Here is a 288,358-nt window from a genome sequence, read left to right as displayed (position 1 = left end):
TACTCTTCCTGAACTCCACAGTAGTTGGTACCTAGTTGTGAATCAGGTCTGCAAAGGGGTAATCTATGTTACAGAGTTCATTCAATTTATCCAGAAAAAATCCTTGAAAGTCATTGGTAAGAACTATCTCTTGAAATATTCATGCATCCAATTATTCCCTAAGTGATTGCTCTTCATAAAGGTAAAGGGTGGAGTGTATTGTGCTGTGAAAGGTTATATTAACCATCGGCCTTTTCTCACAGATACTTACTGAAATTTTACTGGCACTTAGGCCAGAGTATCAAAGCACCTTCACCAATCAATCCTGTCATTGCAGGTCAGACTCAGCAGTAGCAATTTGAATTACATATGAATACACAGTATGGTGGCAAAATTATGTGTGATTGCTTTGACAGGGTATTATTCAACATTGAGAAAGAGATCTATGATGTGCTATTAAACAATCAATATAATGAGGTCATTATGGGGCAGAAACATGTAGTTTAAGTATTTGCATTCATAGACTGTTTGTATATACATAAAGTGATGCTAGGTGATGTGTATGAAGATGTGGGAAGTAACTGTTTTTGAATCTAGTGATTCAACTGAGGATGGTGTGTAGCCTCTTCCTTGATGGAAGTGGATCAAATAGTCCATAGGATGGGTGGGATCCTTCATGAGTTTGCTGGCCTTTCTCCAGCCCCTTTCTATATATATTACCTTGATGGCAAATAGACTGGGGGAAGTATTGCATTTTGCAATTTTAACTGCTCATTGTGTATAGAAGGCTGTGTATATTAGACCATAAGATCATAAGACATAGGAGCAGAATTTGGCCATTCAGCCATTCGAGTCTGTTCTTCCATTCCATCATGGCTGATTTATTATCCCTCTCAACCCAATTCTTCTCCCTGGAACCTTTGATGCCCTGATTAATCAAGAACCTAGCAACCTCTACCTTAAATATACCCAATGGCTTGGACTCCACAGCAATCTGTGGCAATGAATCCCACAGATTCACCATCCTCTGGCTAAAGAAATTCCTCCATATCTCTGTTCTAATGGGACATGTTCTCTAGTCCTACATTATCTCAGTATTGGAAACATCCTCCCCACATCCAGTCTGTCTATGCCTTTCAAAATTCAATATAACCGTATAACAACTACAGCACAGAAATAGGTCATCTCAGCACTTCTAGTCCATGCTGAACGCTTACTCTCCCCTAGTCCCACCACCCTTCATTCAGCCCATAACTCTCCATTCCTTTCCTATCTATATACCTATCCATTTTTTTTAAATGACAATACCGAACCTGCCTCTACCACTTCTACTGGAAGCTCGTTCCACACAGCTACCACTCTCTGAGTAAAGAAGTTCCCCCTCGTGTTACCCCTAAGCTTCTGCCCATTAACTCTCAACTCAATATGTTTCAATGAGATCCACTCTCATTCTTCTAAACTCCAGCAAGTACAGGCCCATTTGCACAGATCCTCAAAAGTTAACTCTTTCATTTCTGGGATCATTCTCATGAACCTCCTCTGGACCCCCTCCAATGCCACCTCATCCTTTCTTAGATAATCAGCCCAAAACTGCTCACAATACTCCAGAATTAGTTAGAGTAATCATCCAAATCAAAAAATGATTCCCCACTAATGCCCAGAAGAAAGCAGCCAATACAGGGTTCCAAGTGAGAGACTGCAGCAGTAGGTGAGAACACTCAGCCCCATTCATCTCAACTGGTCACTCCCTTTAGTTAATTGCTTTCAAGTCTGGGCAATAAATCTCCAGATGGAAAAATGGGTGGGATTAGGTATTGCACCTATCAATCTGCCATTAATGGTCAACATATTAAATTATATCAGTTCTAGTTGCGTTCTTCCAGCATTTAGAGGTGTGGGGTCATTCTAATGAAGATTTTATGTAAATCAATAAAATTGATAGAGAAGATATTTCCAGCAGAAAGCAAAAGAAGCATTACAACACTTGAGATATGGGGAAGTGATATCATAAAGTAGAGGGTTGGGTTGATTTTGTATTTCGCTCCCAAAGCCTCCACTTACTGGGGCACAACTGAATCTTCAGGATTGACAGTGATGGATCTCCCTTGGGCAGAGAAATTAACATTGTTTCAGTTGCTATCTTATTCCTCCTAAACCGAAGTTAGCATTTATGACCTAGAAAGCAAATCTGCAGATTTCTCCCACTCTGAAGCATAGACTTAGGATGTGAGTTGGTTTTCCTGGAAACCATTGATGATGCTGTCTGCACAGAGTATCTATTAAATCTTTCAGGAAGCAATAAAGACTAAGCCATTGCATAGTATCACTGCAAATCCCATAAATACATATTCACAATATGACAATGAGTTATAACCAGTGTGTTGTAAGATATAACATCATAGGACCATGAGATATAGGAGCAGAATTAGGCCATTTGGCCCTTCGAGTCAGCTCCTCCATTTCATCATGGTCAGTGCAATTTTCCCTCTCTGCCCCAATCTCCTGCCTTCTTCCTGTAGCCCTGCAAACCCTGACCAATCAAGAATCTATCAACCTCTGCCTTAAACTTACATAAGACTTGGCCTCCTGAGCTGCCTATGGCAAAGAATTCCACAGATTCACCACTCTCTGGCTAAAGAAATTCCTCTTTATCTCCATTCTGAAAGGATGCCCCTCTAATCTGAGTCTGTGTACTTTGATCTTAGATTCTCCCACTATTCGAAACATCCTCTACCCATACACTCTATCAAGGCCTTTCACCATTCAATAGGGTTCAATGAGATCACCCTTCATTCTTTTGAATTCCAGTGAATACAGGCCCAGAGCCTTCAAAAGACTTCATATGACAAGTCATTCAATTATGGAATCATTTTCATGAACCTCCTTTGAACCTTCTCCAGTTTCAGCACATGCTTTTGATGATAAGGGGCCCAAAACTGCACAGAATACTCCAAGAATATTGCTCAGAATACACCAGTGCTTTATAAAGTCTCTACATTATATCCTTGCTTTTTATGTTCTAGTCCTCTTGAAATGAATGCTTTCCTCACCACAGACTCAACCTGCAAATCAACCTTTAGGGAATCCTGCACAAGGAATCCCAAGCCCCCTTGCCCCTCCAGTTTTTGTATTTTCTCTCCGTTTAGAAAATAGTCAACCCTTTCAATTTCTTCTACCAAAGAGCATGACCATACACTTCCCAACATTGTATTCCATCTGCCAATTCTTTGACCAGTCTCCTAATCTGACTAAGTCCTTCTCTAGCCTCTCTACTTCCTCAAAACTACCTGCCCCTCTATCTTCATATCATCCGCAAACTTTGCAAAAATGCCATCAATTCTATCATCCAAATCAGTGACATATAATATAAAAATAAATGGTCCCAACACAGGCCCCTGTGGAACACCACTAGCCACCGACAGCCGATCAGAAAATACTCATATTATTCCCACACTTTTTCTCCTGCCAATCAGCCTCCACTTTATCCACTCTAGAATCTTTCCTGTAGAATAATGGGCTTGTAGCTTGTTAAGCAGTGTCAAAGGCCTTCTGAAAATCTAAGTACACAACATCAACTGATTCTCCTTTATCAATCTTGCTTATTAGTTCTTCAAAGAATTCTAAAAGATTTGTCCATAAGATTTTCCCTGGAGGAAACCTTGCTGAGAACAGCCTCCAAAAACCCCGAGACCTCATCCTTAATAATTGACTCCAGCATCTTCTCAACCACTGAGGTCAGACTAACTGGCCTAAAGTTTCCTTTCTTCTCCTGCTCACCCTTCTTTGAAGAGTGGAGTGACATTTGCAAATTTCTAGTCTTCCAGAATCATTCCAGAATCTAGTGATTCTTGAAAGATCATTACTAATGCCTCCAGAATCTCTTCAACCACCTGATCCATGTGACTTATTTACCTTCAGACCTTTCCGTTTTCTGAGAACCTTTTCTCTAGTTATGGTAACCTCATACACTTCATGTCCCCTGACTCTGGGGTCTTCCACTATACTGCTAGTGTCTTCCACATTGAAGACTGATACAAAATACTTATTCAGTTTGTCTGCTATTTCATTGCTCCCCATTACTACCTTTCCAGCATCATTTTCCAGTGGTCCAATATCCACTCTTGCCTCACTTTTACGATTCATGTATCTGAAGAAACTTCTGTTATCCTCTTTAATATAATCGGCTAGCATACTTTTGTATTCCATCTTTACCTTCTTAATGACTTTTTTTAGTTGCCTTCTGATGATTTTTAAAAGAGTCCCAATCCTCTAATTTCCCACTAATTTTTGCTCTATTATATGTCCTCTCTTTGGCTTTTATGTTGGCTTTGACTTATCTTATTAGCGACTGTTGTGTCACCTTTCCTTTAGAATATTCCTTCCTCTTTGGGGTGTATATATCCTGTGCCTTCTGAATTGTTTCAAGAAATGCCAGCTATTGAAGCTCTGCCATCATCCCTACCAGTGTTCTTTTCCAGTCAATTCTGGCTAACTCTTCTCTCATGTCTCTGTAATATCCTTTAGTTCACTGGAATACTGATACATCTGACTTTTGCTTCTTCTCAAATTTCAGGGTGAATTGAATTATATTATGATCACTTACCCCTCTGGGTTCTTTGCTTTCAGCTCTCTAATGCATTCTGGTTCATTGCACAACACCCAATCCAGTATAGTTGATCCTCTAGTGGGCTCAACCATGGGCTGCTCTGAAAAGCCAAGTCTAGGTACTCTAGAAATTCCGCCTTCTGTGATCCAGCACCAATCTGATTTTCCCAACCTACCTGCATATTGTATCAGTGCGCTTTCGGCATGCATTTTCTATCTTCTGTTGTAATTTGTAGGCCACATCCTTGTTTGGCAGTCTGTATGAAACTCTCATCAGGGTCTTTTTACCCTTGCCGTTTTTAGCTCTATCCACAATGATTCAACCCTTTTGGCCATCTGTCACCTCTTTCTACTGATTTGATTTCATGTTTTACCAACAGAGCAATGCTGCCCCCTCTGCCCTCCTGCCTATCCTTCCGATACAATGTGCATCCTTGGACATCATGCTCCCAGCTATAATCTTTCAGCCATGACTCAGTGGTGCCTACAACATCTTACCAGCTAATCTGTAACTGCACTGCAAGTTCATCTACCGTATTCCAAATGCTGTGCACATTCAGATACAACACCTTCGGTCCTGTATTCACCCTTTTCGATTTTGTCCGTGTTTTACATTGCAACACGTCCTATTGACTACAATTTTGCCCTATGAACAGCCTCTCCTCACTATACATTGCCTCTGTTTGTAAACTAGCTACTTCATCTTTAGCACCATTATCCACCTTTCCTATATCTAGTAACAATATCCTTCTTTGGGCATTGTGAATGAAGTGTTTGCTTGGGTATAGAAATCCCCAACAGTTCTACCCAATATTTATTTTACTTAATACCGGTGACCTGCTCAAAACCTCATTCCTGTTGTAGGACCTCGTGTGCAAGTTGACAGCTGATTCAACTCATCACAAATTTCCAAGTACATTCCAAGCACATTATGAGTACCTGGCTTTATGGAATCCTGCAGCATAGAAATGGGCCTTTTGCACCCACCTTATTCAAGCCCATGTCTATGCAGGTTTACGCCTATTCATGCTCATCCCTTTGGCCTCTCTTGATCTTTGACCCTTCCTCCATGCCTTTCCTCTCTATCGACCTGCCCAAATGCCCTTTAAACATTGTAACTGTATCTGCCTCCACCACCTCCTCTGACAGTTCGTTTCATATATTCACCACCTTCCATGTGAAGAACTTTTCCATCTGAATGTAACACACTAATGATCTGGACCCTGTGTCTTAAGGTCTATGCTGTTTCTTGCTAATTTACTATTTAAGCAGAAAACTATTATAGATCATTTTGTCTGAATTTCCCCATTTGCCCATGTGCATTTTCATATGCAACAAATTTGTCTGGTGGTTTAATCTATTAATATAACTTTGAATGTTTATGCTTCCATTTGCATTGCTTACAATGCTGCCTGCCATTACATTACATTACATTACATACCTAGAAACACAACTATAAAAATATAATTAATATTTGAGGCCCTAACAAAGATCACTGAATGAGATCACCTGTCAATTCTGCCCCATTCTCTTTCTTCTATTTTCTATCATTCAGGTCATTTTCCCAACCAGACCATTAAACTTTCTTCAAAACTGCTGACAGTTTCTCATGAGAATCTGCTCAAGTGATACCTACAGTCATTCCCATGTCTCCCACTTCAGTCACTTTTTCAAATCAAAAATCAGTTATATTAGGCATGATATTCTTTTCACAAATTCACACTGGTTATCTCTGACTAGGTGAACAATTTCATGATGACGAGACACCCATCTTTAATTATAAACCAGTAGTTTTCTAACATTTGATATGAGGCTAACTGGGCTACAAGACACTACTTCCATGTTCCATCTTAAGTAGCATGTGATACACACAATTGTTAATGTACTGCATGTCTATTTTTAATCAATAGTTATGTCATTAGCAATATTGTAAAACATCTTTTATTATTCCTAGGATGCAAACCATTTTAACATCATTTCCTTCTGTTGATTTTCACTTTGCACCTGTTTTTCTCCAGTTGTAAAATTACTTTATTTTCATATTCCTTGTTTACTTTCACAATTCATTTCTGTTGCTCTTACTGCACTATCTGCTGTGTTGCCTATTGTTCTTTATATTGCTACCAGTTGTGTATTATGTCACTTCTGAACTCATCAGATGTCTATGTTTGTTAGTTTTGAATAACCAATGATCTTGCTTGTTTAATAGTATAGGGCAGTTCTATATCAAATTCCTTTATGGAAACAATTCACTGATCTGTTGAATGTTTCCCTATGAATTGATTTGACTGATTCTCCACAATAACTCTACATTATTATTCTGGTTCATAATAGATGCAATAATATTCCAGAAAGTTTGAAGCTGATGTGTGCATATCTGAGGCAAAAAAAATTATTTAAGAAAGTTCATAATTAAGGGATATTTGACCTTTTCTAAAGTGTTCAAAAGAAGCATTTTTTAAAATGTTTTTGAAATATTAAATTCTTGTATTTTTTGTTCTTGTAGTTTTCAAGAAATAATTGAGCAAGGAAAATAACATTGTCGATAACAAACATGCTAGACAGCATATAAAAGGGTAAAGGTATATAGAGTGGGATTTCTTTTGCTGTTTAAATGAATGTTAGAAATAAACTTGAAATTCATTTATGCTAAAATGCTGCTGCACAGGAGATGGGCCGCAGGTTGAGTGAGTGTTGTGAGTGAGGTCAATGCATGTACACATTGTCAGAATATATAGCTAAGTAGAATCTATCTAATGTTTATGTGCGGCTCTGGAGATGGGCTGATTCAAGGCTGCTGCACCTGACTGAGGCATTGCAGGAAAACACGGTACATCAGGAACAGCGGGTTGGCTGCTGGCTGCTTATCCAGAGACCCAAGCCTTTCTGGGGCCAATTCTCTGGCACAGAGTTTGCAAAAGGCAACGCAACAGACTCTTAACATCACAAATCAGCAAGTTGTTTGTTATGTCTCCCATCTTGCAGTGAAATGAGCACTTCTTTTTCCCTTATTAGGGAGAGAGAGAGAGAGCCTGTGGTATGTCGAATTACCAGGTGAACGAGTAGTTTTTGGGGTACTGCAAGTCTGTGTGTTTATTGATGCTTTGCTGCATGCTTCAGTGCTCAGTGGAGGGTGTCAATGCTTTTTTGCTGGTGGGGGGGCTCATTGCCTTGCTGCTGCCTGTTCATGGGAGGGGGGCTTTGGGGTTCTAACAGTTAACTGTCATTCGTTCTTTTGGCACTCCTCTGTTCTTGTGGATGCTTGTGAAGAAAAAGAATTTCAGGATGTATATTGTATACATTTCTCTGAAGTAAATGCACCTATTGAACCTACTGAACATGTGAACCAACATTTTGTATGATGTTATTCATGTGCCAATTCTTAAGCAGAACCAGTGAAGGAAACAGTGGATCAGCCTGTGAACTGCATATTTGGAAGATGTATGCAAATTATGACAGATTAGAAAACATGGTAGGAGAGATGGAGATTTAGATTCCAGAACAATCACTCAAATCCCCAAACAAAATAAAATAGAAGGCTTTGTCTGAGTAGTAATGAGAAACCTGATCCTTTATAGTTTCTGAGCAGTCTATTGAAAATTTCAAAGTTTTGTCGTGAAGTTTTCATTTTAAGTCACACACTAAGAAGGTTTGCTTCGTTTTGTTTCCATCCATTTTCAACAAAGCAGATAGCTACGTTGCACAGATGCTGCATGATGATTGTTTGTTTCATGCTGTACCTCCTAGAGTGTACCATATGTGCTGAGAAGCCATGGAATCAATGTGACAGTGCAGTCCAATCACACAGTGCATCATAAAACATTCCTCATCCAGATCTTAAATTCCCAATTATGATTCAGGATGTTAGAAGTGTCATAATATGAATAGCCAACAGTTATAGGAAAGATGTTATTAAACTGGAAGATGTGCATGAATAACATAGGGAAGATGTTATTGAACTAGAAAGAGTGTGCCATCTAATTGGTCTAGGAGTATGATTCTTACCTCGGGACTCCATGACTTACCAGGATGTTGGCTGGACTTGGAGGCCTGAATTTCAAGGAAAGGTTGCATAATCTAGGACTTTATGCCTGGAACATTGGAGGTTAGGGGTTGACCAGATAGAGGTACATACAACCTCCAGGAATATAGACAGAGTGAAATTGCATAATCTTCTTCCCAGGGAGGAGATGTTTAAAAAAAAGAGAGCATAGGTTCAGAGGGAAAAGATTTTAAAACAACATCAAGGGTAGCCTCTTCATGCAAAGGGTGGTTCGCACATTTGGAATGAGCCAGCAGAAGTGTGGTTGAGGCGAGAACATTGACGAGCCATTTAAATAAGTACATGGAGAAGATATGTTTAAGAGCTATGGGCCAAAGAGGCAGATTGGACCAGCTCAGAGGGCAACACAGTTGGCATGGATGAGTAGGGACAAAGGGGACATTTCCATGCTGTAGGACTCAATGACTCCATGACCCTGGCCAACTTTGAAGCTTTTGTATTGATAAATAATGCATTTCAGCATTAGAATATCGTCAGATACTTATAGGTGGGCCTTAATAATGACATGGTTTATCAAAAGGCAAAGGATAATGAGTCTTTTCTTCAACAAGTAAATATCTTACATAGGCATTATGAAAATTATCACCACAGCCAGTCCAAACCAATGTATTATCTTGTTTCAGCCATGGTCTGGAATGGACTCCTTCACTACTGCACATGTTAGAATTAAAAATATACCATAAGCATAAACGATACTGGCCGAAATGACTAATGTGCTGGTTCGGTGTATATAATTGCATTTTTTCACTGTATATCTAAAATAGTCTGGTGATTACAGACTAATAATAGTACATACCAGACAGTCTTTCCTAATTCTGGCCTGCATGAGCTCAAGCGAAGAAAGTAGTCAATAGTGAAGAAAATTTGGTTAATCTATGTGTCTGTCTTATGTCCAAATACATTTTAAACACAAATTTCTGATAAGAAAATGGTGGTTTGTTTCAACTTTTCTGTTCACTTATCAAGGATATGCACTTTTGAGAAATTCAGTGCAAGATGCCAAGTTTAAAATGCTATTATATTTACACTATTTCTGGATAGATAACAGAATTGAAATGTAAAATATATCACATATTTTAAGAAATTAAATTGTATATGACATACAGAATGTACTACATATTTAGTCAAAAACAGACATCAACTGAACTGCAACAAGGAACCACTGGCAGCAAAGTTGGATTGCACCGGCGAAAGGGTGCAGTGACCACAATGCAAAGAATGACCCTCATTACTTTCTGATGCAGGCTGAAACCATAGTAACAGTTTAATCAAACAACCAGCACATTATGCCAATGTAACCTAAGGGGAAATATCTTGTGAAGTGGTAACTGCCATTGGCCGATCAGTGATACTTACTGTCACATCTGGACCAGTCAAAGTGGAAGTGCTTTTTGGCTGAATCCAGCTTGGATATTTGGTACTTGCAAGCTTTGTGGATCTTGAAGACTGCAATGAAGACGTGACTGATCGGGGAGAGAGTGGACACATTGAATTTCTGATTTAACCTTGGAAATAAGGTGGACAGAAGGATAAATGTCTTTTGCCCTCTGGAGACCAAGAAATCTTTCAGGCTTATAGTACAACAGCAGGTAGGTGAGATGTAACATAAGCAACATGAGTAGCATGAACAGCAAAGTCCAAAGACATGGTATAATACTGTGAGATGATTAACAACCAAGCAAGAATGATCAAGATCAGTCACAAACATCATCAAGTCCCAATGGCTGTAAAGGTACTGCCATATGGCTTCCTTCAATGGACATTACACAACTAGCACATTCACTATCACTCAGTATTCTGCAAGATTTGTCACTACTTTCAGCTTCACACCACATGTAACCTTAGACCTTTCATAATCCAAACACTGCAGTGAAATAGGTATCAATGAAGATGATGATATGCTCAGACCTAATCCTCTTTCTCACATCACTTCTCCCCGATTTCTGAAAAGGTAACTGGGAGACTTATATGTAGCGTAACTTTATTTCTTAAAAGGCCTTTAATAGCATAGCCCACAGAAGGCTAGTGAGTAAGAACAGAGAATGGGAAGGCAGGGAAGAAATAGAAGTGGTTGTTAGATCATTTATGCGGCGTGTAAATGAATAAAGAATATCTTTTCATGTTGGAAGAGATTGGATAATGGTGTTCCACAGTATAGGTGCTGATATCCTTCACAGATCACATTAATGGTTCAGTCGCTGGACTCAAAAGCACAATTTTTAAATTGCAGCTGATATGAAACTGGTGGGGGGGGGTGCTAAGTTTAACTATGGCAACTTTTGGGCGAACACCAATAAACTTACAGGACAGGCAATCAAATAAAGATCTACACAGATACACCTTCAGACTGCAAGCTACACTTCCTCTAGCTCCAGCTCCAGCCTGGACCTTGATCCAGTACCTCCAGTTCGAGACTTTACTCACTGCCGCCGGGCCCCCAGGCTCCCGTTCCCCCACTCTGTGTCACTCAGGCTCCACCATCGCCTCTTGGGTTCTTGGAGCCTCCATCTTCCTCCCACCCACCTTCTCTGAGCACCCCACCCCTCTCCTCTCCTCTAGCACCACCAACTCTCTTCCACTCTCTGATCCCAGTTCTTATCCTTGCCATGTTTTCACCATTGCCTCCAAACTTCCCCTCTCTGGGGCAGAATGTTCTACCCTCAGCATTCACCTTTGTCCCCCTTCACCTGAACATCAGCCACACCTGCCACAACTTTGAGCTCTTCTTCTATGTCTCCGACCCACCTCTTTAGCAAGGATTCCATACCCCGCATGGGTGAGCCACACCATCAGAAAGCTATCTCAGGCACCATCACTGACTTTATCAACTCTGGAGAACTCCCATCCACTGAGACCAAACTCATAGTCCCTTACCCACACGGCTCTCTTCTTCCTCTTACCCAAGGACCGTAAACCCAACTCTCTGGGTAGAACTAATGTATTTGCCTGCCCCTACCCCAATGAACTTGTGTCCTCATACCTTGATTCCATTTGGTCCTCCATGGTGCAGTCCCTTTCCACCTCCATCCATGACACAGCTCATGCTCTCAATCTGCTCAGAAAGTTTCATTTCCCGGGCGCTGGCTGCCTTATTTTCACCATGGATATCCGGTCCCTATACACTTCTATCCTGCATCAAGAAGGTCTCAATACTTTGCTTTTTAATGAAAGAACCAATGAATTCCCCTATACCACCACCTTTCACCATCCGGCAAAACTGCTCCTCACCCTCAACAAATTTTCCTTCGGCCCCCCCCCCCCACTTTCTCCAGACAGGAGAGGTAGCCGTGGGCACTTGTATGGGTCCCAGCTATGCCTGCCTTTAATTGGCTATGAAGACCAGTCCGTGTTCGAAGCCTTTCCTGGTAATTCTTCCCAATCCTTCCTCTGCGACATTGATACTGCCTTGGGTCTGCTTCATAGATTCATGCTGAGCTCATCAATGTATTCAACTTCACTGCTAACTTCCATCCTGCCCTTAAATTCATCTGGTCCATTTCTGACACCTGCCTCCCCTTTCTTGATCTTTCCATCTCCATCTCTGGAGTCAGACTGTCAACGGGCATCTGTCATAAACCTACCGATTTCCATGGTTAGCTTGATTATATCCCTTCCCACTTTCTCTCCTGTAAAAAATGCTGTTCCTTTTTCTCAGTTCCTTCTCACCCCATCTTCCCACTTCCTTAGCAGTGATAGACTTCCTCTTGTCCTTACCTACCACCCCCATTAGCCACTGCATCCAACACATCATCTTCTGCAACTTCCTCTATCTTCAAAGGGATTGTAACATTAAACCTCCACGCCCCACCCCCGACTTTCCACAGGAATCGCTCCCTCCGCAATTCCCTTATCCATTTGTCCCTCCCACTAATCTCCTTCTTGGCACTCATCCCTCCAACGAACAGAAATGCTACACTTGCTCATTCACCTCCCCAGTCACGTCCATTCAGGGCCCCAAGCAGTCCTTCCAGGTGAGGCAACACTTCATCTGTGAATCTGTTAGGGTTGTCTATTGTGTCTGGTGCTCCCGAGGCGGCCTCCTCTACATTTGTGAGGCCCAGCATAAACTGGGGAACTGCTTCATCATGCAACTCTGCTCTATCTGCCAAAAGCGGTATTTGCTAGTAGCCAAACATTTTAATTCCAATTCCCATTCTTATTCTAACATGTTGGTCCATGCCCTCCTCTTGTGCCACAATGAGTCCACCCTCAGGGTGGAGAAGCAACACTTTATATTCCATTTGGGTAACTTCCAACTTGATAGCGTGATTATTGATTTTCCTTCCCAAATTTTTTTCCCTCCCCCTCCCCTCTTTCCTATTCCCCTCTCTGACATTTTACCTCTTCTCACCTGCCTGTCACTTTCCCCTGAGTCCCCTCCTCCTTCAGTTGCTCCCATAGCCCATTCTCCTCTCCTGTCAGATTCATTCCTCTCCAGCCCTTGACCTTTCACATCCACCTGGCTTTACCTATCGCCTTCTAGGGGGCCTCTTTCCCCTTCCCCCATGTTTTTATTCTGGCATCTTTCCCCTGCCATTTCAGTCCTGAAGAAGAGTCTGGGCTTAAAACATTGACTGTTTACTCGTTTCCATAGATGCTGCCTGACCTGCTGAGTTCCTCCAGCATTTCATGTATGCTGCTCTGGATTTCCAACATCCCCAGACTTTCTTGTGTTTACACAGATTCATGCCAGATAGGACATTTGTAAAGAGGATTAGAAAGATCATTTATCATTTGAATGGTTTGAGTCCAAGTGGAGTTGTGGAATTATGGAATCTTGGAGTACAAATGTACCAGTCACCAAAAAATGGCAATTCCATAAAAACCTATTAATTTCTAAAGGGTTAGAGCTGAAAACTGAGGATGTCATCTTCATTCTACATCAAAATACAGAACCACATTCTGTTTTGGTCACCATTCACATTCATAGGTACTAAAGAAAGCGTGAAGATGATTTACAAAGATGATGCCTGAAATGGATGGTATATACATCAGGAAGGAAAAACAAATGAAATCTCATTTCTCATAAGAAAGAAAACTCAGTGATCACTTGATAGGGATCTTTGAAGTTATAGAAAACATAGAAACATAGAAAATCTACAGCTCAATACAGGCCCTTCAGCCCACAAAGTTGTGCTGAACTTGTCCCTACCTTAGAAATTACTAGGGTTATAGCCCTCTATTTTTCTAAGCTCCATGTACCTATCTAAAAGTCTCCTAAAAGACCCTATCATATTTACCTCCACCACCACTGCTGGCAGCCCATTCCACGCATTCACCACCCTCTGCGTAAAAAACTTACCCCTGACATCTCCTCTGTACCAACTCCCAAGCATCTTAAACCTATGTCTTCTTGTGGCAGCCATTTCAGCCCTGGGAAAAGGCCTCTAGCTATCCACACGTTCAATGCCTCTCATCATCTTATACACCTCTATCAGGTCACGTCTCATCCTCTCATCATTACTTCAAGGAGAAAAGGCTGAGTTCACTCAAACTGTTTTCATAAGGCATGTTCCCCAATCCAGGCAACATCTTTGTAAATCTCCTCTGCCCCCTTTCTATGGTTTCCACATCTTTCCTGTAGTGAGGCGACCAGAACTGAGCACAGTACTCCAAATGGGGTCTGACCAGGGTCCTATATAGGTGCAACATTACCTCTCGGCTCCTAAATTCAATTCCATGATTGATGACGGCCAATACACCATATGCCTTCTTAACCACAGAGTCAACCTGCGCAGTTGCTTTGAGCGTCCTATGGACTTGGACCCCAAGATCCCTCTGATCTTCAAAACTGCCAAGAGTCTTTCTTTTAATATTATATTCTGCCATCATATTTGACCTACCAAAATGAACCATTTCACATTTATCTGGGTTGAACTCCATCTGCCACTTCTCAGCTCAGTTTTGCTGTCCCGCTGTAACCTCTGACAGTCCTCCACACTATCCACAACACCCTCAACCTTTGTGTCATCAACAAACTTACTAACCCATCCCTCCACTTCCTCGTCCAGGTCATTTATAAAAATCACGAAGAGTAAGGGTCCCAGAACAGATCCCTGAGGCACTCCACTGGTGACCAACCTCCATGCAGAATATGACCCTTCTACAACCACTCTTTGCTTTCTATGGGCAAGCCACTTCTGGATCCTCAAAGCAATGTACCCTTGGATCCCATGCATCCTTACTTTCTCAATAAGCCTTGCATGGGGTACCTTATCAAATACCTTGCTGAAATCCATATACACTACATCTACTACTCTTCCTTCATCAATGTGTTTAGTCACATCCTCAAAAAATTCCATCTGGCTCTTAAAGCACAACCTGTCCTTGACAAAAGGCTTGTTGACTATTCCTAATCATATTATACCTCTCCAAATGTTCATAAATCTTCTCCATCAACTTACCAACCACTGAAGTAAGACTCACTGGTCTATAATTTCCTGGGCTATCTCTAATCCCTTTCTTCAATAAGGGAACAACATCCACAACCCTCCAATCCTCCAGAACCTCTCCCATCCTCGTTGATGATGCAAAGATCATTGCCAGAGGCTCAGCCATCTCCTTTCTTGCCTCCCATGGTAGCCTGGGGTACATCTCATCCAGTCCCGGCAACTTATCCAAATTGATGCTTTCCAAAAGCACCAGCACACCCTCTTTATTAATATCTACATGCTCAAGCTTTTCGGTCTGCTGCAAGTCATCACTACAATCACCAAGATCCTTTTCCATAGTGTTACGCCTGTGCTCCAACTCTGAGGGGCCGAAGGGTACAAAGTAGCCCCCTCCTTTTTAAGAATCGCAAGATCGCTATTAATTCAGGTCAGGAGACCCAGGAAATGAGAGAAAGACACACAGAATCCACAAAGGGGTTTGGAATGTCCTGGCCCCTCAGCGATACAAAGCCACGGGAAACGGCCGTTGTCTCTTGGAGACAGAATTGTGTATTGAGTACTGTACTTCATGGAAGCCCTCAGGGAATGATCAAAGGGGGGTTGCATCATCCCAACCTGATTGACATCTGAGACCCTGTGAGTCAGGATAAAAGAGGGTCTGGGGAACAGCCCCTTTAGATGCACCCGGAGAAACACTAGAAATCCCATGACAGTGTTTAATAGCGACAGCCAGTGGGGCTCGCTTGCGTCCTTTTTCTTGGCCTAGGAATTGGCCGGCTTCCACGGAATGGCTTAGCTAAAAGGACAGACTACAAAAACGGAACTCTCGAAGGATCGACATCATAAAGAGGAAAAGCTGGCAAGTTTAAAACATCTGTCTCTCCTGACTCCAACCAAAGGCTGCAGCCTGAATAAGCTAATGACTTTTATATTTCCCTCGGACAATACATTATCCCCTAGACAATGATAGAGCTTAATTCTTATTGATTATTATCATACCCGCACTGTTAGAGTTAGTATTGACGATGTATATTATCTGTATGTTTGCACTGATATTATTTTTGTGTATTTGTACCAATAAATACTGTTAAAAATAGTACCATCAGACTTCAACGGACCTCTCTATCTTTGCTGGTAAGTGACCCAGTTATGGGGTACGTAACAACTTGGGGTTCTCATCTCGGGATTTGACAACAAATTGGGGGGCCAGTGAATCGGGCTTGTGAGTCCAAACTTGGATTTGGTATGCGGGTAGCCAGACGGGAAACCAGCAAAGAGGGACATGGATGAATTTATAGAAAACCCGACTCTGGAGGCGCTAGAGGCGGCCTCCAAATTGGACTTGATAAAAATGGCGAAGGGACTAAACCTCGCAGAGGTGAGGTTGTCAATGAAAAAGCGGGAGGTGCGAAGGGCCATAACTCAGTATTATACTGGGAAGAATGTGTTTGCAGCTGAGGTATTGGAAAATATCCCTGAAAAGGTACCAGCTAGTGGGACAGCTCAATTAGAATTGGAGAAATTAAGGTTGGAACATGAAATTAAGTTAAAACAGCTGGAAGCAGCTGAAAAGCAAAGGGAGCATGAGCTCCAGCTAAAGGAGTTAGAGCAGGACAGAGCTGAGAAGCAAAGGGAGCATGGTGCAATTAAAACAGCTGGAAGCAGCTGAAAAAGAGAGGGAGCGAGCTGAGAAAGAAAAGGAGAGAGCCGAGAAGGAGAGAGAGTATGAGGAGGCAGAGAAACAGAGGCAACATGACTTGGACATGGAGAAGTTAAGGCAAGAGCGAAGAACTCAAGGGTCAGACCGAGAGGAGCGGTTTAATGTTAGTCGGGAGTTGAGGTTAGTACCTCCGTTCGAGGAGACGGATGTTGATAGTTATTTCCTGCTTTTTGAAAAGGTGGCAGTGAATCAGAAGTGGCCCAAAGAGCAGTGGGTGGCATTGTTACAAAGTGTGTTAAAAGGGAAGGCACAATGAGCATATGCAGCGTTGTCCATGGAGGAGGAAGAGGCGGCGAATTATGACAAAGTAAAGGAAGCCATTCTCCGGACCTATGAATTGGTACCTGAAGCATATAGACAAAAGTTCAGAAATTTAAAGAAAGGGTGGAATCAGACGTATACAGAGTTTGCCTATGAGAAGGGTGTGCTCTTGGATCATTGGTGTACAGCAGAAATAGTGGAAGAGTATTTTTGGCGTCTCAGGGAGTTAATTCTGATTGAGGAATTTAAAGGTTGTGTTTCGGAGGACATCCGGATGTATTTGAATGAGAAGCCGAATAAGTCCATCTCCGAATTTGCGAGGTTCGCAGATGAATATGCCCTAACCCACAAGACAAAGTTTTCCTCGAATAAAAGTTACCAGAGAGACCATGGGAACGGTAGAGAAAGCCCGCCGGCTGAGGCAGATGTCCCGCCAGGAGCTGGTGGTAAGATTGAGGGGGAGAGGCAAGACGGCCAGAGATTTCCGGGCTTGACCTGTTTTAATTGTGCAAAGGGGGGACATATTGCATCTAGGTGCTTTGCTCCGAGGAAGGAGACAGGAAAAGGGAAAGCAGCAGTCCCTATAGGATGTGCCGTGGTAATCAGTAAATCGACAAGAGAGCCCTGGGTAGACAGAGTACGAGAAGGGTCTGAGACTTGTATGTCAAACGGAACCGTGTCTGTGAGAGAGGGAGACACACCAGTTCCCGTGCGGATCTGGAGAGACACAGGCACTGAACTGTCATTGATTAGCAGTAAGGTACTGGATTTTGGTCACAAGACGGGAATGGTAGCTGTGAAAGGAATAGGAAAAGGGACGGAAACGGTGCCCTTGCATGGGATCATTATGAATTGTGAGCTGGTATCTGGACCAGTTGAAATGGGGGTGCGATCAGAATTCCCGAGAACTGACGTGGATGTCCTTCTGGGTAATGATTTAGCCGGTGGTAAGGTTTGGTCAGCAATGACAATGACGAGACAGCCGGTGGAGGTCCCACCCCTAGATTCCAAGATCTACCCCACATGCACGAGGCTCGCGTGCGTCCTTTTTCTTGGCCTAGGAATTGGCGGGCATCCATGGAATGGCTTAGCTAAAAGGACAGACTACAAAAACGGAACTCTCGAAGGATCGACATCATAAAAAGGAAAAGCCGGCAAGTTTAAAACATCTGTCTCTCTTGACTCCAACCAAAGGCTGCAGCCTAAATGAGCTAATGACTTTTATATTTCCATTGGACAATACATTAACCCCTAAACAACAATAGAGCTTATTTCTTATTGATGATTATCATACCTGCACTGTTAGAGTTAGTATTGACGACGTATATTATCTGTATGGTTGCATTGATATTATTTTTGTGTATTTTTACCAATAAATACTGTTAAAAATAGTACCATCAGACTTCAACGGACCTCTCTATCTTTGCTGGTAAGTGACCCAGTTACGGGGTATGTAACAACTGTGTATACTGAAGTAAAGTATTCATTAAGTGCCTCTGCTATTTCCTTCAGTTCCATACACACTTTACCACCGTCACACTTGATGGGTCCTATTCTATCATGTCTTATCCTCTTGCTCTTCACATACTTGTAGAATGCCTTGGGGTTTTCCTTAATCCTGCCCGCCAAGGCCTTCTCATGGCCCCTTCTGCTTCTCCTAATTTCCTTCTTAAGATCCTTCCTTTTAGCCTTATAATCTTTTAGATCTCTAACATTACCTAGCTCTTTGAACCTTTCTTAAGTGATGAAGTGGTCTGAGAGGCTGAATGTATTAGGCCATATCATTCAAAGATAGTCACCAAGAAATCCAAAAGGATATTCAGAGGAGACTCCCATACCCAAAGGTATGTGAGAATGTTAATCTAGCTACCACAGTGAGTGAGTAAATAGCCTGTATTTACACATTTAAGGGGAAGCTGGACAAGAATATGAGGAAAAAGGTAATGGAGGGTTATGTTGGCAGATGTGGAAATTTCAGGAAGATGTTTGAGTGGGCACAACCGCTCAGATGGTTTGGCTGGGCTCGACAGCCCGTTTCAAAACCAAATATCCCAGACTGCAATCTCTTTCAATCTGCGAACACCGGATAGGATAAATACACACTGCATACTTGCCTCCACATTTTTGGTAAATTTGGTAGTGTTACAGGTGTTCAATAATTTTTCCCCCCCAACAAAGAACTGCACAGAATTTATTGTGAGTACGATTTTTTATTGATTAACATTATTTTGTGCAAGAAACGACATCTGGTTACATTTGCAGTACGTCTCATCAAAACTTATGATTGCTTGTCTCCTCTTGAAATTTGGAATTTAGCCCAAAGTCTGCAGAACCCAGGTTCCCAATTCCACAATTGTTGCCTCCATTGAAAACCAGTGCTACCATTGTTTCAGTCTCAGGCAGACAATTGTTTAGAGCTGATATCTGTACTTTGCCTTCAGAAAGCTGATCACTGGAATATTCAACTGCTATTCTCAGTAGCTCTCTGGGGGAAGGTGGGGGGGGGGGTCACTGAAATTGTGAGGTAAAGTATCAGCATTCACAAAGGGCAAGGAGTTGCAGACACTTGCTGTGGAATTTGTGGGCCTCAAATGGGCTCACACCTTGTCAGCACCTCAGGCGTGAACGTACTGACAGAGGGAAGGGAAGAGTGGGTCAGCGCAGGCAGGGAAAGGCAGCAATTCCCCTTCCCACTTTTTGCTCTTACGCACTCATCCAGGCCTTGGCTTTTAAAAGTTGCCTCTGTTGGGACAAATAAGGCAGTGTGCTTTCCTTATTTGAAAGAAGGGGCATGCACTCCCAAATCAATAGAACAGTATCACTGGGAGCAGAAGTGACAGTTCTCTCTCACTTATCTACTCTGCAGAAAATTCCATGTTAACCTTTGTAAATGGAAGTTGTGGTTCAGCATACACATGCTCTCTGTGACACTGCAAATATTCCATTCACATACAGGCTAATATACCGTAGGGAATACTCAAATTTTCATTTTTTTTATCTTAAGTGACCATGTAATAACAATGAAAAATCAAAAGAGCACCCAAAGAGCTGCTGAATTCCAGGATCACTCAATCCTTACTGCCCCTGGGAGATGAAACAAAACATTCCATGTGCTTTCTTCACCACCCTATTTAGCTGTGTTGTCACTTTCAGGATACCATGTACTTGCACCCCAGGATGTTCACTTTCAGGATACTATCTACCTAAATGAGAGCAGTACATCTACAGTGAGTGAAGGTCCCCAGGGTTCTCCACTCACTGTGAATGCCCTGCCCTGGTTTAACTTCCCTAAATGCATTGCTTTGCAATTGTCTGAGATAAATACCATCCATTTTTGCCATTTTTTTTGCTTTTGTAAGCTAAGACACAAGAGGTACTGCAGATGCTGGAAATCTAGAGCGATATATACACAATGTGTTGGAGGAGCTTAGCTGATCAGGCAGAGTTTATGGATGGGAATAAACTGCCAACGTTTTGGGCCAAGACCCTTCATCAGGAAGCATAGACAACCTTCCTCATGATCTGCTGTACCTCCAACGATGCTTCATCTGTAAGGACTTCCAATGTTAGTGTCATCTGTAAGGACTTTAACAAGTTCCGCATGGCAGGCTGATCTGGAAGGTTGGGCCACATTGAATTCAGGGAGAGCTAGCAAGGTAGATTCAGAACTCAACGGTAGGAAGCAGAAGGTAACGGTAGAAGTTGCAACAATCGCTATAACACACCACCTGCCACAGGTCTAAATCTAAAGAACAACCCTCCACTAACATCCTTCCACCCGGTCAATTTCATCTTCAGTTGGGTACCTCATCCTGAATCCCATGTGATCTAACCTTCCGGATTCACATACCATGAAGGATCTTGTCAAAGGCCTTGCTCAATCCATTTAGACAAGATTAACACCCTGTGTTTATCAATCCCCTTGATCATCTCTTCAAAAAACTCAAATTCCTGAGATTCCTACTCATAATGCCATGCTGACCACCCTAGATCAGTCCTTGTGTTTCCAAATTCACATATATCCTATCCCTCAGGATCCCCTTAGGTGACTTACCCACCATTGATATTGGGCTCACTGGCTTATGCAGCACTTATAAATAAATGCAGAATATTAACAAGCCTCTGGTCTTCCGATAATCATGGCTACCGATGACACAATTATCTTTGCCAGGACCATACCAATTTCTTCCCCATATTCCCATAACACCTGAGCATGCACATGGTCTGGCCCTAGGGTTTTACCACTTTTATATGTTTCAAAACCGGCAACACCTTTTCTTTCATAATGTCGATATATTTTGTTCCCTGAATTCACAAGTATACTTGACTTTCTCACAGTAACTGCAGATGAGAAGTATTCATTAAGAACTGATCCTTATTCTGTCCTTAGTAACCCTTTGTTTCTTAATATATTTACAGGATCTTTTAGGATTCTCCTTCTCCTTCTGTCAATGATATCTCATTTCTCCTTTTTGCATTTCTTCTTAAGTGTAAGTTCCTTGAACCCAGCTGCCTATATCTGACATTTCTTCCTTCTTTCTTCCTGACCAGAACTTCAATATCCCTACTCCAGCCAGCCTAGCCCTTCACTCTAATACATTGGCCCTGAACTCTCTGTATCTTAATTTTCAAAACCTCCTACTTACCAGATGCCCCTTCAACCACAAGCAACCTATCCCATTCAATCTTTACAAGTTCCTGTCTTGTGTCAGCACAGTTAGCCTTACAACAATTTAGCACTTCAAAACTAGATTTAACACATCGATTTCAATACAGCTAAGTGAACGGTGATGCATTTTCGAAAGTTGAATATTATTAACATATTATTAATGGTATCTTCAAGAAGGGAGAGAGACAGAGGAAAGGAAATTATAGGCCAGTTAGTCTGACCTCAGTGGTTGAGAAAATGTTGGAGTTGATTGTTAAAGATGTGGTTTCAGGGCAATTGGAGGCACATGATAAAATAGGCCATAGTCAGCATGGATTCCTCAAGGGAAAATCTTGCCTGACAAATCTGTTGGAATTCTTCAAGGAAATAACAAGCAGGATAGACAAAGGAGAATCAGTCGATGTTTCCTACTTGGATTTTCAGAAGGCCTTTGATAAGGTGCCACAAATGAGGCTGCTTAACAAGCCATGAGCCCTTGATATTACAGGAAAGATTCTAGCATGGATAAAACAGTAGATGATTGGCAGGAGGCAAAGAGTGGGAATAAAGGGAGCCTTTTCTGTTTGGCTGCTGGTGACTAGTGGTGTTCCACAAGGTGTCTATATTGGGACTGATTCTTTTTACATTAAATGTCAGTGATTTAGATGATGGAATTGTTGGCTGTTTTGCAAAGTTTGCAGATGAAACAAAGATAGGTGGAGTGGCAGTTAGTTTTGAGGAATTAGGGAGGCTCCAGAAAGACAGATTAGAAGAATGGGCAAAGAAGTGGCAGATGGAATACAGTGTCGGGAAGTGGACGCTCATGCATTTTGGTAGGAGAAATAAAAGGGTTAACTATTTTCTAAATGGAGAGAAAATACAAAAATATGAGGCACAAAGGGATTTGGGAGTCCTTGTGCAGGATTCCCTACAGATTAATTTGCAGGTTGCATCAGTGGTGAGGAAGGCAAATGTGATGTCAGCATTCATTTCAAGTTAAAGGCCTCACTTGGAGTACTGAGATCAGTTCAGGGTCCCTTACCATAGAAAGCATGTGCTGAAACTGAAGAGGGTTCAAAAAAGGTTCACAAAAATGATTCCAGGATTAAATGGCTTGTCATATGAAGAATGTTTGATGGCTCTGGGCCTGCATTCACTGGTATTTAGAAGAATGAGGGGTGACCTAATCGAAACCTATCAAATGGTGAAAAGCCTTGATAGAGTGCATGTGAAGACAATGTTTGCTAAGGTGGCAGACAGACAGACATACTTTATTGATCCCGAGGGAAATTGGGTTTCATTACAGTTGCACCAACCATGAATAGTGTAGAAATATAGCAATATAAAACCATAAATAATTAAATGATAATAAGTAAATTATGCCAAGTGGAAATAAGTCCAGGACCAGCCTATTGGCTCAGGGTGTCTGACTCTTCGAGGGAGGAGTTGTAAAGTTTGATGGCCACAGGCAGGAATGACTTCCTATGATGCTCAGTGTTGCATCTCGGTGGAATGATCTCTGGCTGAATGTACTCCTGTGCCTAACCAGTACATTATGGAGTGGATGGGAGACATTGTCCAAGATGGCATGCAACTTGGACAGCATCCTCTTTTCAGACACCACTGTCAGAGAGTCCAGTTCCACCTCCACAACATCACTGGCCTTACGAATGAGTTTGTTGATTCTGTTGGTGTCTGCTACCCTCCGCCTGCTGTCCCAGCACACAACAGCAAACATGATAGCACTGACCACCACAGACTCGTAGAACATCCTCAAAATCGTCCGGCAGATGTTAAAGGACCTCAGTCTCCTCAGGAAGTAGAGATGGCTCTGACCCTTCTTGTAGACAGCCTCAGTGTTCTTTGACCAGTCCAGTTTATTGTCAATTCGTATCCCCAGGTATTTGTAATCCTCCACCATGTCCACACTGACCCCTTGGATGGAAACAGGGGTCACCGGTGCCTTAGCCCTCCTCAGGCCCACCACCAGCTCCTTAGCCTTTTTCACATTAAGCTGCAGATGATTCCACTCACACCATGTGACAAAGGTGGGAGGGTCTAAGACCAAAAGACACAGCTTCAAAATAGAAGGCATCCTTTTAGAAAGGAGATGAAGAGGACTTTCTTTAGAGAGTTGTGAATCTGTGGAATTCTTTACCATAGGCAACTGTTGAGGCCACGTTTTCATGTACATTTAAAGCAGAGAATGATAGATTCTTGATTGGTCAGGGCATGAAGGGATATGGGGGGATGGGGTGGAGAAGGCAGGAGATTGAATCTGAGAAGACAAATGGATCAGCCATGATGAAATGGTGTTGCAGGCTCAATGGGCCAAATGGCCTAATTTTTCTCCTATATCTGAGGGTCATAGGGTAGGACACAAGGTAGTACAGTGGAACAGAGGAACACAGAAATACAAGTGTACAGTTCATTGAAAGATCATAGATAGGCAGTGTGGTGAAACAAATGTTAAACACATTGGCCTTCCCCAGGCAGGGCAATGGTAACATTGAAACATTACATAGCAGTTTTATCAGTTGCTTGTGAGTTGTATTTGGAATGTTGTGTCATAAAAGGTCCAGTTAAACTGGAAAGAGTATAGAAAAGATTTAGAAGGATGTTGCCAGGACTAGAGAGCCTGAGTTATTGGGAGAAGTTGGACAGGCTACCTCTTTATTCCTTGGAATGTAGGAGAATGATGAAGAACCATACAGAAATGTTTTTAAGATGATGAGAGGCAGTGATAAGGTGAATGGTAATTCCTTTCCCTAGGATAGGGGATTCCAAACCTAGGGGCCATAGAGTCAGAAGGGAAAAATTTATAAGGGACCTGAGAGGCAACCTTTTCACGTGGAGGATCGTAAGTGTATCGAATGAGTTGCCAGAGAATGTATTTGAGCCAGGTATTATTTAAGAAGCACTTGGATCGGTAGAGGTTTAAAGAGATATGAGGTGACATCAGGAATTGGAACCAGCTGAGTGAGCACTGTGGTTAGCATGTACTCATTGGACCAAATGGCCTGTATCTGTGCTCTATTGCCCTATGACTCTACCACTTCAATAGGTTTCAATGGGTACACTTAATGTCTGAGAAATGTATACAATATACATCTTGAAATTATTCTTCTTCACAAACATCCATGAAAGCAGAGGAGTGCCCCAAAGAATGAATGACAGTTAAACATTAGAACCCCAAAGTCCCTCCCCCAGCTTTGACCAACTTTTTTCTGCCCAACTATTTTAATCAATGAGAATTATGGTCACTGGTCCAAAAGTGCTCCCCCCTCCACGTCCCCTATGACAGTGCAGTTTCTTGCACAGCCTCATTCTCTGAGAGGAGTTAATGTAGCTCACTATCTAGTAGGCCATTTACATATTGCTTTAGAAAATCTTCCTGTACATACTAAAGAAAACCTGCCTTTTTTAGCCCCTTAGCAGTACGTCATCTCCAGTCATCATTTGAGGAGGTTTGGTATGTCACCAAAAAGCTACGGCAAATTTCTACCGAGGTACCATGGAGAGCATTTTGAATAGTTGCATCACCACCTTCTGTGGAGGCTCCAATACGCAAGATTGAAAGAAACTGCGGAGTTTTGTAGACTCAGCCAGCTCCATCACAGGCAAGAGCCTCCCAAACACCTTCAAAAGGTAGGCCCTCAAGAATATGGCAACCATTATTAAAGACTTTCAGCATCCCGGACATGCCCTCTTCATGTTACTACCATCAAGGAGGAGATAAAGAGCCTGAAGGTGCTCACTCCACTGTTTGGAGCTTTTTCTTCTCTGCCATCAGATTTCCGAATGTTTCATGAACTCATGAACATTACCTCACTATTCCTCTTTTTGACTACTTACTTTTTTATTATAACATAATATTTTTACATCTTGCCCTGGGTTGCACTACAAAACAACAAACTTCACAACATATGTCAATGATAATCCTCAAGAAGAAAACAACCTTGCCATAGGGTTTGGGGCTTTTGTGCCTCAATGTCCCGGAGAATTATGTTGGCTGGAGTCAGGGCTCTTGGTAGGGTCACCCATGCCAAACAGGTCAAAGGGTAGAGGCCAGACTAAGAGTGGTCCATGAGTCATCCAGGTTTGGGGGCTCAGCTCAGGGCTATCAAGCTTGACTGATCATAAAAGAAAATTGTTACAGAAATTGCAATGAGGAATCTTTCTATAATCGTGTGCGAACAAGGACAGAGATGGAGGACCTTCATTGCTGCCCTAAACTCCAGCAGCGTAACAGGTAAGTAAGCAAGTCGACGATAATAAACCTGATTCTGATTCTGCCAGTGAAGTTAAAATCACCAACTATTACAACCCTACAATACCTACACCAATCTGTGATGCAAATTATATTTGCACATAATTCCCACTGACTATTGGAGGACCAATCGTATAATCCCATCAAAGTGATCCTGGCTTCCTGTTTCTACATTCTACCCATAGAGCTTCACTGGAAATTCCTCTATGAATATTCTCCTTACACTCTGCTGTGATGTTCTTCCTGATCAATTCCCCTTTCCTACACCAGTCCTACAGATGGAGCATCTACACCCTAGAACATTGAGCTCTAAGTCCTGCCTATCAATCAAGCCTGTTTCTGAAATAATGTGTCAAACACTCCAGTGCATTATAAATTTTCCTGAGGTGTTACCCACTTGAAACAACAACTCTGCCATTGCCTGTCACCCAGTCATTTTTGGCAAGATGGTGCAGTCGGGGGTTGAGCTTCTTGGACACACTGATAAACATTTTCATGGGTAAGGCCATCTGCAGCCTCCATCATTCCTTATTATCACAAGTACATCAAAACATACAGTGAAATGTGTCATCTGTAACTGTAACCAAGAAAACCTGAGGGTGTGCTGGAGCAGTTTGCAAGTAACACCACACATTCCAGCACCAACATAGCATATCCACTACATTCAGCAGAACAGCAGCAATGAAACAAAACCCCTTTCATCCATCCCAAACACCCACCCACCCACCTACCCATTCAAAGATACCTCCTGTGCCAGGGCAGGCCAGGCTCCCAGCCTCCGGTGGACTCATGGACTCGCAGACATCAGCCTCCGACTTCCCCAGGGCTTGGGCCTCAGGTCAGCTGCTCCAATCCGCCAGAATGGCACTAGACTGAAGAACTGTGGAGGGCCAAGCACACACAAAATAGTGACTAAAGCTACACGTAAATGTAATTAGTTGTTAATTCTACATTTTTCTTGTCATGATTGGATGCATTGATATTATATTGATTTAATTTGATCTTATGTTTATCCATTGTGATCAAAGAAATACTGGGGTGATCAGCAAGAATTAGTAGGTGGGGTGGAAACTGTTGTGAAACTGGATTTGTTATTTCTTAATTTTAATACTTTGTCATTGTTAGGACAGGGATTTCACGATGATCCTAAATGCCATTGGTGAACACCTGCCTTCCTGTGCCATTGCAATCCTCGTGACTGCAGTTCTTGTACGGTGCTCCTGAGTTCCTGAAGGTTCATCTGCAACAGTGAAGCAATGCCAAAACCTGTGTATACCAAGCCAGGATGAGGAGTGGTGCTTCCCCAACAGCTGTCCAGTTCATTTACATGCCCACACCCCACTGTCTGGGCCTGTTCTCCTGCAGCACCCCTCACCTTCACCTGGCTGAGCTTGGAGAGAGAGTCAGGAGAAGCTTCACACAGAAGAAAATCTATGAAATGAAATGATGCTGAGGGAAGTAGCAAGTTTTTACATAGGTGAATTTGTCCTGTGATATTTTGGGTATCAGCACATCTTGATGAGAGTGAGTTCCAGACGGCGGAGTTACAAAGCAAGGAGGTTGCAATCTATGTACTTGCAGACAAGAGAACTCCATGAGATGGAGAGAGAGCTGCAGAGTGCGGTTACAAATTGAAGCATTTGTGTCAAGTTAAGAGTTGATATTGCAATATAAAAGCAATATTGATATTGTTATTTGCTTTTTCTGCATTTTCTAGTCTTATCAGCTCTGTGTTGTACTGGGAATCTCATCAAGAATACAGTTTTAGCAAGTCCAGTGACAAATGAATGTGGATGCCCAATTTTTTCTTGTAAAATATACATAGCACTTAATAATTGCCCTGTACAGAATCAAAATTTGTAACCTTTATCCCCATGTCTCAGAAACTTGAATGTGTTGAGTGTGTCAGCACCTCCACAAGATCCCTTTAAATTTTCTACTCTTACTGCATTTATACATCTTCAAGGGCAATCCTTGTTTGCATGAATTGTTCTAAGGTGATTATCAAATCATTCAAAATTAGTGCTGCGGAATCATGAACTATTAGCTGTCTGCTTCAAAAAGCTAGTTTAACAATATAATCCTTGAAATGGTAATATTTGTTAGACCAATTCTACTGTCCTAAATTGGTCAGTAAATTCCTACTGTGTACGCTTCTCATGAAAATACTTTACATTTGAAGGAGCAATCTTGCATCAAAATTTCAAAATTTTTCATAACCATCAAGCAGTATGTCCAGGTGAATTGTACAAAGGAAAGTGTTAATACTTAAATATATTTGATTAAATAAAATGATTGGACTAAAGGATGCTTCATTACTGACAAGTGTAAGATAATGTATATTGTAACAAGGAACAGCCGATGGATGGGAGGAGTGGACATTACAAAGGAACATCGGGAATCAGGGGGTAGGTGCAGAGTCTGACCAACAGTTAAAAATTGTTATAATGCCATCACTGTGTGGTTTGGAGCCACCACCAAGCAGGATAGAACCAGACTACAGCGCACAGTGAGGACTGCCGAGCGCATCATTGGAGCCTCCCTGCCCTCTATTGTGGACCTGTACTCTTCCAGGTTGAAGAAGAGGGCAGGGAACATCATAAAGGACTCCTCCCATCCTGCGCATGGACTGTTTGAACTGCTTCCGTCTGGTAGGCGCTTCAGATCCCTCCAGACTAAGACTAATAGGCACTGGAGAAGTTTTTTCCCTACTGCGGTCACTTTGCTGAACAGTTAACTGCCGGTTAACTGTCGGCTAACTTTTACTTGGATTGCACTACTTGTATATATAATCTATATTTTCATTTATATTTATCATCTGTTATGAGCAGGGAGACAACATCTGCCGGAAGTAAATTCCTTGTATGTGTACAGGTACTTGGCGATTAAAGTCTGATTCTGATTCTGATTCTGATTATTTGTAACAATCTCAAATGTATTAATTTTAACCACTTGTGATTTTCTTTGCCTGACATGTAACTGTTACGGAGTGATGTGTTTCTGCAGTACTAAGTTAACTGCCAAAAATCACATATCTTGTACTTACTAATGAAAATTATTTGCTCAATGGCTATTGAATCAGAGAGCCATACAGCATGCAAACAAGCCCTTTAGACCAAGTTATCTGTGAAAATCAAGTTGCCTAACTGAGCTAGTCCTATTTGCCTGCACTTACCTCATATCCCTCTAGACTATCCATGTCTTTCATCTGTCCAGATGAAGATTCTTGATCCAAAACATTGACTATCCATTTCCCTGCACAGATGCTGCCAGGCCCACTGAGTTCCCTATAATTCCACTGTTTTTTTTACTTGATACTTTCAGTTACATTTGACTTCTACAAGCAGCTTGTAATATTCATCCAAAAATGTAATATTTAGGAGTTGGTAAACTAGCTGTACTCAAATTTACACATAGATATACCAGCATATATAATAGTCATATATATGTATTGCATCAATAATAGCAACATGTACAGTAAACATTTCATGGCATGTTTCTACAAATATGTAACATATAGTACATAGATTTTAGTACAAATTAGAGTAATTGGAATTATAACTGTAAATGCAAAATAATATTATGGTTTTATGAATTTGTAATTATATATTTCAATGAAGAAATACTCCTTTCCACATAATGGAGAAAATATTCTATGGTGCAGTGGTGCGGTTACTTTCAATTTGATCCATAATTGTTTGACATTTGCCTTAATACATAAAAATATGACTGACAAGTTAAAACAGAAAGAATTAGAAAACACACGGCAAATTATGAAGTAACAGAGAAGTGATATCCCTTACTAGTCTTTATGATCTAAAAGAGATCTAATATTCTTGCCTGAGAATTTCCCAGAATATAAATATTTAATTTAATTGAATTTGATTGAAATATGATTATGAAAAGGAGCATTACATTATTTGTTTTTCTCTGTGAACTGTGTTCTAAAGTTACACTCTAGACTCTGCAAAGATTCAAAATGAGTAGTTGTTAAAAACAAACTAGCCACATGATGGCAATATATCCATCAGAACTGAGGAATTTAAGCAACATTTTCTTTGCTTGCCTTTAGTTTTAATCCACATTTATATTTATGACATTATGCAAATGTTGCTCATACTTTCTTTTAGAAAAAAGTACCCCATGTGCAATAATGAAGTCAATATGATTAAATACAGTCAAATAAATCAGCAGCTAGCCTTACATTATTGATTACCCACTAAAATTCTTTGGCATGCATGTGGATATATTGCCGAGAAAAGCAAACTTCTTTTCAAGAAAAGCCACTGAACCTACTGAGGAAAGGTCCTTTGGTTAAATGGGATGTTTATTCTTTATTTCTCTGCATTAATGTGAATGTAAAGATATTATGTTGCCAAGGGCTGAAATATTCTACTATTGGTTTAAATTGATCAGATTTAGTTCCAAATTAAAATTAAATTACAATATTTCAAAACTACCAATTAAATCCTGCTTGTGTAATGCAAACTTTGTTGCCTTCAAAACTTTTAAGTTTAATCATTTTTAGATTCAATGACAATTTATACACCGTATCTGTTTATGGAGTTCATGAAACTAAATTATTAGGATTTTGTGAAGTCACACACCAATAATATTCCCATTTGTTGGCCTCTGTGCAACAGTGTCTGCACCAAACAATTGGAAAAGTCTTATATTACTAGCACAGTGATTGATCAAGTGAGTACAATGATAGCACTTTCAAAGTACTTGATGTCACTGATCTGCTGAAATGATATATTGTAAACTGTACAGGTCCAAATTACAACATGAGGTGATTTATTTTTTAATACTGTACATCCATCAGACACCAAATAGTCTACAGAACATGATAAATTCTACATACTGTATATATTATTCATCAACATTCATGACTTTAAAATAGCATGTGGTTTTCAAGTATAGAAATTGCTTTTATAAATAGAAAAGTGTGTTGATGTACCTCTATTTAATATGACTTCTACAGCATTTGTCTTCCAACTGATGCAAATTATTTGTTGCTATCTCGGCCTATGCACCCACAATAAAATACAATTTAGAAATTTAAGTCATTTCCTCAATATTCATTTAAGTCTTTGGAGCTCATCGAGCTTTCATCCAATCTAAACTTCATTTCAATTCCAACACATTCAAAATAAAAGAAGAAGGGCAGGTTATAAATCATGTTCCTTTTCTCTTAGATTTCCTCCAGCACCACTGATGTTGTATTTCAATTGACCACTGTTCATGTGCGTAAGTGGACATGAAACTGATCCTGTTCTCTGATTTAGCAAGTTAATGGTAAAAATTAGGATAATGATCATGAAGGGAAGCCCCTAGACAATTTTTCTAACATAATTTAAGTATTTTCTCTCAAAATGCAGTGCTTATACTCACCTGATAGAGGACTAATAAATAAAAGCTCCCAAGAGCAGAATGGGAACAGATCTCTTTTTTTTTTCATGTTAAAAGGAGAAGCCTGACTATATCAAATGATAAAACGGAAATGACATAAGTTCTGCATTTATAAGCATAATTTAATTAGCATTTTTAAGTTTAAATGACTAAGTTTATATGTCTGGATGAGGCTTTTGTATCTCAGTTTTTAATATGAACTAATTCTCTCTCCGGTTGAATGGGCAAGTACTTAATACTAGGCTCCAGAATAGATAAGGTTAACTTGTACAGAGTAATGGAGGTTAGTATAAATTATGTATACGTAATATACATAATAAAAATTCATCAAATTGTCCATTGTCAATATGAAAATATTTGTTTTTGGACTTAATTCTGTGGAGACAACTGGCAATTCTGGTTTTATTTTTCTACAACTGTAGATTAGAATATAACACTCAGTATTTATATCAAAACATAGAACATAGGAAAGATTGTGTAGCACAGGAATAGTCTCTTTGGCCCATGGTATCTGAGCCAAAATATATAACAATAAACATGAAGTTTTAAAACAATAATTCTAGTTGAGTGATTCATGCATAAATGAAACTTAGTTCGCAACTAGTTTGGCATTATTTCAAGCAGAATACTGAAGAATGAGATTTTCTTGTAAGAAGTAAGACACCAATAAAATCGTGTAATGCAATGAATGCAGAGTGTGGGTCAAGTTTTATTGAACATTCTTATGGGCATCCTGTCCATAAAGCGAAATCTATCGTTGTACCTTTACTAGATGTTATCTGTGTAGTTGGTGCTACATTTTGAAGATTATCAAAGATACCCCTGCACATTAGAGTCATGCATAATGATTTTCTAAAGATATTGTATGAGCTTATATATTTTCCTCATATTTTCATCTAATATATTCATTTAAACATTTCTAATGTTTTGAACCTTCATCTCATCTTGGAATTCTTGAAAATGCATATACTAAGTTAACTTTCTATCTAGTTCCAAATTACCTTAATTATCAAGGCAACTTTCTCATAGTTAAGAGATGTTTTACTTAATCTTCTTAAGATTTACTTGCTTGTTTTTGATTTTTTTTCAATTAATATATATCCACTCTCTCAGTTTCAATTACCCTATCTATTGCCAAGTTTTAACAGCAGACCTAGCCATGGCCTTGGTCTGGCTGCAGTTCATGGAATCATACAGCCGTTGAATTGTTACACTGGGGAAGAAGGTCATTTGTCATATCAAATCTAAACCAGCTGTCCCACAAATAAGGGTATGTGTTCTTTGGAATTTCATCCCTTTTCTTCTGAATTAAGAAAAGATTTTTTTGTAGCAGTTAATGTGAACCCCCTCAAGCTTGTGCACATATCATGTTGAATTAGCTGCAAGGCATCCATCCATATTAATGATAGTTTATAACTGAAGTGATTTCTATATTTCCTTCATTTACTTTGAGCTGGAACTTTCCCTCTTCCATTTTTATATCTTTGATTTCCAAGAATTAGAAGTTCCTGTAGCAGACCTCAACACTTCAGCTTTACAGCATACATCTTACCATCACAGAATAAAATATCCGTATGTCAGCAAAGAACTTAGAAGATTTCAATCAAGTTAACTTTGTTCATCCTTGGAACCCGTGTTAATGGCATCTTCCGAACCCCTGAGGACTGACTCCCTTGGATGTATTACTGCCTTGTGCATTGTCTTATGAGTCTTTTAGATAAACGGTCTGGAATCCAGCACATTTTCTTATGCAAGTTATTGATTTCACTTGACAAACTAAACAGAATCATTGAGGAGTGCAGCACATTCAGCCCTTCCTATTTGTGCTAGATGCTTTGTAAGAGCTCTTCAATTAGATTCATGGTCTTACTCTTCTACATAACTGACAAAACATTTCCTATTAAATTATATACTAGATCTTCTGAAAGTCATATATTGATTTGCACCCATTTTCATGGAATTTATTCCAGATTAAAACAAGTCATTAAAAAGCTAAATCTCCTCAATGACCTTCTGGTAGTTTTGTCACAGTCTAGCAATGTCAACTGCGATTATGCCTAGTGACGTAGATAATATTTCCCCACCTATCCAACACAACCCATCATTACTTTGAACATCCCTACTACATTTCCCTTTGATGTCCTCTATATAAGATTGTATAAGAGATACAACCTCAGTTTCATTATCTCTTTGCATAATGGAAGTTCTCCTTTCCCCAGTTCTTCACTTCTACGAGGTGTGATTGATAAGTTTGTGGCCTAAGGCAGAAGGAGATTAACTTCAAACTTTCTGCATAATCACTCAAAGAGTTGAACTGCACGTACATGTGATGAAAAGTGTATAACTCATCTCCTTCTACCTTAGGCCACGCACTTATCAATCACTCCTGCTGTCGACCACTTCTGGAGGTCCAAGATGCCAACTTCTACAAAGAAGGATCCGTATGCTCCATGACCGCTGGACTAAGTGTGTAAATGTAGGAAGGGACTATGTTGAAAAACAAATGTGCTAGATTTTTTAAAATTGACTCCCGTAGACCACGAACTTATCAATCACCCTTCATAAACTAAAATCTGCTCCAAAGATCATGCAATGATTTTGTTAAGAAATAAACATTCCCATTATATTTTCAGTGAATATGGCAATACACAAATTGAGTATTTTTCTAAGTTCAAATTTCAAAGTAAGTTTTATTATCAAAGTACATACCTGCACATGTCACTGTATAAAACCCTGAGATTCATTTTCCTGTGGGCATACTTAAAAAACCTAGAGAATAATAACTATAACAGAATCAATGAAATACCATCCAACTAAGGCATTCAACCAGAGTGCAGAAGGCAAAAACTGCGCAAATGCTAAAGAAGATACAATAATAATAATAATAATAAATAAATAGGCAATAAATATCCCGATGTTACAGTGTTGAATGATCAGCCAATGAGATGGCACCTGCTGTGGACCTGTTGCTCCAGTACGAAATTGGAGCAGATCTCATTCATTTCTCAGGCTAGAATTGACACGAGTGAAAAAGGATCAAGTGCTTTTCCAGTGGGCATGACAAATAAACCCTTCTCAGGCTTCAGCTGGGTATAGGTATCAAATTGGTATGCCTGGAAATGGCTGGAAGCCTGTGAAGAGTGTACAGTATTCATAAAGTTGATATATTTCATTACCAACCTCTCAAAACACTGTAAGTGCTACTGGAGGATAGTCATTGAGGCAGCTGACAATGCTCTTCTTGGGCACCAGTATAATTGAAACCTGCTTGAAGCAGGTGGGTACCTCAGACTGCCGATGTGAGAGGTTAAAGATCTCAGTGAACTCATCGACCAGATGATCAGCACAGGTCTTTTGTGCATGGCCAGGTACCCCATCTGGGCTGGAGAGTTTTTGTGGGTTCACCCTCCTGAAGGCAGCTTCGGAGACTGTAAACATAGGATCATCAGGGGACGTGGGAGTAGGTGCATGTTTTGACAGTCAAAGTGAGCATAGAAGGCATTGAGCCTATCTGGAAATGAAGCCCTGCTATCTCCTAATTTGCTTGATTTAAAAGTTAGGATAAGAGGTGATACTCTCTACTATCTTTGAAAGAACAACAGAATGGATCGTTCAGAAGGCCAAAGCTTGGCGTTGCAACCTTTGAATATAAATACCATCACAGATATTATGATAAATTGAGAACACAAGACAGTATCCTTAATATAATGGATATTTAGTGTCTGTTCTCTGAACTCAAAGGAAGACAGTAAAATATATGGAAAAGGTATCAGCCCCATCAGCCCTTTTCATTACTAGGTTGTTTGCAGTGAATGCTTTTTAAACAGCATCTGTTTCCTGAATAAACAGTTTGTCTTCTGTGAAGATGCCCCTAAAGGTTGCTGTGACTCCTGTCATATCCTAAAACCCACTGTCAACTCACTGAGTGAAACTGCGTTTCTATGTGGGTGACTGTGCAACTCTGCTTCTTTTACCTTGCCGCTCATAAGACCAGTGCAATAGGAGACAGAGCAGGTCATTCAACCTCACAATGTATTGATGCTGATCATTTACCTCAGTACCACTTTCTGAAATTAACTCCATATTTCCCTGATATCTAGACATTAAGGGGGGCAATAACAGAGTTTCCACCCCAACACCCATCTCAATAGTTCATTATAACAGGTTGGAATACTGGTTACTTCATTCTTTGCTATTTCTCAGCAGTTCCACCAGACATGGTGGACCAATTCTACTCTTGGCATTTATGTAATCAGTCTAACCTCCAGCCGCGTTAGAGCACTGTAGCAGTGCTTTGTCGCCTTTTGGTGCTATCTAGTGAAACTGGTGACTGATAAGCCTTTTGTGACAAGTTATGAACAGAGAGATCCAATAGGGTTCAGTAGCACCTCTCCCCACTCCCCCCCCACCCCACAATGCCTTGTTTTCTTGTAATATTTGAATGAATTAGATCTAAATATAGGAACAGGAAAAATAAATTTGCAGCAAGAGGCTGTGGGATTAACAGCAACGAGAAAAGCCTTTGATTGTGGAAGAGATAGATGGTCATCTTAAGAAATGGGTCAATAGAATTAATCCAGAGAAGGAATGCAACTGGGAAGGTGCACAAGGCAAGAAAACATAGGAGAAGTTTTGAGTGGTATAGAGGAACAAAGGGACCTTAGAGTGCATGCCTAAGGACTAATTAATATCATGGTTCAAGGCCATACTGGATGTTTTCTTATGACATGGTGCTTGTGTTGGAACTATTTGGCCACAGTCTGAGTGCAGTCTACATTGATGGTCACCACATTAAAGTGATCCACAGGTACAGTGGCGATGTACAAAGATGCTACAAGGAATGAAAAACTGTAGGCGTAAGGAGAGCTCAGAAAAACTAAGGAAATTTGTGTTGGAACAGAAGGGGTTGAGTTAAGATTTAAAATGCTACACTAAGAGGGGTCTAGTTAAAGTAATTGGAATGTCATAGTCCGGTCTGTGAATTCCGTGTTCAGGCTCACAGACCGGTCCGTGGACTCCAGACTCCGGGTCTTCCGGCATTCCCTTGTCTCACTGGGACTTAATCGTAAGTACCTGATTCTCATCTTGGAGCCCAGAATATAAGTGGCCCTGGGTTCAAGGGTGGTTCTGGGTTTGTCTTGTCAGTATCATGTCCTTGTCTCTGTAGGGTAAGTCAGGCTGTCATTGCTGTTACTCTGAGGCTAGACTGTTCCCTTCCTTCCCTCTGGAGCCCTACCCTGTTTGGAACTGCCTGTCTGTGTCCATGCCTTTGCTAAGTAGGTCAGGCTGTTTTGCTGATACCTACCATTGGAAACAGTCTTGTTGTGTTCAGAGTTCCGTGCAATGAGTCCCGGCCCTACGTCCTGTACCCAAGGAGGGGTCCCGGCTCAGTGTTCCATGTTCCTGTCTCTCCCTTGACCCGGGCTATGTGTTCTGCGTTCCCGCTCTCCCTCTACCCGGGCTCTGTGTTCTCATCTTGTCGATGTGCCTTGCCCAGCCCGGTGCTGGGATTCCCTTGTCCTGTCCAGGGGCCTACGTCCAGTCCTGTGCCTCTCCTCGTCCTGTAGCCACGTCTTGTCCTCGCCTGGTTCTGGACTTTGAGCCTGAGTCAAGACCCAGGTTCTGGGTCCTTGTCCAGTCTCTGACTCGGAGTCCAAGCCCAGGCTCTTAGTCCCGTTCCATGTCCTGGTTCCACTATCCTTGTCAAGTCTTAGCCCAGGCCTGGACTCCTTATCTCGTCTGTGGCCTTTGTCATGACCAGCATCCTCTCTTCCTCATTTCCCCTGTTTCCTTCTCACACTTAGTCCTGTTCCTGGTAGTTCAGTGTCTGTGTCTTGCATTTGGGTCCGCTCTCAATGCCCCCCCCCACTCATTATGACAGAACCAACCAGCCATACATGGACCTAGCAACGCAGACATTGTTGTCTAACTCTCGTCATCCTGGGTTCCCTCCTGATTGAATACCCGCCCAGGTCATCCTTAATCCTGGAGAGCCCGTTAGGTCACCCAGAGGCTCCAATAGAAGGGGAGGTGGGTACTGTCATGGTCCACATTCTGGCTCATGGTCAGGTCCGTGGACTCAAGACTCCAAGTCTTCTGGTGTTCCCTTGTCTCATTTGGGGCTTAATCGTTGGCACCTGATTCACATCTTGGGGCCGGGAATATAAGTGGCCCTGGGTTCGAGGGTGTTTGCGGGTTCGTCTTGTCAGTATCCTGTCCTTGTCTCTATGGGGTTCGTCTCATCAGTATCATGTCCTTGCCTCTGTGCGGGTTTGTCCCTTCGATATCATGTCCTTGCCACTGTGTGGGTTTGTCCCATTGGTATCCTGTCCTCACCTCTGTGGGGTAAGTGAGGCCATGATTGCCGTTACCCTGAGGCTGGACTGTTCCCTTCCTTCCCTCCAAAGCCCTACCGTGCAACTTATGCCTGGAGCCCTGCCCTGCCTCACCTTGCCTCTGCCTGGAGCCCCGCCCTGTTTGGAATTGTCTGTCCATGTCCACGCCTTCCCTAGGTAGGTCCAGCCGTTTTGCTGCTACCTAGCATTGGGAACTGTCTTGTCATGTTCAGCATTCTGCGTAATGAGTCCCGGCCCTACGTCCTGTAGCCAAGGAGGGGTCCCGGCTCAGTGTTCCATGTTCCCCTCTCTCCCTCGACCAGGGCTCTGTGTTCTTGTCTTGTCGATGTGCCTCGCCCAGCCCAGGAGTACCTTGCCCAGCCCGGTACTGTGATTCCCTCGTCCTGTGCTGGGGTTCCCTTGTCCTGTCCAGGAGTCTCACATCCAGTCCTGTGCCTCTCCTCGTCCTGTAGCCACGTCTTGTCCTCACCTGGTTCTAGAGTCCGAGCTCAAGTCAAGACCCAGGTTCTGGGTCTTTGTCCAGTCTCTGGCTCGGAGTCCAAGCCCAGGCTCCTAGTTCCCAGTTCCATGTCCTGGTTCCGCTGTCCTGGTCAAGTCGTAGCCCAGTCCTGGAATCCTTGTCTCGTCCGGGGCCTTTGGCATGACCAGCGTCCTTTCTTCCTCATTTTCCTTGCTTGATACTCCTAGACCTCTCCCTAATACTTCAGTGTCTGTGTCTTGCTTTTGTCTCCACTCTCTTTGCCCACCTTATGACATGGAAAGGACCTACTTTTTTTGGTGGAGAGGTCATAGGATGAAAATAAAGTTCAAAGTTCAAAGTAAATTTTATTATTAAAGTTGAACATATGTTCACCATGTTCACCATATGTTCACCATATGTCTCCATGTTCAACCCTAAGACTCATTTTCTTGTGGGTTTGCTCAACAGATCTATAGAATGGGAACTATAACAGAATCAATGAAAGACCATCCAACTAGAGTGTTCAACCAGAGTGCAGAAGACAAATCTGTGCAAATGCAAAAAGAAGTAATTATAAATAAATACATGAGATGGAGATTTCTTGAAAGTCAGTCCATTGGTTGTGGCACCATTTCAATGATTGGGCAAGTGAAGTTTAATGAAGTTATCCCCTTTGTTCAAGGCACTGATGGTTGAAGGGTGGTATCTATTCCTGAGCCTGGTTGTGTGGGTCCTGATGGCAGCAGCAAGAAGAGAACATGTCCTGCATGGTGGATGTCCCTGCTTTCCTGCAACAAAGATTCATGTAGATGTGCTCAAAGGTTCAGAGAGTTTTACCAATTGGAACAAGGATGAGACTGGAAAGGAAGAATTTTTTTTCACCCAGGGATGCTGGGGCTCTTACTTATAAAGAGTACTGTAGGATTGCAGACCAAACACTGGTAAGTAGGGTCAAGAATCCAGTTGTGTAGCTCGTTTCCAGCTGGCATGAACACAATAGGCTGAGTGGCCTTTTTTGTCATAGCCCTTATATGTCTATATGAATAGACAGAGATTTGCTTGTTCCATGGGGAATTTCAGACATTTTGATCTAGATGCACTCTTGAGTTTTTATCTGATTATTTTTCAGTAGTATTAGCTAGCAGTACTAATTGTTTTCGTTGTTAGTCATGTGTGCCTGCCATTCTGGAGATTATGAGCCAGGAAATCTTTTCAAGTTTTGTTTGAGACTTCTTAATATGCATTCACTAAAGTTCAATGATTAGGCTTTAAATAACTTTATTATACTTACTTCAATTGTGGGTTTAAGTCTTCTGAAGATCTGGTAAGTTGGTCTCTTTTCAAATAGCTATCCTGCAATGAAAGTCAGATGAGACAATAACCACACCCACGTAGTCATTGTCCACTTAAAAAATGTTAGCATTTACTTAAAGCGTAGTTCACCACGCTGTAACATTAGCCGAAAATGTTGCATATAATGTAAAACAAGAACCCTTTGTTCTCTTTACATCTGCTGGTTCGGGGCAGCCTGGATGTGGGTATTCTTTACAAAAATTCTCCCTTTTGTAAGCAATATGAAACTTCGCTACACTCTGAGTGCAGTCACTGTCCTTATTTGCTCATCTTCATGATATTTCAGCCGAATAAAGTAGACTGTGAAAGGTCATCAACCCAAATCGTTAACTCTATTTCTTTATAATGTTACAGATGTTGACCGGCCTGCTAAGTGTATTTAATATTATTCGTATTGTCTTCGGATTCCCAGCATCTGCAATTACTTTAATTATTTTCGATTTGATATAAAATGCATGTTTCCCGGTTTGGCATTACACAGGATAAGTGAAAGTGAATTGACAGGCTCCCGCAATGAGTATCCACTCAAAAGTTTATTTTATGGAATTTAGAAATCATGTAGTCCTCTGTATTCATGTTGTCTTTCAGCCAAGAACCATTCAGCGGTTTCAAAATGCTACGGAGCACTAGATTAGATAATAAGCTTTAAGCACTGGAAAAGCGTTTATCAAAGTAAACTCTATTTTAAAAATGACTTTTGAATGATGTGTTAAGATTACATTTAAAAATATTGATGTGCAGCTTTCTCGAGAGCATGCCAATACATGATACTGACTCTAGATGGCGCGCGAAAGCCAACAAAGTCAACCCAAGGGCCTCTCAGAAGGGGGATCAGGAGGGGCTAGGATCTTTTAACTGGCATGTGCTTGCCCGCACTTCAATCGCTTCCCGGAAAATAAATTGTTAATGTGACTGCTGGGGGTTATGCCTTATTGTGTTCAAAATAAGTTAGATGTAGGAGAGCGCATGATTTGGAAGCAGCGGGTGGTGCAGCTTGGAACTTGGAAATCGACCGTGTATTTATCAAGCTCTTGTTGACCTTGCACCTCTCCCCGGGTTGGAAGAGCCTTGTCAATGTCACGCTGAGGTATTCGGGCTGCGCGAGTTAGGAGCAAAAAGCATTGGCTGCATTCGGACAATTTTAGAGGCGCCGGTCAAAGGAAACTCCGAATTGCGGTTGAAACTCAACCCACTGAAATAACTTCACTGATAATCCCGCAGGCTAGCTACAGTTCGCATTTAACATGTCGAGCAGTGCGCTTAAACGCAATGACCCTGCTTGCACAGGGAAAAAAATATCTTTTTCAGTTCTTGTACTTTATTTCCAGTGTTTCGGCTGCTGCTCAGTACGGGTCGTTTCTGTTTGTCTTCGCAGAGTAAAACGCGGTTTGCTCAGACGTTTCACGTTTTGCAATAATACTGGGTTGGTTATAGTGGTGTGGGACATTCACTACCATCCGCCTATCCTATTACAAGTACCAGCCCCTCACAGAGGAAGAAACTCCTCGCATTGTACCTACCCACCTACAGCCAGTGGGCTGTTTGATTCGCAACAATGGGAGATTCTGACCGTGGCGGAGACACACAATCCATTCACTCAGGGAGGACTTCTGTCACGGCTATTGACTTTTGCATGTCGGAAACCGGAGCACGCAGCACTTAAGCAGCCTGTGAGTTTCCGTCTATCATTTCATCTTCGGACTTGCTTTTTATGCCTAATCAGTCTGGTTGTTTGTAAATTTAACAGGGTGACGAGAGGCCACCCGACAAAGATTGCTCGCCACTCTTTTTTTTCCACTCAGTCGTAATTTACATGTGATGTAAATGTTTCGTTTAAACTGAGTCTTTCTCGTTCATCCATTCGTTTTAAGCCTCTGTATATTCTGGCCATATTCCTAATGTTGGAAAATTGTTTTATACTCGGGGAAGAATGTATCAAATGTTTCTGGATAAGCAGTGTAGGCGCGCGCATGTCTTGGGTAAGAGACAGATTGCTTTGAAATGGTTAAAGGATATCGGGATGGGTTTAGGATAACACTATGGCGGAGCTGGGGGCACCCCGCCATTTGACACTGTATTGCCTATAAATTAGCGGCATGATTGCTGTGCAAACAAACGAACACGGTATAATTTATATTGTTTCTCAGGCCGCCCACTCCCAATTGGTTAACAGCTATGAGCCGCACCACAGGAAGGCATTTGGTAAGCTGCTGAAATGAACACGGACCACCCAGTTCGACTTCCAAAACGCAGGAAGCAAAAGCTGTGCTCAAAACGGGTTATCTTTAAGTTTTTACTGTGTACGCTGTTCTGTTTTTAGCCCCTCTTCTGAAATAACATAAATTATTGGTAACTCCCAATGCTGAAGTCCTTCTGTGGATAGTTCGATATGTTTATATAGACATAGAAACGAAGATATATGTACACTTATACACGTTGCTCAGTAAACAGCAACATCATTTATTAGGTGCTTTTAGAACTAAATCTTAAAGCGCCAAAGACTTTGCATCAGCGTATCCTCCAACAAATCCTACCATATTTGTGATTAACCACCTGTTAGTCTGTGTATGCACTGTACAGTATGTGCTTGTCTATATATTGCCCAATTATATGTCTTAGCATACCTGATTACCAGCAGATCCGAGTCGTTTACCTAATGAGTGTATCTAATATATATGTCTAATATGTTAATCAATTTAGTACGTGTGTTTTTCTCTGTGTGTGTGTGTGTGTGGTGGGGGGGGGGGGGGTGGTGTTGCGCATAAAACATATACCCTATATATTATTGTAGCAGAAGAAAATATCAAACAATAATTTTTCATCATTGTCAAATGTGAAATAGGTGCTTGTTACTAGGTGCCAAATCTTGCAAGTTCTCCGTTTGTATGTTGTGATATTGGAAGTACTTTTCTTGAAACTGACGATAATTCAATACATGGATAAGGAAGTAACGGAGATCTCCCTATTACAGATACTAACGCAATCGCTATTTTTTTTTAGATGCGGTCTCCCAGAGTTTTGTCTAAACCCTAAACGGCGACCCAAGGTGCAGCGGTTCCTTCAAACCTTTCTGTAAACCACGGTGCGCCGCTCTTGGGGATAAAAACAAGCAACCAATGAAGAAACGCCGAAACTATGAGCCTCTTTGTGGTGGTCCAATAGGGTTTCAGATGTTGGTGGCACGGCTGTCAATCATCGGGGAAGCAATGACATGAAAGACGAGAGAAAGAGCGGAGTGAGAGCGCGAGTGTTAACCTTCTACGGCACTCACAGGCAACCCTAAGGAGGAGCGATGCCTATCGGGCTCACCTCGCCAGGAAAGGACGGATATCGCCGATAAATAAAAACAAAACTTTTTACAAGTTAAGTATTTATTGAAAATGGCTCTTCGTGGTAACACCTTGAACCCATTCTCCATCCAGGCTATTTTAACGAGAAAGGAAGAGAATCGACACACGAAGAATTTGGGCGTGTCCTGCTTTTCGTCTGCTACCTGTTGGAAGATGTTGGACAATTTGAATTCCTGTCCAAAGATGAATCCCTCCTCCGGGAGAATCGAGACAAACGGCGATCTGCCGAGTGAACAGCTCTGTTGTGACTCGGATTCGGGCGTCAGCGATGAAAATGACAGTAAAAACCTGTCTATTTGCAACTCGGAAAGGGAATTAGATATTCCTGCAGCCAGTTCGTTACAGGCGAAGCCAACGAAGGAAGTGCGATCTAGTCTCAGTGAAGAGACCGAGAAACGCGACAGTAAGGACCATCTGTGTAACCGGGGGAGAGCAGAAAGTTTATCAGGTAGCATTCAGTTTATATTTTCCATTGAATGATCTCTCCATTAGCTCGGAGTATACGATACTTGTTTTTCCACCACATGTTTATATTTAAATCTTTCCTAGATCGCAAAGTGCTTCCAGAAAATGTCACAATAGGATATAATTTAATTCGGCATATTTAAAACTTCATATTTTTCATTTATCCCCAAGCGTATTAAGAAACTTTCCAGAGACAGGTGCGGAAAAAAATTAAAATCGTTGGGGGTTATAGCCAGCTAGCCAGCAGCCTGCGAAAAAGATAGATAGATAGAGGGACAGACAGATAAATAGATAGGCAGCTAGATAAATAGATAAGATTTATCTCTGTATAGAGAGAGAGAGAGAGAGAGAGAGAGAGAGAGAGAGAGAGAGAGAGAGAGAGAGAGAGAGAGAGAGAGAGAGAGAGAGAGAGAGAGAGAGAGAGCTCGCCAAGTTAGACAGTCGCTATTTATTTAAGATATTATTCTTCACTCCGTAGCTCCAAGTCCAGTTGACGAAGAGTTGAAATCGGGCCAAACCCCGGACCAACCCAAACAGAGGAAGAAACGCTCCCGAGCCGCCTTCTCCCACGCTCAGGTATTCGAGCTCGAACGCCGCTTCAATCACCAAAGATACCTCTCGGGTCCCGAGCGCGCGGATCTGGCTGCCTCTCTTAAACTCACGGAAACTCAGGTCAAAATCTGGTTTCAGAACCGCAGGTACAAAACCAAACGCCGCCAGCTCGCTGCTGACCTGATGGCCTCGGCCCCAGCAGCAAAGAAAGTGGCGGTGAAAGTGTTAATCCGAGACGATCAAAGACAGTATAGCCCGGGAGAATTGCTCAGACCTTCACTGCTTTCTCTTCAGCCATCTTACCAGTACTATCCATTCACCTATTGCCTGCCTGCGTGGACAGTGGCTGCTTGTTCAGGAACTCAATAGCTGTTCATCTTTCACGAACTAAGTTTCAGATCCACGCTCTTAGAACTACAGTATTTATTTGCGTTGTTTTTTTTTTAGTATAAGCTGCAGACTGGACTCGGCAGAGAGTGTTTCCATGGTATCCATGTCCTTGATATTTAATTCAAATCTAGCTTCAAATATCTAAAGACTGTCCGCGAGGAGCAAACAGGGAGAAGCTGCTTCTCTGGTTTTCACTGAAAGGATTCTCGATGTTTTGCATTGGCTGGACATTATTTCTTCATTTCCTTCATTCGAAGTAATGTGTGCTGAATGCAAGAAACGTAGAGAAACCGCGAGTTTGTCTCATAAGTGCAAATATCCATACAGATATATATTTTATTATACTTCCTGGTTAAGAACAGCAGAGGGAAGAGCAAAACATTTTAACATTTTCTCGCAGCTTGCTTTGTGTTGATGTTGTGAAGATATTTGCCCCAACTCCAAAACATTTCGATCCGTGATTATATTCGAGCAGTATAGGGGTAAGAACCTAGCACTTTCCATGTAAAAATACTTAGTAGTGCTTAGTGTGGGCGATCATATTGCAGGCTTTTCTTAAATAGTAGCGTGTGAAACTTTACCTGGTTGATGGTTTCTCCTGAATAGATCCAGGATTGAAAGAATATGAATGAATGTTTAAATAATTGCAGCACAGCGACAAAGGATAGCTCGTTTCAGGGTAGTGCATTTGGAGTTGTGTATCTCTTATAAAATCGTGCACTCTGCATAACTTCCGGTCTTAAAATAAAATTATTATGATTGAAAATACGTGCTTTTTGTTCTGTGTAAATACCTAAATTCGATTATTGAATAGCAATTACGACATCTCATTAAAGACAAGGCTTCGATTCTATACTAAACACGTCATTGACCCTACTATATAAATAGTCGTAGGTTTTGGGCTTGATAGCCATGGAATATCGAGTCAGCTGGATTTTATTATGCTTTACTTGGTTCCGTGGGTCTACATTACAATTAAAAAGCATAAAAACTAGATTTTTTAAGATTATTCGAAGAGTTGAGCTATTTTTAAAGTTGAGTGTACTAGTTCTTAATATTCGATCGGCTCACGTGGGAGTAGGTGCCTAATACCTTCAGCATTATATCTGCTTTGATTTTTTTAATGTTTCCGGTTTACGGTTACGCGTGCAGTGAAAATGAAGTACACTTCATTGGTACCATTAATTAATGAGGTTTCCCCGTTAAAATAATTAAAATATGTACCGCATAAAGTATTCACTATAACCAATGGAATGAGGTGATCAATGTTTGCTTAATATCTGGTAGCATCAATGGCGAATTGCCAACATTTTGTAAACTATTTTGATTGCAGTAAATACATCTCCACAAAACGAAGGTCCCTAAAATTCACTGAATATTGTTTCCTCAACGATAAGCTAATGAAAATGAGGTATTATGTTAGGGAACTGATTTAAAATTACAGAACACTTTTTTTTTCAATTACTGGGTGGGGCGTATGATGTTAGAATATATCTTCAGGGACTTCCCCATAACGGAGAGCATTGCGAATCACAATGATCTTACAGGACTATTTACAGAACTAGCCCCCTATGCTGCAGATGCGCAGATACAATTAGAACTATTACTCTGAAGCAGGTTTTCTCTTTTTGAAGTTTAACTTTAACATGCCGCCCTTACAAATCAATCGTTGCAGAATAAAATAGGCTAGAAATGTCATGATCGATATTCTTACTCTTTAACGCAATAGTTATTGATGTCGGTGACACTATACGACCCAAAGTCCAAGAACTGATTTTTTAAAAACCTAATACATTGTTTTAAATAAAAATCACAAACTCTTATCAGAAGTTTTTCAAAATAATGAACATGAAATTGTGATTTCATATTTCACAAATCGAGCAGTCATTCTAATATGTATCATTCAAGTATTGTCGTGCTTCATTTCCGCAAGATTCCTTTATTCGGGATCTCCTTTAAGTTCGCCACAGTAGATGTAATTCAATATTCTGTTAATTCCATCTTTTCTCAGAAACAGCCCTGTTTCGCGTGCAGCAGTTGTTGTTTTTCTTGGATTTTGGTGTTCACGAAGATTTAAGGATTCTGTGAATTTTGCCGTATACCACCAGCGCGTTAATCCGGCCCGTTTACCGTTCGAGGTTCTTTAGGTATCATGTGCGGTCGGACTTAACGGAAGGTGGAGGGTCGCTGAATGCACAGGAAGCTTGGGAAAGAAAGCGCCATGAGCGAGCACGTATTCTCCCTGACTCTAGCGATGAATTTGCAAAACAAAAATAAAATCATGCGAATTATTTATTGCCACAAGAGAACTGAGTTCCATTTTGATATATATTTTGATATACCTTTTGTCGGCACGTTTATACAAAATTTCAATTTTCAATTATTAAGAAATTTGGCTCTTCACAAGAAACCATTTACATCTTTCCCCAAGAAACAAGTAACTAATTTGATACAGTACTGGCGAACTGCAGGAAGTGCGAACATATGATGACAGACATTGATGTTCCTTCGGACAATCGGACGCGGGCCTCTATTCCAGGGCTTGTACCTTCCCCCATCCCCCAGTTATATTTCCGAAATGAATGACGACTTGTTTCCAATGGGCTGTTTTCAGAGATAACATAGCTGTGATCCCTATTTGATTAATGTCCAGAGAATGGGAAACACACATTTCTTGTGAATAAATAAAATGTCATTGGTGCACCAGGAAGAAAATGGTTAGAGTATATTTCCAGAAGCAAATAAATTGTTGTAAACAGCCGAAGAATAACTATTAATGGCAGGCAATAGTTTGTATGATAGGTTGTTCGTTATAATAAGAGGACTGCGATGCTTGCAAAGTCCTTTATGCCTAATATTATAGTTTATGTAACTATATGCAAGATTGTGTCTTTGAGAAAACACGCATAATAACGTTTTTATAAAAATATATTATTTTACTAAACCAAGAACTTGTACTGCTATCGGTATAGCAGGATGATATCCAGTACCAAATGAATCTGAGGAAACTGGTAGTCGGGAATCAAAATAAAACGCTTGCCCGATTCGACAGCATCTGTGGAGAGGAGGTTTGCGGCAGCCTCTCTTTTCTCCGCAGTTAATGCCAGTTCTGTTGAAACATTTCACTTAAGTTTTCTTATAATTCATTTAATCTGATGTGACCTCTGAGCATAGCGCGATATCGCAAGCTTGCTTTTTTAAAAATGTTTTTGATTCACGATTGTATATTTGTATTCTCTAGTCTATATCCATTGAGTTTTACCTTCCTGATCTTCTATAAATAGCGATGTTTATATTTTAAACGGTGGCTATTTTTTAATCAGATATATTGCAAGAGCACCGGCGACATCCCCGTTCTGTTAATGTCGGGGAGGGGGAGGCGGCGTTCCTGGAAAGAGGGGTATATCGCGATTTTTCCCATAATACGAAGCTCGGTGCTCTGCGCATGCATGACACGAGTTAAACACGAGTTAAAACGTGTTTGATTTTTTCACGTAAATTCTGTGAGAGAAAATTATATTCTGTATTTCACTTACTTTTGGAGGGGTATAACTATTTGTGAGTCCTATAAGGGTAATATTTCCTTAATCCGCACGGCCGTAATGCGTATGAGCTGTGCCAACAATAGAATCAGAATCAGGTTGTTATTAGCGGCATGTGGCGTGACATTTGTTAACTCAGTAGCAGCAGTAATTCAATAGTGATTATATTTTGAAGGTTTTCATATACAGTGTATCATGTAAGAGTACAGTATTTCTTTTTATACAGGAACATTTCAAAGATTAATTCTTAATTCGTATACTGTGTAGTATTTAGCAACTCCAATATCATTTTATAATCCCATTTAAAACGTTTAATACGAGACAGTTTTTAATCTGATGAATACAACACCAACTCAGTTTCTGTAATTGCAGATACTTTAAACCGTTTCTACAATAATCGGTGCTTCTTTAAGAAACTTTGCATGTTATAAACGGAGTAGCTTCAAAACTGTGGAACATAGAAGTTCGATAACAGCGTACTGAATTCACTAATACCGATCACAGAGAAGCATCGTTTGAGATATTCGGTTGTAATATTATAATTAGGATGTTCCTCTGATTGATCGGCACCCTGACATTTCAAAACATCCGGCTAATTTCTAACCCGGTTACAGCAGTCTTGTGAACAACATTGGGAAGATGTAGTTACTGCGCTTCACCAGCGACAGCGTTATTAGTGAGCAATGATTTCACATATTGCGTGTAAAACCGGTGGCTCTGCCTCGACAGCACTTAACTTGGTGCTGAGAGATGCTGATTATCAGTATGCCGAGAGGGGTATCCTTTGCATGAACAAATAGTAAGAGCTGAACACCTGCGGTTTTCACCCCTTCAGCTTGGTCCACTGGTAACTTGCAACATCCCAACATTACTCGCGCATACAAGCAATTTTACTGCTCTAGCCCCATCCCTGAAGAACGTAGGGCCAAGAACAATGTTATTGTTCACGATAATTGACTTATTCAGTTTGAAATTTGCAAACTGATTTCATAAAAAGTGAAAACACCAAATGCACCCTATTTGCACTTCAGTGGAGTTATTAACTACATTGAGAACGGTCAAGTTGATAATTGTGCCATAGTAATCATTTAATGTGCAATGTTATTAAAAACATAGGTGCATACCCCGGGGTAAATGCACGAAATATAATTACTGAAACAATCTTTTTCGCAAGTTATTTTGCTTCTACATTAACTAACAAAATCAACGACGACTTCAAGGTTTGTTTATTTAGCAATTAATCCAATGCGGATTGAGGCTATCATCAGCAAGTTGCTATAAATACATTTGTTTGGGCAGACACTTCTGTTTCTTAAAGAAAACTTCAGCAATACCACACCTCCCATTGCAAAATATCTCGAGAGCTTTCATGAATAATAATCTACAGCAAATTTTAATCACACTTGCAATCGACTCTGGCATTCCAGTGCAGAGATAAGGGAGGTTGCTCTGTTGGGGATACTCTGTTCTGGACGAGATATAAAATTGAGCCCCCAACTGTTCTCTCAGATCGAAATGAAAGATCTTAAAACGGCACTTTGAAAAACCGTTGGATTAAGGATATTTATCCCTGCAGATAGAAAACGAGCGATTTTGTTGTTGTTTGGCATCTTGGTACGCGAAGAATTTTTCATAACAACAATTATTTGTTTACGGAAAGAAGCAATTGCTGTAAAGTGATTTGGAATCTGGCAAAGTCGTAAAAGATATAATATAAATGGCAGGGAGTTAGTAGGTTGCTGGATTTTATATTGAGCAAAAAAAAATACTATTTAGATAATGATATCTCAAAATGTGGATGTGGGCTTTTGTCTGCCAGCCTTGGTTCTATTTCTGATATAATCGGACTTGCTTATTTCGTTTTTTTTAAAATGATGCATTGATCTAAATTATTTATCCACTCACGTTGCGTTGATTTTTTTTTGCATCTTTTATTGAGGCCTTCTCGCTTCAGAGTACGGAATTTTATTGTCATTATCATTGCCAGTTTAGCGCTAATGTGTTTAGGACTCTCCACTAAAACACAAATCATGACGCACTTTGTAATGTACATAGTAGGAAGTGCTGCCGATAACCAAAGAAGCAACAGTTCTTATTCTTTCTTTTCCGGAAACTTGCCTCTCTTCCACTTTCTGTATCCTTTTTTAAAAGTTGCGGTCAACCAGAACGCACTGATAGTTTCTGAGCTTGTTTTGAGAATCTACACGGACAAGGAGTCGATTGTGAGAAGACTGAGGGTTTATAGTCTGACTGAATCAGCGGATATCTCGAGTTATTCGTTGCTGACTTGTTGTTTTGCTTTGCGGAGTAATACATCAATATTTGATTCCGATCTCCGATCAGGAGCTGGCGAGGAATCTGTTTTCTACCTCACTAACTGTAATTTCTGAAGATAATTATACACTTGGGCGAAACATGTACGTGACCATCTGAAACGTTCCAAACAACGCAAATGCACAAAACGTAGCAGATATCAACAAAATAATTATTTCACTTCCATAATTCTAACATCATATCAATTTCAGACTTTGAGCCGATATACACGCATGCACAGGATACTGAACAGACGCAGCGTTTGTATTTATCACAAGCTTAGCAATGTAACGCCACGATCCATGTAAAATGGATGAAACTGTTACTAAAGCCGATCAGGTTGCAGATATTTGGATGTAGGTATAAAATATTAAGTAACACAAGGGTTTTGCAATAAACATCGTTCCTATTTCAGGGTCAAAGCATAGGTACCCAGTAATACAAAGGTTCGATTTGAAACACAAGCAAAATTCTGAAAGACATTCAAATGTTCAGTTATTTAGTTTTTATTATTTTGCTCATTGGCAACATTTAACTGGACAAAACAATATTTATTTATTTAAAGTTTGCACAAATCGCAATCTCAATATAATTCCTGCTATCACCAAAAACGCATGCACATTTATTAAACTTTATTATACGAATGCATCTCAGTTGAACCAAAACAGGCCGACATAGGACTAGATTTTAAAATGTTTTACTTCAAAAGACTTATATGGAAGCAATCAGTTAAGTCTTATATCGAAATGCACTGACGCTCTGGTAGAGTATATATAAGTTCGTCGATATAACCCCCTCTCTTTCTCATGTTTATGCAGCTTCTCCCTAAACGCATCTATGCTAGTCCCTGCTATAGTGCATTCCACAAACTTTTATCCTCAATTGGCAAATGGATTTATGAGTAACTTCCAAATATTAATTATCCCGATTTCTGGATTCATCCACAAATGGAAATATTTCTCTGACCAACTCCACTGTGTTGTAATAAGGACCATCTCAATCGCCTTTTTAAGATAAAAGTAGGCATCCTTGTCGATACAGACCTACCCAGAAGGTTCCTGTATCGCATTCATCTTATGCACCTTCTCCGCTGCCTCGATTTCCTTTGCGTAAAGTCAGAACAGATTTTTTTTTAATGCGTACGGCTCAACTAAGATGAGATGCGTTTAACCTAACACACACCCAAGAAATAAACCTTAGTGCTCAAAATTTAACTTCTTTATGAAATTCTCATGGAACTTTCGCTAACTAAAACATGAAATACTGGCAGGTCAAGAGGCATCTATGAAGAGAGAAAAAAAGCAATGAGTTAATATCGATGACCTTCCGTCATTTCTGAATATTCCCTCCATTTTCTCTTTTATGTAATATTTTCAACATCCGACATTTTCTTTGCTTTTATTTAATATTATTTTCAGTATTGTGTCGAATCTTGTGTACTGGCCTTCTTACTCACCAACTATTAGATCATATTTTCTGAACTCTGCTCTTATTTTTCTTAGGAAAATCGATTCATCTTGCATTCATTGCTATTTGAAAGTAATTTTTATTTCACTGCCTATTTATAATATTATGCATACAATATAATGAATTGGTCAAGTGAATAGAAATGTTGTTCAGTGATATTCCACGTCATGTGGGTGTAGAGACGGCCAAGTGGATGGGAACTATAAGTACTGCTTGCGAATACAAGGACCATTACTGTTTTGAGTGGCGTTGGGGACGGACAGCGCCCCCTGGAGAAAGCGGCCTCAAATCTTCAGCTAAATTGCCGAGGCTTCTAGATTGTTTCTATTTGCTTGCCATCATGCAAACCTAAAACGGAATTTGTGAATCCATCAATATTCAGAAAAAAAATACTTGCAACTTTTTAAAGAAATTCCTTATGCTTGTTTATTGTAATAAAACATTAGTGTGAAAGATCAGATTTCGACCATCTAAAGACTTGGAGCACGATTGTACATTAATATGTTGCAGGAATATCCGTGTGGGTGAGTTTACCTGCGCATTTTCTGATTCAGTTTACACCAACCACTTGCAATGCAAATGCAAAAATACAACAAACTGTAAATGCTTAGCCATTTTCTTAGATAGATGAAGATAAATACAACTAATATTTCAGCGAATCATTGGACCTCATTGAAGAAATCTCCAGAGTTAATAAAGCATTCTAAATATTTCAACCACAAAGAAAGTGTAAGTTTTGGGCTCTGTTAATCAATTGGCAAACCTATATAATGCTGGAAGGCAGAGTTTCATTGAGTTTATATTGAATTTCATAATATATTGACTTATACTGAGTTTCATTTGGTGAGACCATTACAATATCTGTGCTTTGCCAGTAGCAGATGTAAACAGGTGCGCATAATAGAACAGAAATAAACGTACTTATGTCTAAAAGGCAACTAAAAAGGGACGTGATTCATCAAAGACCAAATAAACCAAATATTACATTCCAAATAATATCACGAGGGTTCATGCAGCTTTCTTTTTACGCGTTATTGTTTTTTACATTAAAAACAGACATGAAAAAGGCTTTCTTAGAACCTCTTTTAAGTTTGAAAGAAATTGAGAAGTATCAATTGCTAATTTAACTAATTTTATCTCCGAAGCCCTTAAGTGCAAACTGGAAAGAAAGTAACATCCACTCTTGAGTTTTATAAATTGTTCTATGTATACAGTAGCCCGGATAATTATGATAGCTATCCTCTTTTTCTATCGGTGCAGTCCCAAAAGAGCCACTCAAAACCTACTTCTTTATACGATCCTGGACAGGATCCAATTGAACAAATACTGCAAACGCATGACAGAAAATATACTGAAGAAGAGCACGACCGTCGACATGGACTAGAAATCTGTATTTAACACGCCAATACAACTAAATGTTATTTACTGTTCCACTTGACTTTATTTTTCAGGACTTTAAAGTTTTGTCATTCCGGTCAATGGAAATCTAACGCTTCCTTTCAGGAATAATTGTTTTAATCTCAGAAAATAAAATGGCCGGAGGCGTGGGGCGAACGTTATCTATAACAATGACATAACTGAATCCTTAAAACCAAAACCATAGTATTTGACATAATATCAACATATGACCATTCTCAACTATAGTGTATATAAGCTAAAATACTGCAATGTTTATGGTGAACCTAGTGAGACCACTGCTCACCAGTGAATGAACAGCCCTGTCTCAACCAGAAACTATCCTCCTGTGTGTGCTACGGGAGGCTACGTCTTGGGGTTGACTTATTTTTAAAAACGAGCGTACAATATAAGCACCTTCTATTTCATATGTAAGAGCGATAGTAAACAGCGCTGCCACATTCTCCATTTAAAAGCTGCACTGTAGGATCAATAACGATGTTTGTTTTCCGCGTTCTGCATTCACCCCAAAGATTACACTCTCATTATGTGTTGCTGCAGTTTCAAGCTGCGTTTAAAAGCTCCTCCGGTTAAATAAAAATAATTATATTACTAGAATGAAATTAAAAGCAACCCTTCCCCCCGTGCTTAAGATTAATATCCAAGGTTTGAAATTAGTGCAACGTAGTAACTTCATGATTTGAATTATTAGGTTGTAATTCTACGATAGTATGTTTGTACAACCGTGTTCTACAATTTGTTTCTATTTACAATGGCATAAGTTACTTGATGTGTTATTTAAATTTTTCGAACACGATGTTTGACATAACACAGTCCAGCACTGGGCATACAGCGCTAACAAACAGTTGCATTGTAGCAGCATTCAGCTTTATCTGCTCACTACATTTAACAAAACACTAAATTCTTTATTCAGTTACCTTTCAAACCCAATTTTCTATTGTTTGAACAATCTTTTAGAGGTAAGCGTTTATCACCATTTGGTTATTGTTTTGAACAGTGACTTTACAAACTAGGCATTATTACAGTAACTTCGCTGTAAATTTGTGGACATCCGTCAATATTGACAGAAAATATCTCTTAGGGGGCACACGGTAACGTAGTGGTTAGCATTACACTGTTACAGCGCCAGCGACCCGGGTTCAATTCCCGCTGCGGTCTGGCAGGAGGAGCCTATACGTTTTCCCCTTGTCTGGTTGTGTGCTCCGGTTTCCGTCCGGGTTAGCAGGCTAATTGATCACATGGGTGTAATTGGGCGGCACGGACTCGTTGGGCTGTTACTGCGCTGTATCTATAAATAAGATAAAATCTAAATAACTAAAACAAACTTATTTCCCTTTCAGCACACGAAATGAAACCAAGTTTAAATAATTATCAGTAATTTCAACTAGGATCACCGAAATAATATTGATTCCAATTAATTCACAAATTACAGTGCAATTTCGTATGCATATTCCCATATCTACGCATTTCTATATTTTTCAGGAAATGCCACATGGCAGTTATGAAGTGGCTAATAATTATTTGTTTAATAAAATGTGCTTAGTTTCCCAATCTACGCGAACACGGTTTCAATTGATAGGCACTTCACAATGTGTGAGAAGCAATACGAAAAATTAGTTGTTTATCACAACATATAGTGGTGGATGCAGTCGCTGTTAAAATGGTCGATATCAAAGGTGCATTCAGAACAGCTCATTTTTCACGTTCTATAATCGCGTTGGATAACACTTCTCAACATCACGAGCACAAAGAGGTCTCAGAAATGACAATCTAGAGAAACGTTTGCAATATTATCAGTCTCTGCAGATTTTTTTCTCTATATATTCAGACGCTGACCGAGCAGTCGCTTACTCTAGCGTATCATCCTTCCACTTCAGATGCTCATTCCATCCGATCCAAATATTTTGCTTAAATCAAGTTTATATTTACATATACCGCGGCTTTCAAAAGCAGCTCTAGTTTCCGCACAACCGTTAATCCAAATGGAATAGATTTCGAAAACTCTTATTTCCCGAGCTCAGGCTTGATTCCGGTATCGATGTGTTAACGTACATGATTAATTAAATTTTGCATGAAGACTAGGAGACAGCCATGAGAAACAAAGACTTTGAGAATGAACGCACACTCAGCTTAGACGGAATACTCGTTTCCGTTAGAGTGCGTCGCCAAAGGTAATTAATGTTTGTGATTTTTTCCCCCTCGCTCTATTTAGATTAATCTACTAAAGGCGGGATACTTGGCCTAGTTTGAAACTAATGCTGCGTGGAACTAGTCCTGGTTGATGTCTGTTGAAATGAAAGAGTATTGATTGCGGTCAGTGCCCTGTTGGTGTCATTAATCATGGGAAACAATCAAGCAGGCTGCCAGTCTGAAAGTCGCAGACAGTCCATGGACGGAACCGAAGCCAACAGGTGGTACTAAAACCTTCTTTAATGCGAACAATAGCAGGATGTGGATATAATCCATCGCATCTTCGCGAAAAATGCATTGTTCCTTAAACTCCGTAGGAAACGTCTGTGCTTAATTTTATTTGGCGTCACGTTTAAACGCTCACCATCAGCAGTAAACCAAATGACCAGAAAGTTAAGTATCTTGTCCCTGTTGCTTATTAATTTCCACCTTTCGATAAATGATTCTTATCTGATGGGAGTCTACGAATGACCAACCTTTCTATTTGGTATAAATGGAGTATATTCATAAAACCAAAGTTACAGTATTTCTTTATTTCAGGTCTTTTCAAGGCCTATAAAATATATTTACTGGAAGAAATAAAAGCACTATATACATTATATACATTTTAAATTTCCTAACTATTTTGTCTCGGTAACTCTTCTGATTTCAAAGTTAATTAAATCATATGACAACAATCCGGATGTTGTTAACCATGCTCGTCAGCGAGTTTCATTGTCCATAATTATTTAAAACACTTGAGATCGACAAGGAAATTGTTGGTTATCCAGATCTTGGGTTCAGCCAGAAACATGCATGTAATTTTCTATAGCTTTATTTCTGTACTTGTGTGTACTTTTAATCTTTTGCACATTCCGCAATGATTTTTAATAATTTTATAGTGTAAGTTTTTGTAAGACTTGGAAAAGTTTCTTATATGTTTTAAATAGAATACTATACAACTAAACCGAATGTACTTGACAGCCATAATAGCACTTAATCATTAAAATTATTCTCAATTGCGCAGACATGTTCCATTTGCTGTTCCATATCCAGTTTCACACTTAATGAACTCAAATTACCAACATACCAACGCTATCATTTTGACATCTATCGCATATCAATGTTACTTATTTAATCAATCATTATATTTTGACTTAACAGTTTATTGTTTTGTAAACGTGACTCAAAAAGAAACGTATTAGATGGCCTTTCAATTCTTTTGAAATATTAGCATGAATAGAGCTCAAGAGAAAAAAAAACTATTCAAACTTTAAATAACTTGCAGGCTATTTATGCATGGGTATTTCCTCTATTATGCATGGCTATTTATGCATGGGTATTTAGTGACATCACATCCTAAACAATTCTTTTACATTTATTTTGCCATTCGTGGAGAGCATTTTGAGACCCCCCCCCCCACCCCACCACCCGCCCGCCCCCCAAATAAAATAATCAACCTGCACTTAAACGGACGCATTTCTCTGTATTTGCAGAAAACACTTTGCTGCGGTTGCTTTCAGCAGAACCATCAAGTACTGTTATCCCGGTTTTGGGCCAATTTCGGATTTAAAATGCCATGCTTGCTCCACAAAATGGTTAGTGTTTTTTTTTAAAAAAGGGGACAAGACGCCCATTTGAATGATCCCAGTATAATTTGATATTGATTGAACTGCACGTAACTAAATAAATGCGGTATGCACTGTATTCGGCGAAAAAATCTGAAATTTGCCCATTTGTCCAGAAGAATATGAGTTGCATATTATCTACAGCCCAGTGGCATCAATGTTTATATCTGTCAACAAGTTGAGAAGGAGAGGTCTGATTCATCATGATCAAATGTGTGTGATCATATTCTGCAATTGTGCAGAAATAAATTAGGGCATTTCGGTTCTTTTCCGTTAGCAATTGGAAGTGTCGGTTTTCTTGGATTAAAAAGAATCAGTACAATTTATTTATTAACTAAATAAACCACGTTTTTACAGAAACATCTGGTATTTTGAACTGACCCCTTTTACAATTCCTTCATCAGTCGACCTTTGCCGGTGCATTGCACGTTCGTTCCAAGTAGCGTTTAAATATTGGAGTGCTTCGGTGATATTTGACTTTAGAGACATGTATTGGACAAATTTTAAGACATCAAGTCATTGAATAGATTGGACAGAGAGACTTGTTGAACAGGAACCTAGGTAGCAACAGTGTCACGTTGAGGTGTCATTCAAACTAAGTACATTGTGCGTTCGCACACCATCTTAAATTGGTTTAAATTCCGATCAGTTTAGTACTGCGTAAACGCAAGTCTGGTTTCAACATTTTCCTCTGACTTTCTCCAATCAGAGATTTGAAAGAGTTCTTTTGTAATTAGTATTGAACTTTAGACGACGCAGTAATATTTGACGTGTACTTGATGCTGACTGTTTCTTTGAAAGGTATCGCCAACTAACGATGAAGGATTGCTTCTCAACGTTCGCGACCTCGCTAACATTTCAGAAATTTTAATCTTTTGGCCCGCATGAGATTATTTACGATTAGAAACCAGCAATGTTAGTCATTTTATCTAGTTCCAGTCACGCCAACAGATGGCAATGTATCAGCTTTTCATAAAACCCATCATGTTAGTCATTTTTCTAAAGTTCTCCAATTCAATAAATTAGATAACAGAAGTACAAGGTTTCTCAAACGTTAGGGAAACTATAGACAAGCATTTAATTTCTTAATTAACCATGATTGTTAATTAGCAAATTACAACCACTTTGCCTACATAAATGATCTCAATGGGTGAAATTTGGTTAATCCATTACTCGTGATAAAAATTAAATTAATTTCGGCAAACATTCAAATTATCCCAAAACACCAAATAGGGAGGAAAATTTTTTTTTAACAATGATAGGAAAAGCAGCAGTTCAAGTCATTAAGGTAGAACACACAGCTTTCATGGCACATATCCACCAGATTGTTCAATAAATATAAGATATTTATGTGTATACATCCCAAAATAATCCAGATTGTTAAGTGACAAGTGTAAAAGCACAGGTGTGCATTCTACCACAATTTCAAACATTGTAATGAGACATTTATCACAGAAGGGGACACTGAATCAAAATAAATGTCTCTACTCCTTTTCACAATTACTTAAAATAATTTATTGATTAAAGCTTCAATTTTAGTCTAAATTATATTAGAGCAGGATTATCCTGTAGCTAGGGGTATATATTTGTACTTCTCTTTGTTTCTCTGGTGTTCTTTAATACTTTTGCATCAATGTTAAGGTTGCATCAATTATATTAAATGTTAAAACATAACTTAACACTATATCAATAACATTATCTGTCAAATTTGGTTAAAGAACAAAATGCATAGTCATTAAACAGGGTGCCAGGCAAGAAAATATAGATTTACTAAGGCATCTGTGATCACTCATCTATTAATGTGACTACAGAATAATCATCATGAATTCTTTTATTGGACAGCTACAAAGATTATGCCTTAATTGCAAACATTAGTCCATTACTAACATTTAAATAGATTCTTAGATATGTAAGACACATTCTGAAGGAAGAGGAGTTCATTCAGGTCCTCAATAAAATGGAACTGATCATGCTTGATCAACTAAATTCATAAATATAGCTTTTGACTGTTAACATTTTAATATATGTAAACATAAATGCAATAAAGAAAGTACAGCTTATGTAAAATGAGTCATTTTTCATTTATGATTACATCCTTAATATGTACAAAACTATTGTCACTTACTATAGGCAAGCTTGCATAATAAGTATATATTATGTACACACCCTTACAGTTAACTATTTTGTTTTATCAAATAATTCAACAGTTGCATTTTGAAATAATTATCCAACCAAGGTGTCCAGTAAACAGGGACAGTGTATTTTTTCCTTTTAAGTTGCAGACCTCAGTAAAATGGTCCCAACAAAGGTATGCGGTTTAGAATCGGAATCAGAATCAGAAACAGAATCAGGTTTAACGTAACTGACATATGTTGTGAAATTTCTTGTTTTGTGGCAGCAATACAGTGAAATACACAAAAACAATAAATTACAAATTATGACTTACAGATTACAATAAGAAATGTATAATATAAAGTATAATATTATATATATAGTATATTTATATTATACACAGACTAAAATATACATGTACACAGTGGCTACTTTATTAGGTACACCTGTACAGCTGCTCATGAATACAACTATCTAATCAACCAATCATGTGACAGCATCTCAATGCATAAAAACATGCAGACATGGTCAAGAGGTTCATTTGCTCTTCAGACCAAACATCAAAATTGAGAAGAAGTGTGATCTAAGTGACATTTACAGTGGAATGATCGCTGATGTCAGAGGAGAAGATTGCAGGATCTCCGAACAGCTGATCTCCTGGGATTTTCATGCACAACAGTCTCTAGAGTTTACAGACAATCATGCAAAAAGCAAATTATTTACTCTGTGAGTTTTAACCAGGCAAGGGATTTCTTTGCAACTTGGTGTATATGACAGTAAACTGATCTAACCTAAACGAATCTAATCTAATGTTTTGTATAATGACTTCAAAAAGGAAGTCCCAAAGACATGGTCAATCTTATTATTTCAGGAACTCATTTGTGTGAGACATTTGTTATAATCTATGAATGGGAACATGTGGAACTGAACTTACTTACTTGAAGATATTGCAATATTTGCATTCTCACAATAAAAAGGCACACCAAAGATTCAGGTGAATACAAACAACCACAGTGTGTCACCTAAATGATGCATTACAACGTTACATCTCAGGGACTTAAAATATGGCAAAGGAATTGTATGTTAACAGGGTTATTGGTAAAATATCTTGTATATTTTCCAAAGTTTTCATTAAGCTAGCATTTAGGGTTAAGATTCTAAAGGTCACATATAAGTACTGTCAAAAATAACTTTGAAAAAATTCAGTTTTTGTTCATACATGTTTATATATGGCATACAAAAACATTAAAGACTCTCTGATCAGCAGAGTTTTATCTACACCGCTGTGGAGTGACATTCTTATCATTTGTACCTGTTCGATTCACTCTCTATGGAGTAGCAAGACAAGGTTACCAATAAACATCATAATGCATTAACAGTTACACTATTGAAACTAAATTGTTACCAGATATGGGAATTTCTTGGTATCATTTGTCTATAGATACTTGTTAAGTCAAATGAACATAGTTCATTGTTTTAGTTGTGGAAAATATTTAATATGGGATATTAATTTTTGTCATAATGATGTACAGAATGTTATCCTTTCTAATGATTCCTTGTCAAATAGACTGTAAAATATTTTAAAAGGCTTCTATTCTTTTTTTATCGCTATAATTTTGAGTAGAGATGGGTGACTATGCTTTCCTGTGATGCGATTTTAGTAGTTTTGTAAACTTAGTATCGTGTATGTTCAGTTTTCTGTTAGAAGCTGCAATATTTTTTAAGAGACTAACTTTGATAAAAGGAAAACAAGGTACAACTGGAAAATACAAAAAAGAATGCAAACACATATAAATAAATATTTTCAGGCTATGCATTCTATATTAATAATTTGTTGCAAATAGTCATACAGAATGGAAACAGGCCCTCTGGCCAAACTCATTCATGGTGCCCTGGGTGTCTTCCTGACCTAGTCCCACTTGCCTGAATTTGGCTGACTTTCCTATGAACTGTTCAATTTCATATAGCTGTCTCAAGGTCTTTATAAAACTGTAATTGTACCTGTCTCTACCACTTATTCTGGCAGTTTCTCATTTGGGAAACCCAGCATCCTCTATGTGAAAAACTTGCTTCCAGTCCCCTTTACATATTTCCCCTCTCTCCCTTAACTGATTCCCTTTGGCTTTGGAGTCTCTTACCCTGGGAAAAAGACTGTGACAATCCATCTTATCCATGCCCCTCGTGATTCTATGAACTGCTACAAGGTCACCCCTCAGCTTCATTCACTCCAGTAAAAACAGCCCTAGCCTATTCACTCTCTCTATAACTCAAGCCCTTCAATCCTGACAATGTATTTGTGAATCGTCGCTGCACTCTCTGTTTTAACACATATTTCTTAACAAGTGACAAATGTGTAAGGATTAGTGGCTAGTGCACGGAATATCAACATTGAAGATATACCGAAAGAAAGTAATTGCAAGGAATAGAATCTCAATTTTCTGCCACTGAGCCATTGATCGTGAGACAAAGATAAATCACAATATCAGAACAAAGCTGAAAATGAAGGAATTAGCTGAAGATTTCCATTTCAGATCCGTGAAGACACAATAACATCCATTAGTTTTAAAAGTGATTATATATCAACTAGGAATGAACATCAATAACATAAGAAGAAAAAAAGTAATTATAGTGAGAGAAAACAAAAATATGAGGGAGTGAGAAGAAAAAGCATGAGGATAAGTGTAGTAAAGTTTAAAAAAGGGAAACAGGATTTAAAATAAAAGAAAAGCAACAGTTGTGGGAAGTGAGTTAGGTCTTACAGTGAATATGGATATATAGCTATACATTTCTTCATGTGATTTATTTTAACGATTGCCTTATTAGAGCATCACTGTAGAGGAAGGAAATCACGTTTGAGCTGGCTGAGCCCAAAGAGTGTCTAAGCCCAAAAAAGTTGGTGCCTGTCTAGCTTCTGCAGAGAATCCAAGTTAAAATAAGGGACATCAGAGGGAAGTGCAGGTCTCTAGCTATTGCTTTTGTGTTTATATCATTATGAATTATTTACTTTGCTAGATTTGACTCAAGTACCGGTATCAAACAGTTTTACTGCAGTAGAAAAAGCAATAAAGTATAATGAGCTAGTCTGTTAGCAGAGGATAAAATTTTCTGCTGAGATCCTACATCAAATCAGGAAGTCAGCCTTGTTTTTAGGACTGGTCAAAGCCAAGAAGAGAGAGAAAAACACTTCTATTAGCTTATGATTTATGGAGAATATTCTTAAGAGGTTATCATGCATTACAAAATCAGCAGTTGAGGTCAAAACAAGTATACCTCCCACCCTGATATAAATTGAACTGAAGCTTAATAGTTAAAAATGTCTTATTAAGGTGTATTAACAAAAAATTATGTTAAAGGAAGAGGTTAAAATGAGACCAGTGTCAAACTGCTTCATTTGAGAACTTTATGCAAAAGAGTATAAAGAGCAAAAAAATTAATATGTCACAGGGAATCTTCAGCCCACCATATCTGCGCCAACCATTATTCAATAAGAAAGTAAAAACGCATGACGTTGGAGCAGAATTAGACCATTCAGCCCATCAAGTCTGCTCCACCATTTCATCATGGCTCTCTCAGCCTCACTCTCCTGCTTTCTCCCATAAGTTTTGACGACTTTACTAATCAAAAGCTTATCAACCTCTGTTTTGAATATACCCAGTGATTTGGCCTCTACAACCATCTGTGGCAATGCATTCTGCAGATTCACCACCCCCTGGCTAAAGAAATTCCTCCTCATCTCTGTTCAAAAAGGACGTCCCTCTGTTCTGAGGCTATATCCTCTGCTCCTAGACTCCTCCATCATAGGATGTATTGTCTTCACATCCACTCTCTCTAGACATTTCAATATTCGATTAGTTTCAATGAGTTCATCAACATTCAATGAAACCAGTAAGATGTCACCATTAGTGGCAGCTCCTTGTGTGCAGCTCTGATGGGAATCATCAAGTATTCCTGTTTAGGATTACTCCAGCTGCAATACACAGTCTCAGCCATAGGTACTTCAGTGAGCAAAATCAATTTTAAGACATTTTTTAAAAATCTATCAATACTCAAAATGGACAATTCTCAGATGGCAGACTTAGTCACCCTTTAAGAAAACGGAATTGGGGATGCCAAGCCAGTCTACAGGTACAATTGAAATGCAGAGGCTTCAGACCTCCACTCTGACAATCCAGCAGGTAAAGGTTAAGTTTCTGGAAAACAAACTTCAAGAATCAGAGCAAGATTTCTGTACCAGACAGACATGAGGGACTGCTGTGTAACCTGCTTTACAGAAACAAGGCTCACTGGTGTCATTTTGGATGCAGCGCTGCAGCTCGATGGCTTCACCATTCTCTGCAAAGTCACGGCAGCTCAGTCCTTTAAAAGTAAAGGAAGTGTAGTACACTTTATGATTAACTCATCATGGTGCACAAAAGTGCCAGTTCTGTCTCAGTTCCACTCACTTGACCTGGAATATCTCACATTCAAATGTTGCTCGTTTTATCTGCCGAGGGAGTTTTCCACCATCATCCTGGTACTGTTGTTCATTCCACCTCAGGCCAACATCAGGCAGGCACTGGAGGAGCTGAGCTCCATAATCAGCAGCAAAATACTGCACACTCAGGTGTCTTCCCTATCATTATGGAGGTTTCAACCAGGCCAGCTTGAAGAAGTCTCTGAACAGCTACCACCAATATTGCACTTGTAGAACCAGAGAAGCCAATGCACTTGGTCACTGTTATAGCACCATCAGGAACGCTTACTGTGTCATCCCGTGCTCATACTTTAGTTAGTCCAATCAGATGATTGTACTTCTACACCCAGCGTATGGTTGGTTAGCATCTGTCTGTCTCAAAGGACAATATGTGATATTCACAACAGGTCCAGGTACAACCTACTGAAGGCTATTTTATGGGTGAAGAAAGAATTCTGATTAAGGTTAGAGTCAGAATCAGATGCACGTCAGCTTTGGCAGGGTTTGCAGGCCATTACCTCTGACAAAGTGAAACTTAACATAATGAATGGCTATGATGCTTCACTCCAAGATGAGCTCAAAGTCTTTTATGCAGGCTATAAAATGGAGAATACACTTGATGACCCTGTGATCTCTCTCTCAGAGGCCGATGTCAGACAACCTTTTAGGAAGGTGAACCCTCGCAAGGTATCAAGCTGTGATGGTGTTCATGGTAGGGCTCTGAAAGCTGGCCATCCGACTGGCGAGAGTGTTCAAGGACATTGTCAATCTCTCACTGCTCCAGTCAGAGGTTCCCACCTGCTTCAAGAGGGCGAGAATCATACCAGTGCCCAAGAAGACCAGGGTGTGCTGCCTCAATGATTATTGCCCAGTGGTGTTCACATCTACTGTGATGAAGTGCTTTGAGAGGTTGGTCAGGTCTAGAAACAACTCCTGCCTAAGAGAGGACCTGGACCCACTACAATTTTCCTATCACAGCAATAGATCTACAGTGGACACAAACTCATTGATTCTCATCTTGGCTTGGACAGTAACACCTGGACAGTAGCAATACCTACATCAGGCTGCTGTTTATTGACTATAGCTCAGTGCTCAACACAATCATATCCTCAGTTCTACTCAACAAGCTCCAAAACCTGGGTCTCTGAACCTTCCTCTGCAACTGGATCCTCAACTTCCTCGTAGGGAGACCACAGTCTGCACAGATTGGAAGTAACATAGAAAATAGGTGCAGGAGTAGGCCATTTGGCCCTTGGAGCCTGCACCGCCATTCAGTATGATCATGGCTGATCATCCAACTCAGAACCCTGTACCTGCTTTCTCTCCATACCCCCCGATCCCTTTAGCCACAAGGGATCTCCTCCTCACTGACAGTCAGCACAGGCACACCTCACAGATGCTCATGTATTATACAGCTAATGTTGGCAGAATTTCAGATGATGATGAGGAGGCATACAGAAGCGAGATAGAGTAGCTGGTTGAGTGGTGCTGCAGCAACAACCTTGTACCTGTCAGTAAGACCATTAATTGTGGACTTCAGGAAGGGGAAGTCAAGGGAGCACACTCCAGTCCTCATTGAGAGAGCAGAAGTGAAAAGGCTGAATAGTTCCAAGTTCCTGAGTGCCAACAACTCTGAAGATCTATTGTGGGCCTGACATACTGATGCAATTACAGAAAAGGTAAAACAACAGCTACACTTCATTAGAAGTTTGAGAAGAATTGGTATGTCACCAATGACACTCACAAATTTCTACAGATGTACCATGCAGAGCATTCTAACTGGTTGCATCACCGCCTGGCATGGAGGGGCCTCTTCACAGGATTGAGGAAAGCTCAGAAAGTTGTGAACTCAGACAGCTACATCATGAACAGTAGTCTCCCCAACATCAAGGACACCATCAAAAGGCAATGTCTCAAAAAGGCAGCATTCATCACCCCATCATTCAGGACATGCCCTCTTCCCATTGCTGCCATCAAGGAGATATGGGAGCCTGAAGACACATGCTCAATATTGCAGGAACAGCTTCACCACCTCTGCCATCAGATTTCTGAATGGACAATGGACCCATAAGCACTACTTCAATTATTTTATCCTCTCTTTTTTCACTACTTCTTTAATTTAATGTTTATACGTATATACTTGTTATTGTAATTTATAGTTTTTATTATGCATTGCAATATACAGCTGCAGTAAAACAACAAATTTCACCATGTATGCCAGTGATATTAAACTTGATTTTGATTTTGATTCTGATTCACTTCTGAATTCCAGTGCATACAGGTCCAGAGTCATCAAATGCTCCCCATATGTTAACCTTTTCATTCCCAGAATAATTCTAGAGTAGCTCCCCTAGACCATCTCTAATGCAGCACATATTTTCTTAGATGAGGCATCCAAAACTGCTCACAATACTCCAAGAGCAGTCTGACCAATGCCTTATAAAATCTTAGCATTACATCCTTGCTTTTGTATTCTGGTTGTCCCAATATCAATGTGAACATTGCATTTGACTTCCTTACTACTGACTCAAACTGCAAGTTAACCTATAGGAAATCCTGCACAAAGATTCCCAAGTCCCTTTGCACCTCTGATTTCTGCATTCTCTCCACTTTAGATAACAGACTATGCCTTTATGTCATACCTGCTTCCATCCACCTTCCCTGGAAGTGCAACTATTACGATATGATTTTTTGATCTGACCAACAGGAAGCCCTGGACAACCAGAAGACATTGGAGTATTCAACTTGTGGCTTAAGTTGTGTGCAACTGGGCAAAATGCCTAAGCTGCTGTTAATCTGTTTTTAGCATTCATTCCAAAATTCAAAGGTAAATGCTTTCTCACACAGTGGAAGAAACTAATTTTAATGTTGGAACATTATTCCTCACTCCTAGGAGCTCTGAATGCTTGCCTGGTTTCTTTTGGAATCATCATGCGATTACTGAATTTTTCAAGCTTTTTTAAAAAAGCTTTTAGGAAATGCATGGCATCTATGTGGTAGACCTATTACTTCTCCAAAGAGTAAAGAAGCTTTCTTGAGTATATATGTGCTTTACAAAAAGTTTTTGGTTGCAGTGGGAAGGTTGGAGGCATAAACTTGAAATTTACATTAAATAAATTCCAATGATAATATTTGTGAACTAATTATATAAAGAAAAATCATTCTTTTCTACTTTAATTTTGTTCCAACTATGTGGCAGTTATATTAGCTTTAATTTATTAACTTCTGATTTAGTGGATTTAATGTCTTCCATTTGCAGGGCATCAAGCTATACAATGAAAAGAATATTTCTGAGTAGCACTTTTATCATGTTTAACTAAATTAAATATGCAATTTATGAAGCTGGGCAAAATCTTTGCACCAAGTGGGTTGAAAAATCTAAGAATTACCCAGGAAATTAAGCAAGCGAATAGAATGACACAAACAGAATGCTGGAGGAACTCAGTAGGTCAGGCAACATCTATGGAGAGGATAAGGAGTCAGTATTTACTGCGGAGACTCTGCATCAGGACTGGTTTAGAATGGTTTGCTGGATTGATAGATAATCCCTCTCTTTGAGGTTATGAATTAATCCAACACACCAGTGTTTAATACAGAACTGTCTGAATAAGATGTGGCTGAACAGTAAGGGACAGTGTTCTTGACACATTTTAACATTCACACTTAATGCTGTGCTTAGCACATGCATGCTCTTGCTCTCTCTTTAGCAGTACCTAATCTTTCTCAAAGCTGTCCCAATACACAATCTTTCTTCATTATTTACTGCACTGAGTGATTCAACCCTTAACATCCCCTTCAGGTATTAAAAATTCAAATCGTCAATGATTTCTGAATTTAAATATTTTGGAGATCGATCTTCCTTTTCTTATCCTTTCCTTTCTCCTTCCAACCTCATCCTTGTTATGTCTTCATTATCCCTTCTGACTCTCCCCATTTTTGAATTTGAAGGACTAGTTGACAGCAGAGTCTTCATTTTTTTCTATCTTATCCTTTGTAAATTAATTCTGAACCAGACGTGGTATTGACCTCTTCTTCCAGCTTCTTGCATATCATTGACCACTGATCTCTGACCTCATTTTCTCTGTATATCTTCCCACCAGAGTCTTCATCCTTGTCATCTGCTGCCATCATAATAATTCCAGTGGTTAATTTTCCTGTCTATCTCATATCAGGAGAGCTTGATGGTTCTTTGTATAAAGGCACAGTCGGCCTCCTTCCACTACCATCCTCCTTCACATGACTGAACCTGTTCTCATTTAATAACTTCTCTTTTAGCATCTCTCATTTATTCTGAATAACAGATGCTGTCAGGAAACATGTTCAAGTTGAAGTAACACCTCTTTTTGTGGGATATACAGAATATTCCATTTTAAAGTTATACCTGGGGCTTCCAACCTTACTGCTTTTTTGTCTGGCAGGTGACTCTGTTAGTGTAACTTTCTGCTCATACACTCAATTCAAAGGTTTCATCATCTTTGTGTTCATATAGTTCATCCACTCACTCTCTCTCTCTCTCTCACTTGAAGGGATAAGTTAGCATCCAATACTCATTGAAATATCACGGATTCCCACACTTATTTCCATCCTATTTTCCATACGATCTTTATTTTCTTGTTCCAATGTCTTCAGTTTCCACACCAAAGCTTCTATAAAGTCCCCCATTTCCTTTAGTCATAGTTTCCCCAGCAGCATTGTTGATAGGGTTCCCAACTGTACTTATTACTGCACTCACTCTCCCTCTCTCCTGAACAAAGATAATGGTTCCTTCATCCTAACCTTCCACCCCTTCAGTTTTCTCATTCATACGGTAGATTATCCTCCATAATCTCTGCCACCTTCAGTGTAATTTTACCACCAGATATATTTTCCTTTTCACTTTATAAAGGGACCATTGCTCCTGGGTTATCCTGATTTAACCTTCCATCTTCACAATACTACTCCGTTTCTCACATAATTCAGGAATTCCTGCTCTCTTATATCTTTGCCATTGTCCAGAGATCCAAACACCCTTTCATGTTAATTTATTTGCATTTGTTCTAATTAACAGATGGTATTTAGTGCCCACAATGTGAGCTGGGGAAAGAGATATGCAGATTGGTGATCACTTTGCAGGATACCTCCTTTCATTCAGTAAGGGTGACTGCTAGCTCCTGGTTTCAAGCTCAGTCAAATTCACTCAAATTTCTCTATCTTTGGCCTCTCACACACTATTATAACCAAGTTTAACATTAGCTGGAAGAATAACATATTACTTCTTAAATCTACTCATATAATGACTTTGATAAGCTTAACTCTGGAACAGATTATTGCTTTTTCTAGCCTTGTTTCTAATATTTGCCACATTCTTTTCTTCCCTGGTCATTTGGCATTTTAAGATGTCACTTGTCACCCTCCTAGACATATCTATTATTATTCATTGGGATTTACCTTTCCCTTTCAATGGATATCATTCCTATTCACGTCGTTCAATCTATCCTGGTTTCTATCCCATTACTTGTGTTACTTTTTGCTCTTCACTTTCCCTGTAACCTTCTTAAACACTTCCTTTTCAGTTCTGATGAAAGACATGAAATGTTAACTCTTTCTCTCTCAATAGACGCTGTTTGATTTGCTATGAATTTTCCACATTTTTCCATTTTTATTTAATACAAAATTTTATTGCTTGCAATAACTACAAGAAGTCAGTGATTCTGAAAATGATTCAGACATGTCCAACAATTTTGCTTCAGCATTGAGTTTTGAAGAGGGTCAGAAGAGCACTTTGTTTCTCTGTGAGATCCAATTTGTCTGCAGGAGGCAACTAGCAACACTGAAATTGGTATCTTCAAGAACTCTTTTAAACTGGTGTTTGTTCAGTTCATATTTCAGGAAACTGGTGTCTGTGACTCAATTCTCTAAGTGAGTCAGCTCACCATGTTTACCCTGCTAAATCTGACTCTTTCCAGCTGCAGAATCTCCAAGTTGCAAAAACATGGGCCTGTAATACTGTTGCTAGGATAAGCTGTTGGATTTAAAGGAATAACTAGGGTACCCCAAGGTATTAGACCTTCTGTAATGCGGAAAAGGGAAGGGATGGAAAGATACTTCTAGTGGTGACTTCATATTGGGTCTGTCAGAAATTATACATTTTTACAGTCTTTCAAAAGGTTTGGAATTTCCAAAATGTTTTACTGTCAAAGAATTAAATGACTTCTGCCATGAACAGAAACACCTGTCGATTTTCCACACTGCAACTTTATATAAACTGTGAAAAATGTGAGGCTAATGAACTGTTTTTGCTGTTGTTGGTTGGGAAACGAGTAATGGTGAGGACACTGCAACTCTTCAAAGATAACCTTAGATGCACTTGAAGGGTCAGGGTGGGTCTCAGTGTAATATTTAATCCAAAATACACTAAGTAACCCAACACTCCCCATGCACCCCAATGAATTGTTTGGCGAGTTTCAGTGCTCAAATCCTACAATGAAGATTTAATAAAGAATATTTTTAGCAATGCAAACCTAACTATTCACCTCAATCATGTCAGTTTTCCAGAATACATAATACCGATTAGCATCCATTTAAACTGATGGTCAGCATTTTAAATCATCTATCAGACAGCATGTATTGCACAAAACAATCTTTCTTTTTAAAAGGAGTTTGATTGTTGCCAACAGTCAGAGGCGGCCAGAAGTCAGACCTGAGCAAAAACTACCAGTTCTTGATATTACTTTCTCTTATTGGTTGTATGAAAATTCCAGCAAGAAAACGCTAACGTGACCTAATGGATTTCATGTCTACTTACTAGATAAAAGATTTAGATATCATATACAACAACCTGCTAAATCATACTTTTTAAGAACATCTTCGTGGGTGTGCATTTCCTTTTCTTTTCTCAGCATTCACATTCTCTGTGTTTTAACATTTCTCCTGCAAATACATCTGCTCTTATTCTTTTTGCCACACTAGCTGTTTACTAAATTTTGAAAATAAATGGGCATTGGATTTAAGTCATGATGAATTTTGCACACATTTCATATTTATGAGTACACACACAACGTGCTGGAGGAACTCAGCAGGCCAGGCAGCACCTAAGGAAAAAAGTACAGTCGATGTTGATAAAGAAGAGTGGATTTAAAAGGTGGGGGGAGGGGAGAGAGAAACAAAAGGTGATAGCTGAGACCGGAAGGGGGAGGGATGAAGTAAAGAGCTGGGAAGTTGGTGAAAGAGATACAGGCCTGGAGAAGACTTTTTGCAGAGATCGCTACCTAAGCGACTCGCTTGTCCATTCGTCCCTCCCCGCTGATCTCCCTCCTGACACCTTCCCCCTCACTACCACTCAAGGCCCTAAACAAATCTTTCCAGGTGAGATGACACTTCCCCTGTGAGTCAGTTGGAGTCATATACTGTATCAGGTGCTCCTGGTGTGGTCGCCTGTATACCGGTGAGACCCGACGTAGATTGGGAGACCACTTTGCCAAGCATCTATGCTTCATCCACCAGAGGAAGCAGCATCTCCCAGTGGCCATCCACTTTAATTCCACTTCCCATTCCCATTCCGATATGTCAATCCATGGCCTTCTCCACTGTTGCAATGAGGCCACACTCAGTTTGGAGGAACACCACCTTATATTCCGTCTGGGTAGCCTCCAACTTGATGGCATGAACATCGATTTTTTGAATTTCCAGTAATTTCCCCCCAAGCACCTTCACCATTCCCCTTCCCCTTTTCCCTCTCTCACCTTTTCTCCTTGCCTGTCCATTACTCCTCCTCCCTTTTCTTTCTTCCATGGCCCTCTGTCCTCTCCTATTAGATTTTTTCCTTCTCCAGTCCTGGATCTCTTTCACCAAAAATTTCCCACCTTTTTACTTCATTCCTCCCCCTCCTGGTTTTACCCATCACCTTGTGTTTCTCTCTCCCCTCCCCCCACCTTTAAAATCTACTCCTCATCTTTTTTTCTCTAGTCCTGCCAAAAGGTCTCGGCCTGAAACATCGACTGCACTTTTTTTCATAGATGCTGCCTGGTCTGCTGAGTTCCTTTAGCACTTTGTGTGTGTTGCTTCGATTTCCAACATCTGCAGATTTTGTCTAGTTTCATATTTATGATTTATATTGGTATGTTATATGATTATCAGTCAGCTTTTGTGGAAGCTATTAGGTTGGATTTTTCAGTTTAAGGGCCCACCGGGTTAGTGTTGCCAGTTAATGTGAAGAATATAAATAGATAACGGACCCAGTAAAGTCTGCATAGTGATTGCAAAAGTGAGACAGTCATGTGAAACAGGTGCAGTTGAGCATACACCATTTATTTCTTCATAAGTATACGAATAACTTTCAGTCCCATTCAATCTACTTAACCATAAGAGAAATAAGGTTTAGCAATTATATAGTGTCTTTGTTTCTCCTAGGTCTTCCTCATATAATTAAGTTTCCAAGTATGATTGAAATGTGTTCAATATGACATTTTGGAATTCATTTTCATAACTATTACTTGTACTTGAGCTGCAGTTTCATGCCTATGTTCTGTACCTCTTTTTAACTTTACTTTTCTCTCCAGTCTCTTTCCTCCCTTAGGCAGTTCTTCAGGATCAAGGATGACTTACTTCCACTTCAGTACTGTAGGATCTGAGGTGGCTGATGAGGTCAACGAGGGGACCACAAACTCTACCTCCGATCAAGTGCATGAGAACTTTTGGAAATGGTACACCCCTGCCATCTACATGAAGCTTCAGTGCAATCAATGCAGGAACTCTGCATTCTCAACACCATCCTTAATGCTCATTCTATATTCTAACTGTGACAAACACTACTAATGTATTGGTGGGAATATAACATTCTTTCAAGGAGCTCTTGAGAACATCAAGCCTTATACCAATTCCTTTAATCATTTGTTAGTTTCTGCCCATGACAGAGTATGCAGTGGTATCTGCTTCAAGAGCCTGGTGTTGGTCGTGCAAACAACTAAACTTGGGCATTGGACTCACCTAGGGAATCATTGCTGGAGATATTGGCAGTGTCAAGAATGACAGGAATGTTTAGTTTATCCATCTTGTGAATTTGAAGAATCTTATGGGAATAGCATTGGGAATGGTTTGAGGTACCATCTGTTGGTATTTCATGCTGCAGAAACATATAGGAAGATAATGATCACTGCTAAGAAAGCCTACTATCGGGTGCTTTGACAGCTCCAGTAATTCTAGAATTCACAGCTCTGTAGTGGAGAGTGTTCCAGATCTACCAAAGTACTTAATGATGTCTCCTGAATGGTCCAATTTTAATTTTAAAATTATATTGCCATATTTATTTTTTTTCTCATGTAGGGGGATAAAAGCTTACCTATTGCTACCCTATGAAAACATTGAAAATGTTTAACAGTACATTCAAATACAATTTAATCTTCTCAAGGGAGTACCCATTTTTGTTTGCAGAGCAGTTTAATTTATTAATAAATGTAATATGTAATAATCAATAAACTTTTTTATTATGTCCAAACTTATGACAAAGCTAAAGCCTAATACCCTGTTAAGGGACTCTGTGCAATGCTACATCGGACTGTCTAATTTTAATGAATTATTGCCCGAGCTAAAATACAGAAGGTTATTTGAATAGTTAAGGGTTTGAAAGGAAAAAGAAAAAGTACCAAGACATTGTGGAGGAATGCTGCAGGGGTGGTGGACACACTGTATGCCCACAGAGGTGGGCTGCAGAGGATTTGCTGGTCAATCCCTCTGCCGAGCCTATGGCTGAATGGGCATCTCAGGAGCCCAGGAGAAGAAAGCCATCAGGAATACAACAGAGGCAATGGAGTGAGCCTCAAGATGGTTGTGGATCAGGAGGAGTGATCCGTGGCAGAATGCTACTCAGTCACAAGTTGGGGCTTGAGCTACAATGGCAGGGTTGCCCGGGGGAGAGTGCCTGATGCTGAAAGACCTGAGTTACATCACTGATGATGTGTCTGAGTGCATCGCAAGATGTATCATTCTATATCTTTATTAGTACAAAATCAGTAGCTGTGTTTAAAGAAAAGAAGAACATGCTTATGTGTAGTATCTTTCAGATCACCTCAAAGAAAATTACTGTCAAGTAAATGGTTCTTAAAATGTAGTTAACATTGAAGACTTTAAAATGCACATTGGTTGACTGCCACATAAAATGGACACATTCATTTTTAAATTCTGGACCATCATCATAACTGCTAGAAAATTTATTTAAAATAGTTATTTTAATTAGTTAAATACAATGCAAAAAAATCTATGGCCATTTCTGCTGTGTCATGAAGCATAAACACAATGGGATTAATAGCATAATGAGATAACTTTGTTTTATAAATGATGGATTAGATTATTGTGGATGTAAAATGGTTCAATTTATTGAGCAATATGATTGTCTGGATTCAAATCACAAAGTAAAAGGAACTGAATCCCGTGAAGTTATACAGAAAGTTCTATAACTAGTTTTATTTTCATATTTAAAATATCCTTCAGAATTATTCTTGGCTTGAGTTACAGTGGGCTTCAAAATGCTCAAAATTAACCAAATATAGTGTCAAAAAATCAATATTTTCAGTGCTGGGGATGACCCAAACCTTGTGAGAAAATAAACCTTGTGCTTTCACATCTCACAACCACTTTCAATCATTTCTAAATTCACTGGCGCTTCAAAGTAGCAACTATAGACTTCTGGTTAATTCCCCCCCAACAGTAAAAATGACTGAGGTTTAAACACTCCTGCAACTTAAGTTATGACAAGTCTATACTTGACTGCACTTACAATCTAATTCCTTGTCTTCAGCTGTGAGTAGGAACATATTAGGCGGCTGTTTTTAAGCTGTCTGTTTCTTTGGTGCCTTGCCAATTTTTGCAAAGGATTTCAAAGCAAGGGTCTTATTTTCTCTCATTCTGATTCTGGGTTAAGTGAGAATACTTTTTACTTCATTTATTTTAGTGTGCGGTATAGGGTGGTACAATTACACTGGAACTATTACACATTTGCTAACTGGAACAAACATAGAGAAATGATGAATAATTTCCAAACTTGTAAATAAACTTGTAGTCACCATAAATAAAAGTGCATTAATATACATATGAGATGCACAATCTGGAAGGATAAAGAGGGAATAAAGCCAATTTGAAGATGAACCTACCTAATTAATTGGTGAATAGCATGAGATTAATGGAATATATCTGTAATCCAAAAACTGCTACCTTGGCAAAATAAAGGCCTACAAACATAAGAGACAAATTCATAGGAGTTGATTTTAATTTATTCTGCCTGAATTACATTTGTCTAATTGGAATTATTTTATATGGTTCCTTTGCTGTGAGTGTCATGATAATCAATCTTGTCTACTTCATTAAACTGAAGTTCCTATGCAGTCCTATGCCCACAGAGTGAGGAAACAATGCCTTTCCTGGCAGTAGAGTAAAAATTACATAACAAAGTTATTTGTCTATAACCTGTTTATAAGGCCATGATTGAAACATTGTTTGAAGAAAAATCTGGAACAAGGAAAACAGAACCGTTTAGATGCACTGGATATTTGCTTTGCTTTCACTGTTAACAAGATTATTAAATGATTCAGAATGTGGATACACAAAATAATACGCTAAAATGAGTACACAATAATACACTTGATGTAAAGGTGTTTACAAAGTCAGAGTTAGCTTAACTGGAACTGAAACTTTTTTTATTAAACAGGCTAGACGTCTACACTAGAACTCAAGAGAATTTTTGAAGGCTGAAAATATGTAGCAATGTAGCTATGGAAAATCGAACTCTTTGTAAGTAAGGTTGTCAAATTTAATGAAGGGAGTGATGGTAAATTTAATACAGTAGTTAAGTGTTTTTTTTCATTAAACTATGCACTTCTTATTACTTTACTTCAGAATATACTGAAGCATGCTTTAAACAGACTTGGCTTCCAATGTTAAATTGAGATCAAATGACACCACCAAAAATATCTTTCATGAAGTAGGAACTCTGAAAGCAATAAGACCTAAACACAGGAACACAACATAAGGTTTGGATGGATAGCTATGGAATTTTTACTGGAAAAGTGAGCAACACTTACAAAATTCCCTAGTCAAAAGAGTGTGGATAGAGGTGGTTTTGGAAATCATTCAAATCCATTCCTAATGTAATGGAAAAATAGAATGCAAATATTTAAACATTATTTAAATTTGTAAATAAAGAGTCTTTATTTATGTTGTAAGCTTCAACTACCACAGGGTTTTCCACATTACTGTCTGTGGAATTAATAAAAATAAATACAGTTACTTTAGTGACAGAATTTTATATGCCTATTTTCTGCTGAAGTGAAATATTTAACAATACTGAAAGCTTGATAAAACTTTTTTTTTGTTTTATAAAGAGTATTTGAAGTTTGGAGAGTCCAACGAAAAAAAATCTGATCAAAGTAGGTCAAATGGTATAATTTGTCATATTTCATTAATCACATTTGTTAAACTAATTGAATAAGTTGTTCTTCACAGTTTAAGAACTCAGAAAAGTAAACAAGGTTTCTTACAACATACCATAAGGACAAAAGATATAGGAGCAGAATTAGTCAATTTGGCCCATGGAATCTGCTCCTCCATTTCATTATGGCTGATCCAATATTTCTCTCAGCCCCAGTCTCCTGCTTTCTCCCCGTATTCCTTCATGCCTTGACCAGTCAAGAATCTATCAACTTTTGCCTTAAATATACATAGAGACTTGGCCTCCACAGCTCCCTGCACCAAAGAATTCCACAGATCCACCACTCTCTGGCTAAAGAAATGCTTCCTCATGTTCATTCTAAAAGATGACTCTCTATACTGAAGCTACCACAGGGTAGCTCTGGTCTTACACTGTCCCACCATAGGAAACATCCACTCCATCAAGGCCCTTCACCATTTGATAGGTTTCAATAAAGTAACCCCTCATTCTTCTAAATTCCAGTGAATACAGGCACAGAGCCATCCAATGCTCTTCATATCACAAGCCATTCAATCCTGGAATGATTTTCGTGAACCTCCTTTGAACCCTCTCCAGTTTCAGCACATCTCTTCTAAGGGGCCCAAACCTGCTCACAATATTCCAAGTGAGGTCTCACCAGTCCTTTATAAACGTTTCAACTTTACATCCTTGCTTTTATATTCTAGTCCTCTTGAAATGAATGCTAATGTTGCATTTGCCTTTCTCACCACAGACTCAACCTGCAAATTAACCTTCAGGGAATCCTGCACAAGGACTCCCAAGTCCCCTTGTATCTCAGTTTTTTTTTTTGTATTTTCTCTCCATTTAGAAGAGTTAACCTTTTCATTTCTTCTATCAAAGTGCATGACCATATATTTTCCAACACTGTATTCCATCTGCCATTTCTTTGCCCATTCTCCTAATCTGTCTAAGTCCTTCTATAGCCTCTCTACTTCCTCAAAACTACCTGCTCCTCCACCAATCTTCATATCATCTGAAAATGTTGCAACAAAGACAGCAATTCCATCATCCAACTCATTGACTTATAACATAAAAAGAATTGGTCCCAACACAGACCCCCTGTGGATCACCACTAGTCACCAGCAGCCAGCCAGAAAAGGCTTCCTTTATTCCCATTCAGCCTCTGCTTTATCCATGCTAGAATTTTTCCTGTAATACCATGGGTTCATAGCATGTTAAGAAGCCTCATGTGTGGTGCCTTGTCAAAGGCCTTGGATCCTAAAAAGCCAAAAGGTAAACCTGCTCATAATTGGCACTATACACTTAATGACCACTTTATTAGATACATTAATGACCTGTCTTTAAAAAGACAATTTCACCCACTGATCTGCCACTCACTGGATGTTTTTTTGATTTTTGAACTTTTCTAAAGACTGTTGTGAGTGAAAATCCCGGAAGACTGACAGTTTCAGAGATACCAAAACCACCTTCTCTGCCATAAATAATCATTCGATGGTCAAAGTAACTTATATCATATTTGGTTTGAACAACTGAATTGATTGAACATGCCTGCATGCTTTTATCCTTTGAGATAACAGGACAGATATCCTAGCAGAAAAGACAATGGAACAGCAATGGCAGGTATTCTTGGGAATAACGCACAAGGTGCAAAATCAGTTCATCCTCCGGAAAAGGAAGGATTCAAAGGGGGGAAAGGGGCCACAGTGGTTGACAAAGGAAGTCAGAGATTGCATAGCATTAAAAAAAAAGTATGACAGAGCTAAGTTGAGTGGGAAGACAGATGATTGGGAAATTTTTAAGGAACAACAGAACTTAACTAAAAAGGCAATACGGGGAGAAAAAATGAGGTACGAACACAAGCTAGCCAGGAAGATAAAGGAGGATAGCAAAAGCTTTTTTAGATATGTGAAGAGAAAGAAGTTAGTTAAGAACAATGTTGGGTCCTTGAAGAATTAATTGGGTGAAATTGTTATGGGAAACAGAGAAATGGCAGAAGAAATTAATTAGATCTGTCTTCACTAGGGAAGACGCAAACAATCTCCCAGATGTATGGATGGGCCAAGGACAAAGGGTAACAGAGGAAATGAAACAGATTGACATTAGGAAGGAAACAGTGATGAGTAGACTGATGGGACTGAAGGCTGACAAATCCCCAGGTCCAGATGGTCTGCATCCTAGGGTACTAAAGGAGGTGGCCCTGGAAATTGCGGATGCATTGGTAATCATTTTCCAATGTTCTTTAGATTCAGATCAGTTCCTGAGGATTGGAGAATGGCTAATGTTATCCCACTTTTTAAAAAAGGAGGGAGGGAGAAAACAGAAGTATTGTCCTGTCAGCCTAACATCAGTAGTGGGGAAGATGCTAGAGTCCATTATTAAAGATGAAATAGTGGCATATCTAGATAGCAGTGATAGGATTGGGCTGAGCCAACATGGATTTACCAAGGGCAAATCATGCTAGACTAATCTATTGGGAGTTTTTCGAGGAGATCGATGGGGGAGGTCCAATGGATGTAGTGTACCTCGATTTTCAGAAGGCATTTGATAAGGTCCCACATAGGAGATTGGTGGGTAAAATCAGAGCTCATGGCATTGGGGGAAGATATTGAAATCGATAGAAAACTGGTTGGCAGATAGAAAGCAAAGGGTAGCGGTGAATGGGTGTTTCTCGGAATGGCAGGTGGTGACTGGTGGGGTGCCACAGGGCTCGGTATTGGGACCACAACTGTTTACGATTTACATCAACGATTTAGATGAAGGCAGTGAGAATAACATTAGCAAGTTTGCTGATGATACTAAGCTGGGTGGCAGTGTGACATGTGATGAGGATGTTAGGAGAATTCAGGGTGACTTGGATAGGCTGGGTGAGTGGGCAGATACTTGGCAGATGACGTTTATTGTGAATAAGTGTGAGGTTATCCACTTTGTGAGTAAGAACAGGAAGGCAGATTATTATCTGAACGGTGTAGAGTTATGTAAGGGAGAAATACAAAGAGATCTAGGAGTCCTTGTTCATCAGTCACTGAAGGTGAATGAGCAAGTGCAGCAGGCAGTGAAGAAGGCTAATGGAATGTTGGCCTTTATTACAAAGGGAATTGAGTACAAGAGCAAGGAAATCCTTTTGCATTTGTACAGGGCCCTGGTGAGACACCCTGGCTATAGAGGAAGTGCAGCGGAGATTCACGAGGTTAATTCCTGGGATGTACGGACTGTCTTATGCAGAGAGGTTAGAGAGACTGGGCTTGTACATGCTGGAATTAAGGAGATTGAGAGGGGATCTAATTGCAACATATAAGATTATTAAGGGATTGGACAAGATAGAGGCAGGAAATATGTTCCAGATGCTGTGAGAGTCCAGTACCAGAGGGCATGGTTTGAGAATAAGGGGTAGGTCATTTAGGAAGGGTTAAGGAAAAACTTCTTCTCCCAGAGAGTTGTGGGGGTGTGGAATGCACTTCCTCAGAAGGCAGTGGAGGCCAATTCTCTGGATGCTTTCAAGAAGGAGCTGGATAGGTATCTTATGGATAGGGGAATCAAGGGATATGGGGACAAGGCAGGAACCGGGTATTGATAGTAGATGATCAGCCATGATCTCAGAATGGCGGTGCAGGCTCGAAGGGCTGAATGGTCTACTTCTACACCTATTGTCTATTGAGATGGTGCCACACGATTGGCTGATTAGACATTTGTGTTAACCAGCATGTGCATGTTTGCTTCCAAATCTGAACATATATAACAACATGATCCATTTTTGGGAAGAATTCATATGAAACTCTTAGGGCTTGATGCCTAGAAATTATTTATTGCATATGTGATAAAAGGTTCAGATGAGAAAATAACTGTTACATAAATGATTGGTATATGGATATGCTGTGAATGATATTGTTCATTTGTCGACTTGGTAAAGGTTCCAGTAAAGAATTCTAGGGACTGCAAGTAAAGCAGAGGCCAGAGTTCTGTACAGGTGCTTAGTCCTTGTTTGAGGATTATTTAGTCCTTGATGGAGGAAATTGAGATATTTAGTGCATAACCAGCATCAAGCTAAATGAACTGAAGATTATTTTGTGAACATGTAATTGTTGAAACATGAACTGCTTGACAGTCCTACTCTATTGGTTCTATTAGTGGTTGCCAACAATCAATTGTTTATTCTTAAACCGTCAGGCAAACTTGAAGTGAGCAACTTCAAGCGAGATATTTTCAGTCTGATGGTAATCTTTAAGTTTATTGCTGACTTCCATTCAGCATTTTTTATCAAATAATCTTTCCTTAACCATCAACTTAATCTTGATCTCCACCTCCTCTCCCAGGACCTGCGTTTGGACTACTGTGTGGAAGCAGACAGACATTAACTTCATCCTTAAGATACAACGATACTGAGTTACAACAGGATGTCCATCCTGAGCAAAGTGCCAATGAGACAAAAGTTGCAAATATGAGGCAAACCTTCCATTTCAGTCTGCAGTGTGCTTCTGAAATCAGAGTTTACCACACTTTCTAAGATTTTAAAATGATAATATTTTCCATACTTTTCTGCAGTTTATAAATTGTTCAAAAGTAGCTATGATTGTTCCACACAAACTCTGCTGGACTGAAACTATTCAGCAAATTTAGAATTGGTATAAAGCATTTTTAGCAATGTATTGATAATTAACTGGCAGTCTGAATGTGAGTTCAGAGCTGGAGCGAAGTGTAAGAGTATCAAGAAGATGTAGCCTTATCCCATTTCAGTTTGATACCGATTTGACATTGAATTAAAAAGATTGAAAAGGTTCATTTATTATCAAAGCATGGATACAGTATACAATTCTGAGGTTTGTCTTTTCCAGATATCCAGGAAACAAAGAAAACCATGGAAGAGAAACAGTAACCCTCCCATAAAGAACAGCAACATGATCGTCAACCCCCAAGCCACCACCCTCCATACAAAACACAAGAAGAAAACTTAACCCCAAACCCTCCCCACACAAAAAACTAACAAAATGCAACAAGAACATCAACATAGAAGAAGTGAAATAGCAGTTTCGTGGACTATCTGGAAGATGTTGACCAAGTTGTTAACTCTCCAAGATGTGTATGAAACCTTGAGCATGTCCAACAGCCTCTTTAGACATTGTGTAAGTCTATTCCTCTTCAATACAATTAGTTAGGAAGCAGAGATTCTTCCCTTGTACTCTCGTATCAATAAATTTCCTATCTTTTGGGTGATTGCTCTGTGCTTGCTTTAAGAACGTGTAAATAGCTATTGTCTGAACCATGGTTACAAACCTTAGCATCACTTTGAATACATGCTAAATATGTCAAATTTGAAATTTGAACGTAATTTATAACAATTATAAGTGACAATTTAGCAATTAAAGTTGAGCTATATTAATTATTATTCAGAAATGAAGATCAAGCCCCTAGGATTCTGATTAGTAAATACAAAGAAAATGCCACAAGATGGTTTTGCTGAGTTCACATTAAGTTAGAAAGAAATTCCAGCATGGTGAATCCAATTGGCAGAAGTGACAGTCACAGTTGTGAAGAAGATAGGGGTGCGGAACCTGGAGGTTGGAATCAAGAAACTAAAGAGGCTGAATTGGATTACTGTAAAAAATACACAGTGTTCAAAATTTTAGATGACTCCTAATAATCTGTTGCCAAGAGGTGGAGAAGAGCAAACAAACCTAGAAATGCAAGTTCTCAGAAGCTCATAGGGGCGAGTATAAGCTGTTTATGATGGCGTATAAGACAATTCACTTTCCTTTGAACTAAATAGAACAGTGCTTAGAATACAGCAAAAGTATCATGTGGAATTCTAGTCACCACATTACAGCAAAACTGTGATAATACTGGAAACTGTTCAGAGTAGATTCACAAGAATATAGTTAGGTATAGGGGAGTTTAGTAGAGGAAGTATTAGCCAAGCTGATTTTATTTCTTTAGAACAAATGAGGCCAAGGATGGAGCTAAACATGATTCATAAAATTACACTGGACAACAAATTTTTTCAAAAGTGTTGCTTCCTCAGAATTTTTATTTTGTTTATGATAAGACTGCTTGAAGATGAACACAAATATAATTTCAGACTACTTGTATCACGTAGGAATTTGGAGAAACACCAAATTAACTTTTACTGAATATAATGTGTTTAATTGCATAATGGTGCTGATGCTTTGCAATAGTTCAACTAAGTTAAAAAATTAATGATTAATGTTAATGATTTTCATTTGTACTCAGTGTCTGAGGCTTCTGGCTTAAGTGTCCAACAATAATTCACCAGCATTGATGGATTCCAGTTGCCCTGGTATCTTTTCTCCATGACCATAATGTCCTGGTGAAACCTTTCACCATGCTCGTCACTAACAGCACCAAGATTTGCAGGGAAGAAGTCTAAATGGGAATGCAGAAAATGAATATTTAGTGACATGTTGCATTTCATGGTTTTATATGCTTGAAGCATGCTTTCAAACCAGCTGCATATAGTTTGGCTCTCTGTAGATATCGAGAAAAATTTCAACAATTTCCTTGAATGCCTTCCATGTGATTTTCTCCGGTCCCACTAGAAATTCTTCAAATTGCCTGTCATTGATGACCTGTTTGATTTGTGGACCAACAAAAATGCTTTCCTTAATCTTGGCATCCATTATTCTGGGAAGCATCTGTCTCAAGTATCAAAATCCTTCATAGAAATTTTTGTGCCTGGTGATAGCAAATTCCATCTTTACAGTCCTGAACCCAATAATTATTACTAATACCTGTCCTGCCATGCAGCAACAATGCTGCCTAAGGATGCTGAAGCATGCCTGGACAAGATAGGAAACTTTCCAGCTTGTATTGTAGGCAACATTTTAATTGACTTGAATTATGAATTGAAATAATGAACATAAGTTTATTTTAAAATGGTGTGCGATAGGGAAATTTCATGGTGATTTTCTTGATTAGTAGCCCAAAATTCATAAGATACACCTAAAGGTATTCAGGAAGCAAAACCTTTGTTGTCCAGTGAGAGACCAAAGTAGGGTGAAAATAAATATTGTCTACTCCGGAATGGTCAGTATCTTGGGGACATGCATTTAAAATAAAAGGTAGATGAATTAGATAGATAGTGAGGAAACAATTTTCATTCAAAGAGTCATGGGGCTTGTCATTCATAGCCTAACAGGGCAGGAAAGCAAAAGTCCTCATCACTTACATATAAAAAATTTGCTTGGCTTAATGTGGGGGATCCTGCAGATTTACAGGCTGAGAATTGAAGCTTGTGAGTAGTCTGAGTAGCTCTTTCTTATACGACATGATGAAAAGTGAAAAATACATCTGTGAATACGGTAAATAGCTATGATTCTATAACCCATGGAGTCACATCACAGAAATTAGCCTCCCCATGGATTCCTACATTGCCTGATTCCCTCCCACTACAAGCATTTTCTCTTCAGCAGATATAAATATAGATGCCTGAAAGCACATCCCACTGTGCTCAGTACCTATTGAATAGACCATTAATATGATAAGGTGGAGTCTTGACCTTACAATCAACTTTGTTATGGCCTTGCACCTTATTGTCTGCCTTCATTGCACTTTCTCTATAACTGTAACACTTAAGTCTGTGTTCTGTTATTGTTTTTCCCTTGTACTGCCTCAATGCCACTGTTGTAATGAAGTGATACTTATGACTGTGAGGCTAAGTACAGCTCCAATGCCATAGTTAAGTTACATCACTGTTGTTGGCTGGATCAAAGGTGGTGATGAATTGGCAATTCGGAGGAGATTGAAAAGTGCCTCAACAACAACCTCTTGCTCAATGTCAGCAAAACCAAAGAGCTGATAACTGACAGGGGGTAAAAATGGAGATCCATGAACTGGCCCTCATCCGGGAGTTGGAGGCAGAGAGGATCAATAACCTTATATTCCTACATGTTATCTTTTCAGAAGATCTGTCCTGGGTCCAGCCATTACAAAGAAGGCACGGAGCGCATCTACTTTCTTTGAGGTTTGTGTAAATTTGGCAAGTCATCTAAACCCTTGACAAACTTCTATAGATGCATGGCAACAAACTGAACTTGCAGGGCAAAAATTTGAACCTCTACTGCAATATTCAGATGCTGGTTACTTTGGCATTCCAGCAGAGTCTTTGATAGCAGAAATCAGGTGAGTTCAAAGTGTTGAAATGAGTTGATTGTTACATTGTTTTCTGCGCTGAGGTCAAAACACAAAAATACAACTGCAGATGCTGTGGATCAAAGAATATGTACACAACGCTGGAAGAACTCAGCAGGTCAGGCCGCATCCGTGAGAAAAGAGTAGGGTGAAGCTGGAACTAATGTCCATCATCTTTAGCCAAAGTGATCAACATCTGAACACTGCAGCAGAGGTTCAGTTTGCTACGATACAGGGTTGAACTGTTGCCATCTTGACTATGAATAGCTGCAGGCAATGAGTTTTCAAGGTTTGTAACAGTGTAACATTTCAAGCTGCCTTTTCTGCCACCAATCTAGACTGCTGTCAATCATGACAAAAAAGTCTAAGTCTTAAGCTAGACTTCTGGGCTAGAGATGCTTAAAGCTGTTTGGCAAAAATGGCAAAAATATACACACAGCAATTAATCACTCAAAACTTTCCCTTGGGATGTATCTCACTGTGCGATACAGAACACGAGCCCTGGCTGCAGCTTGACTTTCAGAATATACCACATTAAGGTGGAAGGGGCTGCTGATAGGCTTGAAAAAGGACCTGTAGGAAAATGACATTTGGCAATTAAAATTTTTTGAACAATCATGATGTTAATTATTCCAATATTACAATCTATTATTTCTGATCAGATCTTAAAATTCTCTCTGTAATATTTGCCACCTTCAAATTTCTCTAGTTCCTTAAAACCTACCTATGTCTTTGATCAGATAAATATCTCTAGTGCAATTGGTGTCAAATGTTATTGCTAGTTTGGTGGCATGCCTTGGGACATGACTCTCTGCTAAAACTCTGGAGGAAAAGGGATACCTTAATAGTTTAGTATTGAAGAAAGATTTTTGCAACACCATTGCCTAATCCTCCCACCACCTTTACCTTGAAAGTCACAATTAATGCAAAGATCAGTTGGATCAGGCACAACAATTCATTATGTAAGTACAAAATATCCTTAAGATGACTTCTTGATATATAAAAATCTTTTCAACTCTTGCAATCCATAAATGAGAGTATTATGAAATACTCTCTATTTGGTTGGGTAAGTGCAGCTTCAAATTCACTGAAGAAGCCCAAGACCATTTAAAACAAAGCATCTTGCTTGATTGACACTTCATTTACTGCACTAAATCTTCATTCTTTTCGACACCAGCACACAGTGTCAATAAAGTATAGCACTGATAAATTGTAAACCTCTTCATTAGAGGTTGTTGGGGAAGTCCAGAACCAGGGGTCACAGTTTAAGGATAAAGGGGAAGCCTTTTAGGACCGAAATGAGGAAAAACTTCTTCACACAGAGAGTGGTGAATCTGTGGAATTCTCTGCCACAGGAAACAGTTGAGGCCGGTTCATTGGCTATATTTAAGAGGAAGTTAGATATGGCCCTTGTGGCTAAAGGGATCAGGGAGTACGGAGAGAAAGCAGGTACAGGGTTCTGAGTTGGATGATCAGCCATGATCATACTGAACGGTGGTGCAGGCTCAAAAGGCCGAAAGGCCTACTCCTGCACCTATTTTCTATGTTTCTATTAGCTAGGCTACTTTGACAGCATTTTCCAAAGTTGCAAACCTTGCCACCTAGGTAAAAGGTTTAAAGGATGACTAACAGTGGCAAGGTCCTCTCCTCTGTAATTCAAATACCATCCTGACTTGGAACAATTTGCTATTTCCTTCACTGTCACTTGGTCCAAATCTTGGAAGTTCTACCCAACACCATTGACGAGTATCTTCATGAAAAGATCTTCAGCAGTTCAAAGGAGCAGTAAAGAATGGGCAGCAAATGATGGCCTTGTCACCCTGAACAATAAATTAAAATATGAATAAAATTTAAAGTAACATTGGTGTGTATTTATTGCTAAACTATGGAGTCAGATCTTGTGTTTTGCATTTACTCCAGGCATAGAGCTACTTTTCTCTCCATACATTCCAGGAGACAACTTTAATGATTAGCTCTTCTGTTAAGCTACTGTATTTTCAGGTTTTGTTGCTCCTTTGTGATTTGAGTGAGAGCAAACTTAAGGAAAGATTGAGAAATTGAGAAATCAGAACTTCCCCAAAGATGCTGAGACCTCGGACAATGCAAAATGGACCTGGACCTGGGAGGAATTAGGATTTATAATGAGCCTGTCGGTACTTACAACAATCTAGGAGATATTTAAATCCCTGCCAACTTTCTTATTCAAAATCGACACTGGCATTCTTTCTGTAACATTTTTTGAATCCATAAAACTCATAATTAATTTGGCAAATGCACATATCTGAAAATTCCAATTTGATCCCACAGTGTTAGTTGATCTCTACCAAGGTTGGGGGAGCAGGCAGCATTTACAGGCTTGATACAACTTGCTGCAAAATCACTGGATTCAAGAATTACCCACACTTTATTCCTGACACTCATCTCTTTTCAGCAATCATTGCATGATGTGTGGAATTTATGGATGAGGTAAGGACTTAGTTGCAGTGTCTCTTAAGTCAAATAACCTGCTTATTATCTTTGCCAACACAGCAACCAAATATGATGGCCAATTGTGTGAGGTTTCGAAGTTAACTGGTGCTTATGGAACTGTATCCTAGGAAAAGCTCAAGTGACTGCAGTAGAGGAAAGGAGGTGAGAAATTTGGCAACATTATGTCTCCTAAATAAACAAAATTTGTTCATGAAGTTCTGGAGAGGAAATTAGACTTATGGGTGACAGCCAAGAGCATGAAGGATACAATAACACTGTGAAAGTAGTGTGTGAGAAAGTAATCCCTTTGGGGGAGGTTCGGTCTGCAAGCTTTCTTCTGGCTGACAAGAGAAGCATTGAGATATAGTAACAGAAGAGTCCTCTGGCTCAAGCTACTCCAAATTAAATTGAGCAAAGCATTTCTAGTTGACTATTAAGAGTCATAGAATTATAGAACACTACAGAACAGAAGCAAGCCCATCTAGCCCATGCTGAACAATTAATCTGCTTCATCCTCTCAAACTGAATACCCCTCCCACAGCTCTCCATACCCCTCCCATCCAAATTTCTCTTAACTGTTGAAATTGAACATGCATCCACTTTGTCCACTGGCAGCTTGTTCCCCACTCTCCCCACTCTCTGAGAGAAGGAGCCCCCTCATATTCCCCTTAAACATTTCACCTTTCATCCTTAACCCATGACCTCTAGTTCAAGTCTCACCCAAACTCAGTGGAAAAAAGCTTGCCTATCTACATATATCCCTCATAATTTTCTAATTTTATGGTGGGTTGTCGGAGCTCCACTAACATGTTGCCATCTTGCCCGGCACCCACGTGACCCCTCATTCTATTATGCTCTAGGGAATAAAGTCCTAACCTATTCAACCTTTCCATATAACTCAGGTCCTCAAGTCCTGGTAATACTCTTATAAATTTGCTCTGCACCCTTCCAATCTTATTGACATCCTTCCTGTAGGTAGGTGACCAAAACTGAGCAAAATACTCCAAATTAGGCCTCACCCACATCTTCTAGAATTTCATTACAACATCCCAATTCCAGTACTCAGTACTTTGATTGATGAATGCCAAAGTGCCAAAAGCTTTCTTTATGACCTTATCTACCTGTGGTGGCACTTTCAAGGAACTATGGATCTGTATTCCCACAACCCTCTGTTTTATCATACTCCTCAGTGCTTTACCACTCACTATTTAAGTCCTATCCTGATTTGTTATACCTCACACTTGTCTGCTTCAAATTCCTCTACCATTTTTCAGCCCATTTTTCCAGCTGGTCCAGAACTCACTGCAAACTTTGAAAGTCTTCCTCACCATGTACTATGCTTCCTTGATATCATCCACAAATTTGCTGATCCAGTTCACTATATTATCACATAGATCATTGATATAGATGACAGACAACAACAAATCCAGCACCAATCCCTGCAGTACACTAGTCACAGGCCTCCATTCAGAGAGGCAACCATCTACTGCCACTCTCTGGCTTTTCCCATAAAGCTAGTGTCTAATCCAATTTAGTATTTCTTCTTGAATGCCAAGAAACTGAACCCTGAACCTCTTGACAATCCTCCCATGTGGGACCTTGTCAAAGGCCTTGCTCAAGTCCATGTAGACAATATCCATTGCCATGGTTTCATGAACTTTCCTGGTAACTTCTTGGAAAAACTCTATAATATTGTTCAGACATACCCACCAATCCTCCAATCCTCTGGCACCTCATCTGTGGCTAGGGACATTTTAAATATCTCTGCTCAGGCACCTGCAATTTCTGCACTAGTCTCCCACAAGGTCTGAAGTAATATCTTGTCAGTCACTAGGGATTTATTCAGCCTAATTTGCCTCAAGACAGCAAACACCTTCTCTTCGGTAAACTGTACAGGCTCCATGAACTCACTGATGGTTTGCCTCACTTCTACAGACTCCATGTCCATCTCCCATGTTCCATTCAAAAATGATCTCATTTTTACTCAATATTTCCCCTCTTTTCTCTATCTCTAAATCAGTGCAATCCGAATCTCTTTTTAGGTCTTTTTGAAGATCTTATACTCTTTGATGGAACTTTTCTGAAAGACTTGATAATGGGGCCAGAGGGAGCTATGGTAGAGTGGGGAGGTGGATACTCCCAAAAATGTTACTGTTATAAAGAAGGTAATGTGATATCAATTTCAGAAGGACAGGAGAGTGCAGTTAGGGACAGAAATCCTGAAGATGTTGTCAACAATGCCCCACTCTCCCAGATTTTTCTGTTTCTATCAATGAAAATAGCACTGGGAATGAAATTACTGCTTGCAGTGAATGCAAGGGGACTTCCCCACTAGAGGGTTCTGAAAAAGCTCAATGGGTTTCAGGAATAAATTACATTTTAATGGAATGAAAAATTATAGTCATTGCCAAACCACCTCTTTGGTCCTGAAAATGTAATAAGCATACAACCTTATTTCTTCGTCAATCAAATCGTGTTGAGGATTATTTATGAGTAATCTTACTTTTTCTGTCTATTGCTTTTTCTTTCCCAGTCTCAAGTATCTGATTCATTATTTCTGTTTCTAAAGTTTCTTAAAAATAATATATATTTCCTTGTTTGTGGATTAAAACTTGATGATTCTTAGAAGCATAGAAGCATATAACACTACAGCACAGTACAGGCCCTTCAGCCCTCCATGTTGTGCCAACCCATATAATCCTTAAAAAAAGGGTACTAAACCCGCACTACCCCTTAACTCTCCATTTTTCTTTCATCCATGTGCCAGTCCAAGAAGCTCTTAAATACCTCTAATGTTTTAGCCTACACCTCCATCCTTGGCAAGTCATTCCAGGCACTCAAAACCCTCTGTGTAAAAAACTTACCCCTGATGTCTCCTCTAAACTTCCCTCCCTTAATTTTGTACATATGCCCTCTGCTGTTTGCTATTGGTTCCCTGGGAAACAGGTACTGACTATCCATCCTATCTATGCCTCTCATAATCTTGTAGACCTCTATCAAGCCCTCTCTCATTCTTCTACACGCTAAAGAGAAAAGTCCCAGCTCTGCTAACCTTGCTTCATATGACTTGTTGTCCAAACCTGGCAACATCCTGGTAAATCTCCTCTGCACCCTCTCCATAGTTTCTACATCCTTCCTATAATGAAGTGACCAGAACTGAACACAATACTCTAAGTGTGGTCTCACCAGAGATTTGTAGAGTTGCAACATGACCTCTCTACTCTTGAACTTAATCCCCCTGTTAATGAAGCCTAGCATCCTATAGGGCTTCTTATCTACCCTATCAACCTGTGCAGCGACCTTGAGGGATGTATGGATTTGAACCCCAAGGTCCCTTTGTTCATCCACACTCTTAAGTAACTGACCATTAGTCCTGTACTCAGTCTTCTGGTTTGTCCTTCCAAAATGCATCACCTCACACTTGTCTGGATTGAACTCCATCTGCCATTTTTCTGCCCAACTCTGCAGCCTGTCTATATCCTCTTGTAACCTTTGACAACCTACAGCTCCATCCACAACTCCTCCAATCTTCGTGTCATCCGCAAACTTACTCACCCATCCTTCCGCCTCTACATCCAGGTCATTTATAAAAATCACAAATAGCAGGGGTCTCAGGACAGATCCCTGCGGCACTCCACTAGTCACCGACCTCCAGGCAGAATACTCTCCTTCCACAACTACCCTCTGCTTTCTTCCTTTAAGCCAATTTTTTATCCGAACAGCCAAGGTTCCACTTATCCCACTCCTCATGACTTTCTGGATGAGTCTCTCATGAGGGACCTTGTCAACTGCTTTGCTAAAGTCCATGTAGACCACATCCACTGCCCTACCCTCATCAATTTCTTTTGTTACCTCTTCAAAAAACTCTATCAGGCTCGTGAGGCATGATCTTCCCTTCACAAAGCCATGTTCACTATCCATAAGTAGACTGTACTCCAAATGCTTGTAGATCCTATTCTTAAGAATCCTTTCCAGTAGTTTGCATACCACCGATGTAAGACTCACCGGTCTATAGTCCCCAGGTTTCTTCCTATTACCTTTTTTAAACAAGGGAACTATATTTGCCATTCTCCAGTCCTCTGGCACTTCCCTTGCAACCAAAGAGGATTCAAAGATCATAGCTAATGCTCCTGTGATCTCTTCTCTCAGTTCCCACAACAACCTGGGTGTATCATATCCGGCCCTGGGGATTTATCAATCTTAATGTTTTTAAGAAGATCCAGCTTCTTCCTTAACTTCCACATTGTCCAGCACACAGGCACGCTCGACTTCAACCTCATCCTAATCAAGATCATTTTCCCTTGTGAATACTGAAGCAAATTATTCATTTAGGACCTCCCCAACCTCCTCCGCTTCCAGGCACATGTTGCCCTCTTTATCCTTTAGTGGTCACACCTTCGTTCTCGTCATCCTCCTGTTCTTCACATACGCATAGAATGCCTTGGGGTTCTTCTTAATCCTTCATGCCAAGGCCTTCTCATGCCCCTTTCGAGCTCTCCTAAGTCTTTTCTTTAGCTCTTTCCTGGCTACCCTATATTTCTCACAAGTCCCTCCTACTTCCTGCTTCTTATATCTAACATATGCTTCCTTTTTCCTCTTGACAAATTGCCTCACGTTTCGTCAGCCACGGTTCCCTTTTCCCACCATTTTTTCCTTGCCTCAGTGGGACAAACCTATCCTGAACCCAGCTCAAGTGGTCCCTAAACTTCTCCCACATTACTTCTGTGCTTTCCTCTTTGAACATCTGTTTCCACTTTACTCTTACTAGTTCCTGCCTCATCCCTTCAAAGTTAGCCCTTCCCCAGTTAAGCACTTTACCATTTCATCTGATTTTATCCCTTTCCATAGCTATGCTGAAGCTAAGGGAGTTGTGGTCACTCTCACCAAAATGCTCCCCCACTAAGAGGTCTGTCACCTGACACAGAACTAGATCCAGTATGGCCTCTCCTCTCGTCGGCCGGTCCACATACTGTGTCAGGAATCCTTCTTGAACACACCTGACAAATTCAGCCCCATCTATCCCCCTTGCACTCAGGAGATGCCAGTCAATATGAGGGAAGTTGAAATCACCCATGACTACTACCCTGTATTTCCTGCACCATTCTAAAATCTGCCTGCTTATCTGCTCCTCGGTGTCCCGAGGGCTATTTGGGGGCCTATAGACTACTCCCAGCACGGTGATTGATCCCTTTCTATTTCTGACTTCCACCCAGACTGACTCCGTGGACACTCCTTCTGCAGCGTCCTCACTTTCTATAGCCGTGATACTATCCCTGACCAGCAATGCCACTCCCCCAACTCTTCTACCTCCCATCCTATTCCTTTTAAAACACCTGAACCCTGTGACCTGCATCATCCAATCCTGCCCTTCCTCCAACCAAGTTTTAGTAACGGCCACAACATCGTAGTTCCATGTACTAATCCATGCTCTAAGTTCATCCTCCTTGTTCCTAATACTCCTAGCATTGAAACCCCTTTAACTGGCTACAATTATCTTTTGTCCCCTGCCTGTCCTTCCTCATCAACTCAGAACTCAGCATCATGCCCTTGTCCTTCTACCTTAATCCCTCCACTCACATTCTGATTCCTACCCCCCTGCCAAACTAGTTTAAACCCTCCCCAACAGCTCTATCAAATCTGCCCCCTAGGATATTGGTCCCCCTTGGATTCAAGTGCAACCCGTCCTTTTTGTACAGGTCACACCCGCCCCAAAAGAGGTCCCAATGATCTAGAAATCTGAATCCCTGCCCCCTGCTCCATTCCCTCAGCCTGATTGGTTGAAAAGCCTCATAGTACCTTTCCAACAAGCAGTGCTGCTTCAAATTTCTGATCAGTTATGCTGAGAAACTCACAAAATCTGTTGATATTTAGGAGTCTTCAACCTAAATATTAACTCTGATCTCTTCCTTCAGATGCAGCCTTCTTGGTAAGTATATCCAGCATTTACTGTTTTTAATTTTCCAGCATCTGAACTTTTTATTTTGAGCTTCATCCTTAAAGAGAAGGTGCTTCATGATACGAACTGGTGGTGTTGTTTGGAGGAAGTCAAATTGAGCAAGTGAAAAGGCAGGAATCCTACTTTTCTGATGCCCGATTGGAAGGAATTGTAAATAAGGAGGCAAAAGACTACAACTCCTCAACTAACAGGATAAAAAAAACTACTAAAGTAGTAACGGGGGAAGACAGCTGTCAGGTCAGTGCCAAGAATGCTGCCCTAAGGGGTTGGATGCAAAATATGTTAACAGTAAGAATTGAAGCAGAATTTCAAATCTAGTGCCTTGCTAGCCTTACATACTGCTCAATGTATCACATCCTGTCACTCGTGTTCTTACAAGTGCAGTCAATTAGAACTGAGACCCAGCAGTCTCATGCACCGCAATACTGCAACTACAAGCCTACACACCAAGGTACTATTCAACCATGACAGGCACATCAACTAAAGAAATAGTGAAAGACACTACTCCATACATTAATTGCTTCCCTTACACAAAATGTGATACACAATAATTATTTTTATTAAAATGGTTTAAGCTTGTATCTGTCTTTCTCCTCTTATTCAACCTTAGCCTCAAGACTTTCTTCCAAGAATACCAATAATTAAGAGGCATTTTGGCAGCAGAAATAATCATTCAATATAATATTTCAAATTCAAAATACAAGTTCAAATACCAGTATATACATTAGAAGTCAGTTTAAGGTGAAACTAGAAGAAAAGTAGGCTAAGTGCCAGTTCCTTGATGGGAAAGGTTTATAAGTTTTCCTGCATTCTACTAATAGTTCCAAATTCTATATAAATTTATCAAAGTAAATTTAATCAAAATACATATATGCCTCCATATACAACCCTGAGATTCATTTTCTTGTGGGCATTCACAGTAAATACAAAGAAGTACAATAGATACAATGAAAAATTGCACACAGAAAATGGGCAAACAACCAATGAGCAAAAAGTACCAAATGATGTAAATACAAAAAACCAAATGTAACCCTCAGGCTCGGCCAGCATGTGGTTGTCTTGGGGAAAACAACTTCTGGTCCCACCAAAATGAGAAATCTCGTTTGCGTGGATGCAGCTTGATGTGTTGCCCGGTTACAAATCTGCACCGCAAAATATCAGACAGTACACCATATGTAATTAAATGATTAAGCTTTATAAATCTTAATCTGGATAGATGGTTAGTAAAGAAAATAAAAAGTAAAAGGGCCCATTTTAAGGAAAAAGTCTATTGCATATTGTTGGAGTTCACTGTTCATTTATTCCCGTCGACCTCCAAGCGTAGCCGGCCCTTGGACCCTTGCTCCTCGGTCCACTTCATCCGGTGGTCTTCTGACTCTCTCCGTGTCTGTCTGTATATTTAAGGTGGAAGTTGATCATTTCCTGATCGGTCTGGGCATCAAAGGATATAGTGAGAAGATAGGTGTATGGAGTTGAGTGGAATGTGTAATCAGCCATGATGGAATGGTGGAGCAGACTTAATGGGCTGAATGGCCTAATTCTGCTCCTATGTCTTATGGTCTAAAAAAATTGATAGAATTTTACAATAAAACGTTTTGTTCAATTACCATGGTGGAAGACAATATGCAAGTTAATTCTAAGATGGGGTACTTAGATTCAGACTTGCCATGCTCTTCAATTTGAAGGTTAAGTTCCAGTTTAATATTTGTAGTACCATCAAGAACTTTTGGATAGGGAGGCTCTTTCAATATAAAATAAAGAGTATGCAGTTTAAGATGATTACTATCTAACCGTTTCCTCTCATATGAACTCAGGCCATGGCCACTAAGCTCAAAAAGCTACCACCATTGCTACATTCAAATTTTCTAATGCATTCCTGATAAGCTACCCTGATTCTAACTTCTACAAATGAGAGGTGAGTTGAAAGCAACATTGTATAAACTTGTAGTTCTAATCATCCATCCATTTATGATGCATATTGGCTTTCAATTATGCAACAGCTTAGTGTTAAAATTTTTAACCCTATTTTCAGATCACTCCATTCTTTACAACTGTAATTTCATCATTTCCTAGTTTTTTCAGATCACCTCCTCCAATTTTAGCATTGAGACCATGTATTGTTCTGCAAACTATGGCCCTAACCTCACACTCTCTCTTCCTTTCAAATAATCTTTAAACCCACCTGGATGATCAAGAGTTCAGTAAACACTCTTATTATTTCCCATGTTTCATAGCAGAGTATGCTTTAAAGTACTCATGGGAAGCATCTTGGAAATTTATGTAAAATGTTTCATAAATACAATTGCTGTTCTCTTGAAAAATTGTTTCAGTTACAGATGTGTTGATGGTCTTGGGCAACATTACAGAAATGGAAAAGTTTTATTGGTGACATAGATAATTATTCAAATTCAACAGCAAGATTATGAAGAGCCTGATGTTTTGATAGAGGTAGCAAATTTATCGGTGGGGAATGATATGTTTCATGGTTTCTGATGATATCCTTGTGCGTTGACTGTGATGTCTGTCACTGTGTTGTAAAGTTGTGTAACCCTCTTACCATAGGTTTGTAATGAGCTAGCTATTACTGAGAATACAAGCTAACAGCAACAAAACTTGACTACTCTGCCATCATCCCTGCCAGTGTTCTTTTCCAATCAATTCTGGAGAATTCCTCTCTCACGCCTCTGTAATTCCCTTTACTCTTTCTCAAATTTCAGGGTGAATTCGATCATATTATGATCACTTACCCCTAAAGGTCCTTTTGTCTTAAGCTCTCTAATCAATTCTGGTTCATTACACAAAACCCAATCCAGAATAGCTGATCCACTAGTATTAGAGCAACCCCGAGCTGCTCTAAAAAGCCAACTTGTAGGCATTCTAGAAATTCCCCTCTTGGAATCACCAACCCAATTTTCCCCAATCTACTTGCATGTTGAATTCCCCCGTGATTATTGCAACATTGCCCTTTTGGCATGCATTTTCTGCCTCCCGTTGTAATTTGTAAAGTACATCCTTACTCCTGTTTGGGTGTCTGTATATAAATCCCAACAGGGTGCAGCTCCTTAGCTCTGCCCACAATAATTCAGCAACTTCTTACCCTATGGTACCTCTTTCTAATAATTTAGTTTAATTTTTCTCACTAACAGAGCAACACAGTCCCCTCTAACTTCCTGCCTGTCATTTCAATACAATTTGTATCCTATGACATTAAGGTCCCAGCTATAACCTTCTTTCGACCATGATTCAGTGATGCCTACAATTAGGGCATCACTGCTTGTCTGCATGAGCACTTCCTGACAGCAGTATCTGTCCTAAATGGGTTCTGTGAGTTGTTGTTCTGCTATGTTTGTTGTCTGTATCCGTTTTCCTTCTTTCTCCATCTTTGATTCCTGCTCTCTCTAGGATATGGTAGCCCATTCTTTTTCCCACACTCTCTAAAATGTTCGCAAGACAAATCCTATTGGTTAATTCAACAATGCTAACTTAAACAATTGAATTTTTGTTTTAAACAGCAAAAATGAAATAGTCAATTCAACAATGTAATTAAAGGAACACCTAGTGCATTTTGAGAAAATCTGCAAATAAAAATAAAATACCCAACAGCATAACTGTACTAATAAAATAGTGCATAGTCTCAACCCAGGGTATTACATTCATAACAAAATTTAAAGCACAATTTTGTCCAAATCTTTCTACATACAAATAGAATACAGTTTACTTCTACTGAAATTATCAATATGATTGTTCACTGTGCAATCATTATTAAACGTTTCTCACTTTTGGCCCTACAATGGAAGGAAACTCTGAAGCATGAAAATAATTCACCTAGGATACTGCCTCAAGGAACACATGCAGCAATACTTTGAGACTGAGATGATTGACTTCCCTAACCATCTTCCTTTCTGTGAGGTATGTCTCCAGCCAGTGGATTCCTACCCAACCCCTATCCCAATTTCTGAATGACTTCAGTTTTGCAGAGGTTTCTTAACATCGCATTCAGTTATGCTTTCACTTGATGGCAAGAGCTGGCATACTCTCATAGCTTCTCTGCTGTATGATTTAGTAACCTGTAGATTGCAAATGCATAAATCATGTCAGATGCTTGAAGTCAGCTCTGAAACTTTGCCTAATTCATTTCAATGGAGTTGTTTACCTGGGCTGGAAAAAGCTTTTATTTTTCCATTAACATGAGGAAGTCTGCACATGCTGGAAATCCAAAGCAACTCACACAAAATGCTGGAAGAACTCAGCAGGTCAGATAGCATCTAGGGAAATGAATGAACAGTTGACATTTTGGGCCGAGACCCTTCTTTAGAACTAGAAAGGAAGGGGGGAAGATGCCTGAATGAAAAGGTGGGGAGGGGAAGGAAGGTAGCTGGAAGGCGTTAAGTGAAGCCAGGTGGGTGGAAAGAGTCAAGGGCTGGAGATAAAGGAATCTGATAGGAGAGGAGAGTGGACCATAGGAGAAAGAGAACGAGAAAGGGATCCAGGGGGAAGTGATAGGTAGGTGAGAAGAGGTGAAAGGCTGGAGTAGGGAATAGAAGATGAAGAGAAAGGGACTAAGATTATTTTTACCTGAAGGAGAAATCAATATTCATGCCATCAGGTCAGAGGCTACTAAGATGCAATATAAAGTGTTGCTCTTCCACACTGAAATTGGCCTCATCTTGGCACAAGAGAAGGTCATGGACTGATATGTTGGAATGAGAATGGGAGTTGGAATTAAAATGCTTGGCCACTGGGAAGTTTGGCTTTTGGCGGATGGAGTGGAGGTACTTGATGAAGCCATTCCCCAATTTACGATGGGTCTCACTGATATCGTGAAGACTGCGTCAGGAGGAAGTTTTGCAGGTGAAGTGTTGCCTTACCTGAAAGGACTGTTTGGAGCCCTGAATGGAGGTGAGGGAGGAGCTGAATGGGTAGGTGTAGCATTTAGGCCACTTGCAGGTATAAGATGCTGGAAGGAGATTAGTTGAGAAGGACAAATAGACAAGGGAATCACGGAGTGAGCGATTCCTGTGGAATACTGGGAAGGGGAGGGGAAGGTGAAGATATGTTTATTATTTAGCTTCTTTCTCTTTAATTTTATTCAAAATTAATTTTCCTCAATTACTTATGTACATAAGTTCAGTTACACCTACTTAAAGTCATGAAATTGAAAATCATTTCAATCTGCTTTAACTGATTCTAAACTGCTAACAGAGACATTAAAAGAAATATTTTAATTATCACAGGACTAACTACTTGAGCCAAAATCAATCACACTGCTTGTGAATTCTCCATAGTAAGCCCTAAAGCAGGGGTGGCTGATTGATGATACTTGTGTCCAAAATGGAATGTGCAAAAACTTTGGCACATGGCATGCAGTGCCATCCCTTGATTCTTTAAATCCCTATCTATAATAAAAATGTAATAATCAACTTTATTGCTAAATGAAAAGCAAATGATTTTTTTACAATCTGAGAGCAGTGAGATGTGTTCATAGGAAACATCTCACGCCTGCTTGGAGGCCAGCTAGATGGTCATGTGAACAAGTGATGTTGGATGATATATTTTGAAATCCTCGCAAAACTGGTGGACAAATCAGTGTCTGGATAGTAAGCGGACATGTTGGCATTGGCTTTGTTTTGTGTACATTTTTTCTTTTGTCATTTGCGAGTATGCATTTATATTAGTACAGCTACATTACTTAAGTTTATTGGTGAGATATTTTTAAATTCTGTTTACATTTTTCAGCTTGGTCAGAATGCCAGATACACCAGCTTAGAAACAAAGCAATTCAAATGATGGGAGAAGCAGCAGAGATTTTTGAGAGCTGGAGTGAAAGGTTTAATATGATTAAAATAGTTAGAAACATAGAAAACCTACAGCACAACACAGGCCCTTCGGCCCACAAATCTGTGTCGAACATGTCACTACCTTAGAACTACCTAGGCTTTACCCATAGCCTTCTATTTTTCTAAGCTCCACGTAGCCATCCAGGAGTCTCTTAAAAGACCCTATAATTTCTGCCTCCACCACCGCCGCTGACAGCCCATTCCATGCAATCACCACTCTCTGCGTAAGAAACTTATCCCTGACATCTCCTCTGTACCTGCTTCCAAGCACCTTAAAACTATGCCCTCTTGTGCTAGCCATTTCAGCCCTGGGGAAAAGCATCTGACTATCCACATGATCAATGCCTCTCATTATCTTGTCACCTCTCATCCTCCGTTGCTCCAAGAGGAAAAGGCAGAGTTCACTCAACCTATTCTCATAAGGCATGCTCCCAATCCAGGCAACATCCTTGTAAATCTCCTCTGCACCTTTTCTATGGTTTCCACGTCCTTCCTATCATGAGGCGACAAGAAATGAGAACAGTACTCCAAGTGGGGTCTGACCAGGGTCCTATATAGCTGCAACATTACCTCTCGGCTCTTAAACTCAATCCCACAATTCATGAAGACCAATGCACCATATACCTTCTTAACCACAGAGTCAACCTGAATAGCAGCTTTGAGTGTCCTATGGACTCAGACCCCAAGATCCCTCTGATCCTCCACACTGCCAAGAGTCTTACCGTTAATGCTACATTCTGCCAACATATTTGACCTACCAAAATGAATCAGCTCACACTTATTTGGGTTGAACTCCATCAGCCACTTCTCAGCCCAGTTTTGCATCCTATCAATGTCCTGTTGTAACCTCGGACAGCCCTCCATACTATTCACAACACCCCCAACCTTTCAGTCATCAGCAAATTTATTAACCCATCCCTCCACTTCCTCATCCAGGTCATTTATAAAAATTAAAAAGAGTAGGGGCCCCAGAGCAGATCCCTGAGGCACACCACTGGTCACCAGTCTCCATGCAGAATATGACCCGTCTACAACCACTCTTTGCCTTCTGTGGGCAAGCCAGTTCTGGATCCACAAAGCAATGTCCCCTTGGATCCCATGCCTCCTTACTTTCTTAATAAGTCTTGCATGGGTACCTTATCAAATGCATTGATGAAATCCATATACATCTACAGCCCTACCTTCATCAATGTGCTTAGTCACATCCTCAAAAAACTTCAATCAGGCTCGTAAGGCACAACCTGCCTTTGACAAAGCTGTGCTGACTATTCCTTAATTATATTATGCCTCTCCAAATGTTCATAAACCGTGCCTCTCAGGATCTTCTCCATCAACTTACCAACCACTGAAATAAGACTCACTGGTCTATAATTTCTTGGGCTATCTCTACTCCCTTTCTTGAATAAGGGAACAACATCCACAACCCTCCAATCCTCCAGAACCTCTCCCGTCCTCATTGATGATGCAAAGATCATTGCCAGAGGCTCAGAAATCACTTTGCTCGCTTCCTGCAGTAGCCTGGAGTACATCCCGTGCAGTCCTGGTGACTTATCCAACTTGATGCTTTCCAAAAGCTCCTGCACATCCTCTTTCTTAATATCTGTATTCTCAAGCTTTTCAGTCCACTGCAAGTCATCCCTACAATTGCCAAGATCCTTTTCCGTAGTGAATACTGAAGCAAAGTATTCATTAAGTACTTTTGCTATTTTGTCCAGTTCCATACACACTTCTCCATCGTCAAACTTGATAGGTCCCATTCTCTCACCTTATCTTCTTGCTCTTCACATGCTTGTCGAATGCCTTGGGGCTTTCCCTAATCCTGCCCCCCAAGGCCTTCTCGTGGCCCCTTCTGACTCTCCTAATTTCCTTCTTAAGCTCCTTCCTGCTAGCCTTATAATCTTCTAGATTCATATCATTACCTGTTTTTTTTAACCTTCCGTAAGCTGTTCTTTTCTTCTTGACTAGACTTACAACAGCCTTTGTACACCACGGATCTTGTATCCTACCATCCTTTCCATGTCTCATTGGAACGTACCTACTCAGAATCCCACGCTAATATCCCCTGAACGTTTGACACATTTCTTCCCTACGTTTCCCTGAAATCATCTGTTTCCAATTTACGCTTCCAAGTTCCTGCCTGATAGCCTCTTATTTCCCCTTACTCCAATTAAACATTTCCCTAACTTGTCTGTTCCTATCCCTTTCCAATGCTATGGTAAAGAAGATAGAATTGTGATCATTATTTCCAAAACACTCTCCCACTGAGAGACCTGACACCTGAGCAGGTTCATTTCCCAATACCAGATCAAGTACAGCCTCTCCTTTTGTAGGCTTATCTACATATTGTGTCAAGAAAACTTCCTGAACACACCTAACAAACTCTACCCCATCTAAACCCCTCACTGTAGAGAGATGCTAATCAATATTTGGGAAATTAAAATCTCCCACCAAGACAACCCTGTTATTATTACTCCTTTCTAGAATCTGCCTCTATCTGCTCCTCGATGTCCCTGTTACTATTGGGTGGTCTATAAAAAAACACCCAGTAGAGTTATTGACCCCTTCCTATTCCTAACCTCCACCCATAGAGACTCCGTAGATAACTCCCTATGACTTCCTGCTTTTCTGCAGCCGTGACACTATCTTTGATCAACAGTGCCATGCCCCCACCTCTTTATCCTTTCTGAAACATCTAAAACCCGGCATTTGAAGTAGCCATTCCTGCCCCTGAACCATCCAAGTCTCTGTAATGGCCACAACATCATAGCTCCAAGTGCTGATTCACGCTCTCTCATATACTTTATTCATGATACTCCTCGCATTAAAACTGACACATCTCAAACAATTGGACTGAGTGCATCCCTTCTCTATCACCTGTATATCCTCCCTTTCACACTGTCTCCAAACTTTCTCTATTTGTGAGCCAACCTTCCTTTCCTCCGTCACTTCAGTTCGGTTCCCACTCCCCAGCAATTCTAGTTTAAACTCTCCACAATAGCCTTAGCAAACCTCCCTGCCAGTATATTGGTCCCCCTCAGGATGATAAAGCATTATGCTTCTTAAGTTCTGAAATAGTGGTGTGTAGGACTTCCTCAATAAAGAAGCATTATGAAACTTTTCATAAATGGGTTTGTGATAAAAGTGAGCAAGAATAAAAAAAAATAATTTCTAAAAAAATGCAGTCAAATATTTTTATGACATTTATTTCAGGTAGTTCCAACTTGATTGCTGCTTATTTTGAAGTTTCAAGGATTATTGCTCAACATGGTCAACTACTATGTGATAGGAAATACATTGAAGAATCATGGCTGCAGTGTGCACCTTTCCATTCTGAGTTTTCCAGAAAAAGGAAAAAAATACCCAGCACTTGTAATGATTTGCCATTGAGCAGAAACACAGTAACAGAGAGAATATTGCGAACAAACATAGCAGAACAACTAATAAAAGATATCAGTTCATGTAAATTTCTTTCCATTAGTCTTGATGAGGGCACTGATATTACATCATCAGCTGGGGAAGCTATTATTGCTTGATTTTGTAGGGGTGATGAAATATACAAAGAACTGGTTAAGTTGATAACATCACTTGAAAAAGTTACAGGTGTTGAAATATGTAAGGGATGTAGCAGAAGTTAACATTTCAAAAATAGTTTCTGTGACATCTGATAGTGCACCCAGCATGATTAACAAAGATAAACACAAGACATTCCGCACATGTTGGAAATCCAGATTAATACATACAAAATGCTGAAGGAACTCAGCAAGTTTTAGGGCAGCATGGTAGCATGGTGGCTAGCACAACAATTTACGGTATAAGCGACCCACATTCAATTCCTGCCACTCCCTGTAAGAAGATTGTATGTTCTCCTCACAACTGCCTGAGTTTCCTCTGAGTGCTCCAGTTTTCTCTAATTGATAATTGTAAATTGTCCTGATTGGATGAGGATTTAAGTCAGGGGGATTGTTAGGTGGCACAGCTCGAAGGACTGCACAATATCTCAATAAATAAATGTAATAAAGGGCCGCACAGTATCTCAATAAATAAATAAAAAGTCAGGCAGTCTCTAATGTTTCAGGCCCAAAACAGGACTCATAATGAACAGTCTTGGCCTGAAATGTTGACAGTTTATTCTGCTCCATAGATGTTGCCTGACAAGCCGAGTTTCTCCACTAGCACTGGTAGCTCATTCCACACTCTCATGACCCTCTGTGTGAAGAATTCCCCTCATGTTCCCTTAAACTTTTCACCTTTCACCCTTAACCCATAATCTCCAGCTGCAGTCACACCTAACCTCAGTGGAAAAAGCCTGCTCACATTTACCCTGTCAATACCCCTCATCATTTTGTGTACATACCTCTATCAAATCTCCTCTCAATCTTCTACATTCCAAAGAATAACCTAACCTATTGAACCAGGTCTTCCAGTTCTGGCAACATCCTTGTAAGTTTTCTCTGTACCCTTTCAGCCTTAGAGTTTTCCTGTAGGCAGGTGACTAAAGGTGCACACAATACTCCAAATTATTCCTCACCAACATCTTATACAACTTCAACATCCCATCTCTTGCCAATATGCTAGAACCTTTCATTACGGCCCTGTCCACCAATGACACCACTGGCATTGAATTATGAACCTGTATTCCCTGATCCCTTTGTTCCACTGCACTCCCCAGTGCCCTACCATTCACTGTGTAAGACCTACCCTCACTGGTCCCACTGAAATGCAACACCTCGCCCTTGTCTGCATTAAATTCCATCACCATACAATGTTTTTTGGCTGAGTAGAGGTCTCGTCTTTAAATGATTTGTTGATTGTTTGGATCATCTGCTTATGACGAATGATCTTGTCAAGGATTATATGATGCCATGTGAATTTGTAGATTGATGTTTTTTTTGCACCTCAATTTGGGAACAAAAATTTGTCGACTTAAAAGAGCTGAATTAGAAAATACTGAAAGATCTGTTAGTGACGGAATCAAAGCACAAAAAACCAGACAATGAGATTGTGAAATTCTGAAATTCCAGTCCTGAAACTTTTAACTGTTTGAAGAATCTTGTAATGGCAGCTAGTAACAGTATTCTCATCGACGTATTCATGTAAGTAATTCTTTTAAGCAATGAACTTGCTCGCCTAATTATAAAAATAACCTGAATGATGTAACTAGTGGTATATGCAAAACTCTCAAAACAACCAAATATAAGCCAGATATAAAATATTTGTCATAATTGATAAAAGAACTAAAGACTCACTTTTGTGGAGGCATTAGTAAAGGATTCTTTATCTCATGTTCTCTATTTATTTAATATTATTCTTTTTTTTGTTTGTGGTTTGTTGTGTTTTTTGCAAGTGTTGTCCATCCTGTTGGGTGCGATCTTTCATTGATTCTATTGTGTTTGTTGTATATATTGTGATTGCCCGTAAGAAAATGAATCTCAGGGTTGTATATGGTGACATACCTGTACTTTGGTAACAAATTTACTTTGAACTTTGAAAGTGTGCTCTAACCAGAGTTTTGAAGAGTACCATTACCGAGTGTTATAAGGATTTACCCCATAATAATAATGATCAGAGAGAATATGTATTTACCGACAAGTAACCTTTATTGTATCAACTAAAGGACTGAAGATGTTATATTTGAATGCACGCAGTATATGGAATAAGGTAGCACAAAGATTTGCAGGTATGATGCTATGGGCATCACTGAGTCGTGGCTGAACAATCATAGTTGAGAGCCTAACATCCAAAGATACACCTTGTATCAAAAGGATAGCTAGGTAGGCAGAGGAGATAGGGGTTCTTTTGGTTAAAAATGCAAAGAAATCCTCAGAATGAGGAATAAAGAAAGGCTGGGTGTTGTGTAATGCACCAGATTTGACTATGGAAGTTAAAATAAGGAACCCTAGGAGGCAGTGATCATAATTAACCCTGTAGTTTGAAGGGCAGAGGCTAATGTCAGATGCATTAGTATTACAGTAAAGAAGAACGGGGAAATATTGCAGTGTCCAAATGTGCAAAGCCCAGAGACCTATACACTTACACTCAAGGCTGTAATTGCTGCCAAAGGTGCATCTATTAAATATGGACTTGAAGGGGGTGAATACTTATGCAATCAATTATCTTGTGTTTTATATTTGTAATTAATTTACATCACTTTGTAGAGATCCATTTTCACTTTGACACAAAAGTCTCTTTTCTGTTGATTGGTGTTTAAAAAAAGCCAGACTGTGACTTAATGTTGTAAAACAATAGAATACCAGGTAGAAGTGAGTGCAGTTGCTATAACTAAGAAGGTGCTTAGAATACTGAAAGTTCTGAAGGTAAGTAAGTCCTATGGACCAGACAGACTACACCCCAGGGTTCTGAAAAAGGTAGCTGAAGGGATTGTCGAGGCATTAGTAATTATCTTTCAAGAATCACTAGCTTCTGGAATGGTTCTGAAGGCCTGGAAAATTGCAAATATCACTCCACTCTTTGTTAAGGGAGGATGGCAGAAGAAAGGAAATTATTGCCAATTAGTCAGACTTCAGCATTTGGGCAGATGCTGGAGTCTGTTATTAACAATGTGGTTTCAGGGTACTTAGAGGCCCACGATGAAGTACAGTCGACCAAAGTCAGAATGGTTTCCTTGAAGCAAACTCTTGCCTGACAAATCTGTTGGAATTCTTCGAGGAAATAGCAGGCAGGATAGTCAAAGAAGTCGGTGGATGTTGATTACTTGGAGGTGGCCTTTGACAAGGTGCTACACACGAGACTGCTTTACAAGAGTCCATGGTATTACAGGAAAGATACTGGCATACATAGAAGATTGGCTGACAGGCAGGGGGCAAAGAATCAGAATAAAGGAGGCCTATTCTGATTAGCTGCCAGTGACTAGTGATGTTCCACAGGGGTCAGTACTGGGACCAATATATTTCATATGTCACCGATTTTGATGATGGAATTGATTGCTTTGTCACCATGTTTAAGAATGATATGAAGACAAGTAGAGGGGCAGGTAGTGCTGATGAAGCAAGGAGTCTGCAAAGGACTTAAATTGGAAGAATGGCAAAGCAGTTGCAGATTGAATATAATGCAGGGAACTGTATGGTCATGCACTTTGGTAGAAGGAAAAAAGACTTTTCTAATTGGGGAGAAAACTTTAAAAATCAGAAGTGCAAAGAGGCTTGGGAGTTCTTGTGCAGGATTCCCTGAAGATTTACTTGCAATAAGGAATTTAAAGGCAATGTTACTTTTCATTTCAAAAGGACCAGAATATAAGAGCAAGGATGTGATGCCGAGGCTTTATAAGGCATTGGTCACACCACACTGAAGAGTACTTTGAGCAGTTTTGAACCCCTATCTATGAAACGATGTGCTGGCATTGGAAAGGGTCCAGACGAAGTTCACGAGAATAATTCCTGTAATGAAAGCGTTAATGCGTGAGGAACGTTTGATGGCTCTGGGCTCTACCAGTTCGCTTGTAAGAATGGGAATCTCATTTAAATCTATCTGACGGACCTAAATAAAAAGTATGTTTCCTGTCGTGGATGAGTCTTGGACCAGAGGACACAGCCTCAAAATAGAGGGGAGTCTATTTATAAGAGATGAGGAGGCATTCATTTAGCTAGAAGTAGTGAATCTGTAGATGCTACATTGCTACAGATGGCTGTGGAGCCCAAGTCATTAAGTATATTTAACAGACAGGTTGATATGTTCTTAATTAGTAAGGGTGGGAAAGGTTACAGTGAGAAGGCAGGAGAATGCGTTTGAGAGAAATAATAAACCAGCCCATTCTATGATGGGATGGCGGAGCAGAATCCATGAGCCGTATAACCTGCTCCTATGTCTTACGGTTTAACTAGCATTTCAGTAAAGCAACATCATGAAGATGCCACCAGATTTCTCGTATTCTAACCATAGAAAAGTAACTGACTATCTTTACACGAAAGGGGGTATAGCCATAATTACTGTTTTGCCGCACACTTCCAATCTTCATCCACGTGAGATCCGTGTAATTTCAACCCATAAACGGCTGTGATTCCCATCCCCTCGTTTCAATGGAAATAAACGGAAGGTCATCGACCTTCAGCCTATGTTCTCGCCCCACAGGCGCTGGCGGGGCAGCAGCACATCACGGGCCATTTCGGACATTACCAACGGAAACGACCACCTTCCGCTCACACGTAAGCAGCGACTGCGTGAACTTTCACCCCTTCATCCCTTAGCGACCAATTGCGTCAGACTGGAAGAGCCCATCCTTCAGAGAGGGAAGAGTGTAGTATTGCACATCATTGCAGAGTGAAGGCGCTGAAACAATACATGCGACTATATGGTTACCATGGAACAGTTCTGAAATGCTTCCAATCACTGTTACGCTAGCTGTATTCCCTCCATCGCGCCCGCGACCGAACGATGTGAATTCGGAGTGAGACTCCCCACGTCTTGAAACGTTTCTGAAAATGGACCCTGGCAACGGCGAGCTCCAGCTGTGAACGCGACGGGATCCGGAGCAGAACCCGGAGCAACAGACCAAGAGGATCCGGAGCAGCGGACCACCAGGATCCGGAGCAGAACCCGGAGCAGCGGACCACCAGGATCCGGAGCAGAACCCGGACCAGCGGACCACCAGGATCCGGAGCAGAACCCGGACCAGCGGACCACCAGGATCCGGAGCAGAACCCGGACCAGCGGACCACCAGGATCCGGAGCAGAACCCGGACCAGCGGACCACCAGGATCCGGAGCAGAACCCGGACCAGCGGACCACCAGGATCCGGAGCAGAACCCGGACCAGCGGACCACCAGGATCCGGAGCAGAACCCGGACCAGCGGACCACCAGGATCCGGAGCAGAACCCGGACCAGCGGACCACCAGGATCCGGAGCAGAACCCGGACCAGCGGACCACCAGGATCCGGAGCAGAACCCGGACCAGCGGACCACCAGGATCCGGAGCAGAACCCGGACCAGCGGACCACCAGGATCCGGAGCAGAACCCGGACCAGCGGTCCAACAGGATCCGGACCAGAACCCCCAGCAGCATTCCAAAAGCATCCAGATCTGAAGCAAAACCGGGCCATCACCTCAACGGGATCCGGAACAGCACACCAATAGGATCCGGAGCAGATTCCGGACCAGCTCACCAACGGGATCTGGAGTGGAACTCGGACTGGACACCACGTGGCTTGCTGACAGTGGCACCCAGGTGCCGACGTCATGTCCGACTCTGAGGACGAAATTCAGGACCGTCAGCTGAAGATAGTCATCCTCGGGGATGGCGCATCAGGAAAGGTGAATGGTGATTGGCAGCCTGGCAAATATGGGGCCCGTCTCCCGATCTGATCGCCTTCACTCTGCCTGTCTTATTCTCTGTCGGCCGCTGGTCTGTAACCCCTACCCCCTTCAGTCACCATAATTATGCCATTGGGCCCCCAAGCACCTTGACCTCTGCTTCACGTCTCTACTCCTCCCTGTCCTCTTGCTTCTGCCCTCCCACCCTCCCTCCCCACCTTATTTGTCCTCCCTAACCTTCTTACTTGCCCCCTCACACCTTATTTTCCCCTCTCCATTTCCCACTCTTCCAACCTCTATTTCCATCTTTCTCTTTCCACTACCTATTTTCTCACCTTCCCCCTTCCTCTGACTATAATCCCCTCCCCGCTATACCATAATTTCGCCTCCCACTTCACATAATCATCACCATTCCCCCCATGCTCTCCCCTTCCCACCATTCCCCCCACGCACTCCCCCTCACACCATTCCCCCCACGCACTCCCCCTCACACCCTCACACCATTCCCCCTACGCACTCCCCCCACCATTCCCCTGTCCCTCTCCCACTATTCCCCTATCTTCCCACGCTGTCCCCTCCCACCATTCCCCCTATGCACTCCCCCCACCATTCCCCTGTCCCTCTCCCACTACTCCCCCATCTTCTTCCCACACTGTCCCCCTCCCACCATTCTTCCCACTCTGTCCCCCTCCCTCGACTAACCCCACCCACCATTGCCCCCCTGTCCCCTTCCCATAATTCCCCCCACATTGTCCCCCTCCCATCATTCCCTCCGGACTAACCCCACCCACCATTCTCCCCTTGTCCCCCTCCCACAATTCCCCCCATGCTATCACCCTCCCCCCATTTCCCCCACGCTGTCCCCCTCACACCATTCACCCTCAGACTAACCCCACCCATGCTATTCCCCTCCCAGACTATCCACCTCCTACCAGAATTCCACCCATGCTATCTATCCCTCCACCATCCCACTCACTATCACACTCCACTTTTTCACACTCTTTTTGCACTGTTCCGACATGAGATATTACAGCCCCATTACTTCCCCAAAGTATTGCTGCTTTGCACTATTTCCCACCTCCCAATATTCTCCCCACCCCGGATTTTCCAGCCACTTGGTTATGATTACTGCCCCTACAATTTCCACCCTCATTCAGTATTCTCAACTATTATGTTCTCCCACTATTTTTCCTCTTTCTCACCCACAGTTCCATCCCACTGTGTTAATCCTCACTCGGCTACTCCCCCCGCTCATCACTGTAATCCGTCTTATACTATTCCCCATGCATTATTGGTATTAGAATTTGCTTATTATTGTCACGTGGACCAAGCTAGAGTGAAAAGCTTGTCTTGCACACTGTTCATGCAGATCAAACCATACCCAATGCATTGAGGTAGAATAAGGTAAAAATATAGGATAAAGTGTAAAGTTACTGGAAAAATGCAGTGCAGGTAAATAATAAAGTGCAAGATCACAATGTGGTCAATTGTCTGGTTGTCCCATCTTATACAAGATGTCCATTCAAAAGTCTGAGAATATTGGAATAGAAATTGTTGAGTCTGGTGGTATGTGCTTTCAGGCATTTGTACCTTCTGCTTGATTGGAGAATGGAGAAGAGAGAATGTCCTTGGTGGATGGGGTCTTTGATTCTGCTGGCTGCATTACTGAGACAACCAGCAGTGTAGACAGAGCCCCAGAGAGGAGGCTGGATCCCATGATGTGCTGAGGTGTGTCCATTACTCTGCACTTTCCTGCAGTCAGGTGCAGAACAATTGCCATACCAAGCCATTATGTATCGGAAAGAATGCTGTCTGTGCTGCATCAACAGAAGTTGATAAGGGTCGTCGGGGATGTGCCGAATATCTTTAGCACTCGAGGAAGCAGAGGCATTTCTTGGTGATGACAATGGTGTGGTTAGACCAGACAGGTTATTGGTGATGTTCACATTGAGCAACTTGAAACTCTCAACCTCAACACTTGATATTTACAGGAGCATGTGCACCGCCACTTTTCTGAAATCATTGATCAGCTTGTGTAGACATTGATGTTAAGGTAATTATGGTGTCATGTTACGAAGGTCTATACCTCCTTCCTGTACTCAGACTCATTGCTATTTGAGATGTGGACCATTACAGTGGTAATACAAATTGTAGATGGAGTTAGGGCAGAATCTGTCCACAGTTATGAGTGTACTGGAAGTAGCATCTGAGGGTGTAACCTTGTAGAGAGCTTCAGTGTTTCGAATCGTCATGGAGGAGCTGCTGTGTTGCCTTACTGGTTGCAGTCTATTGGACAGGAAGTCAAGGGTTCCCCTCCCCCACAATTCCTTCTGCATTAATACCCCTCTCCACTATTCCCTCAGCACTAATCCACTTTCTCTTACTATTTCCCCATCACTATTCCCTCTACACTAATCTATTTCCTCACTGTTGGCCCCCTCCAACACTTCCGGCTCACAATGATACCCCACTGTTCCGTCTTCCTACTATTTCCTGCACCAATCTCCCTCTGTTCCCCCATCCCCTCTGCTTCTCATCCCACTCTTCCCTTCATTCTGTCTCCCTTTACCCTCTCACACTATTTTCTCCAGCTCCATGTTATTCCCATCCCCTATCACACTCCTTCCCACGATGTCCCCCACTTATCCACTATTAACCCACTCGCACTATTCCCACTTGCAAATAATATCCCACTGTTTCCCTCACTATTTTTTCATTACTATTCCCACTCTCACTTTCACCCTGCAAATCTCTACCTCTATTCCCAAATTCTCAGTATTCCTCATTTACACTGTTCCCTGCATTCTCTCAACATTTCCCCACCCACTAACCCTCCTACCGCTAACCCTACACCTTCTCATTCCTTCTCCCTTCCCCTCCCCTCATTTCTTTCACTTCCATTCACCACATTTCAGTTCCCCACTCCCCCTTTCCGCTTCTTATTCCACCTGGTTAGGACCACGTTCTTTGAAGCTCAACTTTCTCCTCTCATTTCTCCTGTTTGCCCTGCCCCTTCCCTGACCCCTGTCTTCACCACCTTCTCCCACTTCATTTCCTGTCCTGTCCCACTCTATCCGATTTACCCTCCCCTTAGGCCAACACTCTCCTTCCACTTCCAGTCTCAACTTCTCTTTCCCTCCCATTTGCTTCGGTGCTGCTGCTCCTTCCTGTTCCTTCATGTTGCTTTCTTTTTCAGCTCTACTTTCAATTTTCTGCTCTTGATATCTTTGCGCTGAGATCCCGTCGCCTGCCCTCCTCTCATGTTTTATTACTTTGTAACCGTCCTTAGTAATTTTATTAGGAATCATTTTAAGATGAATGCTTTACTGTTACAGACCTCTTTGGCAATGCGTTTTGCGCAGGAAGCTTTTGGAAAACAATATAAACAAACAATTGGGCTGGATTTTTTCCTGAAACGAATATCTCTACCAGGTATGAATATTCAAAAATGTTGCCTGTCATTTTCAGTGTAATCAGTATTCATTGGAATGTTATTTAGAAGTCTTGGAGACCAGACTGGTGCCTGGGAGAGATTGGTGAAGAATTTGCCAAGATCTCATGTGACCTAAATTGGCAATGTGGTCAGACAGGCCCTCCAGTAAACCTTTGACAGAAGTCAAAACCCACTCTCCCTACTGTTCAGAAACACTGAAAATAAAAATAAAATAATGCCAGTAAATTAAGACAGTAAATTTAGAACTTTAACAACTTTGAACAGCCCTTTAACTTCTTTAAAATATTCCTTTAGAACAGAAATAATTAAAAATCAATGTAACATACTACTTTACATTTTTCTTCGCAGCCGCACAAATGAGTTTATGGATCCTGGCACAGGATTACAATTTTAAATTCCCATTTTAAGTGTTGGGAATTTCTCAAATATGCGGTCTGCCTCTGAACTCCGTGTAATGTAGTTTCTGATTTCTATTAAGTGCCTCTTTTGTGCATTCTCATTCTATGAAAACCTGATTTTATGTCTACCAATCTGCAATATGTAATAAAAATGTACATGATATTTGTCTATATTCTTTTAAACTATCCTATGACAAATAGAAAATATATTGTTATTTTACCTATAAATGTTTTTCCTCCCTTTATTGGGGCTGAGACAAGTTTGCTTTTATTGGGCAGAGTTTGCTCTGTCTGGAAATGAAAAAGGTTACCCTCTTGGTTTTGTACTTTGTAGTCATGCCCAGTGGAAGCATGCATTGAACTTAAGATACAAATCCATGTAGTTTTCCCATATGAATCAATGAGAATGACCTTCTTCATGTCTAATGCTCAGAAACACATTTGCTCATTCGTTCTCTAAAATTTTCTCTGTAAGTCCATTGGAATATTTCTTCTCAGCTTGGTCTTAATACAATCACTTAGCTTCCCGGACATCAATGACACAGTAAACACTCCATTTGAAGACTGTTCATTCCTGTTAGTTTTAGAGTAGGATATGGATAATGAGGAAAATATTCTCCAGCACATTGAATTTTGAATATTATTTGTGAAATTTAAATATGAAATACAGAAATAAGAAATGTAAAAATAACTGACAAAAAAGAGAAAAATTATGTACTGAATGTACTTGTCATTTCCAATGTTTCATTTTCAAAGTATGGTCTCAAAAGTTGTTATTTAACTAATTTTTTTGGTGATTATTATGTGAATTTACTTAATTTATACTTGGTTTGTCTCATCATCTATTTAAACAGTGGGAAGGTTTGAATTAGGAAATTGGAATTTTCAATTTCCTTAGTGAAATTTTCAAATGCTGTTGAAGACAATTGAGGCAGAAGCATAGTGCATTTTACATCATTCTCATGCTTCATTTCTCCGAAAGCAGGATTTATTTGTAATCACTTATTAGTTGCCATGGCATCGCAGGAATCTTGCGAGGATATTTTAACTCTAGTTTTCTGGTTATTAATTGTAAATGGGTGGGAATTTAGCCTTGATCTGACTAGAATTTGGTATACAAATTGACAGGTTTGTTTCAGGCAACTTTAAATACCTAATTTTAGTTATTCATTGTTTCATTCCTCAATTAATTTTAACTGAATATTCTGTTTGAATAAAAAAAACAGTAGAGATGAGCAAACTTTTATGTATTTCCATTTTGGCTTAATTAGTTTGTTTATCTCCAATATGGAAGATACTGTTTCCAAAATAATTATTAAGAAAATTAATGACACAGAGTAGAGAGGTTATTAAGACCAGTTTCTATGGAGTTCAAGTTCCTGTTTGTGCCATGCAGCTAATAGTGGAGATATTAAACATAACTTGCTAAAACAAAAGGATGTTTTTCTAATAATGGGTTTGACAAATATTTTGCATTTATTCAACAGTTTGGTGGGAGGGCAGCAACAGGATGAAAATATATGGTGCATTGTAGCTAACCGCCACAGGTTTTAGAAGCCTAGTGATTTCAAAGGTTTATTAAATGTTTCTTTTCTTTTTCCTTTGATTTTGCTCACTTCTGCTAGATAAAAAAAATCATTGTCAATAGAGTCTCTACGGTCCTATGTTATGTCTTTTTTTCATGGGATATGGTATTCAAGATGGCACTGGTGATATATGGTGATGTCTTGCAGTCGGCTCACAAAGCTACTAGTTGTACATCTTTTTGTTTGTAATTTATTTTTTTATTGAAGGTCATCATCAAACAAACATTTCCATGAGATGTATTTTATATAATCATATATATCACAAATCTCCACAAAGTATTTATCTGAGGTACACACTTATAGAAAAGAGTGGAAAGAAAAAAACAAGCAAAAGGAAAGAACTATGTACAAGTAGGGAGTGATCTTTTTTTCACAACAGGTTCATTGAATTGTGAGAATAAAATCATGCCTATGAGGCATTATGTAGTTAAACCATTTTTCCCCAGTGTAAATCAAATTGTTCCAAATTGGATAAAATTCTCTTACGTTTGATTGGATTTAATAGCCCATTGATATTAAAAGAAATGAACTTTACCTTGTCCTTAGCCATCTGTATTTATCTGTCAATGTATCATTGAAATTAGAATAAAACTTAATCGGTCTACTCCCTGAACAAATAAGAAACAAGAAACACAAATAATAACAAAAATGGCAACGAACATGTGATTCCAAGGCTGAGGTCTCTAGTAGATGACCCTGCATTGAGCTAGAGGAAATGTCTAGCTGTGGGGGATCACCCCTCCTACTTGTGAGTTGAGGGCCCCCATTGCAGTATTCATAAAAGCCAGTGAACAAATCCATTACACAGAAAAGATTTCCCTGTGTACTCCTATATATACATGCACACACACAAATATATAATACACACACACACACACACACACACACACACACATATATTCTCTTTTTGGTGGGGAAAAAGGAGTAAGTGAGCGAATAAAGAATAACAACTAAGTAATATAAAATCCACATTATAATAAGTATTTCTTGAGTTAGGTATATCACCGTGTACTTTTGCTTCTGTTCAGCTTCTCAACATTTTTAAAGTTAGCCAAACCTTATGGCTCTTCTGAAGAGGGTGAGGACTGTCTTTAGGAAACTCCCTGTCTCTTCCTGATATATTTCTCTCAGCCTCCTCCCATCTCCTGCTTTCTCGATTCTTGCACTATTTCCCAAGCGGAGTGCGATAACTCCTCAGTCAGGATTTCCTTCGTTTTGGTCACGCTGACGGGCAACCCTCTGGCCTTCATGTCTGTAGTCGCCTCTTCCACTGTCTTGTACAACCGAGTCCCGTTGTCATAAAACGCTTGAAGTTTAGCAGGGTACGGAGTTTGAAATTTAATCTTTTTTTGCTTTAGTACTCACTTTACCTCGGAGTATTCTTTGTGTTTCTGCAGGACCGTGGTGGGGGGGGGGGGGGGTAATCTTGGTCGAAATATATTAATTCATCGTCGAAAAACACTCTCATCTTACCCCAGGCCCTTCGTAGAATCTCCGCCTTGATGCTGTACTGAAGGAATTTAATTATTATTGAGTGTGGCTTTCTATCCTAGGTAGGTTTTGGGACTAACACGCGGTGGGCTCTTTCGACTTCCAGCTCCATAGCTGAGGGAATATCCAGCGCATCCTGCAGTAACTTCCCAACAAACTCCGTCATAGATGAGCCCTCCGCTCCTTCGGGAACGTTGTAGACCCTGATATTTTTCCGCCGTGATCTTCCCTCCAGGTCAAGCAGTTTACCTTCTTGGTGATGTAATATTTTTATTGTATTACTCAGTGTCAGTTCCACGTTTTGACCACGATCTTCCACCTTCACAATTTGAGTCTCTGCCACTGCTATTTTTTGATTGACGCTGGCGAGCTCTGACTTAATATCACGGAGCTGCTGCTTTATTTCTTTCTGGACCTCCATTATTTCTTTCAGGATTTCGAAGGTATTCGCCGCTTCGCCTGAGCGAGGCCCAGCAGCCGCCTCGCTAGCAGGCGGTTGGGTAGGAGAGCCGCTCGCTGCACTCTGGGACGCAGGCTCCGCAGTGTTGCTCTTTTTATTTTCATTCCTTTTCCCCATTCTTGCCCCTCTTTTCAGTTCAAATATTTTTCGAAATATATTATGTTTGATGGGATAACGGGGCTTAATATGCGTTTTTCCGGAGGATCTGGTGACCTAAGCTGCCATTCTTGACGATGATGTCACCGGAACCCCAGTTGTACATCTTTTGAACTGTTATCACTGGTAGCTGCAGTCTGTAATTTTCCTTTAAGAAATACACTTTTGAAATGTCTAAATGCAATTGCGATCTTACGATCTGCTGAGGAACCTGAAGAATTTGGCAAACTTGACTCTCAGGAATGCAGGTATGACACCTAAAGTTGACTGGTTATCCACCATAGACTGTGAGGGTGGATTTCAGACCAGGCTGAAGTAACGAGGAACAGGTCTACCTCTCCCTAGCATATACAGTCACTGGAGAGCACGACAGAGGACCTAAGGGAAAGACTATTTTATAGGAGGGAAATGAAGCTGTTTCACTGAGACATATCCCCTGCTGCTCCCCCCTCCCCACCTCCGGCACTGTGCTTCGATCTGATGGTTTCCCAGTTCACTGGATAACCAGTCAGCAGCATCAGGGAAGGGCAGAGGATCTGCTTCATGATAAACTTATTGTGGTGTTGGGACATAGTGGTCTAGTCTCACCTCTCTTCTTCTGACCTGAAACATTTAATGATTAACTGACAACCATTCTACTTACTGAGAGAGCTCTCTGCTGTGATTCTGTGTGCAGTTTACATATCACCAAAGGCAGATGTCAAGCTACTGTGTGATATGTTGAGTGTCATGTTTAACAAACAAGAAATGGCCTACCCTGACGCCTTTCACTTCCTTGCTGGGAACTTCAATCAGGCTGGCTTGAAGAAATCTCTGCCCAGCTACCATAAGCATATCAGATGCAGCACCAGAGGGCCCAACACTCTGGATCACTGCTGTACTACCATGAAAAATTCCTACCAATCCATCCCTCCACTGCATTTTGGCAAATCTGATGAATGTTGTTCCCCTTCTATCTGCATATAGGTGGAGATTAAAGAGCAAGACACCAAAAGCAAGGATAACAAAGAGGTGGCCATCAGAGGTCAAGGAGCAGATAGGGGACAGCTTTCAGTCAGTGGACTGGCTGTGTTCAAGGACTCATCAGAGGACCTGAGTGAATGGTTGTCATGGACTTTATAAAGACACTTGTGGAGATATGTATCCCTTTGAAATTATTCAGCTTCTTCTCCAACCCGAAGTCCTGGATGAACCAAAAGATGAGGGTCAGGTTGGTGGCATTCAGGACTGGTAACCTGGAAAGTACAAGAGGGCCAGTTCTGACCTCCAGAAGGTCATCTTGTATGCAAAGTGACAATTCTAGACCAAACTTGAATCACAAAAGGATGTGCAACAACTGTGGCAGGGTTTTAATGTCATTATCTTCTACAAAATAAAACCAAGGAACATAAACAATAACAAGGTTTCACTCCCAGATGAGATCAGTGCCTTTTATGCTCACTTTGAACAACTGAACATGGAGGCACCTTCATGACCCCCACAGCCCTTGACCACGACATGATTTCACTCTCTGAGGCAGATATGAAAGCGTCCTTCAGGAGGGTGAATTCACAGAAAACATCTGGCCTAGATGACCTACTGAAGTCCTGGGCTAATTAACTGGCAGATATGTTTACGGACATCTTCAACCTCTCGCTTCACAGTCCAAGTTATCCAACCATTTCAAACAGGCTTCAGTCATACTGGTGCTCAAGAAGAATGTGGTAACCTGCCTCAGTGACTCTTGTCCAGTAGCATTTACATCCACCGTGATGAAGTGCTTGTCATCAAGAACAGCAGCTTATGCCCGAGGAGTAACTTGGATCCACTCCAATTTGCCTACTGTCACAAGAGGTCAATAGCATATGCTATTTCATTGGCTCTTCACTCAGCTCTGGAACACCCTGAACACATACATCCGGGTGCTCCCCATTGACATCTGCTCGGCTTTCAACACTATTATGCCCTCGAAACTAATCAATAAGCTCCAAGATCTTGGCAGTGATACCTCCCTATGTAATTGGATCTTCAATCTTATCATTTGGTCAGTACAGACAGGCACAACATTTTCTCCACAATCACCATCAGTACAGGTGCACCACAAGGCTGTGTGGTTAGCATCCTTGTACCTATGATTGTGTGGCTAAGTACAGCTCCATTACCATATTTAAGTTTGATACCACTGTTGTTATTGGCCAAATCAAAAGTGGTGACAAATAGGTGTATGGGGGTTGATTGAAAATCTGGTTGAATCGTGCCATAACAGCAACCTCTCACTCAATGTCACCAAAACTAAAAAATTGATTATTGAAGCGGAAGGTCCACGAGCCAGTCCTCAACAGGCGATCGGAGGTGGAGAGGGTCAGTAAGTTGAAGTTCTTTGGTGATATCCAGGAACAGCACATAAGAGCCATCATAATGAAGGCATGACAGTAACTCTACTTTCTTAGGTTTGATGAACTTTGCTTAGACTTGCATAGATTTGACGAACTTCTATAGATGCGCAGTGCAGAGAATCCTGACTGGTTGCATTATGATCTGGTATGGAAACAACAATGCCCAGGAACTGAAAAGCCTACAGAAATTGGTGGATACAGCCAGTCCATCACAGGCAAAACCAGCCCCACTGTTGAGCACATTGACAAAGAGTGCTAACAAAATCTATCATCAAGGATCCCCACCATCTACGCCATGCTCTCTTCTTACTATTACTGCTGAGCAGGAGGTACGGGAGTGTTAGGTCCTACACCACCAGGTTCGGGAAAGCTTATTACCGCTGAGCAGGAGGTACGGGAGTGTTAGGTCCTACACCACCAGGTTCGGGAAAGCTTATTACCGCTGAGCAGGAGGTACGGAAGTGTTAGGTCCTACACCACCAGGTTCGGGAAAGCTTATTACCGCTAAGCAGGAGGTACGGGAGTGTTAGGTCCTACACCACCAGGTTCGGGAAAGCTTATTACCCTGAACTGGTGTGGATAACTTCACTCACCTTAACTCTAAACTGATTCCACAACCTGCAGACTCACTTTCAAGGATGCTGTAACTCTTGCTCTCAGTATTAGAGTTAGTTTGTTTGTTTATTTATTTATTTATTTTTCATAACTTGTCTTTTGCACATTGGTTCTTTGTCAGTCTTTACTCATGTATAGTTTTTCATAAATTTTATTGTTTCTTTGTTTTCCCGTAAATGCCTGTAAGAAAATGAATCTCAATGTAGTATATGTACTTTGAAAAAACAATTGCTTTGACTTTGAATGTTCTTTTCTGCTTAGATCTCTCTCACCTCCTTGTTGGTATATTGATGTTTTATTGATGTCTCATTGTGCACTGGGGAAAAATCATAATTTTTTATTGTTAATGCTGTTCTTCATTATCACTATTTTTGTCTCCAACTTTTCACTTCTTCATACCTCTATATATGTTTTTGAATATTTACTAATATACAGCATATATCCTTAGACACTAACTGACATCCAGTTTAAGTCTCTCCTTTCTTGGTTATTTGGTGCCTTCTGGTATCAATTTTGAACCCTTTAACATTAGACAACTTGCTTTCTCCGTCTGTAGCAGAATGGGCCAGGTCATCTTAACTTTTCTCTCTCCATGAACATAGCCTGATCTGCCAGGTTATAAAAGTTACATGCTTGTGTTCTCACTTTCCAACTACTCTCTTCTCATAGCTGTTGTGAATAAAAGAACATGTTCTGTCTCCTTAAGCCATCAACCCGACTATCTCACTTAACATTGGCCTGAAGGTGAACTTTATCAGAGATATTCCCTTTATTTTAATCATTCCATTCCCACCCTCCTGTGGCTTGATATTAACTGACTTGTTTTCTTCCCAGTTCTGACCAAGTTCTTTGCACCTGGAACATTAACTCTGTTTGTCTTTCAGAAGATGCTACCTAATATACTGCATATTTCCAGTATTTTGCATTTTTATTTCAAATTTCCAAAACGTGCATTAAAAAGAAAATTCTTTCATGCTCAGCTGTTGTGCTGTCAAGAGTGCAGAGGAACTTGACCTGGATTGGAGGATTTAGCTAGTTATGGAGAGAAATTGGACAAGTTGTATCTGTTTTAGGAGGTAGAGGATTAAAGAGTATATACATAGATAGGGTAGATGGTCAGAGTTTTTACCAGTGGTTAGGTTTATCAAAAACAAGAAGGCATAGGTGTAAAATTAGCGAAAAGAGTTTTGAAGGAGATTTCAGGAGTAAGATTTACTTACACAAAACATTGGATGATACCTGGAAAGTGATGGCAAAGGAGGTGGTGGAATCAGATACAGTCATTGCTTTTTAAGAGGCATTTAGATAGACCATTATAAAGGCAAGGGATTAAAAGATATGAACAATGCAGGCAAATGGGGTTAGTGTAGATGGCCAAAAAGTCATCATGGGCATGTTGGGTGGAAGGGCCTGATTCTGTATTGTACAAATCTTTGACTCCATCGCTCTCTGATCACTCTACATTATTTCCAACAACTTTATTAATCTCACATTGCAATTTTGTTTTCTTGATAGTATGAAATGAATTTAGCACAATATTTGTCTGAAATTAGTACAACAATTGTATCCGTTTTATTTATCCCGAAGTAGTCATTGCATGATTTGTAATGGGGCCATAGTGGATTAACACATTAGTTTCTATGTTTGCTAACATTAACACCCCTGAACTTAATTTTCATTGATATCTTGCAATGATAATTAGCTGATTGCATGTGAAACACATATTGTGATGAGGTATCGAAGCATGTTATACGCTGTGCTGCTTTCTCTCTGTCCACAGTGAGGCCATTGAAATGTGGTTCAAGAATGATGATCAATTTCGGCCTTGATACATGATCAGTTAATGTCAATAACAGGGCTACATAGTTAGTTTGGCTTCTGTGCTGTAACTCTGCTATGAGCTCACCAATAATTCAGTTAATTCATTCTGAGATTGATTTCATGTCCCTTTCTCTGAATGGACATAGCAGACTGTACAGGGTCTTGACATGAAATGTTGACTTATCTCTTTTCCTTCCACAGATGCTGCCAGACCCACTGAGATCCTCTAGCAATTTTTTTTCACTGCAGACATGATTGTTGCTCCCAACCATATGATTTGTGAGAGTGTTAGTGCTGTTATAGACAATCAAAACTATTAGTCTATTTCAGTTTGATAATTCCCAATACCACGGGGTGAGGGTTTTGATGGCTAGATCCCAAATATGGGGGAGAGGCCCTCTAGCCAAAACAGAGTCTTTGTGAAGTGCTCAGCCTTTCCATCACAAAAGCAGCATGAATTCTTGGAAGCTGTAAAGACATGAGACAAACTTCTTGAAAAATAAATCAGTACAGAGCCAGTGAGTAACTATATATAAGAATTTGCAAGGATTGCAGTGGAAGTAATTGTTGACTTCATAAATGGAACTAGGTTAGGCAACTCGCTATGCAATTCTTAGTTAATCAAAGCTTGCACTTTATTGTCTCTGCACAAACAACAACATTAACTATGTGGACCCCAGGCCCACAGCTTAAAACACGAGTTCTACTGTTTCCTAGTACCAGTACTCACTCAGACCTGTTCTCCAATTTATAACACTGGCTGAGAGATCTCATTGGCCAGATGATGGATCCTTTTTCTCTCAGCCCCGCCATGGGGACTTTTCCTTATGATAGTTAGTTCTGGAGTTCTTTGCTGCTCTGCATTTGAAGCTCCTTACTTTTAAACACTTATCAGTTCAAATGTTGCATTTCAATCTTGTTGGCATGATGTCATCTGACTGACCTATGTTGGTTTTCCATTGGATGTAGTCCAAGAGCTATACAACGTTGTGCTTTAGGTGACTTCTTTGTTCTGTTTTACTGTGGTTCAAACCAGGTCACGCAGACAATGGGAGATAATGAGAATATTTCTGCAAGCCTGCTATAGTACATAATTCACAGCTTATTAGAGAATGGTCTCAGGTTTATCAAATCAATAGCAGAACTCCTCGTGTCCACATTCAAATGCTCTGATCAGGTCATCCCAGAACAAAAATCAGTTCATCAGACATTTCCGAGATGGAGAACAGCTTCGCAAAATGGCAGCCTCCATTCCTTGAAGCACGTGGCAAGAACAAAGACAATTGGTTTTTCTGCTTCCACTGTGCTTGACTTATTCGAGTGTGATGTTTTCTTCCATATTTTAATTCCTTAATGGCCAACATAATTACTGAACAGTAGATCGTTGTTTATTTATTTTAGCAATATACTTATATGTGCTAAATATTGGTATTATTGCTAAAGAAAGAACATTCAATAATTGTTCATACTTTAATGTGCCTTTAATATGTTGAATCCTGTAATGAGCTATCCTGCATTTTTCCCCAGTATTCCCAATTACACAGCTATGACTTACTCATATAATTCACATTATTAGCTCTGTGCACAGTAACAATTTACATTATTTAATTAAACTTGTTAGTCAATTAATCCAAATTGGTTGAAACAGTAAACATCATCAGTGTACAAAAAAAGAAAATAGCAGTTGATATGATAATTAACTTTCGGGATTAGCAGCAAATTTTCACACATTTCTACATGCTTTTTGAGAATGAATCAAGCCTCTGCTTTTTATGTTTTGTGGAAAATGCTGAAAAAACATATAAACTAACCGTGGGCTGCTTATTTTTTTTCCTAATTACTTCATTAGATATCCTTAAGAAACACTTTGAAATTTTGTCTGCCATGTATACCTTGAAATGAAATTTTCTAACATTAAATTTGCACTCTTCTGCAAAATTTTCAAAAACAGTATCAGCCTTTTGACAGCAACAGACCTGTCCAATTCCATTAGCATTTTACCTATGTATGGTTGTTTCAAGACCTGCCTCTGAATGAATTTCACTGCCTCTTGGTATTTACTTTGCAGTGGTGAGGATGTAGATTAGATTGGTTTCAAAGATCCTAGGTTTTTAATTGAGGAATTTCAACCGCATTGTAGTTGATCACAAAGAATGTCTGTTTTTTTTAAATACTTAATTCTTATCGTTCTTAATTACACAGATATGTTGAGATATCTGCAAGTATTATTTACTCATGCATCCACTGGAGTCCTGCTTCAAATCTCACATGGCATAAGTCAATTACTTAGCTTTGCAATCCATGTTTACACACTCTGCTTTGGTGTATCATTCCTATTGTGAGCAAATATCATACCTACAATATCAAGTAGAATGAAATGACTGGTAAGATTTCCCATTGTCACCAGTAGTAAGTATGTGAAATAACTTGCCTTTCGATATACGCTGTTATGCAAACTATTGCCATTGACTCAGCAGTCTAGCAAACATTATTCTTTACTCAAAACATAAGCATGAAGGAAGTTTTGATAACTGATCTCAGTGCTAGAAAGAAAATATGTAACCTGGGGAGAGATTGTGAATACAAATGATTTTAAGTTACTATTTACTTAGAATAAAGTCCTTAAAAATACGATGTTTGTGATGCATATCAAAATTCAAGTTGCCTTTCCCGTCCTTCTGACTTTTGAAGAAATAACGATTCCTTGCTGGAGTTGGCATTATCCTTTACATTCTTACCCCACTGGCCATTTTAAAACAAAATGCAACAACAGTAATTGTTGATGAGCTATAGAATCACAGGATATCAAAGCTGGGCTGAATGTTTCTTTTCCCAAATGCATGCTTTGAATTGATGTCAGCGATGCAACCTAGGCAGAGAAATTTTGACTGCCATCTTTGCACACACGTAGAATAGCAAATAATTTTATTTTGTGAAATTTGAGGCCACTTTCAGTGCAGTAACTGCATAAAATAGGATTAAGTATGAATTTCTTGCGATGCTTTTCTTGATGAGCAGCCTCTATAGAGCCAAACAAAGGTGGTATTGCTTTTTTTAATTGTCTACACAATTACAAGACACTGCTGGATATTAAGAACTTTAACTACTGCAGATCTACCCCTTCAGCAAATTTCAGAGGAGCTGGACTCGATGTGGACCATGCTGCTGCCTAATACCGAGAGGTGACAGCGTCGGTGTGTGAAGGCAGTGCACAGTCTAACAGCAAGTGATTGTCTTAGTCAATTTTTAAAAATTTTTTAAAATTTTTATTTTTTTGTGAACAAAAGAAGTAAAGAAAAAACCCCAAAAAAAGAGGGAAAAAAAAACTAACCAACATGGGCATTATGTCAAATATATACAGTAATGCCAATAATCCGAACCTCCATCCAAATAATTAAGGATAATAAAAGTGAGGTTTAGGAAAAGACAGTTTAACTCATTTGAAAATGTTGAATAAATGGTCTCTAAGTTTCTTCAAATTTAGCTGAAGGATCAAAGACAACACTTCTAATTTTTCTAAGCTCAAACAAGAGATAGTTTGAGAAAACCATAGTTGGAGGATTAATTTCTTTCCAATTCAATAAAATAGATCTTCTAGCCATTAATGTAACAAATGCAATCATCCGTCGAGATGAGCGGGATAAACGACTATTATCCGCCATTGGTAAACCAAAAATTGCAGTAATAGGATGTGGTTGGATATTGATATTCAGAACTGTTGAAATAATACTGAAAATATCTTTCCAGTAATTTTGCAAACAAGGGCAAGACCAAAACATATGGGTCAATGAAGCAACCTCAGAATGACATCTGTCACAGGTTGGATTAACATAAGAATAAAATCGAGCAAGTTTATCCTTAGACATATGTGCTCTATGTACAACCTTAAATTGTATTAGGGCATGTTTAGCACAAATAGAAGAAGAATTGACTAATTGTAAAATTTTCTCCCACTGCTCAGTGGGTATAAGACAATGAAGTTTTTTTACCCATTCCTTAATTTTTTCTGATAGTTCTGGCTGTATTTTCATGATCATGTTATAAATGACAGCTACTAAACCCTTCTGACAAGGATTCAGAGCTAAAAATTTTTCCGTAATGTCCGATGGACATAGTTTCGGAAAAGACTGGAACTCATTATTCAAAAAATTTCTAATTTGCAAATATCTAATAAAATTAGTTTTAGGTAAATTATATTTATTAGATAGCTGTTCAAAGGACATAAAGCTATCATCTAAAAATAGATCATGAAAACATGTTATACCTTTTGTTTTCCATAAAACAAAGGCTTGATCCATAAAAGAGGACCGAAAAAGAAAGTTAGATATTATAGGGCTTGATAAGATGAACTTATCCAAGCCAAAAAATTTACGAAATTGAAACCAAATTCGCAATGTATGTTTAACTATAGGATTAGTTATTTGTTTATTCAATTTAGATAAAGAAAAAGGAAGTGAAAATCCTAAAATTGAAAACAATGAAAAGTCTTGTACAGATTTACATTCCAAATTTACACATTGTGGGCAAGCTGCTGTAGTCGATTCTTGTGTCCAGAATATTAAATATCGTATATTAACTGCCCAATAGTAAAATCTCAAGTTTGGCAAAGCCAAACCACGCTCCTTCTTAGGCTTCTGTAAATATTTTTTGCTTAGTCTAGGATTCTTATTCTGCCACAGATACGAAGATATTTTGGAGTCAATAATATCAAAAAAAGATTTAGGAATAAAAATTGGTAATGCTTGAAAGAAATATAAGAATTTGGGTAATACCATCATCTCAATAGCATTAATTTGACCAACCAATGACAAAGATAATGGAGACCACCTGGTAACAAGTTGCTTAATTTGGTCAATTAAAGGTAAGAAATTAACTTTAAATAAATCTTTGTTTTTTGGTAATTTTAATATCCAAATAAGTAAATTAATCTGTGACAACTTTAAATGGTAAATGTTTATAAATTGGAACTTGCATATTTAATGGAAATAATTCACTCTTATTAAAATTCAATTTGTAACCAGAAAAGTTACTAAACTGAGCAAGCAAGGACGAAATAGCAGGAATAGATCTCTCAGGGTCACATATTTATAGTAACAAATCATCAGCATATAATGATAACTTATACATCCCTTCCCCACGAGTAATACCCAAAATATTAGGTGATTCACAAATGGCTATAGCTAAAGGTTCCAAAACAATGTCAAATAGTAAAGGACATAAAGGACAATCTTGCCTTGTACCATGGAATAACTGAAAAAAAGATATTTGATTATTGGTAAAGACCAAAGCCAAGGGTTTATAGTATATTAATTTAATCCATGATATAAATTTTGAACTAAAATTAAAATGCTGCAATGTATTAAATAAATATGGCCATTCAACTCTATCAAATGCTTTTTCAACATCTAAGGAAATGACACATTCTGGTATTTTGGGCGAAGGACTATAAATAATAATAATTAATTTTCTAATGTTAAAAGATGAGTAGCGGTTTTTAATAAATCCAGTCTGATCTTCAGAATTAATTTGAGGTAATATATTTTCTAATCTAGTGGCCAAAATTTTACTAAAAATCTTAAAATCCATATTCAGCAAGGATATAGGCCGATAGTGTGCACATTCAGTGGGGTCTTTATCTTTTTTAAGAATTAAAGAAATAGAGGCTTCATAAAAAGATTGTGGGAATTTACCTATAGTTAATGCATCTTTAAAAATTTTACAAAGCCAAGGAGAAAGTATAGAGGAAAAGGATTTAAAAAATTCTACAGTATAACCATCCAGACCAGGAGCTTTACTGGAATTCATTGAAAAAGTAGCCTTTTTTATTTCAGTTTTGTAATAGGTGCATCTAGGAATACACTATCCTCTGTTGTTAATTTTGGGATATTCAATTTTCTTAAAAATTCATCTATTAAAGAAGAATCCTCAACAAATTCTGATTGATATAAAGAATTATAAAACTCTTGAAAGGCTTTATTTATCTCTTTATGGTCGATCGTCAGAGTGCCATCTTGTTTATGAATCCTAGTAATTTGTCGTTTAACTGAAGCAGTTTTCAATTGATTAGCCAATAATTTACCAGACTTATCTCCATGTACATAAAACTTGGGTTCTGGATTTAATTAACTGATTTTCAATCGAATAGGATAATAAACTATGCTCCATTTGAAGTTCCACTCTTTCTTTAAAAAGTTCTTTGCTGGGGTTCACTGAATAAATCTTATCAATTGCTTTGATTTTATCAACCAATGTTAATATTTTAGAATTAGTTCGTTTCCTAACTCCAGCAGAGTATGAAATAATCTGTCCACGAATAAATGCTTTAAAAGTGTCCCATAAAATTCCACTAGAGATCTCTTCTGTAGAATTTGTTGAGAAAAACAAATCAATTTGTTGTTTAGTAAAATTAATAAAGTCTAAGTCCTGCAATAAAATAGAGTTGAACCTCCAAGATTTAGCATTAGTAGGTGAGTCCATTGTCTTAATAGATAGCTTCAAAGGTGCATAGTCAGAAATGGTAATGGAGTCATATTTACAATCGATAACATCTGTAAGTAAATGGTGATCAATAAGAAAGTAATCAATTCTTGAATAATTATGATAAACATGAGAAAAGTATGAAAACTCTTTGTCATTGGGGTGTAAAAAAAATACCAAATTTCAGAAATTCCAGAATCAATCATAAAGGAATTAATAAGAGAGGCTGATTTATTCGGAAGAGCTTGGGTGGGCTTAGATCTATCCATTGAAGGGTTTAAACAACAGTTAAAATCCCCACCCATTATCAGCATGTACTGATTCAAATTAGGAAAGGATGTAAATAGACACTTAACAAATTCAGGACAATCAGTGTTTGGAGCATAAACATTAACTAAAACAACTTTTTGATTAAAAAGTAGACCAGTAATAAGCAAAAATCTACCTTGTGGTTCTGAAATTGTTTCATTGTGTATAAAGGAAGTTGAAGAATGTATAAAAATGGAAATGCCTCTTACTTTGGCTTGGGAATTCAAGTGATACTGTTGGCCTTCTCAAAACCTAAAAAAGCATTGACTATCCACTTTCCTCACATGAGTCTCTTGTACAAAGATAATATTAGCATTCATTCTATGGAATACTTTGAATATTTTTTTCCGTTTGATCGGATGATTTAAACCATTAGTATTCCAAGAAACAAAATTAATAATCTTATCCATATTGCTAATATTTATTACAATTAACACATAAGGTTTAAAAAAAAGATGAACTCATGAATCCGGAAGAGGGAAGTAAGTTCAAGGAGGAACCAGAAGTCATGACACTGCAACCATTTTTGTAGTTTCGAATCAGCCCATGAAGTAAAACTAAGCGTGAAGCAAGCAAAAAGAAAAGAAAATAGAAAAATCCCCCTCCCTTCACCCTCAAAACCCCGGGAAAAAAGCCAAAAAGAGGCAAGCAAGCGATCTAATACTAAATTTATCCCCGTGTCTCAAGACGGCAACTGAAACAAAAAAAAGTTAAATAAAAGATACAAACCACCCATATTATAAGAAAGGGTTAGTATAACAAAAATTAAAATATAAAATTAGTATTGTACATATAAAACACAAGGATTAAAAAATTAAATTGATAAAACCCATAAATAGATAATATTGTATTAGTGTTTTAAAAGAAAATCCTTAAACTTATTCAGACACATCAAAACGGATGTGACGTTCCAAGCACTAAGGTCTTTCAGGAAGAAGAAATGACATTTTATTTTTTTTAAAAAATCTTAATATTTAAACGTTAAAAATATAAAAACGTGTATGTGAACTTAAAAGAATACCCTAATGAATTACTTTCAAAACTAACAGATTAATAATATAAAAAGAACAAATTCAGAATAAACCAAAAATGGACTTTTACCGTGTATAAGAAATACGTGTAAGCCGTCACATTAAAAAAATCATCATTTTATAAAAGATCCAAATCTATAAACTAATTATTACATTAGTCAACCCGTAGAAACAATAAAGTGTTATTCTTCAAGGAATCTTTGAGCATCCGCTGGAGATTTGAACAGCCAATAAGTTCCATCATTGAGAGTAACTCTCAAATGTGCTGGAAATAACAGAGCTTGCTTGTAGCCTTCCTGATGAATTTCCGACATAACCGATTTAAAAGCCATTCTTGCCCTTAAAACTTCGGGACTATAGTCTTCCAGAATATGGAATTTCAAATCTTGAAAGCTGATCATAACCTTTTTCCGGACAGCCCGAATCAAACACACTTTGGTATGGGGATAATGGATCCGGAGCATTACTTGTCGTGGTTTCAAACCAGAATCTGATTGAAAACGAGAAATGCGATGTGCACGGTTGATTATTGGAGGGGTATCCAGTACTTCTGAGCCGAAGGCATCCATTAAAAATTTGGAGAAAAATACAGTGAGATCGCCATTCTCAAATTTTTCCGGAATCCCAATTATCCGGAGATTTTGTCTTCGAGAGTGGTTTTCAAGATCAGTGATTTTAGATTTATAACGATCCAGCTGTTGAGAAGTTGAAGCTTGCTGTTGTTGCAGAGTTTCAATTATGTGATCTCTCTGGCGAGCGGCATCTTCAAGAACTAAAATACTTGTTGTTTTTGTGAATCCAGTGTAAGTGATTGAAGTTTTGTGTCAAGTGTCTTTAAAATTTCATCAAACGTAGAAAGCTTTGAGGATAATTTATTCTCCAGTTTTTCAAGTCTGTTGTCCATAAGCTTCGCAATTGCTTCTAAAGTTAACGATTCTTTTGTCTGCTAAGATTCCTTTGATTTAGACATTTCAACGAGTTGAAAATGGTTCAAACAATTGAAAAAAATTTCATACGTCTGAACCCCTTTAGAATAGGTATAAAAAGATCAATTAGGGGTTGTTTGTAGGTTTAAAAAAAAAGTAAAGATTAGAGCGAAGCCTAAAACCGCTTCACTCCATAAGTGCCATCTTGAGACTCTTGTCTTAGTCAATTTTCTTGTGATTGCAAGACACTGTTGGATATTGGTAATGTGTAGTGCTGCAATGTGTGGTTTATTGACACTATTGACGGTAGTAGAGCTGCATGGCCTCAGTTGGAGCACAGACTAGGCCTCAGACCATGGTGTCATCTGTTGCAGCCACCCAGGAGAGCTGACAACAGAGGCTGTGTGGCATGGTGTCCATACTGGTGTTGATACTGCTCTCCAGTGTTTGCTCAGTGGAAGGCAAACTTGATTGTGCTCGTTTGCAGACTGCTGTGGCCTTGTTCTTGCCGACAACGTCCATGGACTCGGAGTCTTGGGCTATATTATATATTATTTGTGTGACTGTCTGCTTACTACCATCTCCTCTGCTATATGTGCTTTGTGCTGCGTGTGACTATTGGTACTGTGTTCGTACCTGTTAAGTTTAACTATTTCTGTGGGTATTTGTGAATGGGTGAATGACAATTAAACTTGAACGTGAACTCGAGTTCAAGATGATGGCACCAGTGAAGAATGTGACTAAGGGAGACATCCTCAAGAAGGTTCATAAAACTACTTCTTTTACTTCTTTTTCTTTCCAATGTGGTTCTGCCACTGTTGGACCAACATATAATCTGCAGTTTGGTAATGTCTTTTTGGGCTGATTGGGCGATCTGACTCTTTGCCGTCTCAGAGAGGATTCCCTGAGGTTTCAAGGAAAACGTGCAACCTTGAGGCCAGGAAGCCTGGAGATGAGCTCATGACCTATTCCATTTCAAATTCAGATTCAGTTTATTGTCATTTAGAAACCACAAATGCAATGCAGTTAAAAATGAGACAACGTTCCTCCAGAATGATATCACAAAAGCATATGACAAAACAGACTACACTAGAAAATCCACATAACGTTTGGCAATCCCCAATCCAGAGTCTGCTGCATATTAATATCGCGCTACCATCTGATCTCGCCAATTAAAGCATCGAGGAAGACTGAACTCATCAAGGAGTGAGCAGAAGCAGAGCAGGTGTTCATTGCTATCTACCAGCCACTCAGTCACTGCAGCCAGAGGAAGGTGTCTGCGTGCGACAGTCTCTCCATCTTGTCCGCTGCTCCCAGAGGATGGACCTTGTGTTAAATGGTCCCTCTTGCTCGATGCCGCCAAAGGTTTGTGCTGGAGTCCTGGGTCTTGGGTAAGGTTTAATCGATACGGTTTGTAGATCGGACTCTATAGCTCACGTTATGATGCGTTTCTGGTTCCTGGTCGCTCCTTTTTTTGTTGCTATTTTGGGCGATTTTGATTGGAACAGCTTTCGCTAGATTGAACTGAGCTGAACTGAATATGCCTGGACTCTTATGATGTTGTGTTCTATATTCTGTGTTTTTTGCTCATTTTTTGCTGCATGCGTGATTTTTTCTTTTGCACATGGGTTGGGGGGGGTGGAAATTGGGGTAATGTTTTTCTTCTTTAAACTGGATCCAAGGTTTTCTTTGTTTCATGGTTATCTGTGGGAAGGTGAACCTCAGGATTGTACACTACATATATACTTGGATAATAAATGTACTTTGAATCTTTGTACGTGGGCCAGTTACTTTGCAGATGGCAAAGCATGTTTAGCAGAGCCTACAAGATGACACCTTCATATTAACGTAACTTTGAAATTCCTTCAATGAATGATCTTGATCACCAAGAAGTTCAAAATTTTGTAGTTTCTTACTGAACACCATCATACCATTATCCACTTTTGTAGTGGTTTAGAACAAATCTGTGCTAGTAAGACTGGAAATGCAGGAAGCATTGTAGATGGAGCAGCATCAGATGGAAAAACAGAATTGACAAACCGGGTCAAAGGTCTACTGCAATGTCTTAGAACTGAAATATTAACTCTGCTGTCTTGCTGAATGCTTTGAGCTTTTTCCATGTGAAACCCCCTTTTTACCAGTTGTCCCTAGAGATGCGGCTCCTTAGCCCCCCCCCCCCCCCCCCCCCGATAACAGCCATTGGACTCAGTAGTGAGAAAACCACCTGTCTCAAGCTCTGTACGTCTAGGGTCAGTATAACTTGGGTCCCACCAAAATCAGGAAATTGGGATGTCTCGACCACCCAAATCCCGATTTGTGTGAATATTGTGTAAATACTGTCCCCTGCAATTATCCATTAGCAAGAAATAACTGATCATCCACTGCATAGAGAAAGTATATTTAAAAATGTCAGCTTCATCGAACAGTTAGTAGGAAAAAGAAAAGGAAAAAAAAAGGGCCCATTACAGTTAATCCAGTCCAAATGTGCATGCAAGTTGGAGCTCATCTTGAAGTTGTCTGTAACTCACACGCTAGACGTGTGGTCTGCGTGGAAGCACACACCACATTCCAATCTTCCCTCGAAATCCATCTCAAACGTGCGAGCTCCCCCACGGGAACATTGGTCCTTCCTCCTTGAAGCCATTCACCTGCACAAAGCATCTTGTGCAACAGGGATGGCATCCTTGGCCATCTTCCCTCCTGTCCTCTCCCAGCTCCCACTAAAAAGACCTTGACCCACACTAGTATCTGTCACCAAAACCTCTCCGCCCAGCATTTTCTAGGACCTTCTCCCAATTCCACCATCCTGATTGGCTGACATAACATTCCTAAGCTGGACAGCATAGCCCCTTAACTTTAGCTCAAATCCAAACATCCTAAAAGCAGAACAGCTAAAATGAAATACCAACAATGTAGCAGTAAGAATCTTAAATAGGGTGTTATATGTGCTGTTTCTGTGTTCTAGCATCTGCAGTAATTTTGATGTCATCTGTGTAATATTGTCTGAATCTGCCCTATCCTTGCCTAAGCTCCCTTGATTGCCATTTCCATAAGCTTGTAACCTTTAGACTTTGCAATTCTGATGGCCCCCTCTCTATCTCTCTTTACTTTCCATAAATGTGAGCTTTTCTGAAGCCAGCTGCCCATGTCCTATTTTGTAACACACCCTTCCTCGTACCATTCGCATTCACTCATCACCCCAAGTAATGTTGGGTCCCAGAGAAATGACACATTAATTTAAAATTCTCCTCACTTTCACTTGTCTTGCTCTTACTCATCTCTATACCAAAACTTCCCGATAACTTTGTAACCTTACATGATACTTGTGCTCCTTCAATTTTTACCTCTTGAGCATTTCTAAGTTTAGTTGTCAATATCTAAGATCAGAAATTCCTATCTTATACCTCTTTTCTCTGTCACAGTTACTCCAATTGACTTCTTAAGACAAGGTGTCAAACTCATTTTAGGTCACGGGCCGGATTGAGAAAAATGCGACTTCATGCGGGCCGGATCAGTTGTGCACGCGCGCATGCTTCCACAGCTTTCGTTGTTTTCATTTTTTCAACCTGCTCTCATGTGTCTCAGTCTCTGCTATACCTAAAATTGTTTCAGTTTACGAATTTCGTTTTTTATGAAGCAGATTGCCTAGCAAGCATTCTTTTTATGATTGGTATTAACTTACAGACGTAGATTACAAGAAAGTAGGCAACGGGAAAGAAACGATGCTATTTCGGCTAAGATTGTTTTGGGAGCCATACCTTTTCCATTAATAAACCGTCTGAATTCAAGCATTAGCAAACACAAATGTAGACCTAACGCAGGGGTGTCAAACTCAAATATACAGTGGGCCAAAATTAAAAAATCAGTACAAGTCGAGGGCCGGACTGGTTCAGCGTTTATTGCAAAACTTATTGAAATGAATTTATTACACATATTAACCTGGAACTAACAAAGCTTAGGTTATTGCCTACAAAAACAACATTGACCATTAAATAAATAAAAAATCAGTTGCATTTATTTCTTATTGCTTTATTTGCAGCTTTTCCGGAGTAATTTCTAATGAAAACATTTTTCCACAGGCTAACACTCTGTGATTCACACTAGTCTAAGCCAGATACTTGGCATCTCATCTTGGATGCAAGTTCATCAATGTTTGGAGTCAGGCTCTGAGCTGAGGAAATCCTCAGAATTGAGTGAAGGTGTTCATCAGAAAGACGACTCCTGAGTGATGTTTTGTTTATCTTCATCAAAGAGAACAGTTGTTCACACAGATATGTGCTGCCAAACATAGAGAGCATTTGAGCAGCTTGGGTACGCAGCTGGGGCATTGTGTCGGGAATGAAACGTAGAAACTGTGCAGCGCCCACCAAGTCATACTTTGCCTTGAGTGTGTCACCACATTAGAGTTCAATCAGCTCCATTTGTATGTTGGTTGGTGCGCTTTCCACGTCAGCTGCAAATAGATTACTGAGCAGTTCAAAACTGCTTTTTTGGGCTTCAAAGTCGGCAAATCGCCGTGTGAAGTCTGCACCAAGTATGCTAAGTTTTTCAGCAAACTTTGCACGTGGGAACACTGCGGTAGAAACCTGCTCTTTCATAGTTTGGCAACACGGAAAATGGCTCAAGTTTTCTTGCTGCATCTGCGTCTCCCACAGGCGCAGCTTGGTTTTAAAAGCCCTCACTGCAGCGTACATGTCTGTGATCACACGACCCCGCCCCTGAAGCTGCAGGTTGAGCGCATTGAGATGGCTCGTGATGTCACACAGAAACGCCATTTCACAAAGCAACTTTTTATCCCGGAGCTCTGTTGTGTCTTTCCTCACGCAACTCGAAACATCTTTTCAGCGCTTTTCCTTGGCTTAACCATCGCACCTCTGTGTGATAGGGCAAATCATTATATTCTGAACCCAACTCCTCCAGAAACGACTTGAACTCGCGGTGATTTAAACCTTTGGCTCTTATGAAGTTAACTGCTCGTGTTATGGTGCTCATTATATGTTCCATTTTCAAGGCTTTGCCACACAACGATTCCTGGTGTATGATGCAGTGATAAGCTGTCAGCTCACCTGCGCCGTTTTCCTCCCGCATCTTCTCCCGGATCCTGCCCACCAATCCACTCTTTTGACCGCACATCGCGGGCTTCTGTTTCTTGTCCAGATGCTTGTATTTGTCGTGGTGTTTCGTTTCATAGTGTCGTCTTATGTTATATTCTTTAATTACAGCCACACCATCTCCGCACACAAGACAAACAGGTTTGCCCTTTATATCTGCGAACATATACTCTGCCTCCCACCTGCCTTGAAAACCCCTGTTTTCAAAGTCCACCTTTCGTTCAGCCATTTTTGGGGTGAGGGATAGCTGAAAGTTGACCACACGTGACTAGCGCCATAAGGATGCTGATGAGAGAGTAAGGCAAGTGCGAGCAATGCACTGGCAGTGCATTGTGGGATTTGTAGTATTAGTGGTGCATGCAATATACCGGTGGGCCAGCTCTAATAGAAAAAAATTTATTCATTAATGATATTCAGGAAATAAACCAGGGAAACCGAATAAACACTAAAAACCCTGAAAACCTGGTACCTGAATAAACTCAACATTAGCCATAACATACACCATAGGCGCTTCGATTACTGGGGCCAGCTTTAATAGTAATTAGATATTATCTCGCGGGCCAAAGATAATTCCACCGCGGGCCGGATTTGGCCCGCGGGCCTTGAGTTTGACATATATGTCTTAAGATGTCACCGAAAACCTGTATCTTTGTACAGGATTTTCATCATCTGTCCGAAGCTTTTCATCATCTCTCCATGGCTTTCTGTTGCTTCATGTAATGTTTTTTGATCATCCTTGTGTGAAGTACTTTGGGATACTTTACTGCATTAGAAGTGCTGTATAAATGGAAATATTTGGTGTTTTTAAGAAGGCCCTTATTCAAAATGGAAATTAGAAGTGGATTTACTAGATTTTTGAAAATTTTGTTTAAAGCTTAAAGCCACATTGGTGTTACTGTGTACTATCACAGGCAAGTTAATTTTATTTCAATCATGTAACATTGAAAAATCAGATTTTGTACATTTTTTCTGAAGACAAGACCAATATTCCTTTGGTTCCAATATCACTGTGAGATGTGCTTTCACTCTGTGTGATTGATATTTTATGGAAATATAAAATTCAAGCTAAGATTTTGTATGACATTGTGTAGTTCTATAAGGAATTTGTGGCTATCAGATGCCGGTATCCTAGAAAGTCGTGGTCTATGTTTTACTGTGCATGTACAGTTCAAAGTGTCTTGGTTAGATGCTGGAGCATACAACTATCCATTACGGCACCAGTGTTCAGCAATGGAACAATGACTTCTGGAAGAGCAGGTCCAGCCATCAACTTTATGCCACTGGTGTAAAGATTGTGACTCCTTTTCCATGTTTTTTTCTGTGAGGGGCTGAATGAACCAGTGGTACCAGTTTTAGAGAAAGAGATCAGCCATTCAGACAGAGATGAGAAAAAAAAGAAAAACAGTGGATATTGATTTCTCTATCCAAGAGGACTGGAAGGCTCTTTAAAATTATTTGGTAGTGTTTTCAAATGGTTTCAATTAGTTTATTTATTAACAGTAAAAAAAATTTTATTAATTATTTAAGTCTATTTGATTACATTTAATATGTTCCTAACTGTCTGATACATTTTAAAAGTTGCTAAAAGCCATCAAAGACTTGATGTTTCAGAGCCAGGACTTTCATGTACAATGCTCTGGGGCCCACTTGCAATATGTAGTAATGAGTTTGTTCACCTTTTGCTTCTTGAAGAAGTATGTGCAAGAGAGCATGGAACACAGGCAGAGAGCTTGGTAGCAAGCTGCTCAATAACAAAGTATTCCAACCTTTTTAATTTTGAGGATGCGGAATATTTTTATAGTTAACACCTTAAAAAAAACTAACACATTGAAGATTGACTTGCTGCTGTTTATCAAGACATACATTAAACTACTTAAATGGTTCATGGTATTGAAGAGTATATTTTTATCGAAACACCAAAATGGTGGTTGAAGAGTGCTCAGTACAAGAGGTAAGCTTGAAAGAAGTGTGTGGTTGTCCATCATTGCATGAGCTCACATTTGATTCATATACAGTAAACCTTTTCTTAAAGGATCTACTGTAAAATATGTTTTAACAGTTATTTGGGTAGCATCCAGTAAATAGGACTGTCCCACTGAATGGATTATTTCAGCGTTTTAATGAAAAATAGCCAAAGTAATGTTTTTAATTCAATTCTTGGCTTTTGATACTTAAAGTAAGGTTAAAAGCTACGCCAAAAATGTTTTACAATGTTAATACTGAATCCCAATGTGGGTTTTAAATTCAGCCCAGTATGGACTGGTCAGTGTGAAGCCTGTATTTTTTTAAAAAATGTAATGCAAATTTGTTTGGTTCATTTATATCTTCCATTGCTATAAATGCAGTTTTTTCCCCATAGCTTTGGTGATGGAGAGGAGAAGAGGAGCAATTCTTGAAGCTCTTAGAGGAAGACCTCTTTTGTGTGATAGATACAGTAAATGCTTGCTTTCTAATCTGTTCATCATATCTGCCAAATGTAAACTGCTGCAAAATATATGGCAATAAACTTCTAAATATTGATTTTGGTTAACTTCAATATAAAAAAAACTTAACTGCTATGAAAAAATATTACCTCTTTGCTCATTATACACTTAATGTTTTTCTAATGATAAACACAAGTGTTTGCTTCGGCCCAGGTTTAACTTGTGACCCATAATTAGGCACTTAGGGACTATTTGCAAAGTCTGAAGATGAAACTCTTCTATGTATTAAGGCAAAGTGAACCTAAATCCAAAGATTACCCACATGTTATTTTGCGTCTTAACTTGTTAGGCCATATTTTGTATGAAGATATAAACTGTACAATAATTAAGCAATCAAGAAAACCACTGATTGATGTCTTTGCCTACAACGATCATGCCTTTTTCACTACTATTTAGGCCCTTTACATCATAAGGAAACCAAAGTAAATAATTCGCATGGATTTTCTGGAATTTTTATTTCTGCCATTTCATGTCTAATTGGACTTGTGTCTCTGCTATGCAGGTAATTTAAATGTTACACTACAAGTCTGGGATATTGGAGGACAAACCATAGGAGGAAAGATGTTGGACAAATACATATATGGAGCTCAGGTGAGAACTTTTCGATTTTTAATCTCCCTGTGAGCTAAAATTTATATTTATCTAAATAGATATTTAGATTGTAAAGCATTAGAGATGTTTTTAATGATTTGACTATGATTATGGATTAGAAGGTTTTAGAGGGATATCGGACAAAGGTGGGAAAATGGGACTAGTTTGGGACAAGCAAAATATTGTAAAGACATGGCTAATGGTAAGATTGACAATATTTGTGGAAGAATTTTTAAATTGATCAGTTTCAATGGTATATCCTACAGAAAGTAGGATGTGATGTAATACTGAGATCCACACAAAGCCACTGCCTTTTATTCACAAAAGTTGCAATAGGTACCATATTACATCTGAAATTTTGTATGCTTGCAGTCCTGGTTGCAACTGCATTTTAGCTATTTATGGTTCTGGTATTTTCTTTAAAATTCTCATTAGACCAGGATTGACCTGTCTAATGAATTTTATAGTTGAGTTTAGAATAGTTTGTGTTTTGATAGCATCACTCATGCCCACTTTTGAGCTGGAAGATCCATCCCATTTAGATAGATAGATAGATTATTCATCCCCAAGGGGAAATTCAACATTTTTCCAGTGTCCCATACACTTATTGTAGCAAAACTAATTACATACAGTATTTAACTCAGTATAAATATGATATGCATCTAAAATCACCCTCCCAAAAAGCATTAATAAATAAATAATTTAGAGCAATGTTAATACAAGATGGAGTGTCTCAGCAGAATAAAAATGTGACTTCGTCTCTTAAATAGATCCCCATCAAAGGTTCACTTATTATTGAAACATACAACTCTGAAATTCTTCTTCTGTGGGCAGCTATGAAACTGAGAAAGAAAAGAAAGACAGTACGATCACCAACCTTCAAATTCCCCCCTCCCTGCACAAAAAAACAAACAAAAACAGAGCAGGTGCATCAACCCCCAAATCCCTCCCCCCCCACAAAAAAAATCAAACAAAAATGGAATGGGCACATTGACCCCGAAATTTCCTTCCTTTCACAAAAAATGAGAAAGTTTGGGTGAAAATCGCAGGACATTAAAAAAACTATAAAAGTATAGCACTGACAAAAAGTCTATAATCCAAGCTCAAATGTAGAAAACCTGGGCAGCACTCTCTGGGCTCATTGGCGGACTCTCCCCTCTGGTACAGAGTGATCAAAAGACAGGCAGCTAGCACTCACCCTGTGCACTCGCCTTGATGCTTCAATCTCCTTCATTGCTTTAATTGGTGAAAAGGAGTCAAACATCAGCTTGCGTCCGATTCTGCAGCCTAGTGGCTACAAGGTTTGCCCATGCTGCCTCTGCCTCCCGGAATCCTCTCAAGAGAATGCAGTGCACTGAAACACCCAAATGATCTCGGGCTCTAACAGTTCCAGAATCGCATTCAAGATGAAAAACAAATGTAAAAGACGTAACAGAAGTGAAATGTATAGTTTCATGATCTATCCAGAAGATGTAGACCGAAGGAGTGTTGTACGCAGGCGTTATATTGACGAGAAAACAACATCCTGTTGGTACTTTTATTGCAGGTGCATCTGCAACAGGTGGGTTGATGGGGAATAGGTTAAAGTAGTCGCTCATGCTGAAAGAGTACATGCATACAGTCTTGGAATTTGCAGTGGAAATACTAGCTAAAGTAACAAATTGAGTCATTTCAACTGTCAGTAACTTGCTATCTCAGAAATCTTCAATCGATTGGCTCTTCAGTGAGCTTGATGGTATCAGGTTTTGGATCCAGTAGCACAGGTCACATTCAAAACATCAACATTGTTGACTGTAAAACTGCATAGACTTTTTGAAGTTCAAGTTTAATTTTCATTCAACTTTACATGAATACCCATGAATGAATACAGTCAAATGAAAGTGTTACTCAGGTCAAGGTGCAAAACACAGTACCAACAATCACACACAACACAAAGTGCATATAAGATAGCATAGTCATATTAGATTTTGGTAAAATACAGTCACAGATAGTCCAAGACCCTGAGTCTATGAATGTTGCAGCATTCTGAAGTCGAAGACAATACAGATTGTTTTCTGCTGAGTGAACGCTGAGAGGCACTGGCATGTATTGTTCTCTTACTGTTGTAAGGAAAATTCAGATAACTCTTTCAAAGAAATAAAAGCTATACCTACTTATACTGATGGATATCACTAAAACCACCAAGTGGCTGTATTGTATGTCTTATGCCATTTTCAGTTACAAAATCAGGTCAGTCACAGATTGTGAATTCAAAAAGTTTCCTCTCACAGCTACTTAGTGTTTTCATCATTACAATCTGATCCTTCAGGTTTGCTTGAATCTCACAGGTCTAAAAAAAATGGAAATTTACTGTTGCAAATAGTGGGTAAAATTGTTTCCAAAGCCTCCTGGGAGGAAACAATTCTATGATTGAAATATCAACCTAATGAAAGGTGTATTTCCATTAATACTCTGTTTTTGTTCTCAGTCCACTGTACAGTATCAGTAAATAATATTAGATGATTTCTTAGATTAGGTTAAGAAGAAATAATCTCCGATAACAATTAATTAGTATAATTTTCTAAATCTGATAAAATAATTTTGGCATCTAGACCCTTGCTCTAAGGGAATTACAGTTAATATTGCAAAGTTGAAGTTACTCACTGTCGGCTTCCCAAACCTGAAGTCCAAGGATCCTTTGCCTAATAGTATTCATCTGTGGCATAAAAATGGTTGGGAACCTTTGCACTACAATAACCCTTTTGATTCTACATCTTTCCATGTTTTGCCAGCTTGACAGTTATAATATGATGTTTTTATCTGCAATTTGAGAAGGATAAGGGTAGATCGGAGGTTTCAGTGTTGCAGTTGAACAAAGGAGACTATGGAGCCATGAGGGAGGAGCTGGCCAAAGTTCAATGGACGGATATCCTAGCAGAAAAGACAGTGGAACAGCGATGGCAGGTATTCTTGGGAATAACGCACAAGGTGCAAAATCAGTTCATCCCCCGGAGAAGGAAGGATTCAAAGGGGGGAAAGGGGCCACAGTGGTTGACAAAGGAAGTCAGAGATTGCATAGCATTAAAAAAAAGTAAGTATGACAGAGCTAAGGTGAGTGGGAAGACAGGTGATTGGGAAATTTTTAAGGAACAATGGAACTTAACTAAAAAGCTAATACGGGGAGAAAAAATGAGGTACGAACGCAAGCTAGCCAGGAATATAAAGGAGGATAGCAAAAGGTTTTTTAGGTATGTGAAGAGAAAGAAGATAGTTAAGAACAATGTTGGGCCCTTGAAGAATGAATTGGGTGAAATTGTTATGGGAAACAGAGGAATGGCAGAACAATATATTAAGTACTTTAGATCTGTCTTCACTAGGGAAAACACAAGCAATCTCCCAGATGTATGGATGGGCCAAGGACATAGGGTAACAGAGGAAATGAAACAGATTGACATTAGGAAGGAAACGGTGATGAATAGACTGATGGGACTGAAGGCTGACAAATCCCCAGGTCCAGATGGTCTGCATCATAGGGTACTAAAGGAGGTGGTTATGGAAATTGCAGATGCATTAGTAATCATTTTCCAATGTTCCTTAGATTCAGGTTCAGTTCCTGCGGATTGGAGAATGGCTAATGTTATCCCACTTTTTAAGAAAGGAGGGAGAGAGAAAACAGAGAACTATTGTTCTGTCAGCCTAACATCAGTAGTGGGGAAGATGCTAGAGTCCATTATTAAAGATGAAATAGTGGCATATCTAGATAGCAGTGATAGGATTGGGCCGAGCCAACATGGATTTACCAAGGGCAAATCATGCTTGACCAATCTATTGGAGTTTTTCGAGGATATAACCAGGAAGTTAGACAGGGGAGATCCAGTGGATGTATTGTACCTCGATTTTCAGAAGGCATTTGATAAGGTCCCACATAGGAGATTGGTGGGTAAAATCAGAGCTCATGGCATTGGGGGGAAGATATTGACATGGATAGAAAACTGGTTGGCAGATAGAAAGCAAAGGGTAGCGGTGAATGGGTGTTTCTCGGAATGGCAGGTGGTGACTAGTGGGGTGCCACAGGGCTTGGTATTGGGACCACAGCTGTTTATGATTTACATCAGCGATTTAGATGAAGGCATTGAGAACAACATCAGCAAGTTTGCTGATGATACTAAGCTGGGTGGCAGTGTGACATGTGATGAGGATGTTAGGAGAATTCAGGGTTACTTGGATAGGCTGGGTGAGTGGGCAGATACTTGGCAGATGACGTTTAATGTGAATAAGTGTGAGGTTATCCACTTTGGGAGTAAGAACAGGAAGGCAGATTATTATCTGAACGGTGTAGAGTTAGGTAAGGGAGAAATACAAAGAGATCTAGGAGTCCTTGTTCATCAGTCACTGAAGGTGAATGAGCAAGTGCAGCAGGCAGTGAAGAAGGCTAATAGAATGTTGGCCTTTATTACAAAGGGAATTGAGTACAAGAGCAAGGAAATCCTTTTGCATTTGTACAGGGCCCTGGTGAGACCACACCTGGAGTATTGTGTACAGTTTTGGTCTCCAGGGTTAAGGAAGGACATCCTGGCTGTAGAGGAAGTGCAGCGTAGATTCACAAGGTTAATTCCTGGGATGTCCGGACTGTCTTACGCAGAGAAGTTAGAGAGACTGGGCTTGTATACGCTGGAATTAAGGAGATTGAGAGGGGATCTGATTGCAACATATAAGATTATTAAGGGATTGGACAAGATAGAAGCAGGAAATATGTTCCAGATGCTGGGAGAGTCCAGTACCAGAGGGCATGGTTTAAGAATAAGGGGTAGGTCATTTAGGACAGAGTTAAGGAAAAACTTCTCCCAGAGAGTTGTGGGGGTGTGGAATGCACTGTCTCATAAGTCAGTGGAGGCCAATTCTCTGGATGCTTTCAAGAAGGAGCTAGATAGGTATCTTATGGATAGGGGAATCAAGGGATATGGGGACAAGGCAGGAACCCGGGTATTGATAGTAGATGATCAGCCAGGATCTCAGAATGGCGGTCCAGGCTCGAAGGGCCGAATGGTCTACTTCTGCACCTATTGTCTATTGTTCCCCTAGCTCCCATTAGCTATTGGGAGGCCTGTAGTATAGCTCAATCATTAGTGATTGCACCTTTCTTATCTTATGTTCCACCTATACGGCTTTGCTAGCTGAACCCTCCAAGTTAACCTCTCTTGACAATTTCCTGACTTTCTCCATAATTAGGAATACAACTCTCCCACCTTTTTACATTTTACAATTTACACCATTTTATATATTTTTTCATTCTTTATTGTAAAGTCTGAAGCATCTACACTCTGTTTGAGCTGCCAGTCCTGCTTCTCTCTCAAGCAATTCTGTGCAATGAACACAGTATTATTGTTCTGCATACTAATCTGGACATTAAGCTCATCAGCCTTACTTGCAGTACTCCTTGTATTAAAATAAATACACATCAGTTCATAGCCAGGGATGTCAGTCTGTTAGTCTGTTTGTGGTAACTTATTTTTTATTCTTTCTACTTCTCTCTGTATACTTGTAATGCTACAGTGACACTGTATCAATAAAGTATCTATCTATCTATCTATCTATCTATCTATCTATCATCATCATTTTTAATGCATTTATCCTGGCCCTCCTTGCTTTTCTCATAAGACCTTTAACTTATTCTGCTGACTTACAGCTCTGGTTCCCAACTTCCTAACACACTTGTTTAACCCCTCCCAAGTAGCATTAACAAACCTCCCTGCAAGAATATTGGTGACCTTCTTTATGGTCCCACCTTTCTTGAAAGAGATATCAGCGATTCAGCTTTCCTATATAACTCATTAGCCTTATGTTCAAACATACAGTTTTCCTATTTCTGAACTCGCTAATATTTGGCATAGGGAGTAATCAAGAGATTACAATGTAGCGGTTCTACTTTTGATTTATGAATTTATGAGCTAACTCCCAAAATTCTCTATGTAAGATTGCTCATCTCTCTTACTATGTCATTGGTAACAAAATGGACTGCTCACCCATCAGGAAGGCAACACACTATCCTGAAGTCTCGCTCAAAACTACCAGTAAAGCCTGTCCATGCTGCAGCCACAGAATTCCCAGTACTATCAGTTGCTGAGACTTTGACCTTCCCTGCTGTATGACAGAGCCGATTGTGGTGTCACTGCTCGGGCTACTGCTGTTGCTCTCCCCTGAGAACCCATCCCCTAAGCGGGTCCAAAGTGGTATGCTTGTTGGAAAGGGGAGTAGCCACAGAGTCCTCCTGCACTACCTTCCTGCCGCTCATGGTGTTCACCCATCTACCTGGCTGATCTGACCACTACGTTGAAATTCTGTCTCCTTCCTGCTCTACAGTGAGTCCACTTTACACTCCATAGAATCGATGACATGTGAAAGGAGTTGATGTGCTTATTGCTAATGTAGTATTTAAGTTCACTTGACATTTCACAGCATGATGAGAAAACCACTCCAGTGACTGCCATTTCTGCCCCTCAGGTTACTCAATGACGTTTTGAAAAGTAAAGACTTTATCTTGACTCATCTTTTCAATCTTAGTCTCCTTGTCAATGTGTCTGCACTTTGACAACAAGCAGAGTATTTTGACTTAAAAACAGTCCTTCTCAAGAGCTAGGGGAACAGATATGTGAGCAGATCATGCTGTGATGTTAAACCAAATCAACCGAGATGTTTTGTTGTTGAAATGAATAATAAACTATTTATTTGTCTTCACTCTCCTGTAGGGTATCTTACTGGTATATGATATCACAAATTACCAGAGTTTCGAAAACCTTGAAGATTGGTATGCCGTAGTGAAGAAAGTAAACGATGAGTGTGAGCAACAACCTATGGTTGCACTGGTTGGAAATAAAAGTGAGTAACTTGTCAATTTTGTGGCATATCTTAATTGTATATAAATATTATATATTTCAAGAAAGAAATTTCAGTTTGGGATCACATGGGTAATTTTTAATGTCTTTATTTAAATAAAATTAACAGTTTGAAAAGGTAAACTCATTTTGCATGCTCATTCAAGAGAGGAAACTATCATCAGCTTTCCTTCCAACGTAATTTGCCTTACTTCCCATTAAAGCAAAGGAAGCAGGCAGTATTCTTTCTTAATATTGTCACTGTCCTAGATCAATATTGTTCAGTGGCTTACAACTGTAAGCCGAATCTGATACTGTGTTTTGGTGCTTGGTCTACATATTAATGGTCCAGTTAATGAAATAGTCAACAAAGGGGGTTATTTTGTTTACTTCCACTTTCTAGTACTTGATCTTAAACCTTTTGCTTATGGCTCTTCAAGTGCTCGATCCATGTACTTTGAAATTAGTGTAGGTCTGTGCTTTGAGCAGTGATTTTTGGGCATCCACCTTATTGGTGAAGACATTTTTCATTGACTCACTTTGATACTTCTACCCATTATCTCATATCTGTTTACATTTACTGTCCTCTTGTTATGGCAAATGCATTTTACTTGTTCGCACTGTCATAAATTTTATCACAATAAGATTGTACCTCAGCCTACTTTAATCCAAATAGTAACCTTCAACGTAGTTTGTCTCCTTTGAAATACAACTTATCAGCTGTGGCAACATAATTGTAAAGTACTTCTGCATTGTCTCTCGTATATGATGATCAGAATTATTCACAATACTCAGTTGTTATACACTTCTTCAGCATGACCTGCTTGCATTTGTATCCTTTGCCTCTGTTAATATGTTTGCCACACTACAAGATGCCTTTGTTCTTCTCCAATTCCTACAATTTTTCTCATATTTCCTTGCCTGAATTAACTTACAGTTCTAAGTTTGGATTCCATTTCCCACTTTTTTTTTATTGCTAGCCATTCCAGCAATCTGTAACATGTTTTTTGCATTATCAGTCTCATTGCCTGTCGCTTTTGTTATCCTTGACAAACTAATCAATTGTGACTCCTGTATACAAATTGGAATCACTTATATTTGTCACAAAGGAACAAGAGGCCTCTACTGATCTACTTTAAGCTCTTTACATATAAATCTCCAATGACAAAACTGTCAGTGACCAGTATCCTCTATTTTCTCCATATGAGCAAAATTTTAACCCAGCTGCTACTTTCCCTTGGATCCACTGGCATTTTTCAGTTTTGATTAATCTGCCATGTGGGATATTGTCAAAGACTTTTCTCAAATCCACATACACTACGAAAGGAAGACTATAATATGCCTCTTCAAATTATTTTGCTTTACCCAAATGTATTTAATCATCTTTAAATGTTTCTAAGTGTTTTATTTTTTAAAAATGTCTTTTACTAATTCATCATTTTCAAAATATTTACATTAACATTTATATGTTTTAAATGATTCTTAATGCCGGAGGCATTTAAAATCTATTAAACCTAGTATGACTTTTGGCATCAGCAAAACCTCCTACCAGATTGTACAGCTTTGGAAGCTTCTCTGGTGTATTTTTGGGGGGGAGGTGTCCAGCTGTACAGCTCAAAGCTTTGTTACTATTCATTTCATTGTGCTGGACTGCATAGTGCTGGTGAGATAGGCATTCTACATCTGAATAAGGTTGGAGTGGACAAGGGATGGCCACAGGTGCCAGCAGCAGCAAGGGGGATATGGCCAGCCTAATTGGGTATTTGATGTTGAGACTATCATGAGGAGATCCAACCAATTCAAATCGTATTTTTACTCCACAATGTTTTCTAACAGAGGTCTTAGATTGCTATGAAGAGCAAGAATCATAGGCATTTTAGCACACCCTGTTCTTTGAATTTGAATTGGTCCCTTAACAATATTATTTTATTTTTAAAAAAATCATATTTAAACTTCATTTTTGTGACTATTTGTTTTGACATATCATTGATTCTTATGGTTTGTTTGCAAACTTTAATTCAGCTTTCCAATAATTTGCATGCACCTCAAGCTCTGGACCTTGCTGCTTTGCTTGAAGGTTTACTTGCCAGCTGGATAACAGCAGAAAAGGCAGGTCTTTACACATCCAATAATATAGCAAGAATGTATAAATATTCAATTGGAACTAAGCTTCCCAAGCAACATTGACTGGATTGCAATAATATATAGAATGGTTGTGGCTTTGGCACTCCAGGTAAATGTGCTTGTTTTATGATTCCTGAATTTTTGAAGGAAATAAACAAATGGTAATCAGATTTATCTCGTTAGTAAAAAGGAAAGCATTAAATGGAGAAGCGCAATCATCAAACTGTCTGTTTTTGGTGTATGTTTACAAAGAAAGCAGGAATTGCAATATAACTGCTAAGTAGATCAAATCTGAAGATAAAATTAGTTGGAGTGATGTGACTTGAATAAAGGGAACTTGCACCTTGGAGAGCTTTCCAAATCGTCTAGGTTGATTGGCCTCTTAGATGTGTAGTAAATAACAAGATGTGGTGTAAGTTAATTGAGTTCAATTTATCAGAGACTGTGCAAATACTGCACTTTGATTTAGTCAAGCTGCAATTGTAACTTTCATTATTACATGAAGAAAGCCTTCATGAACAGGCAACAGTACAGACGAAGAACAAATGTTTCACTTTGCTGCACTTAAGCAATATTGTATCAGATGTAGATCCTGTAAAATCTAAGGAAAGTGTCATATAAGCCAGAAAATGAGGGAAACACATTGTTGGAGCTATGATTTGTTTCTCATTAAACTTCCAAATGTGTTTTGGACTGCTCTGTAGGATCTGAGGCAGGCAGAACACAGGTAATTTTGTTTTGTCATAAACCATATGTGAACTAACTTTAAGCTCAATTTAAAGATTGTTTAAAGATTCCCATATCAAACAAATTTCGGATTTAAAATAACAATAGTTTGGATCCCTTAACTAAAAAACTTGTATTTGAATACATTTTGTCGGAAGGGAAGGAACACTCCTGTTTTTTTGTTCTCTTCAATCACTTGACAAGAGTACCTCCAGTAAATTAATTGAAGGAAATTATTAACACCAGAGAACTGCTTTTTTCATATTGCAATGGAAGCATTTGCAGGTGTTTAGAACTACTGCCATTGTGCTACTTGTAAAACATTCACACCTTATGTTTGTAATTTAAGTGAAACTGTCATTTTGCATTTCAAAGTTGTGGGATGATAGTGTGAGTAATAAATCAGTGAATACAAAATAAGGAACCTTTTCACTGGGACCTTATTTTGTCTCAGTTGAGCATGTCTCATCTTAGGCTGCTTTAAGGATGGAGAGAAATATCCTTATTCCTCCTTCCCTAAGCTGATACATGTAAAAAGGAACCTTCTGTTGTGGATATTCCTCTCCAACCCTAAGCTGAGACTACCCCCCCCCCCCCCCCCACAATTATATAACAAAAATTAGATTGAATCTACAGCACTGAAGCAAGGCACTTGGTATATGCTAGCTTTATGTTTCACTCAAGCATTCTTCTGTCCTTGTACATCAGAATTAGAATAACTCTCTATTCCTTTCTCCATCACCTTTTTAAAAAAAAACCATGGGAAAGATATGAAGGTAAGCCAGACAATCGTATCAAAAATCAAAAATGATGCCAAAAGTTTTTATAGATATATAGAGAGTAAAAGAGAGCCAAGAGTAGATATTGGACCACTGGAAAGTAATGCTGGAGAGGTAGTAATGGGGGACTTAGGAAATGGCAAATGAACTAAATCAGTGATTTGCATCACTGTGGAAGACACAAGTAATATGCCAGAAGTTTGAGAGTAGTCAAGGGGGCAGAGGGGTTAGTACAGTTGCTATTACTAGTGAGATGGTGCTTGGGAAACTGCAGGGTCTGAAGGTAGATAAGTCACCTGGACCTGATTGACTATACCCCTGGTTCTAAAAGAGGTAGCTGAAGTGATTGTGAAGGCATTAGTGATGATCTTTCAAGAATCAATGGAGTCATGGTTCTGGAGGAATAAAAAATTGCAACTGTCACTCTGCTCTTTAAGAAGGGAGGAAGGCAGAAGAAAGGAAATTATAGGCCAGTTAGCCTGATTTCAGTGGTTGGAACAACGTTGGAGTCCATTATTAAGAATGAGGTTTTATGATACTTGGAGGCACATGACAAAATAGGCTAAAGTCAAACATGAGGAAATCTGCAGATGCTGGAAATTCAAACAACACACACAAAATGCTGGTGGAACAGAGCAGGCCAGGCAGCATCTATAAGGAGAAGCACTGTCGACGTTTCGGGCCAAGACCCTTCGTCAAGGACTAAGTGTCCTGACGAAGGGACTCGGCCCGAAATGTCGACAGTGCTTCTCCTTATAGATGCTGCCTGGCCTGCTGTGTTCCACCAGCATTTTGTGTGCGTAGGCTAAAGTCAGCATGGTTTCCTTAAAGAAAATATTGCCTGCCAAATCTGTTGGAATTCTTTGAAGAAATAATAAACAGGATTGACAATGGAGAATGGTGGATGTTGTGTAGTTGGATTTTTTAGAAAGAATTTGACAAGGTGCCACATCTGAGGCTGCTAAACAAGGTAAAAGCCCAAATTATTACAGGGAAAGTATTAGCATGGATAAAATATTGGCTGATTGGCAGGAAGCGAAGAGTGGAAATAAAGGTATCCTTTTCGAATTGGCTGCCGGTGATTAGTGTTGTTCCACTGGTGTCTATGTTGGGACCGCTTCTTCTTATGTTGTTTGTTAATGATTTGGATGAAGTATTGTTGAGGAATCCGAGAGGCTGCAGAAGGACTTAGTCAGATTAGGAGAATGGGCAAGGTGGCAGATGGAATACAGTGTTGGGAAGTGTGTGGTCATGCACTTTGGTAGAAGGAGTAAAAACATAGACTATGTTCTCAATGGGGAGAAAATCTGAGGTACAAATAGATTTGGGAGTCGTCATCCAGGATTCTCCAAAGGTTGATTTGCAGGTTGAATCCGTGGTGAGATGGCAATTGCAATGTTAGCATTAATTTCAAGAGGATGTGCTGAAAACGGAGAGGGTTCAGAGGATGATCACGAGAATGATTCTGGGAACAAAATGGTTGTCATATGAGCAGTGATTGAAGACTCTGGGCCGGTACTCGCTGGAATTTAGAAGAATGATGGGGGGGCGCGGGGGGGGGGGGTGGAATCTCATTGAAACCTATTGAATGTCGAAAGGCCTAGAATTAGTGGATGTGAATTGGAGGTTTCCTTTGGTGGAGTCTAGGACCAGAGGGCACAGCCTCAAAATAGAGGGGTATCTATTTAGAGCAGAAATGAGGAGGCATTTCTTTGAACCTGTGGAATTTGTTGCCACAGGCGATGGTGAAGGTCAGGTCACTGGTTGCATTTAAGGTGGAGGTCGATAGGTTCTTGATTAGTCAGGACACGAAAGGTTATAGGGATAAGGCAAGTGAATAGAATTGAGCGGGAAATGATCAGTCATGATGAAATGGTGGAACAGACTTGATGGGCCAAGTGGCCTAATTCTGCTCCTATGTCTTATAGTCTTATGTAGTTAACTGCACTTCTCGCCCTCCCCCACCCCCCACACCACAAGTAAATCTGTACTTAGGTTTAACTAATTTCTGTGGTACTGAGTTCCACGTTTTCATCACTGTAAAATTAAAAGCTTTATCTGATTTCTTTGGATGCTTATCATGTATTCATAGTCATTGAATTTATTATTTCATATAAACAGAAACACCTTTTCTATTTGCTCCATTAAAATCTTTCATTATTTTAACAACTGATAATTCATAATAATGAATCAACCCTTGATTAAAGCAAAATGGAGACCCAACTTGTTTATTCTGTTGTGGATATTTTATTACATTTGTATTAATACCCAAATCATCTTTCTTTTTGTACTCTCTCTAGTGTCTTTTGTAATGATAGTGTCCTTTGTAAGCGCAACTGTATGCTTTACAGCTAAGAATAGTTTTACCAGTACCTAAAACGTTAAGCATAACCCTTCCAGTTTTGAATTGGTTCACTTTAGAAATAAACCCAAATTTGCAGAATGCATTTTCCAAACTTGGGTAAATACAGTTTTACGTATTTTCCATTTGTACTCTGCATCAAGTTCTGTCACTTTATTTTCCAAGTTGCATTCTGAATTTGTCAAATTTGGCTCTCCTCTGAGATCAACTTCCCAGCTTTTACTTCACTCCTCCCCTTATCCTGGTTTCACGTATCACCTACAACCTTGTACTACTTCCTACCCTCACTGTACCTTCTTACTCTGACTTTTCAGCTCTTTTTTTCCCAGTCCTGATGAAGGGCCTCAACCTGAAATATTCACTGTTTACTCTTTTCCCTCGATGTTGCCAGGCCTGCTGAGTTTCTCCAGCAATTTGTATGTATTATCTTTAATTTTGCGTCGTTTGAATTCAATAATTTGGGCAGCTGGAGTGTCCAAGGTATAGGGCATCATCAGCTCTAAAAGCAAATCACAAGCAATCAGAAAGGACTTGTACTACGTTGAGCCGTGATGTTCAGCTGGAAACTGGTTTCCCAATATAAGAGTGCATCCATGGGCTCACTTCAGCTATGGTTAGTCTTAGAGGACATAGCACTGGTGAGAATTGTGCACATAGTTCATAGTTCACAAAATTGGGGTGGCATGTCAATATATTGGTTAGCACAATGCTTTTCAGTACTAGCAACCTGTTCTTGCTGCTGTCTGTAAGGAGCTTGTACGTTATCCCCGTGACTGTGGTTTTCCTCTCACCGTTCAAGGACGTACCAGTTGGTAGGTTAATTGGTCATTGTAAATTGTTTCAGAAAGTCCTATTCTGTGCAGTATCTCCATAAATAAAAAATAAAAATTTACAACACTGGAGCAAATTGTTTAGCCCAATCAATCTACACCAGCCTTTGCTCTCAGTTTAACCCTCTTCTTGTGTTTCCCCGAGTAAGTCGATTAACATAGTCTTCTCTTCCCTTCATCACATGATTATCCAGCCTCTCCTTGTATCCATTTATATTATTGGCCTATGAATTCCCCAAATTATTTTGTCACTTTGGATAAAGAAGTTTTATCTGAATCCCCTTTTGAATTTCTTGCTGGTTTTGTTACAGTGACGGTCTCCAGTCTTTCTTCACTAATGGAGATATTTCCTCTATAAATGCTCTATCAGAATCTTATTTTAAAGACCTTTATTATTTCATAATTAGCTTTCTTTTCTCATCATAATACAGACTTATTCATTCCCTCTTTCCTAATATGCCCTCACATTTCTGGTAGATCTTTGTTAACCTCTGTCCTCTTTTAATATCTCTATATTCTTATTATGAATAGGTGAACATAACTGAGCTGTTTATCTCAAGTATTACCTCTGTGCCTATTTTGGTGATGCTGACAAGTGGGAGCCTTTTAGGATTTCTAAGCACTTAGTCTCAGATCAGGTACAAAAGAAGTAGATACAGAGTAAGACTGATCTTCTGCTCCAGCAATGTATTTTAATTTTAATTGCACTGATTTGTAGACAAAGGAGACTGTTCATACTGGATTCTGGATAACTCCTCCCCCTTCCCATTCCAATATTCTATATACCGTGAATTCTGGTGTATAAGCCGAGAATTTGGCCCTAAATTTTGGTCCTAAAATATACAGAGGGTGCCAACTTTGGAAAAACAAATACATGGAAGACAGGTCGCATTTATTGGCTGTTTTTGAGTCAAATTTGTTCCACTGTTGTTGCATGAATTCTTTGAATGATTTGTTTAAACTCACATCTAGTGGCTGGAGCACAGAGATCAAACCACCGGGGATGACTGCAATATCCGTATTTTCAGCTTTTAATGCTGCTTTTATCTCACCTGACAAGTGTGCTTTGAACACGTCCCAGACAAATAGTGACTTTTCTTTCCCGAAACCTTCGGGACATCGACGCTACGCCTCTTTAACCCACTTCAAGCAGCCGGCTTCATCCATCCAGCAGTGTTCTTGAACGTAAACAACAACACCCCACGGGAATTTTCTGAGCAATCTTTGGTTTTTGTCTCAACACAAGATCACGTCCATTCATAAATTGGGTGCACCAACTTTGCGTAGCTTTGAAATTTTTGCTGATCTCACGGTGTTTCTCGGCCCATTTCAATGCTTGAACTCGAATCATTTCTCTGGTAACAATGTATCCGGACGATCACTGGTGATTCACCCACTCTAAAACATTTTCTTCCAGTTCTGGCCACTGGCATGTTTTCTCGCGGTTTGCACATTTCATCTTTGGCGTTTCCCTCAGCGTGTCCTCTGCCTTTCTCCACTCTCTCACTTGTTTCTTGTTTTCACTAAACTTCTTAGCAGCTGCGGAATTATTCATTCCTTTAGCAAAATCAACAACCTTCAGCTTGAAGCCAGCATCATGTCGCATTCATTTTAATTTTTTGTACATGGTAGTCGCAAACTCAATACTGAGTAGATGTACTGATCCCGCCACCCCGTGTTATGTTTTAACGAGATTATGATGGGTGCTAAATGGTTTCACGGGGGTTACATTTCAGAGGATTCTTTACCATTGGAGACCTAATCCAAAATCTCCCTCCCTGATTTATTTATTAAGAATTTGCTTATAATGCTCTACAATGTGTAGGCCTGTTTTCTTAGCAGGTACTGGTTCACAAAATTTCCCGGTTCCAGATCTGGCAGAGCTGAGTATCGGCATGTGAGATTTTGTGATCTTTTCTGGTTAAATCAAAAACCTGTACAAAAGGAGTCAGCTTATACAAAGATAACATGAAAAAGGCACTTTTTTAACCTTGAAAATGGGGGGTCAGCTTATACTCCGGAATATACAGTACTGAGAATCTTTCCTCTTCCCTCTCATCCTTGAACTGTCAACTTGCATCTTTTGTCTCCACAGATGCTGTTTGACCTGCTGGATTCTTTCAGCATTCTGTTGCTTGCACCAATTTATATTGTCTATTTCAAACAGCAGTTAATTTTAGAACCTCAAAGTAACCTGTTGAGTTGCACATAAATGCAAAGTGGTGATCTGCAGGTAAACTCATAGAGTCATACAGCATGGGAACTGGCCCTTCGGCCTGTTTTCTCCATTTCGACTATGGTCCCACCATTAGTCTCATTTGTCTGCATTTGCCCCATAGTTCTCTAAACCAGAGTTCCTAACCTGGGGTCAGTGGATAGATTCCAGCTATCTGTGAACTTGGATGGGAAAAAAAATTACATATTTATTTTTCCTAACCTCTAACTGAAATTTTTTTTCAAACAAGAATGTAGGCAGCAAATCACAATAGTGTTGTCAGTACCTGTGACTTCATCACCAACAGAAATCACACATATTTTCATATCACTTTACAGCTATATAATATTCTAAAATATCATTCACAGCATGCTCATCACTGCTTCAAAATTATGGTAATTATTAGACCTGCCACTAGATTGAACATGATTGCAGTCTTTCCTGTCTGCAGATGCTCGTGCAATGTACAGGCTTGCACCATTTTGGACAGCCCTGCACCTAGTAGTTGTTCAGTTACTGAGCGGTAAAGTCATGTGATCTCACATATTTGACCTAGACATATGGAGTTCTCTCCATTATTCCTTATCTACAGTTGCTTGTTGATCAATGCATAGAAGGAGGTCAGCTATTTTTATTGTCTGTTAAAGTTTTGCAAAACTGGACAGTTCAAATGAGAATTTTTAACTCTCTATAAGGCTGTGTGGCCTTTTGTAATACCATATGACTCCGTATGCAACAATAGCCAAATTCCAGGAAGGACAGAACACCTGAGCTACTACCGTAATCCTTCTGCCTATCTAGCTATCTAAACGCCATCAAAAATGTTAAAACTTTGGATAAATTGTAAACCTATTTTAGTTTACTTACTTGGCATACAAATTTCTTGAATGTTGTATTCTTCATCAAAATACAGATAACTTATTTTTTACAGATGTATTAAATTACTGTTAAACCATACAAAAATATTGAGTTATCAATATTTAACTATCAATAGAATCAAGTGCTTTATTTTAGTTTCATTTATTTTATAGTGTTTACAAAGCCAATTTAAGTTGAAATGTCGAAGAAAAGGAAGTATGATGAAAAGTATGTATTACATGGTTACACTTACATTAATGGACGTGCTGGACACAAAAGTCAGTGCTTTTTGTGTGTGAAAATTCTTGTGAACGGAAGTATGAAGTCAGCAAAACTGAAAAAGCAGCTTGCATCTGTCTGTCCTGAAACTGCATCTGAAGATGCAGGTTTTTTCCTCATGCAAAGAAGGTCCAATTTGAAAAATTTGGGACACTTCCAAAATCTGGATTTGCCTTTTTTTCAAATACCTTTCCTTGAAGCATCCAGTAGAGTTGCATACCGGATTATTAAGCAAAAGAAGCCCCACACTATTTGAGAGACCTTAGTAAAGCCCTGTGCACTGAAAATGGTCAAGCCACTTTGTAGACTAGAACAGAGGGTAAAACTGGAAGCAGTTCTGTTATCAAATAATGAGATAGAGTTGTTATTTCTTTTAACATTTTGAAGCAGGTCATTGAGGAATTGACAGCCTCACAATTCCCATTCAGTATGCAACTGGATGAAACTACAGACATCTCTCACTGTAGTCAACTCCATGTTTTTGTTTGTTATGTGTATGCTGATGCCATCAAAGAATTCTTATTCTATAAGTCCCTTTTGGAAACCATAGAGACTGTCAACAATTTGGAAATGGTAAAACTTTTTTTTACCAATCAAAAGTTCGACTGGAAAGAAAAACTTCATACTCTTTGCACAGATGGAGCTCCTGCGATGCTTGGTAATTCTTCTGGTTTAGCTGCTTTAATGAAAAAGGAAGTTCCTCACGTATCACCACATCGTTTTTTTGGATAGATGTGCACTGGCAACAAAAACTCTTCCAACAACCCTGAAAGAAGTTTTACGAACAGACATAAAAGTCCTCAATTTTAGTAGAAGCAGATCTCTGAATAATTGCATTTTAAAGGACTTTGTCAAGAAGTGGGTGCAGAGTATGAAGTGCTTCTCTACCACACAGAAATTCATTAGCTTTCAGGAGGACAAATCTTGAAGAGCTTGATCGAAGTAAGGACAGAAAAAGAAAACCCACTCTTGCAACAGTTTGTAAAAAAGGATTGCATCTTTGGGTTGGTTTACCTGGTGAATATTTTTAACCATATGAATGAAACACATTTTTCAATTCAAGGTCCTGAAGTCACTGCTATGGATGTTGCTGAAAAATTACACGCATTTGTGGCTATGTTGCCGATATAGAAGAAGAGAGTAGAGGCCAACATCTTTGCAAACTTTCAAATGCTGGAGGAAGTGCTTTAGCAAGATGGAGTTGAGATACAAAATCCTCTGTCAATTTCTTTGAAGAGAGACATCTGCAAACACTTGGAAACACTTAAGAACTCGTTCAAAAGTTATTTCCATTTTAATGGTATTAAAGTTGAACCATGGTTCCCCAATCCTTTCCTTTCAAATACAAACTTTCTCGAAGATATTGAGCCAGCCAAAGATGAACTCATTGATCTTAGGACAAAAAACTTACTACATTTGTAGTTGAACTCAAAAAGCCTTGGAGAATGCTGGTATTCCTTGTGAGAAACCTGTCTTTGCTTTGTAAAGCAAACTATGGAAGCTTCAATTTGATTTGCAACAACATATCTTTGCAAATCAGTATTTTTAACACTTGTAACCATTAAAACAAAAAATCAAAATTGATTGGATGTTAAACATGACATGCATGTTGCTTTTTTCAAAGAGAGCCCCACAATTTAATGTGTTTTATTCAAGCTAAGCAATGATAGCCTTGACACTCAAATATTTTTTAAAAATAATATTTAATTTTAATGTGCCTATATTTAAAGTCTTGTTATTTAATGCTTACTAAAGAAGCACATACATTACTGTAACACAAATTTGTTCTTAAATATTTTGATAATTATATTTCAATATGATTGATTTCTTCTGTAATCCTATATATTATATTTTATATATTTAAATACATTATTCTGAGAGAGGTCCGTAGGCTTCGCCGGACTGCTAAAGGCGTCTATGGCATAAAAAGATTAAGAACCCCTACTTTAAACCCTTATCTACTGATCTACTTATTGTCATTACTTTTAAGTTTTGTTATCTTTTAAATGTCTTTCAAATGTTGTTATTCTTTTAGATTTTAAATGTCTTTTAGATGCTTGAAATTTGAAACAAACATTTTGAAATCGTCAGCTTCTGATGAAGTGCTAACTCTTTTACGCTCTCCACCTCTAGATTACTTCCAGAACTTTCTGTTTTATTTCATAATTTTGTGTGATTATTTTGTTCTCCTTTACTGTACTGGAAATGATATTAAGCAATCTTGAATCTTGTGCTATGAGCCTTTTCCCCCAATAGAAATGTACCAGAAAATTCTCCAACTCATCTAATGCAGTAATCAAAAATAAAATACTGCAGATTGGGCAGAAACCAAATTAATGTATTAAGTCAAGTCAATGTCCTTTCATCACATCATCATTTTGAAATATCAAATGCGTTTTTGTACACACAGATGCTGCCTGACTTGACTATTACTAGCATTTTGTATTATGATTTCATTTGATAGAGGACGTTTACATCTCGTGGTGAGATCCAATTTTACTTTGTGAATTTAGATTGGGTTTAATCTTGGATCATTATGCTTTCAGGATACGTTAGCCAGTAAACCCCACTTTATCCACTTAAAAATAACCTATTTTTTTTACCTGTGGCTGATAGAGTAGCCATTGCACAACAGATTGCAGATGCTTTAATCTAGACTAAGCATAAACTACTTGAGGAGCTCAGTAGGTTAGGCAACATCTGTGTTGATTCTGCTTAACCTGCAAAGTTCCTCCAGTAGTTCATTTTTAGCTTTTAGTGGTATCTGAATTACCTCAGTTAATTCTACTTTTCACAGAAGACTGAAACCAGGAAGAGGTAAGGAACGGCTGAGGTACTGTACAGTCAAGGATTATTATATAACAATTTGAATAAGTTTTTAAAAATGTCTTTGAAATTTTACTTTGAGGCAGAATATTGATAATTAGTGATGGCTGTTTTGGTAATTCCTGCTTTCCCAATATCACTTTCCTGTCTGCGACAAAAGCATTATCCATTCAAAAATGTGTATAGTTTACAATGGACAACAGCTTGTAATTTAAGTAACACAGCAATCATACTTCAGAGAAAGATGAGTAATAGTTTGTTCTGGATTCCAATTTTCTGTGTGAAGTATATAACTATCACCAAACTGAGATGCCTTTACTTAATTTGTGGCCTTTGACCCTTTAGTAATAGAATAACATATTTTCTGTATAGTGCACCATATTGTACAACAATCCACTCCATGTGTATGTAGCCCATCATTCTATTTACCATGAGCACTGCAACATAAAATCCATATTGAATATCAGCATCGGAATCAGATTCAATATCACCGGCATATGTCGTGAAATTTGTAAACATAATGGCAGCTGTACAATGAAATACATGATAAATAAATAAGGAGAACAAAAACCTTAGTTACATTAAGTATATATATGTTTCAAATGGTTAGATAAAATAAGTAGTGCAAAATAACAGAAATAAAAAAAATTAATGAGGTAGTGTTCAATGTCCATTTAGAAAACAGATGGCAGAGGGGAAGAAGCTGTTCCTGAATCGCTGACTGTGTGCCTTCAGGCTTCTGTATCTTTTTCCCAACAGTAACAGTGTGAAGAGGGCATGTCTTGGGTGATGGGGGTCCTTAATGATGCCTTTCTAAGGCACTGCTCCTTGGATACTACAGAGGCTGGTATCCATGACAGAGCTGATTAATGTTAAAAGTTTCGACAACTTATTTCAATCTTGTGCAGTAGGCCCTCCCCCCCCCCCCCCCACCATCCTCGTGCCAGATGTTGATACAGCCAGTCATAATGCTCTCCATGCTACATTTGTAGAAGCTTTCGAGTGTTTTAATTGACTAACTAAATCTCCTCTAACTCATAATGAAATCTAGCTGCTGTATTGCATTCTTTATAGCTGCATCAATATGTTGGGTCCAGGTTAGGTCTTCAGAGATATTGACACCCTAAAACTTGAATTTGCTGTCTTTCCACTTCTGATCCCTCTGTGAGGGTTGGTTTGTGTTCCCTGGTCTTACCCTTCCTGAAGTCCACAATCAGCTCTTTGGTCTTGCTGGCATTGAGTACAAGGTTGTTGCTGCGACACCACTCTGCTAACTGGTATCTCTCACTCCTTGTTACCCTTTCGTCACCATCTGAAATTCTGCCAGCAATTGATGTATCATCAGCAAATTTATAGATGCTGTTTGAACTACACCTAGCCACACAGTCATATCTCACAACTGTTTCAGATGTAAGTTTCTGTGGCCACATTTACGACAGAACTCTGTGAATATACTTTGAGTATTATGGGGATAAAGTGTAAAAAGTTGGAAGAGACATATGTGCAAAAAAGACTTAAAATTAAACTAAATAGTTCTATTACAGTATTTTACATTTAATACACACACACACATATATACATCCACACACTATGTTCTCAATATTTCTACGTCACAATGTATTGTTCAAATCTACATTGTAATGGAGACCTGAAAAGCAAATATTTTGTGGCAATTAGTTCAATCAATTGACATCCTGAAAAGGCTATTAGAACAGTTTATTGCATCATTTATTATATGAATAGAAAGAGCTATTTCATATCATGAAAAAGGAATTCTGCACAACTGTTTTACTTCACCAGATGCAAAACATTATTAATGCTTTCCAAAAGACTTTTGGATGAACTTGCATTTAGCTTCCTTATTTAGATTATAAGTATGATCAAGTGCATATTGCTTGTTTCCTTGTTTATATATGTTCACTGGTGCCTCGTGAAATAAGATCGCATTGTTTAAATAATAAATGGGCTTACCATGTTTTTATAAAAAAATAACAAGAAATAGTTTTATGTTAGGAAGAACCTCTTTATTATGTTGTTCCAATTTAGCTTCTAAAGTTGAATTGATGGTGTTTTTATATTGTATAATTATGTTTCTGGCCAAGCCTGCTGTGTTCAATTTTTTTCAGATGTGAATTATTATTTGTATTGTAATTCTTTACATTTGTCAAAGGTTATGTGGAATTATATGGTTTGTTTTAGTTATTCATGTTATCTTGAGGATTTGGCAAAGCTGGTAAGGCCAGCATTTATCTTTCATCCCTATTTTACCTTGATTAGGTCGTCGTAGACTGTCTTCTTCAACCCCTACAGACCTTCTGGGTGATGGTATATTCACATTGTTGTTGGGTAGGGAGTTCCAGGATTTTAGACCCAGCAATGATGTAGTAACGACAGTACTGACCCAAATTAGCATTATGTATGATTTGGAGGTGATCCTTAATGCAGTGGTGTTCCCAAGCACCTGCCGACCTTGGTGCAGAGGTTGTGGGTTTGAGAGGTGTTGTTAGAGTAGCCTGGATGAGTAATTGCAATGTATTTTGTAACTGGCAACAACTGAAACCCCTGTGTGCTGGTAGGGAATGAATATCAGAGTGGTGGATGGGATACAAATTAACTGGGCTGCTATACCCCGGACTGTGTTGCTGCACCCACTGAGATTAAAGGAAAATAGTCCATCATGCTGCTGACTTGTACCTTGATGGTAGAAAGGCTTTAGGGTATTAGGAGCCTCATAAAATCAGTCTCTATCCTGTTTTTTATCTGCTTAGTCCTGTTGAATTTCTGTTTAGTGGTTTTGTCAGTTTGTTTCCGGCAAGGCATTCAGTGATGGTGATATTCAATATTAAAGGTATGATTGAGACTTGTGATGGAGACTGTCATTGTCACTTCTGTGTGCAAATATTAGTTGTCATTACTTGCTCATGCCTGAACATTTTCTTGATCTTGTTGGATGTAGGTATAGGGTGGTTCATTTATCATTGCTCTGAAAAGAGGATCTGCAACTGTCAGAGAACCTCCCATAGGGTCTGATGAAACAACTGAAAGTGCTTGGGTCCAGGCCATTGTCCTGAAAAATTCTTGCAGTGAGGGATGGTTGACCTGCAAGTATCTTCATTTGTCTGAGGTATGGTCCTAAATATTGATACCCATTGACATCAGTCTTACCAGTGCTCAATGATGCTGCTCTTGATCAAATTCAGTTCTTTGCTCCAGTTTTGACAAAAGCTCTGGTTAGATCTTGAGCAGAGCAATTCTGGTGGTCCAAACTGGGCTTCAGAGAGCAGGTTATTGGATAAGTCTGGCCATAGTGTTAGATTTTGGGCACAGTACAGTGCTGATGCTGATAGTCCATCATTGCCTAGTTTTGACCTGTCAGATCTGTTCTATACTACACTGCAGCCAAGAGGATGTCTTAGTGTACTGGCAAAACTTCTTCTCCACTAAGACTGTGTAGTGATCCCTTCCAGCTTTTGTAAAAAGCTACATCAGTCTTGAGGTCAGGTTAGTTTATCTGTTGTGTTGGGTCATTCGTGAAGTATACAGACCTGGACTAACAGTTCTGATCTGCAGGGCAATGCTGGTGTTATCAATCAGAATTGATGGTGGACATTGAAATCCATTATCCATCGTGCATTCTGCACAATTTCTATTCTAGAGTTTCTTACAAGTGTTGTTCAACATGGGAAAACATTGATTCATCACTTGAGGAAGGGGATATAGGAAGTAATCAGGATGAGTTTTCTTTGCTCATGTTTAAGCTGATGGCATAATCCTTCATAAAACTGGAGTCGATGTGAAGGACACCTTTCACTTTCCCTCCACCTCTGATAGATTTCTGCTGCTAGTAGGATGGAATGTACCCAGGTATTGTAATGTGGGAGGCTAGATCCCTGTGCTATATGGTGCTGTGAATTTAACTATATGAGGGAAAACTCTCCCCATTTCGAAGTTAATTCTCTGCTATTTGTGAGGTGGAATTTCCAAGATGTTGCTGTGTTTGCTGCCAATAGGTTTATCTAATTTCTCCTTGAATATGATAGAAATGGTGCAACTGAGTGGGTTGTATGTCAGTTTTAAAGAGACCTTAATAACTGACTGAGATGGCTGTATAGTTGCTTATGGCCAGATCAGGAAAAGATGATTTCTTGAAGAAAATTAGTCAATCTGATCAGTTTACATGCAATTTGATAGTTTTTATGGTCATAATTACCAAAGTTGGTTGTTCAAATCCCAGATTATTAACTGATTTTTAATTGCAAAAGAGTTCAGGTGTCTAGATTGTTAAACCAAGCCTCTGTATTACTGGTGTGTAACTTCATCTCTGGAAAATTCAAAACAACTTAATCTAAAAATAAGAGCTTTGATACAGCAATATGATTTTTGATCTTTGTGATTCTCTTTTCTGAAATAATTATACATAAGTAGCTATAGATGAAGTTCAATCTATCTGTTGCTATAATTATTGGAAAGGGCTGAGAAATTAATATAATGTACTTTTAAGTTTTTAACAATTATAGCCAATGCTTTAAATTTAGTCATGATCTGATTAAAGGGTTGATATTATTTTTGATGCACCCTTTGGGATTGAAGTATGGCATTCATTATTACTATGTTTACCTGTGCAGTATATTACTCAGGACATTCTGTTTTCCCATTCAGTTAACCCTCTTTTAAAACTGTGTCAACTTCTGCTAATGTCACCCCAGTATGCACAGATCCCTAAGGCAAAACACTTAGCTTGGTTGGAGTTGTGTCAGATTTCTTTGCTTTTCCCACCATCTGATCTGAAACCAGACTCCTTAAGTGTCAAACCAACTTTCTCAACAGATTTATTGTAAACAGAAATTAACCCAGGTTGCATGGGAGCCATGTACTTTGTGATTTATGACTCTCAAGTGGGTTTTGGCTCTGGTTATCTGCTGCTTCTATGCAGGAGTATGAATTATCAGGCACCAGTGTACTTCAGATGGATGAATGATTTCTGCTGTTGAGACATGGAGATGTTAACCAGATCTACTCCCAAATAAAGACTAATAACACTGATTTTTAAACATTGTTCATGACAGATGGGAGTGAGGAGGAGAGTGGATAGACTCTAATTAAGAATGTTGACTGTATGTTCTCTTTAGCCGTGATTGATTAGTACAGGAGTGCTATCTCTACACAGGAAATGATGCAGTGATACATTGCTAGGTGAAAGGTTAAATCTTAAAGTATGTTTTAATTTGTGTGCCCTGCTGTTGGTAGTAATGCATCAGTTTCAGAATTTACAGTGACACTGTTTGGTAAAGCTGTTCCTATAGGGTTCAATTTATAAGCTTAATATAGTTACATACAGTTAATTTCTGCAATGATAAAATGTGATAACAGTAAGCACATTTATATTCATGCATTTATGTATTCAGTAACAAACTATGCCTTAATATGCCAGGGTAGTAAGTAGACCACTTTCAACTTTTGTTCATTATATAAGATTAAAAACAAATTATTTTAGATGTGAACAACGACATGATTTTACATACTTTAAATTTTGTATCTTTGAAGAATGCTTCTGATATTTTCTGAGTGCTTTTAGTTTAGTTTCCTAACATGTTCTGTGCTAAATTTCCTTGAAACAGATTTCAAAATTTTGCGAATGGGGACAGTAACATTATGTTGCTTTTTCCAGTGGTACTTTATGTGCTTATATCTGATTTTACGAAGCAAAATGTCCATTGGATATTCAGAGTTTAAACTGGCATCCATTGAAATTTTCCGGTTATAGTATCAGCTAAAAGCTGTTCTTCACTATTTCCATGAATCACTAAAACAGACTGAACCATTTTCAGACATCTTTGATACAAGCAACAATTGTTGTTGACCTAACCCCTGCGATTCTTGCTGCTATAAATTGGATAATATTCCTCCTGCAAAGAGAGTCAGAATCAGGTTTAATATCACTGACATACAGTATGTCATGAAATTTATTGTTTTGCAGTTAGTAAGTAGTGCAAAAAGAGAGGAAAAGAAAAGTGAGAAGTGTTTATGGGTTCACCGAAGGTGGAGGGGAAGAAGTTGTTTCCTCAGTGTTGAGTGCGTGTCTTCCTTCTTGATGGTAGCAATGAGAAAAGAGGGCATCTTTTGGGTGTTGGGATTCCTTAATGATGAATGCCGCCTTTTTGAGGCATCATCTTTTGAAGGTGCCTGGATGCTGGGGAGGCTAATGCCAAGATGGAGCTGACTAAGATTATAACTTTCTATAGCTTTTTCTAATCCTGTGCAGTGGCCACTCCATACCAGATGGTGATGCAACCAGGTAGAATGCTCTCCACGGTATATCTGTAGAAATTTGCAAGCATCTTTGGTGACATACCAAGTCACCTCAAACTCCAAATGAAATATAGCTGCTGTCGTGCCTTCATTTGGCATCAATATGTTGGAGCCAGGATAGATCTTCAGAGATGTTCGCATCCAGGAAATTGAAACTGCTCAGCCTTTCCACTGCTGATTTCTCAATGAGGACTGGTGTGTTTTACCTTGACTTACCCTTCCACAATCAGCTCCTTGATCTTACTGATGTTGAGTGCTAGGTTGGAGTTGCAACACCACTCAACCAGTGGATTGGTCTTGCTCCTGTATGCCTCCACGTCACTATCTGAAATTCTGCAAACAATAGTTGTGTCATCAGCAAGTTTACAGATGGTGTTTGAGCTGCACCTAGTTGTCTCTGTTTGTGCAGAGACAATTGAGCAGTGGGCTAAACATGCATCCTTGAGGGGCGCCAGTGTTGATTGTCAGCGATTTCCAATCCCCACTAACTGATGTCTCCCAAAGAGGATGTCAGGAATCCAGTAGCTTAATTCTGATGGAAGATCAGGATGGTTGAAGTATATTCAAAACTAGCATTATTCATGACATCTGGATTGAGAAAGCACAGAAGGCAAAGGACAGAAATTGAACCGAAAATACTTATTTTATACTTTGATGATTGCATTAAGGTCAAAAAGATCTATGAACTGATATGGTAAACTGTAATGCAGTGCTATGCTGAGTATTTCTGAATGCTTTTGCATCATGTTTAAGGATATTTTGTGTTCTGTTTGTCCACCATGATATAAAATGAGAAGCAAGAATGAGACCACCATGTGGCCAGAAATAGCTGGCTTCCTTAACAAACACCATATTATTAGAACATTAACTTGATAAATATACTTGTTCATTTTTTATAGACATGTTTATGCATTAAGAAGCCAAAAACCTCAGTGTTTGGATTCATGTTGTGTAATTAATGTGGCAAATTAAAAATCTTTCAGAAATGAGGCCTAAATACAGATAGATTTATTTAATCTTTCTGTACAATGGGACTTATCCCTAATCATTGTTATATAGCTTGTTTTAGGAAAGTTAAGATCATCGTTTGAGAAAAGAGCATGATCTGACATGTAAGTCACTTTCTGTCTGTGTTTTGCTGATGGTGGTGTTTTTGGTCCTGTCTTGCATATCCAATGGTTATATTAATAAACTAAGCAGCAATTTATTACACCATTGAGAATAGTTATGCTAAAATAGACACATGATGAATAAAAAATATGATGTAGTGCATTAAGTTAAGCATAAACAGGTATAGTTCAATGTGCTTTAGTGTTTAGCATAGTGAAGACACCTCAAAGTTCAAAATTCAAAGTACATTTATTATCAAAGTATGTATAGTTTATACAACCTTGAGATTTGTCATCTTGCAAGCAGCTACAAAACAAAGAAACCCAAAAGAATCATGAAACTAAAGATGATCAATCTCCCAACATGCAGAGAAAAAGAAACGTGTAAGCAATAAAAGAGGTTCACAAAAGTGAGTTTGCACTGTGATTGTTGCAGGCCACAGCCATAGTTCGGTGCAGAGATGAGTAAAATGTGTAGTGTAGCATTTCAACTGGCCCATTCCTTGTCTCTGGCCCTGACACCCTGACCTTTTCAATCTGGCCCAGTGCTTTAATCATTCAAACCTCAGGTCATTCCTTGCTCTCGGATTCGGGCCCTGATGCTGTTGAGATGCTTTGGGTGAATGCCCCACCACCTCCATTTGGCCTGTATCCAACTTTTTCAATTTGGCTTGGTGCTAAAATCGATTAAGCTTCAGGCCTTTATTCGATCTTGGGCCTGGTTGGTCTAATTATTAACTCCAGTTTTTTAAAAATAATGATATTGTGGCGACCCATTTCCTGGCACATCCGAACCGGCTCACAATTAGCCAGCGTTCCGGCTAAGGGACATAGCCTAAGGGGGTTTGCAAGCACAGAGCTTTGGAGCTTCTGCGCCACGGGGGGCAGGTTGAGGGAGGCTTAAAAGCAAGGCTGGGTATTTCGAATAAAGTTTTTTTCTTCAACTGCAGTTACCGACTCAGTGTCGTAATTTTAGCGCTGCATGTAGCACACCGCTACAATTGGTGACCCCGACGGTCCAAACAATTTTTGGACCAGAAATGACTGACGCCGCCTCTGTTCATGCGGTTTCGTTGAAACTGCCGGGTTTCTGGACACAGCGACGGAACCTATGGTTCCAGCAAGCTGAAGCCCAATTCCACGTTAGGCAGATCACCTCAGAAGACACCCGCTACTACTACGTGGTGAGCTGCCTCGACCAGGACACAGCGGCCCAGGTCGCGGAGTTCGTACAGTCGCCCCCGGCAGACGGCAAGTACACGGAATTCAAAGCCCTGCTCCTCAGGACTTTCGGACTCTCACGGCGCGAGCGGGCTGCCCGTTTACTGCACCTGGATGGCTTGGGAGACAGACCTCCATCGGCTTTACTGAATGAGATGTTGTCTCTGGCCGACGGACACACACCCTCCCTCATGTTTGAGCAGGCATTCCTGGAGCAGCTGCCTGAGGACATACGCCTGCTGCTGTCCGATGCGGATTTCAGTGACCCCCGGAAGGTGGCAGCCCAGGCGGACTTGCTGTGGAATGCCAAAAAGGTGAGCGGGGCGTCCATCGCACAGATCTCCCAGCCACGCTCCCAGCAGCAAACCAGTCCAGGCCCGGCCGCAGAGCCCACCAACCCCAGGGGCAGGGGTGGGGGGCCCAATGAACACTGGTGCTTTTACCACCAGCGGTGGGGCACAGAAGCCCGCCGTTGTCGCCTGCCCTGCAAGTTCCCGGGAAACGCCAGGGCCAGCCGCCGCTGATGGCTACGGCGGCTGGCCATCGGGATAGCCTCCTGTATGTGTGGGACAGAAGGTCGGGACGCCGGTTTTTGGTTGACACCGGTGCTGAGATTTACCTCCAACGAGTTACGACACCCGCAGCAGGGCACCAGGTCCCCCCCTGAGGGCCGTGAACGGCAGCACGGTAAGGACCTATGGCACCCGTCAGGGACAGATGCTCCTGACGACTGCTGCTGGCTATGAGGATGTCGTCCAAATAGATGAACGCGAAGTCCAGGTCCCGTCCCACCACGTCCATTAACCGCTGGAATGTCGGTTCAGCTCCAGCCAGTTCACGTGGGACTTCACACTGGCCGCCGTAGCCCAACCGCTTCTGGGTGCAGATTTTTTGCAGGCTCACAGCCTACTGGTCGACCTGCCCAGGAAGAGACTGGTACACGCCGAGACCTTTCAGACGTTCTCCCTGGGTGCAGCCCAGTTGCCAGTCCCTTACCTCGGCTCCATCAGGCTGTCCGACAACGACTTCACCAGGGTCCTGGCGGATTTCCCATCGGTTCTGGCACCGCAGTTCACAGCGGCCATGCCCTGACACGGCGTACAGCACCACATCCCGACCCAGGGACCACCCCTCCACGCCCGCACTCGGCGGCTTCCCCGGACAAGCTTGTCCTGGCGAAGGAGGAGTTCAAGAGGATGGAGGAATTGGGGATCATCCGGCGGTCTGACAGCCCATGGGCCTCCCCCCTACACATGGTGCCCAAAGCGACAGGAGGCTGGAGACCGTGCGGCGACTACCGCAGGCTGAATGAGGCTACCACAATGGACCGCTACCCTGTGCCGCACATTCAGGACTTTGCAGCAAACCTGCACGGCGCACGGATCTTCTCCAAGGTAGACCTCGTCCGAGGGTACCATCAAATCCCGATGCATCCTGACGACATCCCCAAAATGGCTCTCATCACCTTGTTTGGCCTTTTCGAGTTCCTCCGCATGCTGTTCGGCCTGAAGAATGCCGCACAGACGTCCCAGCGATTAATGGACGCGGTGGGACGGGACCTGGACTTCGCGTTCATCTATTTGGACGACATCCTCATAGCCAGCAGCAGTCGTCAGGAGCATCTGTCCCACCTCCGTCAACTCTGCGCCCAACTGAGTGAGTACGGTCTAACAATCAACCCCGCCAAATGCCAGTTCGGACTCGATACCATTGACTTCCTGGGCCACAGGATTACTAAAGACAGGGCAACCCCTCTGCCCGCAAAGGTAGATGCGGTCCGCCACTTCCCCTGACCCACCACGATCAAAGGCCTTCAGGAATTCGTAGGTATGGTCAATTTCTACCACCGTTTCCTCCCTTCAGCTGCCCGGATCATGCGCCCCCTGTTCGCCCTGCTGTCCGGTCCGGGCAAGGACATTACCAGGGACTTCTGCCGCCGCTTTCATTCAAACGAAGGAAGCTTTGGCGAATGCCGCGATGCTAGTACATCCCAAAATGGACGCCCCTACCGCCCTCACAGTGGACGCATCTAACATGGCAGTCAGTGGGGTGCTGGTGCAACTCATCGCAGGTCGCTGGCAACCGCTGGCGTTTTTCAGCAAACACCTGCGGCCACCCGAGCTCAAGTACAGTGCTTTCGACCGGGAACTGTCGGCGCTCTACCTGGCAATCCGGCATTTCAGGTACTTCCTTGAAGGTCGGCCCTTCACAGCGTTCACGGACCACAAACCGCTTACCTTTGCTTTTAGGAAAGCGTCCGACCCCTGGTCGTCCCGCCAGCAACGCCACCTGTCCTACATCTCTGAATACACGACGGATGTCTGGCACGTCTCGGGTAAGGACAAGGTCATGGCGGATGCGCTCTCTCGCCCTACCGTTCATGCCCTTTCCCAAGGAGTAGACTTTGAGGCACTGGCAGAGGCACAGCAGGCAGATGAGGAGATTCCGAGTTACAGAACAGCAGTCTCCGGTTTGCAGCTCCAGGACCTCCCCATAGGCCCAGGTGAGAGGACCCTACTCTGTGACGCCGCCACCAGCCAGCCCCGTCCTGTCGTCCCGGCACCTTGGCGGCGACACGTTTTCGACTCCATTCATAACTTGGCGCATCCCTCCTTCTGGACAACTGTCCGGATGGTTTTCAGCAGGTTCGTTTGGCACGGACTCCGCAAGCAGGTCAGTGAATGGGCCAAAACATGTATGCACTACCAGACAGCCAAGTTGCAGCGGCACACCAAAGCCCCACTGCAGCAGTTCCACCCCGCCCACCGGCATTTCGACCACATTCATGTGGATATCGTGGACCCCCTGCCAGTGTCGCGAGGAGTGCGGCACCTCCTGACTATCGTGGACTGGTTCACAAGATGGCCGGAGGCAATCCCGCTCACCGACACCACCTCCGAATCTTGCGCCCGGGCACTGATCGCCACCTGGATATCTCGCTTTGATGTACCGGCCCACATTACCTCCGACAGAGGCGCCCAGTTCACCTCCAGCCTGTGGTCAGCTATGGCCAGGCTTTTGGGGACTCAGCTGCACCACACCACTGCCTACCACCCACAGTCGAACGGGCTAGTGGAGCGTTTCCACCGTCACCTGAAGTCGGCTCTCATGGCTCGCCTGCGAGGAGCCAACTGGGCGGACGAGCTTCCCTGGGTCCTATTCGGCATCTGCATGGTGCCCAAAGACGATCTGCATGCCTCATCGGCCGAGTTGGTGTACGGCACGCCCCTGGTCGTCCCTGGGGAGTTCATACTCCCCAAGAGGAAGAACCCGCAGCAGTCCTGGGCAGACTACGCGAGAAGCTCGCTAACCAGGCCCCCATACCCACTTCGCAGCATGGGCAGACCCCAGCCTGCGTACCCAAAGACCTGCAGAACTGTAAGTTTGTGTTTGTACGAAGGAGCGGGCATCGGCCACCACTACAGCGGCCCTACGAGGGGCCGTTTACAGTGCTCCGGAACAACGGGTCCACGTTCGTGCTGGACATTGGGGGGAGAGAGGAGGTTTTCACGGTGGACCGACTCAAACCGGCCCATGTGGACCTGGTGCAACCGGTCGAGTTTCCGGCACCGCGGCGCAGACGCCGACCTCCCAAACAGGTTCCGGCCCAGACTGTGGACATTGGGGGGGTGTATCACCGGTTCTGTGGGGGGGGGGGGGTTATGTGGCGACCCATTTCATGGCACATCCGAACCGGCTCACAATTAGCCAGCGTTCCGGCTAAGGGACATAGCCTACGGGGGTTTGCGAGCACAGAGCTTTGGAGCCTCTGCGCCACGGGGGGCAGGTTGAGGGAGGCTTAAAAGCAAGGCTGGGTATTTCGAATAAAGTTTTTTCTTCGACTGCAGTTACCGACTCCGTGTCGTAATTTTAGCGCTGCGTGTAGCACACCACTACATTATAAAGGAAAATATGGTGAAAAATCAAACATATCAACAGAGACATACTGTCATGCAGTTAATACTGGTGGCTTTATTTTCCTAGAATATGGAGTTAATTTAATTTTCCTGTAAAAGAAATTGCAGCCAGAGAATTTTCTTCGTAAGCACATGTAGCAAGTTCCCCCACTGGATTTAAATACATCCAGAAAGTATCTAAGTTTCATTCCAAATTTCTGCTGAGTCAGGTCTTAGTACCTCTTGCTCAGAGAAGCAAAAATAGGCAATATTACAGTTCCTGAAATGTATTAAATATAAAATAATTCATTGTGCGTAGTACAATGAAAGAATAAAAATGAATAAAAAGAATAAAAAAGCTATTCATTGGCAATTTTCCTAAGAATTTTGTTTACATTATTAAAAGTATCACAAATACTGTAATCTAAGGTGTAAAAGACATCATTGCATGTATTTTCTGAAATGCTTCATTTGAAATTTGCAGCAGCTAATGTCATTTCAAATAGAACTTCCAGAGAGATAAGAGTAAGCATTAATCTTATATTTCAATATTCAGGTAAGGGCATGGATATAATGATTATAATAGATTTACAAAGTGATCTACTGTTTGCAGATTGTTGCTGATTACTGATATTATTTATCAGGACTTACTCTGTAGTACATGCACTGCCTAAAATTCCAATTTTATGTTTGAACTAATTGCTGCGGAAGAATATTGTTAGTGCACTGCATAGAATTTGTACCCACGGTCAAATTCTGCATGCTGTAACATTTGTACCCTCCATTTTATTATTGTAAGTTTCTGCTGTTTACCACTCCAGGGTTCCAAATGCTATTATTTACAATCTGAGAGTCTGTATAATTAACTTGATTTCCAATGTACACCTTTCACGTTTTCAATGACTTGTTGTTGTATAAGTTGTGCTCTACTTTCTGAAATAGCAAAACAACATGACCATCTAATCATCTAATGGAGGACACATTTTTAGGTCTGTTTTTGTACACATTTTGACAATATTGATTAAATCCTTTGGTATAGCCTGTTACTGGAATGCAATGTGTACAAGGAGTGCTTGCATTAATAATGCTATATATTGTTTATATCTGCAGCAAACTTGAGTATATTGCCTTTATTTTGCTGATTGTCATTGAGGCAGTAAACATCAATCATCCCCTTCCGTATAAACCCTTCCATTGCAAAAACACCATCAGAGTTATTTTTCAAATTCTCTCTAGATAAAATATTTTAATTATGCAAATTTTTGATTTCCTTCTTTGCAAAGCTAAATAAACAATATTATCATCATATTCTGATCACTTTGTAAATTTCATACTTTTAACTTACATGAAAATATCCCTATAGCTTCTTACATTGCATAGAAGTATGAAACAACAACTTGGTCAAAACCATGGAACTCATTGGTCATTTAAGGAAATATTAATACACGGTCCTGATTAATTACTTCAATTTAATTATTACTTTTTCATTAGCTTTTGGTATAAGACATTTAATCTACCTGGAATCATGACATCTGACTTAATGTGGTGCATTTAGGTTTCAGATAATTTTTCAATTTGGCACCATTCTAAACATGTTTCTATTTTTCCATTTAATGTGAAATAACTGCTTTATAAGATTTTACATAGAATTGCATAGAAGTAACCCAAATTACAACAATTATGACACATTTTAAATTACAAAAAAGAATATAGTTCATTATTTTATCATTTGATCAGATCTCCAGGAACATTCTGCCAAATTAATTGTGGTGCTCTTTATGGTCACTGTCTTACACAAAAGGTTAAGTATAAATGGAAAATATTGATATTTGATTTACTCAAAGAAAACATTTGTTGTAAAGTTTCTTTTGATTTCATATTTACAATTGCATTCAATATCTTCATTTATTTAGTGATCCAGAAAGCAAATATTGTTGCACGTGCTATGCATAAGAAGCCTTTCTGTAAAAACTTGCGTGGTATGTCATAGATCATTAACTTTGAGTAACCACCTGATTTGGGGCTGTCTGGCTGTATCCTTATAGTTAAATAGGCTTTTCTTTAACCAACATGACATGGTAATTTGAAGTAATGCATCTGTTAACTTCTATGGAATCTCTTCATTTTGTGGTATAAGTTCAATTGGGATAGGATGCAATATACTACAATTATCTTAATGAAATTGCAAAAGCAGACAGAACTGGTGCTGATAAGCTGTATTGAGTAGTAGGTGCTACACTGGGAATTAAAAATTTTAAAAAGAATCTGAATCATGAAGATGCACATTGTTAAGATAAATATTGAAGTTGTGTGTCATTAAATGTAAGTTGTACGTCATTAAATGTATGCTCTGTAATCTTGGCCAGGGACCTGCATTCATTTGTGCCTAAGAGTCAAGATGTTTACCTTCACACACTATAGAAAAATATGCTGGTAGGCCCTGCTAATTGTGCCTTGAGGAGCTATTTTTGGGTTGGAATGTGTCCACCAAGGTTGGAAAACTTATTCAGGGCTTGGGTTGGGTATGGATGATCATTGTCTTCAAGTTGTGGTGTGTATAGTGCTGATATTGGTCGTAATTTAAAGCCGGAAGGCTGTGGGGTTGGTTGGTTGGCTATTTAGAGCAATCTATGCTCCAAACCTACATCTGCACCCCTCTCTGCTACCGTGATTATTGCATTGATGCTGCTTCCTGCATGAATTTCAGCTGTACACAATGCTCCAAATTAAGCCTCACAAAGGTCTTCTACAGATCCAACATAAAATCCTAATTCCTGTACTCAATACTTTCATTTGTGAAGCCAATATGATAAAAGCTTTCATTACGACTCCATCTACCTGAGGTGGCACTTTCAAGGAATTATGGGTCTGTATTCCCAGTTCCTTCTGTTTTATTGCATTCCTCAGTTGCCTACAGTTCACTGTACAAGTCCTACCCTGGCTTGTCCTCCCAAAATGTAACACCTCACACTTGTTTGCGTTAAATTTCATCTTTCATTTTTTTCACCCCATTTTTCCAGCTAGTCCTGTACCTGTTGCAAGCTTTGATAGTCTAGCATTAGTTTATTTGCAGCTTCCATGGTCTCTCATCTCCGCTTTGCACAGCAATTACATTTTTTGTGACTGACCCTCCCCTTGGCATTTTCCTCTGTAAACACACTAAGTCCTACAGCTCCTCCAACATCATCATCCAGGACCCTAAACAAGCCGTCCAGGTGAGGCAGTCCATCACACGTGAATCCCACAGTATTAGTTATTGCATTTGGTTCTTCAGTTGCAGCCTCCTCTAGTTCAGTAAGACCAAGTGCAGACTTGCCAGCCAGGATCTTCTGGTGGTCAGCCATTTTATTTCTGTTTCCCATTCCCACACCAACCATATTTCTCTATGGCTTCCTTCACAGCCATATTGAGGCTATATACAAATTAGAGTAAGACTGTCTCAAGCCTGGTGGAATTAAATTTTCTATCGTCCTGTAACCACTTCCCCTCTGTAACTTCCCCCTTTTTTAACTTTTCTTCTGATTCATCTGGACCCATCGTATCTTTCCCCCCCCTCCCAACCCTTTGCTTCTACCTGTCAACAACACACTGGTTCTCTTTCCCACCACCCTTACTTTGTCTATCACCTTCCTCTCCTATCCCATTCCATCTTCTTCAGCCTTTGTCAATTCCACCTATTACCTGGCAGCCAGGACAGTGGAGTGCTTCTCTTGTTTGATGCTGGAAGACAAGGAGACCTTAGTCTCCCTGTTGACTACACCTGTAAGAAGTGCATCCAGCTGCAGCTTCTTACAGACTGTGCTAATGAATTGGGGCTGGAGCTGTATGAATTCCAGATCATTTGGGAGGCTGAGGGGTTGATTGATAGGAGGTACAAGGAGGTCGTTAAACGTAAGATCAGAGCACAGGTAACTGGGTGACTATCAGCAGTGGGTAAGGGGGAGATAACCTAATGGAGGAACACAACAGCACTTTAGCACTGAGTCTTTCTGTGTGACTCAGAATAGAAGTGGGGGGAAGGTGAAGAATAGGTGAGCAGTAGTGATAGGAGATTACCAACAAGAGAAAATGTGCAGATGCTGGAAATCCTAACAGCACACACAAAATGTTGGAGGAACTCAGCAGGTAGGCAGCATCTATGGAAAAGAGTAAACAGTCCACATTTTGGGCCAAAACTGTTCATCAGGACTGGAGAAAAAAATGAGAAGTCAGAGTAAGAAGGCGGCGTGAGGGAGGAATAGGTACAAGGTAGTAGGTGATCGGTGAAACCAGGAGAGGGAGAGGTGTGTGAAAAGAACTGGGAAGGTAATTGGTGAAAGAGATAGAGCTGCAGAAGTGGAAATCTGATGAGAGAGGACAGAGGCCATGGAAGAAAGGGAAGGGGGAAGAGCAGCAGGGAGGTGATGGGCAGGTAAGGTGAGAGAGGGAAATGGGAATGAGGAATAGAGAAGGGGGTGAGGGGCCAATTACTGGAAGTTTGAGAAATCAATGTTCCTACCAACAGGTTGGAGGCTACCCAGAATGAATATAAGGTGTTGTTCCTCCAACTTGAGTGTAGCGTTATCATGGCAGTAAAGGAGGCTGTGGACTGACATGTCGGGATGAGAATAGGGAGTAGAAATAAAATGGGTGACCACTGTGAAATCCCACTTTTTCAGGCGGATGGAGTGTAAGTGTAGTGTAGCTGTAGGCGACACTTCACCTGTGAGTCTGTTGGGGTCATCTACTTTGACTAGAGGCAAGTGATTAGTGGGGTGCCATAGGGATCAGTGCGGGGTCCATTGATACTTGTCATGCATATTAAAGATTTTGGATGATAATGTGCTAAACTGGATCAGCAAATTTGTGGATAATACCAAGAATGAGGGTATAGAGCACAGCAAGGTAGGCTATCAAAGCTTGGAGTGGGATCTTGACCAGTTGAAAAATAGTAGAGAAAATTCAATGCAGACAAGTGTGAGGTGTTGAACTTTGATAGGGTAAACCAGGGTAGGGCATACATAGTGAATGGTAGGGCACTGAAGCAATATGTTATCACGTCAGTAGAGATGCAAATGAGAAGCTGTATTGGTAAGCTATATTAGCCAAAATATTGAAAAACTTAACTGAAAAATGTTACTGTTTATTGGTGTTTGAAAACATATAAAGTTGCATACGTAAGGCTGCAATGAAACTGAACACTACTTAAAGGTCTTGCTAAAGTCCATGCAGATGATATCCACTGTCTTTAACTGTACTTAGAATAAATCTGTTTTGTTAATTTTATGTTCAGTTCACCATCAGTTTTACTGTAATTTTCTATTCTTGCAATATAGTTACAGTAATGTGGTTAAGAAATAGTTTACAGAATTTGCTGTATGATTAATTAATGTTTTGGTTTGTGGCTGGTAGAAGGGGAGGGTGGAGACTATAGAAAAGACTGTTGGATATCAATGCAGTAACTGAAAAGGATTCCCAAGTTTCAAGGGCTTACCAGATAACTGTGTAGTAAAATATTGTCCAAATGATGGAGCCCTTAGTGCTTTGTTACCGCTTCTGGGCAGTAATTTCTTATCAGGTAACTGGTTTGAGAGACAATGTAAAGAAAAGATTTACAAACTTGCTCCCTCAACCATCAGATTCTGAGCTAGAGTAGATAACTTCGCTCACCCAACACTGAACTGATTCCACAATCTATGGACTCACTTTCAAGGGCTCTGCAACTCATGTTCTTAATATTATTTATTTATTATGTATTTATTATTTTGTTTTACTTAATTTTGTACTTTGTCTTGAGTAAAGAGTAGTGATTAACGGGTCCCTTTCGGAATGGCAGGCTGTGACCAATGGGGTACCGCAAGGTTCGGTGCTGGGACTGCAGCTGTTTACAATATACATTAATGATTTAGATGAAGGGATTAGAAATAACATTAGCAAATTTGCTGATGACACAAAGCTGGGTGGCAGTGTGAAATGTCAGGAGGATGTTATGAGAATGCAGAGTGACTTGGACAGGTTGGGTGAGTGGGCAAATGTATGGCAGATGCAGCTTAATGTGGATCAATGTAAGGTTATCCACTTTGGTGGCAAGAACAGGAAGGCAGATTACTATCTAAATGGAGTCAAGTAAGGAAAAGAGGAAGTACAATGAGATCTAGGTGTTCTTGTACATCAGTCAATGAAAGCAAGCATGCAGGTACAGCAGGCAGTGAAGAAAGCTAATGGCATGCTGGCTTTTATAACAAGAGGAATTGAGTATAGGAGTAAAGAGGTCCTTCTGCAGCTGTACAGGGCCCTGGTGAGACCCCACCTGGTGTATTGTGTGCAGTTTTGGTCTCCAAATTTGAGGAAGGACATTCTTGCTATTGAGGGAGTGCAGTGTAGGTTCACAAGGTTAATTCCCAGAATGGCGGGACTGTCATATGTTGAAAGATTGGAGTGACTGGGCTTGTATACACTGGAATTTAGAAGGATGAGAGGGGATCCGATTGAAACGTATAAGATTATTAAGAAATTGGACACACTGGAGGCAGGAAGCATGTTCCTGCAGATGGGTGAGTCCAGAACTAGAGGCCACAGTTTAAGAATAAGGGGTAGGCCATTTAGAACAGAGAAGCGGAAAAACTTTTTCACCCAGAGAGTGGTGGATATGTGGAATGCTCTGCCCCAGAAGGCGGTGGAGGCCAAGTCTCTGGATGCATTCAAGAGAGAGTTAGATAGAGCTCTTATAGATAACGGGGTCATGGGATATGGGAAGAGGGCAGGAACGGGGTACTGATTGTTTATGATCAGCCATGATCACAGTGAATGGTGGTGCTGGCTAGAAGGGCCGAAAGGCTTACTCCTGCAGCTACTGTCTATTGTAATTCAGCATGATAACAGGCCCTTCTGGCCATGTACTACCCATGTGACCGATGAACCTACTAACCCATACGTCTTTGTAATGTAGGAGGAAACTGAAGCTAGCTCATGGAGAAAGTATAAACGTCCGAAACTGAAGCACATGGTCACAGGGAGAAAGTACAAACACTTTTCAGATAGAAGTGGGAATTGAACCTGGGATGCAGGCGCTGTAAAGTGTTATGCCAACCACTACGCTACTGCACCACCCCCTCCCCAACTTTCATATTTGCACAGTTTGTCATCTTTTGCACATTAGTTGTCTGTCCATCTTTGTATGTAATGTTTTATTGATTTCCCTGTGTTTCTTTATATCTAGTGTGAATGCCCACAAGAAACCGAGTCTCTGGGTAGTATATAGTGACATATACAGTACTGAGCAAAAGTCTTCGGCACATGTATGGAGCGAGGGTGCCTAAGACTTTTGCACAGTACTTTACATATTACACTATATTGCTGCCACAAAAAAAATTATGACTTATGAGGGGTGATTGATAAGTTCGTGGCCTAAGGTAGAAGGAGTCAATTTTAGAAAACCGAGCACATTTATTTTTCAACATAGTCCCCTCCTACATTTACACACTTAGTCCAGTGGTCGTGGAGCATACCGATCTCATACCTCCAGAAAGTCTCCCCAGTGGGGTGATTGATAAGTACGTGGCCTAAGGTAGAAGGAGATGTTATTAACTTCAAACTTTCTGCATAATCATTCAAAGAGTTGACTTGCATGTGCATGAAACGAGAACTGTATAACTCATCTCCTTCTACCGTAGGCCACAAACTTATCAATCACCCACCTGTGGACACTTTCCAGAGGTCCAAGATCTGTATGCTTCACGACTGCTGGACTAAATTTGTAAGTGTAGAAGGGGACTATGTTGAAAAATAAATGTGCTAGGTTTTCTAAAATTGACTCTTTCTACTTTAGGCCACGAACTTATCAATCACCCCTTCTATGTGAGTGATAATAAACCGGATTCTGATATGGGTCTCTATTGTGAACTGAGAGTGGAAAGCTGTCAGGGAGTAGGGAATCATGGTTGGGAAAAGGGTAAGGCAGAGGGGAGGGTGTGGGAAGTGCCAGAGAAACATTCTGTAATGATCAATAAACCATTTGTTTGGATTCAAATGATCTTGCCTGATGTCTCAGGTCTGGGTCTGTCTATACCTGCACCACTCCCCGCCCCTGGCCATTCCCGACATCCTTTGTTCCCACCAGATTAACAAAACAAGTACAGAACTGTGTAGGTACCTAGCTCGAGATAAGTGCCCAAGACTTTTGCACAGTATTGTATGTCCTTTGATAATAAATTTACTTTGAACTTTGAGCTAGTTATATATGATTATTTAGCAGTTCGCTCTTTGCTGACATCACAACAGGCATTATTTATGAAGTGTCATGTTGTAAGACATTTTTTTGAAATCTATAAATCTTATGTCTGCTGCACTTTCTTTTTATGTACTTTGTGTTTAAAAGTGAGATAATGGACCGTATTTTGTGGATAAATTTTGATGCCAAACTTGTTGACATATTTATTGATCATTTCCTGACTCCATCGTGATTGGGACCAATAATAGTCCATTAATGGTAAGGAATGTGTTGCAATTTTGCTGAAAAGTCTGCCTAAAAGTATGTTGATTTGAATGGAGTAAGATGGCTGGTGCAAAGAAAGGTTTTAGACAATTTAACTTTTTATTGAGTTAATTGTGTTTAAAGATTTAATTGTTTTAAAGCAATCATCTTTAAATAACTTAATAGGAGCATGAGTAAGTTATTAAACCTCCTGTGCTCCACCATTCAGTAAGATCTTTTATTTCATTGTCACTTTTCTGTACTAACTCCTATCCCTTTCTTCTAATATTCAAAAATCTATTGATATCTATCTTCAATATACCTTGGAACTGAGGCTCAACACCACTTTCAGACAGAGAAAAACTCCATCCCAGGAAATGATCTGTTCAATTTTTTTGCACTTGCTCCATCAAAAGTATAGCCTTTTCACAGAGGGATTAAACCTGTACACAGTATTGCGGGTTCAGTCTTGCCTCTACCCTATACAATTTACAAAAGTAATGATGGCTTGCTTTATTACCCATATTATCTTGAAATAAATGCCAACATACTGTTTAGTTTCCTTATTATGTGCTGTGTGTGCGTATTATCCATCAGTTGATACATTTATATTTGTGGATTACGAGGTCCCTTTGAAAATGAACATCTGTTAATTACTCACCATTTAAAACAATTTTCCATTTATTAATTTTTTTCTATAATGCAAATGGCCTTAACATTTTGTGCATTATATTCCAATCTTCATGATCACACTCATTGACTCTCTCTATTTCCTTGAAATCTTAGGCGCATTCTGCTTAATTTCTCCTCATATGACAAACCCCATCAAGCTGGTGAACTTCTGTTGCTCTCTTCCTCTCACTATCACAAATACATCTTTGGATAAAGACATCAACCCCTTAGCTATATGACAGAAAAGCTATTATTACCAGCTTTTATAGTTAGAATAAGGCATCTTGTACTCTTTCCTTTTTCAATAAAGGCTAACATACAGTTTACCTTTCTAATTGCTTCTTACACCTGATTCTGTGATTCATTGCAAGTACTGCCAGGTTCCTCTGGACACCAGTAGCTGTCAGTCTTCCACAATTTAAAAAAAATATTTCCTCTTTTATTTTTCTATTAAATTGCAAGACCTCACATTTTTCCTCATTAAATTTAATCTGCCATGTTCTGAATCATTTCTTTTGCCTGGCTTTTTCACCTTGAATCCTCCCTGCATTACTTTACAGCCCACAGTTTGTACTAATATCATATTTGAATATATTCCTTCTCCAAGAAATTGTACTTCTCAAATTTCATTTGTTATTTGTAGGACCATGCCTTATGCAAGTCAGCCAACCTGTGAGACACTATAACACAAATTTATGCAAAGCCATTCATTCAAGACAATTTGAAAATATGAATGGCATATTCTTTAAATATGTTTTTTTCCAAATTAGTACTTTCTTAAACTTCTGATGATGTTAATGTGCAAGTGTTATGTGAACCATCGTATTTGTGGTTTCCCCTTTAATTCCACGGAATTTTGGTGCTCATCTTTTCATGCATGTGTTGTTACTTGTGCTAACTTGCATGATGCTGGAGTTTGCTTCAAGCAGGGGTTCCCAACCTGGAGTCCATGGGCCCCTTGTTTAATGGTATTGGTCCATGGCATAAAAGAGTTTGGGAACCTTTTGGTTTCAAGGTTTCATGTTGGGAAGTATCATGTATCAATTTATGCGAATCTGTAATGATTTATTTTCATATTTTATTGTGTATCTGCAGTAGAGCATATTTATGTTGTTGATGGGATTTAATTACTTGACCCTGTAATACGTTGAGGTCCTCAGTGGACCTCTAATGTTTTATTTCTTTATTTAGTGATATAGCACTGAGTAGGCCCTTTTGACAATGTTAATTTAACCCTAACCTAATCACAGGACAATTTACAATAACCAGTTAACCTACGGCCATGCCTTTGGGCTGTTGGAAGAAATCAGGGCACCAGGGGAAAACCCATGTACTTTACAGAGAGGATGTACAGAGACTCCTTATGGACAACACTGGAGTGGAATTCTTAACTCTGATGCCTTGAGCTGTAATAGCATCTTCCCACATAGGCATTTAAAAATGTGTATTTCCCAATGTCTGATGTTTGCAACTATCACTTGAATCTCACTGTAGTGATCATCGAATGTACCACCTGAGAAACAATAATAGACCATAATAGTTATAAATTTTCAGAGATACTACTCAGGTATTTAATCTGAGGTTGTCAGAATAATTAAGACATTTGATGATTTTGTGTTGTCACTGACTGCATTGATTGGATTCCACTGTCTGATATGTCACCCATCTGATTCCTGGAGCTTTGTGCCTACAGCAGCAGAACTATAACTGGTAAACTGTCCTCCAGAAGAAGGAATAACTTTTTCCTATATACTGTCAATTCCTTATTTGGAATGGATTAGATAGTTCCATATAGTGAATTGCACAGCCAAATTAGCAGGACATGGAGCTAAAGAAAAGCAGGTGATAATATAAAATTGTCTATTGAAGAGCAGAGAAAGTTACAGTAAAAAGGAAAGGGTTCCTGGAGGATTGTAGTCCCTTTCCACTCTGACAGAGACCTGCTGAAGGTTCTCAGTCTGAAATGTTGGCTGTACTCTTTTCCATAGATGCTGCCTGGCCTGCTGATTTCCTCCAGTATGTTGGTGTGTGTTGCTTGCATTTCCAGCATCTGCAGATTTTCTCCTCTTTGTGACAGAGACCTCTGTAGCTTTCAATGGGAAATTTAGTAAATATTTGAAATAGTAGTGTGAAAGAATAGGTGAAGTTGGGTCTAGATATCAGTGTATAAATGGATTACAGGGTTGCATTAAAATGAAATATCCATTAAAATCTTGTTTAGTATCTCTAAAAATTACTACTGCAGTATCAAGAATTGCAATGCCTGCCAGTTACTTATTTGTGATTATGGTTCCTGTACATAGATTACTATTACAAGTGCACTTTTCTTCCAAATTCTTAAATTGATGGTGTAGTTCATAATTACTGAATAAGACATTTTAGTTTTTAATATAGATTTTCCTACATGCTCTCACAGCAGATCCTTTCAATATTTCTGTTTATAAGGAACAGTTATGGTACTGTAACATATGGGGTTCCAACAGTGCAGTTTTTGTCCTTTAAAAAATTTGTTTAGAAATGCATCTAAAACCAGATCCAGTATTCCACTCAGACTGATCTGCTCAGTGTACCTTCAAAGGCAATCAAATAGCTTCCTGTACATGCATACACATATCTGATTTTCAGCTGCTTCATAATCATCTACCACAAATGTTTATTACAGATTTTGATGAGGATTTTGTTGGCAATGCAGAAATGTGAAATAATATTAATCTAGTTGAGACATTCATTCTGATCAGTCACGAATTTTGACATTTATATATGTACAATGTCCTGTGTATGTTACTCAAAATGGGTTTTTTGGTTTGTTAAGAGTAGGAATGCTTCTTTGATAAGTGTTTCTCTCGCAGTTGTTTTGCTTTATACTTGTTGATATGGTAATTGTATTCATTTGTTAACCAATGGGGAATGTTATTTTGTCTTGTGTGGCTGGGAACTTGGTGGAGGGGTTTTTCGCGGGCTTTTGGGAGAGAGCGGGAGGAAGACGTCGAGGAAGGTGGGCGTGCGCTGCACTGCTTGGAAGACCACCGGGTGTGGTCCTAGGTGCGAAGACGTGGAGAGCCGGGAGGAAGACGTCGAGGAAGGTGGATGTGCGCTGCACTGCTTGGAAGACCACCGGGGGTGGTCCTAGGTGCGAAGATGTGGAGGTCGGAGGCAAGCGACGAGGGGTCGAATAGTTCGATGTTTGAGCTCCAACGATGTGCACTAAACTGACTGAACTTTGATAAGTTGGCGCCTTTTTGTTTTGTTTGTTTCCCTTGCATATATATTGTATTGCCTAATACTCTTTTCATTTTAGTAAACTCTTTAAAGTGTATTTCATAACGGTATTTGTTGTGGGTTTGATACTGTGGGCGGGCGCGAGGCATAAACTCGATTCTCACAGCACCTGCGTGTACAGGAGGTGGGATTGGTGTGTGGCTGGATCTCCTTTTCCCCTAGACATATACCAGCCTGTTGGGTAAGTGTTACATATATATCTTAAACTTTTATCTTATTCAAGTCCAGAGATTCCCCCCTCACCCCCACCATAGCATGTAGCAAATATGAAATTTGTTTTGGCTAATTATTGTTATAACACTAGTAAATAGTACTTACAATTTATCACATTTTACAAAACAGTATTTGCATTATTTTGCGATTGAGCAAATGAATCTGGAACAAAATTTGAAGTAATATTTAACCGTTAGCACAATAACTAGAGTGAAGAGATAAGAGATGAATAAAATACCTGTAACATTCTCTTCCTATACTGCTTACCTTTTATCCTAAACACTCAAGCTTACTTCCTCAGGTCGAGCTTCACTAATCCGACTACCTGTAATCCAGTTCCTTTGATAATCCGGCACTGATTTCAAATTTTCTGTGCAACTGTAATTTCAAATTTCCTGGGCCACTGTACCAATCTGCTGCACATAGTTTTGGTTGTGCTAGATTTGTTCACTTGTTGGCACGCTCTTGTCAGCACAGGCAAGCAATTCCTGCTTGTTTTCCTGCATTTATTAATATCATTTGCGTGATGCGCTGCCGTCCGACACCCACCTTCTTGCCTGCCTGCCAGCAGTCACACACTGCCCTCTGGCGTTGCCCAGCCGGTGCTCTGTTCTCTTTTGCCTACAACCTCAGGTCAGACGTGGCGACCCGCTGAGTTTAAGCATATTACTAAGCGGAGGAAAAGAAACTAACGAGGATTCCGTCAGTAACTGGGAGTGAAGAGGGAAGAGTCCAGCGCCGAATCCCTGGCCACCTGCCAGTCGCGTGAACTGTGGCGTATAGAAGATCTCCTTTCTCCAACTTCTGCGTCTGCTTACCCAGATGTGCTGCCACCAACATCAACAGTTTTTGAAGAAACTTGTGGCAGTTTCAATACCAGTTCTTGATGCTTCACTCATTTTTCAAGATGAAGATGTTAATGATCCTGACAACCCCACACTTGCAGACATGTAACTTTGCCTGAAGGTATATTAAACGTCTCACTTTAGAAGTGGTAGTGCTCAACTGTTCTGTATAAGTTAATTCCTGTACATTTACCCATACCCTTTATTTTATCTGTGCCTGTACAATATATTACTTTATTAAAATTTCACTTGCTGCTCATTTAATAGTTCTGTTTCATTATTATCTAACGTACTGATTTACATGATATTTTACTCACTATACAGTACAGGTCACTCTGAACAGATACATGATATTTTAAAGATATGATGAGGTGGTTAGCTATTGCTTAATGTGATCCTTCTGTAATTTGGCCTTTTCACTAATCCATCACTCCTCAGGTCCCAATGGTGTCAGATTATAGAAGGTCAACCTGTAGCGATTTTCATATTTACCTGTCAAGTTGAATGAAGAAATATTAAGGCATATTATGGCATTTGGAGTAGGAAGAAATTGGATTGTGCATTAAGATCTTTTATGGTATATGGCATCTTGAATCAATACAATATTTTTAATGACTTGTTAGATAACCAATTTTGTTGCTTCATTAATAATTAAAGCAAAAAATAATCATTTATCACCATTAATATGTTAGAAACTAATCTATAAAAAATCAGGCAACTCACCTTCTAACCTCAGTAATCATGGATAGAATGAGTAATACTATATGTGTTACTGTACTTAATTATATGACAGGGATTTGATTCTTCAATTTATGTGAATAAATTCAGTAGCAATATTCTACTAATACATGTCAGATGTTGCATGACATAAATCATACAGGCAGAATTGTTCAGAGTGACCTGTACTGTATAGTGAGTAAAGAATCAGAGAATGTGATCATTGGGCAACAGATTCTCAAAAACCTTTCCTACATACATAAGTAAGATACTGAGTCTAGAAGCTAGTACGAACCATTTCTGAATCAATTGCTGCTCAAAAATCAATTCAATGCTTGCTGCTGAAGGACAACAGGAAAATAATAGCTCTGCAGTAAAGAACAATACCTAATTTCACTACTGTGAACAGGTACTCTTCCACCATTTTGTTAATTTTGGTCTCTGCATTCAACACTCCACTCTTCAAAACAGATGTAGATCAGACCAGAACTCATCATCACAACTATGTGTGGCAATGGAAGCAGTAGGAGTTTCTCACAATAATCCCTGCAAAACCAATCAGCATCTGAAATTCCATTAAGATAAACAAGTATTACATTTTTTGTCACAGGTGATGGGTGGAGCACATGTATACCTCTTTATTTCCTCAGATAGTTTAATGATCAATGTATTTTATCCAGCTATGTAGGAACCAAATAGAAGGGTTGAATCTGCTTGGAACAATGACTCAGATAAAATCCATCCTCTTAGATGATCTAGGCTAAATGTAATAGGCTTATCCTGCTGGCTTTACAAACACTGGCACGCACATGCAAAGTCTGTGCACAGCATTTGGGCATCAGGTGGAAAGTGAAAAAGCACTCCTCCACCCCTCCCCAACCCTTCCCACTGCACCAAAATTTCCTACAGCCTTACACTGCACTAAAGCTTCAAAGTGGTGAAACTCTTAAAGCTGGGTGTGATTTTTAAAAGATTATAAATATCTTCAATATTAGGGATGTATAAACTAGTAAGATTGTAAATAATTAAAAAAATTTAAAACTAAGATGAACACAAAACTGAAAACAAATTAATAACTAAAATAAAAGAAGTAAAATGGTTTTGAAAATATTAACCCTCCTCTTTATCTCCTTAATTTTTACCCTGCAGTCCCCCCTGAAATAAGTGGTTTGTTCGATCCTCTTTTGTATGTCATTGAATTCCACATTTGAGTCCAGTTCCAAAGTGAACTGACAGATTTCACCCTCCATGTCTGACAATAAGACCTCACACATCCTTTTTTAATGAGCTAAGTATTCTGCTAGAAAGAAAAAGGGAAGAAAATTTAATTACATTTTGTTGAAAAGTTGGAATGCATCATAATTGGATAAAAATTGGACTGTACAGTTCTATTATTACAGTAAATAGTTTATATCACCTTTTTCTACTTCTTCCCACTTTTCTTTCTACAGTGTCATTGTACTATAATGTTAGTATATGGCTTACTAAAATGGACTACTTGCATTTTATTGTAATGAAGTTGGAAACTGCAATTGAAGCAGGATATCCAAGGAGAGCTTTACAAAACTGAGATACAAACAGAAAACATGGAAAATGCATGTCAAAAAGACAGCATTCATGGAGAAGAAAAAATGTTAACAGTTTATGTTAATACTATTTAATTAGAATTGAGAACATTTAGAGATAAAGGTGGGTTTAAGATGCAGAGAACTGATGAATTGGAGGAGGGGATAAAGGGAAAGCTGTATTTACTATTATAACATTTGTTATTTAATCAGTACGACCTTCCTCCTATCATATTCTGTACCTTAGTTCTCTTCTTCTCTGCACAAAAGCTATGCTTATCTTTAACTTTTCTTAGTTTTTTCTTTCTTTCTTTAACTCTTTCTCACTTTCTCTCCCTCTCTCATGCACTGTCACTCACACACAGTCTCTCACTCTCTCACTTGTATATACAAAGACACACCTAGCAAAAAAGGATATTTCCCCTACTTCATTTCTGCATTCTCTCTTCCTTTCTCAGTTGCCTTTCTCTCCCTTTCCTTCTTTCAGTCTTTACACTTTTCTCTCTCCTCTCTGATTGCTATCTCTTCCTGTCTTCACTTTCATTTGTATTTGATAAAGAAACAGATACAAGAAATATGTAGTAAAGAATAATTTAATAGTGATAAAGTGAGGTAAGCTAAATGCTTTCAGTTATAACCGCTGAGCCCAGTCTCCAAGCACTGGGCTTCCCCGCAGTGTGTGTATATATAATAGAGTATTCAGTCACTTAACTGTTCCTGGCGTTGCCTTCATTCTATTTCTGGTGCAACTGCTTCTCTTGCTGCTATTGACAGCATTAATTTTGAAAGCTAACTGGAATGCAGAGGTGGATTCAATAAAAACATTAAAAAGGAAACTTAATTAACATCTGAAATTTGAATATTTACAGGGCTATAGTGAAATAGATTAGATCAATTTTGATAGCTCTCTTTTAGAGATAGTCAAAAGGCCTCTTTTTTGTGCTATAATCACCAAACAGACCACAGAATCCTATAACTAATTATGCAGGACGTAACAGTAGGAATATATAGAATAGAAACAAGGTTGCACCTTTATGATTGAAATTTGCTGAATTGACTTTTAATCTGATTTTGGTCTATCTAAATTGAGCAACCTTTACCAAGTAACTTCAACTCTGCAGTAAAATATTGATATTTGTGAATAAGTCTCTTTTGCCTTTAATGTATCTATGAATAAGTTTTTACCAGCACAATTTAAAAATCAATATGAATGAATACTAAATACTATAGTGGTTCTTTTATAAACAGTTTGCACTACCTCGAGTCGAGGTTTAGGGTCACATTCACTGCACAATATTGTATGTAAATACAAGATAAACAAATACTAGGAATTAAATGAACCTACTTTAACTGTTTGTAGCTAATAACAATCTGTCATAGGCATCTGAACAAAGGTATAAACAGTTTATTTTGTGTTTGGAATTACTTCCTGAGGGAGGTTAATGTAACACATAGTTTGTCAGAAATGAGCAAAACCAGATCAGTGAACAAGATTTTTGCCTGATAAAGCATAATGCAAAGGGTTGTATCAATGCATTAACTAATTGTATTTTGTGTTTAAAAGGACTGAGCATAGTCAACTCAACTTGTGATTCATTAAGAATTAATGTTTGTAATTTCATTGCAGATCTTGCATTTTTTCTGGAAGCAAAGTTTATGAGCAATGTGATCGGCAGAAATATATACAAATGTAAACACTTTGTAGAGAATGTCCAGCATTTTAAAGTCAGTTGTAGCACCACATATTGGTATGGTTTCCATCATATTAATATCCGTCAATCTTGCTGAACTGTTGTTTGTAAGCAATGACAGAACTCCTAATAATGACTACCAAGTGTCCTCCATAAAACATTACATTAATTCTTTATTTTCTCCTTTCTTTAGTAAATATGTTTACTATTCATTGAGTTCAATACTGTTGGTTCATTGAGACACATCATAGCTAACAGCAGACTTTAAGTCATGCATGATCAGAAATTACTCTCTATCTAGAATATGGATGTATTTTGTTACAAAAGATAACCAATGAAATGTAACTCATTTCTTCTGCTACTTGTTCTCCCCTAGAACCTTCCACCTGAGGGATTACTATCTTGTTATGATAAAAGTGAAACATATATGAACATATAAACAGTATTTGTCGCAAGATGATTGTATGACAATGAAGAACAAGATGTTGTTAGTGTTCATGAGGTGTTAGTAAGTAATACTCTGACCAATGAGGTGGTAGGTTGAGAATTTAAGTCCTAACTTAGGAACTTGAGCAGAAAATCCAAACTGGCACTGTAGTTCAGCATGGAGGGACTACCTCAGGTTTTGAGGTGAGATACTAAACTGAAGTATGTCTGATCACTCAGTTGAATATTAAAGATGATAGAATCAAAGACTCCTAGAGGTATAACAGGAACTAAGATCTTTGGTTCATCAAATCCACACTGCCATCAACCATCCATTATACACTAATGCTACATTCATCTGATTTTTGAAGGTGTTTGCTCTAGTATCTTTACAAATTATTTTCCCTCAGTGACGGGAACATTATCTGGTTATGGTCACTTTATTAATTTTGTCTTCTTTGATATCATATATCAAAAGTACTTAAATGGTTGTAAAATTACTTTGAGGCCATGTAAGACATTACTTACTTATGTTTCGAGATTCAAAGACATTGTTTAACATGATTATTTTGACTGAGCTTTTGTTGTATTCCTTCTGCATTATGCATGTTTGGTTCGCTTATTATTAAAAGCTTGGTGGCAGTCGTAAATCCTGAGATTTGATGGAATTGACAGTTTTTTGAAATCTTAATTTGCTTTGAGGTTGATAGGTTCTTGGTTTTATTCAGTGCCATGTCTGAGTTCTTGTTCTGTCCTCTTCCTATTGAAATTTTCTCAGGACATTTAAAAGATGTACTTCAGGTAGATTTGGAGAATGTTGGTCACCAGGGATAAGAATCTTTTTTTCCTCCACCCTAGGAGGAGCAGGTGTATAATTTGCTTCTATTTGCATTTAGTTGGTCACTGACAAACAAAAGAATATCTGCAGATGCTGGAAATCCAAACAAAAATGGTGGTCACTGATGTGTTTTACATATGGTTTTGAAAAGGTGGGTGTGTTGTTGGGGAGTTAGAAGGAACTGGTTATTGGGAGGGGGTGGCATTTCCATGGCAGAAGGAATTGTAACAGCAGAGAAAGCTGTGGGACATGTGATGCTAACATGGCAACTGTGAAATTCTGGACTGACAAATGGAATGCTTAGATTCAGAACCACATTCAATAAGCGTAACTATTCATAGGGTAAAGTTCCATCTGCAAAAAAGCATGGTCTGGTTTGTGTGGGTTGTAGGGAAGTAGTTAGTTTTGCATTTCACACCAGTTCTTCTCCTTCAATTGGAAGCCTACTTTTATATTTGCCAGCCTGCATAGATTATTAACACAGTGATAAAAGTGCTTTCACTTGTCAGCATCAGCATGGTAGTAATTGAAATGCACAGCCTTAATTAAGATCACACAACAAAACAGAGGGGAGTTTAGGAAAGATGTCAAAAGATGTTGGAATGTCAAATTCTCTGCCACTGAATTTTGCTGAAGCAGAGTGTATAAATAGTTTTGATAGGAAATTGGGCGGCTGCTTTTCCCAAAGGCAGAATATTAAAGGATCTACGGCAAGTAAATTGGAGGATGGATTCAGACTAGATGTTCAAGGAGAAAAACATCAACACAACCTTGAAAGACTGAAGGCTGATTTATATGCTGAAACAATAAATGAGTTACAAATTTTATAGAAGCTTTTGTTAAGGTTTTGTAATCATGCATTGTTGGAATTGTGCTGATTATGGATGGATGCTTTATCGTTTAGTAGGAGATTACCAACAAAGATCAATTCTCAGCATACTCTAGATAAGAGCAAATCATTTTTCACTCAACTAAGTAGGCTGCATAAACAAACTGCTAATGAATCCAAGGCCATTTTGAGTTTTCTGTAAACATGAACCCTTTGATACTCATTGCATCTGGCACTCACTGGCTTCAGAATGAAACAATACTGAAAGCAGTAACCAAGCTTTATTATTATTTGTACATTTGGAATCATACATAATTTCTTTTCTTTTGTCATAGTGCCCCAGTTCATAAAAGGTTGCCGAAAACAGTAGATATTTAAGGAAATTTGTGCTGGCCATTTAAGATAGATTAATGAAGAAGTAAACAGTCCTTCTGACTGAGATGATGTTCCAAACACATGATTTATATGTATATTTCTTACAAAATATAACTATTTTTAAATGTGCTTTAAACTTGGCTACCTGATCTGAGCTAGATGATGTATGTCATGTTTGGGTCAGGTGTATATTCTTAAAAAAATTTTGAATGTTAATTGAATTGGGCTTTGTCATACAGGCCTGGCATAATTCTTTGTTCACATTGGGATGTTTTCTTTATTAATGCCATGTGTGCTCTGTTCTTGATTTGATCAATATTTAGCAATTCAGCCTTAAACAAATCAGTAGCACTTTTGAAATTGTTTTTTTTTATATATACATATAGCAATGTTTCATTTGGCTTATGGAAGATTAAGTACTCGGCTTGGGATCAGAATGACCATAGTCAGAGCAGGTCAGATTTGTGTTAGGTTTTGTTTTTATTTTCTAAGAGACATCTATCACCAGTCAGTACCAGAAAGCAAAAAGTATTTGTGTCTCTGAAATTAAACCACCATAAAAACAAAACTTTATAAAACATTGTGAAAGAATTTAGACCGTAAGACCAGAAGACATGGGAGAAGAATTAGGCCATTCGGCCCATTGGTTCTTCTCTGCCATTCCATAACATATTTATTAATCCTCTCATCTCCATTTTCCCTGTAATCTTTGACACCCTGACTAACCAAGAAACTATCAACCTCAGCTTTAAATATACTTAATGACATGGCCTCCACAGCTGTCAGTGGCAATGAATTTTACAGATTCACCACCTGTTGACTAAAGAAATTCCTTCTCTGTTCTAAATGGATGTCCTTCTATTCTGAGGCGGTGCCCTCTGGTTCTAGACTTGCCCACTACAAGGAACATCCTCTTCACACCCACTCTATGTAGGCCTTTCATATTTAGTAGATTTCAATGAAATCTCTCATTCTTATAAAAATCCAGTGAGTACAGGCCTGGGGCATTGAAACACTCCTCATACATTAACACTTTGACTGATTTGTTCTCATGAACCTCCTTTGGGCCCTTCCTGATGCTGGTACATCGTTTCTTTGGTAATGGGCCCAAGGCTGGTCAGAGTACTCCAAGAGCCATTTGACCAATGCTTTATAAAGCCTCAGCATCACATAATTGCTCTTATATTCTTATACTCTCAAAATGAATGCTAACATTATATTGGCCTTCCTTGCCACAGACTCAATCTGCAAGTTAACTTTTAGATGATCTTGTATAAGCACTCCCAAGCCCCTTTGCACCTCTGATTTTTGAATTTTCTTCCTGTTTAGAAAGTAGTATTTATTCCCTCAACAAAAGTGCATGACCATACATTTCCCTACACTACTGCTACTTCCTTGCCCATTCTTTCAGTTTAAGTGCTTATACAGACCCTGCTTCCTATGCATTACTGTTCCTCTGCCTATCTGTGTATCATCTGCAAACTTGGCCAAAAAAGCCATCAATTCTGTTATCCAAATAATTGACATATAACATAAAAAGCAGTTCTAACACCGATTCCTGCAGAACACTGTTAGTCATCGGCAGCCAACCAGAATAAGCTTCCTTTATTCTGACTCTTTGCCTCCTGCCAGTTCAACCAATCTATCCATGCTGGTATCTTTCTTGTAATGCCATGGGCTCTTGTTTGATTAAGCAGTCTCATGTACAGCACATTGTCAAAGGCCTTCTGAAAATCCGAGTAAACAACATCCACTAACTTCTTTGTCTATCCTGTCTGTTATTTCGTCACAGAATTCCAACGTATTTGTTAGGGAAGATTTCCTCTTAAGGAAACGATGCTGACTTTCATGCTTGATCATGTGCCTCCAAGTACTCCGAAACCTCATCCTTAATAATGAAGCTGGGCTAACTTACCTATAGTATCCTTTCTTTTGGCATACTGCTAATATCTTTCACAGTGAAGACTGAGACAAAGTACTTATTAAGTTCATCTGTCATTCCTTTATCCTCCTTTACTACCTCTCCAGCATAATTTTTCAGCGGTCCAATATCTACTCTCGCTTCTCTTATACTCTATGTATTTAGAAAAACTTTTGGTATCCTCTCTGAAATTATTAGCTAGTTTAGCTTTATATTTCATCTTTTCTCTCCTTATGTTTCTTCTGTAGTTGCCTTCTGAGGATTTAAAAGCTTCCCAATTCTCTAACTTTCCCTTAGATTTTGCTATATTATGTGCCTTTTCTTTGACTTTCCTTGTCTGCCACAGTTGCCACATCCTCCTTTTGGAATACTATTACTCCTTTAGGATGTATCTATCCTGTGCCTTCTGATTTGCCCCCAGGAACACCAGCCATTGCTATTCTGCTTCATCCCTGATAGTGTCCCCTTCCAATCAACTTTGGCCAGCTCCTCTCTCATGCCTCTGTATTTCCCTTTACTCCACTGAAATACTGATACATCTGACGTTACATTCTCCCTTTCAAACTGCAGGGTGAATTCTATCATTATTCTGATCATTGGCTGCTTTACCTTAAGCTCCCTAATCACATTTGCTCCAATTCACAATGGCCAATCCAGAATTGTCTTTCCCCTAGTGGGCCCAGCCAAAGGCTGTTCTAAAAAAACCATCTCATAGACATTCTACAAACTCCCTCTCTTGGGATCCAGCACCAACCTGATTTTCCCAACCTACCTGCATATTAAAATCCCCCTATGACTATTGTAACATTGCCCTTGTTATATGCCTTTTCTATCTCCTGGTGAAATTTACATCCCACATCCTAGCTACTGTTAAGGGACATGTATATAACTCCCATCAGAGTCTTTTTACCCTTGCAGTTCCTCAACTCTATTCACAAGTATTTTATATCTTCTGATCCTGTCATCCCTTTCTAAGGATTTGATTTCATTTTTGACCAACAGAGCTACTACTGTCCACCTCCCTCCCTGCCTATCCTTTCATACAAAGTGTATCCTTGGGTATTAAGTTCCCAATTATGATCTTTCAGCGATGACTGAATGATGCCCACAATGCCATACCTTAGTGGTGCTACAAGGTCATCTACTTTATTCCTTATACTGTCTGCAATCAAATATAACATCTTCATTTTTGTATTCATCACTTTTTTCAATTTGGCCCTCATGTTATACTTGAAATTTGCCAATGTTGATGTAGACGTCCATATTTATATATAGGTCTTACTATTTACTGGTGATCTAGCAGTCTTATTTACCGCAGCCCAATTAGCAATGATAAAAATAGATGACACCGTCTTATTGCAAGTTCTTTTCAGCTTAAAAATTTGATTATTTCCATTTTGTTTGAAATATTATGTAAATACTGCAGTTGTTTTGATGAGTATGGCATGCTGCAATGGATTCTAATACAATTTGCTCCTTTTAGGCTCTAAAAGGATCCTTTTAGGGTCAAATTAGATAAACAGATTTCTGAATGTTGCAAGGAATGTGCAGAACATACTTGTGGAAGCTTTTGAGTCTCTACTTTTCAAAATCCTGCGAATGACACACAGATTTATTAACATATACATCAGCATATGATGTAGACAGACTTAATATTTTTCAAGTATTGTGCAATAATTTTTTTGTATGTTCTGTAAGAGCCGAATTCTACCTCCACAGTTCAGTCTTTTCCATGCTATCTGCTTGTATGTCTGATATCAAGCACTGATGAGCCTTGATTTCATCCAACTGCACCTTGAGTCAACCAAAGTTTTCAATCCCTGGCATAATTCTGCCTCTTTAAAAGATACTCTTAAGGTAAATACACAGTTTGAATGAAAACATGTGCAGTTAAAGAAGTATTTTTTTTTGCAGCACTGAGTTGCAGAGTTTACTCCTTTTAATAATTTTTATTTTGTCTGTTTTTGATTTTTTTTATCTTCTAATTCACTGATGTTAATGATCCCATTGCCAAGTTACAAGTCTAACCACCTAAAAATCATAATACTCCTAGCATTAAAATATAGACACTCCAAACTATTCAGCCCATCATACTTGTTATTTTGATTTTGCCTTTCAGTACTTCCTCTGACATCTACCTTCTGTCCAATCCTTCCCTTACTGACCTGGGGCTTTGGCTTCTAGCCCCCAGCAAAGCAAGTGTAAATTCTCTTGAGTGGCATCAGCAAACTTCCTGGCCAGGATATTGGTTCCCCTCCAATTCAGGTACAACCTGTCCCTCTTGTACAGGTTATTCCTTCCCTAGAAAAGATTCCAATAAACCAAGAATTTGAAACCCTGTCCCCTACACCTTCTTCATAACCACTCATTCATTCATGCTATTACCTCATTCCTATCTGCACTAGCCCGTGGCACAGGGAGTAATCTGGAGATTACAACCTTGGATGCCCTTTTCTTCAGCATCTGTCCTAACTCTATATCCTCACTGTGGAGAACCTCTTTCCCTTTTCTACCAATGTCATTGGTGCCAATACGACATCTGACTGCCTCCCCTCCGCCTTGAGAATTCTGCAGCCACTCCGATACATCATGGATGCTAACACCAGGGAGGCAGTACACCTTCCTGGTGTCTCTTTGCGGCCACAGAATTCCTTTCTGTCCCCCTGACTGTTGAGTCCCCTAAGCTACTTCACTGCTTGACCACAGTCCCACTAACCTGGCTGGTACTGCCGTATTCTGATGAGTCATCCTCCCAGCACTATCCAAAGGGGTATTCTTGTTGCTGAGGGGAATGACCATAGGGGAAACCTGCACTGACTTCTTCATCCCCTTACCTCTCCTGGAGGTCACCCATCTACCATCTGAAGTCTGTACTCTGGGTATGACCAACTCCTCAGAAGTCCCCCGAATGATCCTGAGTACAGCCAAATCCAGCTCTAACTCCTTGACCCAGTCAGTCAGTTACCGAAGTTGGATGTACTTCCTGCAGATGTAGTCGCACTTCTCATCTATTTTCAGTTTTCATCTTTTACACATTTATACTGAATTTCTTGGCACACTCAACATGAGGATACTGGATTAGTTACAGATTGAGAAATGAAGTAATCCCAAGCAAACAACATAATTCCAAAGACTATTCCTGTATTTCTAGATTTAGTTTGTCTTCCCCAAAAATTACTGGAAGTGCATGTTGATAATAGTGCTGCAAAGTCAATGTGTCACCCCTGAGACAAACAGAATCTCCTTAATGAGATTAAAGGATTCAGACGGACTGAGATGGGAACGGGTGGGGCGGGGGGTGGGGATTGGGTGGTGAAATAGGATTGATTGAGAAATCTGTTTCAAAAATGGAATAAAAAGGGAATGTAAGGTTCAATTTAAAATATAGAAAGGAAAAGTAAAAAGAAAAAGTAAGAAACTTCAGATTTATTGTTTGAAAACTTACCTGAATCAATCTACCACCCATAGGAATAGGATTTTGTGCACATGTTTTTTTTATTTTCTGAGCAATAAAAGTGGATTGGTATTCTTTAACAAATATTATATAATTCACTATTTAATTACAAAACTTGTTTTGCAGAGATGTGTTTAATGGACAATATTTGCATTTGCAGAAATGACACGAAAATTGGGATTGATTAAGATGTTGACTTTTTGGGGATAGTGGTGAAATAATGTAAATCAGCCAGCAGTGTTATGCATTTTGGAACTTGTGAGATTTATTTTCTTGCTGTAAGTTTCTGGTCACTCAAACACAGTTGTTTTCACTTCCAGCAAGATCTTTTTAAGAATGACAAGCATCAAGGAAGATCACATTTTTAAATAAAAATGAGTAATTGCCATTCCTAATGAATGACATTTGGAAAGTTGCTTCTGCTTCAGAGGGGAAGGAGAGGGAAGAAAAGTAATATATTTTAAAGAGAAACAGATGCCCTTGTTTTTCAACATAGTCTTTATTCAAAGAACTTCTGCAATATTTCCCTTAATCTTTCCACTTATGTTCGGGAATAAATGGATAGGCTAATTTGATGTCAGTTAGAGGATGGGTAGAGTTTAGCCTTTGGATGAAAAGGGTAACCCAGAGACAAATTGTTCCAGTGTCACATTGGTCTTGAGAAGTATTTTTTCCTCTTGTGCTGATATATGAGAGGCTATAAAATCTTCCAAGAATAATTTGGTGGTGACTAAGAATGTTATTTTTCTTTTAAACAATAACGTTTTAAAATGAATCCTTCATATATTGTTTATGACAACAGTAACTAGTTTTTTTAAAATCAACTGAAAATAATGTTGTCAGAAATGAAAATTTTCTTTGTGGCTATTCAAAATCAATCTCATTTAAAATAACTAAAATTCATTTTTGCAAAAATTTGAAGTATTTTACTTGTCATATATGTGTACTGTACTGAGTTTTTTTAGAAAAGTAAAATACATAAAGATCTTAATAATATACTATTGCCATTGCTGTGTCGTGCTGTGTCCAAGCAAAAACTTAATTTCAAACGCCACTTCAAAGTTCCATCAAAAAGATGCAATACACAGAAATTGACAGAGATAGTTCAAATTTTGGGGTAAGAGATCTTCTGTACATCTCAGCAAAAGAATGATTTGGTCTGGATGTATGTAGCATTTGAAATATTATTACCTTTTTTTTAAACTAGTTTGATGCTGAATGAATTGCTCTGGAATCAAAAAATCCATAACTAATGAAAAGTCCAGGCTAGAATAACCTGTTTGTGGGCTGAATGGTCTGTACCTATGGTGTCCTTCTCTAGTATTTAATATCTAACCTTTCATACTTGGAAATGAGAGCTTTTAAAATGGATATACATTATTTTAATTGTCATTAGGTGATGTACTTTAATGAAGTGATATTTTGATGCTGATAATTAGCTTTGTGGGAATTATACTTTCACATTATCCTGGTTATCAAGCAAGTAAAATTATTTCTTTTATAGTCTTGCACATTCATACAGTAAGCTATACTACTTGAATGAAATAGACGTCTGTTTAATTCAAAAAAAATTGTTAGTTGAAGGATAATCTGTCTGTCTTATTACTCCCATAGTTGACCTGGAGCACATTCGAACTGTGAAGACAGACAAACATCAACGATTTTGCCAGGAAAATAACATCAGTGGTCATTTTGTCTCTGCCAAAACTGGAGATTCTGTGAGTTTGAATCATTTCCAACATACAAATCTGTTGTAACATCTAACTTTGACTGGAAAAATTAAAGTGGTTAAAAGCTATTTAAAGGAGATTGAAATTAAATCCAGATATTGTACTGAGTATGAAAGACAGTGCTAACTAATTAATGTACAGATTATTTATTTGCAAAGTAATGTGACAAGATAGTATACTTGTGATTACCCGGATCTTATTAGGCCTTAACTTGCAGGCAGATGTTATACATAAATTCACCGTTTTGCAACTTCTGCTTTTTTTTCTCTCTGCTAATTTGCTGGTTGCACATCAGCATTTGAATCCATATATCCAGTGGTGGAGTACATATCTGTGGGAATTCCTTACATTAGGGAATCTGCTATCGTTAAACTTGGTAAAGAAACTCTTCATTTGCTTCCATGAAGACAGATCTAAGCATTTATTAGAATGAGAAAAATGTATGCAGGAGTAGGCCATATGGGGCCTCATCCCTCCTCCACTCTTCAATAAGATCATGGCAGATTATTTTATTCAGTGCCACTTTCTTGTGTGAACATCATATCCATTCATTCTCCAAATCTTCAAAAAGATATTCTTTTCTTTTTTGGATTTATTCAGTGACTCAGCCTCCTTAGTGCAAAGTTCCAGATGTTCACTGTCTTCTGGTAAAGAAGTTCCTTCTTGTCTTTGAGACTGCAGATTCTTGGTTCTGGACACCTTGGTCAGGCAAAATGCCTGTTCTTAAAGTCTGATATGTTTCAGTGATAGAACCTTTTGTCAGAATCAGGTTTAATATCACCGGCATATGTCATGAAATTTGTCAGTTTAGTGGCAGCAGTACAATACAATATATGATAAATATATAAACAATTAAGTATATATGTATATTAAATAGTTAAATTAAAAACTGTAGTACATAAGCAGAAATAATGAAAAGTGGTGTTCATGGGTTCAATATCCACTTGGAAGTCGGATGGCAGAGGGGAAGGAGCTGTTCTGGAATCGTTCAGGCTTCCTTCCTGACAGTAACAATGAGAAGAAGGCATGTCCTCCAGACTCTTCTAACTTCAAGATCCAAAGACCTGGTCATTTAAATACTTCTCGAAACATAATGTCCCCAAACCAAGGATTTAATTTGATGAATTCTTATTGAAAAACAAAACTTTTTTTCAGAAACCCTTTTGACTTTGGTCATAGAATTCAGGGTGGAGCACCAGCAGCAACAGTTCTAGATCCACTGAACTTATTTCAATGGAGAGGTCTTTGAGTTTCAGTTCATTCAGTTATACCTGTGAGAATTATTTGAATTAGTTGCAACCTATTTACAGTAATTGTGGATTTTAATTATTTTAAACATTATAATCTCCAATTTCATTCATTTTTATGTTTTCATGGTAGGATTAATTTTTCATATTATTAATATTTTTGACTGCTCATGCATGGCCACAGACATTCAAAGACTTCTGACAGTTCTATTTGGAGATGAAACCTGTGGTTTAGCATGCTGTCAAAATATCTCTAGGGCAGGAGTTGCTGCTTTCAGCAGAAAGGCCTCACTAATCACAAGGTCCTCACTAGGACCCTGATCAGACCCCACTTGGAATACTGTGCTCAGTTCTGGTCGCCTCAATACAGGAAGGATGTGAGAGCCATAGAAAGGGTGCAGAGGAGATTGACGAGGATATTGCCTGGATTGGGGAGCATGCCTTATGAGAATAGGTTGAGTGAACTCGACCTTTTCTCCCTGAAGTGAAGGAGGATGAGAGGTGCCCTGATAGATGTGTACAAGATGATGAGAGGCATTAATCATGTGGATAGTCAGAGGCTTTTTCCCAAGACTGAAATGGTTGCCACAAGAGGACGCAGCTTTAAGATGCTGGGGAGTAGGTACAGAGGAGATGTCAGGGGTAAGTTTATTACTCAGAGAGTGGTAAGAGCGTGGAATGCACTGCCGGCAACGGTGGTAGAGGTGGATCCGATAGGGTCTTTTAAGAGGCTTTTAGATAGGTACATGGAGCTTAGAAAAATAGAGGGCTATGGGTAAGCCTAGTAATTTCTGAGGTAGGGACATGTTCGGCACAACTTTGTGGGCCGAAGGGCCAGTATCGTGCTGTAGGTTTTCTATATTAATCAGGAGAGAGGGAAACATTACTAAATATCAGTAACTCTTCTTAGTTGTTCCTCCGGATCAAAGATTTATATCCTGGTGTTGTGACTTTTGAGATGGATGATGATGCCCGGCAACCTCAGACTCCCACAGATAGAGTACAAAGTGGCCCAAAGAGCAGGTTGGTATATTGCTTCTGAGTAGGTGCATTCACCTGACACTTACACAGGACTTCTATACACCCTTATGTGTGCTTGAGATTCTCAATACCATCTCAAGAGCATCTTTTGAGAAATGGGACAGATTGCAAAGAATAATTATCTCCTGAGAAACCTTTCATGCCTGCTTCTCTGCTCCAATACTTAAACTCAGAATTGAGTGTTTCTTACAAGACTCTGTTGTCTTCCCAGTACAATTGAGTAAGAGGAACAAGGGCTTTGATGCAGGGTATTTTGGCCTGTAAGGATGGATTGGTTTGCTGAGCCTTCTGGGGAAGTTTGTGAATTGGCCTTAGTGGTGGTATTCTTGTGCATATGCATATCCAGAAGCTGAGGTCAAAGACACGGTTAACTTGTTCAGTGAAGGTTTTAAGAGGATGGGCCTTATAGCTGGCATCTGTAAGTCGAATATTATATGCTTGGATTTTCAGAAGGCCTTTGACATGTGCCGCACATGAGGCTGCTTGACAAGGTAAGAAGTCATGAAAGATACTAGCATTGATGGCAGATTGGCTGACTGGCAGGAGGCAAATAGTGTGAATTAAGGGGGCATTTTCTAGTTGGCTGCCAGTGACTAGTGGTGTTCTGCGTGAGTCAGTATTGGAATTGCTTCTTTTCATGTTATACGTCAATGATTTTGATGACAGAATTGATAGGTTTGTGGCCATGTTTGTGTATGCTACGAAGATAGGTGGAGGGGCAAGTAGTGTTGAGGAAGCAGGGAGTCTGCAGAAGGACTTAGACAGATTGGGAGAATGGGCAAATAAGTGGCATATGGAATATAGTGTAGGGAAGTGTGTGAACATCTCCACCTGCATCTCAGTGAGATCCCCACTTGCCACAACACCGAGTTCTTCTTCTGTCACCTCCATCTCTGCGCCCTCTCTTGAACACCTTTCTCTGGTTCTCTGCTTGCTCTGCATCTTTTTTTTCTCTAACTGTCAACCAGACAGCAGCTTGAACCTTAACCCCTTTGAAAGCACTGCCATCCACTCTCTCTGTCTGCATCAATCTTAACCTCACCATAAAAAACCCCACAGACAAAGGGGGTGCTGTTGCAGTGTGGTGGACTGACCTCTGTTTTGTGAGGCCAGGTGGCAACTTGCAGACACCTCCTCCTACTTACCCGATGAAAAGGACCCTACTCTGGACCATCAGGCCACTGTCTCCCACACCATCATTAACCTCATCAACTCTGGAGACCTCTCAACTGCCACCAAGCTCATAGTTCCCTTAGCCCACATTACTTATTTCTATCTCCTACCAAGATTCACAAACCTGAATGTCCAGGTGGGTCCATTGTCTCTGCCTGCTTCTACCCCACTGAACTCGTGTTTGTATACCTCAATTTCATTCTATCCCCCTTGATTCATTCCCTTTAACCCACATCTGTGAGGCTTCATATGCTCTTGACCTCCACAACAACTTTCAATTTCCTGGCTCTTACTGCCTCGTTTTCATATAGATTTCCAGTACCTATACATTTCTATCCCCCATTAAGAAGGCCTTAGAGCTCTCTGCTTCTTTCTCGATAAAAGACATGACCAGTTCCCCTCCACCACCCATCTTCTCTGTCTGGCAGAACTGGTCCTCACCTTCAACAACTTCTCCTTCAGTTCCTCCCACATTCTCCAAACTCAAGGGGTAGCCATGGGCACCTGCATGGGCCCCAGCTGTGCCTGCTCTTTTGCTGGCTAAGTGCAACAGTCCATATTCCAAGCCTTCCCTGGTAATGTTCAAGTCTTTCTGCACTACATTGATGATTGCATTGGTATTGCTTCATGCACCCATGTTGAGCTTGTCAATTTCATCATTGTTGCATCCGATTTCCATCCTGCCCTTAAGTTCATTTGGACCATTTTTGACACTTCTCTCCCCTTTCTCGAACTCGCTCTCCATCTCTGGAGAGAAACTGACTACTGATATCTTTTATAAACCTACAGATTCCCATGGTCACCCTGTCTCCTGTAAAATATCTGTTCCCTTTTTGAAGTTGATTTGTCTTTGCTGTATCCCTTCCCAGGATGAAGCTTTCTGTTCCAGGATATCAGAGATGTCCTCTTTCTTTAAAGATTGGTGTTTCCATTCCTTCACCATTAATGTTGCCATCACCTGCATTTCCTCCATTTTTCAGACATCTGTGCTCACCCCATCTTCCCATCCCCTTAACTGATAGAAGTCCTCTTGTCGTCCAACCACCCCAGGAGCCAATGCATCCAACACATAATTTTCCACAACTTTTGCCTTCATCATTACCTCCTCCACACTCTCTATTTTCTGCAGTGATTCCTGCCTCTATGATTCCTTTGTCTATTCATCCCTCCACACTAATCTCCTTACTGGCACATATCCTGCAAGAGAAAGAAATGCTACAACTGTCCATTCACCTCCACTCTCACCTCCATTCAGGGCACCAAACAGTTCTTTCAGGTGAGGTAACACATCAGGTGAGGTATCCGTTGGAGTCGTCTACTGTATTCAGTGCTCCTAATGTTGCCTCCTCTACATTGGTGTGATCAAATGTAAATTGGGGGACCATTTTGTCGAGCATCTCTGCTTCATACACGACAAGTGGAATTTCCTGGTGGCTAACCATTTTATTTCCTTTTCCCTTTCCCATTTTGACATTTTGGTCCATGGCTGCCTATTTTGCCATGATGAGGCTACTCTCAGGGTGGAGGTGCAACACCTCATATTCTGATAAATATAGACTCCAACCTGATGGCATGAACATTGATTTTTCCTTCCAGTGATCTCTTTTCCCATCCCCCTTCCCTCTTCTTACCTCTTCTCTCACCTTCACCTGGTGTTTCTCCTCCTTCCCTTTCTCCCATGGTCTATTTTTCTCTCCTATCAGATTGGTTCTTCTTCGACCCTTTACCTTTCCCACCTGTCGCCTCCCAGCTTCTTCCTTCACCCTCCTTGCACCTAGGTGGTTTCACCTATCACTTCTAGCATGGCTGCCTTCCCCTTCCCCACCCGCACTTTTTTATTCTGGTATCTTTCCCCTTCCTCTGAAGTCCTGATGAAAGGACTCAGGCCAAAACATCGACTATTTCATTTTCATTGATGCTGTCTGACCTACTGATAATCTGCATTATTTTCTGTGTGTTGCTCTGGATTTCCAGCATCTACTGAACCTCTTATTTGTGTGGTCATTCAACTTGGTACAGGGAATATATGCATAGGCTATTTTCTAAAGGGGAAGAAAATTCAAAATCAGAGTTGCAAGGGGACTTGGAAGTCCTCATGCAGAGTTCCTAAAAGGTTAACGTACAGGTTGAGTCATTGGTAAGGAAAGCAAATGCAATGTAGTCATTCCTTTCAAGAGGACAAGAATGTAAAAGCAAATATGTAATGTTGATGCTTTCTAAGGCATGGGTCAGGCCGCACGGAATATTGTGAGTAGTTTTGGGCCCCTTATCTAAGAAAAGATGTACTGGCATTGGAGAGGGTCCAGAGGATGTTCACCAGAATGATTTTGGAATGAAGTGGTTAATATATAAGGAGTGTTTGATGGCTCTGGACCTGTATTCACTGGAGTTTAGAAGAATGGGGGGGGGGGGGGAGGTGGAGCTCATTGAAACCTATTGAATATTGGAAGGCCTCTATCAGATGGATGTGGAGAGAATATTTACTATAGTGGGGGAGTTTAGGACCACTAGGCACAGCCTCAGAATGGAGCGACGTACATTTAGAACACTTTAGGGGAGGAATTGCTTTAGCCAAAGGGTAGTGGATCTGTGGAATTCATTGCTGTAAAGAGTTCTAAATGTACATCGCTCTATTCTGAGGCTATGGGAGACCAAGTTATTCGGTATACTTAAAGCAGAGGTTGATGGGTTCTTTAATAGTCAGGACATCAAAGGTCGGCAAAGGTGGAAGGCAGGAGAATGTGGTTGAAAGGGATAATAATTAACCTATGATGAAATGACGGAGCATACTTAAATGGCAGAATTGCCTAATTCTGCTCCTATGTCTTGTAGTCTAATAGTTCGATAAAAATGTGGAGAAAAGCCGCAGTAGAATAGGAAAGTTTCGTGGTGGTAGTGGCATTTTCCTCAGTGCCATCTTCTTCATTGGACTTGGTTCAATAAACCTAACTTGGCACAAGCCCAAGAGTCAGAGGCAGTTGCTGCTTCACTCTAGAGTTCCTGAGCAAGTGACTATCACAAGAGATGGCTTTGTTGCTGGCACTATGGCATGTATTGTACTGTGGGTATGGCAACATTTGTAACAAAACAGATGTAACTGTAGTCCTCAAACCCCAGACATTTATATTTCTGAGCTGCATTAAAGAACATAAGAAAAAAGAGAAGAAGAAGAAGAATTTCCAACCTAAATGGCCTTCTCCTTGTGTGCCACTCCAATGATGCATAAAAATGTCAAAATACTGTTGAACCTCAGACCCAGAAAAAATAATTTAGGGATTTAAGCACATATTATTTTACCTCTTTTTTTTTCAAGATTGAAACTGGAGTGTTTGCTTCATTTTCTTTGTGAGGAGATGGCCAATAAGATGGTAGCAATATTCTATCAGCAATGGACATTAGTTAACATGTAATAAAAGTGAAATAGTATTGGTAAAATAAATCCAATTATTTTACTTAATAAAATTTTATCAGATTGAATGTTTCAGAATAGGAAATTCCAATTATGTAGACCAGCTATTCATAGTTCATAGGTTCATTTGTTATTATCAAAGCATGTATCCATATAAACTGAGATTTGTATTTCTCCAGATAGCCCATGAAACAAAGAAAGGACATGAAAGTCACTCAGAGAAAAATATCAGACAAAAAACTAACAACATCAATCCCCAAACACTCTCCCCTCGCACAACAAAACCAAAAAGGAACAGGGGATAAAAAATGGAATATAAAAGCATAAGAATGAAAAAGTCCATAGGTCCAGAAATGCAATAATCAATCCATAAACACAGAACTATGATATTGCAAGGTTCTGCATTAAGAAGCCATGGTAGATTGATGGTCAATCAAATCTACCACCTCTTGGATGATGCTATATTCAAAAAGAACTGGCAAGATGCACTTTTAGCTTCTTTAATGAGCAAGCAGAGACCAGCAGAACACATCCATTTTTGATCCAGGTGATATGGAAATTTACTCACCAAGCCTACTGGATTTTTACCATATTGTGAATAAGTCTTATTGTATTTGTATCTGAAAGGGTATTTTCTTTGCACTTTTTGAATTGTTGGGACTACAAAATCTACATGTGTGGGATTGTTCCAATACTCTTATCTATCTATTCAATTATATCCAGAGCATTTCTAGCTCTGCCCTTTTATCCATTTACTGTTAAATTGAACAATGATGTGTTTTGGCCTCCTTCCTTTCGTTATCTATCTGTTACCACTTGTTGCCGTCTTCCTTAACTGTGTCCAGTAATCTTCTTCCAAGCTCCAGAATGTAGCTATATATTAAGGTATGTGTTTCATTACTATTAGGTAGGAATTCATTGTGCTCTTTTGCAATGAATGTCATCTTCAACAGAAGGCCCAAAGAATGATATATAGCCTGGAGCCTTATGCCCATTGTTTGAGTGAACTCTTATTAACTGTCTCACCAATAACAGACTCAGGGTAAGTTCTGAATGTGAAGGGACAGAATCAAAAAAGTTAGTGTAAAATTAGGAGAGCACTCCTACATTTTATTCTGACTTTGTGGGAATAATATAAAAATTTCTAAACTTCACCTGTGTAGCCTTTAGGTTCTGACTCATCACAAAGGAGTTTCTGATGGAAGTCCTAAAATAGACATAAGGACACTTATTTACATTTATGAGGTCTTACTCCTATTTTGCCAAATGCCCTGACCCATTTGACTATTTCTTTTGACAATAGAGCATTCTTTGAATGTGAACCACATCATGCCTGGTTTACAGCTGTTAGATGTTCAATTTTCACTCCTATCTCTCATGTTCTAACAGTGGAATTTAAGGATTATTCCCTAATGTGGATTGATAGTTCTGCATCAGAGTTACAAGCTTGAAGTCAAATTAAGTGGGATTTTTTTTTTGGCTAATTTCCAATTTTGCAAATTGACTTTTGGGTAATTTATTTTTACACTGCAATCTTAATATTACAATGAATCTTTGCATAGTTCATTATTTTAATTTGCAGATTAACAAGTCATTATTCTCAGTATAACAAGATCGATACTGTAATCATTGTCCACCAGCCATTATTTTGCATGAATTTACCATTTAAAGCATATATTGTCCAAGACGTAGGAGAAGAATTTTAAATAAAATTATGTTGCAGATCTTATGCTTTTCATCATATAGTTCATGTTTTCTTTGTTAATAACATGGACCCTCCCATGCTTTTCATGAATTTGTTAGAATTGGTAAAACATGAGAGATAAAGATGGTTTTAAGATGCAGGGAAATGATGAATTGGAGGATGGGATAAAGGGAAACCTCTATTTACTATTATAACATTTGTCATTTAATCTCTACTACCTTCCACCTATCATGGACCTATATCTCTCACCCCTACCAACTTACAAAGAAAATTCAGCTTCCTTTTGTTGATTTGGAATAAATAGAGCAGTTTAACAAGAATCAACCATGCATGCACCAACTACATCTACATGGAATAAAACCAATGCATTATGCTAAACACAAAGCTTACTGTTTCTGTGGAATCTAGTGACAATATATTAGTTTAAAAAGTCACCGTTCTTTTTCCAACACTGAATCTTTCATCACTTCTAAGAAGGATTGGTACAGGTCAGCAATGTGAACGTTACATGTTGGGCTAATGTCATCACATCAAAGTTCATTCTTTCAGCAACACTTTTTTGAATGTCAGCACACTGGCCATTCCTTCACCGATAGTTGGAGACAAAATCACATGATTTTCCATGTCACTAGTCATGGAAGAACTACATCATTAGATAACCAGTGGTTGAGAGCCTGTAATATAGTCGAGGCAAACATTTGCTCTTGATCAGAGAAATGTGGAACTTTTTATCAACATTCTGAAAGTTTTGTTTATGGTGCCCAGTAGCACAGGCAGTTGGAGTTGTCATTGCTCACTTTCAATATATAAATGTTATTACAATTTGTGAGCAAAGGATACAGATTTCCTATTTTGAATTTGCAGAAATGTAATTGCAATAATCAATATGCTTTATTTTAAGGTTTATTTGGATTGCTTTCCTGTACTAATAAATTTGGGTTCTTTTTATTATAAAACTTTTCTGAAACCTTATGCTTCTACAAGCAATTTTGTATTCTCTAACCAGTTACAGTAATTCATGCCACGTTGTGGAAACCAAATTATAATTATTTTTTCCTAGTAGAAGTGCACGCATAAAGTTGTATCAAAAAGCATTAAACATTTTTTGCTGGCCATAAGAGTTTTGGAAGGCAGGAGATATACTTTGAATTATGTTTTTGAATTCAGTCTCAGAAAATACAATTACTAATTCTACAATACTTTCATATTTGTGACATTTTTCTCTGGTGATTTTTATTAAGACATAGAAAAAAATAATTGATATATAAAATACAATACCAGGATGTGGGTAGATTAGATTAAATGTTTACTCATGTGCAATGGAAAAGAATCTGATGATTTTTGACATTTATATTAAACTTGCTTCTGATGATTTAACCTGTTCTATTTTGCAGGTATTCCTCTGTTTTCAAAGGTTTGCTGCAGACATTATTGGCATTAAACTAAATAAAGCAGAGATTGAACAATCACAGGTATTAAAGATTATAACTTAATCTTCTTGCTTTTGTTAAACTATTACAAATCTCATAAAGATTTAATAATTTTAATTGAATTAACAAATATTTTGGTGAATCTTTAAATGCTATTTCAGATTTGGTTGAGTGTGTATGAGAACATGTTCTTTTCCCTGTATAACTAATATAATTTAAATTCATGCACAGACTTTTGATGTTGCTGGTAAGTCCACCATTAATTGCCCATTCATAATTATCTTTAAGAAGTTGGTGATAAGCTGCCACTTTAAACCACTACATTTATGTGGTCAAGATGCTGTTAAGATAAAGCCACAATGAAGATTAAGGAGTATAGATAACATTTCAGTCAAGTCAGTATTTGACCTGAAGACGGTAATGTTGGTATGTGCTTTTGACCTTAATCTGTACAGTAGAAGACTAGGGATAAAGCATTTTAATTAATTTCTGCAATGCATCTTGCTAAGATGTGAGTTTGTTAAAATATTCTACTTATCTGTACAGAGTTCAAGTATTGCATTCATTTCTGTACGGAACAGAGTAAACGAACAGGAGCTGGACATTCTCATTGCTGACTGTTGGTTCAAGTCCAAAAACTGCAAAAAGGCTGAATTAAAAACTATGAAAATCTTTATACTTTATTTCATATTAAATGCCATTTAATAATCTTGAATGTTAAATCGTATTTCAAAGTTTACAGCTGGTTTAAAAAAAACTAGCCCCTCAAATAATTTTAGCCCTGCAAATTACAACCTGCAAACTGCACTCTTTTGCAAAAGAAAATGGAAATCCATTACAAAGGGAAATCAATCCAGACTGTTCCATATTAATGGATTTTTAATAAAAGATGTGGTTCTAATAGATGGGAGGAAACCTCTAGTCTCATACTTTGACGAGATGTTGATTTTAGCTATGTACTACAGTGACAAGCATTTACTTCCAAATAGATATATGATCCGGAAAGTTAGAGTCCATAATGATAAGATTCCCTGCCTTTCTAAAAGCCCATTAGCTTTCCTGGGATTCTGATGGTCCAGACAAGCTGACTCTGGAAGGTATGGGGGTGGTCACTCATTTTAACTCGGCTTGACCTCATTATAGGAGAAAGAGGAGTATGAGAATGAATTGGCACAATCAGCACCTTAGTTTTGGATGACAAAGTATATAGCTGTTTAATTTTAATCAAGTAATTTCTTATCACTAGTAATGCATTTTTAAGCTAATAAATTTCATTGAATGACAGTTTTTTCCCTCTTTCATCATATTTAACTTATCTCCTCTCCTTCTATCCTCACTACCTCCTCCTATCGTGCAGTATTTTTCAGAAAAGTGGGTGGGTGGCCAACTGGTTAAGAAGTATATTTGAATCTTCTAGGATACATCTCTCTTTGTTGTTGTCCAACATTTAAAGAAGTATTTGTCTTCCACTCAAATTAAGTTGATTTTATTTATTAATCTTTCAAGTACGTGAGGAGTAAAAATATTTACATTACGTCTCCATCTAAATGTGCAATGTGCAATTTATAGTAATTTGTAATAAGTAGTATGTACAACAGGAGAGTCAATATAGCATAGAAATACAATTGTATCAGCGTGAATTTATCAGTCTGATGGCCTGGTGGAAGAAGCTGTCCCAGAGCCTGCTGGTTTGGGCTTTAATGCTATGGTACCATTTCCCAGAGGGTAACAGCTGGAACAGTGTGTGGTTGATCCATTGGGCCCTTTTTATGCACCTGTCTCTGTTAATGTCCTGAACAGTGGGAAGTTCACATCTACAGATGTGCTGGGCTGTCTACACCATGCTCTGCAGAGTCCTGCAATTGAGGGAAGTACAGTTCCTATACCAGGCAGTGATGCAGCCAGTCAGGATGTTCTCAATTGTACCCCTGTAGAAAGTTCTTTGGATCTGGGGGCCCATACCAAACTTCTTCAAATATCTGAGGTGTAAGAGGTGCTGTTGTGCCTTTTTCATCACACAGCTGGTGCTCACAGACCAAGGAGGTCCTTGGTGATGTGGATGCCGAGAAACTTGAAGCAGTTCACCCTCTCAACCCCAAATCCATTGATGTCAATAGGGTCTAGACTGTCTCCATTCCTCCTGTAGTCCACAACCAACTCCTTTGTTTTTGCGACATTGAGGGAGTGGTTGTTTTTTTTTTACACCACTGTGTCAGGGTGATGACTTCTCTGTAGGCTGCCTCATTACTATTTGAGATAAGGCCAATCAATGTGGTATCATCAGCAAATTTAATTAGCAGATTGGAGCTATGGGTGGTGACATAGTCATAGCTGTACAGAGAGTAAAGGAAGGGACTTAGGACACAGCCCTGAGGAGCAGAGGTGAGGGAGCTCCTTCTCATGATCTGCCGGCGATCTGACAGGAAGTCCAGGATCCAGCTATACAAGGCAGAGTGAAGGCAGTCTCTGAGCTTCTTGTCAAGCCTGGAGGGAATTATGGTGTTGAATGCTGAATTGTACTCCAAGAACAGCATTCTCACATATGCATCCTTCTTTTCCAAATGTGTAAAGACGGTGTGTAGAGTTGTGATTACTGTATCATCTGTCGATTGGTTGTGGCGATAGGTGAATTGTAGGGGTCAAGTGTGGGAGGTAGCAAGCTGCAGATGTAGTCTTGGACCAGCCTCTCAAAGCATTTGCTTATTATTGTGGTGATTGTGACAGTACGCCAGTCATTCAGACATGTTACCTTGGTCTTTTTAGGTACAGGAACATGTTCCTTCCCTAATTGCTTGAGTTACTGGCATGTAGCAGCATCCTCTTGCAGATAAGAATTAACACTTCCTTCAAATTTGGCAATCCTTGATTCATCTTACTGAATATTAAGCTTTTATATATTAGAATTCTTTCAAACTTTTACATTGTATTTTATAATTTCAATTGTTGTATACTTTCTACTTGCATTTGACATACGAGCAGAGATAGGCCATTTGACCTATCAAGTCTGCTCTGCCATTCCATCATTATTTTTCCCATAACCTTTTATACCCTTACTAACCTCCATTTTAAATATATCCACAGCCGTATGTGGCAATGAATTCCACAGTTTCACCACTCTCTGACCAAAGAAATTCCTCCTCATTTCTATTTTAAATGGACATCCTTCTATTCTGAGGCTGTGCCCCCTGTTCCTAGACTCCCCAGGTACAGGAAACATCCTTTCCACATCTACTCTATCTAGGCCTTTTAATATTCGATAAGTTTCAATGAGATCCCCCTTCATTTTTCTAAACACCATTTACAGGCCCAGAGTCATCAAATGCTCCTCATACATTAGCACTTTCATTCCTGCAATAATTTTGGTGGACCACCTATGTATCCTGTCCATTGACAGCACATCTTTTCTTAAATAATAGGCCCAAAACTGCTCACAACTCCAAGTGCAGAATGATTAATTCCTTATAAAGCCTCAGCATTACATCACAAACATGAGAAAATCTGGAAATCCAAGCAGCACTCAAAATGCTGGAGGTGTACAGCAGGTCGCATAGCGTTTATGGATATGGATAAATATATGACATTTCAGGCCAAGACCCCTTGGCAGGACTGCTGAAGGTTCTCGGCCTGAAACATCAACTGTACTCTTTTTCCATAGATGCTGCCTAGCCTGGTGAGCTCCTCCAGCATTTTGTGTGTGGTGTTCAGCATTACATTCTTGCTTTTATATTCTAGTCTTCTCAAAATGAATATTAACTTTTCATTGGCCTTCCTGACCACTGACCCAACCTGAAAGTTAATATTTAGGGAATGCTGCAAGAGGACTCCCAGCTGCTTTTGAACTTCTGGTTTTTGAAATTTCTCCGTTTAGAAAATGGTCTTTGTCCTTATTCCTCCTACCAAAGTACATGACCATGCAATTGCAACACTATGTTCCATCTGCCACTTTGCTGTTTTTCCCTAATCTCTCTGTCTTTCTGCAGACTCCCTGCTTCCACAACACTACCTGTCGCCCCCACCTATCCTCATGTTATCTACAGTTTCGACCATAAAGACATTCATTTCGCCATCCAGATCATTCACTGACTCTCCTTTGTCTATCCTGCCGTTATTTCCTCAAAGAATTCCAACAGATTTGTCAAACAAAAATTCCCCTTAAGGAAACAATGCTGAATTTGGCCTATTTTATCATGTGCCTCCATACCGTGGTATTTCAGCCTTTCTAACCACTGATATCAGGCTAAATGGTCTATAATCTTTTTCTTTATCTCTCTCCCTTCTTAAAGAGTTGAATGACATTTACAATCTAGTGATCCTTGAAAGATCATTACTAATAGCTCCACATGTTTTTTCAAAATACTGGTATGTAGGCCATCTGATCAAGGAGTCTTATTTACCTTCAGAACTTTCAGCTTCCAGGCACCTTTTTCTTATTAATAGTAACTCTACTCCTACCCCTGAGACTCTTGAATTTTTGACATACTGCGACTGTCATTCTTTGTCCCCCATTATTATCTCTCCATGTTATTTTCCATGGTCTGATATCTATTCTTACCTCTCTTTTACTTTTTATATTTCTGGAAAAACTTTTTCAATCGTCTTTAATATTATTGGCTACTTTACCTTCATATGTCATCTTTTCTCTCCTTGTGTCTTTTTAGTTGCCTTCTTTCGGCTTTTAAAAGCTTCCCAATCCTTTAATTTTCCACTAATTTTTGCTGTATTACTTGTGCACTCTTTTGCTTTTATGCTGTTTGAATTCCCTGGTTAACCATGGTGGTGTCATCTTCCCTTTAGAATACTACTTCTTCTTTGGAATGTATCTATCCTGCGCCTTCTGAATTGCTCCCAGAAACTGCAGCCATCCTTGCTAATGTCCCCTTCCAATTAACTTTAGCCAGTCCCTCTTTCATGCCTCTGTAATTTCCTTTGCTCCTCTGTAATAGTGATTCATCTGACTTTAACTTTTTCCTCCCAAATTGCAGTGTGAATTCACACAAAATTCTGGAGGAACTGAGCAGGTCAGACAGCGTCTATGGAAATGGATAAATATACGATATTTTGGGCTGTGACCCTTCTTCAGGACTAGAAAGGAAGAAGGAATACACCAGATAAAAAGGTGGGTTAGGGGAAGAAGGACTAGACAATGGATGAAGTCAGGTGGGTGGGAAAGGTAAAGGGTTGGAGAAGGAGGAGGGTGGACCATGGTAGAAAGAGCTGAAGGAGGTGTTCCAAGGGGAGATGATAGGCAGGTAAGGAGAGGTAAGAGGCCAGAGTGGGGAATACAAGAAGAGGGAAGTGGGGGAAGTTCCTGGAAGATGAAATTGATGTTCATCCTATCAGGCTGGAGGCTACCTAGGCAGATTACGAGGTGCTGTTCCTCCACCCTGACAGTGGTTGCATCATGGCAAAGAAAAGGCCATAGGCCAACATGTTGGAATAGGAATGGGGATGGGAATTTAAATGGTTGGCCACTAGGAAATTCCACTTGTGATCTCTGAACCCTAAGGTTTCCTTTACCAAGTACCCTCATCAAACCTGGTTCATTATACATTTTTCCTAGTGGGCTCGACACAAGCTGCTCTAAAAAGCCTTCTTGTAGGCATTCTTCAAATTCCCTTCTTGGGATCCAGCCAACCTAATTTTCCCAATCCACCTGCATATGGAAATCTGTAACATTGCCCTTATTACATGCCTTTTCTGTCTCCCATTGTAACTTATACCCAACATCGTGGCTTGTATGTATATAACTCCCACTGGAGTCTTTTTACCTTTGCAGCTCCTAAACTCTACTCACAAGGATTCTACGTGATCCTATGTCACCCTTTTCTGAGGATTTGATTTGATTTCATTTACTACCAACATAGCCACATCACCTCCTTTGCCTACCTGCCTGTCCTTTTGGTACAATGTGTTTCCTCGAATGTTAAGCTCCCAACTGCCCAACTGTGATCTTTATCCAGCCATGACTCACACAGTGCCACACCATCATACTTGCCAATCTCTAACAATGCCGTAAGATATCTACCTTGTTCCGTATACTGTGTGCATTCAAATATAACACCTTTTCATTACTCTTTTCAATATTGCCCCTATGTAACACTTCCACTTACTTCATTGACTGTGTTTTACCCTATCACCTGCCTGTCTTCCTCATAGTCTCTATATGCTGTATTTACTTGTATACCAACTGCTCCATCCTCAGCATTATTACTCAGGTTCCCATCCACTACAAAATTAATTTATACCCTGCCCAAGAGCTCTAGCAAACCTGCCTGCAAGGATGTTGGTGCCCCTTGTGTTCAGGTGTTACTCATCCTTTTAGTACAGGTCATTCCTTCCTCAGAAGTGATGCCAATGATTTAGAAATCTGAAACCCTGCTCCCTGCACCTATTCCTCAGCCACACATTCATCTGCCAAATCATCCTATTCTTACCTTTACCGGTGTCTGGCTACCTATCTAACTCCCTCTCTCTTCTGTCTCCAGACCTTGTCCCTTTTCCTACCTAAGTAGTTGGTACTAGTTTGTACTATAACCACCAGCTGTTTACCCTCCCCATTTAGAATGCTGTGGACTCAATCCAAGACATCCTTCACCATGGACCCTGAGAGGAACATACCTTTTAGATGTCTCATTCATGTCCACACAATCTTCTCTCTGTACTAGTAACTAAGAAATTGTCTATCACCACTGCACTCCTGTTGTTCCCTGCTTCTGTTCAGAGCCATAGAGCCAGCCTCAGTGTCAGAGACCCCAGTGACCCGGTCACTGCCACTTCACCCTGGTAGGTCATTCCCCCAACCCACCCCCCTTCAGTAATATCCTTAGTGGTAATCTTGTTATTGAGGGAACAGCCATAGGGCTACTCTGCATTCAGCAACTTGGGAGTGACTACCTCCCTGTAGCTCCTATCTTATCATCTCCTCCTTCTCCCATATGAGCTGAGGATCATCCAGCTGCAGTTCTAGTTCCTTAACCCTGTCTCTAAGGAGCTGATGTTCAGCTAGTTATCAGGGAGACTGGAGGTCTTCCAGAGTTTCCACACATCACACAAAAAACACCACTAACCCTGGATCTATTCTCAATGTTATCTGGGCAGTATTATTATGCTTAGATTATGTGTGAAATCATGACAGCTTGCTTAAAATAATTACACATATTTCCTTTAATGACAAGATCTATACATATAATCTGAGGGCAAATCTTTGGCTGAGGTGAACAATTTTTAGGCCATTTATTTTGCAAGTTTTGAAAACTTTAATTTGGCTGATTTGGAATGACACTGAAACAGTGATTTTTTTTTCTTTATTGTCCTACCAAAAGAAAATTCACAGGCATTATCAGGCTCTTCACATTTTCATGCTTGAAAATGCACTACTTGTTCTTCCTCTCCAGAAGGCTGGCATGAAAGGTTGGGCATTAGCCCAAGTGGGCTTATGGCCAATGTCCTGTGGAACCTGGAATCTGAAACCTATTGATGTTAGTAGCAATCTGCCAAAATGTTGTTTTGGGATCTGGGAAGTGATGTGACACATGTAGAGGATGCTATGAGGATTTGGCTTACCACTCAACATTGGAGATCAGAGTTTCATCTGACACATGTTGGTTCCTGGGGTTGGAAGTGATCTGGCACATTTTGTGGTTGATGGGATGGAGTGGAATTAAAGGTCATTGTTTTTGGTGGAGAGGTTGTTGGAATCATGAGTTTAGCATGGTTTGTTTGACATGTCCTGTTGGAGAGATTGGTGGGGTAAGGCTTGTGTGGTCTGATGGAGAGAATGGATAGACTGACATTGTAAAACAGTAAGATTGGATAAACTGGCACTGTCTGACATGGTACCTGCGGACACCAATCTGACGTGGAGATTAGGGTTGGGAGGGCTGATATTAATCTACAGAAACTTAGATAGGTTGGCAAGGCCTGATGACGAACATGATCTGACAAGGAATTAAGAAGACCTACTTGTTCTTTCAAGCAGATAAAGAACAAGGCCAACTTGTTTATTTGAGGGAGAAATTTAGGGTGGGGAGACCAAGGCCAGATACCTGTGTGAAAAAGTGGCACTAGGCATAGGACAGTCAAGTTGGGAGTGAACACAACATTGGGAATAAAGGAGAATGGCAGTTTCAGAAATGGACTGGAGACCAGTTGACATGAAGAGGTTGGTTTAGTGCAAAAGGACACTTTTGCACAGAGCTATGTATTTTACTTATATTAAAGGCTTCTTGGTTCAGTGTGCATTTGTAACGCAATGTTGTTTTGTAAGTATCCAATGTTGGATTCTGGTGTTTAAATTCAAAGTTCTTTTAGGAGTCAGGAAAGAGTCACAATACTTGTTGCTTTACGATTGTTTTCTTAAACATTGATAGAACAAAAGAAACAAGAATAGAAGCTAGAAGTAGACTTAAGGACTTGAGACTAAGATGCTAAGAACAAGTTGGTGCTACTTTGTGTTTAGCTATTTTATATTCATAGATGAGGAAAAGTTCCATTCTAATTTATAGATTTGAGTCAACTAAAAAGAAAGCACTTATTCAAATAATGCAAAACAAAGAAGCTACCAGAACTTTCCAGAATTGTATTTTGTATAGCCACTAGAGGCATATTAAACTGTTTTTTGCATTTAAAAGCTACTTAAAATACAAGCAGGTAATTAATTGTTAAACTGCAAAGAAAATAATAATTAAACAGTCTCATCTAAAAATTAAACAGTTGTATCCAACGCCGATGATGGTTGCTCCCTGGACAATATGGTCCAAGTTGGGAAATTATATCATTGCTAGCTTCCCTGATGTAGAACATTTGTTGGGCTTGCAAAGTGACCAGAGGTGCCAGTAGGAATTTCCAGAATTCTTAGAGGTACAGGAGCCTTAGGTCCCATACCACCAGGCTCAAAAACTGTTATTACCCTTCAGTCATCAGGTTCCTGAACTGCATGGATAACCTCACTCACCTCTTTCTTTTTCTTTCCTATCTTTGTTGTTTTATATTTGCATAGTTTGTCTTCTTTTGTACATTGGTTGTCAGTCCTTGTTTGTGTGTAGCTTTTTTATTGATGCATTTGTATTTCTTTGTTCTACTGTGAATGGCTGTAAGAAAATGAATCTCATAGTAGTATATGTGATATATACATCCCTTGATAATAAAATTTAAGTTTAACTTTGAACAAATCAGTCACTTTTAACCCAGATATAGTTGCAGCTGGGATTTGCTCTGGATTAAATCAATTTTCAGTTTCAAAGAGATGGACAAAAATGGCTGTAGGAATTACTAGAATCTGGTGTCTCAACCAAGAAATAGTTATATATAGAATTTGCTCTGTGTTAAATTACATTTACTTCGAAGATGGTGCCAAGATGTAACCTTTGATTTGAGTTGCAGCTCAGATTTAGATGTTTTTAATTGGTTTAATTTGTAATTTTTTTATGTTTGTAAGGATGGTTTGGGGACAGAGAGAGGAGTTAGGGCTCAGGGTAGGGTTTAGCAACAGGGATGTGGGAGAATTGGAGGTCAGTCTAGAGTCTCTGCTCCACGTTCAAAGACCGGCAATGCCGACATCCAACATCCGTGGTTAGATGGTGGACTGACAGAGAGTGGACGAGGTTTCCCCCCCCCCCCCCCCCCCCAAGGTCAACAAGTTGTCTTTTCTTTCTAAATCTTTTTATTATTATTATTAGTAATATGGACAGAATACAAATGATATATTGATAAAGAAATTACCAACACACAAATTCCATTACATATGAAAAAAACATACATAATAGTTACAATATAAATGAGTTTACCAAGACATAAGCCATAAAATATATGTATGAACATGATAAGTCTAAATATTTCATAATATATGATATAAAAAAAACAGAAAAAAGAAAGAAAAAAATATATATATAATGCAAAACTAGCTAATCTACTAATCTAATAACTAATATAGAAGAAAAAAGAAGCAAAAAAAAGAGAGAGAAGAAAAAAAAAAGGGGGCTGTTTATAATATCTCACAAAAATAAATATTCATCAATGCCGTCACTTCCAGTCCTGTCAACATACATAAGCTAAGAGCTGGGAAATCAAATGAACTTGGCACAAGGTCATATTACATCATATGAAAATGTTGAATAAATGGTCTCCATAACTTTTCAAATTTAATAGAAGTCTCAAAAGCACCACTTCTAATTTTTTCTAAATTTAAACATAACATAGTTTGAGAGAAGCAATTAAATACAATGGGAGGATTAATTTCCTTCCAATTCAACAATATAGATCCTCTAGCCATCAGAGTTAGAAATGCAATCATTCAACGGGCAGTAGAAGATAAATGCAGTGAGTCTAACATTGGTAAACCAAAAATTGCGGTAATAGGATGAGGTTGTAAATCAATATTCAAAACCGCAGAAATAATATCAAAAATATCTTTCCAATATTTCTCCAAAAATGAACGACCAAAACATATGAGTTAAAGACGCAATTTCAGATTGACATCTATCACAAATAGGACTAATATGAGAGTAAAAATGAGCTAATTTATCCTTGGACATTTGGGCCCTATGTACGACCTTAAATTGTATTAATGAATGTTTGGCACATAACGATGATGTATTAACTAATTGAAGAATTCTATCCCAATTCTCACTAGAAATAATAAGACTAAGCTCTCTTTCCCAATCCTTTTTAGTCTTATAAAGAGGCTCTGAACGTATCTTCATAATTATATTATAAAGTTTTGAAATAAGCCCTTTTTGAAAAGGGTCTAATTCAAATAAACTCTCCAAAATATCTGAAGGCACAAAATTTGGAAACGTAGGGAGTACAGAACTTAAAAAATGTCTAATCTGTAAATATCTAAAAAAAAATGAAATCTAGGCAAGTTATATTTGTTGGATAATTGCTCAAAAGACATGAAACAATTGTCCAAAAATAAATCAGAAAATCTTAGTAATCCCTTAGTTTTCCAAGCCGAATAAGCATGATCTATAATGGAAGGGTGGAAAAAACAATTAGATACAATAGGACTATTTAAAACGAATTGAGTCAACCCAAAAAATCTCCAAAATTGAAACCATATACGCAAAGTATGTTTAACTATCGGGTTGTCAATTCGTTTCGGCAATTTAGAAAGAGCAAAAGGGAGAGAAGTCCCTAAAATAGAACCCAGAGCATAAGCTGATACAGATTTAGTTTCTAAACTCACCCAACGAGGGCCGAAAGATCCACCCCCATCTTTCAACCAACATAACAAATATCTAATATTAACTGCCCAATAGTAAAATCTGAAATTAGGTAATGCTAACCTGCCTTCCTTTTTTGTCTTCTGTAAATATGTTTTACCTAACCTGGGATTTTTATTCTGAAATATATATGAAGAAATTTTAGAGTCAACATTAGTAAAAAAAGATTTCGGGATAAAAATTGGTATCGCTTGAAAAATATATAAAAACTTAGGTAAAATAACCATCTTAATAGCATTAATCCTACCTATTAGGGATAAAGATAAAGGTGACCACTTAGTAAACAAACCTTTAATCTGATCAATTAAGGGTAAAAAATTAAATCTAAATAAATCTTTATGGTTTTTTGTGATTTTGATCCCTAAATAAGTAAAAGAATCATTAACTAATTTAAAAGGTAAATTTCCATAAATTGGGACCCGTTTATTCAAAGGAAACAATTCACTTTTATTAAGATTTAACTTATACCCAGAAAACTCACTAAATTGAACCAATAATGATAAAACTGCTGGAATGGGATTTCTCCGGGTTAGAAATGAATAGTAATAAATCATCTGCATACAAAGATAACTTATGAATGTCTGTCCCACGATTAATACCCAAAATATCCTGTGATTGTCTGATGGCAATTCCAAAAGTTCTAAGGCAATGTTAAATAGTAATGGACTAAGAGGACATCCTTGTCTAGTGCCCCGAAATAGGCGAAAAAAGGGAGATCTTTGATTATTGGTAAACACTGAGGCTACTGGAGTATGATAAATCAATTTAATCCATGATATAAGTATCAGACTAAAATTAAACTTCTCCAACACATTAAATAAGTATTCAACTCTATCAAATGCTTTCTCCGCATCTAATAAAATCACGCATTCTGAAGTGTCATGTGAGGGAGTATAAACAATATTCAACAATCTCCTAATGTTAAAAAAAGAATAGCGATTTTTAATAAAACCAGTTTGATCATCTGAAATAATTTGGGTAATTTGGGTAATACCTTCTCCAATCTAGATGCCAGTAACTTGGAAAAAATCTTGGAGTCTACATTCAAGAAAGATATAGGTCTATAGGAAGCACAGTTAGTAGGGTCTTTATCTTTCTTCAATACTAGAGAAATGGAAGCTCTATAAAAAGATTGTGGCAAATTCCCCAATCTAATGGCTTCCTCAAAAACCTTACCTAACCAAGGGGAAAGAGTAGTGGAAAAAAATTTTAAAAATTCAACTGTATAACCATCTGGACCCGGTGCTTTCCCAGAATTCATTGAGGAAATAGCCCCTTTAATTTCTACATCCGTAATAGGAGTATCCAATATTAAAAGATCATCAGATGATAATCTTGGAAAATTTAATTTCCCAAGAAAATCAGACATGGTATTATGATCTTGAGGAAATTCAGATTGATACAGGGAGGTATAAACAAGTTGTCAATGCGTTCTGGAGTCCAAGTTCCGTGTGGAAAGGAGGAATGAGTTTTGATGATCCCTTGGGTTTACGAATGTGTGAGACTGGAGTTCAAGGTCTAGTGTTCTATTGGTCATTGGCAAGTTCTGACTTCAATTCTTAGTGTTCAGTGAATTGGCATGTTCTGAGATCAATGCCGATGATCAAGGACCAATATTTGAATCTGAAGTCTGAAAGTCGAGGTCTATTGGCCAGAGCCGAGTCTGTAAATCTCTGCAAGTTTGCTGGGGTGGTTGAAGCCCGGTGTCTATGGGCTCAAGACCATGTCCACTGCAGGGTGGAGGCCTGTTCTGGGAGTTAAAGGATGTGTGTGTGTGGAATGGAGCTTATTTTTGCTATTGTTATTTTATTGCTTGTTGTTTTCTGTGTTGTCCCGCTGAGCATTGTGGGCATGCGATGTTAGCACCAAAATGTGGGGTGACACTTGTGGTCTTCCCTCAGATGCCCTCAACACAAATGAGGCATTTCACTGTATGTTTTGAAGCACATGTGACAAACAAGCTTAACTCTTGAATTTAAACCATGAAGAACCACAAAATAAGACAATGCTGCTAACTTTGTTTCTAGGTAGAGCTATTCCAGGTAAACAAAATAATTTTATGATGCTCTGGTGAGGTAAGCCATCCTGTGATTAATGTGTTTCTGTTTATGTAACCTATGATATAATAAGCATTTCAATCCAAGTAAAATACTTTTCCTATCACATTGAATGTTCCATGAGGCTAGGACACTTTTCTCTCTAGGTGCATTCATGTACAGGATTAGAATGCTTTTTATAATCCAGCTAAACTTTAACATAGAGATGATGGACTGAGTGAAAGAAGAGCAATGTATTCTAATGAAATTTGCCAGAGCAATGAGTTTAATCAGATTTGCAAAGACATATTTTAAAGTGTACAATTCCTTTCCATGTTGAAGAATAGTGGCAATTCCTGCCTAGATGAATGACATGTTTCAGCAGCATCTTGGGTTAAGCATGATCATTGACTGGACTTAGTCCTGACAAAAGAGTGGGAAATCTTGGCACATCTATTCATTGAGCCTCCATGAAGAGGTTTAATTTCTTTGGGATCAGTAGACGATCTAAATATTTGTTAACTCTGTGACCATTTTCATTTTCCCTCGAGGTACTTTCAGTGTTTGAGGGAGAGCCAGTAAGCCATGTTTCAGTGAAACTTTCTGCATTAATGCTACCATACTGAAAGTAATTGAGATGACTAAAAAATTACATGGTATCCCGTTAACTTTGCTAAAATGTGTCTCTGCAGGTATTGGTGTAACTCTCATGCCTCAGGGAATCCTTGAAAATCCAAAGAAAATGTAACATTGACACTGAATCACACAAATGCAGTTAAACCATTGCTCCAAGGAAATGGAATATGTTTTAGAAAATCTACCCTGTGGAATTTTTAAATATATGAAGCAAAACCAAAAATGCAAAATGGAACACATCGTAATTAATATTTTTAATTGATCTTGGATTAGAAAAATGCCACCCACTGAAATTACCAGCAAATTATATATTAGTGTGATTTGTTCCTGCTTCTTTGCATTTTGCTTTAATTGTATCATTAATATATTATCAAGAAAGACAACAAAAAAGTAAGTTGGGCCTACCTTGTTATCTGATATGTGGTGTGTGATTAGATCTAGGAACTAAACAAATATTTTGGGAGTTAATTGAACCTGTAGTAAGGATTGCAAACTGGATAGACTGGGAGGTTGGAGGTTAGATGTAGATGTTGAAAACTCCCTTTAGTTTATAAACTCCTATATTGTAGAGCATTTCTGAAATAACATCTGGTATGTAGTATTAATTTAGACAATGTTGTCAGGTAAACTGAAGTGAAACTGATCAATTAGTTAATTATGTACAATATGTGGGTTATAAAGCACAGTATTCTCCCACATCCACCCTAGAATTCTCTTCTTTTGACCGCTATAAAACATAAATTGGCACAAACCTAACAAATGCATTGCTGTACCTGTGATCAGCAAGTATATACAGACAGTTCGTTGGAAAACAAAATTATGGAACTGCTGGAGATTAACTAGGTTCCTTTTGCATTATGATTGTTTGCATAAAAACTATTTATTTTATACCAGACCTAAAGAAGTGTGGATATGCATGTGCTACATCATAAAGGAGCACAGTGTTTTTCATGTATTCTCAGTGAGGTTTGGTTTACCATAGTAAATTTGGATTTCCTTTCCAATTGCATTTGTACACATAGAAATTTGTGCAGTTGTGCAACAGGTTCCAAAGTTTTGATAAAACTAAAGTGTAAACTATGTGACCAAACTGAAACATAATTGCTCTTTGTGCATCTAGTTGAGGGGTTTTCAAGACTATCAATAAGTTAAACTTGTACCCAAATCATTGCAACACACAAAATGCTCAAGGAACTCAGAAGGACAGTCAGCATCTATGGAAAAGAGTAAGCAGTCGAGTTTCAGGCCGAGACCCTTCAGCAGCAATGGGGAAAAAGCTGAGGTCCAAGTAAGAAAATGGGGGGAGGGAAGGAGGAGGGAGTAGGTGATAGGTGAAACCAGGAGACCAGGAGTGGTGAAGTTAAGGAATGGGAAGTTGTAAACAGCTAGAGATGGCGGAATCTGATGGGAGATGTTAGAAGGCCATGGAAGAAAAGGAAGGGGGTGGAACTCCAGAGGGAAGTGATGGGCAAGTAAGGAGATGAGGTGAGAGAGAGAAATAGGAATGGTTGGGGAGTGGGGGAGAGGCAAATACTGGAAGTTTAAGAAATTGTTGTTCATGCCATCATGTTGGAGGCTACCATAATATAATGTGTTGTACCTAATCCATTGATCTTTTTGTGGCATTGCTTGAACTGTACCTCATGTACTTGATCTGCACTTCACAGTACAGCCAGAAATAGTGTTGACATAATGTGGTACAGTTAATTTGATTCTGAATTTATGGACAGTTATTTTAATCTGACAAAATTGGAAGTAGGATAGTAGCAAAAAAGCATTATTTTTTGTTAAGCATTAAATTTGTGCGGTTAAAAGTCCTTTGCTTATTTTCATTACAGCCTCATTTAAATGTCACTAAATTTCTTGGCATATATATATTGTTTGGTTTCCTTTATTTGTAAAACCATATGCATCTTAGTACATACGTGTGTATTAATGTATAGAAGCATCACAATCATTAGTGATCCTAACTGCGCCCAGTATAGCCTACACATCACTCCAGTCCACTTAATATGGTTGCCTCTTACTAACCTCATATGTGACCTAATAATTCATTCAGTTACACAGACCATGACGTATGCACTCACTGTGGTGTTGTCTGTATCTTAGGGCTGTATATCATTCCATAGCAACTGATTCAGTATTTGATTGCAAATTAAGGAATGTGGAGTAGAGAAATGTGTGGACTATTATAAGATGCACTATTTGAGATTAGTTGCTGTGATGGTCATATCTCAATGGGGAAAGCAGCAGTATTGGATGGGACAGAAAGTGGAAAGTGGCCAAGAATGGTTGAGTTGCTCACTTGGTAACCACTACCGGTAGTGTGACCATGCTCAGAGAATTAATGGAATGTAAGGGCATATTTTTATTCTGTTGGGTGTATAGCTGATCATGGAAAGAGTAAAAATGATGAATGAATGTAAAATGTTTTCATGTGGAAGGTGATAAGAGACCTCCTGTCCACATTGGCTCATGGCGTTACATTGTTAACTAAATATGTTCACATAAAGTTCAGAAAGTTTAGATTTTTGTCCAGCTCAGGATAAATTAATTGTAAGTAATATGACCAATTGTAAACTCAATTCAATTCATTTATTGCTCACTGATCTCATATCTCTTTATTTCCTTAAATGATAAAGAATGTTCTCTGTGTCTAAGTACTTATTTGTTCCATTGTGAAACAGTCAAGCTCACTTCATTTTTTTTCATAAAATTTATAAAAGCTTGAATTTTTGTCCACATTTTCTGTATAGCTCAGGATAAATTGATTGTAAATAATATGACCAATTGTAAATAGTAATAAGGGAGGTAGTCACTCCTATGTTGCAGGAGGCAGGTATCTGGGTGACTGTCAGAGGGAAAGGGGATAGGCAGACAGTGCAAAGTACCCTTGTGGCCATTCCCATTAATAATAGAAACTGCTCTGGATACATCGGGGGAGGGGGATGGCGAAATGTCCTACCTGAAAAGCTACAGAAACCAGGTCCCTGGCAAAGTCATACTGAAGGGTCTCGGCCCGAAACGTTGACTATACTTATTTCCATAGATGCTGCCTGGCCTGCTGAGTTCCTCCAGCATTGTGTGTGTGTTGCCCTGGCACTGACTTTGGCTCTGTGGCTCAGAAGGGAAGGGGCAAGTGGTGATAGCATCTTTATTGGTTTGGGGAACACACAGAAGGTTTGGAGGATGAGAACAGGATTCCCTGTTGCCTCTCAGGTGTCAGGGTCAGAAACATTTTGGATTGAATCCATAACATTCTAAAAGGGGAGGGGATGCAGTCAGAGGTCTTGGTCACCTTTGGTACCAATGACATAGGCAGAGGGTATGAAGAAGTCTTGCAAAGTGAGTTCAGGGAGTTAAGTGCTAAGTTAAAGAACAGGACCGTGGTCTCAGGATTGCTATCTGCACCACATGCTAGTCAGTCTAGAATTAGGAAAGTTCAGGAGGGAGGGCTTCAGGTTTTTGGACTATCGAGCTTTCTTCCAGCAATGGTGGACCTGTCCAAATGGGGTGGTTTGCACCTGAACTGAAGGGACCGATATCCTTACGGGGAGGTTGCTAGTACTCTGAAAGGTTTAAACTTCTGTTGCAAAGGTCGGGAACCAGAATTTCAGGGCAGCTACTGGAGTTGTTGTGGAGGTGGGGGGGGGGGGGGGGCTGTAGATCTAAACCCGGCTACAAACAGGAACCGAAAGGTTGAACATGGTGGGACTATTTCAGTGCAAGGTGTATTGGAGGTAAGGCAAATGAGCTTACAGCATGGATCAGCATGTAGAATTATGATATTGTAGCCATTAGTGAGACTTGGCTGAAGAAGGATCAGGGTTGTCCAGTCAGTGTTCCAGGACATGTTGTTTTAATTCCAGAAGATTCAGGCACATAAAATCTACAGTGACTTGATAGATTGGATTAAAAATTGTCCTAGCGCTAGAAGACAGAAGGAATTGGTGAGGGGTATTATTGTGATTGGAGGTTAGTGAGCAATGGTATTGCACAGGGGTCATATCTGGATCTCTGTTGCTTCAGTTATATATAAATAATTCAAACAAAAATGTAGCTACACTAATAAATAAATTTGTAGATGACACAAAAATTAGTGGAGTTGTGGGTAATGAGAAAAGTTGTCAAAGAATGCAGCATATCATTCATGATATATCAGTATTTCACATGGAAACTATAGACAGATAAATGACACATGGTGTTTAATCTGGACAATATGAGGTGTCGCACTTTGGGAGCAAAATATATAGTAAATGGCAGAAAGCATTGGGGCATTGATGTAAATTGGGATACTGGGGTGCAAGTCTATTGCTCCCTGAAAGTAGCAGTGCAAGTACTTAGGATGATAGTGAAGGTAAATGGCATTATTAGTCAGCACATTGAATATAGAAGTTGGGAAGTCATGTTGGTATTGTACAAGGCTTTAATTAGGCGACACTTTGGAGTATTACTTGCATTTCTGATTGCTATATTGTAGGAAGGATGTGGAGGTTTTCGAGGGAGTGCAAAAGTGATTTACCGAAGTATTGGCTCTGGTAAAAAGTGTGGACAAATATGAATTACTTTTCTAGAGACTAAAGGAGTGATCTGACTTAATTATAAATTATTAGGGGCATACAGTGGTAGACAGTTACTGTTTTTCATTTAGCAGAAATGTCATAAGCTAATGGGCTTAAGGTGAGAAGGAGAAAGTTTAAAGAAAATTTGCGAGTGAAGTTCTTTTTATAAAAAAGCTGGCAGCTGCTGGGAAAACACTGCCATGTGAGAGAGTGGAACTAGATATGACAGTAATACTTAAAAGGCATTTAGACTGGAAAATGATCAGGCAGGAAATAGAGCAGGGGTTCCCAACCTATATTTATGCCATGGACCAATACCATTAAGCAAGGTATCAATGGACCCCAGGTTGAGAAACCCTGGAATAAAGTGATGGAAATATGTACAGGAAGGTTCAAAAAGTTCAAAGTAAATTTTACTATCAAAGTACATTTATGTCACCATATCCAACTGAGATTCATTTTCTGGCAAACATTCATAATAAATAAAAAGAAACACAATAGAATCAATGAAACCCACAGGCAAGATGAACAACTAATGTGCAAAAGACAACTAATTGTGCAAATACAAAAAGATTAAAAAAAAGTAATAAGTAAATAATTTATAAATATCAAGAACATGAGATGAAGAGTTCTTAAAGGTGACTCCACAGGTAGGAGAACAGTTCAGTGCTGTTGCGAGTGAAGTTATCCCCTCTGGTTCAAGAGCCTGATGGTTGAGGAGTAATAACCTTCCCTGAACCTGATGGTGTGGATCCTGAGACTCCATTGTCTCCTTCCTGATGGCAGCAGTAAGAAGAAAGCATGGCCTGGATGGTGGGGGTCCTTGATAATGGATGGTGCTTTCCTGTGACAGTGCTCATTGTTGATGTTCTCAGTAGTCGGTGGGGGGGGGGCTTTACCCATAATGGATTTTTTGTAGGCTTTTCCACTTGGTGTTTCCATACCAGGCTCTGCTGGAGAGTGTACTGACTGGTTTCTATACCAGTCAGTATACTGTCCACTGCACATCTATAGAAGTTTGTCCAGGTTTCAGATAATATACAAAATCTTTGCAAATTTCTAAGTAGAGATGCAACCATGCATTAGGATTTATCCTAATGATCTTGGTAGTAAGCCAAAAGAATCACACTGCCTGCTTGTCAAGCCTATTTATTTTTGAATGGGATCAAAATAATATTAGGAAGATACAGAGAACTAATAGGTTGTTGGAAGTCTTGGTATCAGCCAATAGGTATTACATCCTGTCTGTGAATTTGGAGAAATGACCACACCATTGACATTGATGCAGCTTGGTCAGAAGTAGGGCCAAAATAATATAGCCCTCAAGTGGGACCAAGCACCAAACAACTCGTGTCTTTATCAAGCCACCCAAATACAACTCTAAAATGATCATTAACAGGAAACAAATCATCAAAATCATCACAGATTTAAGATTCTTCTATTAATTTAATGATTGTCACATCTCTGCTTAAGATGGTGCCATGCTGCAGCCTCCATTGAGGTAACAGCTCAGTTTTAGATGCTTTGTAGTGTTAGGGATAAAGAAAGAGAGTTAGGGGCCAGGTTAGAGCATAGGAACAGGGATGCGGATGTAATTGAGGACAGGCTGGAAACTCAAGTCTCCACTCTGCGTTCAGAGGTCTGCGACGTGAATGTGGGACATCTCCACCAGGCAGGGATGTCAGATATAAAACTAGCAGGCAAGTATCGACGAGGGCTGGTAAATTCCCTCTCCCATAGCAAGCTGTTGGTAGGTTCCGGAGTTCGAGTCCTGTGCGGGCAAAAAGAACAAGGTCCAATTGCCCCTTGAGTTAGTGAATTGGCAAGACTGGATGCGAGGCCTAGTCTTTGAGGTCCTGCCATTGTCCCGTTCCAATGGTGATTGGCAGGTCTGTTGATGCTGAGGATCAAGGCCCAAGGGTCAAATCTGAAATCCAGAGGTTGAGGGCCATTGACCAGAGCTCTGGTTCTCTGAATCTCTGTCAGTCTGCTATGGCAGTCAGATGAGTGGGAAGAAAGAGTGGGGACTTATTTTGCTGTTATTGTTTTTTTGCTTGCTTTGTTCTGTTATGTTGTATTCTGCGTTGTTCTGCCAAGAATTGTGAGCATGCTGTGTTGGCGCCAGAACGTGTGACAACACTTGTGGGCTGCCTCTAGCACATCTTTGGGTGTGTTGGTTGTGAACAAAAAACACATTTCACTGTCTGTCGGGATGTACACAAGATAAATAAGCTTTAATCTTGAGTAACAGGGTATTTTAAAATACAGAGAGGTAGCCTAATAGTGTAGTAGTTGGCACAATGCTTTACAGTACCAGTGACATCAGTTTAATTCCTGCTGCTGTCTGTAAGAAGTCTGTACATTCTTCCCTCTGACCACAGGGGTTTTCTCCGGGCACTCAGATTTCCTCCCACAGTCCAAAGATGTAACGATTGGTAGGTTAATTTATCATTGTAAGTGGTCCCGTGATTAGGCTAGGGTTAAATCAGTGGTTGCTGGATGGCACGGCATGAAGGGCCCAAAGAGCCCGTTCCGTGCTGTATCTGGATAAATAAATATTTAAATAAATAAATAAATAAATAAATAAATAAATAAATAGATAGATAAATGGATAAAGAAAGATATGTAATTACTTTTAAAAATAAATTCTATTCCTATATAGGTCTCCAATTGCTCTGCTGATTTTTTTTTGGAAAAGAGAAAAAATATATCACCTAGGAAGCCAGATTGAAAACACCACAAATGCAGAACTTCAATCGAGAAGACTGTTCCATTCTGTTCTTAAGTCTGGAGGCTGAGGAACTTACATTTCATAGATTTTTCTTGTTACCTTCCTCTTTTTCCATCCTGAAGATATTATTCATTATCAAACCGTTTTATTGGTGCCAAGGAGATCTCTGCAGTAAATACAATCATTATAAAGGAAAGGGAAATTGAGGTGTGTACTATAGGCAACCATAATGTGATCAAACCTCCAGTAATGCCAGCCTTAGTGGTTTCATTTTCCAGCCTGATCTACAGAACACTTATGGTATCAGCCTTTTTAAATGAGCCCATTTGAAGGCAGAGAGCAAAAGAGCAAAAGCAACTTGTGTAGCATTTCTACAAAATTTACTTGAGAATTTTCTGTTCATCACAAACTAAACCTCTGTTTGATGCCTATTGCAAGAACATCTATAGATAAACATAACATGTCTGTTTGAAATTTAGTTTTATAAATGTGATAAATAATTGCCAGTTTTTTGAAGTATGGATATTATAAGATTAGTTTAAAGTATAGTGCACGGTTTTTTTGGAAAAAATCAATTTTATTTTGAGTACAGATGCTCCTCAAGAAGTAGTACTATTTTAGGTATTTTAAAGTGTCTTCCATTTGTAAAGTATATTTTCCAGTTTAACTGTGCTGTCTATTTATTAATGGGTTTTCACTTTAAATTCTTGATCAAAAGCTTTTCAAGCAGTGAAGGATTTTAAACAGAGCCTTTTCTACTTTATTAAACTGACTAATCAGAAAAATGATTCCTGTTAATCATGTCAATGAATGAGTAATGATTTGATTTAATTCTGTAGGAAATCTTGCAACTTGTCTGCTAACTTGTGGAGTGTCTGCTTTCTTCCAAGTAGAGTGGCCAATTATAGCATTACATATTAGAACTAATATTCTTCTATTAAAGAGTGATCATGTGCAATGGGTTGTCTCTGCTGTTTTCATCCCTGGAGTTAATATAGTAATTTATTGAAGAATTACATGCAATGATAGCACATTTTTTTATATTTTATGTTATCAGTAAATATTTTTAATGTTTTTTTCATGTCACAGCTGTATTTAAAATTTCCTTTAACGTTTAAAATTTTGCAAAGTATTGCAATTCAAATTTATTTTCATAGATCGCATCTAAATTGGCTATAAATTATCTGAAAGAACCTGTGTTCTCTAATTTAACTTGTCTCCTGTCTTGTATGTTGTGTTCATTTTTCAAAGTCCAGCCTGAATATATTGTTTGATTATGGACATTGGCACTAATTAATTTAAAATACTACGTTTATTGTTGGCGTTAAAATATTATCAAACACAATCTCAGTGCTTTAGTACTTTATTGTGCTACTTGAAACTCTTTCTTTATTGTTGCTTATACAAATTGTGAAACATTTCAACTTCATCTTTATTATTTCCTCTCATTCTTTTCTTTTTGTCAACTTCATTACTCTTTTGCTTTCCTGGCATGATCTTATTGGCAGCATATTGTCAGGGCCGAGTTGGTAAATTACCTACATGATGCGAATCTATCCCAGGGTTCTGCACCCTGCCGAAGTAGAGTGTGTGTCTTACAATAATTTCAGGTACTGTGGCAGTAGTTTAGAAAATATATTAAATACAATGGAATATAACATAGTACTGTCAACTATTACTTAATTCATTTATTTTAAGTATTAAATATAAATGTTGAATTTACCTTGTATTTATTTCCATCCTGTTAACAGCCTGAGTATGGTATCTTCAGTGAAATTAAAAAAATATTCTACCATGTGGTTCCCATATTGTGATTTCTTCCAGTTCCTTGTTCATTGAATCTTACTGAAAAGTAGTAAGAGTCAATTTATTAAAGCAGTTGCAGCTATTTTATGAAACACTATGTTATTGCCTTATAGCAGTCAGTGATACAATGATAAATTATACGTTTTACTGACCTTCTTTAATAATCCCTTATCTAATAAACTAGCATTTTGTGCTGAATTTGTTGAATGATCTATAATATGGCTGCTTTCTCTTTTATGACAGCGCGTAGTGAAGGCAGATATTGTGAATTACAGCCAGGAGCCTGTGGTGAGAACTGTGAACCCTCCCAGAAGTTCAATGTGTGCAGTTCAGTGATCCTGTCACATACCCATATTAGTACATTTGGCAATCCTGCTTCGTTCACACAGGCCCATTCTTTCTCAGGAACTTCATTTTGACAGCAACCATCTCTGCAACACAGTTACTGTATGCTAAGAAACACAAGGCAGCCACTGTCGACTGCAGAGATCCACGAAGTTGGACCATGCATTTGAGTATGATTTTCTAAATCGAGTCACGAAAAGATATTTGTCACTTAGTTTAAAATGATGATGTAACTGCATCAAATGTGTATTTTGCAACTTAAAAAATCAACTTTGTACAACAGGGCATTAAATGTATTTCATCATTTACAGATACCTGTATTTTAAATGAAATCTCATTCAAAAGAACAGGGTAGAGTTTTGTAGCCCTGAGGAAAAGTATTTTTTATTGCAACTTGATTTTATTTTAGCAAATGTGGACAGGGTCGTATACTGGTAGGAAGATCAGAGTCTTGCAAGATAAGAAAGTGGGAAGCCTGTAAAAACTAATTTGGCGCTCTGAAGTGTGGCCCTTTTGTACCTTTACTTTGTGCAGCATCCAGCTTGAATTCTTTTTGTTTCTGATGCTTTGCTTGACATATTATTAAATGCATTTATGATTTTGAGTATGATAGTTTCTTGATTATGTTACATCAGACAAAATATGTGTTCTCAAAGCTTGAAATATGGTATTTGTATCACATGATATTTTTCAAACCTTGGTAAGGGTCTCCGTACCATTTTGTTTCCAGGCTTTCTGCTTATTAGTTTTTCCCTCTGATTCTTGGAAAACGGTGACGTTGCTATTTGCATCTTCGTGAAATTTGTAAATCCTCTCCATATTAAATGTTAAAATCTTCACCTCTATTTTTCTGAATGAGGCACCTTTTGCCTAGTAATGCATGCTACAGTTATTTGTCATATTTATTTGTCAATTACACATTTTATTTTTGCCAGTAATAAATGTTGTTTATTTTAAAATGTAAAACTTGAAATTATTTACCCAAGTTCTCTATATTTTAGGTAACCCTGCTGGCAAATTTGACCACCTTTGTTTGTTTGATATGTATTATTTATAGGATCCCAGGCTTTTAGTTTATTCTGTGAAATCAAGTGGGAGAAATTAGGACCCCAATCTGACTTGCTTCATGCAGGATATCCCATTCTAAATTCTCCAACCATATTAAGGCAGGACATTCTATAAACATTCTTACCAAGGTGCTACAAGGAGCATGAAAATATTGTTTAAATTTTGAATTGATTAGCATAGCCTCTTTAAGTTTAGCTCTTCAAAAATTTGATTAGAATCTTTCTTCATGCTTACTCTTCACCAATTTTTTAATTTAAAGAGTAGGATGCCCCTGCATGATCTGAGAATTCCACATTTCTTTGTATCCTCTCACCAACCTATCTACTCAATTTCATCATATCTCATTATTTGTACATGTACAACCCTCGGCCATGCACGTGTTCTACTAGCGTACTACAGAAATAAAATACTACAAATTGATGATTGGGAAAATGAGGTGCAATTCTCACAAAAACAGATTCTGCACCAATTTCAGGAAAACAGAATGCTGGTTTTCATCCACTGAAATTTTGGACTTTCAGGCTTTTGTGAGTAATATGTTTCTTTAATAACATTTCACCAGTAGTACTGAACATTTTCTGTAATCCAATGGATAAACATTGTTTGCATTCATCAAATGCTCCATTTTCTATTTATATGTCGAAATCTAATTGAATCTTCCTAACCTTATTTTATCTTCACTCTAGTTTGTATAGTTTTTGTTTCATTTCATTATTAATAACAAACCATTGACTTGTAGCTGCTTTAAATTTGTGTGTGTGTGTGTATATGTCTGTATATATAATATAATACACACACATATATAAATAATATATATATTACATACACACACATATAGTTCCCTTCCTACATCTCTTCTTTACTTAAATCATACTCAATGCACTGCCTATGGGACTTAGGCTTATGCATGTTGATAATGACGTGTTTGTTTAAGACACCCCTGCACTTTGACATTTTCCATATATCTTTGTACCAATGATCAAATTCAATGCAGTGCAGCAGCACTAATTTAACCAAACCTTTGTCCATATTTCTCAAAAACAAATACATATTTGGATACCAAATATCTCACTCTTGCTGAATACACAGACCCCCTTTCTTAAGTATATTTTGTTTTAGCTCTTTAATTTTTAGAACACTCTGAAGTACATTCCATTTGATACTTGAATGAGTGCAGCAAAGAAAAGAGTACTGACATTTGCATTTGGTCCTAATTTGTAGCCTTGAATTTTGTGGAAGCAGTCAAATCTTTGTGGATTGTTAGTAACAGTTTGAATAATTTCCATTTGAAGTTCAGCAAAACACTAATGTCATACAAAGCCAAACAATGTTGGCAAATTTTATAAATACCATGTATATTTTAGTTTTGTGACAGTAATGAAAAATTTTTCTATGAATTTTAAAATAATCCTCACTAACACTTCATGATAGTAATTGTTAAGCAAATTAAGTTGCAATAATCAGTATAAAATAGATTAACTGCATTCAATAAAATATTTGCAGTTTTCATAATTAATGGTTCATGTTGCTATCTGGATGCATTATGTTTGCATTATGAATAAAAGTTTGTTTCAAAATATTTTAAATATTTGAACATGAATTTTGTCATAAGGATATTTAGTTACATTGCAGATTTATTTTACTGCTTTATTTCTTGCGGAAAAACATGCACTACCCCATTAAAAGGATATAGAATATGAACTGTATTGCTGGGCGCAGTACTGTAACTGGAATATAATTGCTGTAAATTATATGTAGGGCTTATTTGTATGTGAATATATTGAAAAATGCTTTCTGCTGTTAAAATGTATATCTGCATATAAACATAGAATCATTGAGATTTGTGTAAGTTAGCTGGGGTTGATTTATTGAATATACGTCACTAGTCTAGTTATCAAAAATACTTTAATTATTTTACTTAATTTTATGTTGGTACTTCTAAGTGTTCATGTACATAATGTGCAATTAAGCAAATTGTATTTTTAAAAGTGAACTTAACCAATGTAGTAATTTAATGCAAAGTTGCTGAAATAATTGTATAAGTCTAAATTCTGTTTTGTTCTTCCAAATTTCAATTTTGGCTCTACATTTACAATATCGCTTGTATTGTCTAAGACAGAAATCTGTATTTAAAGGGCCTTTATCACTTATAAAAAGCTTAGTGTAAAAATAATACTAAAATATAGACTTGTGTTTCATGTTTCCAGACATTCCTCTATATCCTCAAGCAGGCATTCTGTAGCGGGATATATTCCACATTTTCCTACAGTTCATTATTGAGGTGAGAGGACTCAGCAGAATAAGACGAACAAAAATGTCCCTGTTGTTCCTGTTGCTATGGGTCTTTGTCTTCTCTAGGTGAAGGAGTACCTTTCTTTCTGACCTTTCTCTCACTTTCTTGGGAAACGGTGCTCAAAATCCTTGGAAAACATAAAAGGGAATAAAGTCCTGAAATGTTGGCTCTCCATATTTTTTTTTATTTCTTTGAGCTTGAAGATTGAATATATCTTTAGGGTCCCAAAAGTCCAACTTGTGAGTCTGATGGTGGAATTGTAGAGGTTTTACTGCATGTTTTATCTTACGTATTTTCTTGCAGAATGCAGTGTTAGTTCTCACTCAAAATTTCACTGTATAAAGATACAAAACCAGGGAAGTCCCAGGTTTGGCTACTGGCCATTGTTGGATTACAGATGTTAAACTTGGATTTCAATGGTATCAAGTTGGATTTACAGGAACCCCTTTAGTCAAAAATTTACCTGTTATCCTATTGTACTCGCCACAGAACAGCGCAACAAAATGCCAACCAAAATTTCTAAAGACAGATGAACCTGTCATCCCTCCGTGGGAGTGAAATTACCCTTTACTCAGAAAATGAATATCTGGCATCTCTGTTGGTGTGTTCTGGAGCAGAAACTTAAATTCTTAAATCATGGAAGACTGTTTTAAATTTATGACTACAGTTTGCACCAATGGCAAGAGAAGAGAAATTTGGAGATAAATATTTAAACAATTTCATTTTGAAAAAACATCGCATGAACTATTTTGTAAAATATTTGCTCTCAAATGTAATAAATTAGTTCAATAAATAATTTACACCAAACATTGCAAATGCCAGACTATTATTCATTGTAGGGATATTTTAATAAATTTATCTGAGTTTGTTATACTTATCAACATCAAAGTAAGTAAACCTACTCTGTTCCACTGTGTAATTCTCAAATATTCAATATCAATACGTATGTAAAGCAGTTCACAATTATGTAGAAATTTTCAGTAGTGAATTCTAAGCACATTTTAGTTGGAAGTCACTTTGTCTTTCTAGTAGATGTCACTTGCTTTATGAAATAAACAGTTCATGTAACAATTTTTTTTAAAAATAACATACTGTACGTCTGAATGTAGCTTCAGCCATTTCAACATTTTTCAGAACTATTTCTGAATATTTTGCACTGGAATAAATTCATTACATATTTCTGGTATATTGGACTTGTCACGTGAGGCAAGTGAGGGTTTAGATAACTTTGACTTGGTACTTTTCTTTTTAACAAATGGAGAAACCAAACCAACTTAAAGATCCCTTGGTGGTGTTAATGGAAAGATGTGTACTTTAGTCACACATACAATGCACCCAAAAGCAACAGGGGTGTAGTATAAGATTTCTCCATTGGCTCTGGTAAGGCATTGCATAAATCTGAGCACTAAAAGAATTAAAGTATTTTAAGCCATCACCTTTTCTTCAGCGAAGGTAAGCACACCAAACACTAATTAACTGTTTGCAAATGAGTTTCCATTCCATGGAATAATGTAGTTCAGCCCATTATTGGAGTCGATCATCACAGTAGCTTTTACTTTGGTTAGTTATTTAGCACATTAGTGATGTGGTAGTTATTAAGATTAGAGGGTGGCACATGGCATTGTGGTTAGTGTAACACTTTACAGAACCTCGCTCTCTATAAAGAGTTTGTACGTTCTCCCTGTGACCATGTGGGTTTCTGCTGGGTACTTCAGTTTCTTCCCACACACCAGATGTATGAGTTAGGTTAGTTGGTCACATGGCTGTCTCATTGGGCTAGAAGGGTCTGTTACTGTGTTATGTATCTAATAAAGAAAAACAATGTACTTTTGAGTGCCATGTTAGCAGTTAGCACAAGCGCTATTACAGCTCAGCATTCAATTCTACCACCATTCTGTAAGGAGTCTCTGTACATTGTCCCCGTGGAATGCATAGGTTTTCCCAGATGCTTCGGTTTCCTCCAAAGACATTTTAGGTGGATTAGTTATTCACTGTAAATTGTCCTTTCATTTGGTTAGGATTAATCTTGGTTGTGGGGTTGAAATTATGAATTTAATTATGAGTCAGCTTTCTGAGTGGATCCTATCTGAAATGAGCCTAGATTGGTCTCACTCCAGCACCTAATAAGACTTTACCAGTTCCATGTGCCAGATGAACATGGAAGTCTGATGCTGGTGTTTGAATATTGAAGCTTGGAAATCTGTACCACTGAGGCAAAATCTGGCACCTGAATCAAAAATATATGACCTGCTGAAATTTCCGAAAGCGTCAGAACGTGCTGGTGGTTATGAAAGTAACACTGGTTGTCATTCAAGCATGTACATGTTTACATCCAATATCTGCCATGAATTAATTTGTTTGACTTAATTAATTGAAATAAGCATTTGTAAAGTGTATTTTAAAATATTATATTCATTGCCAAAAAAAGTTAAAATTAAACTGATCTGCTAATCTTGAATCCAAAAGTATTGAAAACAATCTTTGGAAACTTCAGTTTTAAAGAGTATGTGTGTGCCCACGTAGTGTCTGTGTCGGTGTACAGAAATTATACTTTTTATATATAATTGAAGCCATGTTTTAAGTCTCTTTTTTTTTGCCTAATTATTGGGTTTCTAACATTTCAGAAGGGAAAGGTTCAAACAGGTTCTAAGCCACACTGATGTGGCTGGAGGTTCTCGAATATAAACAGCAGTCATTATTGAGCTGGATAACTCAAATACAACATGGCAATCTCCAATGCTTTACTGCATGAACTCCTTGAGTTTACTGCCAAGAAACTAAAGAACCATCTGACTGATCGTTTAGTTAAAAATGGGATAAATTGTCTTTGCAACCATTACTAGTTTGAATCATATCAAACATGAAGTTGAAAAGGCATTTCCTATCATGAATCCACCAGAGGCGCAAACCCATCATCCCCTGGGATCGACGGTTGCCTACTATTTATCATAAATCATTCTTGTGATTGGATGGGTATGCACAACAAGATATAATTGAACCTTGGGACCCTGACCCTCCAAACTTTTATTCTCCTTCCTGATATTAGCCAATTTTCTGACCCTTCCAGAACTCCTCCACCCTCTCTTCTAATGTTCTCCCATTTCCCCACATTGCACCAAATGCTCTGATCCAAACCCCTCCTCCCTATCAAATGCTATGCAGCTTGATTCCTCACCCAGTGAGTGTCATCCTCTTAGCCTCAGCTCCCAACAACTGTCATACTGTTCCCATCACAAAAGAAGATGGGTGAGTCCTTGTGTGTTGCTGATTTATTAAGGTAAGTTTCTAGTCCAAGCACCATTAAACTCTCACATACCACAGCCAACCTCGCAAACCTAGATTCAGTAGAGGAAGACCAAATGCCACATGATTGTACACAAAAATATGTGATGCCCAGTAATCTCCTAAAAACTCCAATCATATGCAGGTATTAGTATCTTACTTTCTGTGAATGTGCTCTCTGAGATACAGGATATCTCAAACTTAGGCAGTCACAAAGATAAGCTGATGAGTTTGAAAAGGAATGAACTGTAAATAGGTAAAATAAATAGACAGTAAAACTGCTTATTTCAATTAATCAGATCAAACAAATTCATTCGCAGCAGGTAGTGGTTGTAAACATGCGCATGCTTGAATAAGAACTAGTGTTACTTTAATAACCACCAGTACGTTCTGCCACTTTTGGAAATTTCAGCTGGTCATATATTCTTGAGTCAGGTGCCAGATTTTGCCTCAGTGGTGCAGATTTCCAAGCTTCAATATTCAAACACCAGCGTCAGACGTCCACGTTCATCTGGCACATGGAACTGTAAAGTCTAATCAGGTGCTGGAGTGAGACCAATCCAGGCTCATTTCAGATAAGGTATACCCAGAAAGCTGACTCATAATTAAATTCATAATTTCAAATTACCCCATTAAAGACTTATCCTTTCAAGCCTGAACTACATGTGAACAACCTGAAGCAAAAGAGAAGCTAATGTGTATCAAAAAACCTGTTACTGTAAAAAGCAGAGCTAAGTTAATAAATAGTATATCTTGGAAGTAGCCATGCCTGTCACATTTGTAACATGTAGTGCTGTCACTAACAATTCTGAACAAGGAATACTAAAGATGAAAACCTAGTACTACGGATTTATGAATGATCTATTGAATGAAACTTTTAATGACAGCAGCCTTTGCCATCAACAGTCTGAACAAGAAAAGGGCGAGAATGCTATTTAAATCATGAACAATTTGAAACAGTGGACATGACCACACGTGATTTAACTGGCACGGGTAGTAAGCAGGGAAATTACATGCTCTTGAAACGTAGGTTAGTAAATTACAGATGTAATTGAGGCAGGTTGCATCAGATTTCAACAGACAATTACTTTTAGTAATAGCAGGCTCAGGTATCGCAGGTCTTAGGAAGGGAAATATCTGGCTGGATATGGCAATCATACAGCTTAATAACAGGCCCTTCGGCCCGTCATATGTACGCAACCATCAAGCATCTATACCAATTCTATTTTTCAGTACCTGATATGTAACCTTCAATGCCTTGCTAATTAAAGTGTTTGTCTAGCTTTTTCTTAAATGTTATGACAGTGTGTAAAAGATCTCTTTTAAGGTTATCACTCTACCTTAAACCTAGATTTGAACACCCCTGATGTGGGAAAAAGTTTTGTAATACTTGCCCTTTTTACACCCCATCATAGTTTTGTATATCCTCTTATGTTCCCTCTCCAAACTCATACTTTTCCATGCTAAAGGAAATAAACACACCAAATTCAGTCTCTCATCATAACTGAAATGTTCTATCGCAAGCAGTATCCTGGTGAATCTTCTCTGCCCTCATGTTGTTTCTATAGTGTGACAGCCTGAATGGCACACAGGATTTCTCCTATGGTCTCACCAGTTGTACCATAACCTCCCATATCACATACTCTATGCTCTGCTTCATTAAGACAAGTTTGATAAGGAGGTGGCCTTCTTCACCACCTTATTCATCTGTGCTGTCCCAATCAGATCTTCACAGTTGTACCCAGGGGACCCTTTGTTCCTCGGTACTTAGACCATAAGATATAGGAGCAGAGTTAGGCCATTCAACCCATTGAGTTTCTTCCTTCATTCGATCATGGCTGATTCAATCTCCCTCTCAACTCCATTCTCCTGCCTTCTCCCCATAAGGGCCTTTACACTTCTTAGTGCCCTTCCATTTATTTTGCACGTTTTATTCTTATTAGGCCTCCCAAAAGACAAACTCCTCATATTTATCAGGATTAAATTAAAACAGCAGGTGCTTTGTTGCAGCCAGATTGAGTGCGTTCCCTGAAATAAACTAATGTGTTACTTTCCTCAGAGCACCCTTCCCCGTATCCACCTCCTATTATCTTACACTATATTGTATAATCATTGTTGTATGTTTTGTCTATTTGCAATTATGCATAGTGTTGCTGAATGCATGCAAGTTCATGAAGGGGTAAAGAACCTTCAAACAAATAGGAATTCTTTGTGAAATTTTGTTTCAAGCTGAAACACTTGCTTTTGTTTATCTTAAAATTAATTTTATTGAATTGAGATAGAAGCTGCATTATTTCTTTTAGAGCAATTTATTGAACAAAAGTCCAGTGCTGTCCAAGAGAAACAGCAGTAGAAAAGCAAGGTTTACGTGGGATTTGTGTGAAACCTAAGCATTGCAGGTGTGGTCACTCCTTTGGACAGTTCCCAGAGATTATGAAACCTCCCAAGGGAACATTAAATGAGCCATTCATGATCAAAGAACTTGGTATTGTTTGGGTATACATTTATCTCAAGGTCAGTGTACAGACGAAACTGAAGTCTCTCATACATGCTCTTGGAATTATTATTTAATTAACTAACTTCTTTCTCATGCTTATTGCAAGATATTCATCCTATAATAAAACAATGTAAACAATTACAGTATTGTGTGTTGATAAATGGTAACGACAAAAATCATTGTCATCATTGAGTGGCAGAATATTAGTGAACATTTTACTTTTAGGTATTTATCCTGTAAAATGTCTAAAACATTTTATGACTTTGTGATTTGAAGTTTTAATGATTTCCCATGCATTTACAAAGTTTCTCATGCATCAAAATTTGATTTTGATGATCATTACAGAATACATTTCAGCATCAACGTTTTTATTACCTAGGCAAACATTGCAATATTTCAAACCATGTCTAAAATATTAAACTGTGTTATAATTTAATGAAACCTTTATGAAAAACATTTCTGTTGTTAATGTTAACTTTATTTATTTTATTTAATTGTTCAATATATCTAGAATTAGATATTTTTTCATGTACTGTATGAAGGAAAATATTTTAACAGATTATATCCTCCAAAAGAAAGACATCTTGACTGCTGAAGGCAATGGGAATAATTCAGTGAAGTCCTGGCTGTAACTGAAGCCTCTTTATTCTCTGTGCATCGCTTTGGCTGTAGGTCATCATGCTGCAGATCGGCAAGTGTGTTGTGAGAGTGCTGACTCCATCGATAGACTAGAGGTAATGGGGTTACATAAACTGCATGTCTATCTGACTAGTCACAAGAACCCAGTAAGCTGATCAGTTAGTCCAAGGAATTAACAAACTGCCCTCACTACATGGGTTTCATTTAATGCTTGGGACTCAATCCCAGCACAGCAGAGTTCCTCACACTGAAGGATTATTATATTTTGCTTCCTTTTCCAAGTAAATGGCTATCTTAAGTCTATTTTTCACAGTATGCATACATTTGTCAGCATTTTTTGCTAAAGAAGTTAATGTAAAGGATGTTCTAGTCCAAACTCTTGCTTTGGAGAAAAAAAAATACTGTTTTATATTTAAAATACATGCTGCAGAATTAAAACTTCAGAGGTGAACAAAAGTTCACCTGAATTAACAGACAAGATTTTGCTGACACAGTAGGTACTGACCTCAATCAAACCCTCAGCATGTTGCTAACAATTTCATCCTGAAGCTTTATTCTTTCCTACCATGTATCTCACACTAAAAAGCAAGCAAAAATGTATTACCAACCATTTTCAACAGAGAGTTGGCTTGACACTGTACAAACTCAGAAAGCAGGGAAACAAATCAGAAATGCAATCCTCAAATATTATGCATACCGTATTAATTCTGAGGTGAAAGGTTCTTCAACTAATCTCAGACCTCCTTTTCTTACCTGAATGCACCATTTCTGCTATTTCGATGGATAATATCCCAAATGCTTCAGAACATTTTTATTTGAAAAGTTAAGTTGTAATGGTGCTGAGGATAATGAACAGTTTGACAATCTGGTATTTTAGTAGAAGTATAGCTAACAAATCTGCCTTTCATAACAATGTGTTTCATGAGACTGGTGTTTGAAAGGTGCAATATTTCTAATTTTGCTCATTAATTTAAAAAGTACATTTTGAAATGTTTATCAACTTTAAAATCACACTGATAGATTGTTGGAGTTCCTTTCTCAGAAGTGTCTTGAAACTTTAACTCTTTTCTCATAGATATGGCCTGATCCATTGAGTATATCCAGCATTTTCTGTCTTTGTATTTTATATTTCCATCATCTGTAGCTTTTAGATGTTTGCAATGCTGGGCACCTAGCAGGTTAGGCAGCATCATTAGAAAAGGGAATAGACCTAGAATATGGAGTCTTTCTCCACTCCCACAGATGCTGCTAAATCTCTGTAGTTTTCTGGCATTTCCTGGTCCAACCTCGGATCTTCAGTACGTGAAGTTTTTTGCTTCCCCTTGTTTGCTCTCTCCAAACATAGTGCCTCACACTTTTCCATATTTAATTCCATTTGCCACATTTTTAGCCACTTACCCACTTCAGTGATAACTTCCTAAACCCTAAAACATTCTTCAACACTATACTGCCAATTCCAGTATCATTAACATATGAATAAATTGATGTGCAAGAATTAAAACCAATTAATAAAAATAGAAGAGATAGGAAAACCCAAGAAAATAGAGAACGTGGAGAAGAGAGGAGAGTAGGATGATGTATAAGTATTTACTCCTGACCTGAAATTTTAATCTTCACAACCTGCTAATCATCATAAACATTTCTGAAACATGCTACCAATGGTAAAAAGAAATCCCAGGATAAAAAATTACATTTATTCATTTTTTTAAATTACTTATGGAGTTGAAGTTCATGAATTTGAAAAGAGAAGTGAAATAACAGAAGGTGGTAAGATCCAAAAAGGTCATAATTTACAGTTACCAAGATGTCCTGACTATGCTTATTTGCAACTAAATTCTTATTCGGTTGTGGGGACAGCAAAAGTGTCTTCAGAAATGTTTTCCCATTCCTCATGACAAGGACGATTCCCAGATTATTTCAGAAGTTGTAGTTATGCTACATTTTAAGGCCACCTGGATTGCTGTCAGCTAAATGTGGTTGGGAATTTGATTCAGTCTCTTGTGAATACCCCACATTCTGCCAAATTGGCAGAACTTGATCCAGTTGCCTAACAAAAGGGTATTTTCACTTCATCAGAGCAGCAACATTAAGTCCATCATTTTGTCTGGGCTAAGGAGAGATTCATGATTTCGTCATATCCAATGGAATAAAAGTGGGGGAAGCACTGGAATGATTTTTCTACTATTATTTTTGGATTCTTCTCATTCTACTTGTTGCTTCATTTTTGTGTCATAGAAAGAAACAATGTATGTTCAACACGTTTCACGTCTCAAGACAACTTGGAGTGCTTTGTAGCTAAACAAGTGCTTTGGAAGAGTAGTCATTATTAAAATGCAGTTATTGCTATTATAAATCATTTGTTTACTTTTCCTCATGATTGTGGTTATTTTATCCTCCAAAATTAAATTGATTAAATTGACTTCCTTTTAGAAAAATGCTGATTGAATATTGGTTGGATATGGAATGATAGGTTGTTGAGTTATGGTCACTCCTTTGGACAGTTCCCAGAGATTATGAAACCTCCCAGGGGAACAGTAAATGTACCATTCATGATTAAAGAACTTGGTATAGTTTAGGTTTACATTTATCTCAAGGTCAGTGTACAGACAAAACAGTGAGGTCTCTCATACATGCTCTTGAAATTATTATTTAATTAACTTACTCCTTTCTCATGCTTATTGCAAGATATTCCACCTGCTAATAAAATAATGTAATCAGTTACAGTATTGTGTATTAATAAATGGTAATGGAAAAAAATCTCATTGTCGTCATTGATAGAATATTAATAAACATTTAACTATTAGGTATTCATCCTTTAAAATGTACTTTTATGACATTGGGATTTGAAGTTTTAATGATTTCCCATGCATTTACAATGTTTCTCATGTGGCAAAAAATCAATTTTGATAACATTACAGAATGCATTTCAACATTGAATGTGGTTGGGTTGAGTTGTTCTCCAATCTTGGCAATTTACTTGCAAGCGTTTTGTCACCATGTGAGGAGAAATCATCACAATCACCAGTGCACTGATGTTGTCTCCTCACATGGTGATAAAACGTTTAAAAGTAAATTGCCAAGATTGGAGAACTCAATGCAACTATCAACCACATGAGCTACACATCTTCCAAATTATTTCCAACATTCAATGTTTTGATTGCATAGGCAAACATTCCAATATTTCAAAGCCATGTTTGATATATTACAACACTGTGCTATAATTTTGTGAAATGTTTATGAAATTCATTTCAATTGTTAATGTTAACTTTATTTAGGAAATTTAATTGTTAAGTATGTCTATAATTAGACATTTTTTATGTGCTGAATGAAGCAAATTATTTTATAACATAATATCCTCCAAAAAATAAAAACACCCTTATAGAATGTTGTTTTGTGGAATTTTTGGATTTTATTGTCTCAGTGGATTTTTATTGTGGCATGTTTATGGTTTCATGAAAAGCCTGTGCAAATCAGGGTCCATGAATAGTTCCGTTCTAAGAGTACTGCAATATCAGATAACAGATGCTTTCTCATCTCATTAACTGGCAGAGTTATTTCTATTGGCACTGTAAGGTTTTTATTCAGAGCAACTCCCAGTCATCTAGGTATTGGAAGGAATTATGATTGTCAGCTGTCATTACAGTGGCCAATAACATTTGTACTCTCAGTAAGTACAATATATGATTCAAATATCATGGCATGATGTTAAAGGTGTTAAATATTTTAGTCTTTTCATTGTGGAATCAAAAATATTCAGGCAAATGAGGTTCAAGATTTTCTGTTTGGAAAATAATTAACATACTGAAACTACTTTCTACAAATGAAGATTCATAAAGGTATTTCATTTATGGGATCGACATTCCAAACTCAGACTAAAGAACTTAAAGTAAAGTCTGCATATTTCAACTCTGGCTCTACTTACGCCACAGAAACCGGCATAAGCACCAGCCTGATGAGCCTATAAGGCTTGGGACAGACTTTAACTTTAACTCTATTCATTTGGTATTTATGCAAGTTGCAGTTTAATGTAAAACTTAAGTCTAAATTGGATAAGTTTTGACTATTATATTTGTTTTATTTTTCATGTGTAGGTAAAATAACCCAGCAAGTAACATAATTGAATTAGTGCAAGTGGTATCAATAACCTTGCCTACTGCTGTAGGTAACATTAGGGGCATTTTATCTTCTGTAAGTGATTTCATGTCTTGTAGCCATAATAATAATAATAATCAACAATGCGTGTCTAACTTGTTAAGCTTACTTATTCAGGCAATTCTATAGTTCACTCTGTCTAAACACGAGGTAAAAACAGCAATTGCTGGAAGTATTCTGCAGGTCAGGCAGCATCTGTGGAGCTTAATAAAGGAGTTATTGTCTCAGATAAATGAAATTTCATGAGAACATTGATCTGAAAAGTTAATTGTCTTTTAACTAAGTGTTTATCTGACCAATCTTAGATGAAACTAAGAAAACAATGATCAATGCCTTGATAAAAATGTAACATCATAGGCTGATGCAACCCTCAGGGTAGAGTCCAGTTATCAGCTGACAGATGGAAGAAACAGAACAGAAGGGAGAAAAGCCTCTGTATTGAGGACCAATTCATATTATTAGCTCTGAAGTTATCCAGTGATCAGATAACCAACAAAAGGCTGGTTTTATTTCCTGTGAGCTCTTCAGCATCTGTTGATAGATTGCTGCCATTTCTTTGTTTCAGATGTGGCAATATGTTCTTAAACAACTATAAAGCAAATACGTTATTTGTGGAAGTACAAAGCATTTAATTCATGATGGTACTATGAGTAACTTGATGGCAGATTTTAAACACTTACTAGCCAAAAAGTGTTTTTAATGCTTATGAATTGTTAATAATGCATCACAATTAGAATAGGTATGGAGAGAGAGCTTAACATGACCTTGATAACAGAAGATTGGTTGCGGATTTTGAAGTTGGTTAACTCTTCTTTGATCTGTGCCAGTCACTCTTTAATTCAATTTAAAATTGTACATCGTTACTATTTGACAAAGGAGAGACTATCTAAAATGTTTCCTAATGTTGATAGTCAGTGTGACAGATGTAAAACCGAGACAGCCACTTTGACACATATGTTTTGGTCGTGTTCTGTATTGAAACATTTTTGGAAGTCTACTTTCTCTACAATTTCTAAAGTTTAAAAAATTAATTTACAACCTAATAAACTGACAGTTTTACTTGGTATAATCCCTCAATATATTTATGGTATTTCTCCATCAGACCAACATGTAATTGCATTTGTTATGTTATTGGCCAGAAGGGCTATTTTGGAAATGGAAAGATGCTTCTGCTCCTACTTTGATACAATGGTTCTCACAGGTGATGCTATGTCTTAGTTCGGAAAAATCAGAAGTCGAATTTTTGATCCTCAATTTGATTTTGAGAAAAGGTGGGGTTCATTTGCCCATTACAATCATCTGATTTGAGTTAATATGGTTTCCTTCCGATTTTTCTTTAAATGGATTTGAGTTGGCAGATTGATGTTTTTCCTTTTGTGGAAGCTTGAATGATGTATAGCTCCGGGGTTGTGCTCCCAATGTTTTTTTTCTTTTCTCTGTTTTTTTTTCCCCAATTAGTAGGGGTTATTTTTTCCATCTTTTTTTTTCAAAAAATATTCTTAACACTTTATTTTTAGTTCTTGTTACTGATAGCTTTGTTAATCAGTTATTTGCTAATTTAATTCTTCATTGTAGATAATGACATATTGACTTAATGTATCTTTTTTGTTGATCTTCAATAATAATTAATAAAAAAGATTTTTAAATGAAAACAATTTTAGGTAATGATTGGCTAATTTGTTGACACTTACCTGCAATGCCCTTCTGCAATTTTTTTAACCTCTTTATTGTAAAGGGCCAGCTGTGCAGTACTGCCACAGATAACTAAAGTGTATGGATTCACGACACTGCCAGGAGATGCAATGAGTTAGAGGAATGTCCACAGAGAGTGAAATTCCAGCCCGGAGTGACGGGACATCCAAGAGATGCAGAGAGTGCGCTCAGCGACTATTGACAGCAGCTTTGGACTTCAGAGCTACAACAGAAGGAACAAAGGCAGGTAAAGTTAGCACAGAACCAGAAAATTCACACATTATAGACACCCAGACATCAGTATACATAAGAAACACCACATCCAACGTCTTTGAGCTTTATACATATTGACTCTTGAAGCTAATCATGGGGAAAGGACCAGGGAAAGAAATGAGCAATTAGACAGAATCTATCATAGAATGAGAAGAAGCACAATTTTTTTTGAAGGAATAACCTCCTCCTTGACTGCAGACTCAAACTGATAAATATTGAGAAAGAGAGGTAATCTGACACAGACACAGCAGTTCATACGTGAAAAGCAAATTTTACATTTTTTCTAAGATAGTTGAGAGGTTCCTACAGTTGCCCTCAGAAACAAAACCAGGTTGAAATACATTTTACCCAGTGTAATGGATACCTGGCCCTTGCAAAAGAAAATAGACTAATTTTTGGAAAAGTAAAGGTCAAATGGCTAGTCTTCCTTCCTGATCCAGAGGACATAGGTGTAAGGTGTGAGAGAGAAGATTTAATAGGAATTTGAGCGGAATTTTTTTTACGCAGAGGGTGGTACATATATGACAGTAGAAAATGTTTAGAAGGATATGGACCAAATGGGACTAGCTTGGGTGGGCAATTAGTTGGCATGGATTGAAGGTACCTAGTGAAGTGGCTACTGACTGTGAATTCCAGTGATATGCTTCCTCCAGTATTGACATCTATTGCAACAGCCCTACACCATTAAATGTCTTATTACTTTTTTCCATGGAAACAGCAAATCTGACCTTCACAGTAATTGCAAAGACCATGAAACCACTATTAAAAGACAAGAAATGGCTCTTTATGTATTCTTTTACACAGGCTATAATAAAATGTACTTGCCAGAAGAGTTTTTCATAATTCCCTTGTGACATATAAATTATTTTTGTTCTGTCCATCACATTTGAAAATAAATGACAGAAGGCTGATGAGGTAAGAATGAAGATTCCATGGTGTAACTGAGAAGTGTCTATTTTGCTTTTGCTATTCTATGCCACATATACTAATCTGACAGTCTGACAAAAAGTGATTGTTTCAACGTGCTTTGTGCCACTGCTTCAGAAAGAGCTAAGGTGATCTCAGTTTAACATTTGAGCACTTCTGGCAATAACCTCCGTCTTTTACCAGTACCATTGAAATTAGTTTGGTATTGTGCGTGCAGGGATAACTCCATCTCTGAGACAGATTAAGACCTATATAGTTAAATATCCATCCACTTGAACAGCAGGTGATGAGCACAAGTCAATAGTTCCCATACTGGAAAACGACCTTTGTAACAGCTAAGGTTAGCTCATAACAAGATCCTGACCAATATAAATTAAATTCTTTCTCTCTCTTGAGGTTTTAGCAGTTGTTGACAGCACAGCCAGTTGCAGATTATGTTGGATAAAGGAAACTGTATCACTTTCTCATAGCTAGAGGGGAAATCCACCATTGTTTGTAAAGGAGATGGACTTCTTTGAAAAACAGATTAACAACTAAACATTCAATCAGTAATTTCGATTTATTAACTCTACATTACTGTACCTATAAGAATTATTGTTTCAAAAACTTACTGAAATTCCAAACTTGCCAAGTCTAAAGCAAACTTTAATGGTAATCTTATAATCTTATACATTTAAGCGGAACTTTTAAATGTATAGGTTCATGTGGACAGCCACATTAATGGGGAGTATTTTCCACCAAGGGTCAAGGAAATATTCCTTCCCCACCTGTGCAGTAAGGCCTCTCACCAACATATCTCTGTCCTGAGAAAGTAACCTATAGAAGGAAGGGTGACAGTAAAGGCCTAGGGAAAATCGGAGGGGCTTAATCACTGGAAATCCCACATGTGGATTCTATTTCACCAGGTAGGTTTAGGAATGTATTCAGTAATATGTCAGATCAATAGCTGAACAAAGGACATGGAAACCGAATTGCAGGCTGATTCAGCTCATATGTGGGGGTGTCTGCGGATGATTACATAATCCATTTGCATGAAAACAAAGCTGTGCTTGCTTGCAGGCACCAGGACTGTTGAGTGGCAAAGAAAGTTCATGCTGTTTCAGTACCAGGTAACAACTGATAAAAGAAAGTCTAACTTCCTATCCTTCACCATTACTGAGGTTCACATCTTCAACATTCTGGGTGCCACCAATGGTTAAAAACTCAAACAGTGACCATCCATATAAACACTAAGGCTTAAAGAGCAGTTTGAAAATGGAGTGGCTCACTTCCTGATACCATGAAGTGTTTTCAGCTGCTACAGGATGCAAGTCAGGAATGGAAGACTTTCCACTTGTATGGATAAGTGCAGCTTGGACAACAGTCATGAAGACCAATATCACTTGGGACAAAGTAGCCACGTGTTTAGCATCTAAATATTTAGCACCTTAATATTCACTCCTTCCCCTACTATTGAACCTGGACATTTCGCACTTACTTGGCTGGACTTTGCAGTAACACCATTTGCACAGCAAACTCTATTTTCAACAGTGGTAGTACAGATTCGAAGATACCACTTGTAGATCCCTGCCTGTCCCATCTTTTAGATGAGAAATATATCAAAGTTTGAAGTAAATTTATTAAAATACATATACATATATTACAATATACAACCCTGAGATTCATTTCCTTGTGGGCACACTTAATAAATTTATAGAATAATAACCATAACAGACTCACTGAAAGACCGCACCATCTTAGGAGTTCAACAACCGTGCAAAAAGAAACAAACTGTGCAAATATAAAAAAGGAAGAAGAAATAATAATAATAAATAAATAAACATGAAATATTGAGAGCCTGGGATGAAGAGTCCTTGAAAGTGAATCCATAGATTGTAGGACCAATTCAATTATAGACCAAGTGAAGTAGAGTGAAGGTATATTCTTTGGTTCAAGAGCCTGATGGTTGAGGGATAGTAACTGTTCATGAACCTGATGGTGCAAGTCCTGAAGCACCTGTACCTTTTTCCCGATGGGAGTAGCAAGAAGAGATCCCTGGTGATGGATGCTGCTTTCCTGCAACAGTGCTCCACGTCGATGTGCTCAATGGTTTGTCAGGCTTTACCCGTAATGGACTGTACCAGATCCACTACTTTTTGTAGGATTTTCCATTCAAGGACATTGGTGTTTGCAAACCAGGCTGTGATGCAGCCAGACAATATACTCCCCTCTATATAAACACAAAAGTTTGTCAGGGTTTTAGATGTTATGCCGAATCTTCACAAACTCCTAAGGAAGTAGATGCACCATTGTACTTCCTTTGTAATTGTATTTGTATGCTGGACCCAAGGCAGAACCTCCTCCAAAGTTATAACACCAAGGAATTTTGCTGACTCTCTACATCTCTGATCCTCTGATGAGGATTGGCTCATGGACCTCTGGTTTCCTCCTCATGAAATCAATAATCAGCTCCTTGGTCTTGCTGATATTGAGTAAGAGGTTTTTGTTGTGGCACCACTCAGCCAGATTTTCAACCTGTCTCCTTTATGCTGATCTGTCACCACCTTTGATTCAGCTAACAATAATAGTGTCACCAGCAAACATGAATATAGCATTGGAGATGTGCTTAGCTACACAGTCATATATGTAAAGCAAATAGCGCAGGGGGCAAAGCACACAGCCTTGTGGTGGCCTGTACTAATGGAGATTGTGGAGGAGATGTTGTTTCCAATCTGGACTGTGAGGAAATCGAGGATCCAGTTGCACAAGGAGGTATTGAGGCCAAGGTCTAGGAGCTTATTGATTAGTTTTAAGGAGATGGTAATATTGAATGCTGAGCTGTAGTTGATAAAGAGCATGCTAATGTATGCATTGTAACGAATTCCCGTAACTGGATCACTTACCAGCAAAGATAGGGAGGTCCATTGAAGTCTGATGGTACTATTTTTTAAAGGATATATTGATAAAGGGGCACAAAAATAAGATTAATGCAAACATACAGATAATATACGTCGTCAATACTAAATCTAAAGCGCGGGTATAATAATAACCAATAAGAAATAACTCTATCATCTAGGGGTTACAGTATTGTCTGATGGAAAGATAAGTCACTATCAGTTCATTCAAGCTGCAGCATTGTTGGGTTTAAAAGTGAAGCGGTTTAAACTTGCCCCGATGCACCATCAATAACTCACACTGAGACGTAAGGCGAGATATCGGCTTTTATTGACTGGAAGAAGGAACCAGGAGTGAGTGTCCATCATACTATGTCCTGGAGACTGAGGCCGAGCGTCAGGCCTCAGATCGCCTTTATACAGGGGCCTGTGGGAGGAGCCACAGGAGCAGTCAGCAGGGGGCGTGTCCAGACAGGTACATAGTTCACCACACCCCAGGTCTTTTAAGATGACAATCCATTGAGTCAGGGGAGCAGGCTTCCCCGTTGTTAGCTAAAAGCTGTTTTCCGTGGTTCCAACCACCGATTCCAGCCACGGAATCGAACGCACGTGACTTCCTTCAGATGACTTCCTGCTGTTACGTGGTCGCTTAACGTTTCTTCTGGTGCGTCTGAAGGGGTTGTTCCCCAGACCCTCTTTTATACTTCCTCACGGGGTCTCAGATATCAATTAGGTTGGGATGATGCAATCCCTCAACCAGCCCACTCTGGTCATCCCCTGAGGGCTTCAATGAATAGTACAGTACTCAATACACAACTTGGTCTTCCGGAGACAATGGCCATGTCCTGTAGCTTTACATCACCGGGGAAATGAACCTGCCTGCACGTCTCTTTTCCCAACCCAACAAGTGATCTTGCGATTCTCACAAAGGAGGGGGCTACGGACGTAACAGCATCTTTGCTGTCCAGATGTTCAAGGGTTAAGTAGAGAGCCAATGAGATGGATTTGCTTTGGACCTGTTGTTCTAGTTAAGCAAATTGAAATAGATCTAGGTTGCTTCTCAGGTAGGAGTTGATATATTTCATCATCAGCCACTCAAAACACTTCATCTCTGTGGATGTAAATGCTACTAGATGATAGTCATTGAGGCAGTTCATTGTGTTCTTCTCAATTTGTGATGGTTCCTACATGTTTTGACAGTCAAAGTGAGCAGAGAAGGCATTGAGTTCATCTGGAGGTGAATTCCTTCTGCCTCCTATGTTGTTTGATTTAACTTTATAAGAGGTATTCAAGCCCTGCTACAACTCGCGAGCATCGTTTGTTGATTTAAGTTTAGTTCTGAATTGCTACTTTATCCATGAGATAGCTTGCCAGTGCTCATACCTGCACCTGTTGGTCACCAAACCTGAATGCTTCTGATCTGGCTCTCAGCGGATTGTGAATCTCATGGTTCATCTAGGGCTTCTGATTGGGAATGATGTTGTGGGACGCACTGTCTATAATGGTTGTAGTAAAGTCCATGACAACCATTGTGTATTCATTCAGATCCACAGATGATTTCCTTGAACACGGCCCAGTCCACCAACTCAAAGCAATTCAGTAGCCGCTCCTCTGCCTCCTAAAGACCACCTCTTTGTTGTCCTAATCTCTGGAGCTTTGCTCTTTAGCCTCTGCATGTATTTAGGTCGAAGAAGGACAGCCAAGTGATCTGATTTACCGAAATGTGGTCTGAGCATGAAACGGTGGGTATTCCTTCTTAGTATAACTGGCTTCTGGTGCTACAGGTTGCATGCTGATGGCAACAGTAAGCACCATTCCTTCATTGTTATGAAATACAAATCTTAGAATAGTGTTCCCAACAGTGGGAGTATCCAGAAAATCAAAAAGAAAACTGCAGATGCTGGAAATAAAAAAGCGTCAGAAATCACTGCGAATATACAGCAGGACAGCTATATCTTTAAAAGAATTACTGCTTCAGGTCAAAGACTCTTCATTAGAACAAAGACAGTTCAGACAAAGGTCTTCAACCTGAAATGTTAATTCTGTCTATTTTCCCCCCAAGGACACAGTTTGACGCTGAATATTTCCAGCATTTTTCTGCAGTGACAGATATCGTGAGTAGGTCTGAGAGCACATGTGGTGGAGAGACTAGAGGAAAATAACAGGAGAACTGGAGATAGGACTGCTCTGAGTGCTGGCATTAGTAATGGAGCAGAGCACTGGATTAATTTTCACTTAAACACAAAGTACACTGCAGATGCTGTGGTCAAATCAAGACATACAAAAAAGCTGGATGAACTCAGCAGGTCGGGCAGCATCCGTTGAAAGAAGCAGTCAACGTTTCGGGTCGAGACCCTTCGTCAGGACTAAAGAAGGAGGAGGCAGGGACCCTATAAAGAAGGTGGGGGGGAGGGTGGAAAACCAATCAGAGGAAAGATCAAGGGGTGGGGAAGGGGAAGCAGGGAGGTGATAAGCAGGAGGGGTGAAGAAGGAATCTAAGGGGAAAGCACTACGGGTAGTAGTAGAAGGCAGAGTCATGAGAGGTGATAGGCAGCTAGGTGAGGAGACAGAGTGAAGGTGGGATAGGGGAAGGGAGAGGGAGGGAATAACCAGAAGTTGGAGAATTTAATGTTCATACCAAGGGGCTGGAGACTACCCAGATGGTAGATGAGATGTTGTTCCTCCAACCGAAGTTTGGCCTCATCGTGGCAGTAGAGGAGGCCATGTATGGACATATCCGAATGGGAATGAGAGGGAGAGTTGAAGTGAGTGGCAACCGGGAGATCCTGTCTGTTGTGGTGGACGGAGCGTAGGTGCTCGACGAAGCTGTCCCCCAATCTGCGTCGGGACTAGGAGGCTGCACCGGGAGCACCGGATGACCCCAACAGACTCGTAAGTGAAATGTTGCCTGACCTGGAAGGACTGTTTGGGGTCCTGAATGGTGGTAAGAGATGAGATGTAGCGACAGGTGTAGCACTTACGCTTGCAGAGATAAGTACCAGGTGGGAGATCTGTGGGGAGGGACACGTGGACCAGGCAGTCACAGTGGGAACGATCCCTGCGAAAAGCAGAGAGGGGCAGAGAGGGAAAGATGTGGTGGGGTCCTGTTGAAGGTGGCGGAAGTTTCGGAGGATAATATGTTGGATCGGGAGGATGGTGGGGTGATAGGTGAGGACAAGGGGGACACGGTCCCTGTTGTGGTGACGGGAGGATGGGGTGAGGGCCGAAGTGCGGGAAATGGAGGAGATGCGGGTGAGGGCATCATTGAGACGGCAAAAGGGAAACCACGATTCTTAAAGAAAGAGGACATTTGGGATGTCCTGGAATGGAAAGCCTCATCCTTGGAGCAGATGCGACGGAGACAGTGGAACTGGGAATAGGGAATAGACTTTTTGCGTTTGTCTGGGTGGGAACAGGTATAATCAAGGTAGTTAAGGGAGGTAGTGGGTTTATAGAAAATGTCAGTGGACAGTCTATCTCCAGAGATGGAGACCGAGAGATCGAGAAAGGGAAGAGAAGTGTCCGAGATGGACCAAGTGAATTTGAGGGCTGGGTGAAAGTTAGAGGCAAAGTCAATGAAATTGACGAGCTCAGCATGGGTGCAGGAAGCAGCACCAATGTAGTCGTTGATGTATCGAAGGAAAAGTTGGGGAGCAGTACCAGTACAGATTTGGAGCTTAAACTGTTCCACATAACCCATGAAGAGGCAGGCATAGCTGGGACCCATGCAAGTACCCATAGCTACAGCCTTTATCTGGAGAAAGTGGGAAGAGCCGTAAGAGAAGTTATTAAGTGCGAGTACCAGTTCCGCCAACCGGAGGAGTGTGGTGGTGTTGGGGAACTGGTGAAGTCTATTGTCCAGAAAGTAACGGAGGGCTTTGAGGCCTTCTGGATGGGGAATTGAAGTGTATAAGGATTGGACATCCATTTTGAAAATGAAGCGGTTGGGACCAGGGAACTGTTCACCCATAGTTCTTTTACTGCCTACCTCAACTCCATTTTGTCACTCATAGTTCAGTCCCTCCCTACCTACATCCGGGCTATATCCCATCCCCTCCACCTCTTCAATAAATTCCAGTTCCCCGGTCCCAACCGCTTCATTTTCACCATGGATGTTGAATCCTTATACACTTCAATTCCCCATCCAGAAGGCCTCAAAGCCCTCCGCTACTTTCTGGACAATAGACCTCACCAGTTCCCCAACACTACCACACTCCTCTGGTTGGCAGAACTGGTACTCACACTTAATAACTTCTCTTTTGGCTCTTTTAACTACCTTGATTATACTTCTTCCCACCCTGCCAAATGCAAAAATTCTATTCCCTATTCCCAGATCCTCCGTCTCCGTTGCATTTGCTCCAAGGATGAGGCTTTCCATTCCAGGACATCCCAAATGTACTCTTTCTTTAAGAATCATAGTTTCCCTTCTGCCATCATCAATGATGCCCTCACCCACAGCTCCTCCATTTCCCACACTTCAGCCCTCACCCCATCCTCACGTCACCACAACAGGGACCGTGTCCCCCTTGTCCTCACCTATCACCCCACCAGTCTCCGGATCCAGCATATTATCCTCCGCAACTTCTGCAACCTTCAACAGGACCCCACCACTAAGGACATTTTCCCTCTCTACCCCTCTCTGCTTTTCGCAGGGATTGTTCCCTTTGCCACTGCCTGGTCCACACGTCCCTCCCCACAGATCTCCCACCTGGCACTTATCCCTGCAAGTGTAAGTGCTACACCTGTCGCTACACCTCATCTCTTACCACCATTCAGGGCCCCAAACAGTTCTTCCAAGTGAGGCAACACTTCATTTGTGAGTCTGTTGGGGTCATCTACTGCATCCGGTGCTCCCGGTGCGGCCTCCTCTATGTCGGCGAGACCTGATGCAGATTGGGGGACCACTTCGTCGAGCACCTATGCTCCGTCCCCCAAAACAGACTGGATCTCCCAGTTGCCACTCACTTCAACTCTCCTTCACATTCCCATTCGGATATGTCCATACATGGCCACCTCCATTGCCATGATGAGGCCAAACTCAGGTTGGAGGAGCAACACCTCATCTACCATCTGGGTAGTCTCCAGCCCCTTGGTATGAACATTAAATTCTCCAACTTCTGGTTATTCCCTCCCTCTCCCTTCCCCTATCCCACCTTCACTCTGTCTCCTCTTCTAGCTGCCTATCACCTCTCATGACTGCCTTCTACTACTACCCGTAGTGCTTTCCCCTTAGATTCCTTCTTCACCTTTCCTGCCTATCCCCTCCCTGCTTCCCCTCCCCCACCCCTTGATCTTGCCTCTGAGTGGTTTTCCACCCTCCCCGCACCTTCTTTATAGGGCCCCTGCCCCCTCCTTCTTTAGTCCTGACAAAGGGTCTCGGCCTGAAACGTTGACTGCTCCTTTCAACGGATGCCGCCCGACCTGCTGAGTTCATCCAGCGTTTTTGTACGTCTTAATTTTCACGTGTTAGTTTCGAACAAGTATACACATGATAAGGCAGATGCTCTTTCTGTCTTTTTCAAATGTACATCAATCTGGAGCTCTTAAAAGATATGCTGAATTTAATCTTATTTTGATGTTACTAAATTTTATTGATACAGAATATAAAGGGAATGATGATAAATAAATATTGTATGCCTGTGCATGCATGTGAGATGAGAGAGAGTGTGTGCATGTGTGTGTGTGTTTATGTGTGTGTGTGTGTGTGTATGTGCACAAGCACATTTGCATGTATCTTCACTTTCTTATAAAAATTCACACTGCTAACATTTGCTTTCTCCATCTGAATTGCAATATTTATTTAGTTAACTGTGGTATGTGTGAGGACACACTTATTTATTTATCCATCTCTGGTGTCAAAGGCAAACATGTTTTATTTATTTTCCAGGAACCAACTATAAAACACCTAATTTCCTTCTTTCTGGGGAAACACCTTCTCCAATTGTTCCAGTGGACAGTGCACATTTGGACCCCGCCAGGAGCAGAGGCAAACTGAGCTGCTTCTTCTTTTCACATTGTTCTGCCTTTACCAGGAGATTCGTCTGCTTAAAAATGATGTGACGATAACCAGTGAAATAAAGTTCCTGGCAGAATATTGCTAAGCAAGCACCCTGCAGGTTGTTCATTCAGTTTACTGAGGTTGAAAGTGAAACAGCTATTGAATATATTACTACTGATTACTGATACATTCAATGAAAGGTGGCATCTCAACTTTACCAATACATCTAAATCAGTCCTGGGTATATTTCGACGCACCTATCAATAAATGAAAGTTATGTTCAATGCACAATATTTGCTACCTGTCCCAAAAGCACCTTATGCCACATCACCTTCAGAAGTTCTGAAAAAATGGTGTAGTTTAAGAAATGGTTAACATTTGTAAACAGGACAAAAAACTTTCTGATCCCAATGTATCAAATTTTCAAATCCAGCAGAAATTTCTGTCAGTCTCTGTAGCTTGTATGTGTAAGTTTAACACAAATAAAGATAGTCATTACAACTAGTAATTAGGTTTCTCAGTATTCTTCCTGTCAGTCACATTGTTGAGATCTTTGCTTAAAAAAATAGTATTTGCACCAGGCCACATTTAGTCTGTTATAGAAAATTGCAAACATGATTGGTACCACATGCTGAGAATGCTGGAAGATGTTATGCCCGTTTCAGAATGAGAGGTTAAAGGCAGAAAACCTAGACGTGGAAATAAATAAAAGGTTATATTTCTGAATTGTAGATATTAGACAAATACAGATTCTGGGAGGTCAAGTTTCTCTGTCAACCAGCGTAAGGAACAAAACCTTAATTGTTGAATAGATTCTTATCCAGTTCAATGTCAAACTCCAATCATGTTTTCAAGGTACATTTAAGTTTTGCAATAAATGAATGTCTGTTGTGAACTCCACAATCTAGGTGAATTGGACCTACTAACAAGACAGGGATCTCCAGGTAGACCTACTCACAGGGTTGGATTTGAGTTACAATTATCCACTAATATAAAATAAAATTTATATCTTAGCTCAGAATTGTTCTAAAGTCCTCTTGCTGAACTTTTTCTCTGTAAATTTCTTGATTTACTTCCATATATTTCAAATGTGCTAATAAGTAGAAAATTAAACTATATGGGTTTTTAATAAAAACAGAATTCAAATCAGATATTAGTGCAGTTAACATGGGTCACACTGCCTCATTTTGGCAGCCAGTCATTAGGGGAAAGCAAAGAACAAAAGAACCAAAAATCCTGGGTGTCAATTGCAAGTAAAGGCTGGAGAAATTAGGCCACAATGCTCAGCTTTGATCAGCTCTTATCTGGGTGCTATTTGTGTTAAATAGGCTTCAGTACAGGGAATGTTGTGCATGTGGATCAATGTAGCATTGGTGCCATGAGCACAAGGCGTGGCATAAGTGCGGCTGGCACCGGGCTGAAGAGTTCCAAACAGACGGAAAATGTTGTAATACAGAGTGCATCAGTAACTTGTCAATTAATCTACCAACCCACATGTTTTTGCCATGTGGGTGGAAACCAGAGAACTTGAAGAAAACCCATATGGTCATAGAGTTATGACTCACAGACGCAGATTGGTTGCTTTATAAAATAACTTCTGTGGCATTGTGACTTAGATGCATTTTTGGACTACACTGTAGGAGATAATGGGTGAACGTATATAACCCAAGTTACTAAACGTGTATAATTTGGCCTCCATGCACACAAGCAGGGTAGCCACAGGCGTGGAAAAGGCAAAAATGCAGAAGAGTTTTGTCCAGAGCAACATATCAATGTTAATGGGGTATGCAAGTTGTTAGCAGGAACTATGGAATCTGGGTCGTGTAAACAGGTGCAATAAATGGTTATGGGGACGTTATGTCTTACCATTGTTATGGGACTGGTTTACAGCTGCAAAATGCTTTCATTGCCTCAAGCAGCAGTGTGTAAGCTCTGTATGTACAGAGGCAGTTAATGGAAGGGAAGCAACTGTAGTAGGAAGCCACAGGTAGATACGTAATGAAGGAACTCAGTTCAAATACTGTACTCACCACTAATGCTAATAAAAACAAGATCAATTTTGGTTTCAACATTTACCTCAGTACCATTAAATGAGCAATTGAGATAAATATTGGCAGAGTTGCAGATGGTCCTAGAACCAAAGAACCATAGAATATTACAGCACAGAAACAGGCCTCTTGGCTGTGCCAAACCATTTTTCTGCCTAGTCCCACTGACCTGCACCTGGGCCATATCCCTCCAAACCCCTCTCATCCATATACCTGTCCAAGTTTTTCTTAAATGTCAAAAGTAAGCCTGCATTCACCACTTCATCTGGCAGCTCATTCAACACTCCCATCACTCTCTGCGTGAAGAACCCCCCCCCCCCCATGTTCCCTTTAAACTTTTTCCCTTTCACCCTTAACCCATGTCCTCTGGTTTTTTTCTCCCCTAGCCTCAGTGGAAAAAGCCTGCTTGCATTCACTCTGTCTATACCCATCATATTTTATACACCTCTATCAAATCACCCCTCCTTCTCCTACGCTCCAGGGAATAAAGTCCTAACCTATTCAACCTTTCTCTGTAACTCAGTTTCTCAAGTCCCGGCAACATCCTTGTAAACCTTCTCTGCACTCTTCCAACCTTATTAATCTCCTTCCTGTAATTCAGTGACCAAAACTGCACACAATACTCCAAATTCAGTCTCACCGATGTCTTATACAACCTCACCATAACATTCCAACTCTTATACTCAATACTTCGATTTATAAAGGCTAATGTACCAAAAGCTCTTTTTATGACCCTGTCTACTTGTGATGTCACTCTTAGGGAATTATGTATCTGTACTCCCAGATCCCTCTGTTCTACTGCACTCCTCAGTGTCCTACCATTTACCTTGTATGTTTTACCTGGGTTTGACCTTCTAAAGTGCAATACCTCACACTTGTCTGCATTAAACTCCATCTGCCATTTTTTAGCCCATTCCTCTAACTAGTCCAAATCCCTCTGCAAGCTTTGAAAACCTTCCTCACTGTCCACTACACCTCCAATCTTTGTATCATCAGCAAATTTGCTGATCCAATTTGCCACATTATCATCCAGATCATTGATATAGATGACAAATAACAATGGACCCAGCACTGATCCCTGTGGCACACCACTAGTCACAGGCCTCCACTCAGAGTAGCAATCCTCCACTACCACTCTCTGACTTCTCCCATTGAGCCAATGTCTAATCCAATTTACTACCTCACCATGTATACCTAGCGACTGAATCTTCCTAACTAACCTCCCATGCGGGATCTTGTCAAAGGCCTTACTGAAGTCCATGTATACAACATCCACTGCCTTCCCTTCATCCACTTTCCTGGTAACTTCCTCGAAAAATTCTAATAGATTGGTTAAACATGACCTACCACACACAAGGCCATACTGACTTTTTCTAATAAGTCCCTGTCTATCCAAATACTTGTAGATCCTATCTCTTAGTATTCCTTCCAATAAGTTACCTACTACCGATACCAGCCTATAATTTCCCGGCTTACTTTTTGAGTCTTTTTTAAACAACAGAACTACATGAGCTATCCTCCAATCCTCCAGCACTTGACCCGTGGATATAGACATTTTAAATATTTCCGCCAGGGTCCCTGCAATTTCAACACTAGTCTCCTTCAAGGTCTGAGAGAATATTCTGTCAGGTCCTGGGGATTTATCTGCTCTGATTTGTCTCAAGACAGCAAGCACCTCCTCCTCTTTAATCTGCATAAGTTCCATGACTTCCCTACTTGTTTGTCTTGTTTCCATAGACTCCATTCCAGTTTCCTTAGTAAATACAGATGCAAATAACCCATTTAATATCTCCCCCATTTCTTTTGGTTCCATACATAGCCGACCACTCTGATCTTCAAGAGGACCAATTTTATCCCTTACTATCCTTTCGTTCTTAACGTACCTGTAGAAGCTCTTAGGATTATCCTTCACCCTGACTGCCAAAGCAACCTCCTGTCTTCTTTTAGCCCTCCTGATTTCTTTCTTAAATATTTTCTTACTCTCTTTATACTCCTCAAGCATCATACTTCTTCACTGTTGCCTATACATTTCTCTCTTCTTCTTTATCAGAGTTGCAATATCCCTCGAGAACCAAGGTTCCTTATTCATTTTGTCTTTAGCCCTGACAGGAACATACCAACTCTGAACTCTCAAAATTTCTCCTTTGAAGACCTCCCACTTACCAATCACATCCTTGCCAGAGAACAACCTGTCCCAATCTATGCTTTTTAGATCCTTTCTCGTTCAGTATTTTTATTAATGTATATGAGAATATATAACAAATACAGAGTATATATATATATATATATAAAATTACTAACAGAATACAGACAATAGAAAAATTGAACTGTATAGGACTGAGTAACATATTTGTATATAGTACTAGTACTCTGGAAATGATTACTAATACTGCAAATTTATAAAGAGTATTCATAAGGAATGTGATATATATATTAAAAAAAATCTACCCCCTACCAAGAAAGCCAATGGGTAAGAACAAGGAAAAAAATATTTTTAAAAAAGTGTCGCTAAGTTGTTAACAAAGAATAACATAACTAATAACATCTACATAGAAAAATAACCTCACAAGTTAGAGTAGTATGTCATAGAAGGACCCCATGTCGTATAAAAGTACTGTACTGAATTAGAAATAGAACACCGAATCTTCTCCTAGATCCTTTCTCATTTCAAATTTGGCCTTTTTCCAGCTTAGAGCTTCAACCCGAGGACCAGATCTATCTTTATCCATGATCAAGTTGAAACTAATGACGTTATGATCGCTGGAACTAAAGTGTTCCTTTACACACACTTCTGTCACCTGTCCTAACTCATTGCCTAATAGGAGATCTAATATTGCATCCTCCCTAGTTGGTTCATCTATATATTGATTTAGAAAACTTTCCTGAACACATTTTACAAACTCTAACCTATCTAGACCTTTAACAGTATGGGAGTCCCAATCAATGTGTGGAAAATTAAAATCCCCTACAATCACAACTTTCTGTCTTCTGCAGTTGTCTGTTATCTCTCTGTTGCCTGTTATCAGTCAATTCTCACTGATTATCGGGTGATCTATAATACAACCCCATTAATGTGGTCATACCTTTCCTGTTTCTCAGCTCCACCCATATATCTTCAGTAGACAAGCCCTCTAATCCGTCCTGCCGAAGCACTGCTGTAATAATTTCCCTGACTAGCAAAGCCCCACCCTTCATCCCTCTGCCTCTATCACGTCTGAAACATCGGAACCCTGGAACATGGAGCTGCCAGTCCTGCCCCTCCTGTAGCCAAGTTTCAGTAATGACTATGATGTCATAATTCCACGTGTCAATCCAGGCCCTCAGCTCGTCTGCCTTTCCCACAATACTACTCGCATTGAAATATACACGCCTCAGAAGATTATTACCACCACACACAACCTTACTATTTGTGACTTTGCATGAACTACTAACATCATTTATTTTTACCCCCGTTCCACTAACTGCTGCCACAAGGAGGCCACACTCAGGATGGAGGAACAACTAGCAAATCTAGTTTAAACCCTCCCCAATAACACTAACAAGGTCCTGTCAAAGTTTAGTTGAGCTTTTTATGTATGCTGGTGGGACCTTCGAATCATCAAGAAAAATAAAGTGTATAGACCTTTTGTAGCAGAAAATTAGCCATAGTACATAATTGGCTGAGTCATTGGGTCCAATTCCTCAATTTTATGCATTGCTACTCTTACTGTTCCTCTTGCACCCCCACCTCTCCCCCCAAAAGAGAGGACAAGGTTTCCTCAGATGCTGTTCCATAGTTCAAATTCTTTCAGATACAGATAAGTGGCAATGGAGTGAAGCATCCTCATATTTGCTTTTACCAGCCAGTTTCTACTAGGAGGCAGAGAAGTCAGTTACATGGTGGAGGAGGCATTGAACGATTTGGTTTTGGTTTTGAGCAAATATGCCCGTAAAATACCAAGCTTCGAAACTTTGAAACATACTTCATTCCACAGCAGGCTACACGCCAGTTGAGTAGCTATCAAACAAGAAATCTAGAATGAGTTAGAAACATGTACACCCTGATTTGAAGGGAAAAGTGGAAGGAAGGAAATGCAAACAGTGTAACCTTCATGACTCAAACTCCAGAGAGTTTCTGTGAGCACATTAGGGTCTTGCATTCTGAGCTCTCTCAGCAAGTCAGCAATATTGAGATAAGGTGGGTATACTAGATGAAGAATTACAGACATGAGAAAATCTGCAGATCCAAGCAACACACACAAAATTCTGGAGGAACTCAGCAAGCCAGGCAGCGCTATGGAAAAGAGGAAACAGTTAATGTCTTGGGCCGAAACCTTTCAGTGGGACTGGGAAAAAAAGATGAGGTCAGAGCAAGAAGGTGGGGGGAGGGGAGGATGAAGGGCAAGGTGGTAGGTGATAGGTGAATCCTGGAGGGGAGGGTGAAGTAAAGACCTGCGAAGTTGATTGGTGAAGGAGTTAGAGGGCAGGAGGAGGGAAAATTTGATAGGATAGCATAGAAGAGCATGGAAGAATTATAAAGGATATAGCACCAGAGGCGAGTGATGGGCAGGTAAGGAGATAAGGTGAGAAAGGGAAATGGGAATGTAAGAATGGTAAAGGGGGTGCATTACCAGAAATTCAAGAAATTGATGTTCATACCATCAGTTTGGAGGCTACCCAAAAAGAATATTAGGTGTTGTTCCTCCATCCTGAGTGTGGCCTCTTGGTGGCAGTAGAGGAGGCATGCCAGAATGGGGAAGTAGAATTGAAATGGGTGGCCACTGGGAAATCCTGCAGTGGTGTGCTACACACAGCGCTGAAATAATGACACATAGTCGGTGAGCTGCAGTTGCAAAAGAGGTTTATTCAAACTTCGCGGCCTCACTTTAAAGCCTTCCTGTTCCTGCCCTCCCCGGACGTGAATGCTGTAGGGGGCGCATATTCACAGTCCCGTCCCCCGCGCGGGCTATACTCCTTGCTGGGGAAACAGGCTTGGCGCCCTCTTTGGGACCGGCCTCAAAGCTGGCGCGTGCCACTTGATGAGCCGGTCTGAGTGTGCTGGGAAGTGGGTTGCCACAATCCCATTTTTTCTGGCAGAGGGATCATAGGTGCTCAATGAAGCAGTGTCCCAGTCTGCGCCAGGTCTCTCAGATATACAGCAGGCCACGCTGGGAGCAATGGACACAGTATATGACCCCAGCAGACTCACAGGTGATGTGTCACCTCACCTAAGAAGAACTGTTTGAGGCCTGAAATGGTAGAGGGAGGGGGTGTAGGGGAGGGAACCTATGCCTGGTGGGGTGGCAGGAGGACAGTTGGGGTGGTGAGGGCAGTTGTTCGTGAAATGGAGGAAGTGGAAGTGAGTGCAGCATTGATAGTGGAGGAAGGGAAGCCCCTTTCTTTGAAGAAAGAGGGCATCTGCAATAAAAAGACACATTCTGTGAGCCAATGCTGCAGAGATGGCGAAACTGAGAGAAGGGGTGTGGCATTTTTACAAGTGACAGGGTGGGAAGAGGTATAGTCCAAGTAGCTGTGAGAATCAGTGGGTTTATAAAAGTTATCAGTAGATAGATTGCCTCCAGAGATGGAGACAGGGAGATCGAGAAAGGGGAGGGATGTGTGGGAAACGGGCCAGGTGAATTTGAGGGCAGGGTGGAAATTGGAGGCAAAGTTTATGAAATTGTTGAGCTCAGGAAGCAGCACTAACCCAGTCATTGAGGTAGTGTAGGAGAAGTAGGGGAGCGATACCAGTGTAGGCTTGGGACTGTTCAATGTAGCCGACAAAGAGCCAGGTAGAGCCGAGACCCATGGTTTGAAGGAAGTGGGAGGAGCTGAAGGAGAAATTATTGACAGCAAGGTCTCTCCGATGGAGGAGAGTGGTGGTAAAGGGGAACAGATAGGGTCTGTTGTCTAGAAAGAAGTGGAGAGCTTTAAGGCCCTCCTGATGGGGGATGGAGGTGTATAGGGACCAGATGTCCATGGTGAAAATGAGACAATCAGGACCAGGGAACTTGAAGTCATTGAAAAGTGGAATGAACTGATTAACATTGATAATGGATCCTGCAAAGTCTACAATGATCCTAGTGAGCAATAGCCATGAGCATAGCAAGAAGGACTGTGAGATTAAAGCAAGATGCATAAACTGCTGGAGGAACTCAGCAGGCCAGGCAGCATCTATGGAACAGTACAGTTGATGTATTGGGCCCCTACTGAAGAAATTTAAAACTTCTCTTAGAAGAGAGTTCACTGAGACCCTTTTTCACTGCTCCCTCCTGTTCCTTCCAACTATTCCACAATGTGCTCAACCACATCTATGAATCTGTGAACTTGTCTTTGTTGTCATCATGTTCCATGTGGCTTCCAGCTCTGTTTTCAGGTCCCCCAGTTTGGAACAACTGAGGAACCCAGGTACTTGTATTCAATGACTTCTTCTCCCTCTGACTTCTACACGCTACCCTCTCTGCTATGCAGTGATACTGCAGGCTCTGTCCCAGTCTCTGCCACTGCTTTGGGTCTCACTCCCCTCTGCTCTGCCATGGACATCTCCAATGTCACAACCACCGCTGGAGCCATACCTTGAAACAGTCAGCTTTCTGCTCTCCTTGTGTCCAGCGTGGATTGGAAGATCATCCATCTCCTGACATTTCCCACTTGGACAGCAACTCAATCTCATGGCTCCTGAGTACAAAAGACAATAGGTGCAGAAGTAGACCATTCGGCCCTTTGAGCCTGCACCGCCATTTTGAGATCATGGCTGATCAATTACTATCAATACCCGGTTCCTGCCTTGTCCCCATATCCCTTGATTCCCCTATCCATAAGATACCTATCTAGCTCCTTCTTGAAAGCATCCAGAGAATTGGCCTCCACTACCTTCCAAGGCAGTGCATTCCAGACCCCCACAACTCTCTGGGAGACGAAGTTTTTCCTTAACTCTGTCCTAAATGACCTACCCCTTATTCTCAAACCATGCCCTCTGGTACTGGACTCTCCCAGCATCTGGAACATATTTCCTGCCTCTATCTTGTCCAATCCCTTAATAATCTTATATGTTTCAATCAGATCCCCTCTCAATTTCCTTAATTCCAGCGTGTACAAGCCCAGTCTCTCTAACCTCTCTGTGTAAGACAGTCCAGACGTCCCAGGAATTAACCTCGTGAATCTACGCTGCACTTCCTCTACAGCCAGGATGTCCTTCCTTACCCCTGGAGACCAAAACTGTACACAATACTCCAGGTGTGGTCTCACCAGGGCTCTGTACAAATGCAAGAGGATTTCCTTGCTCTTGTACTCAATTCCCTTTGCAATAAAGGCCAACATTCTATTAGCCTTCTTCACTGCCTGCTGCACTTGCTCATTCACCTTCAGTGACTGATGAAATCTCTTTGTATATCTCCCTTACCTAACTCTACACCATTCAGATAATAATCTGCCTTCCTGTTCTTACTCCCAAAGTGGATAACCTCACACTTATTCACATTAAACGCCATCTGTCAAGTATCTGCCCACTCACCCAGCCTATCTAAGTCACCTTGAATTCTCCTAACATCCTCATCACATGTCACACTGCCACCCAGCTTAGTATCGTCAGCAAATTTGCTGATGTTATTTTTTATGCCTTCATCCAAATTGTTAACGTAAATGGTAAGCAGCTGTGGTCCCAATACCGAGCACTGTGGCACCCCACTAGTCACCACCTGCCATTCCGAGAAACACCCATTCACCGCTACCCTTTGCTTTCTATCTGCCAACCAGTTTTCTATCCATGTCAATGCCTTCCCCCCGATGCCCTGAGCTTTGATTTTACCCACCAATCTTCTATGTGGGTCTTTATCAAATGCCTTCTGAAAATCAAGGTACACTACATCCACTGGATCTCCCCCATCTAACTTCCTGGTTACATCCTCGAAAAACTCCAATAGATTAGTCAAGCATGATTTACCCTTGGTAAATCCATCCTGGCTTGGCCCAATCCTATCACTGCTATCTAAATATGCCACTATTTCATCCTTAATAATGGACTCTAGCATCTTTCCCACCACCGATGTCAGGCTGACAGGTGGATAGTTCTCTGTTTTCTCCCTCCTTCCTTTTTTAAAAAGTGGGATAACATTAGCCATTCTCCAATCCTCAGGAACTGATCCTGAATCTAAGGAACATTGGAAAATGATTACCAATGCATCCGCAATTTCCAGGGCCACCTCCTTTAGTACCCTAGGATGCAGACCATCTGGACCTGGGGATTTATCAGCCTTCAGTCCCATCAGTCTTCTCATCACCGTTTCCTTCCGAATGTCAATCTGTTTCATTTCCTCTGTTACCCTTTGTCCTTGGCCCATCCATACATCAGGGAGATTGCTTGTGTCTTCCCTAGTGAAGACAGATCTAAAGTACTCATTAAATTCTTCTGCCATTTCTCTGTTTCCCATAATAATTTCACCCAATTTATTCTTCAAGGGCCCAAAATTGTTCTTAACTAACTTCTTTCTCTTCACATACCTAAAAAACTTTTGCTATCTTCCTTTATATTCCTGGCTAGCTTGCATTTGTCCCTCATTTTTTCTCCCCATATTGTCTTTTTAGTTAAGTTCTGTTGTTCCTTAAAATCTTCCCAATCGTCTGTCCTCCCTCACCTTAGCTCTATCATATTTCCTTTTTTTTAATGCTATGCAATCTCTGACTTCTTTTGTCAACCACTGTGGCCACTTTCCCCCCTTTGAATCCTTCCTTCTCTGGGGGATGAACTGATTTTGCACCTTGTGCATTATTCCCAAGAATACCTGCCATTGCTGTTCCACTGTCTTTTCTGCTAGGCTATCTGTCCAGTCAACTTTGGCCAGCTCCTCCCTCATGGCTCCATAGTTTCCCCTGTTCAACTGCAACACTGACACCTCCGAGCTGCCCTTATCCTTCTCAAATTGCAGATAAAAGCTTATCATATTGTGATCACTACCTCCTAATGGCTCCTTTACTGCGAGATCGCTTATCAAATCCTGTTCATTACATAACACTAAATCCAGAATAGTCTTGTCCCTGGTCGGCTCTCGTACAAGCTGTTCCAAGAATGCATCCCGTAGGCACTCTACAAACTCCCTACCCTGGGGTCCAGCACCAACCTGATTCTCCCAGTTCACCTGCATGTTGAAATCCCCCATAACTACTGAGACATTACCTTCACCACATGCCAATGTTAACTCCCTATTCAACTTGCACCCAATATCTATGCTACTGTTTGGTCGCCTGTAGACAACACCCATTTGGGTCCTTTTGCCATTACTGTTTCTCAGTTCTATCCACACAGACTCTACTTCTCCTGACCCTATGTCCCCCCTTGCAAAGGACTGAATCTCATTCCTCACCAACAGGGCCACCCCACCACCTCTGCCCACATTTCTGTCCCTACAATAGCACGTATATCCTTGTACATTCATTTCCCAGGTCTGATCTCCCTGCAGCCATGTCTCCGTTATCCCAACAATATCATAGTTACCCATTCGCACCTGGGCTTCAAGCTCATCCGCCTTATTTCTGACACTTCGTGCATTCAGTTATAGAATTTTTAGCCCATTTCTCCTCTCTCTGCCTATTGTGCTTAACCCAGCTCCCTGAACTCCCATCGGGCTATATGCCCCTAGAATTTTGTTGTCCTTCCTAAATTTACTTATTCTTTCAACGCATTTAACTTCTTGTTCCATCAGACCATCCCTCTGTTCATGAGTCCTCCTTATCAATTGTTCCACCCCACCTTCCTCTACTACACACTTAATATTCCGGAACTGTGTAGTCCCCACCTGTCCTTTATTCTTCCTCTCGCTATCCTCCCTCACATTCTGGATCCCCGCCCCCTGCAAATTTAGTTTAAACCCCCCCAAGAAGCACTGGCAAACTTCAGACACCACCATTTCCAACTCCAGCTCCAAGACCCTGGGCAGCTCCAGTGTGCAGATCTCAATATCACCAACTCCTATTCCAATTACCTCAGTGCCTTTGGACCACAAATTTTGTGACCTTTAGCTTTGTCTTCAGCCCTGACTTTGGCCACCTCTACCTTCAGGCCAAGACCTTCCTTGCTGCCACTGGGCCCAGGGTTCACCTCCCCCACCAACCCATGTAACTCAAGCTTGCCCATCACCTCTTGGTTCCTTAGAGCCTCCATCTTAGGATGAGGATGAACTTAGAACATGGATTAGTACGTGGAACTATGATGTTGTGGCCATTGCTGAGAGGTTGGAGGAAGGGCAGGATTGGATGATGCAGGTCCCAGGGTTCAGGTGTTTTAAAAGGAATAGGATGGGAGGTGGAAAAGTGGGGGGAGTGGCATTGCTGGTCAGGGATAGTATCACAGCTATAGAAAGGGAGGACGTTGCAGAGGGAGTGTCCACGGAGTCAGAACACAGCAGCTGCCAGCATTTTGTGTGTGTTGTTGTTTGAATTTCCAGCATCTGCAGATTTCCTTGTGTTTGCTCTTTAAGTTCATGGATTCAGTCAGGGTGGAAGTCAGAAATAGGAAGGGATCAATCACCGTGCTGGGAATAGTCTTTAGGCCCCAAAAATAGCCCTTGGAACACCGAGGAACAGATAAGCAGGCAGATTTTAGAATGGTGCAGGAAATACAGGGTAGTAGTTATGAATGATTTCAACTTCCCTCATATTGACTGGCACCTCCTGAGTGCAAGGGGGATTGATGGGGCTGAATTTGTCAGGTGTGTTCAAGAAAGATTCCTGACACAGTATGTGGACCGGCTGACGAGAGGAGGGGCTATACTGGATCTAGTTCTGGGTAATGAACCTGGTCAGGTGACAGACCTCTTGGTGGGGGAGCATTTTGGTGAGAGTGACCACAACTCCCTTAGCTTCAGCATAGCTATGGAAAGGGATAAAATCAGACAAAATGGTAAAGTGCTTAACTGGGGAAGGGCTAACTTTGAAGGGATGAGGCAGGAACTAGCGAGAGTAAATTGGAAACAGATGTTCAAAGGGGAAAGCACAGAAGTAACGTGGAAGAAGTTTAGGGACCACTTGAGCTGGGTTCAGGATAGGTTTGTCCCACTGAGGCAAAGAAAAAATGGTAGGAAAAGTGAACCGTGGCTGATGAAACGTGAGGCAACTCGTCAAGAGGAAAAAGGAAGCATATATTAGATATAAGCAGCAGGAAGTAGGAGGGGCTTATGAGAAATATAGGGAAGCCAGGAAGGAGCTAAAGAAAGGACTTAGGAGAGCTTGAGGGGGACATGAGAAGGCCTTGGCATGTAGGATTAGGGAGAACCTTAAGGCATTCTATGCGTATGTGAAGAATAGGAGGATGATGAGAACGAAGGTGGGACCACTAAAGAATAAAGAGCGCAACATGTGCCTGGAGGCGGAGGAGGTTGGGGAGGTCCTAAATGAATACTTTGTTTCAGTACTCACAAGTGAAAAGGATCTTGATTAGGATGAGGTTGAAGTAGAGCGGACCTGTGTGCTGGACAATATGGAGATTAAAGAAGAAGAAATGCTGGATCTTCTTAAAAACATTAAGATTGATAAATCCCCAGGGCCGGATATAATACACCCCAAGTTGTTGTAGGAATTGAGAGAAGAGATCGCAGGAGCATTAGCTAATATCTTTGAATCATCTTTGGCTGCAGGGCAAGTGCCAGAGGACTGGAGATTGGCAAATGTAGTTCCCTTGTTTAAAAAAGGTAATAGGGAGAAACCTGGGAACTATAGACCGGTGAGTCTACTCATGGATAGTCAACATGGCTTTGTGTAGAGCAGTGAATGTAGTCTACATGGACTTTAGCAAAGCATTTAACAATGTCCCTCATGAGAGTCTCATCCAGAAAGTCATGAGGCATGGGATAAGTGGAACCTTGGCCGTTTTGGATAAAAAATTGGCTGAAAGGAAGAAAGCAGAGGGTAGTTGTGGAAGGAAAGTATTCTGCCTGGAGGTCGGTGACTAGTGGAGTGCTGCAGGGATCTGTCCTGGGACCCCTGCTATTTGTGATTTTTATAAATGACCTGGATGTAGAGGCAGAAGGATGGGTGAGTAAGTTTGCGGATGACACGACGATTGGAGGAGTTGTGGATGGAGCTGTAGGTTGTCAAAGGTTACAAGAGGATATAGACAGGTTGCAGAGTTGGGCAGAAAAATGGCAGATGGAGTTCAATGCGGACAAGTGTGAGGTGATGCATTTTGGAAGGACATACCAGAAGACTGAGTACAGGATTAATGGTCAGTTACTTAAGAGTGTGGATGAACAAAGGGACCTTGGGGTTCAAATCCATACATCCCTCAAGGTCACTGCACAGGTTGATAGGGTAGTTAAGAAAGCCTATGGGATGCTAGGCTTCATTAACAGGGGTATTGAGTTCAAGAGTAGAGAGGTCATGTTGCAACTCTACAAATCTCTGGTGAGACTGCACTTAGAGTATTGTGTTCAATTCTGGTCACTTCATAATAGGAAGGATGTGGAAACGATGGAGAAGGTGCAGAGGAGATTTACCAGGATGTTGCCTGGTTTGGAGAACAAATCAAATTCATAGAAACCTATTCAATGTAGAAAGGCCTAAACGGAGTGGATCTGAGCAGGATGTTTCATATGGTGGTTGAGTTTAGAACTAAAGGACACAACTTCAGACTTAAGGGATGTTCATTTAGAACAGAGATAAGGAATGATTTATTTAGCTAGAGGGTGATGAATCTATGTATTTCTTTGCCACTGACAGCTGCGTAGGCCAGTTCATTGGGTAGACTTAAGGTGAAGATTGATAGGTACTTGATTAATCAGGGAGTCAAAGGATTATGAGAAGAAGGCAGGAGAATGTGGTTGAGGGGGATAATAAATCAGATATGATTGAATAGCGGAGAAGACTCAATAGGCAAATAGCTTAATTCTGCTCCTATTCCTTGTGGTCTTATGAAAGCACTGCCCTCCAATCTGCACCAATCCCATCCTCACCATCAAACCCACGGGCAAAGCGGGTACTGTTGCAGTGTGGTGGACTAATCTCTTCCTACAGAGGCCAAGCAGCAACTCTCATATCTCCTCCTCCTTATCCCTTCAAAAGGGCTCCTCCCTGGACCATTGGGCCACTGTGTTCCACAACATCACTAACCTCATCAACTCTGGCAGTCTCCCGTCTACTGCCACCAACCTCATAGTTGTCCTACTCCATCCTGCTCACTTCTACCTTCCACCCAAGATCCACAGACCTGACTGTCTGGGTAGGTCCATTGTCTCTGCGTGCTCCTGCCCCACTGAATTCATGTCCATACACATTGACTCTATTCTATCCTTCCAGATTCACTCTCTTCCCACCTACATCTGCGATACTTCACGTGCTCTCGATCTCCTCAACAACTTTCAATTCCCTGGGCCTGACCACTTCATTTTCACTATGAAAATTTAGTCCTTATACAATTCTATCCCCCATCAAGATGGCCTTAATGTTTCTACTTCTTTCTCAACAACAGACCCATTGGCTCCCCCTTCATCACCATCCCCCTCTGTCTGGCAGAACTGGTCCTTATCCTTAACAATTTTTCCTGCAGCTTCTGAAACTTTCTCCAATCTCAAGGGGTCGCCATGGGCCCCTGCATGAGCCCTAGCTAGGGCTGTCTTTTTGTTGGCTACGTGCAACAGTTCAAGTCCCAAGCACCCCCACCCATCGGTTATGCTCCCCATCTCCTACGCTACGTTGGTGCTGCTTCATGCACCCATGCTGAGCTAATCAATTTCATCAAGTTTGCCTCTAACTTCCGCCCTGCTGTTAAATTCACTTGTTCTCTTTCTGACGACTCTCTCCCCTGTCTTGATCTCTCTGTCTCCATCTCTGGAGGCAAACCAGTATCTTCTATAAACCTACTGATTCCCATGGCTATCTTGACCATACCTCTTCCCACACTGTCTCCTGTAAAAATGCTATTCACTTTCCTCTGTTGCTTTGTCTCTGCTACCTCTGTTCCCAGGATGAAGTTTTCCTTTCCAGACATCAGAGGTGCCCTCTTTCTTCAAAGAACAGGGTGTCACTTCCTTCACCATTGATGCTGCCCTCACCCTAATCTCACCTACTGTCCAGGCATCTGTACTCACTCATGTACTACCTATGAGCCTCCACATTATTCTTCACAACTTCTGTCATCTTCATCAGGGCCCTACCATCAAACACATCTTTACCTTCCTCCCTCCCCACACTCTGCTTTCCACAGAGACTGATTCCCTTTTCCATTCATCCCTCCCGCCGGTTTCACTCCTGACATTTATCCCAGCCAGCGACAAAAATGTTACCCCTGCCCATTCACCTCCCCCCTCACCTCCACTCAGGGTCCCAACCAGTTCTTCCCGGTGAGGAAAAACTTCACTGGGTCATATATTGTGTCCGATGCTAGCAATGTGGCCTCCTCTATATCGGTGAGACCCAACATAAATTATGGGACTGCTTTGTCGAGCACCACTGCTCCATCTGCAAAAAGTGGAATTTTCCTCTCTCAGTTCCCATTCCATCATGTCAATCCATGGCCTCCTTTTCTGCCACGAAGAGGCCAGTCTTAGAGTGGAAGAGCAACACTTCATATTCCATCTCAGTCGCCTCCAACCTGATGAGATGAACAATTTCTCTTTCCTGCAATTTTTTTCCCATTCCCTTTTCCTTATCTTCTATTCCCTACATTGACTTCTCACCACTTTTCCTCATCTGCCAATCAACTCCCTGTGGTGCCCCTCCTCCTTCCATTTCTCCTATCAGAGAGCTTTTTCCTCTCCCATCAGATTCCCTCTTCCCCAGTCCTTTGCCTTTTCTGCCTATCACCTCCCAGCTTCTTACTTCATCCCTCCCTGTCCCTCACCCACCGGGTTTCACCTAACATCTTCTAACTCTTCACGTTTTTATTCTGTCAACTTCTCCCTTTTTTCCAGTCTTGCTGAAGGTTCTCAGTCTGAAAAGTTGACTATTCATTCATTTCCACAGACGCTGCCTGACCTGCTGAATTCCTCCAGCATTTTGTCTGTCAAAATCCATAGAGGATCAACAATTGGGAGGATTAAAAGACACTTATAAAAATCACTACTCCCCATTCTGCCAATCACTTGCAACTAGTCCTGTTTAATATCTGCATGTTCTATCAACAGCAGATTTATTGGCTTTCAAAAGATGAACAAATGGTCTCAGTGCATCAGCAGACTTTCCTTGTATTTTCTGAAGGATGTTAGGTTGTCAGAATATAAGCAATTTTTTTGTCCAAGCTATTATAGTGGTTTGGCCTTTTAAATGTCTTCTCACAAGAACCAGCTTGCATTGAAAATATACTGCTGTACTTCAATTTATGAAAGAAATCTCAGTGTATCTATTTATGTATCCATTTATGGAGGGGTTGCATTCCAGAAAACTATCTGTATCATGATTTTCCATTATAGAGAACCGCTTTCACTTTGAATCCCGTATTTTGTGAAGATGCATTTCTATGGAAAGTTTATTTCCCAACATGGTAGATACATAGGCAAGAGAATACTGATTGTATTGCAAGCAGAAGAGAAAAAAAAAGTTGTTTTACTTAACTAGAAGTTGATGGTACATTGTTTGATAAAGCATTGTTGTGCAAGTATCAATAGATTCCAAAGCAAATCTCATACGAGCCCTCCCATTGTAAACCTGCAGCCTCCAGTGATTGTTCTTGGTAACCAGGATAATTATAACTATAAGACACATTTGTAAGGATTTATTCCCTGTGGTGCATAAACAAGTATTAAATGATATAGAGCTACAACATATTTAATCTGAAATTCAACTGTAATTATAGGACTATATTATACTAAATTATCGAACTATACAGGAATCTTTAGACTCTGGCATGGTTCTGGAGGACTGGAAAATTGCAAACGTCGCTCCATTTTTTAAGAAAGGAGGGAAGCAGCAGAAAGGAAATTATAGACCAGTTACCCTGACCTCAGCAGTTGTGAAGATGTTGGAGTCAATTGTTAAGGATGTGGTTATGGAGTACTTCATCACACAGGACAAGATAGGACAAAGTCAGCATGGTTTTCTTAACCACTTTCAAATTTATTTAACCAATTTCAGCTTTATTTCTTAAGGGAAATTCTTGCCTGATGAACCTGTTGAAATTCTTTGAGGAGATTACAAGTAGGATAAATAAAGTGGATGCAGTGGATGTTGTATATTTGGACTTTCAGAAGGCCTTTGACAAGATGCCACACGTGAGGCTGCTTACCAGATTCAGAGCCCATGGTATTACAGGAAAGTAGAGCACTGACTGATTGGTAGGAGACAGCATGTGGGAATCAAAGGACCCTTTTCTGATTGACTGAAATAATTAGTGGTGTTCTGCAGGGTTCTGTGTTCGGATCTTTTCTTTTAATGCTGTATATCAATGATTTAGATGATGACTTTGTAGCCATGTTTGTAGATGATATGAAGTCTGGTGGAGTGACAGTTAGGGTTGAGGAAACAGGAAGGTTGAAGAAGGACTTACAGATTAGGAGAATGGACAAGAAAGTGACAGCTGAAATACAATGTTAGAAAATGCGCGTTCATGTATTTTGGTAGAACAAATAAATGTGCAGACTTTTTTCTAAAGGGGAAGAAAATCCAAAAATCTGAGATGCTAAGGGACTTGAGAGTCCTTGTGGAGAACACCTTACAGGTTAACTTGCAGGCTGAGTCGGTGGTGAGGAAGGCAAATATAATGTTAGCATTCATTTCAAGAGGTCTAGAGTACAAGAGCAAGGATATGATACTGAGGTTTTATAAGGCACTAGTGAGGCCTCACCTTGAGTATTGTGAACAGAAAAGATATGCTGGTATTGGAGAGGGTTCAGAGAAGATTCACAAGGATGATTTCTAAATTCCAGCTTGTACAGAGCAGAAGCCATCAAATATTCCTTGTATGAAAGGTTTATCATACAAGAAATGTTTGATAGCTCCTGCTCTGTACTTGCTGGAATTTAGAAAGATGAGAGGAGATCTCATTGAAACTTTCTGAATGTTGAAAGGCCTAGAAAGAGCATATATGAAAAGGATGTTTCCCTTGGTGGGGGGCTCTAGGACAAGAGGGCACAGCGTCAGGATAGATGAGTGCCCATTTAAAACAGAGATGTGGAGAAATGCCTTCTTTCAGAGGGTGATGAATTTGTGGAACTTGTTAAAACAGGCAGCTGTGGAGGCCAGGTCATTGGGTTATTTAAGGTGGGGATTGATAGGTTCTTGATTCGCCATGCCATCAGAGGTTATGGGGAGAAGGCTGGGCAGTGGGACTGAGGACACGATAAAAGGATCAGCCACGATTGAATGGCAGATCAGACTTGTGGGCCAAATCGCCTAATTCTGCTCCAATGTCTTATGGTCTTATGGCCTTACGAATTATGGCCAATTAGTTCTCTGTCAAAAAGGGCTTTGATTCTTTTTGGTAATCTCCACAAGGTTAACATGTTTCCTTTTTCTGAAAGAAAAATACTATTTCATCGTGATTACTTACATGCTGATGGAGAATGATTGTAAGCCAGGCTTTTTATTACTGGTCAATATTTCAAGGTGATTCATGGAACCTTACACAAATGTAAGATCACTTTCATCAGTAATATGAAGAATAATAAAAACTATAAAACATCTTAAGTTTTACATGGAAGCAGAGAATATTGTTCATACAGCAAAGCAGACTGCAAATGCCGAAAGAAAAACAGAAATGCTTCAAGTAATGATCCATAATATGCCAATTTAACTGGAAGCAGAGGAAGAGAAATGGCTGGGAAATACTGCAGAGCTACATGAAGCCTAATTTATATATTACATCTGTCAAACAACTTAAATGTAACTTTATATAGTATTTTAGGCAGCGAAGTGTATGGTGTATAGAGGATAGGCATGAAAGGGGTAACATGTGAAATAGTCCCTCGGATTGCTAGTGGATAAATGCTTATCCCAATGGAAAGAGCAAATCTTATATGTACCTTTTCCCTGAGCTAACATAACAATTTGCCATGAGCTCAAAAAGCATTTAAACATGGAAGTGTCATAATAAGAGTTCTGAATTTGTTCCTTTAGGCAGGGTGGAGAGTTTTGGAGTAGTCCTCATTCATTCTGAATACCTGGCTTTCTCAGCCACGGGTGAAATCCTAACTGAGTGGACGTGGTTTTTCCTCCTTGTTGACCCCCCCCCCCCCCAGGTAATGATGCCACTTCTGTTAATTTCTGTTCGCTTGAACCTCGCTACATCAACCCTAAGAAAACACATTTTCAATACAAACTGACAAAGTGTGCAAGTGTCACCCTTGTATGTGAAATGAAAAAAAAGCAACTAAAAAAGGAATGAGAAAATGCAGGGCAGCCGTCATCAAGAAAGATAAAATTCTACAGACTCCCAGAGAACGACAAATCTGGACAGGGTTTCGACAACCAAGATATATGTGCAGTTTCTTAAAATACTGTTTACCCTTCACTTAATTTACTAATAAAGCATTTTCAGATGTTCTGAAGTGGTAAGTGGTAAGTTCCTTCATAGACTTAACAGCAATGAGATTTTATGACAGGAAGAGGACTGTTAATTTTAAAGTAATTAATAAAAGAGAGGATGAAATCTGGTTTGATATATCTATACAAATTAAAATACATTAGGAAGGGGGTGCTAAACACAATGAGCAGTACTTTAGGAAAGGCAATGGGGCCATTAAACTAGCACTAGGCCATAGAGTCAGAAACAGACCCTTTGGCCCATCTAGTCCATGATGAACAGTTTAAAATGCCTACTCCCATCGACCTACACCATCATACCCTACCCCACCACCCACTTACTTATCCAAATTTCTCTCAAATGTTGAAATCAGGCGTGCCTGCATCACCTGCACTGTCAGCTTGTTCCACACACTCTCGACACTAAGAGTGAAGAAGTTTCCCCTCTTGTTCCCCTTAAACTTTTCAGATTTCACCCTTATTCCATGACTTCTATTTGTAGTCCCATGTCACCTCAGTGGAAAATGTCTGCTTGGATTTACCCTATCTGTACTCATAATGTTGTATACCTCTATCAAATCTCCCCTCAGTCTTCTACATTCCAAGGAATAAAGACGTAATCTATTCAGTCTTTCCTTATAACTCAGGTCCTTCAGATCCAACAACATCTTTGTACATTTTCTCTGTACTTGTTCAACCTTATTTACATATTTCCTGTAGGTATGATTAAAAAAAACCTGCATACAGTACTCCACAATAGGCCTCACCAACATTTTATACAGCTTCAACATAACATTCCATCTCCTGTACTCAGTGCATTGATCTATGAAGGCCAATGAGCCGAAAGCTTTCTTTATGACCCTATCTAACTGTGATTCCATTTTCAATGAATTATGGATCTCTATTCCCAGATCCTTTTGTTCTACAGCAAGTATAACTTCCATCCATGAAAGAGGAGGCAGAACAAGTCCAGGAAGCTGCAGACCAGTAGTAGGAAACTGAGCAGAATACTTGCTCCAAACCTTAACAGGAAAACATCTATAAAATGAAAATATAATACTGAATAGTCGGGATAAATCCCAGAAGGGAAAGCCAGACTGGGCTAACTACAATGAATGATCTGTAGCATAATGATCAAGGACATAGCACATGTATTAGTTTCTGGGGGAAGTAACAAAATGGATAGCAAAACAGAAAATGAACCGAAAGTTAAGGCAAACAACAATGGAAGATGGTATATATTCAACAAACATCACGTTGAGCACCACTGGGTTCAGTATTTGCAAAAACGATTTTGAATGATTTGGATTCGGCGTTCAAAAATTTTATATCAAAACTTCTGGAAGACATTAAATATGTAGATGTGGTGGTGTAGAGCAGATCATGTGTAGCCTATACAAAGCAATTCGGCAGAAAAATACAGCAAGATTTTAATAAACATGTAAAACAGGAATACTATTGGGAAGTGATTGATGTGAGCTGCATTTTGACAATTATTCTTTGTTAAGAAGGAAAAAGACCAATGCCTGCATGATCCTTGAAAATCTGTTGAACTGAAAGAGGAGAACAAAAGAATCAGAGGTTCTAAAAAAGAAATAGGAAAATCGCTAATAGGTCAATAAGATTTTGGGAATCTTCTGCAGAGGGATAAAAGTCAAGGTCTTATACTAAACCTGTACAGATCCATTTTCCGTAAGAATGATAAAAGGTATCTCTGCAAAATGATTTAAAATTAATTATTTTAATTTTATTTTATTTAAAGATACAGCAGGGTGACAGAGCCTTCCAGTCCAATAAACCCACCCCACCCAATTATACCTCCATGATCAATTAACCTACTAACCCGTATATCTTTGGAATGTGGGAGGAAACCTGAGCACCTGGAGGAAACCCACATGGTTATGGGGGAACGTACAGACTCCCTATAGACAGAGGCAGAATTGTAACTGGGTGGCTGATGCTGTACAGCATTATGGTAACTGCAGTTCTACTGTACTGCTCCATAATTAATTACACTGTTAAGAGATATCAGTCATAGAATAATTTAGACTCTTTTTAGGATACATATTTGGAAACTGAACTTTTCATATTTTGGAATGATATCTTACCAGTGCTGAAGATTTGGTTTTAGTATTATCTATTATTACTACAGAAATGGTTTTCAATTGTTTGTCTGCTATGAATATGTAGTCTATAATTAACAGTAATTTTTTGCCACTATAAGTTACAAAGCACCCCTTTTCAATAGTTATCTAATCCACAACCAGTTATTCAAACTGACAGCACAAAGATTTTGCAGAGAAGATGAAGTTGTGGGTTGGGTTTTGCACAGCACCTGTCAAACCCAATCCCAAGTCTGGTATATTCTATGTCTAAGATATTTTAGAACAAGTAGAAATAGCAGGAGGACAATGAATGTATCTTGGTGAATGTTGGATGTGGAAACGTGAGGAAGTATCACAGTGGTGATTAGATGAGCTGGTCAAATGATGCCATTCAGTTACCCTGTTAGAGGAGAACACATTGGTGCAATTGAGGCAAGAGCTTGATACAGAATCAGAATGACAATCAACTTTAATATCACTGGCATATATCATGAAACTTGTTGTTATATGGCAGCAGTACATTGCAACACATCATAATAAAAACTGTGAATTACAGTAAGAAGTACACAAGTAGTGAGGTAGTGTTCATGGGTTCAGTGTCTATTCAGCAGTCTGCTGGCAGAGGGGCATAAGCTGTTCCTGAATCAGGTGCCTTCAGGTTCCTGAACATCCTCCCTGATGGTAGCAATGAGAAGTTGGCATATCCTGGGCAGTGGAGGTCCTTAACGATGGCTGCCAACTTTGTGGGGCATTGCTCCTTGGATGCTGGGGAAGCAAGTGTCTATGATGGACCTGACTGAGCTTATAACTTTCTACAGCTTATTTTGATCCTATGCAGTGTCTCCAACACCCATTCCCACCCCATACCAGAAGGTGATACAGCCAGTTAGAATATTCTCCACAGTACATCTGTAGAAATTGTCAGTGTCTTTGGTGAAGTACTAAATGTCCTCAAACTCCTGCTGAAATAGAATTGATTTAACTGCATCGATATATTTGGCCCAGTTTAGATCCTCAGACATATTGACACCCAGGAACTTGAAATTGCTCACTCTCTCCACTTCTGATCGCTCTATGAGGACTGGTGTGTGGTCTCTTGTCTTACCCTTCCTGAAGTCCACAATCAATTCTTTGGTCTTACTGACATTGACTGCAAGGTTGTTGCTGCGAGACCAGTTCCATTTTCCCAAAATTGCTGGCTACGTGGCCTGGGCCATGCTGTTTGTTGCGGTGTGGCCCCTAGTGCATTGTTTGGTGTGGGGCCCTGCCCCATGATACAAGTTATCAGTATAGCTCATTGTTTAAGCATGACTTACTCATTCGTAAACTTACAGTAATATTGAGAACCCATTACAAATAGTTAGAAAATAACTCTTTTTGCATTTATTACACCGACAAACACACACTCAAAATATCAATTAAAACTTAGAAATTTACATAAATAAAGAACATTTAAAACTTCTTTCCCCCTATATATTTAGATGGGTGTTACTACGTCTGCACCCATACAGGCTCAGTGGTTAAGATCACTGCATCTCTGGCTATTATGAGGTCACTGTTGCAGCTGCCGCTGAGTTTGGCCAATGTAAGCAGCGAAAACTGAAACTATCACGGGTAAATATGGGTAATTTTCAGCAACAGTCCTGGCAAGAAGTTGGAAGTGCTAGGCCAAAGCACTTGGATCATGGAATATGACTATCACTTTGGCTGTTTCAATGCTCTAGCAAGCAGCTGGAAACAGATATCAGCAGTGACCAACACTTAAGCATTCTGCTTGTTTATGCCTTGATAAAAATAGCAAAGATTGGGGCTGTTCCAAGGGGATGAGCTCGACTGGTTACATCATTTTGTATTTGTTGTAATAATATTTACAAATGATCTGCTGTCACCAGGACATTTTCATCCAAACTCATCAATAAGGAAGTAAAGTAATGGCTGCTTAGTCTCTCCATGGGAAATAGAATGTTTACATGACCACGACTGCAAGCAATGATGAATCACATAAAACACAGATAGAGGCTAGTAATTATGATGGATTTCAGTCATCTAGAATTTTCAAAAAATATTTCTTGTGTTAATGAGTTGAGCCATTTAAAAACTACAGTTTTCCTTAATCCAATGTAGGATACAACTTGTCTTCCTGTGACACTATGTCCATGCTGGTTTATGACTGGAAGCATACTGTATAGCACAATGTGGCTTTTCAGATGATTCAGGTGCCTCACTCTTAGACCTTCTGAGCCCATATTAATTTCTGACCTGCAGGTATGGTTATTTAATATGGATGGAATTTTATTCTTCTGTAAGAACTTTTTTAGTACTCCAGCTTTCAGATGAATAAGGCTTTGCAAATATCACCACTGTGAATTCAAATTAAACATTGGCTTTTAAAGATGCCCAAAACGATGTTACATCAATACTGCTACTTTTTATTTTCAGAATATCATATTCATTTATTCAAAGTCCCTAAACGGTGACAATTACTAATGAAGATAATCACCTTATAAGACATACAATTGGTCATGGAAACAGGTTAATGGCAGCAGTAACAGGATCTTGCTATTATGAGGCTAACCTATAATGACAAACAGAGCCCTTGAGATTAAGACTAATGACCTATCTGGTTTTCAGAGATGAAATGTGCACTCCCTTTTCACAGCATGCTTCGTTTGAGAAACCAGCAGTTCACTTCCGCTCTTCACACTGTCACAGGAGAGATAAAAAACGGCTGAAAATACAGAGCGCACTTCAGGCCGATTTCTCTATTGCACAATAGGAGCTCTGTTTCACTGCTGTAGTCTGGCAAACTGTCAGGGCTTGGCTCTGTTCCTGAGCCCCTCTGCCTTCCAGCCTTTTGACTGGATGCCAGAAACAATTAATCAGATACACTTTACAGCTGAACAATAATCAAACAAAACTGTTGAGATATAGATCGTCCAGATCGAAATTTTTCACAAGTAGAAAACAAAGTCATCGGCAGATGCCTGTGTGATTAATGATCTTTGATAACATAACCCAGACTCATTATTATCCTTTAAAAGTGACCCCCTTACTGCATAACTAGTGCACTTACAGTGAACTTAGAGCTTCCCTTACAGCAAAAGGTACCAAATACTTCTAACGATCATTTTTCATAACCAGCCTATTGAAACTATTTGGCACAGTACCTTAGTACTTATATAAGCATTTTATTCTATTAACTTAATGATTATTGATTGATTGTAACTGATAGCATAAGTGGCAAACGTGCACTTATGTTTCAACCAAACGGGATAGTATTTTGCAGTTGGGGTTTTAGCTTTTCGATATTTGTGTACAATCTGAACTTAAAGATGACCTAAAGCTGTTTCAGTAGCTATAATGTTATAAAATTATACTCTTAGAAATAAGAATTATATCCCAACCTCATCATTTTTGAACTTCCACTGAAGATTAAATTTAACTGACAGGCAAGAGAAGTAAGATTGACAGCACATCTTCTACAAGAAAGGAATAAAATCTTTCAGTTGAATTTAAAAAGTGTGTTTGCTTCATGGTCCCATGATGTTCTGATGCACTTTATAGCTAATGAAATGATTTCAAGTGTTATCATGTTCCAATATTGGAAACAGATAAATGAATAATCCTCTACCTTGCAGCCAAACCCACCCATAGGAAAGGCTTTGGGAGTAAACCCCAAGGAAGAAATCCGGACCCCGGGTCCCTAAGGCAGTTTGATGTTGTTCACAACTTCACTCTGGTAACCTCTGTGACGACACTGGTGCCAAGCTGTATCGGCGTTTGCCCTTCCCTTGGACTACATCAATGACATGGAGAGGGGGAACCCGTTACCCGGGCAACAGCCGGTTCTTCAAATCTTCCCGCCCAGGCTTGCACCCTGGAGAGGACACAGTCCACCAGAGGCACAAACCCATGTTCCCCTGGGATCGAAAGCAACGTACTAAATGAATAACAACATAAATTGTCACAGGCCTAAATTTCTGTGATCTTCAGGGAGGAAGGTAACCCAAAATTTAGGAAGAGATAATGTTAGCCATATAAAGAAAATAGCAGGGAAAATGATACATGTGTGTTGGCAAAGATGACATTGATTTTAACTCAGCTCTAGACCTGAATGGGTGGGGCTCCAGGACAAAACTCCCAGCTCTCATTTTTATTTTCTCCTCTGGTTCCTTTTCGTGGACAACAAGCTGTAATGAAGGACATGTGGGAACATTCTCAGATGGTAAGATATATGTGGAGTTTTTCTCTGCATTCCCCTTGCTTTGTTGTGTCAACTAAATCTGATACCTTTTCCTCCAAATCACTTAAATTGCTCCTTTCATGGCATTCCAATTTTCTGTCGTCCTGTATAGGACACATGCTGGCAATATAGTCTGGAGCAGTTCAGGTTGCCATTCTATGATTCAGAAGATTCCATCAGTTTTCACTCCCAGACCATCACTCAGAATTCTGTATACAACCAGAATGCCAACCTTTTCTATTTTATGCTTTCACTACAATTCATTCTGCACCTTTGTCACTGCAAAATAAAGCAAGGAAGGGTTTAGAGGATTATGGGCCAAGCACAGACAGATGGGACTGGCTCAGGAAAACACCTTGGTTGGCATGGATGGATAGGGCCGAAGAATTTGCTTCTGTGCGCAAACATTCCCACACTCAGAACTCTCACGGTCAATGCATCTATTAAGCTTTCACTACCACTGTTACTTCGTGGTTACAGATTCCCTCTGCAATTGCTACTCATTGAAAACTGCCCTCCAACGTTGCACCAATAACTCACTGTATTGAACTTCTCTTTTCATTGACATCCACTGAGCACGCACATTACCATTCATTGAATTCTCGTTATCAATGACCAACTAAATGGCCTTACCATTTTACTAAGTTACTCTCCCTCTAATTGTATCCAATTGTTTCCTCTATCATTACCTTCCACTCAACTCTCTTTATGTTACCACTTACTGAAGACTCTCCAGTATTTCATCCTTAGAGTCATAGAAAGGTACAGCACAGAAACAGGCCCTTTGGTCCATCTGGTCTGTGCTGGCCTTTTAAACTGCCTACTCCCATTGACCTGCGCTGGGACCCTAGCCCTCCCCTCCACACCCTTACAATTCAAATATCTATACAAACTTCTCTTAAGTGTTGAGATCAGGCTCTTATGTACTACTTGCACTGGCAGCATGTTCCACACTTCCATGAACCTCTGAGTGAAGGAGATTCCCCTCATGTTCCCTTAAACTTTTCACCTTTCACCCTTAAACCATGACCTTTAGTTGTAGTCCCACTCAACCTCGGTGGAAAAAGCCTGCTTGCATTTAGTAGTTAACACTCCCTACCTTTTGTCGATGCCATTGATCAAATATATTCTTACTTGTCCCATAGAGAGTCACTGAACACTGGACTAACATTGAGCCCCTAGTTTTCTCTGCTACTCCATTTTTATCTTTAATGTTGAGCTCCCTCTATTATTCCATACCTTAACCAATTGCATCATTGCTGCAAATTGAACTCACTCTATGATTGGACCATTTCATTACACTATTGGATGTTCAATATTATTACACATATTGAATCACAACTATCATTTCACCACCTGAACTCTTTCCAGGATTGCACCCAATAACTACACTAAACTAGGTAATGGGGGGGGGGTTGAATTGTTCAACAGCTTGGGAAAATGAGGATAAAGTAAAAGGGAAGGCTTGTGCAGGAGAGGTTACAAAAGTCTCCAGAATAAGTAATAAGACAGAACATTTCGAAAGGAAATAGTACTTAACTTCTGGTAACATGGAGGCAAAATTGACAAGTGTGATGAATACAGGGTAGAAGTTGTTATATTTGAATGTGCATATTATATGGAAAAAGTTAGGTGATCTTGTAGCGTAGTTTGAAATTGGGAGGTAAGATCACTCAGTCATGGCTGAAAGATTATCACAGTTGGGAGCTTAACATCCAAAGATACACATTTTATTGAAAGGCAGGCAGGTGGGCAGAGGGAATGGCATGGCTCCATTGGGAAAACATGATATCAAATCCTTAGAAAGAGGTGACATAGGATTAGAATACTTATAATCCTTGTGGTTAGATTAAGAAACTCCAGCAATAAAAAGACAAAAGACTTAAAAACCAATAGAATGCAATTACAAGAGCAATACAGGGAGAAAAGATCAAATATGAAGGGGAGCCGAATAATAGAAATAAAGTACCATTTTTATTCAGATGCATGAAGAGTAACAGAGAGGCATAAGGAGATATTGGGCAGCTGGAAAATGACATCGGAGAGATAGTAATGGAGAACAAAAATGGTGGATGAACTCAGTAAGAATCTTGTGTCAGTCTTCACTGTGGAAGACATAAATAATATGCCAGAAATTCAGGAGTGTTAGGGGACAGAAGTGAGTGAAGATGCTAATACAAAGGAGAAGGTGATTTGTAAGCTGAAAGGTTCGAAGTTAGAAAAATCATCTGGACTAGATGAACCACACCCCAGAGTTCTGAAAGAGGTGGCTGAAGAGATTGTGGAGATCATAATGATCTTTCAAGAATCACTAGATTCTGGAATGGCTCCAGAGGACTGGAAAATTGCAAATATTGTTTGCAGTTTTTAGCCCCTTATCTAAGAGAGGATGTCCGGGCATTGGAGAATGTCCAGAGGAGGTTTACGGGAGTGATCCTGGAATGAAAGAGTTAAAGTTTGATTATCATTTTATTCTGTGGGCTTGTAGTTGCTGGAGTTTGGAAGAATGGGTGTGAGGTGGGTGGGGTGGTGGAAATTCTCATTGAAACCTATCAAATATTGAAAGGTCTAGATAGATTGGATGTGGAGAAGATATTTCCTCCAGTGGGGGAGTCTAGAACCAGAGAGCACAACGCAGAAGAATAGAAGGATGACCTTTAGAACAGAGATGAGGAGGAATTTCTTTAACCAGAGGGTGTTGAATCTGTGAAATTCATTGCCACAGACTGGTATATTTTGTAACTCCAAAATATGAAAACTAATTGAAAGGAAAACAAGGGAGCTGGGAGATAATTCATGTAACTCATGTACATTCTTTGTTTAACTTTCAGCAAGATGTGTGTGTATCCCAAGGCAGCGTCATGACGTATGCAACTCATGGATTTTTACATAGAACCTATAATGAATTACTTAAATGAACAATAATGCTTAATCAAACAATATATTTACAATATTATTCAAATATTACTAAAATATTGAACACAAAACACAGATGACTGTAGAGGCCAAGTCATGAGGTATATTTAAAATGGAACTTGATAGGTTCCTGATTAGTCAGGGCATCCAAGGTCACAGGGAAAAGGCAGGGGAGTGGGAATAACAGGGATACTAAATTAGCCATGATTGCATGGTGGAGCAGACTTGATGGGCCAAATGGCCTAATTCTGCTCCTTTGTCTTTTTGTCTCATGGTTTATGGTCTTATAGAATTTATTTCTATTGCCCTTTGGAACACCATCCTTTGTTGGAGTTACTGAGCTCTCCATTGTTGCCTCTCACTAAATACTATCCAGCATTGCCACCTACCATTACCCCCTTTTTAGCACTATCTGCCCCAGAGCCTTCCAAATGATCTCACAGAATGCTTTCAATCTCCACACACTAATTATATCTTTGTTATCACTGCACTGCAATTGTCATTGACCTGATACCTTTGGACTTACTGAACTGCATTCCTTACCTAACCATTGCACCCACTTAAATCTCTCCATTTTAGCACTCTTTGATATTGCATCCACTGACCATCACTACTGTTGTCACCTACTGACCCTCCCTATTATTATATTAGCATAGTCATTTTGTCCAGAACTAGCTCCTTTAGCCAACTATCTTCATGCTGACTATTGAACAAACAAGAAATTAATCTGATTTTCCAGCACTTGTGTTGAAACCTTTTATGTCCTGGTGATTGCAGTATTTGTCTATATATTAAATGTTGGGAGTCAAAATCTTTTTCCTCAGATTCTCATTTACATTAAATTTATCTCTACTGTTTTACACACTTCTGTAATGGAAAAATGTTTCAACTATCGATATTCCTCATAATTTTGTGTGCCTCAACCAGGCCACCCTTCAGCCTCTTGCACTCGAAGAAAACTTATATTAGTTCATCTCAGGTGACATTTTGATGAATCTTTACTGCACTCTCATAACTTTCCTTTTATTCATTGGTCTGCAATTACCTAGTTTATTCTTGCTGCCTTTCCTGAATAAAGACACTATGTTTGTTGTCCTCCAACCATCTAGGACCTTGCCTGTGACTAACAAAGTTTTAAAAGCCAAGCCAGAACACCATCTATCATTCAATTCACTACTCCCACCATGGCATCCAATAACCCCCCTCTACAAACGCAGACTGAACTCTCTATACCATTGCAATCAAGATAGCATTATGTTAAAAAGACCAGTTGCCAGACGAATGGAAGCATATTCGAATTCAACAACGTGGACCATTAAATTGATAACAAAAGGGAAGATAGGACAAAAGAGTAAACTGACAAGAAATATGAAAATAGACTGGAACATCTTCAGGACCCATTTAAAATGAAGATCTCCGTAGGTATTGGTCCCTTGAAGGTAGATAGTTAGAATTTAGAATGAAGAAGAAGGACATGGCAATTACTTTGTGTATAACCCAACAAAGACAACTCAAAAACTCACCAGAAATACTGGAGAACTGAGGAAGCAAAGAGAACAATGAACTGAAGCAAATTAGTTGCATCCAGAAGTCAAATCAGTCGGTCAGTAGGTGGAATGATTGAGGGGAAGATAAATGTTAGCTTAAGTAAGGCTGATAGAAAGAACAGATATGCTCATGCTAATGTATGTGATGGGGCTAATGGTTTAACGAATATTTATTTCAATGCAAGGAGCATAAAAGCTAAAGCAGGTAAGCTTAGGGCCTAGATTAGTCCCTGAGCAATGATATTGTAACCTTTACAGAAAATTGATTGTAAGAGGAGCCAGACGGGCACCTCATAGGCAGGGATTTAGAAGAGATGGGAAAGTTGTATTACTAATCAGGGAGAAAGTCACAGCTGCACTCCGGGTGGACATCTTGGAGGGCTCATCCAATGAAGCCATATGGGTAAGACACAGAGTTAAGGAAGGTGCAATCACAATGATGGGGTTATATTATTGGCTTCTGAATAGTCAAGAGAGGATCTAGAGGACTAAATATGCAGGCACATGGTGAAGGCACATAATGGAAAGATGATAGAGTAGGTATTTTTAACTTCCCCAGTATTGACTGGAACTTGTTTAATTCTGTGGGCTTAGATGGGAGAGAATTTGTTAAGAGCATCCAGGAGGGATTCTTGAAACAATATACGAAGGGTAATTGATAAGTTCGTGGCCTAAGGTAGAAGGAGTAAATTTTAGAAAACCTAGCACATTTACTTTTCAACATAGTCCCTTCCTACATTTACACAATTAGTCCAGCAATTGTGGATCAAACAGACCTTGGACCTCCAAAAAGTGTCCACAGCAGGGGTAATTGATAAGTTCGTCACCTAAGGTGGAAGGAATTGAGTTATTAACTTCAAATTTCCTACATAATCACTCAAAGAGTTGATCTGCATGTGCATGTAACGAGAACTGTATAATTAATCTCCTTCAACCTTAGCTCACATCATACATGTGGGAATCTTTAAATGATAGCTGGTTAGAATTCAGGACTAGCATGCTTCTGGAAGGGTCAAAGATAAGGATGGCAGAGTGCAGGAGCTTTGGGTAACAACAGGTATTGTAAGTTTAGTCAAAAAGGAAAAGGAAATATTTGTAAGGATCAGGAAGCAGAAATTGGATTCGGCCCATGAGCAACATAAAGGAAGTGAGAGAGAACTGTAGGGTAGTGTAACGTTCAGCAAAACACTTTACAGTACCAGTGACCTGGGTTTATTTCCCACTGCTGTATGCTAGGTTTCCAATGTTAAACTGGTAGGTAGGTTATTTGCTCATTGTAAATTGTCCTGTGATTAAAATGGTAAAATTGGGGTAAAATTGGAGGGGGGGGGGGTTGCTCTAAGTGCCAAAAGGGTCCATTCTGCGCTAAATCTCAATAAATAAATAAACAAACAAACAAATAAATAAATCAATCAATCAATAAGTTTCAACAGGAAATCAGAACTACTAAAAAAGGCAATGAAATGTCCTCAGCAAGAGAATTAAGGAGAATCCCCAAAACTGTTCCTCTAAGCTGTGTGAATGCACGGCCGTGCAAATTCTGAAATGCTCCCCCTCACATTGGCTTTGTCGCTGCACAGCTGGAATTTTCTATTATATAATGTTAGTATAATTTTGAAATTATGTTAATATCATCTGGAAATCTATGTTAATATAGTTGTGAAATGATTGTGAAAGCATGGAGGTTGATAGCTTATTGTTAATAAACTGCCAGGCCGCTGAATGACAATGCTGTCTACAAAAGAAAACTTTTAAAGGGCGTGTTGAGGGAATATTGATCTTCAGGCACTATATGTATCTAAGAGAAAGAAGGTAATAGGCCGATAAGACCACAAAACTATAAGACATAGCAACAAAATTAGGTCATACATTTCATTGAGTTTGTTCCACCGTTCTATAAGATCAT

General features: G+C 39.6%; 2 protein-coding genes across 4 annotated transcripts; both read left to right on the top strand.

The window, feature by feature from the left end:
- Positions 1 to 40,952: 40,952 nt before the first annotated feature.
- nkx3-2 (NK3 homeobox 2) lies at positions 40,953 to 45,032 on the top strand. Of its 2 annotated transcripts, XM_059988519.1 has the most exons (4): positions 40,953 to 41,189; positions 41,667 to 41,721; positions 42,520 to 43,317; positions 43,813 to 45,032. In XM_059988519.1, the coding sequence occupies exons 3-4, from the start codon at positions 42,900 to 42,902 to the stop codon at positions 44,253 to 44,255; spliced, it is 861 nt and encodes a 286-aa protein (XP_059844502.1). In that variant the 5' UTR covers positions 40,953 to 41,189; positions 41,667 to 41,721; positions 42,520 to 42,899; the 3' UTR covers positions 44,256 to 45,032. The 2 variants fall into 2 exon arrangements, with proteins under 2 accessions (XP_059844502.1, XP_059844501.1); XM_059988518.1 differs by lacking the exon at positions 41,667 to 41,721.
- Positions 45,033 to 106,390: 61,358 nt separating this feature from the next.
- Positions 106,391 to 231,866, top strand: rab28 (RAB28, member RAS oncogene family). Of its 2 annotated transcripts, none has more exons than XM_059988887.1 (7): positions 106,391 to 107,460; positions 110,796 to 110,892; positions 136,656 to 136,744; positions 143,470 to 143,599; positions 196,021 to 196,124; positions 206,106 to 206,183; positions 229,378 to 231,866. In XM_059988887.1, the coding sequence occupies exons 1-7, from the start codon at positions 107,386 to 107,388 to the stop codon at positions 229,468 to 229,470; spliced, it is 666 nt and encodes a 221-aa protein (XP_059844870.1). In that variant the 5' UTR covers positions 106,391 to 107,385; the 3' UTR covers positions 229,471 to 231,866. The 2 variants fall into 2 exon arrangements, with proteins under 2 accessions (XP_059844870.1, XP_059844871.1); XM_059988888.1 differs by lacking the exon at positions 229,378 to 231,866 and adding an exon at positions 228,837 to 229,353 and having other exon boundaries at positions 107,322 to 107,460.
- The last annotated feature ends 56,492 nt before the right edge of the window (positions 231,867 to 288,358 follow it).

This window comes from Hypanus sabinus, chromosome 14 (assembly GCF_030144855.1).
Source record: "Hypanus sabinus isolate sHypSab1 chromosome 14, sHypSab1.hap1, whole genome shotgun sequence".
NCBI classification, from domain to species: Eukaryota; Metazoa; Chordata; class Chondrichthyes; order Myliobatiformes; family Dasyatidae; genus Hypanus; species Hypanus sabinus.
The sequence above is the reverse complement of the archived record's forward strand: the minus strand, read 5'-3'. Positions and strand labels throughout refer to the sequence as shown.

Excerpts from the sequence above, each read along its gene's own strand:
- nkx3-2 (XM_059988518.1), top strand. The coding sequence starts at position 42,900 with ATGGCTCTTCGTGGTAACACCTTGAACCCATTCTCCATCCAGGCTATT. Across the intron at positions 43,318-43,812 it reads GAGAGCAGAAAGTTTATCAG|CTCCAAGTCCAGTTGACGAA; the intron begins GTAGCATTCAGT and ends TTCACTCCGTAG.
- rab28 (XM_059988888.1), top strand. The coding sequence starts at position 107,386 with ATGTCCGACTCTGAGGACGAAATTCAGGACCGTCAGCTGAAGATAGTC. Across the intron at positions 136,745-143,469 it reads AATACATATATGGAGCTCAG|GGTATCTTACTGGTATATGA; the intron begins GTGAGAACTTTT and ends ACTCTCCTGTAG. Across the intron at positions 206,184-228,836 it reads CAGAGATTGAACAATCACAG|CATATTGTCAGGGCCGAGTT; the intron begins GTATTAAAGATT and ends TCTTATTGGCAG.